The sequence below is a fragment of the Pseudophryne corroboree genome, chromosome 6, assembly GCF_028390025.1.
Source record: "Pseudophryne corroboree isolate aPseCor3 chromosome 6, aPseCor3.hap2, whole genome shotgun sequence".
In the NCBI taxonomy this organism is placed as follows: Eukaryota; Metazoa; Chordata; class Amphibia; order Anura; family Myobatrachidae; genus Pseudophryne; species Pseudophryne corroboree.
The window spans coordinates 484,276,101-484,564,458 of NC_086449.1; the positions used below are offsets into that span (position 1 = coordinate 484,276,101).

Below are 288,358 nucleotides of genomic sequence, written 5' to 3' on the forward strand. Positions count from 1 at the left end.
AGGATGTCTGAAAGGGGCATTACACCTTTTCTAAAATACAAATGAGGGACCCATGTGCAAGTTTTTGTGTGGGCCCCTCCCTGGAAAAATGGCACCTGCAAATGTGTAGTTGATAGCAATGACTCCAAGATGCTTGCAATCTTCTGTGTATGTTTTATATTTACAGTGATTTCTATAGAAACATAGCACAAATAGACATTTGGATGTATTTGTTAACTGGTGCATATGAGGTACTAATTGAAAATATATATACAGTATTGGGTTCAAGTGTTTATAAATTATTTCCATTGAGTCTAAGGGGTCTGTTTACTAAGGGTCTATTTACTAAGCCTTGGATGGAGATAGATATAAAGTACCAACCAATCAGCTCCTTACTGCCATGTCAAAGGCGGGTTTGATAAATGACAGCAGCTTATTGGCTGGTACTTTATCGCCGTCCACTTTACCTCCACCCAAGGCTTAGTAAATAGACACCAATGTCTTTAGAATATATCTCAAGGAGAACAGCATAGGGAAACAGCCACTATTCAGAGTTGATTTGAGATTTTGGTCTTGCAGCAAAATCTGTGACCATATACTCACATGAACAGGACAAGGCTGCCCGGCATGCGTAGTGCTGCCCCGTGATGCAATAGCAATTTAATTGCAATGGCATGGCTGCATACGCAGGGGCACCGCCGCCATGTTTCTATATGCAGAAAATGCAAGCGACGTCATAGGCCGACCCTGGAATGGCCATGTGTTTCCCAATCACCCCACCCAACGCTGCGTCGCCACCAATTGTCTGTCAATCATGATGCAATCACATCCTTCTGTGATGCGATTGCATGGTGAAGGGTCACGTACATGAACTATGGGCCTAATTCAGACTAGTGATGAGCGCCTGAAATTTTTCGGGTTTTGTGTTTTGGTTTTGGGTTCGGTTCCGCGGCCGTGTTTTGGGTTCGACCGCGTTTTGGCAAAACCTCACCGAATTTTTTTTGTCGGATTCGGGTGTGTTTTGGATTCGGGTGTTTTTTTCAAAAAACCCTAAAAAACAGCTTAAATCATAGAATTTGGGGGTCATTTTGATCCCATATTATTATTAACCTCAAAAACCATAATTTCCACTCATTTTCAGTCTATTCTGAATACCTCACACCTCACAATATTATTTTTAGTCCTAAAATTTGCACCGAGGTCGCTGGATGACTAAGCTAAGCGACCCTAGTGGCCGACACAAACACCTGGCCCATCTAGGAGTGGCACTGCAGTGTCACGCAGGATGTCCCTTCCAAAAAACCCTCCCCAAACAGCACATGACGCAAAGAAAAAAAGAGGCGCAATGAGGTAGCTGTGTGAGTAAGATTAGCGACCCTAGTGGCCGACACAAACACCGGGCCCATTTAGGAGTGGCACTGCAGTGTCACGCAGGATGTCCCTTCCAAAAAACCCTCCCCAAACAGCACATGACGCAAAGAAAAAAAGAGGCGCAATGAGGTAGCTGTGTGAGTAAGATTAGCGACCCTAGTGGCCGACACAAACACCTGGCCCATCTAGGAGTGGCACTGCAGTGTCACGCAGGATGTCCCTTCCAAAAAACCCTCCCCAAACAGCACATGACGCAAAGAAAAAAAGAGGCGCAATGAGGTAGCTGTGTGAGTAAGATTAGCGACCGTAGTGGCCAACACAAACACCGGGCCCATTTAGGAGTGGCACTGCAGTGTCACGCAGGATGTCCCTTCCAAAAAACCCTCCCCAAACAGCACATGACGCAAAGAAAAAAAGAGGCGCAATGAGGTAGCTGTGTGAGTAAGATTAGCGACCCTAGTGGCCGACACAAACACCGGGCCCATCTAGGAGTGGCACTGCAGTGTCACGCAGGATGGCCCTTCCAAAAAACCCTCCCCAAACAGCACATGACGCAAAGAAAAAAAGAGGCGCAATGAGGTAGCTGACTGTGTGAGTAAGATAAGCGACCCTAGTGGCCGACACAAACACCGGGCCCATTTAGGAGTGGCACTGCAGTGTCACGCAGGATGTCCCTTCCAAAAAACCCTCCCCAAACAGCACATGACGCAAAGAAAAATAAAAGAAAAAAGAGGTGCAAGATGGAATTGTCCTTGGGCCCTCCCACCCACCCTTATGTTGTATAAACAAAACAGGACATGCACACTTTAACCAACCCATCATTTCAGTGACAGGGTCTGCCACACGACAGTGACTGATATGACGGGTTGGTTTGGACCCCCCCCAAAAAAGAAGCAATTAATCTCTCCTTGCACAAACTGGCTCTACAGAGGCAAGATGTCCACCTCATCATCATCCTCCGATATATCACCGTGTACATCCCCCTCCTCACAGATTATCAATTCGTCCCCACTGGAATCCACCATCTCAGCTCCCTGTGTACTTTGTGGAGGCAATTGCTGCTGGTCAATGTCTCCGCGGAGGAATTGATTATAATTCATTTTAATGAACATCATCTTCTCCACATTTTCTGGATGTAACCTCGTACGCCGATTGCTGACAAGGTGAGCGGCGGCACTAAACACTCTTTCGGAGTACACACTTGTGGGAGGGCAACTTAGGTAGAATAAAGCCAGTTTGTGCAAGGGCCTCCAAATTGCCTCTTTTTCCTGCCAGTATAAGTATGGACTGTGTGACGTGCCTACTTGGATGCGGTCACTCATATAATCCTCCACCATTCTTTCAATGGGGAGAGAATCATATGCAGTGACAGTAGACGACATGTCCGTAATCGTTGTCAGGTCCTTCAGTCCGGACCAGATGTCAGCATCAGCAGTCGCTCCAGACTGCCCTGCATCACCGCCAGCGGGTGGGCTCGGAATTCTGAGCCTTTTCCTCGCACCCCCAGTTGCGGGAGAATGTGAAGGAGGAGATGTTGACAGGTCGCGTTCCGCTTGACTTGACAATTTTCTCACCAGCAGGTCTTTCAACCCCAGCAGACTTGTGTCTGCCGGGAAGAGAGATCCAAGGTAGGCTTTAAATCTAGGATCGAGCATGGTGGCCAAAATGTAGTGCTCTGATTTCAACAGATTGACCACCCGTGAATCCTTGTTAAGCGAATTAAGGGCTCCATCCACAAGTCCCACATGCCTAGCGGAATCGCTCCGTGTTAGCTCCTCCTTCAATGTCTCCAGCTTCTTCTGCAAAAGCCTGATGAGGGGAATGACCTGACTCAGGCTGGCAGTGTCTGAACTGACTTCACGTGTGGCAAGTTCAAAGGGCAGCAGAACCTTGCACAACGTTGAAATCATTCTCCACTGCGCTTGAGACAGGTGCATTCCACCTCCTATATCGTGCTCAATTGTATAGGCTTGAATGGCCTTTTGCTGCTCCTCCAACCTCTGAAGCATATAGAGGGTTGAATTCCACCTCGTTACCACTTCTTGCTTCAGATGATGGCAGGGCAGGTTCAGTAGTTTTTGGTGGTGCTCCAGTCTTCTGTACGTGGTGCCTGTACGCCGAAAGTGTCCCGCAATTCTTCTGGCCACCGACAGCATCTCTTGCACGCCCCTGTCGTTTTTTAAATAATTCTGCACCACCAAATTCAAGGTATGTGCAAAACATGGGACGTGCTGGAATTTGCCCATATTTAATGCACACACAATATTGCTGGCGTTGTCCGATGCCACAAATCCACAGGAGAGTCCAATTGGGGTAAGCCATTCCGTGATGATCTTCCTCAGTTGCCGTAAGAGGTTTTCAGCTGTGTGCGTATTCTGGAAAGCGGTGATACAAAGCGTAGCCTGCCTAGGAAAGAGTTGGCGTTTGCGAGATGCTGCTACTGGTGCCGCCGCTGCTGTTCTTGCGGCGGGAGTCCATACATCTACCCAGTGGGCTGTCACAGTCATATAGTCCTGACCCTGCCCTGCTCCACTTGTCCACATGTCCGTGGTTAAGTGGACATTGGGTACAGCTGCATTTTTTAGGACACTGGTGACTCTTTTTCTGAGGTCTGTGTACATTTTCGGTATCGCCTGCCTAGAGAAATGGAACCTAGATGGTATTTGGTACCGGGGACACAGTACCTCCAACAAGTCTCTAGTTGGCTCTGCAGTAATGATGGATACCGGAACCACGTTTCTCACCACCCAGGATGCCAAGGCCTCAGTTATCCGCTTTGCAGTAGGATGACTGCTGTGATATTTCATCTTCCTCGCAAAGGACTGTTGGACAGTCAATTGCTTGGTGGAAGTAGTAAAAGTGGTCTTACGACTTCCCCTCTGGGATGACCATCGACTCCCAGCAGCAACAACAGCAGCGCCAGCAGCAGTAGGCGTTACACGCAAGGATGCATCGGAGGAATCCCAGGCAGGAGAGGAATCATCAGAATTGCCAGTGACATGGCCTGCAGGACTATTGGCATTCCTGGGGAAGGAGGAAATTGACACTGAGGGAGTTGGTGGGGTGGTTTGCGTGAGCTTGGTTACAAGAGGAAGGGATTTACTGGTCAGTGGACTGCTTCCGCTGTCACCCAAAGTTTTTGAACTTGTCAATGACTTATTATGAATGCGCTGCAGGTGACGTATAAGGGAGGATGTTCCGAGGTGGTTAACGTCCTTACCCCTACTTATTACAGCTTGACAAAGGGAACACACGGCTTGACACCTGTTGTCCGCATTTCTGTTGAAATACCTCCACACCGAAGAGCTGATTTTTTTGGTATTTTCACCAGGCATGTCAACGGCCATATTCCTCCCACGGACAACAGGTGTCTCCCCGGGTGCCTGACTTAAACAAACCACCTCACCATCAGAATCCTCCTGGTCAATTTCCTCCCCAGCGCCAGCAACACCCATATCCTCCTCATCCTGGTGTACTTCAACACTGACATCTTCAATCTGACTATCAGGAACTGGACTGCGGGTGCTCCTTCCAGCACTTGCAGGGGGCGTGCAAATGGTGGAAGGCGCATGCTCTTCACGTCCAGTGTTGGGAAGGTCAGGCATCGCAACCGACACAATTGGACTCTCCTTGTGGATTTGGGATTTCAAAGAACGCACAGTTCTTTGCGGTGCTACTGCTTTTGCCAGCTTGAGTCTTTTCATTTTTCTAGCGAGAGGCTGAGTGCCTCCATCCTCATGTGAAGCTGAACCACTAGCCATGAACATAGGCCAGGGCCTCAGCCGTTCCTTGCCACTCCATGTGGTAAATGGCATATTGGCAAGTTTACGCTTCTCCTCCGACAATTTTATTTTAGGTTTTGGAGTCCTTTTTTTACTGATATTTGGTGTTTTGGATTTGACATGCTCTGTACTATGACATTGGGCATCGGCCTTGGCAGACGACGTTGCTGGCATTTCATCGTCTCGGCCATGACTAGTGGCAGCAGCTTCAGCACGAGGTGGAAGTGGATCTTGATCTTTCCCTAATTTTGGAACCTCAACATTTTTGTTCTCCATATTTTAATAGGCACAACTAAAAGGCACCTCAGGTAAACAATGGAGATGGATGGATACTAGTATACAATTATGGACGGACTGCCGAGTGCCGACACAGAGGTAGCTACAGCCGTGGACTACCGTACTGTACTGTGTCTGCTGCTAATATAGACTGGTTGATAAAGAGATGTAGTAGTATGTATGTATAAAGAAGAAAGAAAAAAAAACCACGGGTAGGTGGTATACAATTATGGACGGACTGCCGAGTGCCGACACAGAGGTAGCTACAGCCGTGAACTACCGTACTGTACTGTGTCTGCTGCTAATATAGACTGGTTGATAAAGAGATGTAGTAGTATGTATGTATAAAGAAGAAAGAAAAAAAAACCTCGGGTAGGTGGTATACAATTATGGACGGACTGCCGAGTGCCGACACAGAGGTAGCTACAGCCGTGAACTACCGTACTGTACTGTGTCTGCTGCTAATATAGACTGGTTGATAAAGAGATGTAGTAGTATGTATGTATAAAGAAGAAAGAAAAAAAAACCACGGGTAGGTGGTATACAATTATGGACGGACTGCCGAGTGCCGACACAGAGGTAGCTACAGCCGTGGACTACCGTACTGTACTGTGTCTGCTGCTAATATAGACTGGTTGATAAAGAGATGTAGTAGTATGTATGTATAAAGAAGAAAGAAAAAAAAACCTCGGGTAGGTGGTATACAATTATGGACGGACTGCCGAGTGCCGACACAGAGGTAGCTACAGCCGTGAACTACCGTACTGTACTGTGTCTGCTGCTAATATAGACTGGTTGATAAAGAGATGTAGTAGTATGTATGTATAAAGAAGAAAGAAAAAAAAACCACGGGTAGGTGGTATACAATTATGGACGGACTGCCGAGTGCCGACACAGAGGTAGCTACAGCCGTGGACTACCGTACTGTACTGTGTCTGCTGCTAATATAGACTGGTTGATAAAGAGATGTAGTAGTATGTATGTATAAAGAAGAAAGAAAAAAAAACCACGGGTAGGTGGTATACAATTATGGACGGACTGCCGAGTGCCAACACAGAGGTAGCTACAGCCGTGAACTACCGTACTGTACTGTGTCTGCTGCTAATATAGACTGGTTGATAAAGAGATGTAGTAGTATGTATGTATAAAGAAGAAAGAAAAAAAAACCACGGGTAGGTGGTATACAATTATGGACGGACTGCCGAGTGCCGACACAGAGGTAGCTACAGCCGTGGACTACCGTACTGTACTGTGTCTGCTGCTAATATAGACTGGTTGATAAAGAGATGTAGTAGTATGTATGTATAAAGAAGAAAGAAAAAAAAAACACGGGTAGGTGGTATACAATTATGGATGGACTGCCGAGTGCCGACACAGAGGTAGCTACAGCCGTGAACTACCGTACTGTGTCTGCTGCGACTGGATGATAAATAATGATATAAAAAATATATATATATCACTACTGCAGCCGGACAGGTATATATTATATAATGACGGACCTGCTGGACACTGTCTGTCAGCAGAATTAGTTTTTTATAGAATAAAAAAAAAACACCACACAAGTGAAGTCACACGACGAGTGTTTAACTTTTTCCGGCAATCACAATATAGTATACTACTAACTATACTGGTGGTCAGTGTGGTCAGGTCACTGGTCAGTCACACTGGCAGTGGCACTCCTGCAGCAAAAGTGTGCACTGTTTAATTTTAATATAATATGTACTCCTGGCTCCTGCTATAACCTATAACTGGCACTGCAGTGCTCCCCAGTCTCCCCCACAATTATAAGCTGTGTGAGCTGAGCACAGTCAGATATATATACATAGATGATGCAGCACACTGGGCTGAGCAGTGCACACAGATATGGTATGTGACTGAGTCACTGTGTGTATCGTTTTTTTCAGGCAGAGAACGGATATATTAAATAAAACTGCACTGTCTGGTGGTCACTGTGGTCAGTCACTAGTAAACTCTGCACTCTCTACACTTCTACAGTACTCCTAAGCTCCAGTAAATCAGGTCAATCTCTCTCTCTCTCTCTCTCTTCTAATCTAAATGGAGAGGACGCCAGCCACGTCCTCTCCCTATCAATCTCAATGCACGTGTGAAAATGGCGGCGACGCGCGGCTCCTTATATAGAATCCGAGTCTCGCGAGAATCCGACAGCGTCATGATGACGTTCGGGCGCGCTCGGGTTAACCGAGCAAGGCGGGAGGATCCGAGTCTGCTCGGACCCGTGAAAAAAACCATGAAGTTCGGGCGGGTTCGGATTCAGAGAAACCGAACCCGCTCATCTCTAATTCAGACCTGATCACAGCATTAAAATTGTTCTCTAATGGGCAAAACCATGTGCACTGCAGGGGGGGGCAGATGTAACATGTGCAGAGAGAGTTAGATTTGGGTGGGGTGTGTTCAAACTGAAATCTAATTTGCAGTGTAAAAATATAGCAGCCAGCATTTATCATGCACAGAAACAAAATAACCCACCCAAATCTAACTCTCTCTGCATGTGTTATATCTGCCCCCCCCCCCTCCCCCCTGCAGTGCACATGGTTTTGCTTTTTGCTCATTAGAGAACAAATTTGCTGCTGCGATCAGGTCTGAATTAGGCCCTATGGCTACTGCACGTGCGCAGACACTATGGACCCAGCAGCTGCGTCCATCTCTGAATAAGGCCCTATGTCATTAGTGAGAGGCACTGTATTACTAGTGGACACCTCACAAAGGGAACATTAGTGATAGCTTATTTTTTTCATTAAAATTCTACAACAGTATCCAATTACTGTGGTTTACCAAATAAAGCAGTACTAATCAGAAAGTTCATGTTATATATTAATGTTCAATGGGGGTCATTCCGAGTTGATCGCTAGCTGAAAATGTTCTCTGCGCAGCAATGAAGCAAAAAACCAGCACTTCTGCGCATGCGTATGCAACGCAATGCGCACGCACGACGTACTTTCACAACGGCCGATGTAGTTTTACACAAGGTCTAGCGAAGCTTTTCAGTCGCACTGCTGGCCGCAGAGTGATTGACATGAAGTGGGCGTATCTGGGTGTCAACTGACTGTTTTCAGGGAGTGTTCGAAAAAACGCAGGTGTGCCAAGAAAAACGCAGGCGTGGTTGGGAGAACGCAGGGCATGTTTGTGACGTCAAATCCGGAACTGAATAGTCTAAAGTCATCGCAAGCTAGAAGTAGGTCTGAAGCTACTCTGAAACTACACAATTTTTTTTTGTAGTCGCTCTGCGATCCTTTCGTTTGCACTTCTGCTAAGCTAAAATACACTCCCAGAGGGCGGCGGCTTAGCGCTTGCACGACTGCTAAAAACTGCTAGTGAGTGATCAACTCGGAATGACCCCCAGTGATTGAAGTGGAAATGTAGAAGCGGTGGTAGGGTACTGAATATGTAAGTTAATTGGTCCCACTGCCTTAGAATGGTGGGGCTGACCTTGGGTGTGTCCAGCAGTCTGCCATCTGAGTGGTACTGATAGGGGGGGAGTGCTGATGCCTATCAGAGCTGATTATCACAGCCACATACTGCCTCTAATTCACAGCTGTGTTTTTTGATTCACAACAGTCTGTGAATTAAGGGCAGCACATGGCTGGTGTAACTGGTACTGTCAGAGCCTGATCGTAGCTATGCTAAATTTAGCACAGCTACGATCACTTACACAGACATGTGGGGGGACGCCCAGCACAGGGCTAGTCCGCCCCGCATGTCAGGCCGGCCCTCCCCCACACAAGTACAAAAGCATCGCACAGCGGCGATGCTTTTGTACTTTTAGAGTAACTCCTGACCAGCGCAGCTCCTGCGGCTGGCCGGGAGTTACTCGTCGCTGCCCTGGGTTGCAGCGGCTGCGTGTGTCATCATGCAGCCGCTGCGGCCCGCCACGCCTGCGTTGGCCAGACTGCGCCCACAAAACGCCGGCCAAACACCGCCGTGCTGCCCCCTACCGCCCAGCGACCGCCTCTGCCTTTCAATCAGGCAGAGGTGAACGCTAGGCAACGGCAGCCGTCGGCTGTCAGCCATGCGCCAGCACACTGCAGCACTGGCGCATGCGCAGTTCTGACCTGATCGCTGCGTTGCGAAGAACTGCAGTGAGCAATCAGGTCAGAATGACCCTCATGGTTTTGGCCAACTGCTAACAAATTTGCTGCTGCGATCAACTCTGAATTACCCCCCATGTGCACTGCAGGTGTAGCAGATATAACATTTGCAGAGAGAGTTAGATTTGGATGGGTTATATTGTTTCTGTGCAGGGTAAATACTGGCTGCTTTATTTTTACACTGCAATTTAGATTTCAGTTTGAACACACCCCACCCAAATCTAAAGGGCCCTACACACTGGCAGATAATACTGCACGATATGAACGTTCTCGTTCATTAATGAACGAGATCTCGTTCATATCGTGCAGTGTGTAGGCACCAACGATTAACGATGCGCTGCCCCGTGCTCGTTAATCGTTGGTGCCTCGTCGCTTATGCATGCAGGCTAATATGGACGAGATTGTCCATATTAGCATGCAGTGCTATGGAGTCAGGTGACGGGGGAGTGAAGAAACTTAACTCCCCCCGTCACCTCCCCCCCGCCACCGGGTCGCCCGTCAGTTGTATCCGCCGTGGGGCAGCTCGTGGCAGATCTGCCAGTGTGTAGGGGCCATAACTCTCTCTGCACATGTTATATCTGCCCACCCTGCAATGCACGTGGGGGGTAATTCCAAGTTGATCGCAGCAGGAAATTTTTTAGCAGTTGGGCAAAACCATGTGCAGTGCAGGGGGGGCAGATATAACATTTGCAGAGAGAATTAGATTTGGGTGGGTTATTTTGTTTCTGTGCAGGGTAAATACTGGCTGCTTTATTTTTACACTGCAATTTAGATTGCAGATTGAACTCACCACACCCAAATCTATCTCTCTCTGCACATGTTATATCTGCCTCCCCTGCAGTGCATATGGTTTTGCCCAATTGCTAACAAAAATCCTGCTGCGATCAACTTGGAATTACCCCCATGGTTTTGCCCAACTGCTAACAAAGTTCCTGCTGCGATCAACTCAGAATTACCCCCACGGTTTTGCCCAGCTGCTAACAAATTTGCTGCTGCAATCAACTCTGAATTAGGCCCATTGTTCAAACTATTGCCTCAGTTTATTATGGGATATAACTCTTGGGTAAATTTGAAACTACCAACAATATATTCTCACATTACCGCAACTTTTCAAACAACACAGTATACAAATACAAGTCATTCACTCTCGAGACAAAGCAGTAAATGTATCATTCAGAAATCGTGAAGTAGCCATAGGCTCACTCTATGTTGGGGTTTATCCAAGAAGAACTAGAGACTCCCATATATTACCTTACCTGAAGTGCCAACAGGAATACTGAAAACTTTTAAATGAAGATTACACCACTGCAAATGTGATACATCAGTGTACAATGGTGGTCATTCCGAGTTGATCGCACGTAGCAACTTTTTGCTGCCCGTGCGATCAACTAGACGCCGCCTATGGGGAGGGTTTTTTTGCATAGCAAGGCTGCGAACGCTTGTGCAGCCATGCTATGCAAAAACATTTTGTGCAGTTTCTAAGTAGCTTTCAAGTTACTTACCCGCTGCGATGTCTTCAGCCTGTACGGTCCCGGAAATTGACGTCAGACACCCGCCCTGCAAACGCCTGGACACGCCTGCGTTGGACTCACCACTGGCACGGTCCGGGTAACTGGATGCCGTTTCCTGCCTGTTAGGTGTCTTCTGAGGTTGGCTCAGCGAGCTAGGGCTGGGCTAAAACTATGTTTTGGGTTACAGTTCATAGGTGTTGCCTGCAGTGCTGGTTCAGCGGCCTCCTTAGTGTACACACTTACGGTGGTGTGGCGCTCTCAGCCCCGTCGCGGCCGTCGCTGCCGCGCCTGTGTTCTTCTGCTGGATGTGCATCTTCTGTGCCGCAGCCGCCGACGCCATCCCTGTGGCCGCTGTGCGCGTCTGGGCGCGTGGAGTTTCTGCTGCTGCGGCCTCCGCCTCCATTACCATTTGACACATGGTTTCTGAGTGCTTCTTTCCCCTTCAATCTCCGTCAATGGGTGCAGCCATTTTGAATTGAATCACATGATACTCTCCTCACCTATCCGTAGTGCTGCCGGAGCCTGAGCATAATTGTCAGCCAATCCCTGCTATCCGGCAGGTATAAATATCCTGTCTCAGCACCCAGAAGGTTGTCAGTGCTTCCATTGTCTCTCCAGCGTTCCAGTATGCAGCTTCATTAAGGACTCTCCTGTGAACTCTCCCTGCAGTATAGCCTGACTCCCTGGTAGTTACCCTCTGTGGTGCAGCTCCAGTTCTCCTGTGCTGATGCTCTGTGGTGCAACCTGCCTTCCTTGTTCCCGCACCCAGCGCTAGCAGAGTGTATGACTCCGGCTTCCAGCAGCCACTCTCTAGCAGTCCTCTGTCTTCACTACTGCCAGTACTCACCATAACAGTGGAGTATTAACCTGCGATCCCCAGCATCACTCAAAGCCTTACCTGCGATCCCCAGCATCACTCAAAGCCTTACCTGCGATCCCCAGCATCACTCAAAGCCTTACCTGCGATCCCCAGCATCACTCAAAGCCTTACCTGCGATCCCCAGCATCACTCAAAGCCTTACCTGCGATCCCCAGCATCGCTCAAAGCTTTATCCATGATCCCCAGCATCACTTTATGTTTCACCTGTGTTCCCAAGTATCATAAAGCAGTCCCATTTATTCTCTGGATTACTGGTCTTAACCAGTTGTGATTCAGAGACTCACTTGTGGCATTTATTGTTTGGTTGCACATTCTTGACTTTTATGATTTAAATAAAAACCTTCAAAGACATCTCCCGTTGTCGTGGTCACGCCTTCGGGCATTTGGTACTGTACTACTGTCTCAGCGTATGTCTAGGAGTCCTCTCCTGCCTCCTAAATTCACATACCCGTCAGCCCCTACAACTGAGGCTTCCAGCCACTGACACCAGCCCTCAGTTGTGACAACCACTCCCAGAAAACGGTCTGTTGACTCCCCGGAATGTCTTCCTCCTGTCAATCTTCTTGCAATAGCGGAAGCGATCGCATTCTTCGTTCTTGAGGTCATCTCACATCCAGATAAGATTATACTTCTCTTAAAAAAATATTTATCTGATTTTTTAATCCCTTTTATAAGTAATTATTATTTTTAACGTAGTTTTTTTTGTGTATGTCTGTTTTGTCCCATTTTTCCAAACTGTGCATTACTGTGAAAACTGGTAACTTTGTTAATAAATTGTTAAAATTTTTATCAATTTGGTATCTTACCTCATTGTAGACACCAGTGGTCACTTTACACCTCCCATTCCTTTTCTGCTATTTCCATTAGTTTAGGGATTTACCATCCCTATTTTTTTTTGGGGGGGGGGGGAGAGCAGATGCCTCTTAATTTTACTGGGGAGTGTCTTCACACGTATATTATTATAATCTGAACAACATATCTGATACGTTCGTCTGTATCATACGTGGCGCAATATTGATCTTTTTTCTGTGTGTATATATACAAATAATATAACATACTAGAGATGAGCGCCTGAAATTTTTCGGGTTTTGTGTTTTGGTTTTGGGTTCGGTTCCGCGGCCGTGTTTTGGGTTCGAACGCGTTTTGGCAAAACCTCACCGAATTATTTTTGTCGGATTCGGGTGTGTTTTGGATTCGGGTGTTTTTTTCCAAAAACACTAAAAAACAGCTTAAATCATAGAATTTGGGGGTCATTTTGATCCCAAAGTATTATTAACCTCAAAAACCATAATTTACACTCATTTTCAGTCTATTCTGAATACCTCACACCTCACAATATTATTTTTAGTCCTAAAATTTGCACCGAGGTCGCTGTGTGAGTAAGATAAGCGACCCTAGTGGCCGACACAAACACCGGGCCCATCTAGGAGTGGCACTGCAGTGTCACGCAGGATGTCCCTTCCAAAAAACCCTCCCCAAACAGCACATGACGCAAAGAAAAAAAGAGGCGCAATGAGGTAGCTGTGTGAGTAAGATTAGCGACCCTAGTGGCCGACACAAACACCGGGCCCATCTAGGAGTGGCACTGCAGTGTCACGCAGGATGGCCCTTCCAAAAAACCCTCCCCAAACAGCACATGACGCAAAGAAAAAAAGAGGCGCAATGAGGTAGCTGACTGTGTGAGTAAGATTAGCGACCCTAGTGGCCGACACAAACACCGGGCCCATCTAGGAGTGGCACTGCAGTGTCACGCAGGATGGCCCTTCCAAAAAACCCTCCCCAAACAGCACATGACGCAAAGAAAAAAAGAGGCGCAATGAGGTAGCTGACTGTGTGAGTAAGATTAGCGACCCTAGTGGCCGACACAAACACCGGGCCCATCTAGGAGTGGCACTGCAGTGTCACGCAGGATGTCCCTTCCAAAAAACCCTCCCCAAACAGCACATGACGCAAAGAAAAAAAGAGGCGCAATGAGGTAGCTGTGTGAGTAAGATTAGCGACCCTAGTGGCCGACACAAACACCGGGCCCATCTAGGAGTGGCACTGCAGTGTCACGCAGGATGTCCCTTCCAAAAAACCATCCCCAAACAGCACATGACGCAAAGAAAAAAAGAGGCGCAATGAGGTAGCTGTGTGAGTAAGATTAGCGACCCTAGTGGCCGACACAAACACCGGGCCCATCTAGGAGTGGCACTGCAGTGTCACGCAGGATGTCCCTTCCAAAAAACCCTCCCCAAACAGCACATGACGCAAAGAAAAAAAGAGGCGCAATGAGGTAGCTGACTGTGTGAGTAAGATTAGCGACCCTAGTGGCCGACACAAACACCGGGCCCATTTAGGAGTGGCACTGCAGTGTCACGCAGGATGTCCCTTCCAAAAAACCCTCCCCAATCAGCACATGATGCAAAGAAAAAGAAAAGAAAAAAGAGGTGCAAGATGGAATTATCCTTGGGCCCTCCCACCCACCCTTATGTTGTATAAACAAAACAGGACATGCACACTTTAACCAACCCATCATTTCAGTGACAGGGTCTGCCACACGACTGTGACTGATATGACGGGTTGGTTTGGACCCCCCCCAAAAAAGAAGCAATTAATCTCTCCTTGCACAAACTGGCTCTACAGAGGCAAGATGTCCACCTCATCTTCACCCTCCGATATATCACCGTGTACATCCCCCTCCTCACAGATTATCAATTCGTCCCCACTGGAATCCACCATCTCAGCTCCCTGTGTACTTTGTGGAGGCAATTGCTGCTGGTCAATGTCTCCGCGGAGGAATTGATTATAATTCATTTTAATGAACATCATCTTCTCCACATTTTCTGGATGTAACCTCGTACGCCGATTGCTGACAAGGTGAGCGGCGGCACTAAACACTCTTTCGGAGTACACACTTGTGGGAGGGCAACTTAGGTAGAATAAAGCCAGTTTGTGCAAGGGCCTCCAAATTGCCTCTTTTTCCTGCCAGTATAAGTACGGACTGTGTGACGTGCCTACTTGGATGCGGTCACTCATATAATCCTCCACCATTCTATCAATGTTGAGAGAATCATATGCAGTGACAGTAGACGACATGTCCGTAATCGTTGTCAGGTCCTTCAGTCCGGACCAGATGTCAGCATCAGCAGTCGCTCCAGACTGCCCTGCATCACCGCCAGCGGGTGGGCTCGGAATTCTGAGCCTTTTCCTCGCACCCCCAGTTGCGGGAGAATGTGAAGGAGGAGATGTTGACAGGTCGCGTTCCGCTTGACTTGACAATTTTGTCACCAGCAGGTCTTTCAACCCCAGCAGACCTGTGTCTGCCGGAAAGAGAGATCCAAGGTAGGCTTTAAATCTAGGATCGAGCACGGTGGCCAAAATGTAGTGCTCTGATTTCAACAGATTGACCACCCGTGAATCCTTGTTAAGCGAATTAAGGGCTGCATCCACAAGTCCCACATGCCTAGCGGAATCGCTCCCTTTTAGCTCCTTCTTCAATGCCTCCAGCTTCTTCTGCAAAAGCCTGATGAGGGGAATGACCTGACTCAGGCTGGCAGTGTCTGAACTGACTTCACGTGTGGCAAGTTCAAAGGGCATCAGAACCTTGCACAACGTTGAAATCATTCTCCACTGCACTTGAGACAGGTGCATTCCATCTCCTATATCGTGCTCAATTGTATAGGCTTGAATGGCCTTTTGCTGCTCCTCCAACCTCTGAAGCATATAGAGGGTTGAATTCCACCTCGTTACCACTTCTTGCTTCAGATGATGGCAGGGCAGGTTCAGTAGTTTTTGGTGGTGCTCCAGTCTTCTGTACGTGGTGCCTGTACGCCGAAAGTGTCCCGCAATTTTTCTGGCCACCGACAGCATCTCTTGCACGCCCCTGTCGTTTTTTAAAAAATTCTGCACCACCAAATTCAAGGTATGTGCAAAACATGGGACGTGCTGGAATTTGCCCATATTTAATGCACACACAATATTGCTGGCGTTGTCCGATGCCACAAATCCACAGGAGAGTCCAATTGGGGTAAGCCATTCCGCGATGATCTTCCTCAGTTGCCGTAAGAGGTTTTCAGCTGTGTGCGTATTCTGGAAAGCGGTGATACAAAGCGTAGCCTGCCTAGGAAAGAGTTGGCGTTTGCGAGATGCTGCTACTGGTGCCGCCGCTGCTGTTCTTGCGGCGGGAGTCCATACATCTACCCAGTGGGCTGTCACAGTCATATAGTCCTGACCCTGCCCTGCTCCACTTGTCCACATGTCCGTGGTTAAGTGGACATTGGGTACAACTGCATTTTTTAGGAGACTGGTGAGTCTTTTTCTGACGTCCGTGTACATTCTCGGTATCGCCTGCCTAGAGAAGTGGAACCTAGATGGTATTTGGTAACGGGGGCACACTGCCTCAATAAATTGTCTAGTTCCCTGTGAACTAACGGCGGATACCGGACGCACGTCTAACACCAACATAGTTGTCAAGGACTCAGTTATCCGCTTTGCAGTAGGATGACTGCTGTGATATTTCATCTTCCTCGCAAAGGACTGTTGAACAGTCAATTGCTTACTGGAAGTAGTACAAGTGGGCTTACGACTTCCCCTCTGGGATGACCATCGACTCCCAGCGGCAACAACAGCAGCGCCAGCAGCAGTAGGCGTTACACGCAAGGATGCATCGGAGGAATCCCAGGCAGGAGAGGACTCGTCAGACTTGCCAGTGACATGGCCTGCAGGACTATTGGCATTCCTGGGGAAGGAGGAAATTGACACTGAGGGAGTTGGTGGGGTGGTTTGCGTGAGCTTGGTTACAAGAGGAAGGGATTTACTGGTCAGTGGACTGCTTCCGCTGTCACCCAAAGTTTTTGAACTTGTCACTGACTTATTATGAATGCGCTGCAGGTGACGTATAAGGGAGGATGTTCCGAGGTGGTTAACGTCCTTACCCCTACTTATTACAGCTTGACAAAGGGAACACACGGCTTGACACCTGTTGTCCGCATTTCTGGTGAAATACCTCCACACCGAAGAGCTGATTTTTTTGGTATTTTCACCTGGCATGTCAACGGCCATATTCCTCCCACGGACAACAGGTGTCTCCCCGGGTGCCTGACTTAAACAAACCACCTCACCATCAGAATCCTCCTGGTCAATTTCCTCCCCAGCGCCAGCAACACCCATATCCTCCTCATCCTGGTGTACTTCAACACTGACATCTTCAATCTGACTATCAGGAACTGGACTGCGGGTGCTCCTTCCAGCACTTGCAGGGGGCGTGCAAATGGTGGAAGGCGCATGCTCTTCACGTCCAGTGTTGGGAAGGTCAGGCATCGCAACCGACACAATTGGACTCTCCTTGTGGATTTGGGATTTCAAAGAACGCACAGTTCTTTGCGGTGCTTTTGCCAGCTTGAGTCTTTTCAGTTTTCTAGCGAGAGGCTGAGTGCTTCCATCCTCATGTGAAGCTGAACCACTAGCCATGAACATAGGCCAGGGCCTCAGCCGTTCCTTGCCACTCCGTGTGGTAAATGGCATATTGGCAAGTTTACGCTTCTCCTCCGACAATTTTATTTTAGGTTTTGGAGTCCTTTTTTTACTGATATTTGGTGTTTTGGTTTTGACATGCTCTGTACTATGCCATTGGGCATCGGCCTTGGCAGACGACGTTGCTGGCATTTCATCGTCTCGGCCATGACTAGTGGCAGCAGCTTCAGCACGAGGTGGAAGTGGATCTTGATCTTTCCCTAATTTTGGAACCTCAACATTTTTGTTCTCCATATTTTAATAGGCACAACTAAAAGGCACCTCAGGTAAACAATGCAGATGGATGGATTGGATACTAGTATACAATTATGGACGGGCTGCCGAGTGCCGACACAGAGGTAGCCACAGCCGTGAACTACCGCACTGTACTGTGTCTGCTGCTAATATATAGACTGGTTGATAAAGAGATAGTATACTCGTAACTAGTATGTATGTATAAAGAAAGAAAAAAAAACCACGGTTAGGTCACTGGTATATACAATTATGGACGGGCTGCCGAGTGCCGACACAGAGGTAGCCACAGCCGTGAACTACCGCACTGTACTGTGTCTGCTGCTAATATATAGACTGGTTGATAAAGAGATAGTATACTCGTAACTAGTATGTATGTATAAAGAAAGAAAAAAAAACCACGGTTAGGTCACTGGTATATACAATTATGGACGGGCTGCCGAGTGCCGACACAGAGGTAGCCACAGCCGTGAACTACCGCACTGTACTGTGTCTGCTGCTAATATATAGACTGGTTGATAAAGAGATAGTATACTCGTAACTAGTATGTATGTATAAAGAAAGAAAAAAAAAACACGGTTAGGTCACTGGTATATACAATTATGGACGGGCTGCCGAGTGCCGACACAGAGGTAGCCACAGCCGTGAACTACCGCACTGTACTGTGTCTGCTGCTAATATATAGACTGGTTGATAAAGAGATAGTATACTCGTAACTAGTATGTATGTATAAAGAAAGAAAAAAAAACCACGGTTAGGTGGTATATACAATTATGGACGGGCTGCCGAGTGCCGACACAGAGGTAGCCACAGCCGTGAACTACCGCACTGTACTGTGTCTGCTGCTAATATATAGACTGGTTGATAAAGAGATAGTATACTCGTAACTAGTATGTATGTATAAAGAAAGAAAAAAAAACCACGGTTAGGTCACTGGTATATACAATTATGGACGGGCTGCCGAGTGCCGACACAGAGGTAGCCACAGCCGTGAACTACCGCACTGTACACTGGTTGATAAAGAGATAGTAGTATACTCGTAACAACTAGTATGACGACGGTATAAAGAATGAAAAAAAAACCACGGTTAGGTGGTATATAATACAATTATGGTTGGACGGACTGCCTGCCGAGTGCCGACACAGAGGTAGCCACAGCCGTGAACTACCGCACTGTACACTGGTTGATAAAGAGATAGTAGTATACTCGTAACAACTAGTATGACGACGGTATAAAGAATGAAAAAAAAACCACGGTTAGGTGGTATATAATACAATTATGGTTGGACGGACTGCCTGCCGAGTGCCGACACAGAGGTAGCCACAGCCGTGAACTACCGCACTGTACACTGGTTGATAAAGAGATAGTAGTATACTCGTAACAACTAGTATGACGACGGTATAAAGAACGGAAAAAAACCCACGGTTAGGTGGTATATATTATAATACAATTATGGATGGACGGACTGCCTGCCGAGTTCCGACACAGAGGTAGCCACAGCCGTGAACTACCGCACTGTACACTGGTTGATAAAGAGATAGTAGTATACTCGTAACAACTAGTATGACGACGGTATAAAGAACGAAAAAAAAACCACGGTTAGGTGGTATATATTATAATACAATTATGGATGGACGGACTGCCTGCCGAGTTCCGACACAGAGGTAGCCACAGCCGTGAACTACCGCACTGTACACTGGTTGATAAAGAGATAGTAGTATACTCGTAACAACTAGTATGACTATGACGACGGTATAAAGAAAGAAAAAAAAAACCACGGTTAGGTGGTATATAATACAATTATGGATGGACGGACTGCCTGCCGAGTGCCGACACAGAGGTAGCCACAGCCGTGAACTACCGCACTGTACTGTGTCTGCTGCTAATATAGACTGGTTGATAAAGAGATAGTATACAATACTACTAATATACTGGTGGTCAGGCACTGGTCACCACTAGTCACACTGGCAGAGGCACTCCTGCAGCAAAAGTGTGCACTGTTTAATTTTAATATAATATTATTTATCATGTACTCCTGGCTCCTGCTATAACAACCTGCAGTGCTCCCCAGTCTCCCCCACAATTATAAGCTTTATATACAATACATTGATGTGCAGCACACTGGGCTGAGCAGTGCACACAGACTGAGTCACTGTGTGACTGTGTATCGTTTTTTTCAGGCAGAGAACGGATATATTAAATAAAACAAACAACTGCACTGTCTCTGGTGGTCACTGGTCACTGTGGTCGTCAGTCACTAAACTCTGTCTGCACTCTGCACTCTCTTCTAATCTACAGTATCACAGCAATCTCTCTCTCTCTCTCTCTTCTAAATCTAATCTAAATGGAGAGGACGCCAGCCACGTCCTCTCCCTATCAATCTCAATGCACGTGTGAAAATGGCGGCGACGCGCGGCTCCTTATATAGAATCCGAGTCTCGCGAGAATCCGACAGCGTCATGATGACGTTCGGGCGCGCTCGGGTTAACCGAGCAAGGCGGGAAGATCCGAGTCGCTCGGACCCGTGAAAAAAAAAGTGAAGTTCGTGCGGGTTCGGATTCAAAGAAACCGAACCCGCTCATCTCTATAACATACACAACAGGATTAATCCAACAATAATGTTGGATTAATCCTGTTGTGTATGTTATGTTATTTGTTGTTTATTGAATTTTCATGTATTTGTTACTATATTGTTCCTGACGTAACCACCAGCACATAGTGATGTTTACACCTGTCACCCCGTGACAATTGGGACCGTTTGCGTTTCACTGACAGGAGGACTTCCGCCGAGTGACGCGCTGCTTGCGCTCCACGTACCGGAAGTTCCAGCCTCGTGGTGAGCAGCGTGCGTTCCACCGGCGACCGCTTCCTGGTGTATGTGTCGCGGCGGGACCAGTCTCTGTGGGCGGTGTTAGACTCCAGGTGCTGGTGGTGAGTAGAGCGCTGTGAGCACATATATTGTGCACACAGGTGATGCAAGGGTTGCACAGCACGCAGGCACTTTCTGACATGGCACTTTGACATTCTGTCTGGTTATTCCCCTGAGGAAGGTTACTTAACGAAAACGGCTGTTTGGGAGTTTGCCAGTGATGAATAATTGCTACATTACGATGAGTATATGCTGTTGTCGATTCATGCTGATGTCGATTCAATTGTTTCAAGACATGAAGTTCAACATGAAGTAAAAATTGTTTTGAATATTATGCGGAGTGCTGGTTCTGTCTTAACCTCATCAAGAGGGACTGACATGTAATTCTATGAACTTTATTTTGACCGGACACCTGCCCTTTTTCAATGGAGAGTGTCAGTGCAGCTTCCCGGGACTTTGTTCTGTGAATTTGGCTATATATATATATATATATATATATATATATATATAGTATGAAGAGGTGAGTTAGTACTGTATAAAGATGCATGGCACTCCAAGTTTGCAGAAAAACATCAATGTGGTTTTAAGCATAGCCAAAGATATCACCATCATAGTTTTACCCTTTATCAAGTAATTTTACAAGTGAGTGCAAATAGTTTAAATAGGTTACAGGGTGGTCAAAAAACAGCTGCATCCATTAATGATGTCACAGATGCAACTAAGCACTCACCAATCAGAACAGTGCACAGAAGAATACACCACAAAAATAGAAATTTATAAACATAATAGGAAGAAAACACTTCTAGTGCTGGAAAGTGAAGTAAACTTGCATAAAGGAAATTAATCATCATCAGGGTACCTTGTGGAGTGTACTGGAATTATCACATAAAACAACACTTGTTACTAGCCCATCGAAATGATGGAACAACGTAGCATACCTTCCAACTGTCCCGATTTTAGCAGGACATTCCCATTTTTCTGGGACTGTCCCACCCGCGGGCAGCAGTGTCCCGCGGTGAAGGGGGGGGGGGGGGGGGGCAGTTGGGAGGCTCCTGTCCCTCGCTGCTCTATTTTGCAGAGCAGCGGTGAATAGACGCTGTGCGCATGTGCACAGCGTCTATTCACGAGTGACAGAGGGAGAGGGGGCATGCCAGCAGCTCACACGCTTCACCGTGCGTGTGTCACGCTTATATGAATAAGAAAGTTGGGAGGTATGACATAGCAGTAATTTCATCACCAGTGGCTGTGCACGCCAGAACACTTGAATTGCTACATCAGGCGCCATCTAGTAGTAGCTTGCATACAAAACACTTGAATTCCCCCAAATAGAGGTAAGGAGCTGGGTTAGTCTTTTATTATATAGGATGTTACTGTAGCACAATTTAAATAAGTAAACATGAAATGCACTGTAATCAATGATGAATAAATATTGTGTAACCATATATATTATGCGAACATACCCTACATTGTCTCATCAGTGTGCTACCTTTGTATTTACTGTATCTGACCTGGGCAATTGCAAATAGTTTCTGAGAGCAGGTTATGTATATACAATTAACAATTTCTATAATGTTACGACATAAACTAATATACAGTAGAAGCAACCTAGAAATCTGATATGGTGGGCATGTTATATCTGATATATGAATTATTATTATTATTATTATTATTATCCATTATATGATACTACAAGGGGTCCACAGCTCCTTACAAAGTACAAAAACAGAAAGAGTATGGATAAAACAAGAAAAAAACATCAGTAGTCATAATACTAAGATAAGCAGCAGTGTTAGGTGCCGTTATAGGCAGTGGGAGGAGATGATGGTAAAAGTGAGGGAAAGAGAAACACATGAGGGAAGAGGGAAGAGGCTCGTACATGCTAGAACATATCAGAACAGAAACATCTTTATCTTCTAGCTAGCAAAATACAACAGAAAAAAATCTTGAGAGAAATATTCTCAAAGGCTGGGAGTCTGTGTGCCCAAGGTCTAGAAGAAAAGGGAGTAGAACATTGATAAGAAAATGTCTAGTACCAAAGATATAATTGCAATTGAAAAAATGGTTGTGTCAATCAAACGGTATATACATTAAACACTGGAGTTAATAGTATGTATTAACTCTTAACATTGCTCATCAAGTCTGTACACTAAAACCCTCTACCGGCAAAAGATCATTATGTAATTCCTAAACCTCTTTATGAATATAGGGAAAACCTAAAGGCAGGTTACCATGTGTTTGCTATACAGGTTGAGTATCCCATATCCATATATTCCGAAATACGGAATATTCCGAAATACGGACTTTTTTGAGTGAGAGTGAAATAGTGAAACCTTTGTTTTTTGATGTCTCAATGTGCACAAACTTTGTTTAATACACAAAGTTATTAAAAATATTGTATTAAATGACCTTCAGGCTGTGTGTATAAGGTGTATATGAAACATAAATGAATTGTGTGAATGTAGACACACTTTGTTTAATGCACAAAGTTATAAAAAATATTGGCTAAAATGAGCTTCAGGCTGTGTGTATAAGGTGTATATGAAACATAAATGCATTCTGTGCTTAGATTTAGGTCCCATCACCATGATATCTCATTATGGTAGGCAATTATTCCAAAATACGGAAAAATCCGATATCCAAACTACCTCTGGTCCCAAGCATTTTGGATAAGGGAGACTCAACCTGTAATATACATACCCTCCAACATGACCCGCCCCACTAGGTACAAAATGCTTTGTTTCTGGACTTCCCTTTTAATTTATTATTGCCATCACCTGTGAAGAAACAGCTTTCTTATCATTTAACTAGTTCAACACAGGTGATGAAAATCATAAATTAAGAGGGAAATCCAGGAACAGAGCATTTTGTACCTAGTGGGGTGGATCAATATATTCTAGAGAGGGAGCTTTTGCAGACCAAAATAATCCATAACAATCGCCTATTACAGCCAGACCTTGTGCCTCTTTCTCCTGAAGAGCATTCAATCACTCTGAGACAAAGCGAAATCAGTCAGGTGATCAGTCACATCACCTGACTGGAGCCAGAGATGCTTGTGCACAATCAAGACTAGGAGATGCTTCCCCGAGCTTCCACATGGCCATGAATGAAACAATACCAGTACCAATGTGCTGTTCCTTCTGTATCTCTATATTATATTAATCATGTATCATAAAAAGCAGATTTTGCAATGACTTATTAGTGATACTGTACATTGTATGTTTGTCCACGGTCCTTCCCTCTCTCCCGTCTCAGAACCTTGGTTCCAGCTCTACAACATGTTTTTTTGTTTTGCTGATGATTGCAACTTCAAAACAATTACTGGACAGAACGCTGAATCTAATCTGCGCCTTAATAATTATGCAATTAATTCCAAAGTTGCTTCATGCACACCAACAAGGAAATGTGACACAATGTTTCTCAAATGTATATTGGTAAAAACTGGACTGTAGAGCATACTTAAAGTGTTAATGGTTTATCAGTACATACAAATGCTTGGGCTGGTGATTCTCATGACATACCAATTCTGCATATATGATACCTGTTCCCCCTGTTACTACTCTTCAGACATCAAATAGTTGCATAATTCTATCCACAGAAACATATTACATTTTGTATAAAATATAAATACCAGTAAGAACATACAGTACAAGACAAAGGTGAAATATATAAAATATTGGTGAAATACAACAGTATTAACATAAGTACCTGTGGCCATATATAGCTGAGATGATACATCTACCTCTATAGTTGAAATGAGCAACAATGAATTGGCCTGACAAGACCATTGTTGAGCTTCAGATGTAAGTGTTCAAATTAATGGGAAGGGGGATCAGTTGCATTTATACAAGGTGAGTTGCTCTGACAAACTATGGTCCTTTCCTTTTTTATCTAGGAGAACATTAAGTAGCAGTACCAGCGTGAGAGTATAAATGTTCCAGCAGATCATATATGAGCCACCACTTAACAACGTACAATGGAATTGGGATGTTTTACCAACAGACGGGATTACAGCTGTCAGTATATCGACAACGGCATACCATCTGTTGGAATCCCGGAAGCGAGGCATCGAGTCCCCTCATGGGCTTACTGCGCTCGCCGCGCTTCAGGCCCGGTGATTTCCTTCACTCACCATAGATTATATATTCCCACTCGGTTAGTGGCGTGGACCCACCATCCAAGTGGGAATACCCTGTGGAGGTCAGGGTTCTGTCCGGCAGTATTTTAACTGCATCCCCATACAACATTATGGTCATATATTAGAATTCTCTGTATTTCTTCATATGAGCAAATAAACTGCTGCCATTGATCAAGACTTGTGAATCAAGGCATCTTTTGGTTAGTATTGGCACAAGGCATTCAGGGGCAGATGTATTAACCTGGAGAAGGCATAAGGAAGTGATAAACCAGTGATATTTGCAAGGTGATAAAGGCACCAGCCAATCAGATCATACTGTTAATTTACATATTGGAGCTGATTGGCTGGTGCCTTTATCACCTTGCACATATCACTGGTTTATCACTTCCTTATGTCTTCTCCAGGTTAATACATCTGCCCCTCAGTAACTACACCAGCAATAAAAGCTGTTTTTGAATTTCTTATCACAAAATAGTTTTACAGAAAATGGACCTTTGCTCTAGAAGGCTTATATTTTCTTTTCCAAGTAGCTTGGAGATGAATGTGGAAAGTTTTGCCTAAAACCAGCCTAGCATACTTGTCAAATGATCCTGAAAGACTCTCTCTATGGTATAATAAATATTTTACTTTTCTTCAGCTAAAAATAGTGTGTGTTATTTATTATTTATATAATTTGATGTTATAGTATGTTGAGAAAAGAAAATATTCCCACTTGAGACTGCCATAGTCTTGCATGGGTCAAAGCTTCATCACAGACTTTTTTTTTGACAGGCGCAACATAGAGCTTAAATAGGCACATTTAGTTCTGACTGTATTTATGTGGAATATTGGCTGAAGTTACAGATTTTAGCAACAGTCAGTTAAGGCTAAACCTGCCATAGGATTCTCTCTACTGCTTGATGTTGGAAGGAAGATGATGCCGCCACTTTAGCATCCTCAAAAAAGCAAGCAGAAGGAAGATTCTGATGTGCTAAAGTAATGACAGGCAGCCAGATATGTGTAAGAATTTATACTGATGCCCAATCCAAGCATTTCCAGAATAAGTTTGTATTTATTGTCTTTGCCAGCGCAATATCGGATTGTATAATGTGATCTAGAACTACCAAAGCAATACTAGTCTATGCATTAGTAAACTGGGGATCAGTGAAAACACTGAGAAAACACTACTGAGTGACAGCTGGATTGTATAATCTATAGTGCCCAAATGGCATGACTTTTTCAAAAGCCTATCTATCTATCTAGTAATATCATTTTGAATGGGTCTTGGAGAGTTTACCAAAGTAGAAGAGATTCCTTGGCACATCAGGCTAGAATCAATAACAAAACTAATATTGTGGTATGGATGGTTCTAACAGGCATCTAATTATACCAGAGGTGTCACCATTACTGAGCTCAAATGTTTCGGTATCACCAATAACAGGTAAATCCTGAAGGTTGTTACCTGGCTCATTTGGGAAACCAGTTTTACCAACCCATTATAAGATTCCCATGCTCATAATTGAGCTATAGTACCACTAAATAAAGAAGACAAAAAATATTGTACACAGTCTGTGCTTTAGAGAAAATATAAAATCCAATTAAAAGGTCACCATCCCAATGCCGGGATTCTGGGTTTCAGATGGCTGGCGAGCACAATGAAGCCCCTTGCGGGCTAGCTGCGCTCGCCACACAGCAGGCTCGGTGGCTAGCTGCGCTCACCACAGGTTCTATTGCCACCCACGAATGGGAATAGTTCCTGTTGGTTGGCATGCCGACCGCCAGGCTGTTCACCGTTCAGGATCCCGGCATTGGTATAGTGACCGGCGGCACATAACTGCATGCTATTCATACTGCTGCATTAGTATGTGGAGAGTTCTAGATAGTTAAAAAACACTTTAGTGACAATCTCCTTTGCATTTAAAATGCTAATAAGATAACATAGAACATGAAATAAAAATATGTTAGAATAACTTTTTATTCAGAACGGTCTAGAATACTGGACAGATTCATCTCTGTGTTAGTTTTACAAAAAACATTAAATATAAATCACTATTGCCCAACATATTGTATAAAAGCTGCATTCCTAATCAAGGGACCTTATTTCTGGAGGGTCCCATGATTTAACACCTTTTAAGCAATTCATTATGACCCCAGCTTATCCCACCCACGTTTTATCCACTGTATATAACTTTTAATTGAATACCGCTTCTCTGAATTGCCAAAATTTACAAAACATCGTGAGAGAAACCTTGGAATGGATATTAGTGATACCCAATGGTCCTCTATTTTTTAAAAATCCTGGTGTAGCTCCACGAATATTCTAACTGTTGAGATGCATCTTAAGGTAATTTCTAGATGGTATTGACGTCCAGCTGTTCTGTACTAAATGTACCAAGGAGTGTCTGCAAGTTGTTTAAGTTGTGTTATGGCCCTGGGTACTCCACTTCATATTGGTGGTCCTGTCTAGTTTTGAAGGCCTTTTGAGAAGGGGTGATTTCTCTCACATGGAGATCCTGGGCTAAAATGTTCCAGATGGGCATGAGTTTTGGCTCTTGAATTTATATGCTGTACATATATAAGAAATCACTTTTCCAATATCTCAATAGTACAGCCAAGGCCGTGATTCCCGTGCAATGGAAGTCCACTGCACCCCCGACCCTTTCCGATTGGTTTCAGAGGATAGACTTTTATAGGTCAATGGGAAATATTATCCTTTCATCTGCTGACAAGTTCAGGAATTGTTTATTACTATGGTCTAATTGGTTGGAATTCTGTGAATCTGCTAGGTATAAATCTCTTATTGTTGCATCATAGACCCTGTTTCCTCTATTCCATGATGGTACCTGTCCTTTGGGGAACTGGATCCTGGTGGACACTCCCTCCCCTCCCTAACTCCCACTATTCCCTCATCTCTGCCTGTTTTCTTCTGCACTTTCTCTTTTTATTTTGTTTTCTTTATTCTGTTCTATTCTTCGTTTGAGTTTTGTATCTGGTTTTGATAATTTGTTATGTTGAAACATAGGCTATGGCTTATGCACACTCTCGGTGGCTCTTAACCACTGCCGTTGTTATTTTACCATTTTGCTTTGGGTCTCTTACAACTTTGTCTATTGTAACCTGTTTACATTTGTCTGCTTCTGTGTATTGAATACCTATTTTCATGGCTTCTTGCCATTTTTCATGTTTGTGATTTAAAATCTCAATTAAATTTACTTGCAAAAAAATAAAAAATAAAGCTGTATTCCTTTTTCCAGATTCTTACCACAGAGCATCAATTGGTATTTATAGACTGGCTACCACCCGTCACTTAGGGAAGGTGTTCTTTTTTCCTGATTGGAGATGCATCTATTTACCATTGGACAACCTAATATATGGACTAATTAGCTCTTTCTAATTATTAAATTGATTTAATATAGATCTAGGCCCTCATTCAGGTTGGATTGCAGATGTGCAAAAATCACAAACAGGCAATTTTTCGGACGTCTGTGCATGCGCAAAGCCTGCAATGCACGTGTGTGGACTTCCACATTGCGATCACAACCCTGAAGAATGTGATCACAATTTGATTCACAGTGGCGGTCGTCGGGGGGTACGCAGCATTGCGGAGGTGTGGTACAGATTACTAGTTTAAGATTGCAACTGGAAAGCAAATGGATATACTGGCTTGATACAATGTCTCACCGGGATTAAATAAAGGCCTGGGGTTACATTGTTTCCTTTAAAGGTTGCAACATTATAGTTGCAATTTTAAACTAGTAATCTGGTTCTATTTATTATTATTTATTACCAGTTATTTATATAGTGTACACATATTCCACAGCGCTGTACAGAGAATATTTGCCCATTCACATCAGTCCCTGCCAGTGGAGCTTACAATCTATATTCCTTATCATATGTACACACAGACACATTCACGCTAGGGTTAATTTTTGTTGGGAGCCAATTAACCTACCAGTATATTTTTGGATTGTGGGAGGAAACCGGAGTACCCGGAGGAAAGAAACCCACGCAGGTACGGGGAGAATATACAGACTCCGCACAGTTAGGGCTATGGTGGGAATCGAACCCATGACCTCAGTGCTGTGAAGCAGTAATGCTAACCATTACATCATCCGTACTTTTAATAATTAAATGTGTTAAAGCCCTTTAAATAATGCATAGGTAATCACACCAATTGAAATGTCATGTTATATAAATATATTGCATTCATAGAACTATTTGGGTGTATACTGCATGGCGCTTGTTTTTAAAAAAACATATCTGTTTTTAAATTGATTGCATTACATTTCATGTTTTGTGTAGATCACCATGGTTACTAGTTGATTGGCAGCCTATTCCAGTGCATCTGGATAACCTCACACTACAGTGCACCAGTATTCTGGGGCAAGCATGGCAGGATGCACTGGTGGCATAGGACAGGTGAGTACAATCAACATTTACAGTGTGGGAGGAACGTCTGGGGGCAGGTATGTATGTATGTTTTGTGCACTTTGTATCTTGATCCCTGACGACGGACAAATAAAATCCACTGCATAAGAATGACTCTGAGTGCAGCCTGTATCTTCAGTGACGTACATGGGTGTTTTAAAAACACCTCGGGAAGGCACCGGAGCAATAACTTAAATCAAATGAGTGCCGGGTCCACACTATTTGTATTAGATGATTGACTCCGTGGAGTGTGGATCATCTTACCAAGGTACCGCGTTACTACTGAAATAATAAGATTTTACTTACCAGTAAATCTATTTCTCGTAGTCTGTAGTGGATGCTGGGGACTCCGTAAAGACCATGGGGAATAGATGGGCTCCGCAGGAGACAGGGCACTTTAAGAAAGAATTAGGAATACTGGTGTGCACTTGCTCCTCCCTCTATGTCCCTCCTCCAGACCTCAGTTAAGGAAACTGTGCCCGGAAGAGCTGACAGTACAAGGAAAGGATTTTGGAATCCAGGGTAAGACTCATACCAGCCACACCAATCACACCGTATAACTCGTGATAAACTTACCCAGTTAACGGTATGAACAACAACAGAGCATCAGACAAACCTGATGCAACCATAACATAACCCTTATTTAAGCAATAACTATATACAAGTATTGCAGAAGAAGTCTGCACTTGGGACGGGCGCCCAGCATCCACTACGGACTACGAGAAATAGATTTACCGGTAAGTAAAATCTTATTTTCTCTAACGTCCTAGTGGATGCTGGGGACTCCGTAAGGACCATGGGGATTATACCAAAGCTCCCAAACGGGCGGGAGAGTGCGGATGACTCTGCAGCACCGAATGGGCAAACACAAGGTCCTCCTCAGCCAGGGTATCAAACTTGTAGAACTTTGCAAAGGTGTTTGAACCTGACCAAGTAGCTGCTCGGCAATGCTGTAATGCCGAGACCCCTCGGGCAGCCGCCCAAGAAAGCCCACCTTCCTTGTGGAGTGGACTTTTATTGATTTTGGAAGCGGCAATCCAGCCGCAGAATGAGCCTGCTGGATCGTGTTACAGATCCAGCGAGCCATAGTTTGCTTTGAAGCAGGAGCACCCAGCTTGTTGGACACATACAGGATAAACAGCGACTCAGTTTTCCTGACTCTAGCCATTCTGGCTACATAAATCTTCAAAGACCTGACTACATCCAGTAACTCGGAATCCTCCAAGTCACGAGTAGCCACAGGCACCACAATAGGTTGGTTCATATGAAAAGATGACACCACAATTGGCAGAAATTGCGGACGAGTCCGCAATTCTGCCCTGTCCATATGGAAAACCAAATATGGGCTTTTATGTGACAAAGCCGCCAATTCTGACACATGCCTAGTCAAGGCCAAGGCTAATAGCATGACCACCATCCACGTGAGATTATTTTAACTCCACGGTTTTAAGTGGCTCAAACCAGTGTGATTTCAGGAAACTCAACACCACGTAAAGATCCCAAGGTGCCACTGGAGGCACAAACGGGGGCTGAATATGCAGCCCTCCCTTTACAGACGTCTGAACTTTAGGTAGAGAAGCTAGTTCTTTTTGCAAGAAAATGGATAGGGCCGAAATCTGGACCTTAATGGACCCCAATTTAAGGCCCAAAGTCACTCCCGACTGTTGGAAGTGAAGGAAACGGCCCAGCTGGAATTCCTCTGTAGGGGCATTCCTGGCCTCACACCAAGCAACATATTTTCGCCGTATACGGTGATAATGTTTAGCCGTCACATCCTTCCTAGTCTTTATTAGCGTAGGAATAACCTCATCCGGAATCCCTTTTTCTACTAGGATCCGGCGTTCAACCGCCATGCCTTCAAACGCAGCCGCGGTAAGTCTTGGAACAGACACGGTCCCTGCTGCAACAGATCCTGCCTTAGAGGCAGAGGCCATGGGTCCTCTGTGAGCATTTCTTGCAGCTCTGGATACCAAGTCCTTCTTGGCCAATCCGGAACAATGAGTATTGTTCTCACTCCTCTTTTTCTTATGATTCTCAGCACCTTGGGTATGAGAGGAAGAGGAGGAAACACATAAACCGACTGGAACATCCACGGTGTCACCAGTGCGTCTACAGCTATCGCCTGAGGGTCTCTTGACCTGGCGCAATACCTCTGTAGCTTTTTGTTGAGTCGGGATGCCATCATATCCACCTGTGGCAGTTCCCACCGACCTACAATCTGCGCGAAGATTTCTTGATGAAGTCCCCACTCTCCCGGGTTGAGGTCGTGCCTGCTGAGGAAGTCTGCTTCCCAGTTGTCCACTCCCGGAATGAACACTGCTGTAAGTGCTCGTACGTGATTCTCCGCCCATCGAAGAATTCTGGTGGCTTCCGCCATCGCCACCCTGCTCCTTGTGCCTGTCACGAACCGGTCTCTCACCTTTGCGGGTTCTGGGGTTCATCCGTTGCCAGTGCGGTTGCTCGCGGTGCTGTGCACCCGTGTGGGGACACGGCGTGATCAATGGCACAGGTAATGCAGAGTCTGGGAACTGTGAGTGCGGGGACCAAATGGCCTAAGGCACTGCGGTGTGTCTGCTGTATAGGAGGTGGCCATGTTGGAGACCAAATAGCTAATACTGAGCACTTGTGAAAACACCTGTGGGCAGGTGTAAGCCAATCCCGTGCTTGTGCTGCCTTTAAGTAGGCTGGGATTATGTTATTCTGGGCCAGTGCTTTGTTGTATCAACGCTGTGCTCTAGCTCTGAGCTCTCTCCGTGCATTCCTGTGTGATTCCCGTGGTCCAGATATCGCCTCCGTTCCCAGAGGTCCGTCTGCAGCCTTCACTGCTGAAAGATCCACCGGCTCTCCGCTGTGCTGTCAGTTAATTGCACTCCTATTGGAAATAGTTGGATTCCCAGTGTCCTGCATGAGGTTACCTTGTCAGTCTGCCTATCATTCAAAGTCTGGAGGATTCTGTTTCTCTCAGCTGTTCGTTTGTTCAACTCTGCATTTAACCCATTCATCACCTTGTCTTCTACTACAGTTTCACAGTGATCTCCGGAACCCGCAAGTAACCCAATTCAGTACTTTTTATTTGCTATGTTGTCATTACAAGGATAATTCATCACAGTTTCTCAGTTAACCCTCAAAACTCCATTGCAAATTCTTACAGTTAATTCACCATGTCTGCATTAACCAGTTAAACACAATCTGCAGTTCAGCATCAAAGCTTGTTTATATTTGGACAATTCAACATTTATTCTTCAGCTTGTTTTTGCATATGTTTCCATGAACATTTCTTTTATTTATTTTTGAGTTTTCTCTTGCATATTATTTCTGCCATTCTTGCAATATTTCAGTATAATGATGATTAACAACTAGTCATTTAACTCCTTACTGAATTGTTATTTAATAAATATATGAAGCGGAACTTTCTTCGTCCTCCCTGCTTTCTTCATACCCCAGCACCTACACCTGTGGTTGGTTCCGGGTTAACGGATTCACAAAAACACCCGGGCCTGACAGTAAGCACTGGCCACATGGATCCGTCAAGTGACCAATTCGCAGGAGGCGGTGCTACGTCAGATATCCTTTCCCGTCTGGAAAACCAGGAGTCTATACAGACACAAATAGTGCAGTTTATGCAAACTATGGCAGACCGTTTAGAGACTCTTCATACAGCTATTAAAACGTCTCAAGTTCAGATTCCAACTCCGGTTGTCCCAGTTACCACTACAGCTTCTCCTGTGATGCTGCCTACGTCCCGCTTGCAGTTACCCTCTCCAAGTAAGTTTGACGGGACTCCAAAACTTTGCAGAGGATTCCTGAATCAATGCGAGATCCAGTTCGAACTGATGTCCGCCAGTTTCCCATCAGCTCGTTCTAAGGTCGCATATATTATTGCCCTCCTCTCTGGTCAGGCTCTGGAGTGGGCATCACCATTATGGGAGAGAGGTGATCCTATCCTCTCTAATTACAAAGAGTTTGTATCTTCCTTCCGGAGAATCTTTGACGAACCAGGCAGGACCACCTCAGCATCCTTGGAGATTCTCCGTCTACGTCAAGGTTTACGTCCTGTCGGTCAATATATTATTCAGTTTCGCACATTGTCTTCAGAGTTAAACTGGAATGAGGAGGCCCTGATCGCCGCGTTTTGGAATGGACTTTCAGAGAGAATCAAGGATGATTTAACTATCCGGGACGTGCCAACTAAACTGGATGAATTGATTTCTCTCTGTAACAAACTTGACCTACGCTACAGGGAGCGATGTTTAGAGAAATCCAGGGCAGAGCGATCCAGTCCACGTTATCATCCTAGGCCTCGACAAGACTCTTCTTCACAGTCTCCGGTAACGACAGAAGAACCTATGCAGATTGGGCGCTCTCGCCTCACAGAAGAGGAACGACTTCGTCGTCGACAGGGTAACCTCTGCATGTACTGTGGGTCCTCCGAACACTTAGTTAAATTCTGCAAACTCCGACCGGGAAACTCTCGCTCCTAGCTTATTCAAGAGAGGTTAAGCTAGGAGTTACTCTAGAATCACGTTCTGGGAAAGAGCCGACCTTGTCTATTCAATTAGAAGTTCCAAGTTCTACAGTGAAAGTTTCAGCTCTCCTAGATTCCGGGGCAGCCGAGAACTTCATCTCCTCAGCCTTTGTCATGCGGTCTAAAGTTCAAACCATGCCTCTGGAAGCAGCAGTTGCCGTTACAGCAGTGGATGGAAGTCGAATTCCAGATGGTATAATTACTCATCGAACCGTATGTCTCAAGATGAAAGTTGGTGTGCTCCATTCCGAATACCTCTCCTTCTACGTGATTCCCAAAGCCTCTCAAGATGTGATACTTGGTTTACCTTGGCTGCAGAAACATAATCCTCAACTCAATTGGCAAACCATGGAAGTCCTTTCGTGGGGTAAATCTTGTACCAAGGACTGTTTAGCCTCCATTGTACCTCTCCGGTCAATTAGCCTTCCCGACCTACCTCCGGTGTATCAATCTTTTGCAGATGTTTTCAGTAAACAAGCAGCAGACTCTCTACCTCCTCACCGCGAATGGGACTGCCCAATCGTCCTGGTTCCAGGCAAAACCCCTCCTAGGGGACGAATTTATCCGCTATCCATCCCAGAGACGCAAGCTATGTCTGACTATATACAGGAAAATCTAATTAAAGGATTTATCAGACCATCTTCTTCACCTGCAGGAGCCGGATTCTTTTTCGTTAAGAAGAAGGACGGTGGGTTACGACCATGCATAGATTACCGTGGACTCAATGAGATCACTGTGAAAAACAAGTATCCATTACCCTTAATTCCAGAATTATTTGACCGGGTAAAGGGAGCTACTGTGTTTACAAAACTGGATCTCCGAGGGGCCTACAATTTAATCCGCATCCGTGCAGGGGACGAGTGGAAGACTGCTTTTAATACCCGGGATGGGCATTACGAATACCTCGTAATGCCCTTTGGTCTTTGTAATGCACCTGCAGTTTTTCAAAGCTATGTGAATGAACTTTTTCGTGATCTTCTCTACAAGTGTCTAGTAGTGTACCTGGATGATATCCTAATATTCTCTAAGGATCTAAAGTCTCACCGTCACCAAGTTAAAGAGGTACTGACACGTCTGAGGAAAAATCAACTTTATTGTAAGTTAGAGAAGTGCACTTTTGAAGTATCTTCCATACCGTTCCTTGGTTACATCATTTCTGGATCAGAGCTATGTATGGATCCAGGTAAGGTACAAGCTATCCGAGATTGGTCCACTCCTTCAACTCTCAAGGGGATTCAGCGATTTCTTGGCTTTGCGAATTTCTATAGGAGATTCATCAAGAATTATTCTACGTTAGCTGCTCCCATCACAGCCTTAACTCGCAAGGGAGCAAATCCTATGAACTGGTCTTCTGAAGCAATCAAAGCCTTCTCTGATTTAAAGCAAGCCTTTGTGTCAGCCCCCATTCTTCGACAGCCTGATTTGAATCGTCCCTTTCTACTAGAGGTGGATGCATCTACAGAAGCAGTAGGAGCTGTGTTGTCACAAGTCTTTGAAGATAAAAAGGTCCATCCCTGTGGATATTTCTCCCGTAAGTTCCTCCCGGCAGAACGTAATTATGCAATCGGTGAGCAAGAGTTACTTGCCATCAAGTTGGCATTTGAGGAGTGGAGATACCTTCTAGAAGGAGCACAACATCGCATTACAGTTTATACTGATCATAAGAATCTTCTGTATCTGCAGTCAGCTCAGTGTTTGAATCCACGACAAGCTCGATGGGCGCTTTTCTTCTCACAATTTGATTTCAAACTCACCTATCGTCCAGGGTCTCAGAACAAAAAGGCAGATGCCCTTTCCCGGTCCTTTGCTTCTTCTGAATTAAATGATGCTACCACGAATCAAGCCATTGTGAATCCTACGTCCTTTTTAATGACTCGAACCTCTCCAGTTCCTCCGCTTGGCAAGACCTTTGTCGCCACAAGTCTTCGAAAATGGCTGCTTACCTGGGCTCACTCCTCTTCCTTCATGGGTCATCCTGGGGTTCTAAAGACTCTCAAATTTATTCAACAGTCTTATTGGTGGCCACGTCTCAAAGCCGATGTCCAAGAGTTTATAGCAGCATGTCCTAAATGTGCCCAACATAAGAGTCCAAGAAGTTCTCCACCAGGTCTATTACATCCACTATCCATACCCAAACAACCATGGACTCATATCTCAATGGATTTCGTGACCGATCTACCTCCATCAAAAGGGCGAAATACCATTTGGGTGATAGTGGATCGATTTTCGAAAATGGCACATTTCATTCCATTAACTGGGTTACCATCAGCCCCTTTACTAGCCAGATTGTTCATCTCTGAAATCTTCAAGTTGCATGGCCTTCCTCGAGAAATTATCTCTGATCGGGGAACACAGTTTGTGGCCAAGTTTTGGAGGTCGCTTTGTTCATCTTTAAATGTCAAGTTGAACTTTTCTTCTGCATATCATCCTCAGACAGATGGACAAACTGAGAGAGTCAACCAAGACCTTGAAACATTTCTCCGGCTATATATATCGTCCTCACAGGATGACTGGGTTGACTATCTTCCATTGGCAGAATTTGCTCATAATAATCTCTTCCATTCATCTTCAGAATCTACGCCCTTTTATATTAACTTCGGCTTTCATCCTCGTGTGCCAGAGTTTCATCTATTGCCAGCCCTAGAGGTCCCAGCGGCAGATCAAGAGCTTCAACGTCTATCTAGCATCTGGAGTTGTGTACGTAAGTCCTTGGTCAAAACTTCCGCTCGTTATAAATCTTTTGCAGATAGAAAACGTAAAGCTGTACCGAATTACAAAGTGGGAGACCAAGTTTGGATTTCTACGCGCAATCTCAAGTTCAAAGTTCCTTCTAAGAAATTTGCTCCCAGGTTTATTGGTCCATTTCCCATTGTAAAGGTACTCAACCCTGTGTCATACAAAGTCAAGTTGCCACCGTCTTTGAGAATTCCTAATGCCTTTCATACATCTTTACTGAAGCCTTTGATTCTCAATAAGTTCCGTACTACCCAGTCCAAATCTCCTAAAGTTCACTCTTTGCAGAATGAGGAATTTGAAGTTAAAGAGATTGTGGACTCACGTTCCCGATATGGACGTTTACAGTTTCTGGTCGACTGGAAGGGTTACGGTCCGGAGGAGAGATCCTGGGTTTTCTCTGAAGATGTTCATGCTCCAAGACTGGCACAGAAATACTTCTCCAAAAATCCTGACAGGGTTCAAAGGTGTTCGGAGACCACGCGTAGAAGAGGGGGTACTGTCACGAACCGGTCTCTCACCTTTGCGGGTTCTGGGGTTCATCCGTTGCCAGTGCGGTTGCTCGCGGTGCTGTGCGCCCGTGTGGGGACACGGCGTGATCAATGGCACAGGTAATGCAGAGTCTGGGAACTGTGAGTGCGGGGACCAAATGGCCTAAGGCACTGCGGTGTGTCTGCTGTATAGGAGGTGGCCATGTTGGAGACCAAATAGCTAATACTGAGCACTTGTGAAAACACCTGTGGGCAGGTGTAAGCCAATCCCGTGCTTGTGCTGCCTTTAAGTAGGCTGGGATTATGTTATTCTGGGCCAGTGCTTTGTTGTATCAACGCTGTGCTCTAGCTCTGAGCTCTCTCCGTGCATTCCTGTGTGATTCCCGTGGTCCAGATATCGCCTCCGTTCCCAGAGGTCCGTCTGCAGCCTTCACTGCTGAAAGATCCACCGGCTCTCCGCTGTGCTGTCAGTTAATTGCACTCCTATTGGAAATAGTTGGATTCCCAGTGTCCTGCATGAGGTTACCTTGTCAGTCTGCCTATCATTCAAAGTCTGGAGGATTCTGTTTCTCTCAGCTGTTCGTTTGTTCAACTCTGCATTTAACCCATTCATCACCTTGTCTTCTACTACAGTTTCACAGTGATCTCCGGAACCCACAAGTAACCCAATTCAGTACTTTTTATTTGCTATGTTGTCATTACAAGGATAATTCATCACAGTTTCTCAGTTAACCCTCAAAACTCCATTGCAAATTCTTACAGTTAATTCACCATGTCTGCATTAACGAGTTAAACACAATCTGCAGTTCAGCATCAAAGCTTGTTTATATTTGGACAATTCAACATTTATTCTTCAGCTTGTTTTTGCATATGTTTCCATGAACATTTCTTTTATTTATTTTTGAGTTTTCTCTTGCATATTATTTCTGCCATTCTTGCAATATTTCAGTATAATGATGATTAACAACTAGTCATTTAACTCCTTACTGAATTGTTATTTAATAAATATATAGGCCCTCATTCCGAGTCGTTCGCTCGGTATTTTTCATCGCATCGCAGTGAAATTCCGCTTAGTGCGCATGCGCAATATTCGCACTGCGACTGCGCCAAGTATCTTTGCTATGAAGAAAGTATTTTTACTCACGGCTTTCTCATCGCTCCGGCGAACGTAATGTGATTGACAGGAAATGGGTGTTACTGGGCGGAAACACGGCGTTTTATGGGCGTGTGGCTGAAAACGCTACTGTTTCCGGAAAAAACGCAGGAGTGGCCGGAGAAACGGGGGAGTGGTTGGGCGAACGCTGGGTGTGTTTGTGACGTCAAACCAGGAACGACAAGCACTGAACTGATCGCACAGGCAGAGTAAGTCTGGAGCTACTCTAAAACTGCTAAGTAGTTTGTGATCGCAATATTGCGAATACATCGGTCGCAATTTTAAGATGCTAAGATACACTCCCAGTAGGCGGCGGCTTAGCGTGTGTAACTCTGCTAAATTCGCCTTGCGACCGATCAACTCGGAATGAGGGCCATGGGCCATCATTCCGAGTCGTTCGCTCGGTATTTTTCATCGCATCGCAGTGAAATTCCGCTTAGTGCGCATGCGCAATATTCGCACTGCGACTGCGCCAAGTATCTTTGCTATGAAGAAAGTATTTTTACTCACGGCTTTCTCATCGCTCCGGCGAACGTAATGTGATTGACAGGAAATGGGTGTTACTGGGCGGAAACACGGCGTTTTATGGGCGTGTGGCTGAAAACGCTACCGTTTCCGGAAAAAACACAGGAGTGGCCGGAGAAACGGGGGAGTGGTTGGGCGAACGCTGGGTGTGTTTGTGACGTCAAACCAGGAACGACAAGCACTGAACTGATCGCACAGGCAGAGTAAGTCTGGAGCTACTCTAAAACTGCTAAGTAGTTTGTGATCGCAATATTGCGAATACATCGGTCGCAATTTTAAGATGCTAAGATACACTCCCAGTAGGCGGCGGCTTAGCGTGTGTAACTCTGCTAAATTCGCCTTGCGACCGATCAACTCGGAATGTGGGCCATGAAGCGGAACTTTCTTCGTCCTCCCTGCTTTCTTCATACCCCAGCACCTACACCTGTGGTTGGTTCCGGGTTAACGGATTCACAAAAACACCCGGGCCTGACAGTGCCGCCTTGGCGGTTTACATGAGCCACTGCGGTGATGTTGTCTGATTTAATCAGCACCGATTGGTTGCGAAGCAGGGTCTCCGCTTGACTTAGGGCGTTGTATATGGCCCTTAGTTCCAGGATATTGATGTGAAGGCAAGTCTCCTGACTTGACCACAGCCCTTGGAAACTTCTTCCCTGAGTGACTGCCCCCCACCCTCGGAGGCTTGCATCCGTGGTCACCAGGACCCAGTCCTGAATGCCGAACCTGCGGCCCTCGAGAAGGTGAGTACTCTGCAGCCACCACAGAAGAGACACCCTGGCCCTGGGGGATAGAGTGATCAGCCGATGCATCTGTAGATGCGATCTGGACCACTTGTCCAACAGATCCCATTGAAAAGGTCCTCGCATGGAACCTGCCGAAGGGAAAGGCCTCGTATGACGCCACCATCTTTCCCAGGACTCTCGTGCAGTGATGCACCGACACCTGTTTTGGTTTTAAGAGGTCACTGACCAGTGTCATGAGTTCCTGAGCCTTCTCTGTCGGGATAAAAACCTTCTTCTGGTCTGCGTCCAGAATCATGCCCAGGAAGGGCAGACGCGTCGTAGGAATCAGCTGCGACTTTGGAATATTCAGAATCCAGCCGTGCTGTTGTAACACTTCCCGAGAGCGTGCTACACTAATCAGCAACTGCTCTCTGGACCTCGCCTTTATGAGGAGATCGTCCAAGTATGGGATAATTGTGACTCCTTGCTTTCGCAGGAGCACCATCATTACTGCCATAACCTTGGTAAATATTCTCGGTGCCGTGGACAGACCAAGCGGCAACGTCTGGAATTGGTAATGACAATCCTGTACCACAAATCTGAGGTACTCCTGATGAGGTGGATAAACGGGGACATGAAGGTAAGCATCCTTTATGTCCAGAGACACCATAAAATCCCCCTCCCTTGCGATGACCGCTCTGAGCGATTCCATCTTGAACTTGAACTTTTCAAGTATATGTTCAGGGATTTTAAATTCAATATGGGTCTGACCGAACCATCTGGTTTCGGGACTACAACATGGTCGAATAATAACCCCCTCCTTGTTGAAGGAGGGGAACCTTGACCACCACCTGTTGAAGATACAATTTGTGAATTGCAGTTAACCCTGTTTCCCTCTCGGGGGGGGGGGGGGGGGGGAAGCCGGCAGGGCCGTCAGTGAGGAGGCATCTTCTCAAAGTCCAGCTTGTATCCCTGAGACACAATATCTATTGCCCAGGGATCTAACAGGGAGTGAACCCACTTGTGGCTGAACTTACGAAAGTGTGCCCCCACCGGGCCTAGATCCACCTGTGGAGCCCCAGCGACATGCGGTGGATTTTCGTATTAGGCCGGGGTGGACTTCTGTTCCTGGGAACTAGCTGTGTTGTGCAGCTGGTTTCCTCTGCCCCCGCCTCTGGCAAGAAAGGACGCACCTCAGACTTTCTTGTTTCTTTGTTCGAAAGGCTGCATTTGATAATGACGTGCTTTCCTAGGCTGTGCAGGAGTACAAGGCAAAATATCAGAATTACCAGCTATAGCTGTGGAGACCAGGTCCGAGAACCCTTCTCCACACAATCCTCAGCCTTCCATATGCCACTTAAGTTGGCATCATTTGTCCATTGCATATTCTACAGGATACGTCAAGCAGAAATCGACATAGCTTTGCCTCTGGGACCCAGTATACTCATGTCTCTTTGGGCATGTTTTATGATATATATCTCTTAAGACAGCATCTTTAATATATATATATATATATATATATATATATCTCTATATATACATATATTTAAATATATATATATATACACATACTAGGGTCTCAATTTCTGCTGATAAGGTACCTGTCCACGCCGCCACAGTGCTATAAACCAATGCCGACACAATCGCCGGTCTGAGTAGTGTACCAAAATGTGCACGCTATCTGCAGGATTCCTGAGAATAGCTAGGGCTACCTTTTGGGCAAACGTGACACCCTAGGGGAAGATTCCCATCACATCCTGGCCCTATGGGGAAAGGATACTGCCTGAGAATTCTTTGTGGGAAGCTGCAGTCTCTTGTCTGGAGATTCACGCTTTTTCCTCATGAGAAGAGGGAAATTTACCTCAGCTTTCTTCCCCTTAAAATGTGTACCCTTGTGTCAGGGACAGATGAGTCATCAGTGATATGCAAATCATCTTTATTACAATAATCATATATTGAATACTTTTCTGCCATTTTGGCTGTAACTTTGCATTGTCGTAGTCGACACTGGAGTCAAACTCCGTGTTGATATCAGTGTCTATTATTTTGGATAGTGAGCATTGTGAGACTCTGAAGGTCTCTGCGCCATAGGGACAGACATGGGTAGATTTCCTGTCTGTTCTCTAATCTTTTGTGCAATAAATTCACCTTAGCACTTACACATATCCAAACAGGTGTCGGCGTTGTCGACGGAGACACCCTCTCACACACATATTAGCTCCATCTCCTCCTTAGGGGAGCCTTTTACCTCAGACATGTCGACACACACGTACCGACACACCACACACACAGGGGATGCTCTATTTGAAGACAGTTCCCCCACAAGGCCCTTTGGAGAGACAGAGAGAGAGTATGCCAGCAAACACTCCAGCGCTATATGACCCAGGAATCACACAGTAACGTAGTGTTAACCCAGTAGCTGCTGTATATATTGTTTTTACGCCAAATTTATGTGCCCCCCCTCTCTTTTCACCCTCTTCTATCGTGCTTCTACAGGGGAGAGCCTGGGGAGCTTCCTCTCAGTGGAGCTGTGGAGAGAAAATGGCGCTGGTGAGTGCTGAAGAAGAAGCCCCGCCCCCTCAGCGGCGGGCTTCTGTCCCGCGATTTTGTGTAAAATAATGGCGGGGGCTCATGCATATATACAGTGCCCAACTGTATATATGCCCACTTTGCCAAGAGGTCTCTAATTGCTGCCCAGGGCGCCCCCCCCTGCGCCCTGCACCCTACAGTGACCGGAGTGTGTGGGTGTAATGTGGGAGCAATGGCGCTACCTCATATGAAGACTGGAGTCTTCTGCCGCCGCTTTTGAATTCTTCTTGCTTCTCACGCCGGCTTCTGGCTTCTGGCTCTGCGAGGGGGACGGCGGCGCGGCTCTGGGATCGGATGACCAAGGGTGCGTTCCTGTGTTCGATCCCTCTGGAGCTAATGGTATCCAGTAGCCTAAGAAGCATGACCTATCCACAGTGAGTAGGTCTGCTTCTCTCCCCTCAGTCCCACGTAGCAGAGAGTCTGTTGCCAGCAGATCTCTCTGAAAAAAAAAATCCTAACAAAATACTTTCTATCTAGCAAGCTCAGGAGAGCTCACTAAAGTGCACCCAGCTCGTCCGGGCACAGATTCTAACTGAGGTCTGGAGGAGGGGCATAGAGGGAGGAGCCAGTGCACACCAGTATTCCTAATTCTTTCTTAAAGTGCCCTGTCTCCTGAGAAGAAGAAGAAGAAGGGGAAGGGGAAGGGGAAGGGGAAGGGGAAGGAGGAGGAAGAAGAAGAAGAAGAAGAAGAAGAAGAAGGAGGAGAAGGAGAAAGAGAAAGAGAAAGAGGAAGAGGAAGAGGAAGAAGGGGAAGGGGAAGGGGAAGAAGAAGAAGAAGAAGAATTATTATTTCAGGGTCCATAACCAACCCACCATCTGCAGGTTTAACATTGTGTTCTGCAAAACATGGGTTGGCATACTCAACAAGTACTCGATGGAGTTGCTTTTGCTAGTCATCGGAATTGAACAACACAAGAACCAAAACAGAGCAATTTGAGTTGACCCATAAGGAAGCACTAGTAAATGATACCAGCACCAAATGGTTAAACTAACCACCCAGATTGAACAATATAAATGTGATCTCATAAAATGTAAGAAAGATAAGCGTGGAAAGGTCCAACAGGACTACGAGCAAAATCAGGTTTATGTCTGGTTGAATAAACCTAAACAACCTAATCATCAAACCTGACAGCAGGACACGAAGACCAAGATCATATTATACAGATTATGATCCTTCCAGCACCTCCATAAGCGATACTGACCCTCAAGCACCCTCTACATCTGAATCTACAGGCTCTTTAGGGGTACATACACAGGTGGAAAACAAAAGACCTCCGATCATAGGACACAAAGGGGTCGACAGCATGAGATGCAAAAAAAACCACAAGAAAAACATGATGTTAGAGGATCTAGTCTTCAATCTGTTCTCTACTTCGTTAATGGTAACAGAACATCAATCCAAATCTTAAGGACTATCTTTTATACCAACAGTCCAGTACGATCCACTTGAATGGAAAGTTGAGACTTTCAAGTTTAGCCGTGCTTTACGGCTAAAGGAGCACTTTGGCAAATCAGAGTTACCATCAAATGCTAATACATTGAGTGATATACCCCCACAATTGAGAAAACTGCAAAATAATTTGACCCTAACACACATTGGGTCTAATTCAGTAAGGAGACTCTGCAATCCTTGCAATCGCATGCTGGGGGCTGCCCACCCACTGTGATCACACTGTAATTGCAATCACAACGCGATTAGAGCATTGTCACAGAAACTAGTGAAGGCTCCTACTGGCGAAGATTGGCAGGAGTCGTAACGCCATATTTTCGATTGGAGCGGCAGTTTTTTATTTTTAATAAATTTGCAAAAATCACAAAAAAAATTTTTTTTCACGTTGTCATTTTGGAATAAGGCTGTAACATAACAAAATGTGGAAAAAGTGAAGCGCTGTGAATACTTTCCGGATGCACTGTATGTGAACTAGTTATACCCCTTTTCCACTTACGATCACGGGTCGCAGCCGGGAGCCTGACACGGGAGCTGCCCCCTGCTGCGACCCGTGCTCGTCCCCTTTCCCATCAGCAGTCACAACCCGGCATATGCCGGGTTGGTGACGCTTCTAGTGACGCGGCAGGGGCGGCGCAGGGAGATCACATGATCTCCCAGCGCCGCCCTTCCATACAGTGTAAACGGGAGCCGTGTCGCATCGACACGGCTCCCGTTTACACTAGAACCCTACCCGGATCATTCCCGTGTCCTACCCAGGTAAATAGCCGGGTAGGATTCACGGGTCACTTGATCCGGGTTGACCCTTTTCCACTTGCCAAAAACACGGGTAAATGCGCGCCCCCGTGCATTTACCCGTGTTTTTTGAGCTAGTGGAAAAGGGGTTTTAGTATAATAATAATCTGTGAAAGGGACTGTAGAATAAATCTAGTGTTTAGAAAGCTAAGAATAAATGACTACAACTATACCTGATGTTTCCCCTCCATCTGAGACTTCCATACGTATCCCATGCACAAAGAGTAAGAGAAGAATCAGACACGTCTGCATCTTCATCCTCAGTGTAGAGTCGGATACTCCGCTTATCATCAAGGTGAAAAAGTGAATGGCTGCTTCCTACTCTTATCACTCAATAAGTAATCAAAGGAGCATTATGATGTCATAGGACAGGACCATTATGATGTGTCGAAGTCAGAAAAATGTCTCTATGCACGATGCCATATTTGCACCGCACACTGGTCCGTGCTGCGCGTGCATACGCTCTCCCGTGGAAGCGCATACCCGCAATAGCGTGCACTCGCACGCGCAGTATGCGCATTTACGGTAGAGTTTATGTGATCGTAGCGTGCGACTCATTAGTTACAAATGTTCACAATTAATGTAGTTTATAGATCATGATCCCTTTGATAGTTTCTGTAAGTTTGGTTAAAGTATAATGTCCCAGAGCTGAGGAATCCCTCTTTGCATCGTACGAAGGGTTTAACAGGAATCATACTGCAGTGTTTGGTACCCATCGGAAGAGTATTTAATTAGCAATATTCCGGTGTTGGTTTGGAGCGTATTAATCGCTCGTGCGAATAGTTATGGACATAAGAAGTTTATGTCCATTTCTATGATTTGCACATACTCAGGTATGCGGCGGGAAACCCAGTTTCCCACCCACCTGAGCTGTTGGAAATCGTCACAGCCCACCTGTATGAATCACCCTATGACCTTTTGTTATGATGCAGGGCCGAATTCCTTCGGCCAATGGACAATGGGATTGTAGGACCAGGAGATTGCATTGTGTGTGGAGCATAAATAGGCAGGCCGACCACATCCAGCTCTCACTCTCTCATCAACGGTTATCTGCTGATAATCGGGAGCTGGATATCGAGGCGCTGGCGATCATACCCTTGTGCGTAAGTTCTCTCCGTAATCATTGTCTTTCTGTGAGCCAATTTCTCTCTCTCCCTCTGTGTCTATTTCTCTCTCTCTATTTTCTCTTTTCTCTCATATCTCCCCTAGACTAAACTTTATTGTATTGTATTGTATTGTATTAGATCAGGATAGTATTGTAGTTTATCCCTTAGTTAGGTGTTTGGTTAGGAAGTCTTTGTTATATTGTAGTGTATCATTTGTACTGTGTTACTCTTTTACAAGTATACTAGATATAATACAGATAATAGGCTTTGGAACCCTAAACAAGTATCTGTGTATTTTCTATAGTGTTAAGTGTTCACTTGAGCGTCGGTGACGTTCAATCAGCTTTGTAGTTAGTCAGGTTACACAAGGTTGCACTTACACCCTGTATTCACATTAAGATATATAGCGCATTACATTGTTAAAAGGTTTAAATATAAAGGTATTGTGCTGTGAGCGCCTGCACCGCTGGTGACCTCCTCGTGGTCTCGAGCGTACGCTACGCTACAGCGAATCATTCCCCTAGACATAACCAATAACGTGTCCTGTGATCACTGGGCCGTGAGCGAACGTGATGCTTGAGCGTCTCGCCTACGGCTGAGCGATCGCTACGCAGATAGCGTACCATTACGGTACTTCTTAAGTAAACAGCGTACAATGTTCTTAGCTTCATAAGGGTTGTTTATACGACAAAGGAATTTAGCATTGTCAATTGCGGGCTCGTCCGGTCCTTCTCATATCTGCACTAGGTAGATCAGCAGACATTATCCCCCAGCAAAGGGTGGGAGGTTGTCTCGCAGTTGCTGACGGGATAAGCGTCTGCTTCGCTTAGGTAAAGAGTGCCGAAGGAATCCGGTAACCGGAAGTAAGAACAAAACGCTTGTGTCTTTTAAAACTGTTTATTTTTCTTTTGTCTTGCGTACGCATACATTTATCTGCATTTCTTTTTCAAATTTCGTATATCACTATTCCTGTTTGCCAATTTTTTTTATAGTTGATAGAAAGTGCTAAAAAGAGATTTGCTGTTATTTAAAAGTAGAGGTAATAGTTAAAGTATAGAACAAACACACGGTTTGTCTGAGATACAAGGCAGTCAGTGTGGATTGCGGTAGATGATCAGGGATCATCTACATTGATAAATAAATATATTGTGTTACGGTGGATCCTTTGCATTGCGTACACGTGTCGCTAACAAAGACTAGCGTACGCAATCCAAAAGGCAGACGCACGCAGCGTTCATTACGCAACGTAGCGTCTGGTTACGCCCACGTAGCCCAAGTCACGAAAAGCGATAATTAGCGCAAAGCGATAATTAGCGCAAAAGCGATAAGTAACGCACAGCGGTAGATAACGCGACGCGGTAAATAACGCAAATCTATTTTTTGGAAAATCTGAAATTTAGTTTAACAGATCCTGCTCCTAATTGGTAACACTTTTGGCCTGAAGACAATTTCTGCGCAGAAATAGATATAGAAACAAAGTGTACATGTGTTGAGTGAGTGTGTTTGTATACAAAAGTTTATATAACTTTAAGGTGGAACCAAAAGGAAAGTCGAGTACTCGTCGAGGAACATACGTGTAAGTGACATATACGGTGGCTAGGGAGGCATCCCTGGTTAAAATAATATTTGAGCATTAGAGTATAGCGGACCATAAGGTAACAAGACCAGGAGGTCATAAGGAACAAGACCAGGAGGTCGTAAGGTAAAAGGTCCGCTATAAAAGTCCAGTGGCACAACGCCTGGGGTGTTGGTGCAGAACCCATATAGGCCATAAGCTCTTGCTGAAGGAATCGCGGCCGGAAACATCGATTCCATTGGTCTTTCAGTACATGACAAGTAGTGCTCGTGTACTGAACGATTGGACCACACGTAATTGTGTGCAGTAGTTAGTAATCTGACCTAAATACCATTAGAGTAAAGTGGTCACAAACGCTATTTGTACATTCTGACGTGATTTGTGTAATTTTTTATTTTTGGAAGGGAAGTTCGCTGGTCACTCAGGAACTATCCAACAACCGATACTTGCTGGGGACTGGTAGGTCCAGCACGCCCCAGTAAGTAAAGGTTTACAGGGGCCCTGGGTTGGGTACCACAGCTCTGGTTACAGTGATTGCGGCACAGGCCAACGTGGGCGAGAAGTAAGTGGGGTACTTGATAAACCACCACCGCCGGCCTGCCCAAGGACATCTTGGTTTGTTTGTAAGGGTTCGCTGAAAACCTTGAGATAAAAGATCCAAGGAGGAATAAGCAACGCCTACAGATTATGGGGGCCATTTGTTCCGGTAGGGGGCGATCAACCCAGGTTCAGGTTGATTCGGAGGACCGACCAATTGGGTCGGCAAGATACATTATGTGTGAAAAATACGGTAGTCACACAGAGGTTTTATGTGATGAATGGCAAAGAATGACTGTACAAGACAGGGACAAGTTCCCAAGAATAGGTAGCTTCAGTCCAGAGGTGTTACAAAATTTAAGGAGGAGGATATGTCTCGTAAAATCATCAAAGAGACGAATTCAGCATCATGATTACTTACAGTTATGGCACCAGGAAGGTGAGATACAGAGAGGTTTGGCTCTGGCAGCAGGATCTGGGGCAGTCAGGAAGTTGATTGCCACAGCTCCTCCTCCACCATACATTGCAGGAGAGAAGTTGATTGCGGAGAGAAACGCACTGGGTTGTAAAACACAAACTCTTAGTAACCCTGTAAATGTAAATGATGTTAACCGAATAACTCATGCAAGTATTAACCCGTGCAAGATGTACCCTGTTTTGAACCTTCCTCAGGAGTGTGATCAAGAAGACGATTCAGCAACAATTTCAGCTCTCTCTCTTGCAGCCACCATAGCAGAGACCACAGTAGGCACAGCGACACCCACGAGATTAGTGAAAGCCCCTAGCGGAGGGATAGGTGAGGTCGTGTCAACGGGTAAGTACGGCACCATGCACTACACTGAAACAATTGTACCACAACAAGCTGTAGAATCTACACAGGAAGAGGCTGTTAGAATTGCTCCTGTAAGGGTAATAGCAGTTCCCAATGGAAAAACAGATGTGTCTGGAGCCACTCCCATAAGGAATATTGCCATGTACGCCCCATTTTCCAGAATGGAAATAAGAACAATAGTGTCCGAATTTCCTGACCCCAGGAAGGACTTAGTTGCTAGCCAAAAATACATCAGGGATTTAGGAAACACTTTAGAGCCCAACAACAAGGATTGGCAGATACTGCTAAGAGCTTGTTTACCTTCAAATGTTGATGCAACTCAGTTTTTAGCCGATTGTGCATTGGATAAAGATGTACCGCTTACAGACGTGTACAATAAGGATAATGTAAAAAGGATAAATTTGCAGCTAAAGGAGTATTTCTCAGCCATTGTTAAATGGAATAAAATATTTTCCATTAAGCAAAAGGAGTCCGAAACGGCAATAGAATATTTTCACCGGGCACTATCAGAAATGGCAAAGTACACTGGTATAGAAGACATAAAGACCAACCCAAACCATCGAGAAGTAGCAGTATCTGTACTAATGGATGGTTTGAAAGAAACATTAAAAACTAGGGTACAGACCACACAACCATGTTGGCGAGGTCTGTCAGTGTCCGGCTTGAGAGAGGCTGCTATTGATCATGACAGAAACATCACTAGGCACAGGGAGTCGCAAAGTGATAAGTTGATGTCAGTAAGTATACAGGCGCTGACCACAAGGCAGCCTGCGTATGTACCACCGAATCCTGTGGGTAAGGCAAGTGTAATAACATGTTTTTCTTGTAACAGACAGGGACACTATGCACGAGACTGTAGAGTAAGAAATGTACAAAGATCTTTTCAACCCCCTAGACAACAACACAACACACGACATTGGGAGCAGGGTCCACAGAGGCGGAGTTTTGAGCCACATACAGGGGAAACAAAAAGATACCCTCCGAACAGAGATTGGCATGCCTCTGGTAGTTCCCAACTAAACCCCGCACAAATAGTTGCTGCCAATGGGATTCAGGGAGGTCAGCATACCCAATAGGGGTGTGGCCATACCTGTAATCTGCAACCAGTTAAATTGATTGCCAGTCTTGGAAGCGAACCAGAGATTGCAATCAATGTGGCTGGTAAAACTTTAAACTTTCTTGTAGACACAGGGGCGGCCAAGTCAGTGATAAATTCGACAGTGGGCATGAGAACCACTGGTAGGACAATTCCAGCCATGGGAGTAACAGGAGTAGTCCAGCACTACCCTGTTAGCAAACCAGCCGAGATTACAATAGGGCCTTTGCATACCAAGCATTCCTTTTTGCTGGCTGCATCTGCACCAACTAATCTCCTGGGAAGAGACTTACTATGTAAAATGGGTTGCGTCATTTATTGTACTCCTGAAGGTGTATTCTTGGACATCCCTGAGAATCACGCTCAGGAAGTACGAGACATGTTAGACTCCCCATCAAAATTAATGTCACATTCCATTATGACAAATAGGAATCCATCCCAAATAGAAGAGATGACATCTCAGATACCAGAGTCACTTTGGACAAAAGATGGACAGGACACTGGATTAATGGCAAACGTAGCTCCAGTAGTAGTACAAGTAAAAGAAGGTAGGATAGCTCCAAAAATCCCACAGTATCCTCTGAAGCCAGAGGTGGAGTTAGGAGTTTTTCCCGTAATAGAGCGCTTGCTACAACAGGGCATTCTAGTAAGAACGTCCAGCACAGCAAATAGTCCCATCTTCCCTGTTAAAAAGAGTGGGGGGAGGGGTTACAGGCTAGTGCAGGATCTAAGGGGGATTAACAAAATAGTCGAGAGTCAGTTCCCCGTAGTGCCTAATCCAGCTGTCATCCTAATGCAAATTCCTCCCACTGCCAAATTTTTCACTGTTATTGACCTCTGCTCCGCTTTCTTTTCGGTACCTCTGCACCCTGACAGCCAATATTTGTTTGCATTCACATACAGAGGAGTCCAATATACGTGGACTCGATTACCCCAAGGTTTCATAGACAGTCCAAGTATATTTTCTCAGGCTTTGCATGATTGTTTACAGTCTTTTCAACCAGAGAGTGGGTCAGTATTAATACAGTATGTGGATGATTTACTGCTGTGTTCAGATTCACTGGAAGCTTCCCTGAAGGATACGAAACAGCTCCTGTTTCATCTTTCAGACACAGGTCACAAGGTTTCCAAAGACAAGTTGCAATTATGCCAGACTAAGGTAAAATATTTGGGACACTGTCTAACACAAGGACTGAGACACCTGACCGCTGATAGAATCCAAGCCATTAGAGACATGACACTGCCACAAACCCAGCAACAGATAAGGACGTTTTTAGGAATGTGTGGGTATTGCCGTAATTGGATCCCAGGGTTTTCCATATTAGCACTACCTTTGCAGGAAATGGTCTCCTCAAACAAATCTGATCGGATTTCGCATACAGACGAATCCGAAACAGCATTTGAGAGACTCAAGCAATGCCTAACGCAGGCACCAGCACTAGGTATGCCAGACTATGGGAAACCCTTTGAGCTATACGGAACAGAAAGTGCTGGGTGCGCAGCAGGGGTACTAACACAAAAACACGGTGATGCCAGCAGGCCAGTTGCATACTACAGCGCTCAGCTAGACACGGTAGCGCGGTCCCTCCCCACATGCTTGCGTAGCGTTGCGGCGATAGCATTGCTAGTGACGAAAAGCGAAGATGTCGTGCTAGGCCACAACCTCACAATCCATACACCGCATGCGGTATCTGCCTTATTGAATTCTGCCCAAACCAGACACGTCTCATCAGCCAGGTTTACGAGATGGGAATTAGCACTAATGGCCCCCGTAAACATCACCATAAGGAGATGCAGTGCATTAAACCCTGCAACATTTCTCCCAGGTGTGCCTGGACAGGCACAAAGGGTGGGAGGTGAGAGTGATGGGGAAGGAGGATTTAATGCAAAGGAAGATACACATGATTGTATGGAATATTTGACCCAAAATTTTACCGCAAGGCCTGACATCAGTGACAATCCACTAGAAGATGCAGAACTCACGTTCTACACGGACGGTAGTTGTCACAGACAGTCAGACTCGGGAGACTTGTGTACTGGATACGCAGTCGTAGATGACCAAGACACCATAGAAGCGGAACCGCTAGGCCCACCTCACTCAGCCCAGGTTGCTGAACTGGTCGCCCTAACCAGAGCATGTGAATTGGCTAAGGGTAAGTCTGCCAATATCTACACCGATTCTAGATACGCGTTCGGGGTAGTCCATGATTTCGGAGCGCTATGGCGTCTCAGAAATTTCATGACGGCAGCTGGTACACCGATAGCGCATGCAGCTCACATAAAAAGGCTTCTAACAGCGATACAGGAACCCGACAGAGTGGCTGTTATCAAATGTAAAGCACATACATATAGTCAAGACCCAGTATCCCTTGGTAACAGCCGAGCAGACGAAGCCGCAAAGCTTGCAGCTGCTACCCCCATACAGACAGACGCCACACAGTTGATGGTATTTAATACCATCAACACACAGAAGTTGTGTGAGATGCAGAATTTGTGTTCCACTCAGGAGAGAGCAGTCTGGAAAGCAAAGGGATATGGCCAGGAGTCCTCAGGGCTCTGGACGGATGGACATGGTAAACCAGTGGCCCCCAGGGCATACCTTCCATGTCTGGCTGAAGCAGCTCACGGGCTGACTCATCTAGGCAAGGAGGGGATGTGCAAATTGGTAAGAGCATACTGGTGCGCCCCAGGATTCTCCTCTCATGCGAGTAAAAGAGCAATGTCATGCCTTACCTGTCTGAGAAAGAATATTGGAAAGGCAATACCTACAGAACCCTCCCATATCCCACCTGCCGGCGGCCCTTTCCAAGTAATACAAATTGACTTCATCCAATTACCCTCATGTAGAAATTTGAAGTATGTACTTGTTTGTATAGATGTTTTCTCGAATTGGGTCGAAGCTTTTCCAGCAGCTACAAATACCGCTATGTTTACAGCTAAGAAAATTGTGCAGGAATTTGTATGTAGATATGGTATCCCTAGAATCATTGAAAGTGATAGGGGTACCCATTTTACAGGTGATGTCTTTCAAGGAATGTGTAAGTTGATGGGTATTGATAGCAAGCTGCACACTCCGTACCGTCCACAGGCGAGTGCGAAGGTCGAAAGAGTGAACAGCACCATTAAAAATAAATTGAGTAAAGTAATGGCAGAGACAGGTTTGACGTGGCCAGAAGCTTTACCCATTGTTTTGTATAGCATCAGAACCACTCCCAGGTCCCCTCTTAATCTGTCCCCTTTTGAAATCTTGTTTGGTCGACAACCGCATGTCATGATTAACCCTCAGGATGATTTGAAATGTAACAATGAAGTAACTGTAAAGTACTTGATTAACATGAGTAAGCAGTTGAAGAATCAAAATGATAATCTGAAGTTGGTGATTCCTGATTTACCAGATAGTAATTGTCATGACATTGAACCTGGGGATTATGTAATGATACGAAATTTTCTACGCTCAGGTTGTCTTATTGATAGATGGGAAGGACCATGCAAGGTCTTATTGACTAGCACCACAGCATTGAAGGTTGCTGAGAGAGAGACTTGGGTCCATTCATCCCACTGCAAGAAGGTTGCTGATCCAGAGAAGTCCCGTGATAAGGAACAGACGGTAGAGGTTGTATCACTAGAGTGTCTGTTCCAGGAGGACTGAGGCGGCACCTGAGCCTTGAAGACCGAAAGCAGCTGTCGACTCCCCTCTCCCTTTTATTGTTTTCTCCACTTCCCATCCCCTCTCCCTTAAAATTTCTTTTTCCGCCTTCTCATTCTTCTCTATTTCCTCCTCAAAGATGGACTTGCCCCAAGAGACTGTAATCCGGATTTTGATGTTAACCATGATGTTGACCAGAGCAGTCTGTTCCGGCGAGAGTACCATAGAGGTCGAGAGAGGTTCTGGAATGGGTTCCGATTATGATGATGGAGGCGTAGTTTTCCAAGATCAACCAAACCAACAAGCAAAGGCGAGTATCAGAAAACGATCCGATAGAAGAAATTGTGATGGATTGTTAGCTGAGGAAAATTGTATCTGTAGGCTATGTGATAATCTGGTTGAAGATGGATGCATAAAGAAATGCCAATCTAGTTTTAATATCCATATGGACCGGCATCCATTGAGTGACTATCACTCTCTAGTGGGTAGCGTGTTAAACCAAACAGATTGTTGGGTATGCTCTCAAGTACCTCAGGGTCACAGTAAATCAGGGCTAGTACCATTTCCTTTAACGTTAGGGGAGGTACTTGAGCTAAGTGGTGGGAGACCGGTGGACCGGAGGTTTAACATCTCCAGCCCTCCTAGTTTGAAGCTCCACCAATACCATGTGGATAGGTCCCTCATATGTTTTAACATCTCCAATCCCAGAAAACCGGGAAATTGGGAAGTGTCATGGAGCAACCTTACCATGACCTTTTCACACAGAGCAGATAGAATGCCTACAGATACAGAGCTCGTACGCCACATAGCCAGTAGAGGAAAATCTTTCCGGTATCGATATACCTTAGGAAATAGGATTACTAAAGTTGGAGAGGTATCACCAGGATACTGTGCACATATCGTACAAACCGATACGTGCATTAGGCAGATGGAAGAATTAGGGTCAGGAGATTTCACCTGGAAGGTTTGTAACATGGTCATGTCCTTCTCCGTCCCATATGTTCTCCCCGATGATGCATATTTCATATGCGGGAGAAAGGCGTACAAGTGGCTTGCCCCAAACTCTGAAGGATTGTGTTATATTGGAAAAGTATTGCCTGAAGTGATGACTTTTACACATGACAAAATGAAGGACATACACCGTGGTGCCCAAGCTCCTTACACTCACACTCACTACGAGCACCTTGTTAAAAGACACCTGTCAGAAAGGTTAGAGCATCCGGCCTCTGATCTTATCCATGAATCCACCGGGATTCAGGTTCTGGTAGCGTTAGATTTCACTCGTACCGCTCGAGGAGTGATGAATTATAAATACATTTCCGCACTCGCCAATTTGTTAGATAATATCACTGAAATGTATGATGACACGTTTAGATACACTGGAAGGGAACTCCAAGCTTATAAAACAGAACTAGTTCAGCATAGGATGGTTCTTAATTACCTTACAGCAGTAACAGGCGGATATTGTGTTACATTGGCAACACAGTACGGCATAAAGTGTTGCACGTACATCACAAATAGTACCGAGGATCCGGTAGAGGTCATAGACCAAAAGATGGATGATATTCTGCAATTAAAGTGGGAATTTCGTCGGAAACACAATCTCACCCTTGCTGCTGTAGGTAATGAGCTGACTGGTTGGGTGTCATGGTTGAACCCGCGAAATTGGTTCTCCGGTTTGGGAGAGTGGGCTCAAGGAGTCATAATGGATGTTGGAAAGTTTCTCCTGTGTATCTTAGGTGTTGTTATATCTATTGGATTGATATTTAGATGCGGGCAGGCTTTGATGAGGTGCAAACAAAGTACAAAAGTGATGAGCTTGAGGAGTGAGGAAACTGTAATTAACCTGGATTTGATTTATGACCCAATGATAGAAACCAGAATGTGATGATGTAATGAGTATACGGTCCGTCTTTCACCCATTTCTATGTTTTCCTCCGAGGTACAAAGACCCACGTAGACGAAGGATTTGATGAGCCAAGGGGCCGACAACGGAAAGATGGAAAGAAGAAGAGCAGACGACCTGTTATACAAGATTTTGATGGACAATGCCATGGGTACCCCAGTTTCCCTAGGAACTTTAAAATCACGCTAGCCCAACATTTTTTTTTGTAAATCCATGGACGTTGTTTGCTTTACTCACGATTTATGAGCAAAAGCACAAAGAAGAAGACTCCAATCAACCGACACCAATCAAGACCTCAATCGACAGATGTACATTTCCCTGACATAGAATATCATTGCATTTTCCATAAGTGTTCTTTATCTTCATCTCTACAACCCTCAGGTAATGACACACATAGTCGATAGGGAATACAGGCACAGATATCAGCAACCACATACCTCCCCCATTCATGTATCATCAACTAAAATGTGCATCCCCATTTTGTTACAACTACAGCCGAAATGAGCTCGGTAAAGTTTGACAGCCCATCCACAGACCTGTACCACAGGATAAGAAGGAATTCAAATGTATACTTCGCAATACCTCGAAGCTTGATTTACCACACGTACGGCACGATGATACATGACCCTCCAAACATGGACTCATACACACATGCTTCTACTTTCTCACTAGGTCATACCCTTTTCACACCTACTCCTCTCTTCTTCCTTACCCCACCATGGAAATCAATTAACCCCTGACTTACATTTTTCTCCTTAAATGTTTTGTGGCAGTTATTATTGACTGCCAAAGGGTGGACTGTCGAAGTCAGAAAAATGTCTCTATGCACGATGCCATATTTGCACCGCACACTGGTCCGTGCTGCGCGTGCATACGCTCTCCCGTGGAAGCGCATACCCGCAATAGCGTGCACTCGCACGCGCAGTATGCGCATTTACGGTAGAGTTTATGTGATCGTAGCGTGCGACTCATTAGTTACAAATGTTCACAATTAATGTAGTTTATAGATCATGATCCCTTTGATAGTTTCTGTAAGTTTGGTTAAAGTATAATGTCCCAGAGCTGAGGAATCCCTCTTTGCATCGTACGAAGGGTTTAACAGGAATCATACTGCAGTGTTTGGTACCCATCGGAAGAGTATTTAATTAGCAATATTCCGGTGTTGGTTTGGAGCGTATTAATCGCTCGTGCGAATAGTTATGGACATAAGAAGTTTATGTCCATTTCTATGATTTGCACATACTCAGGTATGCGGCGGGAAACCCAGTTTCCCACCCACCTGAGCTGTTGGAAATCGTCACAGCCCACCTGTATGAATCACCCTATGACCTTTTGTTATGATGCAGGGCCGAATTCCTTCGGCCAATGGACAATGGGATTGTAGGACCAGGAGATTGCATTGTGTGTGGAGCATAAATAGGCAGGCCGACCACATCCAGCTCTCACTCTCTCATCAACGGTTATCTGCTGATAATCGGGAGCTGGATATCGAGGCGCTGGCGATCATACCCTTGTGCGTAAGTTCTCTCCGTAATCATTGTCTTTCTGTGAGCCAATTTCTCTCTCTCCCTCTGTGTCTATTTCTCTCTCTCTATTTTCTCTTTTCTCTCATATCTCCCCTAGACTAAACTTTATTGTATTGTATTGTATTGTATTAGATCAGGATAGTATTGTAGTTTATCCCTTAGTTAGGTGTTTGGTTAGGAAGTCTTTGTTATATTGTAGTGTATCATTTGTACTGTGTTACTCTTTTACAAGTATACTAGATATAATACAGATAATAGGCTTTGGAACCCTAAACAAGTATCTGTGTATTTTCTATAGTGTTAAGTGTTCACTTGAGCGTCGGTGACGTTCAATCAGCTTTGTAGTTAGTCAGGTTACACAAGGTTGCACTTACACCCTGTATTCACATTAAGATATATAGCGCATTACATTGTTAAAAGGTTTAAATATAAAGGTATTGTGCTGTGAGCGCCTGCACCGCTGGTGACCTCCTCGTGGTCTCGAGCGTACGCTACGCTACAGCGAATCATTCCCCTAGACATAACCAATAACGTGTCCTGTGATCACTGGGCCGTGAGCGAACGTGACGCTTGAGCGTCTCGCCTACGGCTGAGCGATCGCTACGCAGATAGCGTACCATTACGGTACTTCTTAAGTAAACAGCGTACAATGTTCTTAGCTTCATAAGGGTTGTTTATACGACAAAGGAATTTAGCATTGTCAGATGTCATAGCACAGGACCATTATGATGTCATAGCACAGACATTAGCAGCAGCCATACAGGCAAATATTTGTATGACATAAAGTATCAGACTGTGTAAAGGGGTAAGAAGGGGCAGAATAGCACATCTCTCACCTGCGCCAATTCACATATACCCTGAAAGGGGCAATAAATTCAACCAAAATGGGCGGTGCTTTGCAGATTGGGCGGGCTTATTTTGTTCTAATGTCACATGTCTGAGTCCGTGGGGGAGGTGGAACCTACGATTATAGGTGGTGGAACTCTGTTCCACCTCGTTCCCCCTCACCCCCACTTTAACACCTGGTTAGGAGCATTACTATAAGGAGGAAAAATAACAAATAATGTAAGCGGCGTGAATCAGGATATTCTTTTCCTGTGGTGGCCAATGTCTGGGGGTGCAGACCGCAAAACTGGGGTGTAAGGTAGTCTTTTCCTGCAATGCCACGACCCCTTGCAGTGAGGCTGTGCACATTGCAGTGGGTCCACAATGCTGTGTAAAATGTTTGATTTTCATAATATAAATGGGTGATGGGTGAGCATTTTGAAAGCCAAATTGTCTGGAAACAGCCATGTTGGTGGGGCAAATAATCTTTGCAGTTGATGGCCCAAAATGGCTGCCACACCCTTTGTCTTCTCTCCATGTTATCTCTATTTCATGCAAAGCATTTAATAAAAATGCTTTATTGTGTTCATAATTTCTGTACTGTAGTATGTTCATACTATTTGTTAAGCGCCTTAAGTCCTACGGCCTATTGGAGAAAGAGCGCCATATAAGTAGAAATAAGAATTTACTTACCGATAATTCTATTTCTCGTAGTCCGTAGTGGATGCTGGGGACTCCGTCAGGACCATGGGGATTAGCGGCTCCGCAGGAGACAGGGCACAAAAGTAAAAGCTTTAGGACTAGGTGGTGTGCACTGGCTCCTCCCCCTATGACCCTCCTCCAAGCCTCAGTTAGGATACTGTGCCCGGACGAGCGTACACAATAAGGAAAGATTTTGAATCCCGGGTAAGACTCATACCAGCCACACCAATCACACTGTACAACTTGTGATCTGAACCCAGTTAACAGCATGATAACAGAGGAGCCTCTGAAAAGATGGCTCACAACAATAATAACCCGATTTTTGTAACAATAACTATGTACAAGTATTGCAGACAATCCGCACTTAGGATGGGCGCCCAGCATCCACTACGGACTACGAGAAATAGAATTATCGGTAAGTAAATTCTTATTTTCTCTGACGTCCTAAGTGGATGCTGGGGACTCCGTCAGGACCATGGGGATTATACCAAAGCTCCCAAACGGGCGGGAGAGTGCGGATGACTCTGCAGCACCGAATGAGAGAACTCCAGGTCCTCCTCAGCCAGGGTATCAAATTTGTAGAATTTAGCAAACGTGTTTGCCCCTGACCAAGTAGCAGCTCGGCAAAGTTGTAAAGCCGAGACCCCTCGGGCAGCCGCCCAAGATGAGCCCACCTTCCTTGTGGAATGGGCATTTACAGATTTTGGCTGTGGCAGGCCTGCCACAGAATGTGCAAGCTGAATTGTACTACAAATCCAACGAGCAATCGTCTGCTTAGAAGCAGGAGCACCCAGCTTGTTGGGTGCATACAGGATAAACAGCGAGTCAGTTTTGCTGACTCCAGCCGTCCTGGAAATATATATTTTCAGGGCCCTGACAACGTCTAGCAACTTGGAGTCCTCCAAGTCCCTAGTAGCCGCAGGCACCACAATAGGTTGGTTCAGGTGAAACGCTGACACCACCTTAGGGAGAAACTGGGGACGAGTCCGCAGTTCTGCCCTGTCCGAATGGAAAATCAGATATGGGCTTTTGTGAGACAAAGCCGCCAATTCTGACACTCGCCTGGCCGAGGCCAGGGCCAACAGCATGGTCACTTTCCATGTGAGATATTTCAAATCCACAGATTTGAGCGGTTCAAACCAATGTGATTTGAGGAATCCCAGAACTACGTTGAGATCCCACGGTGCCACTGGAGGCACAAAAGGGGGTTGTATATGCAGTACTCCCTTGACGAATGTCTGGACTTCAGTAACTGAAGCCAATTCTTTCTGGAAGAAAATCGACAGGGCCGAAATTTGAACCTTAATGGACCCCAATTTGAGGCCCATAGACACTCCTGTTTGCAGGAAATGCAGGAATCGACCGAGTTGAAATTCCTCCGTGGGGGCCTTCCTGGCCTCACACCACGCAACATATTTTCGCCAAATGCGGTGATAATGTTGTGCGGTCACCTCCTTCCTGGCTTTGACCAGGGTAGGTATGACCTCTTCCGGAATGCCTTTTTCCCTTAGGATCCGGCGTTCAACCGCCATGCCGTCAAACGCAGCCGCGGTAAGTCTTGGAACAGACAGGGTCCTTGCTGAAGCAAGTCCCTTCTTAACGGCAGAGGCCATGGGTCCTCTGTGAGCATCTCTTGAAGTTCCGGGTACCAAGTCCTCCTTGGCCAATCCGGAGCCACGAGTATAGTTCTTACTCCTCTCCGTCTTATAATTCTCAGTACCTTGGGTATGAGAGGAAGAGGAGGGAACACATACACTGACTGGTACACCCACGGTGTTACCAGAGCGTCCACAGCTATTGCCTGAGGGTCCCTTGACCTGGCGCAATACCTGTCCAGTTTTTTGTTGAGGCGGGACGCCATCATGTCCACCTTTGGTTTTTCCCAACGGTTCACAATCATGTGGAAGACTTCCGTGTGAAGTCCCCACTCTCCCGGGTGGAGGTCGTGCCTGCTGAGGAAGTCTGCTTCCCAGTTGTCCACTCCCGGAATGAACACTGCTGACAGTGCTATCACATGATTTTCCGCCCAGCGAAGAATCCTTGCAGCTTCTGCCATTGCCCTCCTGCTTCTTGTGCCGCCCTGTCTGTTTACGTGGGCGACTGCCGTGATGTTGTCCGACTGGATCAGCACCGGCTGACCTTGAAGCAGAGGTCTTGCTAGGCATAGAGCATTGTAAATTGCCCTTAGCTCCAGTATATTTATGTGGAGAGAAGTCTCTAGACTTGACCACGTTCCCTGGAAATTTCTTCCCTGTGTGACTGCTCCCCAGCCTCTCCGGCTGGCATCCGTGGTCACCAGGATCCAATCCTGAATGCCGAATCTGCGGCCCTCTGGTAGATGAGCACTCTGCAGCCACCACAGAAGAGACACCCTTGTCCTCGGAGACAGGGTTATCCGCTGATGCATCTGAAGATGCGATCCGGACCATTTGTCCAGCAGATCCCACTGAAAAGTTCTTGCGTGAAATCTGCCGAATGGAATCGCTTCGTAAGAAGCCACCATTTTTCCCAGGACCCTTGTGCAATGATGCACTGACACTTTTCCTGGTTTTAGGAGGTTCCTGACTAGCTCGGATAACTCCCTGGCTTTCTCCTCCGGGAGAAACACCTTTTTCTGGACTGTGTCCAGAATCATCCCTAGGAACAGCAGACATGTCGTCAGGATCAGCTGCGATTTTGGAATATTTAGAATCCACCCGTGCTGTTGTAGCAGTACCCGAGATAGTGCTACTCCGACCTCCAACTGTTCCCTGGACCTTGCCCTTATCAGGAGATCGTCCAAGTAAGGGATAATTAAGACGCCTTTTCTTCGAAGAAGAATCATCATTTCGGCCATTACCTTGGTAAAGACCCGGGGTGCCGTGGACAATCCAAACGGCAGCGTCTGAAACTGATAATGACAGTTCTGTACTACGAACCTGAGGTACCCTTGGTGAGAAGGGCAAATTGGGACATGAAGGTAAGCATCCTTGATGTCCAGGGACACCATATAGTCCCCTTCTTCCAGGTTCGCTATCACTGCTCTGAGTGACTCCATCTTGAATTTGAACCTTTGTATGTAAGTGTTCAAAGATTTCAGATTTAGAATAGGTCTCACCGAGCCGTCTGGCTTCGGTACCACAAATAGTGTGGAATAATACCCCTTTCCCTGTTGTAGGAGGGGTACTTTGATTATCACCTGCTGGGAATACAGCTTGTGAATTGCTTCCAATACTGCCTCCCTGTCGGAGGGAGACGTTGGTAAAGCAGACTTCAGGAACCTGCGAGGGGGAGACGTCTCGAATTCCAATCTGTACCCCTGGGATACTACCTGTAGGATCCAGGGGTCCACTTGCGAGTGAGCCCACTGCGCGCTGAAACTCTTGAGACGACCCCCCACCGCACCTGAGTCCGCTTGTAAGGCCCCAGCGTCATGCTGAGGACTTGGCAGAAGCGGTGGAGGGCTTCTGTTCCTGGGAAGAGGCTGTCTGCTGCAGTCTTTTTCCCTTTCCTCTACCCTGGGGCCGATATGACTGGCCTTTTGCCCGCTTGCCCTTATGGGGACGAAAGGACTGAGGCTGAAAAGACGGTGTCTTTTTCTGCTGAGAGGTGAGTTGGGGTAAAAAGGTGGATTTTCCAGCTGTTGCCGTGGCCACCAGGTCCGAAAGACCGACCCCAAATAACTCCTCCCCTTTATACGGCAATACTTCCATATGCCGTTTGGAATCCGCATCACCTGACCACTGTCGTGTCCATAAACATCTTCTGGCAAAAATGGACATCGCACTTACTCTTGATGCCAGGGTGCAAATATCCCTCTGTGCATCACGCATATAAATAAACGCATCTTTTAAACGCTCTATAGTCAATAAAATACTGTCCCTGTCCAGGGTATCAATATTTTCAGTCAGGGACTCCGACCACGCCACCCCAGCGCTGCACATCCAGGCTGAGGCAATCGCTGGTCGCAGTATAACACCAGTATGTGTGTATATACTTTTTAGGACATTTTCCAGCTTCCTATCAACTGGCTCCTTGAGGGCGGCCGTATCAGGAGACGGTAACGCCACTTGTTTTGATAAGCGTGTGAGCGCCTTATCCACCCTAGGGGGTGTTTCCCAACGCGCCCTAACTTCTGGCGGGAAAGGGTATAATGCCAATAATTTCTTAGATATCAGCAATTTTTTTATCGGGGCATCATCACACACTTCATTTAAATCTTCTGATTCAGGAAAAACTACGGGTAGTTTTTTCACACCCCACATAATACCCTTTTTTGTGGTACTTGTAGTATCAGAAATATGCAAAGCCTCCTTCATTGCCGTGATCATGTAACGTGTGGCCCTACTGGAAAATACGTTTGTTTCTTCACCGTCGACACTGGAGTCAGTGTCCGTGTCTGTGTCTGTGTCGACCGACTGAGGTAATGGGAGCTTTAGAGCCCCTGACGGTGTTTGAGACGCCTGGACAGGCACTAACTGACTTGCCGGCTGTCTCATGTCGTCAACAGTTTTTTGTAAAGTGCTGACACTATCACGTAATTCCTTAAATAAGACCATCCAGTCAGGTGTCGACTCCCTAGGGGGTGACATCACTAATACAGGCAATTGCTCCGCCTCCACACCATTTTCCTCCTCATACATGTCGACACACACGTACCGACACACAGCACACACACAGGGAATGCTCTGATAGAGGACAGGACCCTACTAGCCCTTTGGGGAGACAGAGGGAGAGTTTGCCAGCACACACCAGAGCGCTATATATGTATAGGGACAACCTTATAAATAAGTGTTTCTCCCTTGTAGCTGCTATATATGTTTTTATATGCCAAATTAGTGCCCCCCCCCTCTCTTTTTTACCCTGTTTCTGTAGTGCAGGACTGCAGGGGAGAGTCAGGGAGACGTCCTTCCAGCGGAGCTGTGAGGGAAAATGGCGCTTGTGTGCTGAGGAGATAGGCTCCGCCCCCTTCACGGCGGCCTTTCTCCCGCTTTTTATGAGGTAAAATGGCAGGGGTTAAATACATCCATATAGCCCAGGAGCTATATGTGATGTATTTTTTACCATAAATAGTGTTTTCATTGCGTCTCAGGGCGCCCCCCCCCCAGCGCCCTGCACCCTCAGTGACCGGAGTGTGAAGTGTGCTGAGAGCAATGGCGCACAGCTGCAGTGCTGTGCGCTACCTTTCTTGAAGACAAGATGCCTTCTGCCGCCGATTTCTGGACCTCTTCACTCTTCTGGCTCTGTAAGGGGGCCGGCGGCGCGGCTCCGGGACCCATCCATGGCTGGGCCTGTGATCGTCCCTCTGGAACTAATGTCCAGTAGCCAAGAAGCCCAATCCACTCTGCACGCAGGTGAGTTCGCTTCTTCTCCCCTTAGTCCCTCGATGCAGTGAGCCTGTTGCCAGCAGGACTCACTGAAAATAAAAAAACCTAAGTCTATACTTTTATTCTAAGCAGCTCAGGAGAGCTACCTAGATTGCACCCTTCTCGGCCGGGCACAAAAACCTAACTGAGGCTTGGAGGAGGGTCATAGGGGGAGGAGCCAGTGCACACCACCTAGTCCTAAAGCTTTTACTTTTGTGCCCTGTCTCCTGCGGAGCCGCTAATCCCCATGGTCCTGACGGAGTCCCCAGCATCCACTTAGGACGTCAGATAAATTATTATTATTATTAATAAGAATAATAATAAGAAAGAGATACATTGCTATATAAATGCACACAATCTCTATAAACGGGAGGAATAAAAATTAGTCTGATTCTTATTGGCTACTGCTGGCTGCTGTCCGCAGTCCAAATTTCACAGTAGAGGATCAATGTAAATAGGGATATTTTTTAATGCTGGAGGGTCCTTTCATCTGCAACACTGGTCAATCAGACACTCAAGCCTTCAAACAGATCCATTAAACAGTATGTGAGACCTTAATCATTTCCATCTGACCAAAGAGACAGGGCCTATTGGAGTTGGTTCATATTTTCTTGGATCAGTAGCATGTGCTTTGTGCCAAATCTGGTCATGGGCCGGCGGGATGTAATGCAGGGATTGCTGGATGCCGGACAAAGACAGACATTTTTTTTTTAATGGCAATCTCTCACAATGCATGGCTTTGCCTTGTAAGTGATTGCCCCTTTAAAAAAAGTCAGAGTTCATCTGGCTTTTCCGCACGGCCGCCGAACTTGGGCGGCATTACATCCCGCCCCATTTCTTCACAACAGAATGCAGGGATTGCTGCATATAATCTCCAAAGTCTTTGGCCTTACAGATTGTGCCTTGTTCTCAGCTGCGACAAGAAGTTTTGTTTCTCGACTATTTCTGATAGTGAAAATAAGTTATAACTAGCTGGAAGCGTTTTAGTTTTTAACAGCTGTCCCCAGTTTTTGTAAGAGTGAATTATCTTTACTTTCAAATCCCTACAGATGCTTACAGGTTATTGAAGTTATGCAGTGCAACGAACACAACCTGAACTGTTTGAATTAGAACATTTATTTTCCCTGCACCTGTCTTGCCTTGTACTGTATATTGAAGGACTAATGAGTCTTTCAACCTTTTGAGCCTTGCTAACAGCAAACTATGGGCCTAATTCAGAGTTGATCGTAGCAGCAAATTTGTTAGCAGTTGGGCAAAACCATGGGGGTCATTCCGAGTAGTTCGCTCGCTAGCAGTTTTTAGCAGCTGTGCAAACGCTTTGCCTCCGCCCACTGGGAGTGTATTTTAGCTTAGCAGAAGTGCGAACTATAGGATCGCACAGCGGCGGCAAACAATTTTTGTGCAGTTTTAGAGTAGCTCAATACCCACTCAGCGCTTGCGATGACTTCAGACTATTCAGTTCCTGTTTTGACGTCACGAACACGCCCTGCGTTTGCCCAGCCACGCCTGTGTTTTTCCTGGCACGACTGCATTTTTCCGAACACTCCCTGAAAACGGTCAGTTGACACCCAGAAACGCCCACTTCCTGTCAATCACTCTGCGGCCAGCAGTGCGACTGAAAAGCTTCGCTAGACCTTTGTGAAACTACATAATTCGTTGCAATTGTACGACGCGCGTGCGCATTGCGCCGCATACGCAGAAGTGCAATTTTTTGCCTCATCGCTGCACAGCGACTGAATGCAGCTAGCGATCAACTCGGAATGACCCCCCATGTGCACTGCAGGGGGGGGCAGATATAACGTGCAGAGAGAGTTAGATTTGGATGGGGTGTGTTCAAACTGAAATCTAAATGCAGTGTAAAAATAAAGCAGCCAGTATTTACCCTGCACAGAAACAATATAACCCACCCAAATTTAACTCTCTCTGCACATGTTACATCTGCCCCACCAGCAGTGCACATGGTTTTGCCCAACTGCTAACAAATTTGCTGCTGAGATCAACTCTGAATTACCCCCTATAAGTACAATAATATTGAATCAACTTATGTACTAAATATATCCAATATCATAGTAATTATTTAAGATCTGTTAAAATGCTATAATTTAAGGATTCAGCTCATCTAATACAACGCAAGATTGATGAAAATGAACCAACATATGAATATTTGGTGATGTTATTTGCTTGTCATTTTCTATATTGAAAATGATTTATCGCATTGCTGGTATGGTAGTTTGAATCTGTCAGATATTATTCTTTAAAAAACATTTTGTACTATCCTATTGTTTTAAAAATGTACTTCCATATGTGTGCTATTACAGTATATATGGATATATAGCTTCTGCATTTACGTCTTATAAAGATTGTCTAGAGAGAGAAAGAGAGAACGAGAGCGCTGTATTGATAAATGCTAGCATGCTGTTACTGAAAGGGTTCATTTTGTAAGGAACATTGATTTCTTATCAAACAATACCCAAATTTACTGTGCTTGAAATTTTCACAACAAATGTAAAAAGGTTGTACTAGCTTCCAATCAATTACAGACTTATTGTATTTGTAACATACATTTTAATGAGGGGTAATTAACTTCATAGAACTGTACACTAATTAACTACATAGAACTGTAAACTATCTTCTGTAAATATGTAGCCCAAGACAATATTAAAATGTTGGAGCTTAAATTTAATAACAAAAAGAAATGTGGGAAAAAAATTAATGAATTATGCAAAGGCTGTACACCACAAATTGTGCTGTGTAATAAATATATTTTCATGCAAGTGAGTCCTAACCAAGGACGTGCGGTGAGCTAAATGGCTCAGGAGGCACTGGCTAGCACCAGAGCCAGATTTACATGCAATATATGAGCCAAAGCGTACATCTGGGCATTATACACAGGTATGGCAGTATAAACTCCTGAAAATTTGGTGAGTTTTGATCAGAGATGTGCAGAAAAGACAGGCACTGCCTCACCTGCCACAGACTTTTTACTCCAGAGTTTTGGCTATAAAAATGATTAGAATAATACAAAGACGTTATTTCAAACAAATTATTTGTATTTTTCATATACTTTATACAGTGAAAATTCTGGAACAAATGTTAGTATGACAGGAAAGGCTCTGCCTCACCTGCCTCACCTCACCGCACGTCACTGGTCCTAACCAGTACCAGATTAAGGTCCACATGGTCCTGGAGCTGAAATTTATTTAGGGCCTATTGCGTGCCTTGTCAGGAGGTGTGACAAGCGCTGTGGTGGGTGTAGTCGAGGGGATGTGGCCTGTGCAATGGGTGTGGTTATCTCCATGGATGTCATAACTAGTGCCTACCTTCAACCATTTAATAGAGGAACAGAGCAACCGACCCATACACACATACATACACACATACATACACATACACACATACATACACACATACATACACATACACACATACATACACACATACATACACATACACACATACATACACACATACATACACATACACACATACATACACACATACATACCCATACACACATACATACACACATACATACACATACACACATACATACACACATACATACACATACACACATACATACAGTGGTCGTTAAAGTGTGAATTTGAAGTGCGTGTATGGGAAATGAAACAGGAGTACTGTTGCGTGCGCCAAAAAAGGGGGCACGGCCACTGAAAAGAAGTGTGTCCTTAAAAGTATATGCATTAGTGTGCCCCCTCCTGGTCTGTATGTGCATCATTGTGTCCCCTCCCTCTCTTTGCCTGTATGTGCATTAGTGTGGGTAGAATCTATATCCCCATCGCTTTAAGGACCCGTATGTGACATCAGGTGAGAGCGGAGGTTGTCTTATGCCATTACAGCATTTTTTTTTCTCCAATCTTAATTTGTTATAAGTTATTTTCTGTTTTTGTTTGGCTCAATTGTACCCTCGCAGCCTCGCTTTGCTCGCCACACTTCGGGCCTGAAGTCTCACTTTGCTTGCCACAGGTTACTATTCCCATTGGTGGTGACATTGACCCAGTGCAGTATAGGAAAGGTCCTCTCAGCAGAGGGGATCTAGGCGCTACCCATCAGTGAGCCCCCTCCCTCCCCTCCTAGTCTGTTTATGGGGAGGCAGTCAATTGACCGCCAGTTAGGATCCCAGCATTCAAGATACTGACGCTCAAATACCGACGGTCAGAGTTCCGACCTCCGGGTGGATTCCCCACTTGGGTGGTGGTCCACGCCACCACCCGAGGAGGAATAGAACCCTGTGGCGACCAAAGGTTGCCACTGGGCTCAAAGCGTGGCTAGCGCAGCGAGCCCGAGAGGGGACACTCTGCGCTCACCACCGGGATCCCGGCTGTTGGGATCCCAGCGTCGGTCTCCAATCTGCTGGGATCTCATACTGATCCCTGTATATGCTGTTTTGATCCCCCCTCTCCTCCTAGTCTGTACTGTATGTGCATTATTGTGCCTCCTCATCATAGTCTTTTTGTACATTAAGTGTCTTGACTTTCCCTATAATTTGTAGTCTGTTCCCTAGGTGTTAACCTGCTCTCATCGCTTGGACCTTTCAGCAGCTCAGCTCAGGGGCGGATTGGGATGGAAAATCAGCCCGGGAAATGTATGGAAGCAGCCCTAATAGGGGCGGGGAATTTTGAGGTGGTGGGGTCTGTCGAGGGGGGCAGGATACTCACTCCTCATGGGCCTGATTCTGAGTTGGACACAGTTGCGGCCTTCCTTGCCACTTTTGTATCTGTGACTTTATGCTAATGCCGTTACACAGCCCTACCCTGGTGTACATATGTGCATCTGAATTTGCAAGGGCTGAGACGCCCACTGTCAGTGTCTACAGAGGCTGCAATCATGCTTTGTGCATCGTTAGTCGCCAATGCCACTTTCACCAGCCATATGCAATGCGCAGATCATCCATCTCAGTATGGCCTCCAATGTGAGCAATATGGTGTCTCTGTACGTAGTCACTTTCACCAACACATACGTGTTACTGCAATAACACGCCCATACTGCATTTTGAGGCTGGGGACACAGAATGGTGCTGGAGTGACACAGGAAAGGATGAGGCTGAAGTGATATAGGTGAGTGAGGTGGACAGTGACGCAGTGAGCCAATAGCCGACTGAACTCTAATTACTGGGGAGGGATGGCGGCCCCACAAACACGTATACTGGGCCACAAGATTTCTGTTGCCGACCCCTGAGGATATTACTAAAAAGACTCTTTTACTACCAATGTATAACCATGAGTTAATTTGTTGATGGCTCCCAATTAAGCTGAATTGCTCATGCAGAAAGATACAGTCATTTAGTTGCATTTTTAACATACTGTACATTGTCATGGAGTGTTTTATGTGCCCGGCCAGAGAAGGAAGGAGGGGGGGCTGACCTGCATGTCTCAATCCATTTTGTTCTCCTCAGCTCATGGAAGGGACTTCACTTATCTCTTATACTGAAAATCAGACGCCCGTATGTACACTGCCGCTGTGCTGTCTGTACAGACAGTGCAGAAGTCACTCACCCCGCACTTATGGTAGAGGGTAGCCGGCTTCCTGTTGGTCAGAGGTCCACATTGTTGCTATGCTGTGCTGTTCTGTCGTGGGGGCCCCGGATACAGCTGGTTAGCTTGTCCCCCACCCACCCCCTGCTGGAGGCGCGTTATGCACTGTGCTGCTCCCAGCTAGCGGCACCAGGAAAGGGGAGGAGCTGCACCTCCTCCACCTCCAGCCGGGATGTCCTCATCATTAGCACTGGGGGGAGGAGCTGAGAGTAGAGGAGAAAAGTGCTCGAGAGGAGACTGGAGAGCGGAGTGGACCTTCCTCCTCCGGCCGGCCGGGACTTGAATGTACGGATTGGGCTGGGGTAGGGGCACTGTGTGGCCGTGGTTGCAGTGCTGGCGGCATATAATGAGTCAGTGTGACTCATTGTAATGCCGGCGTTTATGGGCCCCTTCACTGCCGCAGGCTGTGTGCCTATTTTCAATGGAGGGCCTGGAGCTGCAGCTCCATCCGCCCCATTGTTAATCCGGCCCTGGTCCTAATTAATATGTTGGGGCATATGTAATAGGGTCCGAGTTTACCGGAGGTGCGGCCACTCTCTGAGGTTTTTTAAAGCAACAATCATTTACCAGGCATGGGTTTGCTTTGTAAATGACTGCTGCTTTAAAAAAAACCTCAGAGATCGTCCGGCATCCCCACCTCCGGAAAACTATTTCCCTTTGTATTATTAGTGTTTCTATAATGGGTGCAACGTGTGCTGTGCACATGGGCCCCATGACCACAGGGGCCCAAAAGACACACATTGCACCCATGTTTATTACTTACCTTTCCGGATCCCGCATCGGAACTGCAGATGCAATAAAAAAACAGCAAAACGGTCACCACGCATGCACACAGTAGGAATTTAGGGGGTCATTCTGACCCGATCGCACGCTGCAGTTTATTGCAGCGGTGCGATCAGGTCAGAACTGTGCATGGACCAACGCTGCATGCATCCTTTCGTGGGCACGGTCCGGCCAAAGCAGGCGTGGTCGGACCGTGCGGGGGGTTGGCCGCAGCCATGGTCATGATCAGCTATGGTCATGATCGTAGCCCTGCAAAATTTTGCAGGGCTACGATCAACTCGAAATCACCCCCTTAGTCTCCGGCGGCAGCATGTTTCTGAAGACCTGCACATGCGCAGTAGATTTTTTTTTATTTTTTAGTATTTTTTTAACCAGTGCAGGATCCAAGAGCCCGGGGCTGGTTATGCTTTAACTGTCAATAGAAGGGTTCTTTGTAGTGATAGAGTAATGTTATTAACAGGGCCGGTTCAAGGGCGCTCTGCGCCTCGGGCAGGAAATGGGGCGTGGTCTAATACAGGGGGCGTGGTCAATTACGCCCCCTGTACATTAAAAGCGCCGCTTGAATGCTGAGCGGTGCACGATGACGTCATCGCGCACCGCACAGCAAAAGGTCCTCTCCACGAAGGGAAACTAGACGCTATGAGTCTAGTTCCCTTCGTAGAGAGGACCTTTGCTGTGCGGTGCGCGATGACGTCATCGCGCACCGCTCAGCAAAGTTACTCTCCAGGAAGGGAAACTAGACGCATAGCGTCTAGTTCCCTTCAGGAGGCGGACGGGGACGGCAGCGGAGGCGGACAGGGACACAGCGGGCAGCAGTGGCGGATCTTGCCACGGTGCGGCGCCCTCCGGATGGCGCCAGCGCCCTCCGGAAGGCGGCGCCCCGGGAAAAAGTCCTGCTTGCCCGTGGCAAGATCCGCCACTGGTTATTAAGTTCAAGAGTAGAACTCTACTTGTACCTAGTAATGACAATCAATTGAGGTCATCTATGGGCACCTTCAAAATGCGCAGATCCAGACTTTGGATGGAAAAAAATCTGCAGATCACTGAAACAAATCTTTAATGTATGAGCAATGGGGGTCATTCCGAGTTGATCGCTAGCTGAAAATGTTAGCTGCGCAGCGATGATGCAAAAAAACAGCATTTCTGCGCATGCATATGCGGCGCAATGCACACGCACGACGTACTTTCACAACGGCCGATGTAGTTTCACACAAGGTCTAGCGAAGCTTTTCAGTCACACTGCTGGCCGCAGAGTGATTGACAGGAAGTGGGCGTTTCTGAGTGTCAACTGACTGTTTTCAGGGAGTGTTCGGAAAAACGCAGGCGTGCCAGGAAAAACGCAGGCATGGCTGGGTGAACGCAGGGCGTGTTCGTGACGTCAAAATAGGAACTGAACAGTCTGAAGTGATCGCAAGCGCTGAGTAGGTCTGAAGCTACTCTGAAACTGCACAAAAATATTTTGTAGCCGCTGTGCGATCCTTTCGTTCGCACTTCTGCTAAGCTAAAATACACTCCCAGTGGGAGGCAGCATAGCATTTGTACGGCTGCTAAAAACAGCTAGCGAGCGATCAACTCGGAATGACCCCCAATGTTTAATGGAATGGGGAAACAATATATCTGGGGGGGTGGGGGAATTACAGGATCTGTGAAACAATAAATTGTGATTGCCTTTAGGTTTGCCCTTCCAATGGGATTGCTCTAGACCAGTGGTTCTCAAAATCGGTCCATAGGACCCCACACGGTGCATGTTTTGCAGGTAACACAGCATGTGCACAGGTGTATTAATTACTCCCTGACACATTTTAAAAGGTCCGCAGGTGGAGCTAATTATTTCACTTGCGATTCTGTGAGGAGACCTGCAAAACATGCACTGTGTGGGGTCCCGAGGACCGAGTTTGAGAACCTGTGCTCTAGACCATAGGTTCTCAAACTCGGTCCTCAGGACCCCACACAGTGCATGTTTTGCAGGTAACCCAGCAGGTGCACAGGTGTATTAATTACTCACTAACACATTTTTAAAGGTCTACAGGTGGCGCTAATTATTTCACTTGCGATTCTGCGAGGAGACCTGCAAAACATGCACTGTTTGGGGTCCTGAGGACCGAGTTTGAGAACCTGTGCTCTAGACAGTCAAGAAACCAGTTCATCTGACTGAAGCCTGGAGTGTTAGCAATCCCAGACAGGCAAGTATCCGGAAATTCCAACTTCAGTGATCGGCTGGCTCTCTCCGTTCCATCCCTCAATCCTGCCTCCTCTGTTCCGTCCCACCTCCCATGCTCTGTCTGGCCTTCTCTACTGAGAGCTGAACAGAGCTATAAGACCAGATGGGAATAGCATTAGTGGTAGATGAGGGACAAAGGATCCAGAAAACACCAACATTTTAAAACAACAAAGTAAAGGTTTGAGTAACATTTGTCCCTTGTCTGATCATATTGAATATGAAAATTTGCAGAAATAACAATGGATTTGATGCTTACATAGGGTATAGGCTGCATAGGCTGGTTGGGATAATTTATAGTAAGCATGTTTAGGTATGTGTGCAACTGTCGGAGGGTGAGAATTATATAGAAAGGTTACAAAGGACAGGCAATTCATGGTGAGTGTGTCAAACTGAACAAGATGCTTTTTCGCCTGGTGTGGGATATTGAAAAGGGCGGCTGCTAATTGAAATGTGTTGGTGACTGTTTTTCATGTCCCAGCTGATGTTTCAGGGTAATTTCTAACAGCTGAACTAATTGCTGGTTTCACATGACATAGAGTAAAAGAATCAGTTGCAGATGCAGAGAACATTAACCATACCCTCCCTGCTTGAAAAGTTTTCTGACAAGTACATTTTTCCTGAAGCAATTTTCTTCCTAACATCAGAAATATAGTACAGTACATGCGTTATTAACACAAATACTATCACTTATACACTGTCAGCATGAGGTTACCACCAATCCGGAATTGGATGTGCAGGCTCTCTGATGGCATATAAAGTGGCATGTTGTTATGCTTTATTAATATTTAATACCGCCACTAGATGCCAGTTGAAGACACTGAATGAACACTATTTGTACAGCGTGCACCATTTTTTTTTACTAATATTGCTATAATTGTGGAGAGTACAGCCGTTTACTACTAATATTGCTATATAGCTGTCTATTGGACTGAGTGTGAATTCTACTTGTATTAATCGTATTGTTGAAATTTTTTATACATTGTATTTTAATGTGATATTGTCCTATATATGTATCAATAAATTGATGATTTCTTTTATTATATGTTATACCCAACTGAGCAGAATTTCTAGTTTAAACTTTGTTTACATATATCTATGTTGAGTAAGGATCTGATGGCATATAAAGGAGTGTGTGAAGGCGTCTTATGGCATACAAAGGAGCATGTGGAGCACGGATGGCATATGAGATGCATGAGGGAGCTGTGATGACATATATCAGGGCATGTGGAACAGATGGCATATAAAGGGGCATGTGGAGGGGTCTGATAGCATATAAGGGGCCTGACAAAATAAAATGGCTGACATCTTACTTTGGTTTTGGCCACACCCTTGTCTAATCCCAAAGCACTAATTTATTTATGCAGGATAGAGCTACAGCCCCTAGGTGTAATTTATGATTTTCAAATGTCATCATATCCCAACAAATTCTTACTAGTCTTTGTAATCAATGTTTAATTTAATCCTTGTCCCAGTGTATACTGTATGTTGGCACAATTTATTTCTAATACTACTGGGAAAGATAGAAACATAGAATTTGACGGCAGATAAGAACCACTTGGCCCATCTAGTCTGCCCCTTTTTTTTTTATCCTTTAGGTAATATCAACCCTTTTTGAACCTTAATTCTTTGTAAGCATAGGTGTGCGCAGGGGGGGGGGGAGTGCCTGGTGCGCACAGGCACCCCCTAATGTCCAGCACCCCGATCTCACATGCCTGATGCAGCGATCGCCAAGCAGGCTGATTACTGTCCCCTCTGCGTTGCACCCTGTAGGGACTGCATTACTGACCGGATGCCTGGGTTAATCAAGGGTGCCACTGCCACATGCTTTCAAACTCCTGGCTCCATCTCCATGTACAAAAACTTCGTGATGTGACGTGATGACGTCATGCTGCTCGCACGCCCACCCGTCACACCCGCCACACGCCCACCTCTCTACTTCTATGCTATGCCACCGATGAGGATCAGCATGCAGCCAGCGTTCCTCTTAGGAAGACAAATTCAATACTGGCAGGCGGTTGGCAGCAGTATTGACACGTCACTCGTTTTTCCAGCAGCAGCAGTACTAGTCTGCGACTGTCAGTGTCAGTGAGTGACTGACTTGTAGGTAAGCTGCTGGAGCTTGCAGGGGAAAGAGAGAGGGAGCCAGACCAGGCTGAGGAGGAGCAGTGTAATTGCAGTGAGTGCCATCAGGGGCGTTTGTTTGGTGCACACCACAACATCTGACAATGTATCTGCTTTATTAGGATTGGTACAAGGGTGGATATTTTATATTGCGTTGACCATCAATAGATGGTGCTAGACACGCCCAAAAGGTGGTGCTAGACACACCCCTCCGACGGTGCACCCCCTAATAAAATGTGCTGCGCACGCCTATGTTTGTAAGGATATTCATATGCCTATCCCAAGCATGTTTAAATTGCTCTACAGTCTTCGCCTCTACCACCTCTGATGGGAGGCTATTCCACTTATCCACTACCCTTTCTGTGAAGTAATTTTTCCTTAAATTTCCCCTGAACCTGTCTCCCTCCAGTTTCAGTGTATGTCCTCGAGTTTTAATACTTCTCTTCCTTTGAAGAACCTAAATCCTGATTCCAACTTCCATATCTGTTACTGAGTTCCACTGTAAGAGTTGAATGTTCCATGATCACAATCTTATTGTCCTCAACTTATTAATATACAAACATAGCACATATAATTCAATATACAGTTGGATCCGCACTCATCTATAGCAGCTCCATCACGTACGTGCACTCCCGGCATGACTAGGCGATCTGGTGCCTAGCCGTGCTACGAGAGTGCACTGAGATGCTCCCATTACAGCGAATAGGGTACCTTCGCATCACAGACTAGCATGCAGCCCAGACACTGCGATAGGTGAGCTTCGGCGGGCGCTCTGAGGTGCAGACGGAGAAACGATTAGTGTGGCTCCATCTGTAAGCAGATACCAAATGTGTAGTATAAACAACTCAGGCAGAACAACTCAGATTGTATTTCACACTAAAAATAGAGGGCCTTATTCAGGTTTGTTAGCAAACCAAAAAAGTTAGCAATTGGGCAAAACCATGTGCACTGCAGGTGGGGCAGATGTAACATGTGCAGAGAGAGTTAGATTTGTGTGGGGTGCGTTCAAACTGAAATCTAAATTGCAGTGCAGAAATTAAACAGCCAGTACTTACCATACACAGAAACACTATAACCCACCCAAATCTAAATCTCTTTGCACATGTTAGATCTGCCCCACCTGCTGTGCAACGTGGTTTTACCTAATGTCTAACTTTTTTGGCTTGCTAACAAACCTAAATAACCCCAAAAGATTTCTAAATATGCACAGGAGACAATTTAAAAATCGGTTCCAAACAATCTAGCATCTATCCATAATCCATATATACTGTACTTTATATTATCATGATGCCCCAGAATCATAAATATGACCACAAGCCAAGAAGTAGAAGAAAAAGTACTTTGGAATCTAAATACTATTTTAAAAAAAAAAATCAGGTTTTATTAATTAAGTTGTTAAAATACCTTTAACTTTAGAACACCAATATATTATAAAGCTTTGCAAATGTATTAAAAACGTATGCATATGTGCTCTGTGATTATACTGTATGTGTATACATTTATTTTGAAAGTCAAAATAAATTGATATTAATTTAATTAGTAATATATCCTAATATCTTATATGATGTTATCTAAAGGGCTCTATACACTACAATGATTTTGCACGATTCCATGCGATTCCGACCTTTCGGGCTGATATATCGTATGAAAAGTATCAAATCGAATGTGTTTTACATCCGATTTTTGCGTGGTCCTATGAGCATCGGATCGGAGCCCCTAGGTCATTGGTGCTGCACTCATGATATATCGGAATAGCATGTAATCGTATTGAAAATGGTGTTCTTTTTGTGCGTGCAATGTATCGCACAAGTTTGACTGGCATTCTCCAGGACACTCCCAGCCCGACTAGCCGTCTAATCCAACCCATCAGATATAATTTATGGTAAAATTGTATGCCATAAGATATATCACATGCGATTTATCATGGCTTGTTCAATCGCATGCGATATATCTTATGCAAAAATAGCATAAAAGTACCAAATAGTATGGAATCACTCCTGGGAAGGTCTCGGGGGAGTTCAAGAGAAATCGCATCCGACTTCAGCCTCAGACCTATCGTTGTAGTGTATGGGGTCCTTTGTGGTGCCCATACACTTGTGAGATAATCGGTGCTAACCTTCAATTTCTGTGAGAGAAATCGAAGGATTGTATCCACATTTTAGGTACCTTTCGACGCGATGCGCGGGCACACCGGTCGAATCTTGCGTCTCAAGATAGTATGTGCTGCACTTAATATCTATCGAATCGCAGTACGATCGCATGTGTTTTTAAAAACACATGCTATATATCGCACTGCGATGTGCGATGGGCACCCGCCGGGAGTGGACGGAGGCCGCTCCCACTCGGCAGTAACGTGCCCATCACGTGATTACCATGCGATCTATTGCATGATCGCATGGTAATCACTTTGGCAGTTCAGGTGCAATTTCATTGCACCTGAACTGCCGGTGCGATGCCCAGCGATGTTGCGTCGCGGGGCATCGCACAAGTGTAGGGGCACCATTAGATTAATGGATTTTATTTCTAAGCTATGACACACAGATCATACAAAGTTCAATATCCTTTTTTATTTATTGTTGGTTCTTATAGCATTAATCAAAGTTATATTTACTACAAAAAAAGATTAACTCCCTAGGAGTCCTTCACAAATTTAATTTGAGGAGTCTCTGTTATTGTCTACTCTGAGTGGTTTGGTATTTTATTTATCTTCATCCAATTATGGTAAGCAGACAAGTCATCATTTATTTATTGTTGCATTGAGACAAAATGATTCTTCTCACTTCATCTACAGTACTTGATATATTTATACTGCCTGTTACATAACGGTTTTACATACTATACACACTCAACCTCAAAAAATCTTGAATTATATTGTATATCTAAACGCTTTAGATACTTTATCAAAAAAACATTAAATGACATATAAAATAATCCATCATTTCCTTAAGATGAAATAGAGCAATGTATAGTCTACTTTTGATCACATTGTGGGAATGGGGAGGGGAAGGGGGGTATGTAACAAACCTTGGAGTACAAAGAGATAAAACGCTAACCTATCAACTTCTGTCATGTTACAGGCTGTGTAGGAGAAATTATAGGAGATGACGGGCTGCTACTTTGTCTCTCTACACTCTCTCTAAGATTTGATAAATCTCCCCCTGGATGAGAAAAAATACTTTGTTCTGCTTCATATCTGTGAACCAATTGAATTTTTTCTCTGTTCTAATTCACCCAGAAAGCTATCAATTACTGTTTATTACAGTTGTTGTCCCATTTATGTGGCTTTTTTTTTACCCCAATGGCGAGTTCTATTCTTTGAAAAACTTATAATGTGACCATGCATCATGATAGAAACGCATGCTAATTAGTGTGGCACCATAATTTTCATTCGGCTTACCTGTCGCTCAGAACAAATAATAATGGTGACGGTATAATTGCTTTGATGGGTCAAGATGAAAGATTTGGGAATTATTAAAATATAGCAATCAGGGGAATATCAATGAATCAGAAAAGCAGGATTCTGCCCTAATACCCACCCCAATACTCACCGGTGGGATGTCGGTTTTCAGTGTCCCAGCATCGGTCTTCTGAGTTGTGTCGGGATTCACCTGACAGCTGGCATCCTGTCCCTGCCCCAGTGGAGCTTACGATCTATAATTCCTACTACATGTCCATGCAGACACATTCAAGCTATGGTTAATTTTGGTTGGAGCCATTTAACCTACCAGTAAATTTTCGGAATGTGGGAGGAAACCAGAGCACCCGGAAACACACGCAAGTATCGGTGAATATACAAACTCCACACAGTTAGGGCCATGAAGGGAATGGAAACCCATGACCTCAGTACTGTGAGGCAGTAATGCTAACCATTACATCATCCATAATGCCCCTTCTTGCTTCCTTACCTTAGCTTCTTTCCTGAATATGTTCCTGCTGCCTGCCCTGATTCAGGATCGTGACCTGACTTTTCTGGTTGCTGCTTGCCCTGCCTATTTCCTTTCTCTGGACTTTGCCCATGTGACCTGCACTTCAGTACTGAACCTGGTGCCCTGTTCTATTCTCAACAGTCAAGCTGGGAACTTACTTGGATGGCTGCAAGTTGCAGTGTGTCAACAGTGAAGTCCAAAACCTCCTTGCAAGGGGCACTGGTGAACACCTGACCCTTGTTAGATTCCTTGCCTCTGGGATATGTAGTGCCAAACTGAAATGAACCCCCTAGAATCTCATCACCCCTGATTCATAACATAAAGAACTAACCTAGTAGTGATGTCTGTGAACATTCTGAAGCATTGTTAGCGAGTCCCTGCAATATGTGCTTATATGATTGTAAGATGTTACAAGAGAATACATTGTAATAGGTTAATAAATAGCAGTATATTTTAAACAAAGAGCAGATAAAGTGAATAAGATGATCACACACCACTGGAGCCCTACATTTACATACAGGGTATAGCAGTAGTGGATCCGGTATGAATGGTAGACCATGTTATGGTCGACAGTCATTAGGTTGACCACTATTGGTTGACATTGGTATGGTCGACACAGATAAATGGTCGACACATGAAAATGGTCGACAAATGAAAAGGTCGACATGAGCTTTTTAACTTTTTTGGTGTCATTATCTGCGTAAAGTGATGGGGAACCCCAATTAGTGCTCTCCATGCTTTGGGCAAGGTGTCTTGCTCTGCTGCCGCTGCGCTCAGCACAGATTACTGCTCCCAATCATAGTCCACGTGGATCGTAAAGTATGGAAAAGTTCCCCAAATTTTTTTTTATAGAAAAACTCATGTCGACCTTTTCATGTGTCGACCTTTCACGTGTAGACCATTTTAATGTGTCGACCATGTGCCCATGTCGACCATGTCAATGTTGACCAATAGTGGTCGACCATATGACTGTCGACCATAACATATGCTTTTGCTTTGGGTAGCACCAAACCTAGTTGGCCGTAGCTATCCATTAAATTCCTGAGTTTTTGACAAAGACAATATCATTTTTAATAACAATGGAATAATAAATGAACAGCAATTAATAATTGATATAACTTTAAAAGAATGTGAGACCCTACTACATTTGTGCAACAACTGAAAAACATATTTTAGAGCCCACTAAATGTTAGTGGAACATGATATAGTGGAACAAAGTATAGCTGTTGTGTGACAGGTTTTGATAACATAGTGCAGGGTCACACTGTAATGATGAAGAACAAACAGTAAATTTCCTGCTATGTCTATGACATAAGTGAACAACGTATTCAAAACCTTCCTTGTTTATCTATACAATAGGGATCTGGTACAATATAAATCAATTACATAAAAGGTGATACAGATATATCCACGCCTATGAAAGTAAGCAGTGTTTGAAAGCCCGCTATGGTTTATTTATAGCAGCGGGATATGATACAATATAACAGACAGTACGGATACATTGAGTAGATGAGTGAAAAGAACATATCTATTATTTGGTCACAATGCAGCAATAAAGGAATGATGACCTGTCCATTTACCATAATTTGATGAAGAGAAATATAATTACAAAGCAATCACAGTAAGGAAAGCAAGAGGCTTTGTAAATCAGATATATGAAAGACTCCCAGGGAGTTTAAGGTCTTTGGCTAACAGAACTTGGATTAACCCTATAGGAACTAACATTAATTAAAATAGCATATTGAAGGCCAGTATACAGTATTTAATGATCTGTCCCATCTCTATAAAAAATATTATTTTCTAAGCTAAAGACATCATGAGATATTAGACTGAGATGCTATTAATTAGACCATTTTAATGTTATGTTGAATTTTAAAATAAGTATCTTCTCTTATAATCACAGAGCGCATATTGCATAAGTAATATAATCATATTTCAAAGCAGTAGAATATATTGGTGGGCAGGAAAGGGGCGCTTTAAAAGGAGATGGAGACCGGTCTCCTTGTAGACTTTCCCCTCTCACACTGGCGCATGCACAGAGTAGACTCTATCACTGTGCCAGTGTCTTCTGTGCCTGCATATCTCTATGGGGAAATAGTGCTACTTCCACTGTACCAGTGATTTCTGCAGTGCTGGTTCCACTGTACCAGTGATATGCACCTAATATATCGTCTGATCTGGTGGATCAGAAGATATATTGTTCACATCATCCAGTGTGTATACACTATATTGTTAATGATGCGAGCTCCCGCTGGACGTTAACGAAGTTACCGATATCTTTCGTTCCAGCCTTGAAATCTAAAGATACAGTATTAGACAAGACTGCATGCACCTTGGTGTGAGTGGATGCTTCACTGACAATATTGGTAATGATATCGTTCAGTGTACATGCCTGAAATCTTTTCACTTGACGACGTTGCATCTTATGCACAGCACAAGTGTGTACCCAGCCTTAGTGGTGAGGATCGAGGAACGTATATAGTCTGTGGACAGGGTGTGCAGTTTGGGCCTCTTTAGATCCAGGGCCCCTTTGTACTCCACACCCTGCTCACATTATACTGTAGATACACTGTTGTTGCCAGGATCATTTTGAAGGTGTTCAAACAAATGTATTAAAAAAAAATGTTGTTTATGATCAAACTTTGGACTCCGAAGCGCTGCTGTACGGAATAATTTTCCTTAGCTTAGGATCGTGGTGATGCCTATAATGCTTGTGAGTAGAACCACCTATATGATGATAGAACAAGCACTTAAGGGCGGATCATAGTTTAAGAGATACAAAAAAGAACCTACAGTAGATTTTCTCTAGTGCAGATTTTCATATCCATTTTTTATATGAGTACCCTCTACATTGTCATTAGGCATTCCCCATTCACTCCGGCCTAAGCAGGTCCTTTTTATCTGTTAGTAAATATATATTTTTTAGATGCATATGAATTGATAATAAACTGATGTAGAACATGTACTAAGCAATATATGGAAAGTACAAGATAACAGCAGGGCAACAAAGTCTAGTAAGTGACTACCAAGTCCACAACTAGGATCTCTTATTTCCTTAATAAGGAACTCCTAAAATTTAAATTCTGTCCTGGCCAATACCATATTATGTTCTGTATTTTTAATTTTATCTCATGTAATTTTATCTCATTTAAATTCATATTATATATATATATATATATATATATATATATATTCGCGCTAAATCGCCGCGGGTGCATGCGCAGAAGAAACCGGATGTGGGGCGGAAGTGACGCACTGCGTCCGCCACAACCGGAAGTGTGGCGGAAATACCGCTACTTACAGATTCTAAAGACTGTTCCCTTTACTATTGGACTTTTAAACACTCGTTTTTAACTAATAACATGTTGCACAATCCTTCACTAAGCTGGAATTTATTGCTATATGTACAGATTCGTATGTCTAAGAGTATCTGCTAATTAATGAGATCACATGACTTCTAATGATGTCACTACCCTCCCACTAAGGGATATGGCTATAAATAGCTGCCAAGGTTCATTTTGTCCCTACCCTGTGAAGAAGTCTCATCAGACGAAACGCGTTGGGTGACTTGTACCTACCTCACTCTAAGATAAGGATACTTTTAATTTGCTCTTTTTTATTCGGTGCTTTTAGATCAGTTGTGTATTTTATTGTCCCAATTTTTATGTATCTCCTTTTATGTTTGCATTTTTATGTCAATAAATAGCTTTTATATATATTTTTAACTGGCAATTTTATACCTTTTACGGACACCCAGGTCGCTACTCACCCTCATCCCCTCCTTTTCCATATATATATATATATATATATATATATATATATATAAGTTCAATGGTGGCCGACACTCCATCTGAAACATAACATAAATCTAAATGCCCGGGTGTCTTCAATAGGAATTAATACACAAATCAAGCTGTTTGCGGCACACACAGTACTTGATGCCAATTCAGAGTGTCCCAGTCATCTTAGAGGAACATCCATCAGACAGGGCAGGTCAACGTTTAATTTATTAACCACTTAACTGGCATGGTCAGATTTCATGCAACTGCGCCGTTTCACCCCGTCCCCCCGTTTTTCCATAGCAACGGGGCTGTGAGGCGCACGTCCGATAGTGTCTGCACCCGGCTGGGTGTCGGTTCTGGTGGAGGGTTTTCTTTTTCACATTATAAAAGGTGAGATTGTTTGCTTTTTCTGTATGTTGATGAAATTTATACTTAATAAATGAAATGTTGACCTGACCTGTCTGATGGATGTCCCTTTAAGATGACTGGGACACTCTAAATTGGCATCAAGTCCTGTGAGTGACGCAAACAGCTTGATTTGTGTGTGTGTGTGTGTGTGTGTGTGTATGTATGTGTATGTATATATATATATATATATATATATATATATATATATATATATATTCTTGTACAGTCCACACTCTAGCCTTGTGTATCAACTGCTGGGGTGGCATCCATATAGATATGTGTCACCTGGACCAGTCCATTCAAATGTAGAGATAAATATCAGGAGCACTCGCCAGTCTTGATAAGCCTTTTTTATTAGTAACATCAGGAAATCAGCATAGGGGTATCAACGTTTCGGCCCCATATGGGGACCTTTGTCAAGATCACAAGCCAGTGTGAGTAACCCACATTTATAACCATATAGCCCTCCCCCTCATTAGGTAACAAGAAACACCTGTGTTATAATCAAAAGTGTACAAAAAGCGCTGAATATATCAGCACAAACATCACTTATCAATAACAAAACAACATATATAGACATACACCACAATTACATTAAAATCAGTGTGTAAAACTCACAGTAATATACTTAGGCAGCACAGCAGAGCGGTTTGCGGTCCACTGCGCCGCACTTCCGGTATTTGGAACGCATCTTCCGGTCACATGACCGGAAGTGCGTGGTAGTGCAAAGTAAAGCATCAAAAAAGCGTCCCCATGGCAACCCGATCTTTCTAATGCATATAGGACATGTCAATGCCACAATATTAGTCTTCCAATACCATAAATACATACATAGATGCCTATAGTATGTTAACCAATGAGGTAACATTTTATATTGTATTGTAATATTAAGCTAGCATAGTAATATACTGTGAGTACACAATTAATAGAATGCATTATACCAGATATCTGCATGTGTCAGTGCACAGATGATCCTCCCAAAAGAAAAAATACACATGCATAAGCGCACAGTATAAGAGCGCATATATGTGTATGTGTACACAAATGCGCACACCCACATACACACACCCCCACCAGTACGCACAGGAGTGCATATGTATAGATTAGTATTTACATTTAAACTTCAAAATATGTATCCCAAATATTTTAATTATCATCTAACCATTATTCAATCCTAACTGATGGATTATGGTGAGATTCCAGATGAATAGCTCACTGTGGATGTGGACAGAGAAACACAGACTTATGATTTAAGTAATTTTTCTTTTTAACTAACAAAATTTTATTAGAGAAATTTTCCAATACAGAGCATACACATCGGATTAAAGACAAACAAGTTCAATATCATAGTAGTAGTACATCTGTAATCTGTGATACAGGGTAACAATACTAGAAAGTATAAAAAACAGGAACACAAGGAAAATAGAGGAAAGGAGGAAGAGAGAAGATAAAAGAAGAAAGAAACATAAGATAAGGGAGATGCTGGCAGTCAATATTCCAGGGAAGATGTAGAGAGCTTACGCATATATAGAACCTAAACTAAACAGTGGGCAGATACTTAGGAGACCAGAAACGGCTCGTGTATATGAACTATCCTATGATATTCGGTACTACCGAGGTTTTGTCAAAGGGGCTCGACCACAACGTTTCAATGGATTTAAGTAATTTTTCCATTTTTTTGCGTTTGTATTTTTTATGGTTTTTCCATTTTTCAAATTTTTTCTACTCCGTGACATAGACAGTCTAATAGATCATTGGCAGTAGCGTGGATTGCACGCTTTTTCCCTGCAGTTCTGGTACTTTGACTATATGGAGAGTCTAGTGTCTGCTGAGTTGCTATCCTCAGCTGAACATGAGTTGCTAGATTTGACTGATGACGACGCTAATCGGGTTCTATCTGTGTTTGGTGATTTTGAACGTCTACCAGCTGAAAGTGCGCTTGACCTGTATCATAAATTGCTAAATTTACAAAAGAAGGAAGTGGACCTGTTGTTGCATGGGCAGTTTCTTTCTGATTATTATTGTAAAAAACAACTGCCAAGAGGCTTTCGTATAAAGAATATCCCTACAATTGGGAGAAGTAATCCAGCCTTTTGCAGCAGATGGTGCACTGTCCTAAACAAATGCTCCTTTGACCTTCTCTTACTTGTCATTGAGGAGGTTGGGGCTGATCTTAAGAAAGTAAGGGCTGATATAGCTATATCACGTACCCAGACAATTGAGGTTTTTCAAACTGATACCTCACAGCAGTGGCTAAGCAAGCTTAAGGAGCAGGTTGATAAATATCACAAGGAACTGGTGACGTTCAAGAGAGCCAACTTGGTTAAGGTAGAGCGTGATTATAAAGATCACAGTGTTTATAGATGGCTCACGGGAAGTGAGAATTGTTTCTCCTCTAGGTTTAAAACTAATAGATATCGTTACAACCAGTCTCAGTTTGACAGCTATTCCTCTTCAGAAAGGGAATCTTCAGATTCACAGACAAGCTCTAAACCCCCGTTGCCGAGAGCTAATACTAGATCTAAGAATAGTGATCCACCTTTAAACGCAGAAGGCCCCACCTCCGGTGGGGCAAATTCAAAAGAAAAAAAGAGACAAGCGAAGAATCGGAAGAATCGGTAATAAACTTATCATATACTTTAACTGAACCAGAGACGAGTTTACTCTCAAAGGGGCTCAGTTTTATACCGACTCCTAAATTTGATAAATTTCAGTGGTCAGTTGACAGATTTAAATTAGGTCAGAAACTCAGGCTTACTGAAAAGTTCCAGGGTGCAGGGGGAATGAATCGCGTAATTACGCCGTTTAAGAAAAGAAGTGTTTATGATCCTCCCTCACAGAATTCTAGTATAAAAACGTTCACTTGGCTTCTAGATGTTAATGTTCAGAGTTCACTCAAGAGATGAAAACATATGAGGTATAACTTGAATCCCCTTGAGAGGCGAGCCCTTAGGGATCTCAGAGAGAACAGCTCACTCACTATACGCCCTGCAGATAAGGGGGCGCAGTAGTGGTGTTGAACACTAGGGATTATGATGAGGAGGCTCTTAGGCAATTAGCAGATACTAACACCTACAAACTGCTAAGTGGAGATCCGGCTGATGCTTTCAAAAAACGATTAGACACTGTCCTAGATATTGGATTGATGAATCGTTGGATCAGTGAGGAGGTGTTTGCCCTGTTCTGTACTTGCTACCCAAGATTCACAAGACTTTGGTCTAACCTCCGGGCCGTACGATAATATCGGCTCGTAAATCGTTGTTTTCCTCCATTGCACAATATCTTGATAGTTTCTTACAGGTTTGTGTTAAAGATACCTCGAGTTATCTACAGGACACGGGTGACTTCTTGAGAATGGTCAACACCTTACCTACATCACAGCATAAGATCTTGGTAACGATGGATGTTACCTCGCTGTATACGATAATACCTCATAATGAGGGCGTGGCGGTGGTTAGATGGGCGTTAACTCGTCTGCATACCACTCCACCACCTATTGAGTTTTTGATTGAACTTTTGGAACTTACATTGACATGTAATTATTTTCATTTTGGAGGCCGATACTATCTCCAGACGGCGGGGACAGCTTTGGGTAGTAATATAGCACCGGCATACGCAAATCTGTATATGGATGCCTACGAAAACACGCACATCCTCCTGCTGTTTGGGGATAGTATCGGCTTCTATCGTCGTTTTATCGACGATGTTTTCTTTATTTGGTCAGGCAGCGAGACTGCCCTTTTGAAGATGGTTGATCATCTGAATAATCTGGAATCACCTGTGAGGTTTACTATGACATATAGCATTTTCTAGATGTGACTGTCTATGCCACTGAGGTGGGGTATGGATACAAACTATATAGGAAGACTACAGACCGTAATACACTTTTACATTTTGGGACTTCCTCCCCCCCCCCCCCCCCCCCCCGGGTTCTCTCAAACAAAGTCTACCAGTTTCACAATTCCTTCGGGTGCTGCGGAATAACTCTGAACCTGAGAGTTCACAGGCACAATTGGAAGAAATGAAACAAAGCTTCTCCATGCGGGGATATAGCCAACAAGTTATCGATAGATGATTACATAGAGCTTTAGACATCTTTGCCAATGGTAATATGAAGAGGAGACAAAAAGCACAAACTCCATTTGTGGTTACTACGACATTTGATACTGCTGGACCTACCATAAGGCATGCTGTGAAGAATCTTTGGCCAATGGTCAAGAGTGACCTGACGCTCTCCAAACACTTACCAGATAAGCCTTTAATCAGCTTTAAAAGTGGACGTAACCTAAACGATATACTGATGCAACCTATGAGGTTACCGACATCTGGGCATGAATCGTGGCTTAGATCACAGAGAACCGGATGTTTCCGTTGTATAAGCTGTACGACATGCAGAAGTATGACATCAGGTGAATATTTTCATCATCCACATACTGGACGTAGAATTAAAATCCGTCACAGGGTGAGCTGCACCTCAGATTTCGTGGTTTACACACTGGTATGCCCATGTTCCCTGATGTATGTGGGGAAAACCATCAGGCCATTCCGTGAAAGGATGGCGAATCACCGCCTGTCTATTAGGACTGCATTGACTGATGGACATTCTGATAAACCAGTTGCGAGGCACACCATACTCTGGCATCATTAAAGTGCATGATAATTGACCGTGTTGCACCCCTTATTAGGGGTGGGGACAGAGCTAAGATACTACTCCAGCGTGAAGCAATGTGGATTCACCAACTAGATACGATAAGGCCCCGTGGTCTGAATGAGGGCATACATTATGGCATCTTTTTGGATTAATGCGATTGATCTGCTTTTGTTTAATTTCTATTTATTTTTTATTTTTTTATATTCTATTTTTTGTTTTATGGTCTGTGGTCTGGATTATGGTCTGTGTCCTGCCCCATCAGTTGGGATTGAATAATGGTTAGATGATAATTAAAATATTTGGGATACATATTTTGAAGTTTAAATGTAAATACTAATCTATACATATGCACTCCTGTGCGTACTGGTGGGGGTGTGTGTATGTGGGTGTGCGCATTTGTGTGCACATACACATATATGCGCTCTTATACTGTGCGCTTATGCATGTGTATTTTTTCTTTTGTGAGGATCATCTGTGCACTGACACATGCAGATATCTGGTATAATGCATTCTATTAATTGTGTACTCACAGTATATTACTATGCTAGCTTAATATTACAATACAATATAAAATGTTTCCTCATTGGTTAACATACTATAGGCATCTATGTATGTATGTATGTATGTATGTATGTATTTATGGTATTGGAAGACTAATATTGTGGCATTGAAGTGTCCTATATGCATTAGAAAGATCGGGTTGCCATGGGGACGCTTTTTTGATGCTTTACTTTGCACTACCACGCACTTCCGGTCATGTGACCGGAAGATGCGTTCCAAATACCGGAAGTGCGGCGCAGTGGACCGCAAACCGCTCTGCTGTGCTGCCTAAGTATATTACTGTGAGTTTTACACACTGATTTTAATGTAATTGTGGTGTATGTCTATATATGTTGTTTTGTTATTGATAAGTGATGTTTGTGCTGATATTTTCAGCGCTTTTTGTACACTTGATTATAACACAGGTGTTTCTTGTTACCTAATGAGGGGGAGGGCTATATGGGTATAAATGTGGGTTACTCACACTGGCTTGTGATCTTGACAAAGGTCCCCACATGGGACCGAAACGTTGATACCCCTATGCTGATTTCCTGATGTTACTAATAAAAAAGGCTTATGAAGACTGGTGAGTGCTCCTGATATTTATATTTATATATATATATATATATATATATATATGTATATATATATATATATATTATTGTTTTGCTCTTAGAATTCCACTATCTATACACCAGAGGCAGAACTCTGGGAGGCAACGGAGTCATCTGCCGCCGGGCTCCTGCTCTGAAGGGGGCACCTCTCCTCCCATTCTGTGACACCATTGAATTAAGTTAATTGATAGCTGTCGCTGTCTTTTCAGTGGCCGACTTCCTCACTGTTCCCTGCACCTTACATATCACACCCTTTTTATTATACTGTAGATGCACATTTTACAAGTATCACACCCAGGATTAGAAACCACAACCTATTACACTGGAAGCAGACACCTTACTGATGAAGCTGTTTGCTCCTTTATAAGAAATATGAGAATTTTAACCATATGAAGATACTTCTCTGACAATTACACGTAACCTCATATAGTTAGAATTCTCATGCTTACTGTACAGGAGCAAATAACTCCTTCAGTAAAGTGCCTGCTGTTAGTGTAACAGGTTATCGGTTCTAATCCCGGGTATAACTGCTAAGAAATGTGTGATTTCAAATATAAAAGACAATTAAATGTTTAAATACAGTATATACATTTTTTTTCAGAACACTCCATACACACACACACATATATATATATATATATATATATATATATATATATATACATACATACATATATTTCTCTTAATATAGGAAATAGGGGGTCACCAATATTTTACTTGCCTCCGGGCAACTGTGACGAACTTACGCCACTGCTATACACACACTCATAGCTATATAGGTGAAATATGTAAATAATCCCAAAACCCCTAAATCTGGAGGCATAAATTTCAAAGGTTCCTTGCTAGATATTTGTTGCTCTCTCAATTTCAATCAGTTGGATTTAAAAATGCATTGCCAGAACATTTCGATCTTGCATAACATTTCTGTAGATGATCTGACAAAAGTAAGAAAGATGATGATGTTGAGAGGAGTCATCGGAAGCAGCAAAATCATATTTTATCTCAGAGTGCCACAGAGGATAACTTAATGTTTGGGGAAATTAATTTACAAATATTTATAATCTGGAAATGTACAAGTGATCTTCAATGGAGCATAGATTACACTTATTTACTTAGCTCTGAGATTGACTCTGTAAACACCTAATAACTCAAACACAGCTATAAAAAAGTATGATGAATAAAAAAAACTGTTCAGTGCAAAACATTATAAACTAAAACGTATTTTAAGAGTTTCTGTAACAAGATTGTATTTTTGTTAATGGCATAAAAGCTGTCATTTTATTATTCAATTTTTACATTGAAACTTTAATATGCCATTGACATTTGTTCAGTTTAGAATTAATATATTAGCCTATTCTGAGGAGTATTATGAAGTGCAACCAGGTATGAAAACACTGCAGTTTCACATCATCATCATCATCTTAATAATAATCTATTTGATTGCCGTGCTACAGTTCACTTCATAATAATATTTATTTTATTTATCACTGCAGTAAATGCAAATAATAGCACAGAACACTATTGTAAAGTGCTCACTCATATAGCTTACCGTCGGCGGCACTCAAAGTCATACAGACACAGGTATGTGCTTCTCAACGTTTCGAGGACTTTAAATCCGTGTCATCAGGATAAAAACTCAAGAACAAATTTGCGTTTAAATCCCCGCACCTCACCATGTGACGACGGCTGGATCCAGAAGCTGGAGGACGGCGCCCACCAATGACGACATCATCCGCTCACCATCACCATAACAACAGTACAAAGAATGCTGTGACACACAACAAATGACATCATGAGGTTACAGTCACATAAAGGCACAGCATGTGCTATATAGCATATAAAATGCTGGTTTCAAAAATAATTAATCCCAGTGAGTACTGGCTATATATATTTATCTATTTATCTTACTGAGAACAGCAAGAATGGATCAGTGGAAATATATGTGTGTGATTGTATGTGCCCGGCACTCCCTGTGTGCCTGCTGTAGTCACGGGTGCCCTCTGTGGAATGGTAATAGAATAAACATGGAAAGAAGCAGCGGCACTCCGATAAAAGTTTAAACATTCACGCCTTGACAAAGGGGCTACGAGCCCGAAACCTTGGCCCTATGTGACCACTTTTTTACTTTTTTCACTAAAGTGACCTGTTTAACTGTTATCGGAGTGCCGCTGCTTCTTTCCATGTTTCTTATATATATATATATACATATATATATATATCTATCTCACAGGGGCTCTGCACTTGCTATATTAACTATCAGTAGGACCTGCAGTAAAGTGGGTTCCCTTGCTGGGAGCTGCAGGCTTAAATGCATTTATCAATACATGTACTAAAACTCTGTTTATTATTGTTAGTTAATAGAGTGAGTGCAGAGCCCTTGTGATTTCTATTTAAACAATGTGGCGACAAAATCTAGGAATAAGTGATAGGCGAGTGCCGTGAAATAGTGCTTTATATATATATTTATAAATATTATTTGTGGCATATGGACTGAAGGGCTCTCAAGGTCAAACCAGGTTTGACAATGCAAATTAGGCTGAATTGCTGTATTACAGTGAAATTTAAAGGGGACAAACTGTCATGATCATGTCTGATCTCACCAGAGGATGATCACATAAGCATCAGTGATGAATATTGCCTGGAGAGACACTCCACTGAGCTGAGGTCATGTTTGCTGGCAGCTGGTCCATGCATCGCTCCCCTGATTACATCATTGCCAGCGAGGAGATGGACAGAGGAGTTAGTGCCAGCTAACATTATAAGTCCATAAGGTAAATTAAAAATGGAGAACGGATGTTGCCCATTTGGGTTTGTCACTTTTGTGGGGCATAATGTACACAGGGGGCAAAATTATATAGCATACAATACACTAATGCACTACTATGGGGCATAAAAAGCACTTGGCCACTACTATGAAGTATAAAATGAACTAGGAAACTATTATGGAGCATAACATGAATTAGGAAACCACAACGGAATAACATAAACTGAAACACATCACACTACTATGGAGAATAAAATGAACTAGAGCACTACTGTGGGGAATAAAATGAACTAGGACATTACAGTACCACTGAGTATAAAATTAAATAGGATACTATAAAGGAGTATAAAATAAATGAGAACTCTATGGTGGAGCGTAAAATGAACTAAGGCTTTACTGTGCGGTATAAAATGAACTGGGGTATGACATTTATTTCTACTTTGCAGTTATTTCTGTTTTGTATTCTACTTAGGACACTTGCAGTTGCCAACATTTTTTTGGTGTTGAAATGCACAGTATAAGGGGGCAGATGTATTAACCTGGAGAAGGCATAAGGAAGTGATAAACCAGTGATATTTGCAAGGTGATAAAGGCAGCAGCCAATCAGATCCTAACTGTTCATTTACATATTGGAGCTGATTGGCTGGTGCCTTTATCACCTTGCAAATATCACTGGTTTATCACTTCCTTATGCCTTCTCCAGGTTAATACATCTGCCCCCATGTTTTAAAAAAAACATTTATTGAAAATAGTTGTTGGCTATTAATATAGTGGGTAATAACTATGATGGAAGAAAAAGATGATGATGATATGAGGGGATGTAAAGATGATGAAAAGACTTGAGAATGTTAATTCCCTAAAATGAAAGGCAGCAGAAATCACACCCACTCCAGTAGAGCGGTGGGTAGAGAAGTGTCTATTTAGAAGCATTGGAGAGCTCTTCAAAGTGTTGCTATTGGTCCCAAAAAGTTCAAGTTACATCCTGGATGTGAAAATGCATGTAATATATGTGCTAGCATGCAGGCGGGATCAGCAACGACAGCCTCTGTGAAGAACCAGGAACTCTGCATTAGGCTTCACCCTACTAAGCCCACCCCAGACTTTCATTGGCTAGATTCACAGGAGTCTGGGGGCAGGCTTAGAGGAGAGTGAAGCCTAATACCAAGTCCCGGGTTCTGGCATCATTGCTGTGAAACACAGCGTTGCTAATGATCCTGGATACACGCCAGCACATATATTACATACATTTTTACATGTATGTTTAATGTTTATATGTTCTTAGCGCCCCCCTGCACTAGATAGTCGGCACTGCAGCCCAGGAGCTGCAGCTGCCACTCCTGATATGGGTAACTAAACAGTGTATACAACAGGAGAACCAATGGAACAGTACACACTCCATGAGTGCTTAGTGAACTTGTGTCATCTCTTAATGCTATATATGTTCAATACTGCTTACAAAAAGTAAGTAAGAGTATATAAGCTGTTTTAACAATGTAAAAAAAAAAAAGAGTTTTGTCACAACATTCTGCCACTGCCTGCGCGGGCAGTCATGATGTGGGTTTTACTTGAGCTGCCACCACAAAGAGTATTGAATAGTGCGCTTATGTTCAACAAACACTTAAATCACCCTTTCAACATCCACAGTTTTTAAGTATATGTAGCATGTGAGTTCTTAGAGCACAAAGATAAGGCTGATACATTTTAGGATTTATTAAGAAATATCTCCAAGATTAAGTTACAAAGAAAACAGGTAAATAATAAGATGTACAATTACAGTATGATATATGCACAGGTTGACTTCAAGAAAATAAAATAAGTAAAGTCAGAAAACCTAAATAATCTTACTCTAAGGTTTCAGGTCATTCTGACTGGGGGAGACCACAGGAAGCAGAAGATGGGACTACTTCTAGCATGAAGCTACTCCCTTGAAGAGTGACCCTGAGCCATCTCTCCTTCTGAGCCATATAGTTCCACAAACTCCTTCCAGCAGCCCCCACCCTCCATGCTGAAAAAAAACTTAATTTGTTCTCACAAATCTTGTGTAGATGCAAATTAGGTGTCTCCAGGGAAATGGCTTAATTAGTTATACCTTTTACCAGGATATTGGATCTCCCATCGTGCAAACAGATTATGGCAGGCAAGGCTGACCCTGTCCTAGTCGATTTGTCTCCAGGGGCCTGAACATAGCCCCCCCCCCATACTGTCACCTTCAATAGACCCTTAGTACACACTTTGATACAGTTCAACAAGGAGTCACAATGCAGACACAGTTCTGAGCCTAGCAGTTCATACCACAGAGACATTTCTAAAATATACATTTTGGGAGCATTATAATAATTGACATCATGCACATGGCCGGGTTATAGCTCATAAGACCATGCAAATAGTTTACCTAGGGTACCCAGAATGCATCCAGTTATGACACGTGACTTTGAGGAATCGCTATAACTCATGGTAATGCCACAAGTTGATGTACTGCAATATGATTGTTCATGGTCCTTATTTCTATGTGCATTTGGTGGAAGGGTATCACAACAGTGTCACGATCCGGGTATCTGGACGCCATTTCTTACCCATCAGATGCCTCCTAAGGCTGGCTCAGCGCTCCAGGACCGGATTCCATCTGTTATCCTGATGTGTACATTCCTGTATCCTCTCCTGTCACTCTGGGACGCTGTCACAGTAAACGCCATATTACACCTGGCATGGCGTCTCCCGCGGCCTCCGCCGCCGTCCCTGAACTTCTGCATGCAGAGTGTCTGAGTGGCGATTACGTCAGCCGCGGCCTCCGCTGTGTCCGCGTGGTTGGATGTGCATCTGTCAGCCTGGCGCCTCCTGTCTCCGGTGGCCGGCGCCGCCATTACTGTTTTCATTACCACATGGATTACAAACCAAACTTCCCTCCAAGTGTCTGCATGGGCGCAGCCATCTTGGATTCTGTCAGCTGATCATTTCCACCAATCTGTTCTCAGTATTGATAATCTGCATAATTGCCTAGCCAATCCCTTCCTTGCTGCAGGTATAAATACACTGTGCCTGAGCAAGGAAGGCGTCAGTGCTTTGGTTGTCAAACCTAGTTCCTGTTTGTCTCTCTCCTGTGATTGTCTTCCAGGTTCCAGCTCCTGTCTCAAGACTTCCACCATAGAGACCCGCACCAGCATTCCACCTGCGGTGTAGCCTGACTCTCCAATCCATTGTGGATTCATCTGTTTCCAGCTACAACGTTACCTGCTTCCAGCTCAGCTTCCAGCAGAGTACAGCTTCCCTTAAAGGGCCGGTGTCCTTTCTACACTTTACCACTCTCCACCGGTATTATTATTTCTCCGCTCTCAAGTTCTACATTTCAGTTCATATTTCATCGCTCCCAAGTTCATTTATTATTTAACTGGTTCCAGCCAGTATCCACTCCGTGCTAACAACAGTCTGGTTCCAGCCAGTATCCACAGCAGCTGTTTTATCTTCAGCAACCCAGCTTTTCCTGGAACACCAGCTGGCACAATCCTGGGTTATCTCCATTGCTACAGTCGGGCCTGGTAAGGACTTTCCATCTAGAAGATCATAAGAACTATCTCACACTACCAGTGCCCTGTGGCTCCTGCCATCCTGTAGTACCCAGGAACTGTATTTATTCTTTGCTGACTTTTACGTTTTCTTTTACTGCTGCTGTGTTGCGGAGTTGTCATAATAAACATCATTGACTTTTATCCAAGTTGTCGTGGTCACGCCTTCGGGCAGTTATTATTCATGTTACTTACATGTCCAGGGGTCTGATACAACCTCCCAGGTTCCGGTACATCTCAGCTCCTACAACTGAGGCTGCCTTCCGTCAGCTCAGGCCCTCAGTTGTGACAGTAAGCACTGACCTAATGAATCCAGCCGGAGACCAGGATCAAGCGGCCAGGCCGATGCAAGAACTGGCAGCCCGACTAGAACATCAGGAGGCTGCACAGGGCCACATCATCCGCTGTCTCCAGGATCTCTCTACTCGGCTGGATGGGATTCAGACAACTCTCCGTGGATCAGGCGCGTCTGGTGCGTCAACCACAGTGACTCCAGCTATAACCCCACCCACCTTACCCATTTCTGCTCCACGTCTTCATCTTCCAACGCCAGCAAAATTTGACGGATCTCCAAGATTCTGCAGGGGATTTCTCAACCAGTGTGAGATTCAGTTTGAGCTACAACCTGGCAATTTTCCCAGTGACCGTACAAAAATTGCCTATATTATTTCTCTTCTCAGTGGCTCAGCCCTTGATTGGGCATCACCGTTATGGGAGAGGTCCGACACCCTGCTATCTTCCTACACTGCCTTCGTGTCAACATTCAGGCGCATCTTCGACGAGCCAGGCCGGGTAACCTCAGCTTCATCCGAGATTCTCCGTTTACGCCAGGGGTCACGTACTGTAGGACAATATCTGATACAGTTCCAGATCCTGGCATCCGAACTGGCATGGAACGACGAGGCCCTGTATGCTGCATTCTGGCATGGCTTATCTGAGCGTATTAAAGATGAGTTAGCTACCAGAGACTTACCTTCTAAGTTAGATGAGCTAATCTCACTCTGCACGAAAGTTGATTTACGTTTCAGAGAGAGAGCAACTGAGCGTGGAAGATCATCTGCTCCAAAATCTTCTGCTCCTCCTCCTCGTCAACTGTCACCATCTAAAGATGAGCCCATGCAACTTGGCCGTTCCCGTTTAACTCCTGCTGAGCGCCGAAGACGTCTCTCTGAGTTTCTCTGTCTCTATTGTGCAGCTCCGTCTCACACCATTAATGCCTGTCCCAAACGTCCGGGAAACTCCAAATCCTAGCTCTCCAAGGAGAGGGCTGGCTAGGAGTAATGATCTCCTCTCCATCTCCTCAAGATTGTAATCTCCCAGTCTCGCTTCAAGTTGCTCAACGTTATCGGAACGTCATTGCCCTCCTTGATTCCGGAGCAGCTGGGAACTTTATTACCGAAGCCTATGTTAAACGGTGGTCCCTACCCACCGAGAGACTTCCTTCGTCCATTTCTTTAACTGCCGTGGATGGCAGCAAAATTTTTGATGCAGTTATTTCTTTAAGGACTCTACCAGTTCGTCTGAGAGGTGGAGTTCTTCATTCCGAACTTATTTCTTTTTTAGTGATTCCAAGAGCCACACATCCTGTGGTCCTGGGCCTTCCATGGCTCCGTCTTCACAATCCTACAATTGATTGGACGACTACGCAAATCCTGGCATGGGGTTCCTCCTGTGCTGAGACATGTTTGTTTAAAGTATTGCCTGTCTGTTCTTCCTCCCCTAGGTCGTCTGATGTTCCACCTCCTCCATATCAAGATTTCACGGATGTGTTCAGTAAAGCTTCTGCTGATATCCTTCCTCCTCATAGAGAATGGGACTGTCCGATTGATCTCGTTCCAGGGAAGGTTCCACCTCGAGGCCGAACTTATCCATTGTCTCTGCCTGAGACGCATTCTATGGAGGAATATATTAAAGAGAACCTAGCAAAGGGGTTCATTCGACCTTCTTCTTCTCCAGCCGGCGCAGGCTTCTTTTTTGTAAAAAAGAAAGATGGTGGTCTGCGGCCGTGCATCGACTACAGAGGTTTGAACGACATTACCATCAAGAACCGTTATCCTTTACCCCTGATTACTGAGCTCTTTGACAGAGTTAGCGGAGCTACCATCTTTACAAAGCTGGACTTGCGAGGTGCATACAATCTCATCCGGATCCGTGAGGGTGACGAGTGGAAGACCGCCTTTAACACCCGTGACGGACATTATGAGTACCTCGTCATGCCCTTCGGATTGAGCAATGCTCCAGCTGTCTTCCAGCATTTTGTCAATGAGATCTTCAGAGACATTCTATACCGTCATGTCGTGGTCTATCTAGACGATATCCTCATTTTTGCCAACGATTTAGAGGAACATCGTTTTTGGGTTAAAGAGGTTCTGTCCCGTCTCCGTGTCAATCATCTCTATTGCAAATTAGAAAAATGCGTCTTTGAAGTCAAGTCCATTCCGTTTCTAGGGTACATTGTGTCCGGTTCCGGACTAGAGATGGATCCTGAGAAACTACAAGCAATCCAAAATTGGCCGGTACCCTTAACCCTCAAAGGGGTCCAGAGGTTCTTAGGGTTCGCCAACTATTACCGAAAGATTATACGAGACTTTTCCACCATTGTGGCGCCTATTACTGCTTTCACTAAGAAGGGTGCTAACCCGTCCAAGTGGTCTGAAGAAGCCATGCAAGCATTTCATCTTTTAAAACAAAGGTTCATCTCTGCGCCTGTTCTGAAACAGCCTGACATCGACTCTCCTTTCATCTTAGAGGTGGATGCCTCCTCCGTTGGAGTAGGAGCGGTGTTATCTCAGAGGGCTAAAGATGGCCATTTACACCCTTGCAGTTTCTTCTCCCGGAAGTTCTCCCCAGCTGAGCGCAACTATGCCATTGGCGACCAGGAGTTGCTAGCCATCAAGCTCGCTCTAGAAGAGTGGAGGTATCTGTTGGAGGGAGCTTCTCATTCAATCACCATACTTACAGACCACAAGAACCTTTTATACCTGAAGGGCGCACAATGTCTCAACCCTCGTCAGGCCAGATGGGCACTTTTCTTTTCCAGGTTCGACTTTAAACTCCAGTTCTGTCCGGGCTCTCAGAATCGCAAGGCCGATGCCCTTTCCCGCTCATGGGAGCAAGAAAATGAGTCAGAGTCTTCAGACAAGCATCCTATTATAAATCCGTTGGCATTCTCCACGGTAGGGATGGACTCTACGCCCCCATCAGGGAAAAGTTTTGTGAAGCCGATGCTAAGGAAGAAGCTCATGCATTGGGCCCATGCTTCCCGTTTTGCCGGACATACAGGTATCCAAAAAACCCTGGAGTTTATCTCTAGGTCCTATTGGTGGCCAACTCTGAAAAAGGACGTCTTGGAGTTTATTGCATCTTGCCCAAAGTGTGCCCAACATAAAGTATCCCGCCAGTCGCCTGCGGGGCAACTGGTTCCACTATCCGTTCCCCGTCGACCATGGACCCACTTGTCGATGGATTTCATTACAGACTTACCCATGTGCAACAAGTTCAATACCATCTGGGTGGTAGTTGACCGGTTCACCAAGATGGCACACTTCATTCCTCTCACCGGTCTTCCGTCAGCTTCCAAGTTGGCTCAAGTATTCATACAAGAGATCTTCCGACTCCACGGTCTTCCTGAAGAAATTATCTCAGATCGAGGAGTTCAATTCACAGCCAAATTCTGGCGAAGTTTATGTCAAGTCCTCCAAGTCAAGCTAAAGTTTTCCACGGCTTACCATCCTCAGACCAATGGTCAAACCGAGAGGGTGAATCAGGACTTGGAGGCCTTCCTCCGCATCTATGTGTCCTCCTCTCAAGATGACTGGGTTCAATTACTTCCCTGGGCCGAGTTCTGTCATAACAACCAGTATCATTCTTCATCTGCTTCAACACCATTCTTCACTAACTTTGGATTCCACCCTAAAGTCCCTGAGTTCCAACCGCTTCCAGCAACTTCTGTCCCCGCAGTGGATATCACCTTGCATCACTTTGCCAATATCTGGAAGAGCGTACGATCAGCTCTGCTCAAGGCATCGTTCAGGTACAAGAAGTTTGCGGATAAGAAGCGTCAAGCAGTTCCTGCTCTCAAGGTGGGTGATCGGGTATGGTTATCCACGAAGAATTTGAGGTTAAGAGTTCCCAGTATGAAGTTTGCTCCTCGCTATATCGGTCCTTTCAAGATTGAACAAGTCATCAATCCTGTTGCTTACAGACTCCAGTTGCCTCCCTTCTTAAAAATACCCAGGACATTCCATGTTTCCCTGTTGAAACCGCTGATCTTGAATCGGTTTCATTCCTCACTTCCTCCAACTCCGAAAGTCCAAACTCAACGAGGCGTTGAGTATGAAGTGGCCAAGATCCTGGACTCACGTCACCGTTACGGTCAACTACAATATCTTATTGACTGGAAAGGTTATGGTCCTGAGGAACGTTCATGGACCAATGCTTCTGATGTCCATGCTCCTGCCTTGGTCCGGAGATTCCATTCCAAGTTTCCTCAAAAGCCAAAGAAGTGTCCTGGGGCCACTCCTAAAGGGGGGGGTGCTGTCACGATCCGGGTATCTGGACGCCATTTCTTACCCATCAGATGCCTCCTAAGGCTGGCTCAGCGCTCCAGGACCGGATTCCATCTGTTATCCTGATGTGTACATTCCTGTATCCTCTCCTGTCACTCTGGGACGCTGTCACAGTAAACGCCATATTACACCTGGCATGGCGTCTCCCGCGGCCTCCGCCGCCGTCCCTGAACTTCTGCATGCAGAGTGTCTGAGTGGCGATTACGTCAGCCGCGGCCTCCGCTGTGTCCGCGTGGTTGGATGTGCATCTGTCAGCCTGGCGCCTCCTGTCTCCGGTGGCCGGCGCCGCCATTACTGTTTTCATTACCACATGGATTACAAACCAAACTTCCCTCCAAGTGTCTGCATGGGCGCAGCCATCTTGGATTCTGTCAGCTGATCATTTCCACCAATCTGTTCTCAGTATTGATAATCTGCATAATTGCCTAGCCAATCCCTTCCTTGCTGCAGGTATAAATACACTGTGCCTGAGCAAGGAAGGCGTCAGTGCTTTGGTTGTCAAACCTAGTTCCTGTTTGTCTCTCTCCTGTGATTGTCTTCCAGGTTCCAGCTCCTGTCTCAAGACTTCCACCATAGAGACCCGCACCAGCATTCCACCTGCGGTGTAGCCTGACTCTCCAATCCATTGTGGATTCATCTGTTTCCAGCTACAACGTTACCTGCTTCCAGCTCAGCTTCCAGCAGAGTACAGCTTCCCTTAAAGGGCCGGTGTCCTTTCTACACTTTACCACTCTCCACCGGTATTATTATTTCTCCGCTCTCAAGTTCTACATTTCAGTTCATATTTCATCGCTCCCAAGTTCATTTATTATTTAACTGGTTCCAGCCAGTATCCACTCCGTGCTAACAACAGTCTGGTTCCAGCCAGTATCCACAGCAGCTGTTTTATCTTCAGCAACCCAGCTTTTCCTGGAACACCAGCTGGCACAATCCTGGGTTATCTCCATTGCTACAGTCGGGCCTGGTAAGGACTTTCCATCTAGAAGATCATAAGAACTATCTCACACTACCAGTGCCCTGTGGCTCCTGCCATCCTGTAGTACCCAGGAACTGTATTTATTCTTTGCTGACTTTTACGTTTTCTTTTACTGCTGCTGTGTTGCGGAGTTGTCATAATAAACATCATTGACTTTTATCCAAGTTGTCGTGGTCACGCCTTCGGGCAGTTATTATTCATGTTACTTACATGTCCAGGGGTCTGATACAACCTCCCAGGTTCCGGTACATCTCAGCCCCTACAACTGAGGCTGCCTCCCGTCAGCTCAGGCCCTCAGTTGTGACAAACAGACTTGAAGTCCACCTGCTAGTAACATTAATATGGAAAATGAAAACCGGATTCATTGATGGCAAAGTGCTCTATAGATGAGAAGTGTCACATACTAGAATCTGGGATCCGGTTACCAGGTCTAATGCTGTAACTTTGTGACCCTTCATGTCCCCGTTGGCTGGCTGTGGTACCACCAAAGTGTTTAGTCACTTATCTGTTAAGTGGTTGTTGTTCCATTCCTGGCAGTCAGTGCTGTTCTGCCCCATGGGTGCCGCCATCTTGGACTGCCTAACATGATTTGTTCTGTCTAACAAGCTCCCAGCAATTGTGATGACATGTTTCATCCAGCATTTCAGTGCTTAGAGCACCCTATTTACACTAGGAATGGCTGGCAGCACATTGCTAATACAACATCTCTCTCAGAGGATCAATACCCTGGTTCCTGGTTCAGTCCCTGATTCAGATTTGCATCACTGTGCCTCAGTGTATTCCAGTAAACCTGCTCCAGTATTTGTTACATAACAGTCTGCCCCACTGTGTTTCAGCACACTTGCTTCAGTATTGTTTTACAGAATTCCACTCCAGTGTAATACAGCAACCCTGCTTTACAGCATTCTGCTCCAGTGTAATCCCGAAGACTCTACTCCACACTGGCATATTTACAATAGGTGCAGTGTGTGCGACACACCCTGCACTCATTTTTTAAATACTCACATTTCCGGAGTCCCCCACCGGCAGCAGCATCTCTAAGCAAATCTCTGGTAAATTGTGCAGCGCCCAATTTTCCAGAGATTTGCGCATGCGCAGTAAAGAAATCTCTGGGAAAATGGTCGTCGTGTAATTTTCCCAGAGATCTGCGCATGCGTACTAGACTCTGGGACAGCACTAGGGTCTCCTAGGAACCCTAGTCCCAGAGTCTATAGTGCTGCAGGCTAAAGATGAGGGGGCCCAGGCAGAGTTTGCACATGGGTCGCCTCTTCTCTAGAAGCTACTTCAGTTTTGCTTCACAGCATATATCTTTACAGCCTCCATTAGTGCACAGCGCCCACTTCCAGTGTTTTCTGTAGTCTGCTTCAGTTGTGCTTCCAGCACCTAGTTCCAGTATATTCTTGTAGCATGCTCCAGTACTCTGTTCCAGTGCTTCCTGTAGCCAGCTTCAGTTGTGCACCCAGTTCCTGTTTATTGCACTCTGCTCCAAGATATCCTACATACTGCTACAGGCACAGGCTATCCTGCTAACTTGCACCTGTTCTCAATATCTGTCCTGCCCATTCTGCAGCCTTCTGCTACTACTATTGGCCTACATGATGACTAGCACTATTGGGCCATGCAGCTACGCTCACACTCCAGCACATACAGCTAACCCAAGGGGCCTTGACCCAAATCAACAAAACCCCAATGCAGTGACAGGAAGATTCTCAAAAGATGACTTTAACTATAAAAAAAACAACAACATTCAGATAATCAAAATGACAAGTAATATGGCAGCACAGTTGGTATTATGGTTAGCATTACTGCTTTCCCATATGGAGAAAATATGAAGCCAGTGGCTCAGTTCCCACAATCATTCCGAGCGGCCATAGGGAAACCCAGGTGGTAGATTGTGGAAGTATCTGCAACTACCGCTGTGTGTCTGTACGCAGTTGCTTGGATTTGTACAGCTGCTGGTTGGTGTCTTAGTACATTTCCAGGCAGCATTAGCATATTTGTGCATATCCGCTGTGTATAAATTTGCAGCTGCAAATGAATTAGCGCCATATAATCGCCCTGTTGGTGTTTTGATCTGCATGTGGCATGTTTTAGGTCTGGATTGTCAGGGGCCTACCAGGAGGAGCAACTGTTTTGTCAAAACATTGTCACAATATCTGCGAGTATCTATGTTATGTAGTTCAGATTTTTTTAAATCAAAACATTTCTGTAGCAGAATTTTGTAAGCGCCATTTTAATAGTTGTTATATTAAACACTGTACTGCAGTACACACACTGCACAGACTTAGGGGTATATTCAATTGAAGTTAAAAGCTGTCGTCTGTCGGAAAGACGGCAGTTTTCGGCTTTTTTAGGTCGGAAGGGGTTCCGACCTATTCAGTATACCCCAAAATTATCCGACAAGTCGGGGAATTCGACTTGTCGGAAAGCACGTGGATCGGTGGAATAGCTGCAAATCTGCATGCTTCTGTCGGAAATGGGGCCAAATCCGACAGGTTTTGGCCCCCTTTCTGACCATCTCAATCCGACTTTAAAAAAAGTCGAATTGAAATGAGGGACACGAGGGAGCTGAGAGGAGGAGAGGAGGGGACGGGGGAGAGCCGCGGGGAGACAGGGGAGAGCAGCAGCTACAGCACAGCATATGCAGGAGGATGTGTCACAGCCGCCGCTCACGGCAGCGTCCACCCGGCTCCAGCAAGCGAGGTCTCCCCCATCCCCCCCCCCCCCCCTGTCTCCTCCTCTCTGCTACCTCATCTCAATTCAACTTGTCACCAGCCCACGGGAGAGGTATAATTCACACATGCCATCTGTTTAATTAACCGACTACCGGGACTTACACCGTTAATCAGTGGATCGTGCATATTGCCTCTGCAGGAACATAGAGATTGAAGCATGATTAATTTTACACCTCCGGAGAGTTATATTGTAACCCATACACAGCTACATTAGTGTTACAGTTGCCAGATAACATCCCCAATTGCTAACTTCATTTATATTTGGAAAACGGGTTACTCTGTTGTGTGGATACTTTGTCACATAATAGCTTACGGTCTTTCAGAGTACAGACACATGTTATACTTATAGTATATTTTATATTGTTAATTTATTCATTTTATCAGTGATAAAGCACAATAAATATTTTTATATAGAATATTTGTCAACTCTCCTGTTGCTTGGCCACATTGCAATACCCTGAACGCAGCCGTTATTTCTGTTTTTGTCTATTTACTAAACCTTGGATAGAGATAAAGTGGAAGGAGATAAAGTACCAGCTAATTAGCTTCTAACTGCCATGTCACAGGCTGGGTTTGAAAAATGACAGGAGCTGATTGGCTGGTACTTTATCTCCAACCACTTTCTCTGTCCATAGCTTAGTAAATAGACCCCACAGTCACTGGGGGGAATTCAATTGTTATCGCCTCTGATCTCGCGTCTAAAGTGACGGGAGATCGCAGGGGCGATATTCAATTGATGTCCCCTATCATGCTGATAATGCCCATTAGTGTTGGGTTTAGCCGCACCAAGCTGTCATTTATTAAAAGGCGACTGCATGCAACTGTGGGTATAGCCTGGTTCTGCCTGGAACCATTCAGCCTGCTACCGCAATTGGCCTGATTCCTCGTCGAATGCAATGCCAAATTTGGTGGAGTTAAGTGAATTTCTGCTAATGAATGTGCATGAGAAATCCTAGAAACTCTTACGGCACATGCGACACACACAGCGTTCGCACATTGGCACTAGTACAATTAGACATGAGTGGGCTTGGCTCTCAGAGAACTGGGCCCACCAGAACTTCCAGTATCTGAGGGAATATGAGCTGTGGCTTGGATTCCAAATGGAGACAAAATGTTATTATCCCGGAGTCGGATCTCGTGTGTTTTGGATTCGATAGTCGGAGCGCCAGTGCGGAGAGTCAGGGCACTGTTTGAGAAGCACCCACATGTACCTAGTTATTATTACTGGGGAGAGTCAGGACACTGTTTGACAGGCACCCATACAGTATGTCCCTTGCTAATAATACTGGCCAAGCTAGATGGATCATGTAGGCAGATAGCAAAACATTATTTTTTATTTTTAATAGTCCAGGAAGGAACATCTTATCTATTATTATTTGCATTTTGGCTAAGTGTCACACTGGTGCTGTAACTTAACTGCAGCACATTGGTGCACAGCTCAGCAGAGGTCCTAATACATTCAAGGGAAGCATTAACTGTTGGTGCACAGTGCATACTGTTTTTGTTGTTTTTTGTCATTGCTGACAGTGCAGCCCAGAAGTACTAATACAGGGTCAGCATTAACCCTTACTGCACAGTGCACACTGGTGTTTTTTTTTGTCACTGCCCACAGTGCAGCATTAACCCATTATTGGTGCACACTGGTGCTTGCCACCATTACTATAATATTATTTGTTTTGTACAACTTGTGTGTTCAATAAGGCTCAATAGGTTTCCGTACTGCGCTGCATCTGATCAAGATGAGAATTCATTCCGGTATTACAAGGAATGCAATAAAAGATGCAAAAAAGTAATAAGAGCAGCTAAAATTGTAAATGAAAAGCAAATTGCTATAGAGAGTAAAACCATTCCTAAAAAGTTTTATAAATATATAAACAGTAAAAGGTTAAATAAGGAGAATGTAGGCACATTAAAAGATGAATTGGGAGCTTTGATAAATGACGACAAATTAAAAGCGGAAATATTGAACAACTTTTTTCCTCAGTATTCAGCAGGGAGGATGAGCCGGTGACAGTAGTGCATAGCGACAGGGAAGGTAATGACTCATGGCTTGATGCTTGTTTAAGTGAGGAAGTAGTCCTGGAGAGACTAAGCAATGTAAAGATTAATAAATCACCAGGTCCAGATGGCTTTCATCCAAGGGTTATTAGGGAGCTTAGGTCACAGCTAGCAAACCCCTAATACTTGATTTTTCATAGTTCAATTAGATCAGGCATGGTATCAAAGTATTGGCGCATAGCTGAGGTAGTGCCTTTATTTAAAAAGGGAACAAAAAGCAATCCTGGAAACTATAGACCAGTTAGTTTAACCTCTATAGTGGGTAAAATATTGGAGGTCATTTTGAGGGATAGCGTAGAGGAGCACCTACAGGCTACTAAGTTTATTATCAAAAGTCAGCATGGGTTTGTAAGGGACAGATCATGTCAAACCAACTTAATTAGCTTCTACGAGGAAGTGAGCGAGAATCTAGATCAGGGAAAAGCAGTGGACGTGGTGTATTTAGATTTTGCAAAAGCCTTCGATACAGTGCCTCATAGGAGACTGATCAACAAATTAAGGGAACTTTGCCTAGGATATACTGTTTGTAGATGGATAAGTAATTGGCTGGATAACAGAGTACAATGAGTAGTGGTCAATGGGATGCTCTCCAGCTGGGCACAAGTAGTCAGCGGAATACCACAAGGGTCCGTTCTTGGCCCACTGCTGTTCGCTATATTCATCGATGATCTAGGAATAGGCCTGGAAAGCACAGTGTCAATCTTTGCAGATGATACTAAACTGTGTAAGGTAATTAATTCAGAAAACGAAGTGGAGTCTCTACAGAATGACTTATTTAAACTTCAAACCTGGGCATCTAAATGGAGAATGAGGTTCAATATAGAAAAATATAAAGTTATGCATTTTGGGACAAAAAACACACTTGCATCCTACACTCTAGATGGGGAAAATATAGGGGTAACTATGGTGGAAAAAGATTTGGGGGTGCTCATAGATAATAGGCTTAATAACAGTACACAATGTCAAATTGCAGCAAAGGCGGCAAGTAAAGTGCTTGCGTGCATTAAACGGGGCATTGAGACAAGGGACGAGGATGTAATCCTGCCACTGTACAAATCATTGGTGCGTCTGCACCTGGACTATCGTGTTCAGTTCTGGGCACCGTATTATAAAAAAAAGATATCGGGGAACTAGAAAGAGTTCAAAGAAGAGCTACTAAATTGATTAAAGGGTTAGAGACACTGGAGTACGAGGAAAGGCTTACTAGGTTAAATATGTATACACTAGAAAAGAGGCGACTAAGAGGAGACATTATTAATATCTTCAAATATGTAAAGGGTCATTACAAGGAGATAGCAGCAGATTTGTTTATTAAAAGAAACTCTGTATAGGATGCGTGGGCACTCAATGAGGCTAGAGGAGAGAAAATTCCGTACACATCGTAGGAAAGGGTTCTTCACGGTAAGTGCAATTAAGATTTGGAACTCCCTGCTGGAGAAGGTAATAATGGCATACTCTGTAAATGCATTTAAAAACGGATTGGACAAATTTCTAACTAGAAAATGTATCCAGGGCTATAGCATTTAACATACTGACTTTAAATTATATGGGAGTGGTAAGATTCATAGCTGTCAATTGGTACTAAACCATTACTCCAGCAGGTGCATTATAATATGAACATCTTAACACAGAATACAGGTTGAACCCGATGGGCATTTTGCCTCTTTTCAACCTCACTGACTATGTAACTATGTAACTATGTAACTATGCATTCATAAATATAAGCACTGTGACTCTGCAGTGTGAGTTGTCATTTGTGGGGAAAAAAAATAGGATTTTGTTACTTACCGGTAAATCCTTTTCTCCTAGTCCGTAGAGGATGCTGGGGACTCCAAAAGGACCATGGGGTATAGACGGGATCCGTAAGGAGCTTGGGCACACTGAAAAGACTTAAGACTGGGTGTGAACTGGCTCCTCCCTCTATGCCCCTCCTCCAGACCTCAGTTATAGGAACTGTGTCCAGGAGAGACTGACATTTGGAGGAAAGGATTTTTGTGTAAACTAAGGGCTACAAACATACCAGCCCACACCACAACCATACCGTACAACCGGAGTAACAGGAAACCAGATAACAGTATGAAAAAACTACACCAACAAGCTGAAAACAGAAATACACAACCCGTGTATAAACTAAGCGAACCCACAAGAGAACACTGCAAGAAACAGTCTGCACTGGGACGGGCGCCCAGCATCCTCTACGGATTAGGAGAAAAAGATTTACCGGTAAGTACCAAAATCCTATTTTCTCTTACGTCCTAGAGGATGCTGGGGACTCCAAAAGGACCATGGGGTTTATACCAAAGCTTCAGACCGGGCGGGAGAGTGCGGACAACTCTGCAGCACCGACTGAGCAAACGCAAGGTCCTCATCAGCCAGGGTATCAAACTTATAGAACTTGGCAAAAGTGTTTGAACCCGACCAGGTAGCCGCTCGGCAGAGCTGTAAAGCCGAGACGCCCCGGGCAGCCGGCCAAGACGAGCCCACCTTCCTGGTAGAATGGGCTTTCACCGACTTCGGCACCGGTAATCCGGCCGAAGAATGAGCCTGCTGAATCGTACTACAAATCCAACGTGCAATAGTCTGTTTTGAAGCAGGATGACAAAACTTGTTGGAAGCGTACAGGACAAACAGCTCCTCAGTTTTTCTGGCAACAGCCGTACGGGTGACGTAGATCTTCAAAGCCCTCACTACATCCAGAGACCTTGGAACTGCCACAGCATCCCTAGCCAACGGTACCACAATAGGTTGGTTAATGTGAAACGAGGAGACCACCTTCGGTAAAAATTGTTGATGAGTCCTCAATTCTGCCCTATCCGTATGAAAGATCAAGTACGTGCTCTTATGAGATAAGGCCGCCAACTCAGACACCCGCCTGGCAGAAGCCAGCGCCAGCAACATGACTACCTTCCAGGTGAGAAACTTCAACTCAACCTTACGCAAAGGCTCAAACCAGGAAGACATGAGAAACTGTAAGACCACGTCCAGATCCCATGGGGCCACAGGAGGCACAAACAGAGGATTGATATGCAAAACTCCTTTCACAAACGTCTGAACCTCTGGGAGGGCAGCCAATTCTCTTTGAAAGAAAATAGACAATGCCGAAATCTGCACCTTGATGGAGCCCAACTTCAGGCCTGCATCCACACCAGCCTGAAAAAAGTGGAGAAAACGCCCCAAATGAAATTCTTCCGCAGGAGCCTTCTTAAACTCACACCAGGAAACATACTTCTTCCAAATACGGTGATAATGCTTCGCCGTAACCTTCTTCCCAGCCTTGAGGAGAGTAGGTATGACCTCTCCTGGAATACCTTTACGAGCTAAGATCTGGCGCTCAACTTCCATGCCGTCAAACGCAGCCGCGGTAAGTCTGGAAACACGCATGGACCCTGCAACAACAGGTCCTCTCTTAGAGGAAGCGGCCAAGGATCTTCCACTAGTAATTCCTGAAGATCCGGATACCAGGCCCTTCTTGGCCAATCTGGAACTACGAGAATCGCCTGAACCCTTGCTCGCCGAATGATCCCCAGTACCTTTGGAATGAGAGGAAGTGGAGGGAACACATACACCGACTTGAACACCCACGGAGACACCAGGGCATCCACCGCACTGGCTTGGGGGTCCCTTGACCTGGAACAATACCTCGGAAGCTTCTTGTTGAGACGAGACGCCATCATGTCTATCAGAGGGAGTCCCCAACGCTTTTGTCACTTCTGCAAACACCTCTTGATGAAGAGCCCACTCTCCCGCATGGAGATCGTGTCTGCTGAGGAAGTCTGCTTCCCAGTTGTCTACTCCCGGAAGGAAGACTGCTGACAGGGCGCCCAGGTGTTGTTCCTCCCAGCGAAGGATTCTTGTGGCCTCCGCCATTGCCGCTCTGCTCCTTGTGCCGCCTTGACGGTTGATATGTGCCACCGCTGTGATGTTGTCTGACTGTACCAGGACAGGTCGACCCTGAAGGCTTCTTGCCTGTAGCAGGCCGTTGTAAATGGCTTTTAACTCAAGAACATTTATGTGGAGACCCGCTTCCTGGAACGACCATCTCCCCTGGAAGTTCTTGCCTTGGATGACTGCACCCCAGCCCCGGAGAGTCGCATCTGTCGTCAGAAGTACCCAATCCAGGATACCGAACCGGCGTCCCTCTAGGAGGTGAGACCCCTGTAGCCACCACAGGAGGGAAATTCTGGCTCTGGGAGATAGACTTATCTTCCGGTGCATGTGCAAGTGAGACACGGACCATTTGCTCAGCAAGTCCCACTGAAACCCCCGGGTATGAAACCTGCCGAACGAAATGGCTTCGTACGCCGACACCATCTTCCCCAGAACGCACGTACATTGATGGATGGACACAGTCTTCAGCCTCAGAAGTTCCCTGACCAACCACTGCAGTTCTAGAGCCTTTTCTTGTGGAAGAAAAACTCTGTAACTCCGTGTCCAGAATCATGCCCAGGAAAGACAGCCGGGTGGTCGGAATCAACTGAGATTTTGGTAAATGTAGCACCCAACCGTGCTGTCGAAGCACCGACAGCACCAAATCTACACTCCTTAGCAACCTTTCCTTGGACCTCGCCTTTATCAGGAGATCGTCCAAGTACGGGATAATTGAAACCCCTTGCTTGCGAAGGAGAACCATCATTTCTGCCATGACCTTGGTGAAAACCCTCGGTGCCGTGGAAAGGCCAAACAGCAACGTCTGAAATTGGTAATGAGAGTCCTGTATCGCAAACCTGAGGAAGGCCTGATGCGAAGGAAATATCGGGACGTGTAAGTAGGCATCCTTTATGTCGACTGACACCATACAATCCCCCCCTTCTAGGCCGGAAATCACAGCTCGAAGAGACTCCATCTTGAACTTGAAAACTTTCAAGTATGGATTGAGGGATTTTAGATTCAGAATCGGTCTGACCGAACCGTCCGGTTTCGGCACCACAAATAGGATCGAGTAGAATCCCTCCCCCTGTTGTGAAGGGGGAACCGGAACAATGACCCTCTGTTGACACAATTTTTGTTTTGCTGCCAACACCAGCTCCCTGTCCGGAAGAGACGCTGGTAAGGGCGAAACGAAAAACCGGTGAGGGGGCACCTCCCGAAACTCCAGCTTGTATCCCTGAGATACAATCTCTAGGACCAAAGGATCGAGGCCTGAATGAATCCAGACCTGACTGAAGACTCGGAGACGGCCCCCCACCGGTCCGGACTCCCCCAGGGAAGCCCCAACGTCATGCGGTGGACTTGGTAGAGGCAGGGGAGGACTTTTGGTCCTGGGCGCCCGACACGGCAGGTGACTTCCTACCCCTTCCTTTACCCTTTGAAGCGAGGAAGGACGAACCCTTTCCACGCCTGTATTTATTAGGCCGAAAGGACTGCATCTGCTGATGTGGTGCCTTTTTGTGCTGTGTGGGAACATAGGGAAGAAAAGAGGACTTACCTGCCGTCGCGGTAGAGACCAGGTCCGCCAAGCCGTCCCCGAACAAGACATTACCTTTGAAGGGTATAGCTTCCATAGCTCTCTTGGAGTCTGCATCAGCATTCCATTGATGGATCCACAACGCCCTCCTTGCCGATATTGACATGGCATTGGCTCTTGATCCCAAGAGACAAACATCCCTCGCCGCATCCTTCAGGTAATCTGCAGCGTCCTTGATATAACGAAGAGTCAGAAGAACATAGGCCCTCATTCTGAGTTGTTCGCTCGCTAGCTGCTTTTTAGCAGCATTGCACACGCTAGGCCGCCGCCCTCTGGGAGTGTATCTTAGCTTAGCAGAATTGCGAACAAAAGATTAGCAGATTTGTGAATAGAAATTTCTTAGCAGTTTCTGAGTAGCTCCAGACTTACTCAGCCATTGCGATCAGTTCAGTCAGTTTCGTTCCTGGTTTGACGTCACAAACACACCCAGCGTTCGCCCAGACACTCCCCCGTTTCTTCAGACACTCCCGCGTTTTTCCCAGAAACGCCAGCGTTTTTTCGCACACTCCCATAAAACGGCTAGTTTCCGCCCAGAAACACCCACTTTCTGTCAATCACACTCCGATCACCAGAACGATGAAAAATCCTCGTTATGCCGTGAGTAAAATACCTAACTTTTGAGTAAAATAACTAAGCACATGCGCTCTGCGACCCTTGCGCATGCGCAGTAAGCGACTAATCGCAATATAGTGAAACTCTGCAACGAGCGAACAACTCGGAATGAGGGCCATTATCTTTATCAAGGGTATCCATATAAGCAGCTAAATTCTCAGCCCATTTAGCAATAGCACTACTTACCCACACCGACGCCACTGCAGGTCTGAGCAATGCGCCTGTATTAGCAAAAATGGACTTCAGAGACGTCTCCAGCTTGCGATCCGCTGGATCCTTGAGAGCTGCCGTGTCCGGAGACGGAAGCGCCACCTTCTTAGACAAACGAGATAGAGCTTTGTCAACATTTGGAGACGACTCCCATCATCAGAGGGGAAAGGATACGCCATGTAAATCCTCTTGGGAATCTGCCACCTCTTATCCGGCGACTCCCAAGCTTTTTCACAAAGAGTATTCATTTCATGAGAGGGGGGAAATTTAACTTCAGGTTTTTTCCCTTTGAACATACAAATCCTTGTTTCCTGCACCGCAGGTTCATCAGAAATGTGTAAAACATCCTTTATAGCCACAATCATGTACTGAATACTCTTCACTAAACGCGGATGCAAAGCCGCCTCAGAAAAATCGACCTCAGAATCAGAGTCCGTGTCGGTATCAGTATCTACCACTTGAGTAAACAGCCGCTTTTGCGAGCCCGATGGGGTCTGTACCTGAGATAAAGCCTCCTCTATGGACTTCTTCCACACCTGCGTCTGTGACTCAGACTTATCTAACCTCTTTGATAAAGAAGCTACATTCGTATAGATTGTACTTAGTAACGCGAGTAAATCAGGTGTCGGCTGCGCCGACAGACCTAAATCCAGACCCACAACCGCACCCCCAACAACCTCCTCCGGTGAATCACATTCAGCCTCAGACATGTCGACACGTTTAATAGACACAGCGACACACACACAGAATGTCTCAGCTAGGGGACAGGCCTATAGTGAAGCCCAGAGAGAGACCCAGAGGGAGTATGCCAGCTCGCACCCCAGCGCCTATATATCCCTATAGGGGATATATACGACCAGCGCTGCTTTAAAACCAAATAATGCACCACACTGCGCCCCCCCCCTGAGAAATCTCCCCGTTACTTGCGAGGAGTGATCGGAGGTCCGGCCCAGCGTCTCCTTCAGCCGCGTGGAGGAGAGAAAAGATGGCGCTGTGAGCCGCGCGCTAAGCTCCGCCCCTTCCCGGCAGGCTTCAGCGCGCCCAATTTGAACATGCCGGCGGGGGCTGAGAAACGGTGCCGAGGCACCAAAAATGCTTCTGCCGGCTTCCCGGACCCCAGTGACCTGCTGCCTGTGAGTGCCGTCAGTGATGTGTGTGGGAGCATGGAGCGCAGCGTCACCGCTACGCTGTACCTGGTCACCGAAGTCTTCTGCCGTCCTGAAGTCTTCTGATCTTCTCATACTCACCCGACTTCTTTCTTCTGGCTTCTGTGAGTGGGTGACGGCGTGGCTCCGGGAACAAGCAGCTAGGCGCACCAAGTGATCGAACCCTCTGGAGCTAATGGTGTCCAGTAGCCGAGAAGCAGAGCCCTTAAACTAAGAAGAAGTAGGTCTGCTTCTCTCCCCTCACTCCCACGCTGCAGGGAGCCTGTAGCCAGCAGGTCTCCCTGAAAATAAAAAAACATAACAAAAGTCTTTTCCAGAGACACTCAGTAGAGCTCCCCTAGTGAGTGTCCAGTCAGTCCTGGGCACAAAGTCTAACTGAGGTCTGGAGGAGGGGCATAGAGGGAGGAGCCAGTTCACACCCAGTCTTAAGTCTTTTCAGTGTGCCCAAGCTCCTGCGGATCCCGTCTATACCCCATGGTCCTTTTGGAGTCCCCAGCATCCTCTAGGACGTAAGAGAAAGCCTTTTTCTGTGCAACTTGTGCATTTAATAAAGCTCAGCAGTTTGTTAAATTGTGCATGTACTTTTTAATATTCAATATAATCCCAAGGACAATTCCATCTAGCACCACTTTTCTATTCTGCCTCAGCTGTGTGGCAATGTTTCATAGATGTGCTATAAACTGCTGTGTGTTTGTGCCACTGTTCTGTCATTTAGTAACCAGCCAGCTTGCTGTAGCCTTTGGCCATACCTCCCAACATGACCCTCTCCAGGAGGGACACAATGCTCTGCTCCTGTACTTTTCTCTTAATTGATAATTGCCGGATTTGAACAGGTTAATGGATAAGAAAGGTGTTTCAGCACAGGTGCTGGTAATCATAAATTAATAGAGAAGTCCAGGAGCAGATCATTGTGTCCCTCCTGGAGAGGGTCATGTTGGGAGGTATGCTTTGGCCAATATTGGTGAAAACAATATTATGAGCTGTGAGGTGGTCAAAACTGACTGGCAATGAATGTTATCAAGGTTAACAATACTGTAGGACAAAACCAGGCCCAAATTGCATGATTTTAGCAGTGTTTAGCATTTTTTGAAAAATAAATACAGATCCAAAACCAAAACATGTGAGGGTGTTTTGGCAAAATCAAAACCAAAAAGCAAAACCCGGCGACCAATTGCAACCAAATCCTAAACACGGGGGTCGGTGCACCTCTCTAACTACAATTGAGATGCACGGTTTCAGAATTGTCTTGGGATAGTGCTGGGTGTTCCTAAGCAGTGACTAGGAGGTGGCTAAACAGACACATAGAGATAGCGATTAATCGTTCACTGTGAATGCTATCCTCAGACAGTATATCTACACCTGCCATTGGGCTGGTGCAAGTTTCAATGGTGCAGCTGATGGTGGCATCTAAAGATGCACCAGGCAGTAGTACAGCATCTACAGCTGTCTCAGTCCTTGCACATTCACATGATGTATACCAGGCAAGGGCTTGTAGCGGCAAAGAGAAGGGTGGCTGCTAATAGATGCCTCTGCTTCTGTGTCCGCCTCTGAATCAGGTCCAATATGCCTATAGAAACAGCTCTGTCTGTAAAAACTCCTTTATAATGTATTTAAAAAAACAAAATAAAAGATCATGATTTTAGCATCATGCATTAAATGATTATTGTTTCTGCTACTAATAATATAGAAGAAACGAAAAACACATTTTATATAAAAATGTTTTTTTGTTTTGTTTCTATATTCTAATATACTAATCTCCATCATTGCACCCATAAAACGACATTTAGGATAAGACTCTCATGATCTACTATACTTTAAGGAGACATTTTCCTTCTAGATATTTCTATGAGGAAAGGGCAGGGGAAAAGGAATGCCCATAGGGACAACAGGCATCATTAATGCACAGAGACACATTCGCAATTCATTTTCCTTGAGAAAAATGCTAAATCTATATTAACTGAATCAAAAGTTAATTACTTGCTCCACAAGTCTGTTGTTACACATGCATGTTAAACATGTCTAAGGTTTAAAAACCAATTTAAGAACCAGCCTTATATAGAAAGAAGTCTCAGTACGGCACACAGGAAGCAACGTTTAGACAACTGGAAAAGGACCTTCATTATTTTTAATTCAAAATTCCATCAGTAAAGTCAAGCTAGAACACAAAGGCACCATTTATATTTTATATGTAACTAAATAAAAAAAGAAATCCTGAACTAGGATACATATTTAGTTAAGATAATTACAGTCTACACATGATAGCACATATACAGTAAAGGAAATTATAGCACACATGCTGCATATCTCAAGAGATTGTATGCATTGAACTTTACATATAAATATTTAACATTGGAACAAATATTATTCATTACATAATGTATTTGGTATATGTAGATAGCATGCAGTTGGTGTTTTGGGCCATGGAAAGCAATGGCTAAGTCATGTGGGGGAAAAGGAAAAATTCCATGGGCAAAGCAAAAGCAGGCAAAGCTGGTCATACACCAGACAAACTTTCTTCCAACCATGCAACCTGTTTGTCCAACTAAAATGGTCCTCTTCTATCAGACTAATCAATCAGGCAACTTTATCAGCAGACCAGCCAATTTCTCACCAACTTGTGACGTCACAGAAATAAGCAGACAGCGCCGGTCTACTTTTGCATGTTTGAATAAATAAATATTTGTTAAAAATGTGAACTTATGTATGTGTAGTTATTTATTACTTTTAATTAAGGGTGTTGTTAATCACTTAACTGGCTAATATTTTTTCCAAAAATGTCCCCAAAATTGTTGATTTTTTTGGTTATCAGATTATGTAAAAAGAGCTGTTTAATCCAAACTCAGCATAATTTTAGTAACAAATATGGCAATTTGGTAATAAAATGGTACTGAATAAGGCTTAAATAGCTATTATTCACATAATCTGAAAACAAAACTCAAAGATCGGCAGGGCAACATCAGGAATGGTGCAATGGGGGTGAGTAGTGTGGCAGGGAGCAGAAGTAGGTGGACAGACTGTTTGTCTTGATAATGTCAATTATTATCTTTAAACATAAAGCTATACACTATTACGGACTGAGTACGCTATTTGCGCACTGAGTGCCGTAAGGGTACGCACTTAGCGTAGCAGACGCTGCGCCGTGAGAGTGAGACACGAGCGGCGCAGACGCTAACAGAATGATATACAGTAAACCTTGTTGATAAACACAGTAAGAATATGCTTATACTCTAAACCTTTAGTCAAATACTGTAATGATGTAACGCTTAGAAACCTTAACAATGTATATGCTGTTTTTGCTATTAAGACGCTAAGTGAGAGCCCTTTGCAGGAAAGTGAAGACACCACACCGAATTTGGTTATAACCGCAGCAGCTCCAACACTGCCGTGGATTATTCAGAATAAAAGGGGAAAACAGTACAAATTATACACTACAAACTAACATAGAAATCTAACAGAATAACAGAATAACAATAACAGAGAATAACAGAGAATAATCGCTACAGAGAATAATACATACGTGTGGAATATGTTCGCAAGCGCGTCCTGGACCAGTCCTCAGCCTTCTGGGAGAAAGCCTTCAGAGTCTTGTGTGTCCAAGCCTGTTGCAAGCTCTATTTATTCACTAGCTCAAGACATAATACAATAGACACTATGTGCTCTTCTTCCATTGGTTAGGGGGTGGGACATGTCCTGCACCAGGGACCATTGGTTAGTTCAAGAAGTGGGCGATGGCTAGGACTTGGGATGTGGAGTTCCCGCCCCATAATCAGTCTAAACCCATCACATTAAACATAAATCTGGTATTATTAATATCTTAATGAGGTAAATTTTTACAATGTTCTTATTCCCACCAGATTAATGTTCACGTGACTCTGAACAATATGAACCCACATATGATATTACTATCTATTTCAATCTTCAAGATATTCATATATCCACATATTTATATATATATACACACACACACACACACACACACATTCCTGCTATTACAATTTGTTAGGAATTATATATTTATTCACATATATATATATATATATATATATATATATATAACATATATAAATGAATACCTCTATCTCCATGGATTTTGGGCTAGGGCTTGTTAGTATTCTAAATTCTTCTCTGTCTGGTTATGTTGTGGAAAGCTATTGTTTCTGATCTTCCAAACATACTCTGCTCCTGGTCATTTGTTCACCCTTGTTTGTTTCTTTCTTTGTTGAGACAATGGCAACTCAGCACTCATTATTCTGGGGAGAAACCTGGCCCTATTCATAAACAAAGGTGTATGCCCTCTTCATAGAATCTCAAAGCTTAGTGTAAATAAGGCCATTGTATCTCAGTCTGTGGGAAATTTATGTGTGTCTGTATTCCATTCTTGTCCCCTCCCCATTCGTAATATATTTTAAAATACAATTTATCTATTTTCTACTTCTGCGCATAACTATACGCAGGAACATGCGATTCTTTCCTAACACCGGAATGTTACCCTTAAAATACCCTACAGCTGGATACTAGACACCACCTTTCAACCTTTATCTGACCCTTCCTATCACGCAAAGAGGAATCCCTTTGTCCAGGAACAGTTTAAACTAATCATACTCGCTGACATAGTCTAGGGGAATATTTACTACAAAATGCACTATATGGGTTAAATATGCTATATTCGAGTCGCACGCTACATGCTCACAAACTCCGCCGTAAATACCCACATTATGCGCACGATCGCCGGAGCGATCCTACGCAACTTGCGGATGTGTGCACGTACGGCGGACTGAGTGCAAGAGCAGCGCGCACATGCATGAGGTTAGTACATGGGGTATGCATCATGATATTTTTCGACTTTGACAGTCTACTACCCTAAAAAATGGTCAGAAGGAAGGGGAAGTGAGTTTGGACATGCCTCTCAAATCTAAATCTCTCTACACATTTTAAATCTGACCCACCTGCAGCATGGTTCTAACAAGGTGCACAGTAACTTGCTCTTTTCTCCAACTGAAGAATCAGACCCTATGTGTTTATGAATCTTCTCTTTCTCCATTATCAATTAAGGTTCCAATTGAAGTCATTGTTTTTTTATTGATTCTGCCGCTTTATTGAAAACATAATGATGTTATTTGTGTACATTTACCATGTGAGAAAGAATTAACTCTTAACACTGCTACACGCATATGCACGCCCCATGAGCAGTCCATTAAAAGTACAATGAATTTAAAAAGAAAGTGTGATATATGAAACCTATAGGTATACACCCTTGATGAAGTCTATCTGACGAAGCGCGTTGGTCATTCCCAGACTGCACCGCTCTAAAAAGATAAGCATCTTCCTTTTTTTTTTTAAAAACAGTGTTCCTCTTTTTTTAACTAAGTTTTTTTTAATCTTCTTTCCACCTTTTTTGCTATTACAATTTAATTGACTTTTAATTAACTTTAAAAGTGTCACCATTTATTGATTGTCTAGGATTATCCATTCTTAGTGCGATTCATTTATTCTGTGCAATTTTATGTAATATACTTTTATTTGCTATATCTGTCTAAATAAATTAATGTTATACTTTTTATCTAATATGTCAGTCATAAGTTTATAGAAATTGAGACACTTAAGGTCGCTTTTATATACCCTATCCTTTGTTTCATATTTTTTTTAAATAAGGCACATTACCATCGCCTGAACCTATTAGGGTTAAGCTGACACCCAGTTATCTGAATATTTACTGCTTAAGCAAGCTACGTACATCCCCACTGGGAATGTCCCACATGACTGCACCTTGCATAACTGTGTGATAAAGACAATTGTACTGTGGTGCTATTTACAACCCCCATACTATATTATGACCACCAGCTAATAGCCAGAGTAACCGCAGTGTGCACCACAGATAGCAGCTAGACATACTGTGAGTGACTCAATAAGGTGCTGGTTGGTTGGCACAGATACATTTTGATGGTGAGCTGCTTCACTGTAGCGTGTCGGTCGTCGCTCATGCACCTTCATAGTTGACGTTCACCTCTCACATCAATGGCACATTGTGCTCAGCAAAATCCACGTTGGTTATTCACAGTGGTGCCATTTGTCCAGTCATGATACACCTTCACCACAGCAGCACGTGAGCAGTTCATAAACTGCGCTGTTTCAGAAATACTGCCACCCTCGGCCCAAAAGCCAATAATCATCCCTTATTGCTACTCAGATAAATTGTCCCATTTACCCATGACAGCAACGAGTGATATATGTGCAGACGGGTGGTCTTCAGTATGCCGGCTGTCGGGATCCCGGCGCACAGTATACCGGCGCCGGGATCCCGACAGCCGGCATACCGACACTTATTCTTCCTCGTGGGGGTCCACGACCCCCCTGGAGGGAGAATAAAATCGCGTGGTGCACGCAACGAACCTGCAAGGGGCTCATTTGCGCTCGCCACACTGTCGGTAAGCCGGCGGTCGGGCTCCCGGCGCCGGTATGCTGGTCGCCGGGAGCCCGACCGCCGGCATACCGTAGTGAACCCGTGCAGACGGCCTATCGCACACCGTATATACCCACCAAGTCAGCGCACGACATGTGACGTACTTCATGAGCTTCTAGTATTAATGTTCCACTTATCAGCAACTGAGATTAAGCTTTATCTTTTGAACACTATGAGGATTAATTATATCATTATTATTATGAAGCCTTTTATAGTGCTCAGGTTCAGTTGCAGACAGAGTGAAAATTCTTTAGCATTGGTAAAAAAAATAAGATTTTAAACCTACCGGTAAATCTTTTTCTCATAGTCCGTAGAGGATGCTGGGGACTCCGTAAGGACCATGGGGATAGACGGGCTCCGCAGGAGACATGGGCACTTTAAGAAAGACTTTAGATCTGGTGTGCACTGGCTCCTCCCTCTATGCCCCTCCTCCAGACCTCAGGTAGAGAAACTGTGCCCAGAGGAGACGGACAGTACGAGGAAAGGATTTTTGTTAATCCAAGGGCAAGATTCATACCAGCCACACCAATCACACCGTATAACTTGTGATATACTATCCAGTTAACAGTATGAAAACGACATAGCATCAGTCCAAGACCGATGAGACTATAACATAACCCTTATTTAAGCAATAACTATATACAAGTCTTGCAGAAGTAGTCCGCACTTGGGACAGGCGCCCAGCATCATCTACGGACTACAAGAAAAAGATTTACCGGTAGGTTTAAAATCTTATTTTCTCTTACATCCTAGAGGATGCAGGGGACTCCGTAAGGACCATGGGGATTATACCAAAGCTCCCAAACGGGCGGGAGAGTGCGGATGACTCTGCAGCACCGATTGAGCAAACAGGAGGTCCTCCTCAGCCAGGGTATCAAACTTATAGAACTTTGCAAAGGAGTTTGAACCCGATCAAGTAGTAGCTCGGTACAGCTGTAGCGCCGAGACCCCTCTGGCAGCCGCCCAAGAAGAGCCCACCTTCCTAGTGGAATGGGCCTTGACCGATTTAGGTAACGGCAATCCCGCCGTAGAATGCGCCTGCTGAATCGTGTTACAGATCCAGTGAGCAATAGTCTACTTTGAAGCAAGGGCACCAATCTTGTTGGTTGCATACATGACAAACAGTGCTTCTGTTTTTCTGACTGTAGCCGATCTGGTCACGTAAATTTTCAAAGCCCTGACCACATCAAGGGACTCTGGATCCTCCAAGTCACGCGTAGCCACAGGCACCACAATAGTTCATATGAAAGGATGAAACCACTTTTGGCAGGAATTGAGGACGGGTCCGCAATTCCGCTCTATCCATATGGAAAACCAGATAGGGGCTTTTATGTGATAAAGCCGCTAATTCCGACACTCGCCTAGCCGAAGCCAAGGCTAACAACATGACCACCTTCCAAGTGAGATTTTTCAACTCCACCGTTTTAAGTGGTTCAAACCAGTGTGACTTAATGAAACTTAACACCACGTTAAAGTCCCAAGGCGTCACCGGAGTTACAAAAGGAGGCCGAATATGCAGTACTCCCTTCACAAAAGTGTGTACTTCAGGGAGAGAGGCCAATTCCTTTTGAAAGAAAATGGATAAGGCCGAAATCTGAACCTTAATAGATCCTAATTTTAGGCCGAAATTCACTCCAGTTTTCAGGAAGTGAAGGAAACGGCCCAGATGGAATTCTTCCGTAGGAGCATTCCTGGCCTCACACCAAGAAACATATTTTCGTCATATACGGTGATAATGTTTAGATGTCATGTCCTTCCTAGCCTTTATTAGTGTAGGAATTACCTCATCCGGAATACCCTTATCCGCTAGGATCCGGCGTTCAACCGCCATGACGTCCAACGCAGCCGCGGTAAGTCTTGGAATAGACATGGCCCCTGTTGCAACCGGTCCTGTCTTAGAGGAAGAAGCCACTGATCTTCTGTGAGCATTTCCTGCAGATCCAGATACCAGGTCCTTCGTGGCCAATCTGGAACAATGAGGATTGTTCTCATTCCTTTCCCTCCTACCATTCTCAACACCTTGGGTATGAGAGGAAGAGGGGGAAATACATAGACCGACTGGAACACCCACGGTGTCACTAGGGCATCTACAGCTACTGCCTGAGGGTCTCTTGACCTGGTGCACTACCTCTGTAGCTTCTTGTTGAGGCGGGACGCCATCATGTCTATCTGTGGCAGTTCCCACTGACTTGCAATCTGTGTGAAGGCTTCCTAAAGAAGTCCTCTCTTGGATGCAGGTCGTGTTTGCTGAGGAAGTCTGCTTCTCAGTTGTCCACTCCCGGAATGAACTGCTGAAAATGCGCTTACATGATTTTCTGCCCAGCGAAGAATCCTGGTGGCTTCTGCCATTTCCACTCTGCTCTTTGTGCCGCCTTGGCGGTTTACATGAGCCACTGCGGTGATGTTGTCTGACTGGATCAGAACCGGTAGGTCGCGAAGCAATGTTTCCGCTTGCCGAAGGGCGTTGTATATGGCCCTCAGCTCCAGGATGTTGATTTGAATACAAGTTTTTTGACTTGACCCAAAGACCTTTGAAGTTTCTTCCCTGTGTGACTGCTCCCCCACCTCGGAGGCTCGCGTCCGTGGCTACCAGAATCCAGTCCTGGATGGCGACCCTGCAGAAGGTGAGCACTCTGCAGCCACCACAGGAGAGACACCCTGGCCCAGGGGACAGGATGATTAACTGATGCATCTGTAGATGTGATCCGGACCACTTGTTCCATAGATCCCATTGGAAAGTCCTCGCATGGAACCTGCCGAAGGGAATGGCCCCGTAAGATGCCACCATCTTTCCCAGGACCCGAGTGTAGTGATGCACTGACACCTGTTTTGGCTTTAATAGGTTTTTTACCAGAGTCATTAGTTCCTGGGCCTTCTCTATCGGAAGATAAACCCATTTCTGTTCCGTATTCAGAATCATACCCAAGAAGGGCAGACGAGTCATAGGAACCAACTGTGACTTCGGGATATTGAGAATCCAGCCGAGTTGCTGTGACACCTTCATCGAAAGTGACACGCTGTTCAACAACTGCTCTTTTGATCTCGCCCTTATTAGGAGATCGTCCAAGTATGGGATAATTGTGACTCCTTGCTTGCGTAGGAGCACCATCATTTCCGCCAATTACCCTGAAATTGGTAATGACAATACTGTACCGTAATTCTCAGGTACGCCTGATGGGGTGGATAAATGGGAACATGAAGGTATGCAGCCTTTATGTCTAGATACACCATAAAATCCCCCCCTTCCAGGCTGGCGATGATCGCTCTGAGCGATTCCACCTTGAATTTGAACCTTTTCAAGTATAGGTTCAGAGATTTTAATTTTAAAATAGGTCTGACCGAACCGTCCGATTTCGGGACTACAGCCAAGGTTGAGTAATATCCCCTTCCTTGTTGAAGGAGGGGAACCTTGAGCACCACCTGTTGGAGATAAAATGTGTGAATTGTATTTAATATTATCTCCCTTTCTGGGGGAGAAGCCGGTAGGGCCGATAAGGAAAACCGGCGAGGAGGCACCTCTTCGAATTCCAGCTTGTAACCCTGAGCAACAATTTCTATTGCCCAGAGATCCACCTGTGAGTGAACTCAGATGTGGCTGAAGAGTCGAAGACGTGCTCATACTGGGGCGGACTCCCTTAGCGGAGCCCCAGCGTCATGCGGTGGATTTAGTAGAGGCCGGGGAGGACTTCTGTTCCTGGGAACTAGCTGTGCCCTGCGCCCTTACCTCTTGTAAGAAAGGACGCTCCTCATACTTTCTTGTTTTTCTGCGACCGAAAGGACTGCCTTTGATAATGTCGTGCTTTCTTAGGCTGTGAGGGAATATAAGGCAAAAGATCAGATTTACCAGCTATAGCTGTGGAGACCAGGTCCGAGAGCCCTTCTCCACACAATTCCTCACCCTTGTAAGGTAAAACCTCCATATGCCTCTTTTAGTCGGCATCACCTGTCCATTGCATGTTCCACAGGACACGTCTAGCAGAAATCGACATAGCGTTGACTCTAGAACCCAGTAGACCAATGTCTCTTTGAGCATGTCTTATACATAAGACAGCATCTTTTATATATCCTAGGGTCAATAACATGGTATCCTTATCTAGGGTTTCAATCTCCGCTGATAAGGTATCTGTCCACGCTGCTACAGCGCTATAAACCCCGACCGACACAATCGCCGGTCTGAGTAGTGTACCAGAATGTGTGTAAATGGACTTTAAAGTACTTTTCTGCATGCTATCTGCAGGATCCCTAAGGGTAGCTGTATCTTGGTATGTCAGCGCTACCTTTTGGGTAAACGTGTCAACGCCTTGTCCACCCTAGGGGAGGATTCCCATCATATCCTGGCCCTAGCAGGGAAAGGATACGCCATGAGAATTCTTTTGGGAAACTGCAGTTTCTTGTCTGGAGATTCCCGCTCTTTCTCACAATTCATTTGGTTCATGAGAGGGGGAAATGTTATCTCAGCTTTCTTCCCCTTAAACATGTGTACCCTCGTGTCAGGGACAGATGGGTCATCAGTGATATGCAAAACATCTTTTATTACAATAATCATATATTGAACATTTTTCTGCCAGTTTTGGCTGTAACTTTGCATCATCGTAGTCGACACTGGAGTCAGACTCCGTGTCGGTATCAGTGTCTATTATTTTGGATAGTGGGCGTTTTGACACTCTGAAGGTCCCTGCGACATAGGGACAGACATGGGTAGATTCCCTGTCTGTGCTCTAATCTTTTGTGCAATAAATTTACCTCAGCACTTAATTCCACATATCCAGTCAGGTGTCGGCGTTGTCGACGGAGACACCACACACACATTTGCTCTATCTCCTCCTTAGAAGAGCCTTTTACCTCAGACATGTCGACACACACATACCGACACACCACACACTCAGGGAATCCTCTTATCTGAAGACAGTTCCCCCACAAGGCCCTTTGGAGAGACAGAGAGAGAGTATGCCAGCACACACCCAGCGCTAATACCCCAGGAAAAACACACAATGTGTTTTACCCAGTAGCGCTGTAATACTATCATTTGCTGCCAATTATGTGCCCCCCCCCCCCCCCTCTTCTCTGAAACCCCCTTTCACCGTGGATAAGCAGGGGAGAGTCCGGGGAGCTTCCACTCAGCTGTGCTGTGGAGAAAATGGCGCTGGTGAGTGCTGAGGGAGAAGCCCCGCCCCCTCGGCGGAGGGCTTCTGTCCCGCTTAAATATAATAAAAACTGGCGGGGGCTCTTTATATATACAGTGCCTAGCTGTATATATATCTCTTTTGCCAGAAATGAGGTTTATTTTGCTGCCCAGGGCGCTCCCCCTGCGCCCTGCACCCTTACAGTGACTGCCGTGTGTGAGGTGTGTGGGAGCAATGGCGCACAGCTGCACTGCTGTGCGTTACTTCAGTGGAGATCATGAAGTCTTCTGCCGCCTCTGAAGTCTTCTTTTTCTTCTCATACTTACCCAGCTTCTATCTTCCGGCTCTGTGAGGAGGACGGCGGCGCGGCTCCGGGACGAACTCCAGGGTGAGACCTGTGTTCTGACTCCCTCTGGAGCTAATGGTGTCCAGTAGCCTAAGAAGCAGAGCCTTGAAACTCACAGAACTCACAGCTTTAGGCAGCTGCCTAGGGGCGCCGGGACCTGAGGGGGCGGCCTGCTACAGCTGCCTGAAAAAGGTAGCGTGGTCCTATCTTTCACAGCCGCTGCAATCCTCCCAGACTCGTATCTTACAGTAGCCGTGACTGCTAAGCTCCTGTATTGCAGCCTCCAGCTCCACCTCCACAAGGCACAGGCAGTAACTGTGACAGCTCCTGGAGTCCTGGCTGGGGGTGACATGCAGCACTGCTCTTCAATCCAGGCTCTTTCACAGACTACTCAGTCCCAACTCTGCATCGCAGCCTGCAGGTAGTGGCTGCACAGTGCACTCTCTGCATTTGAGTCCACTGAGGGGGGGGGGGGGGGGGAGATGAGCAGCAGGCATGCACACAGTTTGGGGGGGATGAGCAGCAGCATGCATACAGATGGTGGGGGGGGATAGGACAGCAGACTTTTAACAGAGTGGGGGGGGTGAGAGTAGCAGGCACCCACACAGACTGGGGAGATGGGGAGAAGAGAGCAGCCATGCAACAAACTGGGGGTGGGGGAGAGCCGCAGCATGCCTTTCATCTGAAGGGTGGGTAGGGGGAAGGGGCAGTAGGCAGAAGTTTTTCCTAGGGTGCCGAGAAACCTTGCACCGGCCCTGCCCACACTGCCAACACCGCTGCCCACACTGCTGGCACCCCTGCACAGGGGACACTGCCGGCACATCTGCACTAAGGACACTGCCGGCACTCCTGCACTGAGGAGACCTCCAGCACTCCCGCACTGCCAGCACCCCTGCACTGAGGACACTACCGACACTCTTGCACTGAGGATACCTCCAGCACTGCCAACACTGCCAGCACCACCGCATTGAGGACACCACTGGCACCCCTGCATTACCAGCACCACCGCATTGAGGACACCGCTGGCACCCCTGCACTGCCGACTCTGCCATCACCACTGCATTGATTATACCGCTGGCACCCCTGCACTGCCAGTACCACCACATTGAGGACAAGGCTGACACCCCTGCACTGTGACACTGCTGGCACAACCTCACTGAGGACACCGCTGGCACCCCTGCACTGCCGACTCTGCCATCACCACTGCATTGATTATACCGCTGGCACCCCTGCACTGCCAGTACCACCACATTGAGGACAAGGCTGACACCCCTGCACTGTGACACTGCTGGCACAACCTCACTGAGGACACCGCTGGCACCCCTGCACTGCCGACACTGCCGGCACCACCGCACTGAGGACACCTTTGGCACCCCTGCACTGCCAACACTACCGCACTGAGGACACAGCTGAAACCTCTGTACTGCTGACATTACCACTCTAAGGACACCGCTGGTACCCCTACACTGCTGGCACCACCACACTGCCACTCTAAGGACACCGTTGGTACCCCTACACTGCTGGCACCACCACACTGACAACACCCTTGACAACCCAGTACTGAGGACCTTCTGTCACAGTAGATGCATCATTGGTGTATCTAAGCTGCACTCTATCCGACTTGCACTGTAACCCGTGCTGTATCTGACCTACACTATATCCAACCCACATTGTATTTGACCCGCACTGTATCCAATCCACACTGTATTTGACATGCGCTGTATCCAACCCACACTCTATCCGACCTGCGCTGTATCCAACCCACACTATGTCTGCTGTTGCTACTTCACACATGGTTTAAGGTTTTTTTGCTTTGCTGCTTGGTAACTACTTTAGAGCAATGATATTGTTTGACTCATTACATGCCGCGCTGCTTTGGGCCCCTTGACAGTGGCGGGCCCCAGTGCAAGGCACAGCTTGCACTGGCGGTAGTTCCGCCACTGCCTAGGGCCCCCAAGAGGGAGGTACTAGGCATGTGCTGGGGCATATGCACTAGTGATGAGCGGGTTCGGTTCCTCGGAAACCGAACCCCCCCGAACTTCACCAATTTTACACGGGTCCGAGGCATACTCGGATTCTTCCGTATGGCTCGGTTAACCCGAGCACGCCCGAACGCCATCATCCCGCTGTCGGATTCTCGCGAGATTCGGATTCTATATAAGCAGCCGCGCGTCGCCGCCATTTTCACTTGTGCATTGGAAATGTTAGGGAGAGCACGTGGCTGGCGTCCTCTCCGTTTATTAATCTTGAATTCTTGATGCAAAAATATTTGTGCTTATTGCTTAATTGTGGGGACTGGGGAGCAGCTGTATTATAAAGGAGGAGTACAGTGCAGAGTTTTGCTGACAGTGACCACCAGTATACGTTGTCTGCCTGAAAAACACTCCAAATCTGTGCTCAGTGTGCTGCATATATCTGTGCTCACACTGCTTAATTGTGGGGACTGGGGAGCAGCTGTATTATATAGGAGGAGTACAGTGCAGAGTTTTGCTGACCAGTGACCACCAGTATACGTTGTCTGCCTGAAAAACACTCCATAACTGTGCTCAGTGTGCTGCATATATCTGTGCTCACACTGCTTTATTGTGGGGACTGGGGACCACCAGTATATTATATAGGAGGAGTACAGTGCAGAGTTTTGCTGACCAGTGACCACCAGTATACGTTGTCTGCCTGAAAAACACTCCATATCTGTGCTCAGTGTGCTGCATATATCTGTGCTCACACTGCTTTACTGTGGGGACTGGGGACCAGCAGTATTATATAGGAGGAGTATAGTGCAGAGTTTTTCTGACAGTGACAACCAGTATATATAGCAGTACGGTACGGAAGGCCACTGCTCTACCTACCTCTGTGTCGTCAAGTATACTATCCATCTAGATTCTATACCTGTGGTGCATTTTAGTTTTGCAGTTTGCTGACAGTGACCACCAGTATATATAGCAGTACGGTACAGAAGGCCACTGCTCTACCTACCTCTGTGTTGTCAAGTATACTATCCATCCATACCTGTGGTGCATTTCAGTTGTGCGCAGTATATATAGTAGTAGGCCATTGCTATTGATACTGGCATATAATTCCACACATTAAAAAATGGAGAACAAAAATGTGGAGGTTAAAATAGGGAAAGATCAAGATCCACTTCCACCTCGTGCTGAAGCTGCTGCCACTAGTCATGGCCGAGATGATGAAATGCCATCAACGTTGTCTGCCAAGGCCGATGCCCAATGTCATAGTAGAGAGCATGTAAAATCCAAAAAACAAAAGTTCAGTAAAATGACCCAAAAATCAAAATTGAAAGCGTCTGATGAGAAGCGTGAACTTGCCAATATGCCATTTACGACACGGAGTGGCAAGGAACGGCTGAGGCCCTGGCCTATGTTCATGGCTAGTGGTTCAGATTCACATGAGGATCGAAGCACTCATCCTCTCGCTAGAAAAATGAAAAGACTTAAGCTGGCAAAAGCAAAGCAAAGAACTGTGCGTTCTTCTAAATCACAAATCCCCAAGGAGAGTCCAATTGTGTCGGTTGCGATGCCTGACCTTCCCAACACTGGACGTGAAGAGCTTGCACCTTCCACCATTTGAATGCCCCCTGCAAGTGCTGGAAGGAGCACCCGCAGTCCAGTTCCTGATAGTCAAATTGAAGATGTCACTGTTGAAGTACACCAGGTTGAGGATATGGGTGTTGCTGGCGCTGGGGAGGAAATTGACAAGGAGGATTCTGATGGTGAGGTGGTTTGTTTAAGTCAGGCACCCGGGGAGACACCTGTTGTCCGTGGGACGAATATGGCCATTGACATGCCTGGTCAAAATACAAAAAAAATCACCTCTTCGGTGTGGAATTATTTCAACACAAATGTGGACAACAGGTGTCAAGCCGTGTGTTGCCTTTGTCAAGCTGTAATAAGTAGGGGTAAGGACGTTAACCACCTAGGAACATCCTCCCTTATACGTCACCTGGACCGCATTCATCAGAAGTCAGTGACAAGTTCAAAAACTTTGGATGACAGCGGAAGCAGTCCACTGACCACTAAATCCCTTCCTCTTGTAACCAAGCTCCTGCAAACCACACCACCAACTCCCTCAGTGTCAATTTCCACCTTACACAGGAAAGCCAATAGTCCTGCAGGCCATGTCACTGGCAAGTCTGACGAGTCCTCTCCTGCCTGGGATTCCTCCGATGCATCCTTGAGTGTAACGCCTACTGCTGCTGGCGCTGCTGTAGTTGCTGCTGGGAGTCGATTGTCATCCCAGAGGGGAAGTCAGAAGACCACTTGTACTACTTCCAGTAAGCAACTGACTGTCCAACAGTCCTTTGCGAGGAAGATGAAATATCACAGCAGTCATCCTGCTGCAAAGCGGATAACTCAGGTCTTGTCAGCCTGGGTGGTGAGAAGCGTGGTTCCGGTATCCACCATTAATTCAGAGGCAACTAGAGACTTGTTTGAGGTACTGTGTCCACGGTACCAAATACCATCTAGGTTCCATTTCTCTAGGCAGGCGATACCGAAAATGTACACAGACGTCAGAAAAAGACTCACCAGTGTCCTAAAAAATGCAGTTGTACCCAATGTCCACTTAACCACGGACATGTGGACAAGTGGAGCAGGGCAGACTCAGGACTATATGACTGTGACAGCCCACTGGGTAGATGTATTGCCTCCCGCAGCAAGAACAGCAGCGGCGGCACCAGTAGCAGCATCTCGCAAACGCCAACTTGTTCCTAGGCAGGCTACGCTTTGCATCACCGCTTTCCATAAGAGTCACACAGCTGACAACCTCTTACGGAAACTGAGGAACATCATCGCAGAATGGCTTACCCCAATTGGACTCGTCTGGGTGACATCGGACAACGCCACCAATATTGTGCGTGCATTACATCTGGGCAAATTCCAGCACGTCCCATGTTTTGCACATACATTGAATTTGGTGGTGCAGAATTATTTAAAAAACGACAGGGGCGTGCAAGAGATGCTGTCGGTGGCCCGAAGAATTGCGGGCCACTTTCGGCATTCACCCACCGCATGCTGAAGACTGGAGCACCAGCAAACACTCCTGAACCTGCCCTGCCATCATCTGAAGCAAGAGGTGGTAACGAGGTGGAATTCAACCCTCTAAATGCTTCAGAGGATGGAGGAGCAGCAAAAAGCCATTCAAGCCTATACATCTGCCCACGATATAGGCAAAGGAGGGGGAATGCACCTGACTCAAGCGCAGTGGAGAATGATTTCAACGTTGTGCAAGGTTCTGCAACCCTTTGAACTTGCCACACGTGAAGTCAGTTCAGACACTGCCAGCCTGAGTCAGGTCATTCCCCTCATCAGGCTTTTGCAGAAGAAGCTGGAGACATTGAAGGAGGAGCTAAAACAGAGCGATTCCGCTAGGCATGTGGGACTTGTGGATGGAGCCCTTAATTCGCTTAACCAGGATTCACGGGTGGTCAATCTGTTGAAATCAGAGCACTACATTTTGGCCACCGTGCTCGATCCTAGATTTAAAACCTACGTTGTATCTCTCTTTCCGGCAGACAGAAGTCTGCAGAGGTTCAAAGACCTGCTGGTGAGAAAATTGTCAAGTCAAGCGGAACGTGACCCGTCAACAGCTCCTCCTTCACATTCTCCCGCAACTGGGGGTGCGAGGAAAAGGCTAAGAATTCCGAGCCCACCCGCTGGCGTTGATGCAGGGCAGTCTGGAGCGAGTGCTGACATCTGGTCCGGACTGAAGGACCTGCCAACGATTACTGACATGTCGTCTACTGTCACTGCATATGATTCTCTCACCATTGAAAGAATGGTGGAGGATTATATGAGTGACCACATCCAAGTAGGCACGTCCGACAGTCCGTACGTATACTGGCAGGAAAAAGAGGCAATTTGGAGGCCCTTGCACAAACTGGCGTTATTCTACCTAAGTTGCCCTCCCTCCAGTGTGTACTCCGAAAGAGTGTTTAGTGCAGCCGCTCACCTTGTCAGCAATCGGCGTACGAGGTTACTTCCAGAAAATGTGGAGAAGATGATGTTCATCAAAATGAATTATAATCAATTCCTCCGTGGAGACATTCACCAGCAGCAATTGCCTCCAGAAAGTACACAGGGATCTGAGATGGTGGATTCCAGTGGGGACGAATTAATAATCTGTGAGGAGGGGGATGTACACAGTGAAAGGGGTGAGGAATCGGAGGATGATGATGAGGTGGACATCTTGCCTCTGTAGAGCCAGTTTGTGCAAGGAGAGACTGATTGCTTCTTTTTTGGTGGGGGCCCAAACCAACCAGTCATTTCAGTCACAGTCGTGTGGCAGACCCTGTCGCTGAAATGATGGGTTCGTTAAAGTGTGAATGTCCTGTTTATACAACATAAGGGTGGGTGGGAGGGCCCAAGGACAATTCCATCTTGCACCTCTTTTTTCTTTCATTTTTCTTTGCATCATGTGCTGTTTGGGGACAATTTTTTTGTCTGACACTGCAGTGCCACTCCTAGATGGGCCAGGTGTTTGTGTCGGCCACTTGTGTCACTTAGCTTAGTCACACAGCGACCTTGGTGCGCCTCTTTTTTTCTTTGCATCATGTGCTGTTTGGGGACAATTTTTTTGAAGTGCCATCCTGTCCGACACTGCAGTGCCACTCCTAGATGGGCCAGGTGTTTGTGTCGGCCACTTGTGTCGCTTAGCTTAGTCACACAGCGACCTTGGTGCGCCTCTTTTTTTCTTTGCATCATGTGCGGTTTGGGGACAATTTTTTTGAAGTGCCATCTTGTCTGACACTGCAGTGCCACTCCTAGATGGGCCAGGTGTTTGTGTCGGCCACTTGTGTCGCTTAGCTTAGTCACACAGCGACCTTGGTGCGCCTCTTTTTTTCTTTGCATCATGTGCTGTTTGGGGACAATTTTTTTGAAGTGCCATCCTGCCTGACACTGCAGTGCCACTCCTAGATGGGCCAGGTGTTTGTGTCGGCCACTTGTGTCACTTAGCTTAGTCATCCAGCGACCTCTGTGCAAATTTTAGGACTAAAAATAATATTGTGAGGTGTGAGGTGTTCAGAATAGACTGAAAATGAGTGTAAATTATGGTTAATGAGGTTAATAATACTATGGGATCAAAATGACCCCCAAATTCTATGATTTAAGCTGTTTTTGAGGGTTTTTTGTAAAAAAAAACACCCGAATCCAAAACACACCCGAATCCGACAAAAAATTTTCAGGGAGGTTTTGCCAAAACGCGTCCGAATCCAAAACACGGCCGCGGAACCGAATCCAAAACCAAAACCCGAAAAATTTTCGGTGCACATCACTAATATGCACTTGTGTAGGTTGCATCAATGTCTGCTGTTGCTATTTCACACATGGTTTAAGGTTTTTTTGCTTTGCTGCTTGGTAACTACTTTAGAGCAATGATATTGTACACACGATTCTCAGAAAATGTCTGTGTTGGATTGTTTTCTATTGATAGAACTTGTGAGTTGGTTTGATTGGTTATTGCTAATACAGTACACATTTGTAAATTACTGCCACTGCTCTATTGCTTAGTTTAGCCATACAGGCTTTGGCCTAAAGTATGTTGGTGAACAATATTGTGAGCAGAGGTGGTCAAAATTGACTGAAAATGAGTGGAAATGAATGTTATTGAGGTTAATAATACTGTAGGAGCAAAAACACCCCCAAATTCTGTTAATTTAGCGGTTTTGATTATTAAAAAAAAAATACAGATCCAAAACCCGCAAGGGTGGTGTTGGCAAAACCAATCCAGGTCCAAAACATGAAGGAGTGTAAATCCGAGTAAAACCGAACCCGCTCATCTCTAATAAAAAAAAGCACTGGTAATTTGCATACTGTACATTGCATTGTGTGTGATAAAGTGATGTGTGTTATTTATTTTATTCACTTACATATCCCATCAGTGACATAAGCTTGGATACAGATTAAATGGAGAGATAAAATACCAGCAAATCAGGTCATGTCACTTTACAGTCTGTGGGGCCTATTAAAGGCCAAGATAAAGGTGGCTCCAACTGTACTAAGCCTTGGAGAGTAATGAGGTACAGAGAGATAAACTATCAGCCAATAAGCTCTAATTGCCATGTTGCAATACAGGCTGAGTTTGAAAAATGATAGGAGCTGATTAGATGATAGTTTATCTCTCTCCACTTTATATCTTTCTATGCTTTCACATATCTCCCTCTACAGTATACAGTATATGCCTTGGTGGACTTGCTACAATGCAGAATTGCACTGTCTGTGATACAGATTGCTGTTTCAGTCACTGTTTGTGTTCATGTAGATGTTTTCTTTCCTACAGTAATTTAAAACATACAGTAACTTCTTACTAACCATGATAACTTTCAGCACTAGATTTGTAATTCATCTCCTGAAACTTTGTACTTAACAATATAAATCCAACATGAAAGTTTCTATTCAGCATATCCAATAGATTATCCCATACCACATTTTATTTCTGCACTATGGGGGTAATTCTGAGTTGATCGCAGCAGCAAGTTTGTTAGCAAATGGGCAAAACCATGTGCACTGGAGGGGGGGGGGGGGGGGGGGGGGGGCAGATATAACATTTGCAGAGAGAGTTAGATTTGGGTGGGTTATTTTGTTTCTGTGCAGGGTAAATACTGGCTGCTTTATTTTTACACTGCAATTTAGATTTCAGTTTGAATACACCCCACTCACATCTAACTCTCTCTGCACATGTAATATCTGCCCCCCCCCCCCTGTAGTGCAAATGGTTTTGCCCAATTGCTAACAAAATTGCTGCTGCGATCAACTCAGAATTAGGCCATATATCCAATAGAATGAGTCATTGTAGGCCCTCTGGGGTGACTGAAGTGACTATTTGTATTCAATCCAGAGCTGAAAATAGACATGTAATTGTTGAGATAGGAAAAGAATTAGCATACAATAAAATGCCTTCAAAAGCATCATAAATGACAGCAGATGGCGAGGTCAGCTTGTTAGATACATTTACCTAATTAGAAAGTTTCTCCACATTGTCAGGTATAACAGCTGTCAAAAATTCTCCCAGTTCCTAAATGATCATCTCCAATAAACCTGTCATACAAAAGATTGCCAAAAATCTCTGCTGTGATCAGATAATCTTAGCTAATTTATAAACTAAACAGAATATCAGAGTGGAGCATTGCAGACAAGAGTAAACATCACTACATGAAGAAATAGAAGATGATGACATTCTGTCAGTGTTGATATTTAATTGATTTCTGGTTTTATAGTTTGAAATACCAGTAGTTGGCTAAAACAAAATATTTCAGACAATTACAGTACATTTTGAAATGCCCTATATACCATAGATACACGTTGTAGGATGTACAGTATTTAATTCTCCCGGCTACTCTACATACGGCAGTATTAGATACTGTATCTGTGCCCTTTACAAATATACTACTACACCTAGGTACACAGAAGAATTCTAAAGTATACTACAGTAGTATATTTATAAAAATATAAAAATAAAAAGATTATATGTAATTGAGATGGTTTTATTAATTTGTGGTGGATTGCTCCAAACATTGAAATAGCTTACTTTGTTTTTACATGTAATAGATGGTTTTACTACCGACACGTTTGCACTAGTGATTTTCAATCTCACCCCTCAAGTACCCCCAACAGGTCATGTTTTGAGGATTTGTGTTGGTGGAAGCAGGTGGGATATTTACTGCAAAATGGATTGACTCACCTGTGCATGAGTAAAGAAATCTACAAAACATGTCCTGATGGTCAGGGCCGTCTTTTCGTATGGGCTCATTGGGCTCTTGCCCAAGGGCCCCAGGAGTAAAAAGGGCCCTAGGCTGATAGCTGAGGTTCCCCTCTTTCCAGCGGTACCAGGTTTTTGAAAATCGGCCCTGGGGAACCGGAGATATCTGACTTCAAAGCAGTGGTCCCCATCCAAGCCTGTTAATTGTTCTTCCCAGCCAGATATCTTGGGTTTTGTCTAACTTAGAGTTTTTCTGAGGATATAGACCAAAAGCTGGGACTCTCCCCTTTCAGTGGACACTGGCAGCTTGTCTCTACTATGCCCAGAACCAGAGATATTAGCCTTCAAGCAGCTGCTCTAGCTCCACACGCCTAATATGCAGTTTTATATTTTTGTTGGTGGATTGCTCTGGCTCCTGAAGTCTGATCCCCAAGTCCCCAGTACCTCCCGAAAGGTGGAACTCTCTAGGTTTTTCTTTATCAGAATCAGAATCAGCTTTATTGGCCAGGTATACTTGCGTATACTAGGAATTTGTTTTCGGTTTACAGTGCAGCAGACACAAAGGGAACAAGTAAACAGGAAGGGGGGACATGTGCAGTCTTCAGATAAAGGAACCATAGGGACCAGAGTGATCATCATTACATGCAGATTACATTATCCCATTAAAGCTAAGATATCTATTTCCAGGAACTGGAGATATCTTCAGTAAAGCAAGCTGCCCTGACCCCTGGAAAATGATGAATATTAAGCCCACTCCACTATCCACCCCTCCCTGTTTATTAAACACCCCCTACCACCCTGGAAGTCATGTACCACGGCCCCTTTATTCAGCACAATGTCCCCTTATACAGTTTAGTGTTCTCCTTCCCGCCCCACTTGTGCAGTAAAGGAGTAATTAGCAGAAATGATTTCTCCGGGTCCTACATGCTGAGCGAAAGATAGAACCCCCCGCTGGACATCAAAGCTGCCGCTGATAGCACCCCCCATCCCTACCGCTGATGGGTGGGTAGGGGCCCCAGTGCATTGCTGTGCCCAGGGGCCTACACTGCTGTTAAGACGGCTCTGCTGATGGTGGTATTTTAGTACTTGAGTTGCCATGGGCAACTTAATTGTAATACCCTTTTCCAATAAGTGTATCAATACAGTGGCAAAGGCAGGATTTTGAACGGGGGGTTTCCAAATACTTATACCCCTTTTACACCACCAGCTAGTAACACGGGTTATTGCACATGAATGTGCATAACCTGTGTTGCTGGCTGGTGTAAAAGGGTCGAGTTGGAACAGTCCGGGTCGAGTGACCCGGACATAACATGCGCTAATACCACTACCTCCGCCATATCGTAGTTTCATACATTTACCCCATAGTGTGGTAAATAAAAGATATCCGTGTTCCCCTTTCTCAGTGGAACATGTCATAAAAAAAACGAACACACACACACCCAATGGAACATGACACAAACACACCCCACCCCACCCCCAAAGTAAGTGAAACATACAGACACACCCTCCCCCCCCCCCCGTGAACCACCACAGACACACCCCCCCCCCCCCACAGTGAAACGATACACGCAGATTCCCAGTGAAACATGACAAATACAGACCCCCATGTGAAACATGACACCCCCCTCCCCGCCAGTGAGACATGACACAGACCCCAGTGAAACATACACCCCTCCCCCCCCTACCAGTGAAACATGACAGACCCTCAGTAAACCCCCACCCCCATGAAACACACACACACACCCTCCCCACCAGTGAAACATGACAGACCCCCTCCCCACGAGTGAAACACACAAACACTCCCTCCCCACTTGTGAAACCAGACAGACCCCCCAGTAAAACACACACACTCCTTCCCCCAGTGAAACATGACACAGATGACCCCCAGTGAAACACAAACACACACCATCATCCCCTGCGTTAGACATTTCCCCCACACACACACACACACACACACACACACACACACACCACACACATCTCTCCCCACCACCAGTTAAACAAACAGCATCAGCACATAGCCTCACCTGGAAAGCAGGAAAAGAAAGCCACCCGCACCTGACACACACCACGGACATTTGTTCACCGGCACATGGTCCGGCCAGCTCTGTTGCAAAGCACCACTGGGAGATCTGCCTGGGAGGAGCTGCATGCTGCTTCTGCAGCTAGCTCCCCCTACTGTACGTTCAGCCAGCCTTTCTGCAATAGGAGGCACTGCTGCTGGATGCTGCCGGCAGCCTCAGAGGCTTCGTGAAAACATTAAAAATAAATAAATCAGTGCGCTGCACTGATGGATCGGCGGCCAGGGGGGGTTTCTAGGTACTCGGAAACCCCCCCTGCGTGCGCGTGTGCAATATGATATGCTGCGAATCTTATTAAAAAGTATAATGTGTAACTACTCCCAGCAACACACTGGAGATCCCCCAGTCCACATTATGACACACAGACAGAAACCCCAGTTCACATCTGCAGCATTGCTCCCACGCTGGTGATGTAGTTATACATACCTCCCAACATGACCCTCTCCAGGAGGGACAGAATGCTCTGCTCCTGGACTTCCCTCTTAATATATGCTTGCCATCACCTGTGCTGAAACACCTTTCTTATCCATTACCCTGTTCAAAACAGGTGCCGACAATCATAAATTAAGAGAAAAGTCCAGAAGCAGAGCATTGTGTCCCTCCTGGAGAGGGTCATGTTGGGAGGTATGGTTATATGTGGGGGCTCCCCCAGTGTTTGGGGGCTGCTGGGCTGCCCTGTTGTTAATCCAGCTCTGTTTAGCTATTACATAGTAAGTGAACAGGCCTCTTACATACCTCCCAACATGACCCTCTCCAGGAGGGACAGAATGCTCTGCTTCTGGACTTCCCTCTTAATTTATGATTGCCATCACTTGTGCTGAAACACCTTTCTTGTCCATTAACCTGTTCAAAACAGGTGCCGGCAATCATAAATTAAAAGAAGTCCAGAAGCAGATCATTCTGTCCCTCATGGAGAGGCTCATGTTGGGAGGTATGCTATTCCATACTTGCCTACCTGACCCTCTCCATGAGGGAGAAAATGCTCTGTTCCTGGACTTTCCTGGTAATGTATGATTGCCATCACCTGTGGTGAAACACCTTTCTTATCAATTAACTAGCTCACCACAGGTGATGGTAATCATACATTACCAGGAAAGTCCAGGAACAGAGCATTTTCTCCCTCATGGAGAGGGTCAGGTAGGCAAGTATGGCTCTTATACATGTGGAAACAAGAGTGTATTCATTTTTTAAGTAATAGGCCCATTCACCATTAGTAGCCTGATGTGGCCTCGCTTTATTTAACAAACTCTGAAAACTGAAAGTTTTCAGAATTTGTGAGAACGGACGCCATCTTCAGATGGTGTTGGTTTCTGGAGACCCTATGGCAGAGGTTCCCAAATGCGGTTCTCAAGGCACTGTTAGGTTCCTGGTGCTCAGAACAAGGGAGATGTTGCGTAGTGAGTCCTGAGCACCAGAACGTGACGCTGAAATAAGGTGTGGTGTGGAAATATCCCCTAGCACCCTACCTCCGTTGTTTTACCCGTGTGGTCAGTTCACGCCTGCATGACTATGGTTTCTTGGGCCCATGGCAGCCGCGTTTGAAGGGCGGATTAGGTCTGCCAAACTCCGATGCCCCCGCAGGTCTTAAAGGGAGACAAAGCGTAAACTGAGACAGGGTAATAACAAGGGGACCTCTAACTGAAACAACCAAAGCCAGGGGCTACTGACTAGCCTAAAACTAAATTTATGTGCGGCTTGCCGCCAAAGGAAAAGAACAACCAAAGGAAATGCTGTCCACACGCCGACACAATACTTTTGTGTACCGGCGGTGACAGCATAAGCAGAACCCTCTACAAAACACCAGTAACTAAATATAACAAAGGAATACAGCGGCCTAGGCCGACGGACGCGGCAAAGCCGCTACTCACAGAACCGGTACAAATACTGGCAAACGGACAGGAACCCCCAATGCTGCCGACACAGACTCTCAGAACTGGAGGACAGGCAGAATCCCAAACGACAGACCGGTGGACACCAAGAAGCCAGAAACTCGACCAGGCACAGGCAAAGCCACAGGACTTCTGGACAGGAATGCTTCACGGCAGGACACGGAATCAGACACAGGAACTGACACAGGAATCGACACAGGAACCGACACCGGAAGCAGCTAGACAGACACTGCTAGACAGGAGCTCAGGCACTGGCAGGGACTAGCTCAGAACTCAAGAACTCTGGAACCCAGGAAATACCACCAGCGTCTGTGAATTGCACTGAGCCAGCATATAACAGAGAGGCCTAATTAATTATGTCGTGCAGCTGCCCTGTTGCATGACTCCAAACTGACAAGATGCAATTAGCAGACAGGTGAGGCCAACCACATGGAAACAGGCTGCAATTACACAGACTCACCACTGACAGAAAACAATAATCTTCTAAACCAGAGCAAAGGGAAATCCTGGCCTGCAAGAGAACTAAAAACATAAAATAGGAATGAACCACTACCTGTGGTTCATAACAGTATCCTCTCCTTAAGGGTGAGCTCCGAGCACCCCATGACACCCACGGGGAACATAAACAGAAGTATAACCTAAAATACATAACCAAAATGCAAAACAGGAATGAGCCACAGCCGTGGCTCATAACATTACCCCCCCCCCTTCCTTGAGGAGGGGTCAAAGGACCCCAAAATTCAGACTTTCCAAAACAAAGGATACAAAAAAAATCCTGACACACTGGTCTAACAGAAACAAGCTGTGGCAACAGCTTGTAACGGTGCCCCCCCCTTGACGGTGGCCACTGGACACAAGACAAGGAAAAAAAATATTTTTTTTTATTTTTTTTTATTATCAAGGCAAGAGTCAATAATTATTTATTTTTCTTCTTCTTCTTTTTACAAAGCTCTTGAGGTCTGACCAAGGTAATTCCCCAAACATTGTCTGAACTGATGGTACCTCCCAGCAAGGCTGGGTTCAAATCAGAGATTGGTTTCTTAACCTTGGGAGCTAAACTTTCAGGCAAAGTACTACTATAAGAAGAAGACAGAAAAGCACATCCTGCAGTCAAAACAACGGGCTGAGACTCTTGTGCCGAGTTTACAGTATTTGGTGGACTCTCAGCAGACAAAACGGGTGACTTAGAGGAACCTGAACCAATTTCTTTGGAACCATATCTTTTAATAACTGCATCACTGAATGCTGGGGGATCCTGAAGAATGGGATCTTCAGCTTTCATTAGGCTGGTCGCCCATTCAAAAGGCTCTCCTCTAAAAGAATATATCAGATAGAGCACAAGGTTCTCTGAAGTGATGCCCAGAAATGGTCTAGACAACAAAATGGTGTAATAGTGTTTGTAAAGCGCCAGAAACTGGACTAAGTCCCCATCAAAGATTATAGATGTTGAGATATCAACAGAGTCAGGATCTGCTTCCTTCCCATCTGACTGACTAGAGTGCTTTGCTAGGACCTGGTCACTATTGACCTTACTCGAGACTGAGACTTTCTGAACCCCACCCGGGGCAGTGACTTTCTGAACCCCACTAGGGCAGTGACTTTCTGAACCCCACCCGGGGCAGTGACTTTCTGAACCCCACCCGGGGCAGTGGCCTTCGGGAACCCCGCTGGGGCAGTGGCCCTCGGAACCCCACCCGGGGCAGTGACTTTCTGAACCCCACCCGGGGCAGTGGCCTTCTGAACCCCACCCGGGGCAGTGACCTTCTGAACCCCACCCGGGGCAGTGGCCTCCGGGAACCCCGCTGGGGCAGTGGCCTCCGGGAACCCCGCTGGGGCAGAGGCCTCCGGGAACCCCGCTGGGGTCAGCACCTCGGATTCTTTTACTGGGACCGGGCCGTTGACCTCCCTCACTGGGACCGAGCCGTCGGCCTCCCTCACTGGGACCGAGCCGTCGGCCTCCCTCACTGGGACCGAGCCGTCGGCCTCCCTCTCCGAGTCGATAATTATCGAAACTTCTCCCGGGACTAAGACTTCCGGGACTTTTGCTGAAGCTATAATCTTCAGAACCTCCACTAACGCTATGCCTCTTGAGTCCTGTCCTGGGGAAGTGACTTCTAGACCCTTCTTTGGGGCTTTGTCTCTCGAGACCCCACTTGGGGATATTACTTCAAAGATCCCTTCTGGGGTTTTGCTTCTCGAGTTCCCTTCTAGAACTATGGTTTTAGACACCTTCTCTGGAGTTGCGCTTTTCAAGTCTCTACCTGGGGTAACAGCTTCTGAGACCCCTTCTGGTATTGACACCTGAGCTATAATATTCGATGTCCCTCTATAACCTAGAGCATCGGGTACAGCTGCAGGACTCTGGGCATCGGGCACCACTCCAGGAACCTGGGCATCGGGCACCACTCCAGGAACCTGGGCATCGGGCACCACTCCAGGAACCTGGGCATCGGGCACCACTCCAGGACCCCGGGCATCGGGCACCGCTCCAGGGGCTTGCAACTCTGCTTCAACAGGAACCTCAAGAGAGGGGAGAAACATTCTCCTTTGGTTCCTGAATCTATAATGGGGCTCCCTAGCCCAAGGACCCCAATTATAGGACAGAGTGATTTTAAGTGTGGGTTGTGTGACAAGTACCTCTGCCACAGTAGAGACAGGAGTAGGTCTTGTGTCCTGACTAAACTTGGCCAGAGGGCAGGACTTGTCGCCACACTTTGGCTTGCGCAACTCACAGGTCTGCAAATAGTGGCCTAAACCCCCACAATATAGGCATAAATCTAAGTTTCTGCGACGCAGACGCTCCTCTTCTGAGAGCATGGGCCGCAGAAAACTTTCAAACTTTTTCTCTCTAATTAAACCTGAGGATTCTCTTGTCACCATATTGTGAGCAAGAGTCTCTTTAGAGGTAGATGAACTCTCAATAACTTCTGGCAAGATAAGCAAAATTTTAGTCAGAAGGTTTTGCAGTTGCTTTAAGGATTGCTGCAAAACTTCCAGTCGCTCAGGTTTCAAAGCACTGAAAGCAGAGTTCAGGGCTGAGAGAGATGCTTGCAGGGCTTGCATAGTAGGCATAGGAGGATTTCAAACTAGACAAGACAAGACTAGACACGATTTTTAAACTAGACAAGACAAGACTGGGCTGGATTTTTAAACACCGGACTGGATTCCGCACACTGAATTCTAGACAGGACTGGGATTCTAGACAAGACACTGGACTGGGCCAAAAAAAGAAAAAGCTTTATTTCTTTTTTGTTGTATGGCTGGTGATAATGTTACGCTGAAATAAGGTGTGGTGTGGAAATAGCCCCTAGCACCCTAACTCCATTGTTTTACCCGTGTGGTCAGTTCACGCCTGCATGACTATGGTTTCTTGGGCCCATGGCAGCCGCGTTTGAAGGGCGGATTAGGTCTGCCCAACTCCGATGCCCCTGCAGGTCTTAAAGGGAGACAAAGCGTGAACTGAGACAGGGTAATAACAAGGGGACCTCTAACTGAAACAACCAAAGCCAGGGGCTACTGACTAGCCTAAAACTAAATTTATGTGCGGCTTGCCGCCAAAGGAAAAGAACAACCAAAGGAAATGCTGTCCACACGCCGACACAATACTTTTGTGTACCGGCGGTGACAGCATAAGCAGAACCCTCTGCAAAACACCAGTAACTAAATATAACAAAGGAATACAGCGGCCTAGGCCGACGGATGCGGCAAAGCCGCTACTCACAGAACCGGTACAAATACTGGCAAACGGACAGGAACCCCCAATGCTGCCGACACAGACTCTCAGAACTGGAGGACAGGCAGAATCCCAAACGACAGACCGGTGGACACCAAGAAGCCAGAAACTCGACCAGGCACAGGCAAAGCCACAGGACTTCTGGACAGGAATGCTTCACGACAGGACACGGAATCAGACACAGGAACTGACACAGGAATCGACACAGGAACCGACACCGGAAGCAGCTAGACAGACACTGCTAGACAGGAGCTCAGGCACTGGCAGGGACTAGCTCAGAACTCAAGAACTCTGGAACCCAGGAAATATCACCAGCATCTGTGAATTGCACTGAGCCAGCATATAACAGAGAGGCCTAATTAATTATGTTGTGCAGCTGCCCTGTTGCATGACTCCAAACTGACAAGATGCAATTAGCAGACAGGTGAGGCCAACCACATGGAAACAGGCTGCAATTACACAGACTCACCACTGACAGAAAACAATAATCTTCTAAACCAGAGCAAAGGGAAATCCTGGCCTGCAAGAGAACTAAAAACATAAAATAGGAATGAACCACTACCTGTGGTTCATAACAGTATCCTCTCCTTAAGGGTGAGCTCCGAGCACCCCATGACACCCACGGGGAACATAAACAGAAGTATAACCTAAAATACATAACCAAAATGCAAAACAGGAATGAGCCACAGCCGTGGCTCATAACGGGCACCACAACGGTCCAGGTTTTAAATGTAACCATGCTTGGCCACAGGTGACTTAATTATCACCTCAGTTAATTTGATTTAACCATCTGTGCTGAGCCATGGATATACCTAAATCCTGGACTGTTGGGGTGCCTTGAGGACCGCGTTTGGGAACCTCTGCCCTATGGGAAGGAGGTCTGCATTGTAAAAAGGGATCCTTTCTAATCCTTCCACTCTTTTGGATCCTTCAGTTTACGTATTCACAGGGGTCGTTTAAATCCAGCAGTGTACATTTTTACTGCTAGCATACCTCTCCAGGAGGGACACAGTGCTCTGCTTCTGGACTTTTCTGTTAATGTGTGATTGCAGGTGCCTGTTTTTAACAGGTTAATGGATAAGAATGGTGTTTCACCACAGGTGCCGGCAATCATATATTAAGAGGGAAATCCAGGAGCAGAGCATTTTGTCTCTCCTGGAGAGGGTCATGTTGGGAGGTATGTGCTAGTAATTAGCGCATACTTGCCTAGCTGACGCTCTCCATGAGACAGAAAATGCTCTGTTCCTGGACTTTCCTGGTAATGTATGATTGCCATCACCTGTGGTGAGCTAGTTAATTGATAAGAAAGGTGTTTCACCACAGGTGATGGCAATCATACACTACCAGGAAAGTCCAGGAACAGAGCATTTTCTCCCTCATAAAGAGGGTCAGGTAGGTAAGTATGAATTAGCCGTGAAAGTATCAGTGTTAGGGCTCGTGGGGCAGCTGCTTTTCAGAGAAGCTGTCTCACACCGGAGCAAGACTGAATTACTTTGGTACTTTAGTATCTATTGAGGCAGCTGATGGCAAGCTGGATATTTAATTATCAGGGTCCAATCGTGACTGAATATTAAATAGGCCCCTGTATCTGAGCAAATCATTTCCTGACATATTCCTGCATAGGGGGAATTCAATTAGATCTATACGGGACTGTACACCCATTCATACACTGTTATGAGTGTCATTTTTTTTCACTCAATAATTTTTCATACTATCCAGTTATGTGGCTTTCACACAAAAAAAAAAGTGTGTAAACTTTTCACAGATTTAGTTTTTGCTCATTAACGTTTCTCTGTAGCACACTTTTTTTTTCACCTACTTGGAGTTGACAAAAAGTAAAGTTATACTTGTAGAATGTGGAATATAAATGCATTGACCCACAGCATTGATATATAGATATATATATATATATAATTTTATTTTTTTTACCCACAATGCATATTCCCCTACTTGCAGGATGTTACCACTCCTGTCTGGCAACTTCAGGGAGCAACAGCTTGTGTACAGTCAGCTGCTTTACAACATGTTTGCCATGACTGTCACCATATGCATTTTGTTTTTTCTTTAAAAATCTACTTTGTTCATACACTGTCTACAATAATGGAGCCTAATGCGGACACTATTTGGATGTTCATGGTCCAGGCTAGTGTGGAGGATTAGCAGGACATTGCAGAGGAAGATGGTGCTCAGGCAATCGCTCCATGTGCTGAGTCAGTGTGCAGGGATGGCTCTACTATTAGGCAGCTGACTAAGGTGCTGCCACCTGGAGGGTGCCACTGAATTCATCTAGCAAAAAACTGAAGGATGTTTCTGTATGCAGCCTCCTCCTTTTATGCTGAGCTGGTCGCTACGGTGGGTCTAATCAGGTGCAGCCGCCACTATCAGGCTGTACTACATAGTGCCTCAGCGCTTCCTCTGTGCTGACACGTGTATCATCAAGTGGAATCAGTATGATATACAGGCGACCAGGATGCCGGCTGTCAGTCAGTATACTGACAGTGGAAAACAGCAACTTACAGTTGAAGACAATATAGGACAAGTACAGGTGCAGCAAGCACTTTTGTGCGAATTCGGGCACCGTAAAGTGTACCCTCTGCTGCAATGATTTGCACACACGATATCATCGTGGCTAATAGGATCGACCCCTAGGCCTCTGGATCCCAGCTCTCCAGTAGCAAGCAGCACCTGACTACATGTCTGCACCCGCAGCGTTGCTGTAATGCTGCTGCCATCTGCAAGAGGTCTCCTGAGTGTGCCAAGTAAAAAAACATGAAAACAGCTTAAGTCTTAAGGTAAGTAACCCAAGGGGGTTCTGCGGGACCACAGACAGTACAGATCTTACAGCCTGATGGGTGGTTTGCACTTGTAAACAGCATAATAAGGAAAACAAAACACAGTACATGTGGAGTAGGGTGGGTCAGTACTGAGCTTACAGATGGGGGGGGGTGAAACACAAAAAGGAGCATACAAATATATGTATGTATGTGCGTATATAAATTATGTATGTATACACACACAATTAAAGGGAGGCAGTTGGCATCCCGGCCGACGGGATGCCAGCATTCAGAATACCGGTACCGGGATCCTTACACCTGTCAGAATGCCGATACTGGAATCCCAACAGCCGGCATCTTGAATGTTAGTATGCTTGGGAGGGTTAGGCTTAGGCTGCAGGGAGGGAGTGTTATAGGCAGGGCCGATGCTAGGGTGTTCCCTGCAAACTATAAATTTCGCCCTCCCATACGTCACAAAGGGACAGCGCACGTCGAAAAAGGGATGTGGTCTCACAAGGAAGGGATATGGCCATACAATTGTACCCCCCATTTAAAATGCCCCCAGTAGTGGCGCTGCTTACACATATCACCGCAGTTGTAGCACAGCTTTCACATAACGCCACAGTAATAGAGCTGCTTACACATAACGACCCCAGTATTAGTGCCGCTTACACATAATGACCCCAGTAGTAACGCCGCTTACACATAATAAACCCAGTAGTAGCGCAGCTTACACGTAACGCCCCAGTAGTAGCGCCGCTTACACATAACGCCCCAGTAGTAGCGCCGCTTACACATAACGCCCCAGTAGTAGCGCAGCTTACACATAACGCCCCAGTAGTAGCACAGCTTACACGTAATGCCCCAGTAGTAGCGTAGCTTACACATAATGCCCCAGTAGTAGCGCCACTTACACGTAATGCCCCAGTAGTAGCGCAGCTTACACGTAACACGACAGTTGTAGCACAGCTTACACATAACGCCACAGTAGTAGCACAGTTTACACATAACGACCCCAGTAGTAGCACCGCTTACACATAATGACCCCAGTAGTAGCGCCGCTTACACATAACGACCCCAGTAGTAGCGCCGCATACACATAATATACACAGTAGTAGCGCAGCTTATACGTAACACCCCAGTAGTAGCGCAGCTTACACGTAACGCCCCAGTAGTAATGCAGCTTACATGTAACACCCCAGTAGTAATGCCCCAGTAGTAGCGCAGAGGAAATGTCCGCAGGTAGTCCCAACACGTTTCGTCCATCAGCAACAGGCCTTGATGAAGTTGCTGACGGACGAAACGCGTTGGAACTACCTGCGGACATTTCCTCTTATGGACAGATAAGCCATATACATTTTGAATTCTGTACGCATGCCTTCCAGCTATTTATGGACAGATAAGCTTGATATAATCTCTTATTCTGTACGCATGATATACAGCTATTCATGTACTTTTATGTATTTTTATATATTTTTATGTCATTACGTGTATTAAATATTTGTACTTTTTATATATACACTGCTCAGCCTATACATTGATTGTGTTTTGGGAATATGCTGGTTCCCTAATTGAGCCTATGGAATTTCTGCAGTGATATGATTTGAAATTTTAAACGGTACACACTATGTTTGCTTTCCTTTGTTTTATCCACATGTATTAAGCGACAAAGAAGTACCGCTTGAACTAAGCTTCTCTGGCTATCAGTTGTCTAAACCGGTTTTACCATACCCTCTCTTGATACCTTAATTTCACCTTGATATACAAATTACACTTTTGGGCGCTTATATTCACCAATTCCTTTAATATAAATATATATATATATATAATGCAACAAAAGCTTGGCACTCTGGATGATGTGAACACAGATGTGGTGCCCTCCCCACATGCATAGACAATTCCAAGATCCTTATGAATAAGAATAAAGGGCGGCACTCCAGTTTCTTCCATATAAATAGATGTTTTAGTGAAAATCCATATACAATGGTCGTCAACGTTTCAAGGCCCTCCGGCCTTTTCATCAGGACGCAATCACAACAAGTGCAAAATAGTGAATATACAGCATTGTGAACAGATGCATTATAACATACCTTTTATAAGATGCAGATAACTCCCAGGTGTCGGCGTCCATCGTCCTCCCGTTCAGCCCACATGACGTCTTTCCGGATCTGACGTCAACTAAGCGCCCGTCCGGCCGGTTACCAGGATCCCCATAGCAACCAGTCGCGACTCTCAGTGCCTCCCGGGAGTGCGGTGTGCGCCCCCCTGTGGTGACTGCAAAGGAATAAAAATCTATTTAAAAGATGAACATATACATATTCATGTCATATGAAAGTGAAAAACTACAACCAAAATCAAGTGCTCATAAGTGATGAACAAATATGTGGAATCACACAAGTGATGACATGTTAGTGCATACTACTAATCTAAAATCAAAAGATTAAAAACAATGCCAGAGATATATTCATTGTTGTATTCATAATCAATGTACAATTTCCTTACACAAGCATGAACATCAAGAGAATTCTTGTCTAATAGTCCCTAAGGCTCTCCTCACTATAATCTCCTTCACAGGGAACTCTAGATCTTACTTGTTGAAGAACTTACAGCTAAATTTGCCTCTACAGTTATAATTTATAAAAATATGCCCCAAGAGATCTTCTCATTGAGACCCCTAGGAGCTATGGTGTCCAAAATATGAATCCATTTGGATTCACATTGACTTAACCGCCTCTTCCTATCACCCCCTCTCACATCGAGGGGGACATGGTCGATAATTTTATACTTCAAAGAGGTCAGTGAATGGTGCGCATTTTTAAAGTGACGTGCCACCGGTTGGTCACAATCTTTATTCTCCAATGCGGCCTTAATGGCCGATCGGTGTAAGGCCATCCGTTCCCTAAAGGTCCTCGTCGTCTGTCCCACATAATAAAGCCCACAAGGGCATATTATGATGTACACTACATACTGGGTTGTACACGTCAATACATGATTGATCTTATATTTATGCCCAGTGTGTGGATGTTTAAAGTATGGCCCTGGTTCTAGATAATTACATGTGGTACATGATATACACTTATAGCACCCCATTTTTTTCTTCTGAACTAATATATATATATATGTAAAAAATGAAGTGCAATAGAGCGCCTAATGGTGTTATCAAAATTCTAAAATTATAGGATTTCTATGTAACCAATTCACCATGTGAAAAGTGCAAAGTGTAAATTAAAAAGGATCGACTTAGCTTCCTTGGGAGACAGCTTCAGTCTGATGACACTTTTAGAACATGTAAAACAGAAATAAAAACCAACATAGTGTGTACTGTTTAGATGATAGACAAAGCTCCACACTTTAGGGACCTTGCTAGTCCCAATATAGATATATGGGCTGGATAAGAAATGCTGGTTTCAGTATACGAGGGCTGGACAAAGTTATAAAACAAACAATATTTAATATAAGAAATCCTGAAGCAAATGTAGGTAGCACACGTACAAGATAAAAACGTATAAACAGCTTATCTGTCCACAATCGGAATCACAAGGTGAGCAGCAGCCCAATCCTGTTAATATATATAAAAATGTCCTGAAGCAAATGCAGGTAACATACGTACAAGATAAATAAATTAAAACGGCTTATCTGTCCATTCAAAGAAGTCATGGGTGAGTCATAAGTCCCGGTCCCGACGCGTTTCGTCCTGTAGCATAGGACTTCATCAAGGGGATCCTTTGAATGGACAGATAAGCCATTTTAATTTATTTATCAGTGTTATATCAGTGTGAGTTTCGATCCCATGTCCACATCAAGCTTAAAAATGTCTTGGACAAAATCGTATTGGACGAAACTAGTTGTTTTCTTGCTTATCTTCACGTTGTCCAGACTGAGCCTAAGTGGCTTTCCTTCACACCAAGCACCTTTAATTGAGGTTTGTGATCCACTAAGATGCGGTGTACCTACTGATCCTGGCACATTGCATGCCCTAGTGCTTATTGCTACAGCACTTGGTCCCAATATTACAGCCAGCAGGACACAGCAGTGAGAGCGAGCCCCAGGACATTGGAGGTCTGGGACGAATCCAATACAGCATAGGCAAACGCAAGGGGGGTTTCTGGTTGCCCAGAAACCCCCCTCTGCTTGGCCAGATGCTCAAATTAGTACCACAATAGCAATAGTATATAATAATTTTACTAGAGCTTCTGCCACAACATGCAGTGAAAGGGACAGAGATGAGCTGCTGCACCTGCCCGGTGGTAGTAGCTTCTTTTATCAAGTTTGCTGTATGTGTGGATCTGAGCCCTCAATCAGTATACTAGACCAGAGAGCAGGTACCAGGAAGGAGAAACAGGTGCCTTGCCATGAGGTGGGAGAATGTGTGCTTAGAAAGTGCAGTTCTGTCTCTTACTGGTTCTATTAGATTTGTGTTGTTATTTATTATGGGATGTTTAACCTTTTCCTGACCACTTGTTATTTATATTTCTTAAGTATGTTTTATACAGCCTATACTACAGACCATCTGTACTAGGTACTTCTGCCACTCTCTCAGACTCCCGCACTTGCTCCAGTGTTCCGCGGAGTGAGAGATTGTGGATGATATTTGGAAACCCCCCTCTAGAAATCCTGCGTTTGCCCCTGTACAGAGAGCTGCCGCAGAGTGCTACAAGAACACAGGATCATTATCAAAATCTTTTGGTGTTGGTAGAAATTAATGAAAGCAGCCGGTGCTTGTGATATGAAACTAAGAGGAAGGTATCTCTTGTATGATATTTACAGACACTAAGTAGACTATTGACATTTCACATGATCCTCCATTTCTCCTTACCCAGTCTATATTTATAGATTTAATTTGCCTCATTTATCTATATTCAGCTGGACTTTTATTCATTACCATTTACATGGTTCATATGTATGGTTTATTTGTCATCATTCTTATATGCTAGTTCATTGTATAAAGACAAAGAATTTTTTGTACACAAATATGAGCGCTCTCCAAATACCACGTTAATACATACAACACCAAATTGTGACATACAGTATAGGGCAAAAAAGACTGATTCACCATAAAAAACAAATGTCCCCTCAGACTCCTTTTAGGGCAGGTACGAACAAAGGATTGTATAGATTCCTCCTTTACAGGGTTATTCTCAGCAGTAATACTTCAGTACTTCAGGTGCTTTTGATAAACCTGAAAGATATCATGTCTCCTTTCCCTCATGCAATTGAGGATACCTGGAGACACTTAAAAAATGCCAGACATAGTGTAGCAATCCTTTAAAATGAAAAAAATGTAATACTACAGATTGCACTTACAAAACACATATTTTAAAACGGGTGTAGTACTGCTGACCGGCGGTCAGGAGACCGCCGGTCAGCTTACCGACGCCGGGATCCCGGCAGCATACCGACGCCGGGATCCCGGCGGGGAGGGGCGACTTGTGTAACTATACAACTTGTGTAACTATAAAGAACAAACTGCAGGTATGCACTGGGTCGGGTGCCCAGCATCTTCTACGGACTAGGAGAAAAAGATTTACCGGTAGGTATTAAAATCCTATTTTCTCATACGTCCTAGTGGATGCTGGGGTCCACTTCAGTACCATGGGGTTATGCCAAAGCTCCAGTATGGGCGGGAGAGTGCGGATGACCCTGCAGTACCAATTGACCGAACTTGAGGTCCTCATCGGCCAAGGTGTCAAACTTATAAAATTTAGCAAATGTGTTTGACCCTGACCAAGTAGCTGCTCGGCAAAGTTGTAAAGCCGAGACGCCCCGGTCAGCCGCCCAGGATGAGCCCACTTTCCTAGTAGAATGGGCCTTCACCGACTTCGGTACCGGCAAGCCTGCCGTAGAATGAGCGTGCTGAATTGTCCCTCTGATCCAGCGCGCAATAGACTGCTTAGAAGCAGGACACCCAATCTTGTTGGGAGCATACAGGACAAACAGAGCCTTTGTTTTCCATAATCGACCTGTTCTTGCGACATAAATCTTCAAAGCTCTAACCACATCTAGAGACTGTGACTCGGTGAAAGTGTCAGTAGCTACTGGCACCACAATAGGTTGGTTTATGTGGAAGGACGAAACCACCTTTGGAAGAAATTGATGACGAGTTCTTAACTCTGCCCTATCTTCATGGAAGATCAGGTAAGGGCTCTTGTGAGACAAGGCCCCCAACTAAGACACCCAACTTGCGGATGCCAAGGCCAAAAGCATCACCACTTTCCAAGTGAGAAACTTCAATTCTATCTCCTGCAGAGGTTCAAACCAATCTGATTGAAGGAACTGCAACACCACATTAAGGTCCCATGGTGCCACTGGAGGCACAAATGGAGGCTGGATGTGCAGAACCCCTTTCACGAACATCTGAACTTCTGGAAAGGAGGCCAATTGTTTTTGAAAGAAAACTGTAAAGGCCGAAATCTGGACCTTGATTGACCCCAATCTAAGGCCTGCATCCACACCAGCCTGCAGAAAATGGAGAAAACGTCCCAACTCAAACTCTTCCGTAGGAGCCTTCTTGGATTCACACCAAGACACATATTTTCTCCAAATACGGTGGTAATGTTTAGACGTTACTCCTTTCCTGTCCTGAATAAGAGTGGGGATAACTTCCTTGGGAATACCCTTTCGGGCTAGGATCCGACGCTCAACAGCCATGCCGTCAAACGTAGCTGCGGTAAGTTTTGATACACACACAGCCCCTGCTGTAGTAGGTCCTCTCAAGGAGGAAGAGGCCGAGGATCTTCTATGAGCAACTTCTGAAGATCTGGATACCAAGCCCTCCTTGGCCAGTCTGGGGCAATAAAGATTGCTCAAACTCTTGTTCTTCTTATTATTTTTGAGAACTTTTGGAATCAGTGGAAGTGGAGGGAAAACATATACAGGTTGAGTATCCCTTATCCAAAATGCTTGGGACCAGACGTATTTTGGATATCGGATTTTTCAGTATTTTGGAATAATTGCATACCATAATGAGATATCATGGTGATGGGACCTAAATCTAAGCACAGAATGCATTTATGTTACATATACACCTTATACACACAGCCTGAAGGCAATTTTAGCCAATATTTTTTATAACTTTGTGCATTAAACAAAGTGTGTCTACATTCACACAATTCATTTATGTTTCATATACACCTTATACACACAGCCTAAAGGTCATTTAATACAATATATTTAATAACTTTGTGTATTAAACAAAGTTTGTGTACATTAAGTCATCAAAAAACAAAGGTTTCACTATCTCACTCTCATTAAAAAAAGTCCGTATTTCGGAATATTCCGTATTTCGGAATATTTGGATATGGGATACTCAACCTGTATCGACCGAAACACCCACTGGGTCACCAGTGCATCCACTGCTATTGCTTGAGGGTCTCTCGATCTGGAACAATATCCCTGAAGCTTCTTGTTTAGATGAGATGCCATCATGTCTACTTGAGGAACTCCCCAAAACCTTGTCACCTCTGCGAAGACTTCTTGGTGGAGTCCCCACTCTCCTGGATGGAGATCGTGTCTGCTGAGGAAGTCTGCTTCCCAGTTGTACACTCCCGGAATGAAAATTGCTGACAGAGCTCTAACATGTCTTTCTGCCCAGAGGAGACTCCTTGTCACCTCTGCCATTGCCGCTCTGCTTTTCGTTCCGCCTTGCCTGTTTATGTACGCGACTGCTGTTACATTGTCCGACTGGATCTGCACGGGATCTTGAAGAAGATGTACCGCTTGTAGAAGGCCGTTGTAAATGGCTCTCAATTCCAGAACGTTTATGTGAAGGCAGGCTTCCTGACTTGACCATTTTCCTTGGAAGCTTTCCCCCTGTGTGACAGCTCTCCAGCCTCGGAGACTTGCATCCGTGGTTATTAGGACCCAGTCGTGAATCCCAAACCTGCATCCCTCTAGTAGGTGAGAATTGTGTAGCCACCACAGGAGCGAAATCCTGGCTTTGGGGGACAGAATTATTTTCCGGTGCATGTGTAGGTGGGATCCGGACCACTTGTCCAACAGGTCCCAATGGAATACTCTGGCATGAAATTGGCCAAACTGTATGGCCTCGTAGGCCGCTACCATTTTCCCCAACAACCGAATGCATTGATGGATCGACACACTTGTTGGTTTCAATATTTGTTTGACCATTTTCTGGATTTCCAGAGCCTTTTCCACTGGAAGAAATACTCTCCGTACTTCTGTGTCCAGAATCATCCCTAAAAAGGACAATCTTGTCGTCGGTTCCAACTGCGACTTTGGAAAATTCATGATCCAACCGTGTTGTTGGAGTATTGACAGGGAGAGTGCGATTTTCTGCACCAACTGTTCCCTGGATCTCGCTTTTATCAAGAGATCGTCCAGATAAGGAATTATATTGACTCCTTTTTAACAAAGGAGGACTATCATCTCCGCCTTCACCTTGGTGAATACCCTCGGTGCCGTGGAGAGTCCGAACGGCAACATCTGGAACTGGTAATGGCAATCCTGTACTGCGAATCTCAGATAAGCTTGGTGAGGAGGATAAATGGGAACATGCAAGTAAGAATCTTTTATGTCTACTGACACCATGAAATCCCCCTCTTCCAGACTGGAAATTACTACCCTCAGGGATTCCATCTTGAACTAGAACCTTTTCAGGTAGAGATTCAGATTTTTCAGGTTTAAAATCGGTCTGACCGAGCCGTCCGGCTTCGGAACTACGAAGAGGCTTGAATAAAAAACCTTCTCCTTACTGTGCCAAGGGTACCAGGACATTGACCTGATCCTGACATAATTTTTGAATTGCCGTTGTTACTGCCTCTCTTCCCAGAAGAGAAGCTGGCAAGGTCGATTTGAAAAATTGGCATGGGGGGACGTCTTGAAACTCTAGTTTGTACCCATGGGACACTATTTGTAAGACCCATTGGTCCAGGCCAGATTGAATCCAGATTTGGCTGAAAAGTTTCAGACGTGCTCCCACCCGAGCGGACTCCCGCAAGGGAGCCCCAGCGTTATGCTGCAGATTTGGCAATAGCAGGGGTGGACTTCTGCTCCTGCGATCCGGGAGACGCTGTGGGTTTCTTTCCTTTTCCCCTTCCCCTACATGCAAAGAAGGGGGAACCTTTGGCCTTTTTGTATTTGTTGGGCCGAAAGGACTGTATGTGAGAGTGATGTGTCTTTTTCGCCGGTGTAGGAGCATAAGGCAAGAATGTCGACTTACCTGCGGTAGCTGCCGAGACTAGCGCATCCAGTCCATCACCAAACAAGGCCTCACCTTTATACGGGAGGGCCTCCATATTTCTTTTGGAATCTGCATCAGCATTCCACTGGCGAATCCACAACGCCCTCCGAGCCGATACTGCCATGGTAGCGGTTCTTGATCCCAAGAGACCAATATATTTCATGGTTTCTAGTACGTACGCAGCAGCGTCTTTGATATGACCTAACGTTAGGAGTATCTCGTCTCCATCTATTGTGTCAATGTCTAATGACAAGTTTTCTGACCACTTTTCAATAGCACTACTCTCCCATGCACAGACAATGGTAGGCCTGAGTAGTGTCCCATTGGCCACATCAATAGATCACCTCACTCACTTGCGGTCTGTCGGCTCCTTAAGTGAAGCCATTCCAGGCGCAGGGAGAAACGCCTTTTCTCTTTTATGACAGGGCCCTGTCTAAAATGCGGGGTGACTCCCACCTTTTGGAAAAAGGTAAGCTGCCTGAATTCCTTTTGGGAATCTGAAATTTCTTTTCAGGTTAAATCAGACTCCCTCCAAGAGACTGTTCAACTCCTGAGGTGGAGGGAAAATTACATTACTTCTTTACTAAAGTAAACCCTCTCCTTGTGGTAAAAGAGGGGGCTTCGTAACTTCTAACACCTCCTTTATAGCTAAAACATGTTTTGAATGCTTTTTGCTAACTTAGGACCTATTCCCCTGGAATCACTAGTGTCGACACAGGAATCAGAGTCCGTGTCGGTATCAGTTTGTACTACTTGTGCAAATTTGTATGTGACCCAGAGGGGTCCCTGTGGATGAAAGGCAGAACTATTAAAAATCACATCTTCAACAGATTATATTCAGTTTTCTGTATGAGATTCAGTCCAACCTCTTACTGATATGATTCACACTATCATGTACCTTTTACCCAGTCAGGCTCTTGGTGTCATATTACACCTCTGTGTCTCTAACATGTCTCCCACAGAGGAAGAATTCCCTGCCACAGACATGTCACACACATGCACAACCACACCACAGACACTCCGGGACTTATAGGGGACAGACCCACAGTAAAATCTGTCAGAGGGACACAGGATTTGCCAGTTCACAACCCAGCGCCAGTAACACAATGTCTGTGAACACAAAATGGCCACTGACATGCAGCGCTTTTATAATGCTAATCACACAATTATATAGCACCAAATTCACTGTGGTCCCCCCTGTTTTGCACCCTGATACTTGTTCAGTAGTGGAGGAGGACCAGCGTTGTATCTGCAGCCTGAGGAGAGAGAGAAAATGGTGCTGAGCAGTGTGCTGGCTGACTGAGGAGGAAGCTTCACTCTTCAATGGTGTGTTTCTCCTCAGCTTTTATGAGGTAATTTTTTATACTGGCGGGGGTAGGACTGTGCCTCAGCAACTTATGCCCCTTATTTATGCCAGCTTCCATAGGTTTCATGCTGCCCAGGGCGCCCCCCCCCGTGCCCTGCACCCTGCAGTGCCTGTGTATGTGTGGGCAACATGGCGCGCTGCACTCCCGCCAGCCGCGTGGTACCTTTAGCCGTCACTTTCTTGATTGAAGATCTATCTTCCTTCGCTCACCTGTCTTCTGACTTCTGGCTCTTTGAGGGGGGTGACGGCGTGCTGTGGGAGTGAGCATCTAGGCACGGCTAGCGTTCAGTTCCCTTCAGGAGCTAATGGTGTCCTGTCAGCCAGAAGCAGAGCCATGAAACTCTTTAGGAAGTTGGTTCCTACTTCTGCCCCCTCAGTCCCACGAAGCAGGGAGACTGTTGCCAACAGTTCTCCCTGAAAATAAAAAACCTAACATAAGTTTTTTCAGAGAAACTCAGTAGAGCTCCTCTGGAGTGCATCCAGTCTCCCTGGGCACATTTCTAAAACTGAGGTCTGGAGGAGGGTCATAGAGGGAGGAGCCAGTTCACACCCTTGAAAAGTCTTAAAGTGCCCATGGCTCCTGCGGAACCGTCTATACCCCCATGGTACTGAAGTGGACCCCAGCATCCTCTAGGACGTATGAGAAATAAAGGTAGAAGAACTGAAAGAAGGTTGAATAATTTGCATGTTGATGTTTAATATGTTAGCGTTATTAGTCACTCGTTTTATATTGTATCCTGAGACATTTCTTGCTATCATATTTATTATGCAACTTTGTTTTAGCTTTTCTTCATCTACCTGCATAAAATACAATGTAGTATCAGACAATAGTATGGCTTTTCAGAGCAAACTCATTTATTTAAAAAAAATAAAAAAATTCTTGGGGTTTATTTATGAAGTGTTGGGTTGCCTGATATTTAAAAGGGAAATGCTTTTATTAGCCGTGTCTTACCAATAAAAGCATTGTCCTTTTAAATATTTGGCATAAACATAATCAAGAGACAAGTCTTACAACCTAACACTTCGTAAATAAACCTCTTATACCCAGGGCCATATTAAGGGGCCATGTGGAGCTGAAAATATTCAATGGCCTATTTTGAGAAAAAGGGGAGATGTGATCAGTTCTGTGTGGGTGTGGCCAGAGCCATGTGGGCATGTACACCCCTACACTATCCGCTCCAATATCTCCCTAAAAACGTAAAAATAAAAATGCATAATTTTGTGAGAAAAGTAGAAATGCAATCTTAATAGTTATGATTTATGGATGACCATGTGGCCATCTTGTGGCTAGTAATCATCATGCTGCCATGATGATGGACCTGTTTTTATGTGGATGCCTGGAGCTGGAGCTCCATCCGCCCCATTGTTAATCTGGCCCTGTTTAAACCCCTTTCACACATGCAGCTAAATCCTGGGTTGTTGCAAGTAAATGCTCATCAACCCAAGATTTCTGCATGTGTTGAGGCAAACTACCCGGGACTAAGTCCTGGATCCCCCACCCTGTTCTTTACCAGGGTCGGGGCTGAGACCCAGGAATTTGCCGGCTATTACCCAGCAACTTCCCTGCAACAAGTCTAAAAGAGGCATTAGTGCTCTCTTAGAGCACAGGTTCTCAAACTTGGTCCTCAGGATGCCACACAGTTCTTGTTTTCCAGGTCTCCTTATAGAATCATAAGTGACAGAATGAGCTACATCTGTGGACCTTTTAAAATGTGTCAATGAGTAATGAATACAACTGTGCACCTGCTGGGTGACCTGGAAAACGAGAGCTGTTTGGGGTCCTGAGGTCCGAGTTTGAGAACCACTGACCTAGAGTGAAAAAAAAGACAGCAAAATTAGGTTGTATGTTGGAAAATATTACATGCAAAATATTGTGCTTTCACCAAGACAGACAGCCTGACAGGAATAACAGACATGTTTATAGGGATATTTGTATTTGATTTTGATTTTGTCTAAACAAGAAGCATGTGGCTGATACTGTATCTAGGATTTTACAAGATCTAACAGTTTTAGGTTTATATCTTACTTGCTAGACAACATGTACTATATACCTTTTTTAAACAAGAAGGGTGATTATGATTGTGTTAACAAGGCTGTGCTGGTACTCTAGCATATTTTGAGAATACCAAGGTTTTAAACACACTCGTTCCCTTATTTGCTTTGGGATGGAAAATAAAAGTTTTATGTGTCAGACTATTCAGATACAAAATAGTCAGTCATGTGGGCAGAATTCAGTGGCGTTCAGTGGCATATGTATGGGTACTGTATAACACAGCACCCATACATACATACATACATACATACATACATACATCAAGTATTATTAATAGTAGTGTTATGCCACAATTAGATATGATGGTTTATCACAAGAGGAAAAGGAAGTCATAGTCTGAAATGTTTCAACGGAAGCAATATATTGTGGGCATACAGTATGTCTTGGGCCGCCACATAGACTTCTTCATGGACCTCAAAGCACAGACTTAAAATGCACCTGGGAAAAAATAGTATTTTGTTACTTACTGTATGCAGTAAGCCGCAAATGCTGGATCCATCTCTGGATAAGTAGCAAACGCTCCCCTCATCCTGCAAATAACAGGAGTAGATACACCAGGAATAGGACGAGGGGTGTGGGTTTAACGTGAGCACAAAACAGTACACAATTCATATACATTACAGAAAGTGGTCACTAAGAGTAGATAATACTGTAAGTAACCCTGTCCATGGTGCATGTTAAAGCAACACGAGCACTGCACAAATATTACATTGTAATGACTTTAAAGTTCACACATATAAAAATATTAGAATCCAACCTCTACCCAGTGGCGTCAGAAGGGGGGTACGGGGGTGTGGCCAGCACGCAGGTTCCACCCTCGGAGGGGGTGACGCCAGAATGCCTGCTTCTCACACTCACAGGAGGCGGGTGCTGCAGTGTGACAGTGTCCTGCAGCACTCAGCTCCTGTCATACACGGAGAGCCCACACTGCATTTACTGGTCTCCAGGGGCAGCCCAGTGTCTTTGGGTGATGCTGACCTGCCCCCGGAGTGATGTCACCGAGTTCCCCTGTGAGGCCACACCCCTCTATATCAGGCCGTACCCCTTTTCGGCTACGGCTGCGCTAAAGGATGCAGAGTGCTCACTGGGTGTCACCGGACCCGGTGATGCCTCTTCATCTACCCAAACAAGTAGAAATCTTTTTTTTTTTTTTTTTTAAGTGTTTAGTACACTCTAATCCTACAGTTAGATCACTGCTGCAGCAGTTTTACTATCTTTGCTTAATTGGGTGTGTCTTCTACGCATTTGGCAGTCCTGTAGTACTGAAGGATGATTTTTATTTTGTGAGTGGAAGTAGGGTGGACAGTGTATGTCCCTGGGGCCGGAGCAGATGACAGCTTCCACAATGGAATGCAAATCCTGGAAGCGCTGCTGCTGGTTCACACTGCATGTCGGCCCAGCCACTGGGTGGGCACCCTCTCTGTCCAGGTCCAGGGACTCCTATCCCAGCAGCCCCCTGCCCTTCCCATCAAAGCCACTCTACCAACTTGTGATTGTAGTTTATCACAGACACAAGTCACACAATCCAGTACCATACTTTCAGCCTGAGAAAAAGGATATATGACACCGATAAATCCTGAAAAAGCAGGTGCTGTGCCAGATCAAAGGGAGGATTGGCACCATCTTTAAAGAATGTTATATTACTTAATATGCTCCTCACTGTGTAACTGTTCTTACTGGGGCTCTTCCATTACACTCACAACTAGAGATGAGCGGTGGGCACTTTTCGTGTTTTGGTTTTGGATCTGGATCCTCGCTCGTGTTTTGGATCTGGATTGGTTTTGCCAAAACCACCGTTTCGAGTTTTGGTTTTGGATCTGGATGATTTTTTTTTAAAAACACAAAAACAGCTAAAATCACAGAATTTGGGGATAATTTTGATCCTACTGTATTATTAACCTCAATAACATTCATTTCCACACCTCACAATATTGTTTTTAGGCCAAAAGGTTGCACCAATGTTGCTGGATGACTTTACAAGTGGTACAAATCTGGCCAATCTAGGAGTGGCACTGCAGTGTCAGACAGAATGGCACTTTTAAAAACTAGGCTCCAAACAGCTCATCATGCAAAGAAGAAAAAGAGGTGCAATGAGGTAGCTGGATGACTTTGCTAAGCGACACAAGTATGCGCACAAACACCTGGCCCATCTAGGAGTGGCACTGCAGTGGCAGACAGGATGGCACTTTTAAAAACTAGGCTCCAAACAGCTCATCATGCAAAGAAGAAAAAGAGGTGCAATGAGGTAGCTGGATGACTTTGCTAAGCGACACAAGTATGCGCACAAACACCTGGCCCATCTAGGAGTGGCACTGCAGTGGCAGACAGGATGGCACTTTTAAAAACTAGGCCCCAAACAGCTCATCATGCAAAGAAGAAAAAGAAGTGCAATGAGGTCGCTGGGTGACTAAGCTAAGAGACACAAGTGTGCAGCACAAACACCTGGCCCATCTAGGAGTGGCACGCAGTGGCTGAATGTTAAAAGTTGCCCACAATTTTTCGGGCCACCAACAGCATCTCCTGCACGCCCCTGTCATTTTGTAAAAAATTCTCCACCACCAAATTAATTGTCTGTGCAAAACATGGGAAGTGCTGGAATTTGCCCAGATGTAATGCATGCACAATATTGGTGGACTTATACATCAGTACCCCTGGACTTATACGGCAGTACCACTGGACTTATACGGCAGTACCGTAGGACTTTTATGGCAGTACCCCTTGACTTATATGGCTGCACCACTGGACTGGATTTATACGGCAGTACCCCTGGGCTTATACAGCACCACCACTGGACTTATGGCAGCACAGGACACCACCACTGGACTTATGGCAACACAGGACACCACCACTGGACTGATGCAGCACAACACAGCACCACTGGATTGGACATATACAGCAGCACCACTGGACTTATGGCAGCACAGGACACCACCACTGGACTGATGCAGCACAAGACAGCACCTCTGCAGTTTACTGGACTTATACAGCAGCACTGGACTTATGACGGCACAGAACACCACCACTGTGACTGGACTGATGCAGCACAAGACACCACCACTGGACTGATGCAGTACAAGACAGCACTGGAATGACAGATAAGAGCAGGTCGCCACCCCATGTGCCACACCACTTTTCCGCACAGACACTGAGGAGACACATCCTCTCGCTACACTCTCCTGGACTGGAGTGAAAATAGCAGTGACGCCTGGCTCCTTATATGGAATCCAAAACCCGTGAGAATCCGACAGCGGGATGACGAAGTTTTACCTCGTTCTGGTTTCCGAGTCGGGCGGGAAGTCCAGAGCTGGACTCGGATCCGGGCTCAGGACGTGATGTTCGGTAGGGTTTGGTTCTCAGGGAACCGAACCTGCTCATCCCTACTCACAACCCAGCTGGAAACCATGGGGATATTGTGAGCAGAAAAATTTGCAATAAAAAAACTGGAACTGGTTCTCCTGTTCGCACAACCCTACTGTTAGAAAAAGCTGCATGCAAAATATTTCCTAGCTCATGCTGCATTAAACAACCTCTCCAAAAAAAGGGTGAGCAAACTACTTTTTTGACACTACTACTAAGGGGGCGTATGCAATTAGCTACGATCATTTCGGAGCTAATGAATTCACCCCACTGAGTATTCATTTAGGGCCGTTTTCGTCTGTTTTGAAGGTATTTTCTCCAATGCCTTTTCGCCTTTTTTTTTTTTAAGTGAAATGGCATTGGTGAAAAATGCCTCAAAATCGGTGAAAATGGCCTACGTTTTTGGCGGAAAACATGTGGATTCGCCAATCCATGTGTTTTCCGCCCCTGCCGCATTTTTTGCCTAGGTGAAAATCCGGCCCTGCTATTTCATAGGGAGAACCCCCATTCGCCCTTAAAATAGCAAAAAACAAATTTTTTTCACTGTGGCGAAATAAACGGAGCTAATTGCATACCCCCTATGACTGTGAAGTACTTAACTAAATAATATACATGAAAAAACGAATAGTTAGCTGGGGTGGTCTTCAGTATGCTGGCGGTCGGGCTCCCGGCGACCAGCATACCGGCGCCGGGAGCCCGACAGCCGGCATATCGACACTTATTCTCCCTCGTGGGGGTCCACGACCCCCCTGGAGGGAGAATAAAATAGTGTGGCGCGCGGCTCATTTGCGCTCGCCACTGTCGGTAAGCCGGCGGCCGGCCTCCCGGCGCCGGTATGCTAGTCGCCGGGAGGCCGACCGCCGGCAGATCGTAGTGAACCCGTTAGCTGAATATGTGCATCATTCTCTTTCTACGGCAGATTGCTGTATTAAGGAGAGGTGATTCTTTAACTTAGCAGGAAGAAAGGGGCTGACAGCCTTGCTAACTAATCAATGCCAGTGGACCACCCTAACCTGCATTGATGGACCTACCCTCTGACTTGACACAGATACCTGCTTTTTCAGTAGGTAGAGTTAGCACATCCTGCTTCTCAAACTGAAAATATGGGACCAAGCTGTATCCAAGGTACAGTATCACACAAAAATATGGATCTGATGGCTTCACTTAATAAAATGAAAGCAATTTATGAAGAACAAATAAATAAATAATTAACACATGTACAAATGTTTCATGAAAATAGTAGTCATCAGACCATTCTTCAGAGTGTGTTTTCGCAGTACACAGCTGATAAAGTTGTACAGTAAACCACAGGAATTAGAACCTGCAAATTGTAGAAAAGCATATTTTCTACCTCTAAGAATGTTTTCCGCCCTATTTACAGACTACGTTTTGCAATAGACATATGGTTCACTTTATACATACATGTAACAGTAGTTAATGTGGTAGCTAATGCGCTTCTACATTTTACTCCCTGAGCAGATTTTTTTTATCCTTCTGGCTGTGTCATTTATATGTAGGGTCTGAAAGTATTTCAAATGGAAAAAGATAAATGGGATATTTCTACAGCTGTCCAAATAACTGGATCAGTATTGCCATGGCAACAGCAACCAGGAAACAGTTTAGGTGCCTTCCAAGTCAAAGATTTACTATTTGACAAATTCAGTTTTCCCCTATCTGAGATATAGAAATCCACCTGCAATTTGGGATGTTAGATAAGCATTTTCTAAATAACCCATGCAGGAAAATACCAGTGGCCCACTGAAAGAGAAAACCGCACACTTTAAAGTCTAGATAAAAGACGACCTTTTAGATTTCATCATGTTGTAGACTTTTTTTTATTGCTATATAATGATGGCTAAATGATTCATGTGGCTTAAATTGAGAACAAAGTGATTGTAACTAACACAAGCCTAACACGGTAGGCTTGCATTAAAGCAGAAGCATAAATAACATTTTGTAATTAGTATGTGACAGATTCCCCTCTGATTAAAACAATACATGGCATACTGCAGAAAATCTGTGTTCAGAAAATTACTATTATGTTTCAGTTAAGATTAGATTTTCCTGGGGTCGTGCAGTCAGAACCTTTACCAAATTTGCCCTTCTGAGCAATCATATGCAGGTTTATAGTTTTTTTTTGTCATTGGACACACCCTAATAATAAAATTCTCTGCTAGTTGCAGATGTATCCCTATATAGCTCACAAGCCACGCCTTCTCAGGCCATAAGCTCATCTTCAGTTCTAAAGTCTTCAGCAGTCGCTTTTGGTTAAAGCACATGATAAATAGATATTGTAGGCTTATCATATTATCCCTTTAACCACTTAACTGACGATTTATTTCGCCGAAAACCGCTCCGAAATTGGCGGGGGTTTTTTATGAGTGAATTAAGTGAAGAACATTACATTAACCCTATCCCAAATGATTTTAGTTAAAAAAGGAAAAATATATATTTTTTATTATTATTTTTTTTTAAATATTTTTTTCAAACATCAAAACATTGTTCTGGAACATCGCGACCATCGGAACATTGGGAACATCGTGACATCATTTTGAAAGCCGTGATAGCCTGCAGGTATGCAGGGGGGGTCTGTGGGTGGCTTGGGAGGGTCAATTTACTCTCCCCAGCGGCTGCCATTGTCTGCAGCCGCTGGGGGGGACAGATCCTGCCGTGCTGACCGATCAGCAGTGATTGGCAGCACGGCAGACACAGGGAGAGAGTGCAGGGAGGCAGAGGGACCTTCCGGTCCCTCTGACAGCTGCAGCGGAGGGAAGTTTCTCTTCCCTGCCGCTGCTAACACTCTCTGTCTGACTGGTCGCATCCTGTGCGACCAGGTCAGATAGAGCACTTGCAGGCATGGTCGCATCTGATGCGACCATGCCAGGCAAGTGGTTAAACCGGAGCACTCATGAACAATACAGGTTCTGTGGCTGGCTGAATTCAAGCCTGTATTTCACATTCATGAGTGTCCTGGTTTAAAGGGATAATATTGTAAGCCTATATTTAGACATTATTGACATCTTGTGTATTTCATGCATTATTGAAAACCCCACATTTACATAACATAACTTATCACCTGTCCATTCCTCCTCCTGTTCCTATAACATTTTCAATCACTCACACATTGTCATTTCCATATACAGGGATTTACATGTGCACAGCCACTGCTACCACAAAGCAGCGCACTCTGAACAGTACAGCAAAAAAGTAGATAGAACACATGGGGGGGGGAAATGTACTAAGCCTTGGAAAGAGATAAACGTGGAGAAAGATATAGGCCCTCATTCCGAGTTGAACGCTAGCTGCCGTTGTTCGCAGCGCAGCGATCAGGCAAAAAATCTGCACTTATGCATATGGTGCGCACTGCGCACGCGCGATGTACTTTCACAAAAGCCGATGTAGTTTCACACAAGGTCGAGCAACGCTTTTCAGTCGCACTGCTGATCACTGAGTGATTGACAGGAATGGGTCGTCTCTGGGAGGTAACTGACCGTTTTCAGGGAGTGTGCTGAAAAACGCAGGCGTGTCAGATACAAACAAAGGCGTGCCTGGGGAAACGGGGGAGTGGCTGGCCAAACACAGGGCGTGTTCGTGACGTCAAAACAGGAACTAAATAGTCTGAAGTGATCGAAAGCTAGGAGTAGGTCTGGAGCTACTCAGAACATGCTCGAAAAAATGTTTGTAGCCGCGCTGCGATCCTTTCGTTCGCACTTCTGCTAAGATACACTCCCAGAGGGCGGCGGCTTAGCGTTTGCACTGCTGCTAAAAGCAGCTAGCGAGCGAACAACTCGGAATGAGGGCCATAGTACCAACCAATTAGCTCCTAACTGCCATGTTAAAGGCTGTTTTTGAAAAAGGACAGTTAGGAGCTGATTGGTTGATACTTTATCTCTTTCCTCTTCATCACTCTCCAAGGCTTAGTACATCTCCCCCATGGTATGGCACAAAGAAGTAAATATTGTGTTTATAATCTCAATGCCTATTATATGCAGATCAGAAAAGCAGAGCCATGCCTATGACAGTCTTCCACCCAACAGGAGGTACTATGCATACTGTGCATAGTAACATGGCAGTCAAGATGTTCTTTGGGTATGCAGTTGTATTCCCAACTGTCGGGATCACAGTGTTTGAAATCTCGACGCCGAAATCCCACCAGCCATTGAAATGCTGACGGTCGGAATCCCGACCGGTGGCCAGAAACCCCATTGGGTGGTGGTCCACGCCACCACCCGAGGGGGAATAGAACCTTGTGGCGACCTAAGGTTGCCACCTGGCCCGAAGCGTGGCGAGCACAGCAACCCCATGAGGTGACACGCTGCGCTCGAGGTCAGGATTCTGGCTGCTGGGATTCCGGCATCGGTATCTTCAGAGCCAAAACTAGGATTCTTGTCACCTGGGGCAAGGCAGTAATGTGGTGCAAACCCCCGCAAGCACACATCTATTTACTCTGGGACATTTTCCATAGTGATGTGCTCCCTATACTTGTACCCCTACAGATGCTTTCCATATATATATGCTCCCACTAGATGCCCTCTTTAAAGGTACTTTGCAAAGGTGTACTTCTTCTAGATTTACTCCTGATATATATAAATTTCCTATAAAAGCAATCCCTGTGGATGGGCTCTTTATAGATGCTCTCACCCACTGTAGTGGCTGTAATTTCCCATGCACAGAGGTGGCTGCCTGGGGTCGGTGTGTGAGGGCAGGGGGCTGCTGCTCTGATGATCCTCAGAGGAGTAAGATGTGTGCTGGAACTCAGCAGCTGCTGCCTCCGGTGTCTGTGTCTCTGTGTACACTCAAAGTTCATGTCCTGGCATGTGATTGGAGGAGAGCCATGGGGGGGCGGGACCATGCATAGCCCGATATAGAAGTCCCAGCCCGCTGACTGGCTGGGACACTGCAAAACTTTCCCAAGGCTTCCCCAACCCGGGAGAGACTGAGTACTGACACCCACACAAGCTGCAATAGCAACGCTGGGAGTAAGGAACACAGAGATAGCTGCTGTATGTATGCCAGTGACCATGAGAGGAGATGAAGCGGCAGTGTTAGGGGTTTAGAGGGTGGACAGCTTGCACCCCCTCAAATCTAGCGCCTGTGTGCCCCCCTAGCACCCCCCTAGTTACGGCCATGGTCTTTTGACCACCGGGATCCTGTCAGTCGGGAAATCATACTGATCCCATTCTTTGTCAAGGAATATTCCCCATAAGTTCCAATATATCAGGTAATGGGGGTAATTCCAAGTTGATCGCAGCAGGATATTTTTTAGCAGTTGGGCAAAACCATGTGCACTGCAGGGGGGGGGGGCAGATATAACATTTGCAGAGAGAGTTAGATTTGGGTGGGTTATTTTGTTTCTGTGCAGGGTAAATACTGGTTGCTTTATTTTTACACTGAAATTTAGATTGCAGATTGAGCTCACCACACCCAAATCTATCTCTCTCTGCACATGTTATATCTGCCTCCCCTGCAGTGCACATGGTTTTGGCCAACTGCTAAAAAATTTCCTGCTGCGATCAACTTGGAATTACCCCCTATATGCACACAATTTAGTATTGCTTCGCAAACAATATAGCAAGCATTGTATCCAACAAGTTGTAATATACCAAGCACACAAGTCCGGTCTTTCTATAAATAACCATGGGGCTCAAACTGTAGTAAAAACTTTGTCTTTATAACAGTGGTGGTGTTAGGTTATCTCTCCCATGCATGATGCAATACATAGTTTTTTAAAACTATATTAGACGGACTCACAAAGCCACACACAAGCGGCTTTGCATATCCTTCCACAGAAAATGTAAATGAAAAGTGAGGTGCCAGATACTTCCTTATTGCACTTGCGATCCCAGCAATGCGACCAAGATCTCAGCATGGGATCAACATAGTGACTGACGTTCTTGATGTTTCCCACGGACGGCCAGCTGAGTAATCCTCAGGCAGAGGCAGAAGGGGTACTGCGTGCGATCACTCAGAACCCATTCTGCATCTACGCACATTGTCGATAATCGGAAATCTGCATGGGCATTTATAACAGCATCCTGTGCTGAATCAGGCCCTTAGTTGAAAATAGGGAGGATATTGTAGGAAGAATAATAATGAAGGAAATGCAAGGGAATGGTGTAGGGCAGTGGTTCCCAAACTTTTTGGAATCATGGTGCCCTAGAATATCAGACTTTTTTTATGGCACCCCTAGGCCAAAAGTTTTTTTATTGAGAAATTTAGAAATAATTATTAAATGAGGTAAATTGTGTTTAGATGTCATCCTTAGGTTCAGTTATGTGGTGAGGGACATGATTCACTTCTGATTGTCCACATATTTTATGATTGGCAGTCACCAGCACTGGTTTTGCCTATTACATTGACCATAACTAATTTGAATTGGTCCTGGACCACCAATCCAAGGCACCCCTGCAAGTGCCCCGTGGCACCCCAGGTTGAGAGCCACTAGGCTCATTAGGAAAGGGGTTACAGGGAGGATGAATGAATTAGGGGTCTATTTACTAAGACTTGGATGGAGATAAAGTGGACGGAGATAAAGTACCAGCCAATCGGCTCCTAACTACTATGTACAGGCTGTGTTTGAAAAATGACAGTTAAGAGCCAATTTGCTGGTACTTTATCTCCAGCGACTTTATCTCCATCCAAGGCTTAGTAAAGAGACCCCTTAGTTTGGTTAAAAGGGGCAAGTTTAAATGTCAGTGAATCATAGATAATGACCCCAGATATAGTAGAGCTGATAACAGGAGAAGGGTGAGCAGACTATGGTTCCAGGTTTTATAAAATGTCTGTGAGGAGTTCTTCAAGAAACAAGTCATGATATCCATGTGATAGACAGGCCATGTAATGCAACTTGATCGGAAGGAGGGGGAATTTCCATTCACCTGCAAGCTGGCAAGTAGCAGTGAATATGATGTGCCTTATTATTTGCCTTACTAGTTAAAAGCCTGTCAAAATGACAGACACCAGGGCCGGACTATATTAGGAGGGCGGTCGCTACTCACACAGGAGCTGCCAGGTTTCTGGAAGTCGTGCTGGGAGCCAGGGCTCTGTCAGTGTGTGTGTGTGTGTGTGTGTGTGTGTGTGTGTGTGTGTGAGTGAGTGTGACGTGTGGTGAGAGAAATGGGTCAGGAGACACTGGCTAGTACCAGAGCCAGATTTGCACGCAATATATGAGCCCAGGGGTACATGTAGGCATTATACACAGGTGCATCCTTACCCGTATGATCTGCAATCCCAGCACCGACCCCTCCTCCTCCCAGTCACCGCACTGCTTACCCGACACAAGGTCTCACCTCTTATTGCCAGATTGATTCACCTTCTCCTCCTGCCAGTAAGTGGCCTCACGTGTCCCTGATACCTCCACTCTGAGCGCTGTGGGACCGTCTGGTGGTTCCTGCATCCGTTACCTGGTTACTGCTGCTACTTGTTGCAGAGTCCCAGGATGGCAAGTAACCTAGGGTTGCAGCATAGTATATGGAGGAGGGGGTGCAGAGTATGCGGTATATGGCAGGAACAGTTTAGGAAGGAGGGGGGGGGCACTATATGGAGGGGTATGGGAGTGGCGTGTGTATATAAGGGAAGTATATGGTGGGGGGTGCAGAATATGGAAGAGGATGGGGGTGCAGTGTATACAGGGGCAGTATATGGTAGGGGTGCAGTGTACATAAGGAGTGTGTGTGTGTCCGTGTCAGACAGAGGTGACTATATTGAAAAAATCTGGATCTCTCTCTCTTCACAGTCCCTATCTGCCCCTACCAATCCACTCTCTCACCAGTCCCAATCTAACCCAACCCCTCCCACCTCTCCCCCCAGTCCCTATCTGCCCCAACCCTTCTGCCCTCTTTTTTTCCCTAAGTCCCTGTCTGCCCCTACCCCTCTCTCCACCCCCACCCCCCCAGTCCCTATCTACCACTACCCCCACTCTCTCACCAGCTACCTCTCTCCATATGCAGCTAGTGTGAAATATTCAGATCAGTATTATTAATATTAGCAGCAGCAGCAGGTTAGGAGGCTGTAACATCTCCCTGCAGTTTACTTTCACTTTGATATGTGTCAGCTTGCAGCACACAAAGGAATCATTTGGTCCATGTGGCAGCCTCTAGTGGCTGTCAGCGCACATAAAAGAGGTTTGAAGTAGTGATGTGCACCGGACATTTTTCGGGTTTTGTGTTTTGGTTTTGGATTCGGTTCCGTGGCCGTGTTTTGGATTCGGACGCGTTTTGGCAAAACCTCCCTGAAATTTTTTTGTCGGATTCGGGTGTGTTTTGGATTCAGGTGTTTTTTTACAAAAAACCCCTCAAAAACAGCTTAAATCATAGAATATGGGGGTCATTTTGATCCCATAGTATTATTAACCTCAATAACCATAATTTACACTCATTTTCAGTCTATTCTGAACACCTCACACCTCACAATATTATTTTTAGTCCTAAAATTTGCACCGAGGTCGCTGGATGGCTAAGCTAAGCGACACAAGTGGCCGACACAAACACCTGGCCCATCTAGGAGTGGCACTGCAGTGTCAGACAGGATGGCACTTCAAAAAAATAGTCCCCAAACAGCACATGATGCAAAGAAAAAAAGAGGCGCACCAAGGTCGCTGTGTGATTAAGCTAAGCGACACAAGTGGCCGACACAAACACCTGGCCCATCTAGGAGTTGCACTGCAGTGTCAGACAGGATGGCACTTCAAAAAAATTGTCCCCAAACCGCACATGATGCAAAGAAAAATTAAAGAAAAAAGAGGTGCAAGATGGAATTGTCCTTGGGCCCTCCCACCCACCCTTATGTTGTATAAACAGGACATGCGCACTTTAACGAACCCATCATTTCAGCGACCGGGTCTGAAATGACTGGTTGGTTTGGGCCCCCACCAAAAAAAGAAGCAATCAATCTCTCCTTGCACAAACTGGCTCTACAGAGGCAAGATGTCCACCTCATCATCATCCCTTTCACTGTGTACATCCCCCTCCTCACAGATTATTAATTCGTCCCCACTGGAATCCACCATCTCAGGTCCCTGTGTACTTTCTGGAGGCAATTGCTGCTGGTGAATGTCTCCACGGAGGAATTGATTATAATTTATTTTGATGAACATCATCTTCTCCACATTTTCTGGAAGTAACCTCGTACGCCGATTGCTGACAAGGTGAGCGGCTGCACTAAACACTCTTTCGGAGTACACACTGGAGGGAGGGCAACTTAGGTAGAATAAAGCCAGTTTGTGCAAGGGCCTCCAAATTGCCTCTTTTTCCTGCCAGTATACGTACGGACTGTCTGACGTGCCTACTTGGATGCGGTCACTCATATAATCCTCCACCATTCTTTCAATGGTGAGAGAATCATATGCAGTGACAGTAGACGACATGTCAGTAATCGTTGGCAGGTCCTTCAGTCCGGACCAGATGTCAGCACTCACTCCAGACTGCCCTGCATCACTGCCAGCGGGTGGGCTCGGAATTCTTAGCCTTTTCCTCGCACCCCCAGTTGCGGGAGAATGTGAAGGAGGAGATGTTGACGGGTCACGTTCCGCTTGACTTGACAATTTTCTCACCAGCAGGTCTTTGAACCTCTGCAGACTTGTGTCTGCTGGAAAGAGAGATACAACGTAGGTTTTAAATCTAGGATCGAGCACGGTGGCCAAAATGTAGTGCTCTGATTTCAACAGATTGACCACCCGTGAATCCTGGTTAAGCGAATTAAGGGCTCCATCCACAAGTCCCACATGCCTAGCGGAATCGCTCTGTTTTAGCTCCTCCTTCAATGTCTCCAGCTTCTTCTGCAAAAGCCTGATGAGGGGAATGACCTGACTCAGGCTGGCAGTGTCTGAACTGACTTCACGTGTGGCAAGTTCAAAGGGTTGCAGAACCTTGCACAACGTTGAAATCATTCTCCACTGCACTTGAGTCAGGTGCATTCCCCCTCCTTTGCCTATATCGTGGGCAGATGTATAGGCTTGAATGGCCTTTTGCTGCTCCTCCATCCTCTGAAGCATATAGAGGGTTGAATTCCACCTTGTTACCACCTCTTGCTTCAGATGATGGCAGGGCAGGTTCAGGAATGTTTGGTGGTGCTCCAGTCTTCGGCACGCGGTGGCTGAATGCCGAAAATGGCCCGCAATTCTTCGGGCCGCCGACAGCATCTCTTGCACGCCCCTGTCGTTTTTTAAATAATTCTGCACCACCAAATTCAATGTATGTGCAAAACATGGGACGTGCTGGAATTTGCCCAGATGTAATGCACGCACAATATTGCTGGCGTTGTCCGATGTCACAAATCCCCAGGAGAGTCTAATTGGGGTAAGCCATTCTGCGATGATGTTCCTCAGTTTCCGTAAGAGGTTGTCAGCTGTGTGCCTCTTCTGGAAAGCGGTGATACAAAGCGTAGCCTGCCTAGGAACGAGTTGGCGTTTGCGAGATGCTGCTACTGGTGCCACCGCTGCTGTTCTTGCTGCGGGAGGCAATACATCTACCCAGTGGGCTGTCACAGTCATATAGTCCTGAGTCTGCCCTGCTCCACTTGTCCACATGTCTGTGGTTAAGTGGACATTGGGTACAACTGCATTTTTTATGACACTGGTGACTCTCTTTCTGAGGTCTGTGTACATTTTCGGTATCGCCTGCCTAGAGAAATGGAACCTAGATGGTATTTGGTACCGGGGACACAGTACCTCAATCAAGTCTCTAGTTGCCTCTGAATTAACGGTGGATACCGGAACCACGTTTCTCACCGCCCAGGCTGCCAAGGCCTGAGTTATCCGCTTTGCAGCAGGATGACTGCTGTGATATTTCATCTTCCTCGCAAAGGACTGTTGGACAGTCAATTGCTTACTGGAAGTAGTACAAGTGGTCTTCCGACTTCCCCTCTGGGATGACAATCGACTCCCAACAGCAACAACAGCAGCGCCAGCAGCAGTAGGCGTTACACTCAAGGATGCATCGGAGGAATCCCAGGCAGGAGAGGACTCGTCAGACTTGCCAGTGACATGGCCTGCAGGACTATTGGCTTTCCTGGGTAAGGAGGAAATTGACACTGAGGGAGTTGGTGGTGTGGTTTGCAGGAGCTTGGTTACAAGAGGAAGGGATTTAGTTGTCAGTGGACTCCTTCCGCTGTCACCCAAAGTTTTTGAACTTGTCACTGACTTCTGATGAATGCGGTCCAGGTGACGTATAAGGGAGGATGTTCCTAGGTGGTTAACGTCCTTACCCCTACTTATTACAGCTTGACAAAGGCAACACACGGCTTGACACCTGTTGTCCGCATTTGTGTTGAAATAATTCCACACCGAAGAGCTGATTTTTTTTGTATTTTGACCAGGCATGTCAATGGCCATATTCGTCCCACGGACAACAGGTGTCTCCCAGGGTGCCTGACTTAAACAAACCACCTCACCATCAGAATCCTCCTTGTCAATTTCCTCCCCAGCACCAGCAACACCCATATCCTCATCCTGGTGTACTTCAACAGTGACATCTTCAATTTGACTATCAGGAACTGGACTGCGGGTGCTCCTTCCAGCACTTGCAGGGGGCGTGCAAATGGTGGAAGGCGCAAGCTCTTCCCGTCCAGTGTTGGGAAGGTCAGGCATCGCAACCGACACAATTGGACTCTCCTTGGGGATTTGGGATTTAGAAGAACGCACAGTTCTTTGCTGTGCTTTTGCCAGCTTAAGTCTTTTCATTTTTCTAGCAAGAGGATGAGTGCTTCCATCCTCATGTGAATCTGAACCACTAGCCATGAACATAGGCCAGGGCCTCAGCCGTTCCTTGCCACTCCGTGTCGTAAATGGCATATTGGCAAGTTTACGCTTCTCATCAGACGCTTTAAATTTTGATTTTTGGGTCATTTTACTGAACTTTTGTTTTTTGGATTTTACATGCTCTCTACTATGACATTGGGCATCGGCCTTGGCAGACGATGTTGATGGCATTTCATCGTCTCGGCCATGACTAGTGGCAGCAGCTTCAGCACGAGGTGGAAGTGGATCTTGATCTTTCCCTATTTTAACCTCCACATTTTTGTTCTCCATTTTTTAATGTGTGGAATTATATGCCAGTATCAATAGCAATGGCCTACTACTATATATACTGCGCACAACTGAAATGCACCACAGGTATGGATGGATAGTATACTTGACGACACAGAGGTAGGTACAGCAGTGGCCTACTGTACCGTAATGCTATATATTATATACTGGTGGTCAGAAAACTGTGCAAAACTGAAATGCACCACAGGTATGGATGGATAGTACACTTGACGACACAGAGGTAGGTACAGCAGTGGCCTACTGTACCGTACTGCTATATATTATATACTGGTGGTCAGCAAACTGTGCAAAACTGAAATGCACCACAAGTATGGATGGATAGTACACTTGACGACACAGAGGTAGGTACAGCAGTGGCCTACTGTACCGTACTGCTATATATTATATACTGGTGGTCAGCAAACTGTGCAAAACTGAAATGCACCACAGGTATGGATGGATAGTATACTTGACGACACAGAGGTAGGTACAGCAGTGGCCTACTGTACCGTACTGCTATATATTATATACTGGTGGTCAGCAAACTGTGCAAAACTGAAATGCACCACAGGTATGGATGGATAGTATACTTGACGACACAGAGGTAGGTACAGCAGTGGTCTACTGTACCGTACTGCTATATATTATATACTAGTGGTCAGCAAACTGTGCAAAACTGAAATGCACCACAGGTATGGATGGATAGTATACTTGACCACACAGAGGTAGGTACAGCAGTGGCCTACTGTACCGTACTGCTATATATTATATACTGGTGGTCAGCAAACTGTGCAAAACTGAAATGCACCACAGGTATGGATGGATAGTATACTTGATGACACAGAGGTAGGTACAGCAGTGGCCTACTGTACCGTACTGCTATACAGTATATTATATACTGGTGGTCAGCAAACTGTGCAAAACTGAAATGCACCACAGGTATGGATGGATTGTATATTTGACGACACAGAGGTAGATACAGCAGTGGCCTACTGTACCGTAATGCTATATATTATATACTGGTGGTCAGCAAACTGTGCAAAACTGAAATGCACCACGGGTATGGATGGATAGTATACTTGACGACACAGAGGTAGGTACAGCAGTGGCCTACTGTACGGTACTGCTATATATTATATACTGGTGGTCAGTAAACTGTGCAAAACTGAAATGCACCACAGGTATGGATGGATAGTATACTTGACGACACAGAGGTAGGTACAGCAGTGGCCTTCTGTACCGTACTCCTATATATTATATACTGGTGGTCAGCAAAATTATGCACTGTACTCCTACTATATACTGTCTGCAATGCAGCACAGATATGGAGTGTTTTTCAGGCAGACAACGTATACTGGTGGTCACTGGTCAGCAAAATTCTGCACTGTACTCCTCCTATATAATATTATACTGGTGGTCCCCAGTCCCTACAATAAAGCAGCACACTGAGCACAGATATGGAGTGTTTTTCAGGCAGACAACATATACTGGTGATCACTGTCAGCAAAACTCTGCACTGTACTCCTGCTATATAATACAGCTGCTCCCCAGTCCCCACAATTAAGCAGTGTGAGCACAGATATATGCAGCACACTGAGCACAGATAAGGAGCGTTTTTTCATGCAGAGAACGGATAAAACTGGTGGTCACTGATCAGCAAAACTCTGCACTGTACTCCTCCTATATTAATATACAGCTGCTCCCCAGTCCCCACAATTAAGCAATAAGTAAAGCAAGCACAAATATTTGCATCAACAATACACGGAGAGGACGCCAGCCACGTCCTCTCCCTAACATTTCCAATGCACGAGTGAAAATGGCGGCGACGCGCAGCTGCTTATATAGAATCCGAATCTCGCGAGAATCCGACAGCGGGATGATGACGTTGGGGCGCGCTCGGGTTAACCGAGCCATACGGGAGAATCCGAGTATGCCTCGGACCCGTGTAAAAAGTGTGAAGTTCGTGGGGGTTCGGTTTCCGAGGAACCGAATCTGCTCATCACTAGTTTGAAGCATACTTGGCTTTTATTATATAGGAGTATAATTATTACGTGCATTTGTTTATATAACAGCAAATAAGATGTAGCTTATTTTGATGGTGAGTTGATAAGGGAACTGAGAAGATTACAACATTTTTTTGGGAGGGGGGGGGAGGCAAATGTTAATTTGTGTAAGAATAACTTTTTTAATTTAGGTCAAATAGCCATTAAGCTTTGGACATTCCCACTGAATGTGTATAAAGTATGATCACTGAATTAGAAAAAATCACTGATGACAAACCCACAGATGAACCACCTGTCCTACATCTGTCCAAGTGGAGACAAACACTTCAGCCCTGTCCTCCCCATCAAAAGCTTCTCCCTTTCCATTATACTTTCTTTCTCTTTTTCATAGTATTCACCCTTATGCCATTGAATAGTCCAATCAGTTGAAATAAGTACTGAAAACACGCGTTCACTAATGAATATAGTAAGGACTGTCAAAATACTTGTACAGTCATTTTGAAGAATTTAGGTTAAGAACTAATTTCTAGGCAGTAAAAATAATAACTTCCAACTCATTAGCTCATGATATATTAACTACCATTCATTATTGCTTAGTAATTTGTTCTTGCTCTGGAGAACAGATGAAAAACCTTTAACGTTTCAATAATTACACCATGGCACATCTGAGTACATGAGTGTACTGTACCTTATTATGTCCAGGTATAAATTATTAAAATTCATAAAAAGTATTTTCCAAAATTATGCATTTTTTTTTAATAAACTACATGAAGTTAATTAACAGTTGCACTATTTGTAGTGCTCAGGGCTGCCAAAACATTGATAGTTCCCGAACGAGGGGGTTATGGTCACGTGTGTGGGGTACAGCTACAAAGGCTACATTTTCAAATGTACAGATTTCAGGATCTTTAACTGTCTTTTCTGGGTTTCCTTTTCAAACACTCCATAAATTCTGACATAAAATGTTGTTGTAAATGCGTAATATAAAAACATAATCTAACACTTTACAGAAAAACAAAGCTGAAAACACTTTGTGGATATGCCCTGTTGGGGCAACCCATGCAGAAGTTGGAGGTGAGTGCTTGGAGGGGAATGGCTGTACCTTATTGTGGGTTTCCCGTGCACTCCTGGGCCACCAGAAAGGCCCATATACTTTGTAGCCTCCCCGCCACCAACACCACAATCTTGGCATTCATGCTTGTGGCCAATACAGAAGGAGATGGGACTGCTGCAGCGGCGCCTCTACCAATTACATAGCGCTGCTGCGGCTCCAGTCCCCCTCCCGTCTCCTCCTTCCCTGCCTCCGGCGCTGCTGCTCTCCTCCAGCGTGGCGCACGGCACAGAACAGGTGACTTGTAATGAGTCAATTTGACTCATTACAAGCCGCTGGCCGTGCGCCCTCAGGGCAACTGCGCTGTGTGCCAGGCACACCTGGTACACAGGTAGTTACGGCGCTGACCGGACTTATGGCAGGTACAGTTTCTCCATTTGGCCAAGGCCTTCTGTGTTTGAGCGGCTGTGCTTCTTTGAATTAAGTCACTTTCAGTACATACATGTACCAGCCTCGCCACCCCGTCACCTCCCAGAAACACCCACTAAAAATCTCAATCCTTGGGGTAAATTTACTAAGATGGGAGTACTACTTAAGATGGGATGTTGCCCATAGCAACCAATCAGATTCTACTATATTGTGAAATGGTTTATACAGTATATTGAGACCTGTACCATGAACTGCATTGTGGGGCTTCTGTGCCCATATTATCAATCCCTATCTATGCCTATATTATCTATCCCTAGTATACTGGAGACACTGACCGTAGATCATATTGATTGTGTACACTGGGACACATAAGCTGTGTCCATTAGCTGCACAATGTGCAAAGGTAAATGGTGATGACTACATATAATAGGATGTGATTAGGTATTGTAGTATGGTGCACAATAAGGGGTATGGGTAGTTGGGTCGACCCAACTTAGGTCGACACTCATTAGGTCGACCCCTGAAGGTCGACATTGCCCTTAGGTTGACACGCATTAGGTCGACATGTACTAGGTTGACAGATCAAAAGGTCAACATGAGTTTTTTTACTGTTTTTTGTGTTGTTTTCTCCGTAAAGTGACGGGGAACCCAAATGAGTGCGCCGTCTCCACTCGCATGAGGTGCCTTGCTCCACTACCGCTTCGCTCAGCACAGATTACCGTTCCAATCGTAGTCCACGTGGATCGTTAAGTATGAAAAAATCTAAAACATGGGAATTTATTTTATAAACTCATATTGACCTTTTGACCTGTTGACCTAGTACATGTTGACCTAATGGCCATATTGACCTAATGCTTGTCGACCTAAGGACAACGTCGACCTTCAGCTGTCAACCTAATGAGTGTCAACCTAAGTAGGGTCGACCTAACGACTGTATCCCCATAATAAGAGCTGGAGTTGAGATAGGAATTATAGCTATAACTGCGAGATCTCTTGGGTTTTAAAGATATTGCATTTGTATTAATAGTATTGTCTGAGTTACATTTCTGGTATATTGTGAACAAAATGGAGTTTTTTGTGAATCAAAATGATGGGGACCATGCTTGCAATGGATTCCAGATTTAATATTGCATACTATTTGCAACACACACAATAGACAGCATGGTCTTTAACATGGTGCATTCTGGCTGACTTTTTCCTTGCCCCCTTCAGGAGAGTCCCATGGGTAGTATTCATGCCTGAAGGGCAGTGGTGTGCGGTAGTGCAAATGCATCATCATGGCTGTGCCAAAGTGCATTTTACTGTGGGAGTTGTGTTACATGTCATTATGGCCACATCCTCCACTGTTCAAACCCATGATTTGCTACATTTTACACCTAGGATTGGGCTATGATGATGCGGTTCAAGGCAAACCTGTGGGTCTTCAGTTGAAAGGTGGGCAGCAAGCAGGAGACTGGACAACTCTTTCAGGGCATATAGATACAGGAGTGTTGGCAAGTAACATGATACAGCTTAATGTGCTCTATGCGGGTCATATGCACACAATTGCAAAGAAGCAATGAATTGTGCATGTATTGGTCCACAGACCCAGTGCTATGGCATATTGGGGCATGCCATATTTTTCACCTGCATAACCAACAGATATGAAGGGCTTGGTCACCCCCATCCCCATTCCTTCCATATACACATTCCCCTTAAATACCATGCACACCTATATCCTTCTATATGGGACCGCCTGAGCTAAGCGATACCTAAATTTACCCCTCCACCCCCGTCCCATCAGTTTTATCAACCTCCCCCTCTCACCCCCAGCTGTTATTGTGTTACCATGTGCTGTGTATTGTTATACTGAATATGTGTTTTTTAATACGCCGGACAACACCCTATTAGCCACTATGTACGTTGGCTCTCTCTACACCATTATTCCTCATGAAAAGGGTCTACAAGCACTGGAGAATGCACTTAACCAACAACCACCTAATGGTCCCCCCACTGGATTTTTACTGGAGTTAGCTGGAGTTGTCTTAAAATACAATCACTTTGCTTATCAGCAGAAGTACTACAGTACATACAGCGTTCGGGGTCAGCGATGGGATCAAATCTGGCACCCGCCTACGCAAATATCATTATGACGGCCTACAAGCAGACACATATTTTCCCTATCTATGGTTCACAAATTCTGTTCTATAAACGCTTCATTGACGACGTGTTCATATTGTGGAAAGGGTCTGTTGACTCATTCCATGAGATGGTTATGAAACTAAATGGCCTTGATAATCAGGTAAAATAATCAGGTTGATGCACATCAGATTGACTTTCTGGATATTACAGGAACACTTGAAGTCAATACCATCCAAACCAGACTCTTCAGGAAACCCACTGATAGAAACACCTTACTCTTGTCCAGTAGTCAACATCCTCCTGCACTTAAGGATAATTTACCCATTTCCCAATTCCTGAGAGTAATGCGGAATAACTCTAACAGGGAGACTATGGAATATCAGCTCCAGGAGATGACTCTTCAGTTCCATGAACGAGGGTACAGCACAAAACCATCCAGCAGTGTCTCCAAAAAAGCCAGAACAAAATTCCACTCACCAACCTCAAGTTCTAATTCCACATGAGGTCCAGATCGTATGGTATTTACTACCACATTTGATAATTTTTCCAGTAAAGTAAGTAACTCTATTCGTATAAACTGGCCTATCATCGCCATTGACGCACATCTTAAATTGAAGAAAAGCCGTCCACCAATGATGGCTTATCGCAAAGCCCCTAATCTCAAGCAACTTCTGCTCAGACCTATGGCCAGTCCCAGCACGGCGAGCACCACCTGGTTACATGAGAGAAAACCTGTCTGTTTTAAATGTACCGGGTGTGTCAAATGCAGGAGCATGTTAACAGGCCCGACTTTCTCACATCCACACTCTGGGAGGCACATAAACATTACATTTAAATTACATTCTATCATGGACCATGTAATTTATATATTAACTTGTCCATGTGGCCTCTACTACATGGGTATGACCACGAGACGGTTTCGTGACCAGATGGCGAACCCTCGGACCTCTATACATCAGGCGATAGAATCAGGGTGAGCGGATCAACCTGTTCCATGACATTTATTGACCCACAAACATCAAGTGACCAACCTGCGCTGTAAACTCATTGACTGGAACCCCCCACCAACTCGTGGATGTGATCGAGCACTTCTATAGCGCAAGAAGGAAAGTTATTGGATTTTCCGACTAGATACTATCAACCCTAGGGGCATGAATGAGAATAATCCATTACCCATCTTTCTTAAGTAGTAAATAGTAACACTCCGTAAGGGACCTGGACTATTATGTAGACATCTGATTCATTAATCCTTTATTGTAATTAGTCTCGTACAAGCTTCCCTCTGACTGATTCTTACCTTTCACCTGAAGCTGTCAGGCACTTGGTGATGTATTTTGATATATGGGGACAATCACAGTAAAATAGCGAATTTACCTCCGCTGGTCATTTAGTAATTTTTGCTCTTGATGTTTATCCTTATTATGCAGTGTGTGTGTATAAACCCCACAAACATCTATCACCTTTTATCTAATTAACTATACAACACTTCATAGATCTAAATTTTGTTTATTGTCTATTGTCTACATATTTATGTTGGCTCTTATGTCTGTTAAGTAGTGCGTTTTATCTTAGCGCTCCCGGTCTTATCACTTATTAACAGTGACAGACTCCATAACCTTTTTAACATACGTGCCTGCAGTGTCTAGTACACTACACCTAGTCTGTCAACTGAAGCTGTGACAGACCTTGGTGTAGTGTATACATGTATCATTGCTAGGTTACCAGAGACAGCCGCAACGCACTTCCGGTCCCACCCGAAAGTCATGTCTGCGGCTCAGGGCAGTGGAGCACACAGGCCCGAATGATCGGAAATGACTGACACTTCCCACCCGCCCGCTCCCCAGCCATTATATGCCATTAGGTAGTTTATACCACATTATATGTATAAGTTGTGACATATATATATATATATATATATATATATATATAAGACGCTGGTCTGACACTTTCGGATTTACCGGAAGTGACGATTGCATTCCGGGCTATGGGACGCATAAGACGGCCCTTTGGGGCGGGCTTGGCGCGGATTTTCAGCAGATATTTAACAGGGGCCTGGGAGGCATAATCCATGGTTCCATGCTGTATACCTCGCTTAAGGTCTTTGACTCTGACTTACTCATTTGATGCTGTTGTCTTGCTGCATTACCTTGAGAAAGGTCCCGAATGGGGACAGAAAGAAACGTTGGTGAGCTTCCTTACTTGTGGAACTGTCTGATGTTTTTTAATTTTTTTCTATTAAACACATATGACTATTGATTTTGAAGTCTGGAGAATGCTATCATTTCCACTATTGTGGAAAACACTGCACTGGAATATGTGTTTATATATATATATATATATATATATATTTATATATGTAATACTGAATGTATTTTTTACGCAAAATGATGGCACACCAGTTTTCTTTTACAGGAGTTTTATTGGACGTATACCTTTAGTTCCAACTTTACTCCATCAATTATATCTCCAATTATGTGTATAACATCTATTGACATATCCTGGATCATATAGAAAGTCTGGATCTTCTTCTGCTTTATGTACTTTCTGACTTGATGTTTGGAACAACTTCTAGTATCTGACCTTTTATAGGTTATTCTAATCATGAAATTTGGATGTTCAATGTCCTGTCTGTATGTTTACAGTATACTTTTTAACCTGTTAAAAATCAATAAATATATTTTACAGAAAATAAATAAATAATACCATGTGCACCTCCACTATGTACAGGTAGAACTGAAGGCACTCACAGTGGGGCACACCACCCACCTATCCTACAATCTGGATTCATTTTAAAAACATTAATTTGACAGTTTCTCATCATCTACAATAAATCAAGTGTTATTTTTTTAGGGTCAGCTTCACTTTGAGCAGAAATTTGTGAAATCCATAACACTTTCTCCCTCTTTATTGCATGCTACAGTACCTCTGTTCTATAGCTCAATTTATGTACTTGTTACTAAATCAATCTTTTCCAGCACAAAAAGAAATTGGTGCTTGCAACTTGCTAAGAGGCACTACCCAATATAGGGGGTCATTCCGAGTTGATCGCTCGCTGCCGATTTTCGCAGTGCAGCGATCAGGTAAAAAAATGGCATTTATGCACATGCGTATGCCCCGCAATGCACACACGCGTCGTTTGGGTACAAAGCCCTTTGTGCTTGTGCTCAGGTTCTAGCAAAGTTTTCAGTCGCACTGATGGCCGCAAGAAGATTGATAGGAAGGGGGCGATTCTGGGTGTCAACTGACCGTTTTCAGGGAGTGTTTGCAAAAATGCAGGCGTGTCTGAAAAAACGCGGGCGTGGCTGGGCGTTCGCTGGGCGGGTGTATGACGTCAAATCCGTACACGAATAGGCTGAAAGTGATCGCAAGCGCTGAGTAGGTTTAGAGCTACTCTGAAACTGCACAAACTGTTTTTGCAGAGCTCGGCTGCACAAGCGTTCGCACTTCTGCTAAGCTAAAATACACTCCCCAGTGGACTGCGGCATAGCGTTTGCGCGGCTGCTAAAACTAGCTAGCGAGCGATCAACTCGGAATGACCCCCATAACGAATAAAAAGGGTTGTAAAAATATAGCTATAATTATAATATGTTTATAATAACATATTTAACTGTTATATTTAGGTATTTTTCATTACAAGCCTTCAGAGTAATAGATCCACATTGAACATAAGGAGAATTTGTGACTCAAGTACTTCATGGTCCATAGCAAGAGGGTATTTCACATTTCACTTTGGTGCTCTGAACTTCCTCTGGGATCAGATTGTTTTTGCCATTTGAATTTTTATGGTGCGATTCCTCAAAATGTTTGAAAATGAAGCATAAAACATGTCCTGGTTTTAACAACCTCCTGAAAGCAAAGGGATTATGATGAAGGTCTGTTCTCTGAATTATAACCTCGCTCTTCAGCTGTTGGACTTTGTCATATAACAGCTGTGATTTATTAAGATGATAGCTTACAGAAATTAATATTTCAGTGCTTAAAAAAAATCTGCTAACAATTTCGTTTTACTAACGAAAATGTTATCACATCCCCACAAAAAAATTAGATAAGCACACACCTACGTTTCTGATTTTTTTTTTTTTTAAGTACGTTTGACTGCACTTATTTTAGCAAATGCATCCTCACAGAAAGTAAATGACATGTTACAGTCTAAACAGGGATTAAAGAGCCTTAATCTGTTTTGTACTCCTGAGGTACAGATAAACGGCCTGATTTGTGAGAAAGTGTAGTAAATTCAAACATTTTGTGTCTAGAGAGACAGATCCAAATAGAATCTCTCCATATGCTTAAGATCCACAGAGACTCATTATAATCCCTGGACCTTTTGTGAACAATGTTTTGCAGTCCAGATAGTGCTGTCCTCCATCTGCCTTTATCTCTATGCAACATAATATACACTTGTTTGTACTCTGACCTCATATATACAAATGCTTTTCTTTCACATATCTTCCCAATCATGTTAGGTTATATTATTATTTCAAGAGGGTTACAAAAACATGATCACTGGGAACAACATTAAAGTTATAAGAACACACCAATGTTTAAGTCATAATTACACCTTTACCGGCTGAAACACAGTGACCTTTACTTTTGCATCATTGGTATGAAAATGAAGTGCTACACACACAGTGCACTAAATAGAATGTATCCAACTGCATTTAAATGCAAGAGATGGGGCGCCCTATGTTTACATAGATGTCTTTCATGAGAGCAATAAATTTCCTAAAAGCTTAGCTGTCATATCAGTAATGTCCTTTCACAAGGCAAAGTGCGTTCACCTTGGTTGCCAAGATACCGGTTTGATTTTAAAATGTAAAGTTCACAGAGTTCTTACAGCATCGTATTAAGAAGACACCGAAGTGGAAAGAGGAATAATAAAATTTTATGTCAATTTATACTTGGGGCCTGATATATCAACCTTGGCGAAGCCAAGCCAGAGCAAAACTCATTTGGGACTCAATTATTTCTAGTGGAAGTTGTGTGAAAAATAACATTCAACAGTGATCATATACTGTACAAGCAAAAGAAAGAGTGTGACTTAGTGTACATCATCTATAAGGCAATTATCATTTCTTGCACAATGTAACTTTGAATAAAAGCATTGGATATATCCGTTCCTTAGACTAGGCTAAAGTGTGAAGAATGGATGTGGACTAGCTGTGTGAGTGTAAACCTAAATGCTACTTTAATACATAATGTTGGAGGAAAACTGAGTCACTTTGGGTAAATGCAGAAAATTGGCTAAAAAAATGATAGTACTAGATCGATCTAGAAACTTCCAGGGTAGGGGCAGAAACTGAATAGCAAGAGAAACAGAACATTAAAATAAGTAATTCTCTACACTTACTTAAAATCTCTTTCTAAGCAAAATAAATAGATAAAAGTTTTCCCCCAGCACACCAAGAAGTATCAGCAATAAGACTTGACCACTACATGATAAAAGAAAATTCAGAGATCTTAGTTACATATATTTGCAAAGATATGGTTAAGCCATCAGGTCTCAACAAGGCTTCCCTGTAAGATCTTTGATTTTTTTTATTATTCTGTAGTGTTCAAGTCTTATTGCTGATACTTCTTGGTGTGCTGGGGGAAACCACAAGACACACATTGTGTGTGTGTGTCTTGTGGTTATTTTAATATTTCTTTTACAGGGGTACTATAGATACCAGTACTCCCTCAAAGCCTCACATGTTGGTACTTGTGTTCTCCAAGTACTGGCATGTGGGGGTGGCTTGCTGGGACCTGTAGTTCTGTAAAATACAATATTATTCCACTCTAACTGTTAACCAAATGCTATCATCGGCACCCACTGCCCAGGGGTGCTGGGGATGGCCCCAGGCCTCGCCCTAGCCCTGAGGGATTCTCTGGAGGGGGGAACCCCTTTATTGGGGTGGTTCCCACTTTCCAGGGAATCCCAGAGCTGGGATGACTAGTTGGGGGGAGACTGCTTTGGCTGGGGGTACCAATATATCATGTCCCCTGGTTTTGGCATTACCTCCCTGCTAGTAAAAGCCTGGTGCTGGTCTTGGAAATATGGGAGACCTGTATGCAACTTTTCTCCATATTTCCAGCACCAGCACACTGTTTTTTCTCTGTATTTCCTGAGCCAAGACTGGCTCAAAAAGCCTGGTGCTGGTTATGCTTTGTGAGGGGGACCCCCACATATTTATTTTTCAGATTTTGTAACTCTTTCATGGAGCAGTACTGCACAAATAACACTGATATGTGCAGACCTCTCAAAACACGCTGCTCAGGGGTACATATATTTGAAAAGTCTATTTTGGACCGAGTATGCACTATTCATGGGTGTGTTTGCAAACACGAATCTTGGTAAATTTCAGTGAACTATTGCTTCCTGTGGAGAGTACTTCCGAGTTTGGCTGTTGGTGTATTTGATCATATTTTGTGATTTGACCCGTGTATTGAAGTTCTATTCAATGCAACACTCCCATGTTTTTGTCTTTAGTAAATTTCCTTGTTTGTAAAAATGGCCAAACACACCTGAGATTGCATACTCGGACAAACAAGAATCTTTAATTTACTCATAACAATTTTAATGAGTTTCAGATAAACAAGAAAATGGTAGGCAAGACTGTTAGCTATGGTTAGCTATCCGCATAGGTTGTTAGTTAGGACAGCTTTGCTAAATAATGCATTATCAACGAGATATGAATATACAGTATTCTGGTAAAGAGATGCAGACTATTGCTATGGCATACGGTCCTTAGATTGACCTCACTTAGGTCGACAGTCATTAGGTCGACACATGAAAAAGTCGACATGCGGTTTTCAAATTTTTCAAACTTTTTTATACTTTACAATCCACGTGAACTACCATTGGGAATAGTAACTTACCCAAATCATGGCGAGCGAAATGAGCCATGCGAGGGGACATGGTGCACTAATTGGGGATCCCGGTCACTTTTTACAAAGATAACACCAAAAAAAAAAAAAAACCTCATGTCAACATTTTTCCATGTCAACCTCATGACCATGTCGACCTTTTCCAGGTGTTGACCTAGTGCCTGTTGACCTATAGTGGTCAACCTAATGAGTGTAAACCTAAATAGGGTCGACCCAATGATCCCATTCCATTGCTATAGTGAAGCATTTTGTTAAGCTAAATAAGATGAGATATGGGACCAGATATAATGCCATCCACTCAGATGGCATTACATACAGCACATGATTTACGTTATCTACAAACAATCTTGAACCTTATTTTTAATTCCACATAAAACAGAGATTTCTACTTAGTAGTTCATCTAAACATTGTTTTTGCTAATTGTGATAAAGCTAGTACCATTAACCATAAATATTAACTAAAATATTAACTAAAAATCAATAAAGCTATCATTAAGTCCCATTTTCTTAACCCTTCTTAACCCTGTTTGCACCTATCAAGCCTAATACGTGACATCTGTCATTACACATCCAATGTAAACAAATAATGAATTAATATAAATGAATACAAATAAGTAAAAAATACAAATATTTATTAATATACAAATATTTCATTCTCTCATAGCCCTTTCACACAGAAAATAAAATTACCAGGTGAAGCAGTTCTGCCCGGTAATTTGCCAAAAACACGGGTTCTTTTTCTGTGTGAAAGGGTCTACTCGGGATGAAATTCCCAGGACTTCGACCCAGGAATTTACCGGTGTTGGAGACCCGGGAATTTCGATCCGGGTTGACCCTTTCACAGAGATAAAATATCCATTTTGATCCGCAATTACCAGGTAGAAATTCTTGACCAAGTCATTTGCTTCTCTTTGTGAAAGGGAGGGTCAGACAGAGCCCAGCAAAGCGACCCAGCACTGACATACCAGGTAATTGGCGGGATATCTGAAAAGGGTATATGAAAGAAACTATATCAATCCCTTTCAATGTATTTAATGTGTACATCCAACAGGATTCTCTCTTTGATAAATCCAACAGGACTCTCTCTTTGATAAATCCAACTCCCTTGCCACTTTCCCTATGTGTGGGAAGGGGCATCATAGCATGGGCTTTCTCTGGGATAAATTTTGTCATGCCCCTTCCCCGCGAGGCGTACGCCTCATGACCCTATTGGAAGAATGGGGGGGGGGGGAGAAGGGCACCAATTCTATTTCTGGCACAGGGCACCAAAAAGTCTTGTTAGAGCACTGGGGTTTAAATACTTACCAGATCTGCTGGAATTATGCTACTGTTTCTCACAGGTGGGACAGTGGGTGCTGGGATTTCAATACCAACCCATTTGCCTATATATAAATAATTTGTGGTCTTTTGGGTAAACATGTCCCCATAATAATAGTCTGTAGGAGAATATTACCAAAGTTTCTTAAGGATACTTTCTATTTTTATTGTATTATCGCACAATTTTGTATAGGGTGTAATAATCTTCTTAAGTAATTAATTCCATATTTTTACACTGCTCTATCTTTGGTTTTATCTACTGCACCCTCTTCCTTTTTACAGCCTCTTTCAAGAAATCTGTTGGACAATTATGCTGGTTGTTCTCCTCACTATGTCACTGGCTGGGAGATGGAGCACTCGGGAGCCCTGTAGTTTTGGGGTAAGTGGCTGTCTATGGCAACACTGGCCCCACATTCCCCTTTATAAAAATAATGACATTAACTAAAAATAATATATAATTTGTGCTGCCTTTTAAAAATCAATATTTTTCTTCATTGCTAGCCATGCTTTTACACATGTATTTTTGCACAGATACACATTACATTAAGCAACAGGGCCCGTAATGAGCAAAATTATCTTCACAATCCTAAAATACTTCCTCCAAGGATGGGCTGAAGCAGTGAGGAGATGGACTATGGGCGGAAGGAAGTGTAGTGAGGAGGGCTGCAGGTATCAAGGTGAGTAAGGTGGGCTGAGGCATCAATGAGTGGGCTATGGAAGGTAATTCAGACCTGATCATAGCATAAAATTTGTTAGCAGTTGGGCAAAACCATGTGCACTGCAGGTGGGGCAGATATAACATGTGCAGAGAGAGTTATATAATGTTGATATAATGTTGATATTCAGAATGTTGATGCAGGAATCTCTAAATGTCAACATGTTCCTTTTGTCAACGTCGACATGTTGAATGTAGAGGTTATGACCATGGCGACATGATGAATGCAGTTGTTGACATTCTTTATGTCAACATGCAGAACCATTCACCATTACAGTGTCGGCATTGTCATTGTCGACAACATGTCTGCATACCAAAGGAACAGACTAGATGGACTAAGTGCTTCCTAACTGCTGTCAAATTCTACGTTTCTATTATATGTATTACATTCTATGAAAAATAGATTTTGGCATTACAGCAGCTGGTGAATGTGGAGCGTTTAATATGTAACCAGGCTCACTAAGCAGTGGAGAATTGCACAGAACTTTTTCTATAAATAAAATAGCTGTGAGAAGTCCTAGTCTGTCAAGAGCAGATGGGATCCACATAACTAGAGATTCTCACACACAAATGAAAGTGTTGTGTTCTGCCAATAAGCCACTGTGGTAGAGAGGTATCAACATCCTAAAGAGGTTAAGTGGAGAAGTTTTCCATAGAAACCAATCAGTTTCTAGTTATCATTTATTAAATACATTCTATAAAATGATAACTTAAAGGTTGGCTGCATCTCACCCAATACCATTATGGACAGTTTATTATACCGGTATAAAGAACACATATTATACAGTGCTTTACGGGAATATTTTATTAATATCGGTCCCTGCTCCAGTGGATCTAACCATATACTGTACCTTTATATATCTATATTTATATATGTACAGTATATTAGCTGTGATGCCAATCACATAATCAGCATAGCTTGCACATTTTGTACATGGAATATTTTTGCACGCAACAAAAAGTTGTACTACTGTATGTGTATTTTTGCTCTTCAAGGTGTTTACTTTCAGTGCTTGTGGTTGATAAAGGGAAATGCTGTGTGGTTTTTCACAACTATTTCTACGGTATTAGGACCTGATATATTATTTTATTCCTTACTTCCTGCAAAAGGATGTGGTTTCAAACACCCTTTTTTGGCACAACCACCTTTGCTTACAGTAACTTCTATAAAGCAATGAATCCTAATCTGCACTCATAACAATGGGTTTAAATTTGCAGAGCTCACCACTACTTAGGAAAAGGCTGGATGGAAAAACATATTGCCTTCTTTACAATTCTGTTACATTCCCAAGATGTGACTTATGAAAATTAGACTCCCATTTTGTTACATTTCCAAGTGCTATCTTGTCAAAATTAGCTCATTAGTGTTTAGATATTAATGATGATTTAATCTATTCCATAAATGAACATTGGCCAGTAAAATGTGAAATGGGACAAAGATTTGTTAAAACATTATTTATTTAAAATCAGCATACTTTAATTGAAGTATGATTATAATTTTAGATACAATATCAGATAATTTATGCAGCGAAAAAATAGGATTTTAATTACCTACCGGTAAATCCTTTTCTCGTAGTCCATAGAGAATGCTGGGGTTCCATTTAGTACCATGGGGTATAGACGGGTCCCTTGGGAGCCATGGGCACTTTAAGATTTTATTAGTGTGGGCTGGCTCCTCCCTCTATGCCCCTCCTACCAGACTCAGTCTAGAAACTGTGCCCGAGGAGACGGACATACTTCGAGAGAAGGAATACACAGATAGTGGTGAGAATCACACCAGCTCACACCGAATTGAAAAACCATGCTGACCATCATGTAACATGGAGAAACCATGCCAACCAGCATGCAACTTGAAGAAATCATGCTTTTCCGCATGAAACATGAAAAAACCATGCCAACCAGCATGCAACATGAAGAAACCATGGTAAACAGCATGAAACATGAATAAACCATGTTAACCAGCATGAAATAGGAACAGCAACAGCTGAACCAATACTTAACCAAGCAACAATGCAGGAAAACGAAGCACTGGGCGGGCGCCAAGCATCCTTTATGGACTACGAGAAAAGGATTTACCGATAGGTAATTAAAATCCTATTTTCTCTTACGTCCTAGAGGATGCTGGGGTTCCATTTAGTACCATGGGGATGTACCAAAGCTACCAGTACGGGAGGGAGAGTGCTGAGTCACCTGCAGAACAGATTAACCAAACTTTAGGTCCTCAGAGGCCAAAGTATCGAACTTGTAGAACTTAGCAAACGTGTTCGACCCTGATCAAGTAACTGCTCGGCAAAGCTGTAAAGCCAAGACACCCCGAGCAGCCGCCCAGGAAGAACCCACTTTACAAGTAGAGTGGGCCTTAACAGATTTTGGACACGGCAAGCCTGCCGTAGAATAAGCATGCTGGATAGAAAACCTGATCCAGCGAGAAATTATCTTCTTAGAAGCAGGACACCCAACCTTGTTGGGATCATAAAGGACAAACAGAGCATCCGACTTTCTGTGACAAGAAGTTCTCTTCACATATTTTCAAAGCCCTCACAACATCCACAGTAGGTCGGTTGATATGAAAAGCCGACACAACCTTTGGAAGAAATTGCTGACGCGTTCTGAGCTCAGCTCTATCCTCATTGAAAATCAAGTAAGGGCTGATGTGCGACAATGCCCCCTGTGACAGCCTTCCAAGTAAGAAACTTTACATCCACCTCCCGCAAAAGTTTGAACCAATCTGATTTCAGGGACTGCAACACCACATTAAGATCCCAAGGTGCTGTAGGAGGCACAAAGGATGGTTTGATGTGCAGAATTCCTATCAAGAATGTCTGAACCTCAGGGAAGGCAGCCAATTGTTTGTTTCTGGAAGAAAATGGATAAGGCCAAAATCTGTACTTTTATGGAGCCCAAGCGTAGGTCCACATCCACACCTGCTTGCAGAAAGAGGAGAAAACGTCCCAGATGAAAACTCCACCCTAGGAAACTTCTTGGATTCACACCAAGTCACATACTTTTTACCAAATCCGATGGTAATGTTTTGATGTTACTCCCTTCCTAGCCTGTAGGAATGACCTTTTTCGGAATGCCTTTCCGAGCTAAGATCTGGCGGTCAACCTCCTTGCCGTCAAACGTAGCAACAGTAAGTCTTGATAAGCGAACGGCCCCTGTGGATCCTCCAAGAGTAATCCCAGAAGATCCGCGTACCAAGCCCTTCTTCGCCAGTTCAGAGCAAAGAGGATCGCCTGAACTCTTGTTCTTTTTATTAGTTTGAGAATCCTTGGGATGACCGACTCTTTCTGTCCGCTCCAAATGTGACTTTAGAAGGTTCAGGATCCACCCAAGATCCTGGAGTAGACCAGTTGAGAGAGCAATACTCTGTAACAGCCTCTCCCTGGAAGATGCTTTTAGCAGCAGATCGTCCAGATATGGAATTATGTTCACTCCCTGTCTGCGGAGGAGCAGCATAATCTCTGCCATGACCTAGGGAAATACCCTCGGTGCTGTGGAGAGGCCAAATGGCAGTGCCTGGAACTAATAGTGACAGTACAGCAGCTCAAATCTTAGATAAGCCTGGTGAGGCGGCCAGATCGGAATGTGAAGGTACGCATCCTTGATATTCAGGGATACTAGGAATTCCCCCTCCACAAGACCTGAGATCACCGCACTCAGAGACTCCATCTTGAATTTGAATTCCCTCAAGTAAGGTTCAACGTTTTTAGGTCTAATATTGGCCTTACCGAACCGTCCGGTTTCGGTACCACTCTCAGGTTTAAGTAATAACCCTTGTGTTGTAGGTGAGGTGGAACTGGAACAATAACATTTGTTTGGCAAATGTTTGAATAGCTTCCAGCAGTAGTGTACTTTCTGTCCGAGAAGCTAGTAATAATCTGTGATGTGGGAGTACTAGAAACTCCAGTCTGCACCCCTGGACAACCTAACCGTTTCCAGAGGTCTAGGCAGGATATCGCACAGATGTTTAACTGGAATCTCTTTAGTCTCCCTCCCACCTGCCTGATTTCCCAGGCAGTGAGGTCCACCGAGAAATCAGAATCCGAAATCCGTCCCTGGGAACCTGGCAGTGCAAGTTTTCTGGATTTTCCCCAATGTCCTCTAAAGGAAGTGGAGGAACCCTTGGACTGATGTTTAAACCTTGCGGTTCGAAGGGATTGCAGTGTAGGTGTAGGATATCATTCTGGTCCTGGTCTGTGCAGCTGTGGAAGGAAGATATTTCGACTTACCCGCAGTTGGCATGGACATTCACGATCCAGTGCGTCCCAACAGGGCCTCACCTGTGAAGGGCGGACCCGCCATACCTTTCTTGGATTCTGTATCTGCAGTCCATTGGTGTAGCCACCGTCTCCTGCTTGTCTAAACTGCCAGAGTAGTGGCCCCTGCGTGACGCAGGCCAATCTCCTTCATGGCCTCCAGCCGTAAAGCCTGTAGAATCATGTAAGTGACATAGAAACAAGCAAATGTCACTCCTATACATAGAATCTAAATCATCAAGTAAGGAGCCTGACCACGTAACTATAGCCCCAGAGATCTACGTAAGCGAGGGTCTCTGAGCCACACCTGTAGCTGTGCACAGTATTAGAGAGTAGTCTCTATCTGCGATCAGTCTAATCCTTTATGGAGGTTACCAGGGACAGGTAACACAACCTTCTTTGACAATTTAGACACTCTTTAGGGATGTGGATTATATCTCTGGGTGTACTTAGGTTTTCCCAAATAAGGAGTTTAACGCTCTAAATAGTGGGAAGGCTTTTATTATATATATATATATATATATACACACACTGCTCAAAAAAATAAAGGGAACACTAAAATAACACATCCTAGATCTGAATGAATGAAATATTCTTATTAAATATTTTGTTCTTTACATTGTTGAATGTGCTGACAACAAAATCACACAAAAATTATCAATGGAAATCAAATTTATTAACCCATGGAGGTCTGGATTTGGAGTCACACTCAAAATTAAAGTGGAAAAACACACCACAGGCTGATCCAACTTTGATGTTCTTAAAACAAGTCAAAATGAGGCTCAGTAGTGTGTGTGTGGCCTCCACGTACCTGTATGACCTCCGTACAACGCCTGGGCATGCTCCTGATGAGGTGGCAGATGGTCTCCTGAGGGATCTCCTCCCAGACCTGGACTAAAGCATCCGTCAACTCCTGGACAGTCTGTGGTGCAACGCCACGTTGGTGGATGGAGCGAGACATGATGTCCCAGATGTGCTCAATTGGATTCAGGTCTGGGGAACGGGCGGGCCAGTCCATAGCATCAATGCCTTCGTCTTGCAGGAACTGCTGACACACTCCAGCCACATGAGGTCTAGCATTGTCTTGCATTTGGAGGAACCCAGGGCCAACCGCACCAGCATATGGTCTCACAAGGGGTCTGAGGATCTCATCTCGGTACCTAATGGCAGTCAGGCTACCTCTGGCGAGCACATGAAGGGCTGAGCGGCCCCCCAAAGAAATGCCACCCCACACCATTACTGACCCACTGCCAAACCGGTCATGCTGGAGGAGGTTGCAGGCAGCAGAATGTTCTCCTTGGCGTCTCCAGACTCTGTCACGTCTGTCACATGTGCTCAGTGAGAACCTGCTTTCATCTGTGAAGAGCACAGGGCGCCAGTGACGAATTTGCCAATCTTGGTGTTCTCTGGCAAATGCCAAACGTCCTGCACGGTGTTGGGCTGTAAGCACAACCCCCACCTGTGGACGTCGGGCCCTCATACCACCCTCATGGAGTCTGTTTCTGATCATTTGAGTAGACACATGCACATTTGTGGCTTGCTGGAGGTCATTTTGCAGGGCTCAGGCAGTGCTCCTCCTGTTCCTCCTTGCACAAAGGCAGAGGTAGCGGTCCTGCTGCTGGGTTGTTGCCCTCCTACGGCCTCCTCCACATCTCCTGATGTACTGGCCTGTCTCCTGGTAGCGCCTCCATGCTCTGGACACTACGCTGACAGACACAGCAAACCTTCTTGCCACAGCTCTCATTGATGTGCCATCCTGGATGAGCTGCACTACCTGAGCCACTTGTGTGGGTTGTAGGGAGGTCAAACAGGCACATGGAGGCCACACACACTACTGAGCCTCATTTTGACTTGTTTTAAGGACATTACATCAAAGTTGGATCAGCCTGTAGTGTGTTTTTCCACTTTTATTTTGAGGGTGACTCCAAATCCAGACCTCCATGGGTTAATAAATTTGATTTCCATTGATAATTTTTGTGTGATTTTGTTGTCAGCACATTCAACTATGTAAAGAACAAAGTATTTAATAAGAATATTTCATTCATTCAGATCTAGGATGTGTTATTTTAGTGTTCCCTTTATTTTTTTGAGCAGTATATATATATATATATATATATATATATATAATTAATATTCCTCATCCCTATTAGCCTCAAACTATATGTTGCACTCCTCATATGTCAGTTGCATTATATGGCAAGTGTACAGGGCCGGTTCTTGCCCTTGTGGCGCCCCGGGCAAAAGTTAGGGGCGTGGCTTAATGTGAGGCGTGGTCAGTCACGCCCCCATTTGTAGCGCCGCTGAAAGGAAATTAAAAAACAAAGTATACTTACTATACCCCGCTCCTGATTCCAGACATGCAGACCTCCCCTCGGCGCCGCTCTTCTCCTCGGATCTATGTGAGAGACGTCAGTCATGACGTCTCCCCCATAGCACAGCATAGGCACTAGAGGTCAATTATAACCCCTAGCGTCTGTGCTACAATGCTGTGCGGTGCGCGATGACGTCATCGCGCCCCGCACAGCAAAGGTCCTCTCCATGAAGGGAAACTAGACGCTTAGCGTCTGATTCCCTTCACAGCGGGGGGGACCAGCACCATGAAGGGAAACTTCTCACAGCGTGGGGAGGCACAGCGCGGGGGCACTGCTGGGGGGCACTCTGCACAGTGGCGGATCTTGCCATGGTGCGGCGCCCTCCGGAAGGCGCCGGCGCCCTCCGGAAGTCGGCGCCCCGGGCAAAAGTCCTGCTTGCCCGTGGCAAGATCCGCCACTGCAAGTGTACGCTTTTCAGGGTATGTGGTTGGGGTGAGAGGCACAGCTGTGGGATTTGATTCCCTAGACATCTCAAAATTGTGGCTTTGAAGAAATATATGTGAAATTACACTTTATGGAGGCCACCCCCGGGTTATCTGCCACGAAGCCTGAGAATTTACAGTTTTGTGCATGGTATAGACTCCCCAGGAGAATATATACATTCTGCATTACAGGACAAAGTCCCCCAAATATGGTACAGTGGGTTACACACACACACAGCAAAATGTCAGTACAATTTCCCCCCCAGAATACCTTCTGAGAGTCACAGAGTACAAGTAGCCAGCCACACCGTGCCCTTATAGGCTTTTATTATGATTAAAAAAAACCTCTGACTAGCTGAACCTTAACAGGGTAGCTAGTATCGAATTACACTCCCCACGTATCTATAACACAGTGTTACTTATGTGGAGGGCAGCGCTCCCTGCCAGCGTCTCTGTTGATGAACTGCAGCGAGAAAATGGCGCTGGTGAGTGCTGGATCCACTCTGAGGAGAAGTCCCGCCCCCTGTAATGGCGCGTCTTCCCACACTTATTGGCCTGAGGTATTTTTTTGCTAACAGCGGGATTAGCCCCTGTTAGCAGTGTTGACCAATGTAGGGTGATTGCTCTGGCTCAGGACGCCCCTCACAGCGCCGTACACAGTGTGCCGCTGAGCCTTCTGGACTGCAGCCTGTCAGAGCTGTGCTCCCACCCTTGTGCCGCCTTTCCCGCTGGCGACCCGCTCTCCGGGCCGCTGGCGTTGTACTCACCACTCTTCTTTCTTCTGGCTCTGTTAGGGGGTGGCGGCCGTGCTGCGGGAGTTAGCGGACGCCTCGTGGGCTTGCGATTAGCACCCTCAGGAGCTCAGTGTCCTGTCAGTGAAGATAGAGAACCATTAACTTCTAGAGTTGGTTCCTATCCCCATACCCCCCCCCCCCCCCCCAAGTGCCACAAAGCAGGTAGGCTGTTGCCAGCAGCCTGCCTGTACCTAACTAAACTCAGAAAATAATAAAACTAGAAAAACTCCCAAGAGCTCCCCTAGCTGTGACCGGCTCCTCCGGGCACATTTTCTAAACTGAGTCTGGTGGGAGGGGCATAGAGGGAGGAGCCAGCCCACACTTAAACTTTTAAATTGCCCATGGCTCCCAAGGGACCTGTCTATACCCCGTGGTACTAAATGGAACCCCAGCATCCTCTAGGACGTAAGAGAAATGGGAACTGTGCAGGGAAAGTGCAGCTTTGAACCTTCTGTGCACCCCCATTTATGCATGTGCATTTTCACTAAAGCATTGTCACAAGCCGCCTAGTGGCTTGCTCCTAACATACTGTAAGTCCCAGTTGTTGCCCGGCAACTTGGACGTCACGTCTTCCAACTACAAGGGCCGACAGTCCCCACCTGTCACTAGGGAACCAGGGCGCCACTCGGTTACTGCGTACTTGGTTGCATAGTAAAATAGCCGCTCTCTGTCAGTGGGGCTTGTGTACGTGCAGTTCTGCAGCTGCATGGAATTTGTAATTAACCAAGCACTCTTAGACCGGCTTTCCTCACTAGTCAATGTTGCTGTTATAAATCAGTCAGCCCAGCTCTCTATGCCAGTTATAGCTTGTGCCTTGTCTGTGTAAGCTGCTGGTGCCAGTTCTCAGATCCTGCGGATACTCTGTTGGTCCTTTGTATACTCTGCGTGTTTACCTGCATGTCTGAACCTAGTCTTTGCTCTGTTTGAACCCATGTCCTGCTCCAGAGTGTGTTTACCCTTTGTTTGTGTCATGAACCTGTCTTTAATCTCAACCAGCCCTATGTCTTATCTCAGCCTCCTGTCATACAGGCCAGGATTTCCTGCAGTATCCCAGAGTTTACTCAGCCTTGCTTCATTCTCTGACTCCAGTATCTGCTATGCATACTAGTTTCGAAGCTGCAGCACCTTCCCAGGCTAATTGCATAGGTGCACAGACTCTAGATTGCAGCTGTATTCTCAGACCAGCTGGTAACTATTTGTGTGCCTGAGGTTTATTCAAGCTCCTGTGTGCAGTACTGTGATATTCTCTGACATTGCTGCATTATATGTTTTCCAGCTGATCTCCACTTCACCAACCTAAGTCTCATCCGACCAGCCAGTTTCCCTGCAGCCAATCACAATCCGGAAGGGGGATTAAAGGAAGTCCAGCTACAGTATTCTAGGCCCGAGCAACTCGGTCACAGCCTTACTGTGACTACAGAAGTCTTGCTTCCTGAGTTACTACGTTTACCATCTATGCACCAGGGTCTTACCGGTTCCAGTTCGGTTCTACTACGCCTCACTGGTTCCAGTCCAGTTTTCCAAGCATTACCAGTTCCAGTCCAGTTCTACAAGGCTCACCGGTTCAAGTCCAGTTCTACAAGCCTTACCGATTCCAATCTGGTTCTACAAGCCTCACCAGTTCCAGTCCAGTTTTACAAACCTTACTGGTTCCAGTCTAGTTCTACAAGCCTCACCAGTTCCAATGTGGTTTTTACCAAAGCCTTGCTGGTTCAGTCCAGAATTAACAGAGTCTCATCCCAAGTGTCATCATCCCAGTACCAGCCCAGTCAGCACTGCAGTCCAGCATCTATTCTAAGTGCCATCATCCCAGTTCCTGCCTTGTCAGCACTCCAGTTCAGTATTAGTCCAGTTCAGCTCGGAGCCTCTTCACAAGTGATTCAGCATGTCTAATATCTCAATTGCAATAGTTCCCCAACAAGCACATAACTTTCTGATGCAAGGTGGTCACATTGGCAGAGGAGCAAAGGTTTGAGTAGGCAGGGGAGAAGAGAGGAGTTAGGCGGAAGGACGTTCCATATGGTGTAGCCAAACTGCAAGACATTGCCTTTAGAAACTGTGCAGAAACATTTGTGGAGCAAGAATATTGTATTGCGATAAATGGCTTACATTTTCTAACCCCTTTTGATTAGCTGTCTTAGACTTCATCAACTATTCAATCACAGTCAATCATGGAATAATGTTTGTGATTGGTTGGGTTTGTGGATTTTTTTATGGTGATTTTCTAGAGTGTGGACTATTTGGACTATGACAGATCATGGTAGACATTTTATTTTTTTATTCAGTACAGTAATGGACAAGAGATTGTGCTGTATTTTATTCAACTAAAGTTTGATTTTTTTTAACCTTTTTGTTATACTGTAATTGGCATGAGTATTTTAGAAGATGCAATTTCATCTGTCCTGTTTGCACCATTGTAGTGTTTGTGCAGTGTTTGTGCAGTCTTTTATTCAATCAAAGTTTGTTTGCATTTTTACTCTTTTTAATATAATTTCAATGGAGATTTTAAGGCATGTACCTTGGTCTGTCCTGTTTGTATCATTGTGGTGCTCCAGTGTAAAGCCAATGTATTTTGTGGTGCAACTTAAGTGCACTTCATACAGTTCACAAGGTATGCTCAGATAAATTTACAAACAGCATTGCTTGAAGTTCCTAGTAAGCTAAAACTATTTGATTTTGAGATACATTAGATATTACATTTTTGTAGAGCTATATTTCATCTGTACATGTGGACTGATTTATGTAGGTATAACCTCAAGGAACTTTGTGAGCGAATGTCAATAAATCATAGGCCATTGATACATATGGCATTGAATAGTTTTAAAGACAAGCCAGTAGCCATACATTATTTGTAAATAGGTCATGACATTATTTGTAAGTAGGTCATGTGGTACCCACACTGCAGTGAGTGATATGATTAGGTGCCACACCCTACTAGAGGAGTGTCACACTTCGCTTTGGCAAGCCTGGTTAATATGGGTTTCAGGTGAGCTGTTTAGCTGGGATCAGCACGAAATCCCACCGGATGGGATCCCGGTGGTCGGAATACCGACACCGGGATCCCGACTGGCACAATCCCAACAGGGGGGCGAGCGCAAGGCAGCCCCTTGCGGGCTCGCTGCGCTCGCCATGCTGCGGGCATGGTGCCTTGCTACGCTTGTCACACTAATTTATTCTCCCTCTATGGGTGTCGTGGACACCCACAGAGGGAGAATATGTCGGGATCCCGGTGTCGGTATTTCGACTGCCGGGATTCCATCCGGCGGGATCTTGACCACATCCCATTTAGCTTAATTAAGGATCTACTTCCCTTGTAGCACCTGCTGGTTACCAGAGAATCAGGTCTCTAAGCTTGGGTTTACTTTTTTTGTATGCTTATCTTGCCAGACTTCATCTCTGGTATTATGTGATTGATGTCCATGCATGATATCTGCTGCCTTCTGACTTCATTATTGCATAACTCCTTGTGTATCATGCTGATGGTTAGCCGACACATCACGTTCCTGACTACATTGCTGGTTAATCCTCATGGTTCTTAGTGGTTTACAAGTTGCAGTCTTCCTCCAACATGGATCCTTTTCCTCCCTGTATACAAACGCAAAGTTGGTGCGCTGCTTGCAAAACTAGTATCATACTTGGGAATAGGTATGAACGGGTGACCTCTGCACCCCTGCAAATGCCCACTATTGTGCATCTTGGATGTTAAGGGTCTAATTCAGGTTGGATTGCAGTGTGCGATCCAATCAGAATTATTGAGAAATAGATGCGGGCGAATTTTCTGCCTGTCAATCAAGCAGAGGCGGTCACGGGGCAGGCGGAGGCGGGTAATGCTCCGTTTTCAGGAAGGAGACAGGGGTGGAGCAGGACGAACGGGGGGCGGTGCAGCTTGAACGGGGGCGTGTCGGGGGCGTGATCACGGCGTTTGCGTGGCATCACACGCAGCCGCTGCAATCGGGAAGATGTCGGCGAGTCTCCTGCGCCGGCAGGAGGCTTCCTCTATTTCTGCTAACAAGCAGAAATTGCGATCGCATCACAATTTCTGCTTGTTGTAGGTGGGGAGGAGGCTGGCAGCATGCTAGGCGGACTTGCCCTGCGATGGGCTGCCTCCAACATGCGATTCCAAATGATAGCAAATTCTGCTAATTAGTAGAATTTGCTATCCTTACTGAATTAGGCCCTAAGACCTAGCCACAGCATCTATCCTGATTGAGTTGCTGCCCTCTGTGCAATTCAATTGCATTCCTAGGTGCAGTATTCTGCCCTGCAATATTGTTCTCTCTGATTGGTATTCAGTGATATATATACAGTATGTTAACTCTTCTTGTGTTTCTCTGTTGTACTTTGGGGGTAATTCAGACCTGATCACTGCTGTGCGTTTTCGCACAGCAGCATTCGGGATTGAACTGCGCATGCGCTGGCGCCGCAGTGCGCTGGAGCATGCCAGACAGTTGACTGCCATCTTAGCCCAGCGATCGCTTCTGCCTGGGCGGGCCAGCAGCGTTTGCATGGCCGCAATTGGCCCCCGGGCCGGACTTTGGAGATGCCTGATGTACAATATTATATGATTTGAAGCCACCAGCATTGGTTTTGCTTTTCACATTGACCATAATTAATGTGGTCCTGGACTACAAATCCTACAAGTGCACCGCTGCACCCCAGCATGCCACAGCACCCTGGGCCCTATTCATGTTTGTTAGCAAATCAAAAAAGTTAGCAATTGGGCAAAACCCTAATGCACAGCAGGTGGGGCAGATGTAACATGTGCAGAGAGATTTATATTTGGGTAGGTTATATTGTTTCTGTGCATGGTAAACACTGGCTGCTTAATCTCTACACTGCAATTTGAACACACCCCACCCAAATCTATAGCTGTGTACACACGACGCGATGCGCCAAAAGGCCCGACATTGACTATTTGACGGGGCTGGAGCCTGGACCCGCCGATATAGTTAATGTTGGGCTGCCTGCACAGTCTATTTTTCCTTGCGATGCCAATCTCGCGGGCATGCGCATCGGCATCGCAAGTACTATACACATGGGGCCTAATTCAGACCTGATCATAGATGTGCTAAATTTAGCACATCTACAATCAGCTTCCCTGACATGCGGGGGGATGTCCAGCACAGGGCTAGTCCGCCCCGCATGTCAGCCCCTACCCCGCCATACAGCGGCAATGCATTTGTACTTGAAGAGTAGCTCCCTACCAGCGCAGATCCTGCGCACTGGCAGGGAGCTACTCAATGCTGTCCGGGTCGCAGCGGCTGCATGTGACATCATGCAGCTGCCGCAGCCCGCCCCCCCGCATGGTCTGAGCACGCCTGCGTTGCCCGGACCACGCCCTTAAAACAGCGGCCAAACGTTGCCAGCCCAAACCCTTCCGCTCAGCGACCGCCTTTGCCTGTCAATCAGGCAGAGGCAATCACAGGGCTGAGGCAGCCGTTGGCTGTCTGGCATGCGTCGGCAGGTCAGACCTGATCTGCTGCTGTGCGAAAATGCACAGCAGCGATCAGGCCTGAATTAGGCCCTGGTGCAATATGCACTATATTTTCTTATGATTTTGAATATATAGTCAAAATCAAAAGAAATATTGCACCATGAGTACACAGCTTATCTCTCTCTGCACATGTTACATCTGCCCCACCTGCAGTGCACATGGTTTTGCCCAATTGCTAACTTTTTTGGTTTGCTAACAAACCTGAATTAACACCCCAGTCTGGGAACCACTTGTTTACTATGTTTTACAGTGTAGGTATTCCTTATATACTGGCATTACTCTTATGTTTAAATATACCGATAATTCAATATATATTTTAATAATAATAACAACCTTTATTTGAAAGGTAGAAAGATAATGGAGCAAAACATGTGTTCAGTACTTTAAAAGTTGATAAATTAATTACATTAAAATAGTTGAGCATGGTACGTATAATATGTCTATAAAACCATAAACCAAGTAGGTGCTGTCACGATCCGGGTATCTGGACGCCATTACCTGCCTTTCAGATGTCTCCTGAGGTTCGCTCAGCGTTCCAAGGCCGGATCTCATCTGTGTCCACATACTGCACATTCCTCCTGTCACGCTGAGATGCTGTCACTGCGGCGCCAGGTTTGAATCCTGCATGGCGTCTCCCGTTCTCCGCAGCCTCCGCTCCTGTGTTATAGCTGCAGGTTGTCAGTGTGGTGTTCCATGCCTGCCGCGGCCTCCGTTGTCATCCACGAGTCTCAGCATACATTTGTCAGTCTGGCGTCTCCTGTCCTCTGTGGCCGGCGCCGCCATTGCAGTTGTTTCCACATGGTTTCCCAAGCCAGTTTTCCCTCCAAGTTTTAACATGGGCGCAGCCATGTTGGATCTAACCACATGCTTCAGTTCCTCCAATCCACTGCCTGGATATCTGCATAATTGCCCAGCCAATACCTGCATTGCTGCAGGTATAAGTATCCTGTGCCTGGGCCAGGAACTGGTCAGTGCTTTGTTTGTCATACCTTGTTCCAGTCTCTCTCCTGTGGTTGTGTTTCCAGGTTCCAGCTCCTGTCTCCAGCATCCACCAAAGAGACCCGCACCTGCCTACCATCCTGCGGTGCAGCCTGACTCTGCAGTCCTCCGTGGCTGATCCAGTTTCCAGCTTCCAGCTATTTCATCTGCTTCCAGCAGTATCCACTACCACCGGTAATCATCCTTCAACTCCTCTGTTTCCACGCTCCCTAGCATCTTACTATATTCACTCCGTGTTTCATCACCTGGCTGGTTCCACCCAGCATTCATTCAGTGACTTTATCATCTGGCTGATTCCATTCCGCATCCACTCCGTGTCTTACCACCTGGCTGGTTCCATCCAGCAATTACAACAGCTGATTCAAGTTACCAACTTCATCTGTTCCATCTACTGGCATGTTCCTTGGATATCTTCACTACTACAGCCAGGCCTGGTAAGGTTATTCCATCTAAGGACTGTAACAGCTGTTCTTACCTACCAGTGTCCTGTGTAACCATTTCATGGTCAGAGTGCTCCAGGAATCATATTATTTATCATTGCCATTATTTACCTTGAATGCTGTTTGTTTACACGGAGTCTATAAATAGACTTTTATTTTGACTTTTACCTGTTTGTCATGGTCACACCTTCGGGTTTCCTTTTAACACTTACATGTCCAGGGGTCTGATTAAACCTCCCCGGTTTAAGTTCCTCTCAGCCCCTACAACTGAGGCTTTCTCCTGTCAGCCAAAACCCTCAGTTGTGACAGGTACATTTAACATTCGTTATTAAAAATAATAATAAAACAACAACTTATCTCTTACACATGAGTTTAAGAAATGAGCGTTATAATAAAGAAAGGCCTATTGTGCAAATGCTGCTGATAAAGTTATACTTCAGCATAGGCTGTGCGATGCACATGGACTCATGATGCCCCAGTCCGACACTGGCCCCATTCAAAATTGCTTGCGTCGCAGGCACCATCTTTTCAGGGTTGTATAATTTCTGCACATTGCCAGAGTCATTGCTATAGGCAGTGTCAGCACTATCTTCCCTGGATACATACTGGAATGATGTAGCCACTTGGGGGGTCATTCTGATCTGAACGCTCACTGCAGTTCTTCGCAGCACAGCGATCAGGTCAGAACTGCGCATGCGCCGGCGTCGAAGTGCGCTGGCGCATGGCTGACAGCCGAAGGCTGTTGTTACCTAGCGATCGCCTCTGCCTGATTGACAGGCAGAGGCGGTAGCTGGGCGGGAGTGGGGGGCACAGCTGTGTTTGGCCGCCATTTTGTGGGTGTGGTCCAGCCAACGCAGGCGTGGCCAGACTGTGCGGGGGGCGGGCCGCAGCGGCTGCGTGACGTCATACACAGCCTCTGCGAGCCGGAAGATCTGTGCATTCAGCAAAAAAAAAATCACTGGGAAAATGGCAGCTGTGCTCAGTAGACTCTGGCACAGTGCTAGAGTCTATTTGGAATATGCAGTGACGAGAGAGGAGGTGCCCACCCACAGCCCACCTTGTATCTAGAACCACTTCTAGTTTGAATGTTGGTATATACAGTAATATCCAGGTACTGGTCTGACTGCATTCATATGTATTCTCCTTACACAAATAGGATTAAGTCCTGGGATGCTACTTTGTCCTTTCTTTCAGGCTTAGGCCAGTAGAGATCTTTTACGTACTGATATCTATTGTAGACATGTCACCTTGGGCAATACACCTTTACTTTGATTTGTCATGTGTATGTTATTTCCCATTTGTTTTCTCTGCATTATCTTTTTATGGAACCAAGCCTTGTCATAGCCCAGTAACATAAAAAAAATCAATAAAAAAAGAAAAACATTCAAACATGACTAGTGCTCTGTCTCTCGCTTTACACTAGATCATAATACAGTATACTGTAAACTCATCAAAAGTTCCTCCTGAGACAGGACCTGCTGTTGTTGTGCTATAGTGTTTTGCTAAAGATATATTTTTATTTTTGTACATGTCAAAGAAAAAAAATCCCTTGAAATAGTGCATAAGTCTTCTCAGCAATTTATATACACTTACTGTACTGCAGATACATAAAATGACCTACGACTGCAAACATCAGTTGATTGACAGTGTGCCATCATTTGGTGGCAGGGAAGGGTGTGCTCCGTTTCCCGAAAATGAAATGTACCACCTCCTTTTTGTTGAAGTGCTTAGGCCAGGGTCTCCGTCGTCCAACAGAGATCTCTTGGCCACAGCGACAGAGCAACGGTGGCCAGTCTGTGTAATCTCATGGGTTACTCAGCCGGGCGATGGTGCTGCATGTGATCAGATGCTGCATCCTAAAATGCAGCAGAGGATCACACATGCATACAGGAGGTGTCTACTTATACCAGACGCCTCGTGCTGCATTACCATATGTAACTATCGCTGCCAGGTGTGTAGTCAGAATTTTGTGGGCCCCATAGCAACATTTTGAAGGGGCCCCTGTCCCAATGAGTCGAGATAGACCTCAGAAGTTGTTAATTTTATGCCCCATAATAGTGTCCTTGTTTATTTTCTGAACCATAGCAATGCCTTCGTTAATGTTATGCACCATAGTAGTGTCCTTGTTCACATTGTTCAATTGTAGTGCCATACACAAAAAAAGAGAAAATGCAGGTGCACACTCTAAACACTAAGAACACTGGTAATTAGAGCAATTATAAGAAACTCTGAAATGTTATCTCTTTTAGTTGCTACTTCTTATTAATGTAACACTTTTCAACACATAAACTGCTACTTCTTAATAGTGTGTCGCCTTGGGGCGTTTGGGTTGTGCTCACCTTGGGGTTTCCGTGCTCTGGACTTTGGAATGTGAGGGACCCACCTGATGAGGTCACTTGGCCTTGGTAGATGGGTCCATATTTTTGGCCAAAAAATATGCTAAGAACCTCAATTTTACTCTTGCTCTTGGCATGATTATTGGTGGTCAACCACTTCTGGGGAGGTTAATAATGGTCTGGAATTTCCTCCATTTGTACAAAATCTGTCTGTTGATTGGTGAAGTCCAAACTCTTTAGAGATGGTTTTGTAACCTTTTCCAGCCTGACGAACATCAACAACTCTTCTTCTGAGATCCTCAGAAATCTCCTATGTTTGTAGCATGATACACTTCCACAAACATGTGTTGTGAACATCAGACTTTAATAGATCCCAGTTGTTTTAAAAATACAGGTTGTCCACTCACACCTGATTGACATCCCATAAATTGAAAATACCTGACTCTAATTTCACCTTCAAAATATCTGCTAAGCCTAAAGCTTCACATACTTTTGCCGCTCACAGATATGTGATATTGGATCATTTTTCTCAATAAAAACTTGCTTTGGTTCTCTTTGTCTACTCTTAGGACTTGTGTGAGGCAGTTTTAGGCCACATTTCAGCAGAAATATAGAAAATTCTGAAGTGTTCATAAACTTTCAAGCACCCTTGTATTTACTATGGTGTGTGTACTGTGTTTACTGTAATATTTCTTTTACAGAGGGGCTACAGGTACCATTGGGCCCTGTAATACCCTGTTTGCTGGTGCTTGTGGTTCTCAAAGTACCAGCATGCGGGGGAGGATTGCTGTGACCTGTAGTTCCACCTGTAAAAGACAATATTAATTTAATTCTTACACTTTAAAGCAATGAACCAGGCACCCACCACCCAGGGGTACCAAGATTAGCCTTGGGCTTCAGTCCTGGGTTATGGGGGCCTTGAGGGGAGACCCCTTTATCGGGGGGTCCCCACCTCCAAGGGCGTCCCAGCCAGGACTGACTAGTCGGGGGAGTAAAGCTATGGCTGCAGGTACCAATATAAACGTGTCCCCCGGCTGTGGCATTACCTCCCTGGCTAGTAGAGCCTGCTGTTGGTTCCAAAAATATGGGAGACCCCTACGTGTCCTCCCCACTCCCACCCCCCCAGCCCCCTCCACTGTATTTTTGAAACCAGGACCTGCCCGAGAGTCCGGAGCTTGTTGTTTAAATATAGGGGATCCCTACACGTTTCCCATGTATTTGTAGGAAAAGGACCAACTCAAAGTTGTTGTTTTTTCCTAACTTTGTTTCTTACACATTTTAACACAGACTTACTGCATAGATCTCACTGATCTGTGCAGGATTCATCTACTGGAGTGTTTGGCTGCTGGCAAGCACAGCAGCCAAACACAACCACATTTACCATCGGAAAACACGATTAACTGGGTACACACTTACCGATGCACATCAGATATGACATTGTGTATGATTTTTCCCTGGAAACAATATTGTTCATACACATGGAACGATATTGTCGACAATATTGTCAGTTACGTCACTCGGCCACATCCAGGAGCATGCAGGCTTTCACGATATCTTTAGATTTCAAGGTAAGAACTAAAGATATCGAATATCGTTAATGACCTGTGGGAGCGCGCATCATTAACGATATAGTGCAAACACAGTGGACGATGTGAATTATATATGTAGTCCAATACGCTGGATCAGATGATATATAGGTACCATATCATCAAGTGTGTACCCAGCCTTGGTTTTAAAAAAGCACCCGTGTTTGATCGATATCACCCATGTTTTATCTTGGTCAAACACGATGAAATATGAATCTTAAAGAATTTACTCCTATGTATCTGACCCTTTAAAAGAGTAAAAATGTATAATTTGAAAGCACTGTCTTTAACCTGACATTAGGCAAAGGGGTGGGGACCTCAGCAGTGGGTTATGGCTAAAACCAAGTTGTAGAAAGGATCTCTGCCATCACCAGGGGGAGGAGCCACGTCACCAGGGGGAGAAACCATGCCCAAACAGGGGACCCTAGCGGTGTTACCTTGGAATTCCAGGTTACCAGCAGTGGGGCTTACCTTGGAATTCCCATGTTACCCTGTGGGCAAGTCCAATTCTGGACATAAGAATCTACTTATCAGCATCCTAAAAACAATTTTTTATTTAATGCTGAGTCTTTTAGGTGTCATTTGCTCTGTGAATTGTTTATCTCCGGGAAATGGCCTGTTCACTCATGTAATTTAAATAATAATAAATTCTGGCAAATCTTCATTCAGTGGTCCCAGCATAAAATTACTCAGCATATATACTTTATTCAATGACTGAGGTATTTATTTATTCATAAAATAAACTTTATTTAGTTTGTTTTTGTTTTTGCTATATCATGAAACTTGGGTCAAATGATGTCGGAGCACACAGGAGCACAAACATACTATCTTTACAGTCATTGTAAACTAATTTGGTGAAAGGTGTTAATAAAAACAATATGCTTTTTCAGATTGTTTGCACTTTCTAATGCGTTCAATCTTATCACAGTGGCTTACAGAGATTAATAGTGGAAAAGAAATATTCGTTTCTCCGTATAGGTTTGAATTCACACCTCTTGTACAATATCTTTCCACATAGTGTGAGATATCTATTGTACTTCCTCTTACATGTCTATCATATTTCACATCTTATCTATGCATCAAAGTAAGCAGATTGATGTAGCAGTGAAACTCCCCACTATCTTGCATGGGTTATTTGGTGCTTATATATAACAAAAATGTTTTTTTGTTAATTTAAACACAGATTACCTTTGTCTATTTCTTCACATAATAACTTCACTTACGATATCAGCTCACGAACTTTAGAATCCCCTTGTACTTGGCTGCCTCCACTCCATTGAGCGAGTTGTTCACTGCAACCTTCTACCCACTTTCAAGACGTTTTTTATTCAGGAACAAGGTCTAGACCAGGCATTCCCAACCGCAGTCCTCAAGGCACACCAACAGTGCAGGTTTTAGTGATATCCAGGCTGCAGCACAGATGGTTAAATCAAAATAACTGAGGTACTAATTAAGTCACCTGTGTTCAAGCCTGGAGATCACTAAAACCAGGACTGTTAGTGTGCCTTGAGGACCAAGGTTGGGAAACACTGGTCTAGACTATAAGGTGACTTTAATCATACACGAATGTTCATCCATTATTGCACATTTCACACCACTTTCAATCATCATCATACACTTGTTTTAACTGACAAATTGTGCCAGGCCACTGTCTCTGTGCTTTCAAGGATCGAAGAACACTCCTCCTCACATTTGGAGGGATTTTGTGTAGTACGGTTCATTTTAACAGCACACATCACCAAAAACAAGCATAAGAAATCATGTGTACATAAGTATTCGCAGCCTTTGCCATGAAGCTCAAACCTGAGCTTAGGTGCATCCTGTTTCCACTGATCATCCGTGAGATGTTGCTACAGCTTAATTGGAGTTCGCCTATGGTAAATTCAGTTGAATGGACATGATTTGGAAAGGCACACACCTGTTTATATAAGGTCCCACACTTACAGTGCATGCCTGAGCACTAACCAAGCATGAAGTCAAAGGAATTGTATGTAGACCTCAGAGACAGGATTGTCTCGAGGCACAAATTTGGGGAAGGGTACAGAAAAAATATCTGCTGCTTTTGAAGGTCCCAATGAGTACAGTGGCCTCCATCATCCATAAATGGAAGAAGTTCGGAACCACCAGGACTCTTCCTAGAGCTGGCCGGCTGTCTAAACTGAGCGATCGGGGGGAAAGGGCCATAGTCAGGGAGGTGACCAAGAACCCGATGGTCACTCTGTCAGAGCTACAGCATTCCTCTGTGGAGAGAGGAGAACTTTCCAGAAGGACAACCATCTCTGCAGCAATCTATCAATCAATCAATCAATCAGGCCTGTATGATAAAGTGGACAGACGGAAGCCACTCCTTAGTAAAAAGCACATGGCAGCCCACCTGGAGTTTGCCAAAATGCACCTGAAGGACTCTCACACCATGAGAAACAAAATTCTCTGGTCTGATGAGACGAATATTGAACTCTTTGGCGTGAATGCCAGGCGTCATGTTTGGAGGAAACCCGGCACCGCTCATCACCAGACCAATACCATCCCTACAGTGAAGCATGGTGGTGGCAGCATCATTGTGTGGGGATGTTTTTCAGTGTCAGGAACTGGGAGACTAGTCACGATAGAGGGAAAGCTGAATGCAGCAATGTACAGAGACATCCTGGATAAAAATCTGTTCCAGAGCGTTCTTGACCTCAGACTGGGGCGACATTTCATCTTTCAGCAGGACAACGCCCCTATCGCACAGCGAAGATATCAAAGGAGTGGCTTCAGGACAACTCTGTGGATGTCCTTAAGTGGCCCAGCCAGAGCCCAGACTTGAATCCGATTGAACATCTCTAGAGAGATCTGAAAATGGCTGTGCACCGACGCTTTTCATCCAACCTGATGGAGCTTGAGAGGTGCTGCAAAGGGGAATGGGCGAAACGGCACAAAGATAGGTGTGAAAGCTTATGGCATCATATTCAAAAAGACTTGAGGCTGTAATTGCTGCCAAAGGTGCATCAACAAAGTATTGAGCAAAGGCTGTGATTACTTATGTACATGTGATTACAATGTTTTTATGTTTAATTTGCAAAAATCTCAAAAAAACTTTTTTCACGTTGTCATTATGGGGTATTGTGTGTAGTATTTTGAGGGGGAAAAATGAATTTATTCCATTTTGGAATAAGGCTATAAAATAAAAAAATGTGGAAAAAGTGAAACACTGTGAATACTTTCCAGATGCACTGTAAGACAGCGTCACAGGCAGTGCCAGATTAAGGTCCTCATGGGTCTGGAGGTGAAATTTATGAAGGGCCTATTGTATGCCACCGCAAGGGGCATGACCAGCATTGTAGGTTGTGGCTACTGGCATGGGGGTGTGACCAGCGCTGTATATATATATATATATATATATATATATATATATATATATATATATATATATATATATGTGTGTGTGTTTGAAATAGAGAAAATTGCTTAAATTATTATATTACAATAAATATTCTATTAAGAGTGAAGGAAAAAAGAGGAAGAACAGTGGAAGACAGGAGGAAAAACAGGGTCTAGATGGGAGGAAGAGAAGGTATACAATGGACAATCTTGGCAGCGCTGGTAATTTTAACAATTCAATAACACATGGATAAAAATTTAAATTTAATCTAAATGTTTAAAAAAACATACATTATATGCATATATAAACATCCACTAGATGTTCTCCAAAAGCAAGTCCGTTGTAAAGTAAAGGTGTAGTCCTCATGCAAAGAGGTGAAGGTACTTGGTCTAGATTTTGCTGACTGTGGGTTTGTGCAGCTTCCTGGTTTGCATTCAAGCACTTAAAAGAAGAAGAGCACGGTTTGGTCTGGACTTGCTTCGGTTGGTGTAAAGGTTAAGAGGTGGATGATTAAGAAGCTCCTAATGTGTTTTGCTATATTGGGTTTACAGAATGGGGATTAGTCTGGTGAGGGGGTGGGTGAGCCTGGTGACAGAGGGAGGATGGGGATTAGTCTGGTGAAGGTAGATGGGTGAGCCTGGTGACAGGAGAAGGAGGGGGATAAATCTGGTGAGGGGGATGGGTGAACCTGGTGATAGGGGAGGATTGGGATTAGTCTGGTGAAGGGGGTGGGTGGGTGAGCCTGGAGACGGGGAGGAGGGGGATTAGTCTGGTGGGGGGGGTGAGCCTGGTGACAGGGGAAGGAGGGGGATTAGTCTGAGGGGAGTTGGTGAGCCTGGTGACAGGGGCAGGAAGGGGATTAGTCTGGTGAGGTGGGGTGGCTGAGCCTGGTGACAGGAGGAGGATGGGGATTAGTCTGGTGAAGGGGGGTGGATGAGCCTGGTGACAGGAGGAGGAGGGTGATAAGTCTGGTGAGGGAAGGGTGGGTGAGCTTGGTGACAGGGGGTGGATGGGGATTAGTCTAGTGAGGAGGTGGGTGAGACTGGTGACAGGGGGAGGAGGGGGATTAGCCTGGTGAGGGGGGTGGGTGAGCCTGGTGACAGGGGGAGGATGGGGATTAGTCTGTTGAGGGGGAGTAGGTGAGCCTGGTGATGGGGAGAAGGGGGATTAGTCTGGTGGGGTGAGTGAGCCTGGTGACAGGCGGAAGAGGGGTATTAGTCTGAGGGGGGAGGGTGAGCCTGGTGACAGGTTGAGAAGGGGGGATTAGTTTGGTGGCAGAGGGAGGAGTAGGGGGATTAGCCTGGTGGGGAGGGGGGATTAGTCTGCGGGGGGGGGGGGAATGGGGTGATTTAACCTGGAAACAAGGGGAGGAGAAGTGTTGCTACTGCTACATATTGAGATCTCTGGGTTAAAATATTGTTTGTTACCTGTCACTGGCAGATGGTGGTTCCAGCTCAGAAATAGGGTGCTCTGGGGTATCTGACTTACCAGCACACCGCGGAGACCCGGCCACCAATCACCGCACATAGCTGCGGCCGGCCCGCCCGGCATCTAGAGGGAGCCGCGGTTGAGAAAGGAAGACAACGCACAATGGCCCTCATTCTGAGTTGATCACTCGCTAGTTGCTTTTAGCAGCAGTGCAAACGCTAAGCCGCCGCCCTCTGGGAGTGTATCTTAGCTTTGCAGAAGGAACTCGCCAGGGAAGTTGTTCCAAACATCTTGGAGAACTAACCACAGATCTTCTGTAGATATACAGATGTAGCCATGTATATCGTGGCTACATCCGCGCCTGCCCACGCCCCAGTGATCGCAAGGTGTGGCAGGTCCAGGGCGTTCATGTGTCATAAATGCAGACATGTCCCTTCGCATGAATAGGAGTGTCTTTGCGCGCTGCCTCAGCGTGGCTAGACACCGGATTGCCTAACCGCACCAGCAATGCACGTTTGCGATGTAGCCACGCTCAATGAGCATGGCTACATCTGTAGGCTTGCTCAAATCCTTCTGTCCCTTCACGTAGGGCCTAATTCAGTAAGGATTGCAAATTCTGCATCATTTTCAGTCCTTTTGCTAGCATGCTAGGGGCCGCCCATCGCAGAGCAAAACCACCCAGCATGCTGACCACCACCTCCCCCCCTCAACAAGCAGAAATTGCGAACACATCGTAATTTAAGCTTGTTAGCAGAAATAGAGGATGCCTCCTGCGCTGGCAGAAGGCCCACAGCCATGTTCCTGATCGCGGCAGCTGCGCGTGACGTCATGCAGCTGTCGCAATCACGCCCCCATACACACCGCCCCGCCTCCCATTTGGCCACCTCTGCAACACTCCGTCTCCGCCCTGGAAAGGAGCGTTGCCACCCCCTGCCCTGCGACCACCTCTGCCTGACTGACAGGCAGAGGTGATCGCATTTTCTTAACCCCCCAGAAAATGCGGGCGCATGCGCAGGACGGTCACTGTGGGGACCATATTATCACTTCTGGTACTCCTAATTCTTATTTACACTGAAGATAGTTCTTAATGACATTGGCTGTATGTTGATGTCCTGCTGCAGAATACATTTGTAGCCAATCAGATGCCTCCCTGATGGTACTGCATGATGAATACATACTTGCCTGTATTTCTCAAGTTTGGTGTAAATTGCTCCAACCATTCCAGAGTTATGCCCCGAAAACTGTGGATTTTTACATGTAACCCCCCTTCCCACCCCCACCCCTAGGGTTGCTAGGGGTGTCTTACTCCAACAGTATTTTTTTCCAGATTGTAAGTCATATGTGTACCATGTTTGGTGTAAATTGCTCCAGGCATTCCAGAGAAATACACACATACATCCATATATATATATATATATATATATATATATTGTGACAAGAACACTGGAATAGTGTTTGAGGGCAGGTATGTTTGTCCCAGGTTCTTGTCTTACCAGAATTGGGAAAATGTTTTGTTTTGTCAGAAGTTCAGAACCTTTTCAGTTTATTGGAAAAACTGGATAAGGGCCCTGGAAGAAAGACAGGGCAAGTTCCAGACGTTGGGCTCAGCTCGGGTCTTTGACCTCACAGAGGTCTAATCAGGGTTTCAGCTGTGTAAGTGGGTTATAGGGCTGCTAGCCTGATTAGTGGAGGCAGACTGCCTGGGAAGACTGCAGGATCTCTGTGAGAGAAGTACGCTTCCTTATACATGTGAGCCATACAGTGTTGACTGGAAAACTCTGCGTTTTTTTGTTTAGAGACAGTTCGGAACGTCTTGTGTTTAGTTAGTGCCAGACAGGCAAGGTATTTTCTTTTGATGTTTGTTTTGTTTTCTGCCTAATAAAACTGGTCGTGGTCAGTTGCACCACACACTGGACTTGTGTGATTCCTCAGCTGCTGCTTGCTAACATTTACCCCACGAAACGGCACCTTGTTCCCTTACAGTGTTACAACTTGGTGGAGAATGCAAGCATGCCATTCTGCGCATAAGTGAAAGCAGCAGCTTTATGAGGCCTGCGGAAAACGGTGGTTTGTGCAGATACAGCCCAGTGTGAAGTTGCTGAGACTCGCCCTGAGGATTTGATATATGTCCTGGGTAAAAGCAGCTACAAAGCCGCCTGAAAAATCTGTCGACATGGAGGAACTGCTCAAAGCCTTGCTGCAAGCTACAGCGGCTCAGCAGGAGGCCAACAGACAGCAGCAGGTGGCAATGGAGGAAAATAGGAGAAAGCAGCAGGTGGCTATTGACGAACTTTACAGGCAACAGCGTCAGGATAGAGAGGCCTTAACAGAAGTGGTGCAGAGCCCTGCAGCCCGGATTGGAGAGGCGGCCGTCTCTATAGTCAGTGCTACGACCAGCTCTAGTTCTATACGGGCCAGTCACTTCCTGCAGAAAATGACAGAGGTTGATGATGTAGAGGCCTACCTCACCACATTTGAAAGGACTGCCGAGCGTGAGAACTGGCCGAAAGCACAGTGGGCCAGTCTGCTGGCGCCTTTTCTGTCAGGTGAGCCCCAAAAAGCGTACTTTGATTTAAGCCCTGCTGAGGCTCGAGACTATGATAAACTAAAGACTGAGATCCTGACCCGCCTGGGAGTCACGCTGTCAGTATGAGCACAACAGGTGCACCATTGGGTGTACGCCATGGAGAAGCCTCCTCACTCCCAGATGCACAACCTTATTCAGCTAACAAAAAAATGGTTACAGCCAGAGACATTAACTGGTCCCCAGATGGTTGAAAGAGTCGTCATGGACCGCTATTTGAGATCTTTGCCCGTGGTCCTGCGCAAGTGGGTGAGCCATGGAAACCCGGATACTGCTGACCAATTAGTGGACATGGTAGAGAGGTATTTGGTGGCAGAGGAACTACTGATGACCACCCAGCAACCCATAGATCCTCGACAGCGCCTTTCAGTGAAGACTGGTAAGACTGTTCCGTGGGAAAACGTTGCTGGGGGTTAAGAGAACGCAAGGCTGGAGAGACTGTAAACACTGGCCCTGGAGACAGGCCAATGGGGCTAGAATGGTCTATGCTGTCCAAACGGGTTGATAATCGTGTGGTTAAATGTTTTAGGTGTGGTATGCCAGGTCATGTTATTGCCAATTGCCCAGTCACGCAAGAACCAATGCAATGTGATGCTGCCTTTGAATGTCGCAAAATGTCTTTCTTTGCTAGGTTAGCCAGTACTGTGGTACCTTCACCTGAGCTGGAAAAACATATGTGTGATGTGTTCTTAGAGGGTAACCGGGTAGAGGCCTTGCTAGATTCAGGAAGTTTAGTTACCCTCGTGAAAGCTGGGTTAGTGAACCCCTTAAAGGTCCGGCAAATACCTATTGGGGTAACTTGCATACATGGGGATACCCAACATTATGTCACTGCTGAAGTGAATATAGAAACTTGTTGTGGGTCAGCAATTGTTAAAGTAGGACTGGTCCCCACCCTGGTGCATGAGGTCATAATAGGGAGAGATTTTCCTCATTTTTGGAAACTGTGGGAATCACGTTTATCAACAAATGTGAGAGGTAAAGAGCCAGTTGATAATACCAGTGATTTTATGGATGTACGTGTGTCTTCGGTACTTTCTGACCCTTTGCCGTTTGCTAGTTTGGCTGGGGAAGTGACAGATGGGGAGTCATAGTAGTTAGAACTGAAAGCGTGCCTGACCTGGAGGTAAAGAAGGATCTGTTTGCGTCTGAACAGTTAAAGGATCCTACCTTAATAAAGGCTAGAGAGAATGTTAAGATTGTTAATGGGGAACCTGTGGTACCAGGTGACAGGGTTACGTATCCCCACATGGCCATCTATAAATGAGCTCTTGTACCACATTGTCAAAAAGGGTGAGGATGTGGTGGAACAGCTGGTAGTTCCCCAGCCTTATCGGAGAACGGTACTGGATTTAGCTCATAGTCACGTTACAGCAGGACATTTAGGGGCAGAAAAAACCACTGAAAGAGTTTTACAAAGGTTCTTCTGGCCAGGGGTTTATAAAGAAGTGTCTGAATATTGTTCTTCCTGTCCTGAATGCCAGTATCATGCCCCTTGACCCCATTTCAGGAGCCCACTAGTTCCCATGCCTATTATAGAGGTCCCATTTGACAGAATAGCCATGGATCTCGTGGGGTCCTTGTTAAAGTCCGCTCGGGGCCATCAGCATATCCTGGTAATTATGGACTATGCCACTCGATATCCTGAGCCTGTCCCTTTACGCACTATCACAACCAAGGCGATAGCTAGGGAGCTGGTGCAGGTTTTTAGTAGAGTGGGAATACCAAAAGAAATTTTGACTGACCAAGGTACTCCATTTATGTCAAGGGTCATGAAAGAATTGTGCAAATTATTTAAGGTCACTCACCTCAGGACGTCCATCTACCATCCCCAAACTGATGGGTTGGTGGAAAGGTTCAATAAAACATAAAAAAATATGTTAAAAAAGGTTGTTGATAGAGATGGGAAAAACTGGGATTGTTTGTTGCCCTACTTGTTAATGGCCATCAGAGAAGTTCCTCAGTCCTCTACGGGGTATTCTCCATTTGATTTGTTGTATGGTAGACACCCCAGAGGGCTGTTGGACATTGCCAAAGAGACGTGGGAAGGACAGCCCACTCCTTATAGAAGCGTTATTGAACATGTAACACAAATGCAGGATAGGATTGCAGCCGTGGTACCTATTGTCAGAAAACACATGGAACAGGCCCAAAGTGCTCAACAGAGGGTATATAACCGGAGTGCCAAGATACGGGAATTTGCTCCCGGAGATAGAGTTCTTGTTTTGGTACCCACCGTGGAAAGCAAGTTCCTAGCTAAATGGCAGGGTCCATTTGAGATTAGGGAAAAAGTGAATGAGGTTAATTACAAAGTATACCAACCGGGAAAGAGAAAACCCGAACAAATCTACCATGTTAACTTAATCAAACCCTGGAAAGATAGGTTGTCTCTGTCAGCGGAGCCTTGCCCTTCGGTGTCTTCACCTCGGTTGCTTCCCGCAATAAAGGTGTCAGAGACGTTATCAGCTGATCAGAACAATCAGGTTAAAGAATTTCTCATCCAAAATAGGGAGATATTTTCAGAGCTGCCTGGCCGAACGACCATAATAAAACATGACATTGTCACAGCACCAGGGGTCAGGGTCCATTTAAAGACATATAGGATTCCTGAAGCTCAGCGAGAAGCTGTTTCTAAAGAAGATAAAACCATGTTAGAACTTGGAGTCATAAAGGAATCTAACAGTGAGTGGTTCAGTCCCATAGTTCTCATCCCGAAGCCAGACGGTAGCATACGCTTCTGTAATGACTTTCGTAAGTTAAATGAGGTGTCCAAATTTGATGCATACCCCATGCCCCATGTGGATGAGCTTATAGAAAGGCTGGGAACAGCCAGGTTTCTCACCACGTTGGACCTGACCAAAGGGTACTGGCAAATACCTTTAACTGATAGCGCAAAAGAAAAACCAGCCTTTTTGGTTCCGGAGGGGCTATACCAGTATAAGATGTTACCTTTTGGGTTGCATGGGGCTCCAGCAACCTTTCAACGGGCGATGGATAAAATTTTGAGGCCCCATAGAAAATATGCAGCTGCCTATTTGGATGATGTGGTAATTCACAGTACAGACTGGGGGTCCCATTTGGTTAAAGTGCAAGCAGTACTGGACTCAATCAGAGAGGCAGGGTTAACTGCTAACCCAAAGAAGTGCTGCCTCGCAATGGAGGAGGTCAAATACTTGGGCTTCACCTTAGGCAGAGGTCTAATTAGGCCCCAATTGAATAAAATTGATGCTATTCAAAACTGGCCTCGTCCAGTGAATAAAAAACAGGTAAGGGCTTTTTTGGGAATAACTGGGTACTATAGACGGTTCATTCCCAATTTTGCGACCACAGCGGTGCCGTTGTCAGACCTTACCAAAGGGAAGCAGTCAAATATGGTGAAATGGAATCCTGATGCAGAAAAAGCGTTCCAATTGTTAAAAGTGGCTTTGTGTTCACAACCGGTTTGATAACACCAGATTTCTCGAAAGAATTTGTTGTACAGACAGATGCCTCAGAGGTAGGGATAGGGGCTGTGTTGTCCCAAACCAGAGATGGGGACGAACACCCTATCATTTATTTGTGTAGGAAACTCAATGAGCATGATAAAAGGTATGCCATTGTGGAAAAGGAGGCTTTGGCCATTAAGTTGGCACTAGATACCTTGAGATATTACCTCTTGGGTAGACAATTCAGACTAGTGACAGATCACGCCCCTTTAAAATGGATGTATGTAAATAGAGGTCAGAATGCTCGGGTAACTAGATGGTTTCTAGCATTGCAGGATTTTAAGTTTACTGTTGAACATAGACCATTGAAAATATATTTTGAGCAATAGAGTAGAGACCTGCAGTAAAGTGGGTCCCTTGTTGGTGGCTTCAGGCGTAAATGCATTGATCAATATATGAATGCGTGGATTAGTGCTTTACATATATATATATATATATATATATATATATATATTTATTTATAGTTAATTGGTTATTTTCGGGGTGCGACCTACTGTTATTATGTGGATAAAAGTTCTCACTATTAATTATGAGGAGCAGAAAATACCTTGAGAATGGGTAAGTTGTTTATTCCTTAAACCTGTTTTTATGAGTACACTCAATGAATCCTAAACATATGTATATATTTTACAACAATTTAATATCAATAAAACATAATTAAAACATTTCACATGTATTTTGAGTATCATTTTGTTATCACTCCTAACAGCTGGGGATGGGCTCCCACGTCTAACAATAGCAGGAGGCATAGTAGAGCACACAGTCACTCCATCTATTCTGGAATATACCTTTTCTCCATCAAGGTAAAATCTGGGTTTCCTGCTGACTACCAACTGTGTTTATTTCTGAGAATCTATTGCTGCTATTCAGGAACACACCTTTTTACATCAAAGTAAAATGTGATTTTTCTGATGACTACCAACTGTATTTTCTATTCTCAGGTATATAAATTTACTTTCTGCATATAAACTACTGCATCTCTGAATTCTTTCTACTGAAGAAGATTGCAATTATATACCATTATTTGCCTAACAAGTTTGCTGCTTAATGAAAATACAATGTGTTTTATAATGTCACCAGTAACACTGTTTAATAAATGGTTATAAATTTTACCGAGAGAGTGAGTAGGTGATACATTTTCTTCTCTCTAGATTCTACTGTTGTTAGTAATCCTGCAGGGTTGGGTTTGGGATACTGGCAGTGAGGATGCTGGTGGTCAAAATACAGACATTGTAATCTTGGCTCCCAAAATCCCCAAAAGTGAGAGAAACTAAACTAACCCCCCCTCTCAGTCTAATTCTACCCCCCCCCCCACAGCCTAACCATCCCAACAGCCTAACCCTGACCCTCCCTTCCCACATCTTAACCCTAACACCCCTTCCTTACAGTCTAACCCTAACCCCCCACTCCTTCCTACCTGCAGCTTAACCCTCCCTGGCATACTTATGGGATTCCGGCATCAGCATTCTGGCAGGTGTTGGAATTTCAGCGCCAGTCTTCTGATAGATGGGATTCTGTCCATCAGGATGCCCACTGCATCCCATCCTGTACATTTTATACTTGTGAGACTTACTATCTCACTTAGCTATATAGAATCTGAAAGAAATTATACTCATTAGCAACTGGTTCTTCTGTATATGCCTTCGGCTGGAATCAGACACCAGTGTGTTCTTGAGAAGCCACTGGAGGCTAAGAAGCCAGGTTCTTATCTGCAGAAGGAAGGGAGAACCATAAAAATAAGACACTTGTCACATGGGCTACAGTGTGGTATGGGCTATCTGATGGTTCTTGGTGACGCTCACACAATTACCCTTGCCCAGCAGTCTTTTAGCCTCCTGCAGCCAAACATTTTGCCTATAACAGCCGCCTTTCCAGGGCAGATTAGGTCCGCCCTGTACTCAGATGCCCCCAGGTTTTATGTATAGACAAGACGGCTATGGAGGCTGGTCAAGAGTAGGTTGCAGTACAGTGAGATTTACACAGAACCCTAGCCAGAAGCCACTGCATTATTTGTGGAGTGATAATCTAATGCACGTGAGTGCAACAATGCACAGGTTGGAATATAATATTAACACAATAATTATGTACATGCAACAATGCACAGGGTGTTATGAACAACAAGACTGTAAATACTATTGATTTGTATATGCAACAATGCACAGGATGAATACAATAAAGAAATGTAGGCAAGATAGTGCCTGTGTGGAAATTCCACACCAAAACCTGAGTTCACTGCAAGCTGGATCAGATCAGAAATGTACTTCCCTCCAAATGCTCCTGAGGCAAGATATGGGAGAAAAATTAGAATTAGACTGTTGTGATGGAGGGAAAGTATTAAACTTAGGATGAATACCGGAAACACAAAAGAAAAGAGCCATGGAAGTTGAAGAATGTTCAGAATTATTATACACAAATTCTGCAAAGGGTAGGTGGTCAACCCAATCATCTTGGTATTTAGAGATATAATATCGTAGATATTGCTCCAACAATTAATTAACCCATTGTGTCTGGCCATTGGACTGTGGATGATACCCTGACGAGAGACTGATATTGATCCCCAGTTCCACACAAAAAGACCTCCAGAAACGTATACGAATTGAGAGACTTTATCCGAGACAATGTCTTGTGGTAAGCCATGAATACGGAATATGTGTTGAATGAACAATGAGGCAAGGTCCTTAGCATTATGTAGTTTAGACAGGGGAATGAAATGATTCATTTTATTGAAATGATCAACTACTACCCAGATGACCGAGCATTTGGAAGATCTTGGCAGATCCACAATAAAATCCATTGACAAATGGGTCCATGGCTTGGAGAGTACATACAGAGGTACGAAATTGTCCAGAAGGAAGAATACGAGGAAACTTGTTTTTGGTACAGACATGACAGGCCCTAACAAACTCCTGAATGTCTGTCTTGATAGTTGGCCACCATACTGGGCGAGAGAGAAGGTGTAAAGTCTTATTAACCCCTGGATGTCCTGAGTTCTTGTTGAAATGGAACTCAGATAACATGGCTGCTCTCAGTTTCTCTGAAAGGAAGGAGTCTCAGATGGGGCCTGCGTATGTGCTGACTGGACTTGGGAGGTAAGATTCATGGTTAGACAAGCAAGAATACATCCTGGGATGAGAATCGCTCCGGAAGCTTAACAACTTCATGGCTAGACAGAAAACTCTGGGATAAAGCGTCAGCTTTGATGTTTTTGGAGCCGGGCCCATAGGTAATTACGAAATTGAACCTAGCAAAGAACAACGCCTATATGGCTTGCTGAGAGTTCAATCTTTTAGCAGATTCAAGATAGACTAGATTTTTGTGGTCTGTGAATACGGTTACTGTATGTCTTGCTCCCTCCAGCCAGTGCCTCCATTTCTCCAAAGCACATTTGACTGCTAAGAGCTCTCGATTTTCTACGTCATAGTTGACTTCAGCAGGGGAAAATTTCGAAAAGAAAAAAGCACAGGGGTGGAGCTTATGACTGACTGGATCCTCTTGGAAAGAATAGCTCCAACGCCTACTTCGGAGGCATTCACTTCTACAATGAAAGGCAGATCTGGATCAGGATGCCAGAGAGCAGGAGCAGAGATAAATGCTTTTTTAAGGTCCTCAAAGGCCTTTACCACCTGTGACCAATGAGCAAGATCCTTACCTTTCTTGGTTAGACTCACAATTGGGGCTACAACTGAAGAAAATGAATCAATAAATATTCTGTAGTAGTTTGCAAAACTGAGGAACCATTGTGTAGCTTTTAGATTAGAGGGACGAACCCATTCCACAATTGCCTGAAGTTTCTTAGGATCCATAGAAAATCCCTTCGAGGTGATGATGTATCCTAAGAAGGCCACCTTCTCCACCTCAAATTCACATTTTTCCAATTGTGCATATAGATGATTTTCCCTGAGCTTGATGAGGACCGTTTTTACATGAGCTTGGTGTTCTTTGAATGAGGTGGTGTAGATCAATATGTCATCAAGATAGACGACCACAAATCTTCCAAGGAATTCTCAAAGAATGTCATTTATAAGATCCTGGAAGATGGCAGGGGTGTTGGAGAGTCCAAAAGGCATTACCAAATACTCGTAGTGACCCGAGTGGGAATTGAATCCATTTTTCCACTTGTCCCCCTGTCGAATCTGAATGAGATTGTATGCTCCTCACAAATCAATCTCAGAGAAAACTGTAGCATTTCTGAGCTGATCAAATAAGATGGAGATCAGAGGCAATGGGTATGAATTTTTGATTGTCATTTTATTCAGTCCCATGTAATCAATGCATGGCCGTAATGAACCATCCTTTTCCCTGACAAAGAAAAACCTGGCTCCCACCAGTGACTTAGAAGGCCTGCTAAAGTATTTTTCTAAACTCTCCTGGATATATTCCACCATAGCTTTCATCTTGAGCAAAGGCAGAGCTTAGAAGCAGCCTCTAGGAAGACTAGGTCCGGTATAAGATTGATTGCACAATCATAAGGACAGTGAGGAGGCAAAGATTCAGCTTGTTGTTTAGAAACAATTCCATGAAAGACGTACTGGGTTGGCAACCATTCAGGGATTGGAAGTGCTGAGCAGACCGGCATGGTCAGGCATTTGGCTGCACATTCCGTGCCCCAGGAAACAAGATCTCCCCTGTACTCCAGTAATACTGGATTATGAGCTTTTAGCCAGGGCAGGGCTAGAACTACTGGAGTTAAAGGACAATGTACAAGGAAAAAAAGACAACCGTTCACAATGGAATATTCCAACAAAAAACTGGAGGGCTGGAGTCCGGGTGCTCACCCAACCATTTTGAAGAGGACTGCCATCTAATCCGCAGATGGAAATTGGTGGGCACAGAGTCTCCATAGGAATTCCTTGGGCCCGAGCAAATTCCAAATCCATAACATTTCCAGAAGCAGGGGCGGATCCAGAACAAAATGACAGGGGGGGCACCATGATAGGGGAAGGTGGGGGGGACTTTTGCGCACGCTCCTGGGAAGGTGGGTGTGGTCTCATAACAAGGGTTGTGGCGTCACAGTGCCATACCAACGAGCCACAACCTCATTTTTATGTGGGCATGGAGTACAGGTCTGGTGTCTGACAGGGTGAGTATACAAGTATACAAGGACAGGTCTGGTACGGGGTGAGTGTGCGGGGACAGGTCTGGTAGGGGATGGAGTGAGTGTGTGGGGACAGGTCTGGTAGGGGATGGAGAGTGTGTGGGGACAGGTCTGGTAGGGGACGCAGTGAGTGTGCGGGGAGAGGTCTGGTGGGTGACAGGGTGAGTATACAAGGACAGGTCTGGTAGGGGACAGGGTGAGTGTGCGGGGATAGGGTGAGTGTGCTGGGGCAGGTCTGGTAAGGGACAGGGTGAGTGTACACATGGCACAGTTTATAGGATATAGGGGGTATGGCACATATGGGCAATGACACTATAGTAGGTATATAGGTGAGGGTCTTACCCTGGCATAGGAGTCGGTCATATCATCCTCATGGTCGTCATGACCATGGCTGTTGCGGTGGACACGGGCGCCTTGGAGGCCAGAGTGGAGCTGGTGTGGAGATTCTGCACACGGAGAGAGCGCAGGAACCGGGCAGCCCCGGAGTGCCGCAGCGCCCGCACACACAAGGGCATCGCCATGATCAGGCTGCCCTGACTGACAGCGACCGCAGCAGGTACAGGCAGCGGTGGGACCCAGCCACAGTAGTCCGGGCTGAGGAGAAGTAGAAGCAGTGCCCCCAAATCACGGCCGCCTCCACGCTCAGGGGCGGATTGGGATGGAAAACCAGCCCGGGAAATTTATGAAAGCAGTCCTAATGTGGTGGGGCCTGTTAAGGGGTGGGGTCTGTCAAAGGGTGCGGAGTCTGTCAAAGGCGGGGCCTGATTCTGAGTTAAATGCAGTTGCAGCCAAAAAAAATAAAAATTGACTCCCACAGAAAAAAACAAACACATTGCCCCTAACTGAACAACGCAGAAAAAATAAAATTAAAAAACACTGGCTTTCACAAGAAAACAAAAACAAATTGACCACCGACATCAAAAATAATTAATGCATTGACCCCCATAGGATATAAAAAAAAAAACACACACATTGGCCCCCAAATAAAACAAACAAACATATTGGCACCCACAAAAAAAAAAAACATATTGGCACACACAGAAAAAACCCACACACTGGCCACTACAGAAAACAATAAAACAGATTGGCCACTACAGAAAAAAAACTACATTGGCCCCGGACAGTAAAAATAAAGAAAATGTATGCCGCACAAAAAAAAAAATATACATTGGCCCCCACGTGGAAAATATTAAAAGACATTGGCCTACAAAAAAAAAAAAAAGGGGTGGATTGTGTAGATTGTGTATGTGCCTGTGTTCGGGGGTGGGGGGAGGTGGGGGGGGGGAACTGGGGGGACTCTTTCTAGGGGGCTGACATACACAGACAGAAGCTGACACACAGGTGCTGACACTCAGACAGATACTGACACACTGTTGCTGACAGACACACAGATACACACAGAAACATGCTGACAGACAGCTGTTGACACACAGACGCTAACATAGACAGACACTGACACACAGAAACATGCTAACACACTGACACAGACAGATGTTGACACAGACACTGACACACAGATGCTGATACATTGACAAACAGATGTTGACACAGATGCTGACTTACTGATATACACAAACTGACACTGAGGATTCAGGAATAACTTTCCTGCAGCTCTCCTAGGCATCCAAACCCTGACCTCCTATCATAGCACAGTCCCATCTTATACAGTGTGCAGGGAGAGGACGCATTGCAGACATACTCACGGGTGATCAGCATCACCGCCGGCACTAACTTGCATATGCTTCCGGTCGCGATTCCAGTTCCTACAGGCTGCTGGTGATCAAGGGATGTATTGCTCCAGGGTGCCCCGTGCTATAACACTGTTTGTCAGGCCCTGGATACCTGGCTCCTCGGTGCGCTTGCTGCCCCTGGTTATTTGCCTTGAGAGCAGCAGCCAGCAGACACTCTCTTCACTGCCACGGCTCCGGCTTGAATGGGTTTCTGAGCATGCGCATAAGCTCTTATCGCCGCAGCCGCGGATATAGGAGCCAGCCAAAGCGAAGGGGGAGCAGCACGGCCACTGAAGTGAACAGGGAAGCCGGCCACTTGGTAGTATGTACCGGCATCCCAATCCGCCGCTGTGACCACGCTACTCCGCTCCGGCCAGCCCTGCTTCCTGGTGACACGCTATATTCATAATACAGTAGCTGCATGGGCTGTGGGGACCGCAGGTTGCATGCGGTCCCCACAGCCCATGCAGCTACTGTATTATGAATATATCCTAAATGACAGGGGGGGCACGTGCCTGGGTGCCCCCCCCCCCTAAATCCGCCACTGTCCGGAAGCACCGGAGTCAACAAAAGCAGTTACTTCACTTGGACCAGAAGGGGTAGTTAACCTAATAGGTAATAATAAAGAATTGTTCAGGGAGATGGAACAGAGACCCGAAAAAAACTTTCCCTGAATTTCTCAGGTCTACTCGTTTTCCGCCTTCTGCGGACAAGTGTTCGCCAGATGCCCCTTGGTCCCGCAATAGAGTCACAGTCCTAGACTGCGATGTCTTGCCTTCTCTTGAGGCGTCAAGCGGAAAGCTCCGATTTGCATGGGTTTCTCAGTATCCCCTGCAACCTCTGGCACCATCCAACGAGAGGTAGGTATGGGAACCTCTTTCTCCATTCTCCGTTCTCAGATCCGCCTATCTACTTTGATGGCTAACTCCATAAGTACATCCAGAGTGGCCGGGGAAGGATATTGGATGAGAAAATCCTTAATTTGCTCTGTTTGTCCCAACCGGCACTGACTCCGAATTGCCGGGTCATTCCACCTACAGTCATTCATTGGCCCATCGGCGAAATTCGGTACAATATACATCAGCAGAATTTCTCCCTTGCTTAAGGGAACGAAGATGGGCCTCCGTGGATGCTGCCCGATCTGGGTCATCATAGAGGTCTCCCAAGGCACTGAGACATTGCACCAATACACCCCTCTACTGAGCTAATTACCCAGTGTTGTCACAATATACAACTATGTATATATATATAGATATATATATATATATACACACTCTGTGTGTGTGTATATATATATATATACATACACAATTGTATACATAGTGCCCATTATAAAATCAACATAACTAGTGACTATAAGAAAAAAAAATGCTTACCTATGCTTTTTTTTATTTATCTGAAGGGGGAAAAGCCAACAGTAGATGGAATGTGCCAATCACACTGAAGCCCCAACACAAAATATGTTGAAAAAACAGGACAGCTAAAAAATAGACAGTCAACCAATCAGGAGTGGTCTAAGTTGTTGAGCAAAATATTGATGCACGTAGCCACCATCTCCATGGTCTTTTCTGATTTTTTTTTTTTTTACCAAGATCAACTATAAGCTTGAAGATATATTCCTATCACATACCGCACTGGTGGTACCTAGCGCTGTCACTTCATGATGTTACATGTCTCCCAATCTGCCTATATGTTTCCTAAACTGTGTGGCTGCCAAAAGCTGTTAGTATTGCATGTGGAGCTGGCCAACACCAGGACATTGGCGTTGCCATCTTGCCTTCAGTCAGCTGATCGCTTCCCAGTCAATTTTAGACCTTATTCTTGCACATGACTCCAGTGGCCTGTCGGCAGCCATGGTGCCCTATATAAATCTCTCGTTGACCACTGCTCCTTGCCACGAAAACTTCTGTCGCCTATATAGCTTCCTGAATGTTGTTGATCTACAGTTCCAGTGCGCTCCATCTGCTTCTGTATTACTCTCAGCACTAGACACCATTGCATGGCACTCTCCACAGTTGGCTTTCAGGTGTACATGCCCATGTGGTGAAACACATTCTGACCGAAACTACATGGCTCCCCACTGTAGAAGGAAGCCACACTAAAAGGTGGAAAGGCTGTAACTTCACTACTCGACATTTCTACAGGTACTGTATCTTCCTATCATTGTAAGGATTCACCTCCTGCAATGCGTCGGTAACAGGGACCACCAAACACCGCATATGGGAGTAGGTTTCCATACACATCCCTGCATTTTCTATCAGTGTGTCCAAAGCCACTCTCTCACTTCCATCCGCTCTGTAACGATGGGAGGAAGCAGAAGGGATTCAGTATGATATCCCGGCGGTCAAGAGATCGATGCTGGGATTTCGACAGCCAGAATACCAGCGGCGAGTGCAACATGTTCCCTCGTTAGCTCACTGCGCTTACCACACTTTGGGCCTGGTGGCGACCGATATTTCCCCTCGGGTGGTGGCGTGGACCACCACCCGAGTGGGGACTCCGGCAAGCTGTCGGGACTCCAATCGCCAGTATTTCACCGGGTGTTGGGATTCCGGTGTCGGTATCCTGACTATCGGTATCCCGACAACTTGATTGCCTCCCGGCAGAAGAGGCTGCCTACCTCAATGCTGTATGTTTTCTATTTCTTAAATCCACCTCAAACCTTACTATCACTTTTATGTGATTGAATGTACACCATTATGATGGTGGGGAATATGGGTATAATATTGTGACGCTTACGATTTTGACACTAATGCAGATATATAATCACCCACATGAGCAAATGTGTTTTTATGTTGTGCAGATTTGTTTCATTCATAAAAGGTTATTATAAGTGGGGCTTGCTCCTACTTTTACTGCAGAGGAATAGTGCAATAAGTGTGATTATTATTGTGGGACTGTCATTGGCATTATCTCCCAGTTGAGAGCTGTATGAAAAGGACTTTATAATATAATCTTTGAGCTCTTAACTCAAACCCTATAAATATAAATGCGTACTTTCAGGGTATCTATTTAAAGTCTTGCAGGTGAAGTAAATGATGTCTGATTAAGGTCAACTTTGAGATCATTTATGGGATTAATGTTTAAATGTATCTATATATTTTGGAACTAAATAGTGGATCGCATTGACATTTGTAATTCTACTGCCTGTTATTCTTATTCTCTCATTTATTATTTTTTATGACTGCCAAACAAATTACCACCACAAGACAAATTATATGTTTTTATTGATATATTTTTACAAAGGAAATTTGATAAAATACTGATTTTCTTTATCATCTTCGTTTTTTACTTTTTTAAGGAAAGGTAAAATAAACCTTTCTTCACAGGTAAAAACACCATCCTTATGCTTGTATATCTGAGTCTATCATCTCTCTCTGGCTACACTTTTCACACCCCAAGAAAGTTTGTCTGCAAATGTCTGTGATCTGTCTTCAATGCAAAGTCCCCTCTGTTAATTAGCAGAACTTCTTATTGCACACCTCCCCTTTGCCAACTGATATAAAGCCTAATTCAGATCTGATCACAGCAGCAAATTTGTTAGATAATGGGAAAAAAACATGGTGGTCATTCCGAGTTGTTCGCTCGCTAGCTGCTTTTAGCAGCAATGCACACGCTAGGCCGCCGCCCTCTGGGAGTGTATCTTAGCTTAGCAGAATAGCGAACGAAAGATTAGCAGAACTGCTACTAAATAATTCCTAGCAGTTTCTGAGTAGCTCCAGACCTACTCCTAGATTGCGATCACCTCGGTCTGTTTAGTTCCTAGTTTGACGTCACAAACATGCCCTGCGTTCAGCCAGCCACTCCTGCGTTTTTACCTGGAACGCCTGCGTTTTTTAACACACTCCCTGAAAACGGCCAGTTTCCACCCAGAAACACTCACTTCCTGTCAATCACACTACGAGCACTCGAGCGATGAAAAAACGTCGCTCGAGCTTGTGCAAATCTCCAAAGTTTTGTGTTAAATTACTGAACGCATGCGCGCTGCGTACCATGCGCATGCACATTTTCCACCTAATCGCTCCGTTGCGAAAAACGGCAACGAGCGAACAACTCGGAATGACCACCCCTGTGCACTGCAGGGGGGAGCAGATATAACATGTTTAGAGAGAGTTAAGGAGGGTACACACTGAAGAGATGTGTGCTGACTAATGCGCCCTACACACTGGGCGATAACAATGCAAGATAGGAACGATCTCGTTCATTATTGAATGAGATAACGTTCATATCTGTCAGTGTGGAGGCACCAGCGATGAACGAAGCGCGGTCCCGCGCTCGTTCATCGCTGATGCCCCATCGGCTGTGCATGCAGGCCAATGTGGACGAGATCGTCCATATTTGCATGCACGTCTACGGAGCCGGGTGACGGGGGGAGTGAAGAAACTTCACTACCCCCATCACTGCCCCCCCGCCGCCGGGTCGCCCGTCTGCCGTATCGGCGGCCGGGCAGCTCGGCGGCACATCGCCGAGTCTGTTAGGCCCATAAGTTCTAAGCAATCTAGTCACATTGCTTCGATTTTAAGCACGGATCTCTCCGTGTGTACCCCCCTTAAGATTTGGGTGGGGTGTGTTCAAACTGAAATCTAATTTGCAGGTAAAAATAAAGCAGACAGTATTTACCCTGCACAGAAACAATGTAACCCACGCAAATCTAACTCTCTCTGTACATGTAATATCTGCCATCCCCCCTGCAGTGCACATGGTTTTGGCCATTAGCTACCAAATTTGCTGCTACTATCAGATCTGAATTACCCCCTTAGTGTGTTGCATTTAAGAGAAATATCATCAAGGCCTGCAGTCAGTACTTGGCCTGCTTGCATATGTGAAGTATGCATTTGTTAACGATGTATTTTAAGGATGAAGTTAGAACCCGAACTGAAAACCATCTCTCCTTTATTCACAGGTAAAAACACCATCCTCATGCTTGTATATCTGAGTCTATCATAGCTCTCTGGCTACACTTTTCACACCCCAAGAAAGTTTGTCTGCAAATGTCTGTGATCTGTCTTCAATGCAAAGTCCCCTCTGTTAATTAGCAGAACTTCTGATTGCACACCTACCCAGTGTCAGACTGGGGCATGAAGGGCCCTCCGGTGGGATGCTATTGTAGGGGCCCATGCTTAAGGGTGTGGCCAGGCTCCACTGGGGCGTGGCTCGCCACTACAGACATTTGGCTAACCATTACAGAGTACGTGTTCTGTTCCCCTTAGTAAATAATAAGATTTTAAACCTACCGGTAAATCTTTTTCTCCTAGTCCGTAGAGGATGCTGGGGACTCCGTAAGGACTATGGGGTATAGACGGGCTCCGCAGGAGATATGGACACTCTAAGACCTTTTAATGGGCGTGAGCTGGCTCCTCCCTCTATGCCCCTCCTCCAGACCTCAGTTATAGAACTGTGCCCAGAGGAGACGGACATTTCGAGGAAAAGGATTTTGTTAATTAAGGGTGAGATACATACAGCCCACACCACAAACACACCGTACAACATGGTATATAACTAAACCAGTTAACAGCATGAACAACAGAAATCAGTAACAGTATGATCTCGACCGTACACAACTCTCGTGTAACTACAGCAGTAACTATGTACAAGTACTGCAGATTTATTCCGCACTGGGACGGGCGCCCAGCATCCTCTACGGACTAGGAGAAAAAGATTTACCGGTAGGTTTAAAATCTTATTTTCTCTTACGTCCTAGAGGATGCTGGGGACTTTGTAAGGACCATGGGGTTTATACCAAAGCTCCAGACCAGGCGGGAGAGTGCGGATGACTCTGCAGCACCGATTGAGCAAACAGGAGGTCCTCATCAGCCAGGGTATCAAAAGTATAGAATTTTGCAAAAGTGTTTGAACCCGACCAAGTAGCTGCTCGGCAAAGCTGTATTGCCGAGACACTTCGGGCAGCCGCCCAAGAAGAGCCCACCTTCCTAGTGGAATGGGCCTTCACCGATTTTGGTAACGGCAATCCTGCCGTAGAATGAGCCTGCTGAATCGTGTTACAGATTCAGCGTGCAATAGTCTGCTTGGAAGCAAGAGCGCCAACCTTGTTGGCCGCATACAGGACAAACAGAGCCTCTGTTTTCTTAATACGAGCCGTTCTGGCTACATAGATTATTAAAGCCCTAACTACATCAAGGGACTTGCACTCCTCCAAGACATCCGTAGCCACCGGCACTACAATAGGTTGGTTCATGTGAAACGACGAAACCACCTTAGGTAGAAATTGTGGACGAGTTCTCAATTCCGCTCTATCCACATGGAAAATCAGATAGGGGCTCTTGTGGGACAAGGCCGCCAATTCTGACAACCGCCTTGCAGATGCCAAGGCCAATAACATGACCACTTTCCACGTGAGAAATTTTAACTCAACAGTTTGAAGTGGTTCAAACCAATGTGATTTAAGGAACTGCAACACCACGTTCAGGTCCCACGGTGCCACAGGGGCACAAAAGGAGGTTGGATGTGCAGTACTCCTTTCACAAAAGTCTGTACTTCTGGAAGAGAGGCCAATTCCTTCTGAAAGAATATTGATAAGGCCGAAATCTGCACCTTAATGGAACCTAACTTTAGGCCCATATCCACTCCTGACTGTAGAAAATGGAGAAAACGACCCAGCTGGAATTCTTCCGTAGGAGCATTCTTGGATTCATACCAAGACACACACTTCCTCCAGATACGGTGATAGTGCTTCGCCGTTACTTCCTTCCTAGCTTTAAGTAGAGTAGGGATAACTTCCCCCGGAATACCTTTTCTAGCTAGGATTTGGTGTTCAACCGCCATGCCGTCAAACGTAATCGCGGTAAGTCTTGGAACACACACGGCCCCTGTTGTAACAGGTCCTCTCTGAGAGGAAGCGGCCAGGGATCTTCTGTGATCATTTCCTGAAGATCTGGATACCAGGCCCTTCGAGGCCAATCTGGGACAATAAGTATCGTCTGAACTTTTTGTTCTTTTTATGATTCTCATAGACCGCTTGATACACCCACGGTGTTACTAGCGTGTCCACTGCTATTGCCTGAGGGTCCTTTGCCCTTGAGCAATATGTCCGACGCTTCTTGTTGAGGCGTCACACCATCATGTCTATTTGAGGGAGTCCCCAACAACTTGTCACTTCTGCAAAGACCTCTTGATGAAGTCCCCACTCTCCTGGATGGAGATCGTGTCTGCTGAGGAAGTCTGCTTCCCAGTTGTCCACTCCCGGAATGAATACAGCGGACAGAGCGCTTACATGATTTTCCGCCCAGCGAAGAATCCTGGTGGCCTCCGCCATTGCTGCTCTGCTCCTTGTTCGGTCCTGGCGGTTTACATGCGCCATGGCTGTGATATTGTCTGACTGGATCAGAACGGGTAGGTTGCGAAGGAGATGCTCCGCCTGTTTCAGGCCGTTGTATATGGCCCTTAATTCCAGCATGTTTATGTGCAGACAAGCCTACTGGCTTGACATTATTCCCTGAAAGTTTTTTCCCTGTGTGACTGCTCCCCAACCCCGGAGGCTCGCGTCCGTGGTCACGAGAACCCAATCTTGAATTCCAAACCTGCGACCCTTTAGAAGGTGAGCACTCTGGAGCCACCACAGGAGAGAAATCCTGTCCCTGGGGGACAGGCTTATCATCTGATGCATTTGGAGATGGGACCCTGACCACTTGCTCAGTAGGTCCCACTGAAAAGTTCTTGCCCAAAAACGACAGCCGAGTTGTCGGGACCAACTGCGACTTTGGCAAATTTAGAAGCCAGCCGTTTTGTTGAGCCACGTTCTTCAGTAATTGTACTCTTGATGTCGCTTTTATCAGGAGATCGTCCAAGTACGGGATTATTTTGACACCCTGCTTGCGCAGGAGTACCATCATTTCTGCCATTACCTTGGTGAAAATTGTCGGGGCTGTGGAAAGCCCAAACGGCAACGTCTGAAACTGGTAATGACAATCCTGTACAGCGAATCTCAGGAAACGCCTGATGAGGATATATGGGGACATGAAGGTATGCATCCTTTATGTCTAGTGTCACCATAAAATCCCCACCTTCCAGGCTGGAGATCACTGTCCGGAGAGATTCCATTTTGAATTTGAATCTCTTCAAATATAGATTGTGATTTTAGGTTCAGAATCGGTGTGACCGAACCGTCCGGCTGCGGGACCACAAACAGGGTTGAATAGAACCCCTTTCCCTGTTGCAATTGGGGAACCTGGATAATCACTTGCTGTTGACACAGCTTTTGTATAGCCGCCGAAACTATTGCTCTTTCTGGGAGAGAAGCTGGCAAGGCCGATTTGAAAAATCGGCGTGGAGGCACCTCTTCTAACTCCAGTTTGTAGCCCTGGGACACAATTCCTATCACCCAAGGTTCCAAGTCCAAATGAATCCAGACCTGGCTGAAGAGCTGAAGACGTGCCCCCACCGGTGCGGACTCCCGCAGCGGGGCCCCAGCGTCATGCGGTGGATTTGGTAGAGGTCGGGGAGGACTTTTGTTCCTGGGAACTAGCCGAAGCTGGTGTTTTTTCCCCCCACCTCTACTTATGGCGAGGAAGGATGAACCGCGCCCCTTTCTGAATTTATGAGACCGAAAGGACTGCATCTGGTATTGAGGTGTTTTCTTTTGCTGTGGGGGAATGTAAGGCAGAAAAGAAGACTTACCCACGGTAGCTGTGGAAACCAGGTCCGCAAGGCCTTCCCCAAACAAAATTTCATCCTTGTAAGTTAAAGCCTCCATAAGTCTCTTGGAGTCAGCATCCCCAGTCCATTGGCGGGTCCACAGTGACCTCCTAGCTGAAATTGCCATGGTATTTGCTCTTGAACCCAAGAGCCCAATATCTCTCGCAGCCTCCCTCATATATAACGCTGCGTCCTTTATGTGACCTAATGTCAACAAAACACTGTCTTTATCGAGGGTGTCCATGACAGATGACAAGTTATCTGCCCATGCTGCAATTGCGCTCCCCACCCATGCCGACGCTACCGCCGGTCTGAGCAGGGTTCCCGTGTCGCATAAATTGATTTTAAGGTAGTTTCCTGCCTGCGATCCGCAGGATCTTTTAAGGTTGCCGTGTCCGGGGACGGTAGGGCCACCTTTTTGGACAAGCGCGTAAGGGCCTTGTCCACCGTGGGTGAGGATTCCCACCATAACCTGTCCTGTAAGGGGAAAGGATACGCCATTATAATTCTCTTGGGAATCTGCAGCCTCTTGTCTGGAGTTTCCCAAGCCTTTTCAAATAAAGCGGTTCAGCTCATGTGATGGGGGAAATGTTACCTCAGGTTTCTTCCCCTTAAACATACAGACCCGTGTGTCTGGGACAGACGGGTCCTCTGTGATATGTAATACATCTTTTATTGCAATAATCATGTACTGAATACTCTTTGCCACCCTTGGGTGCAACTTTGCCTCATCATAGTCGACACTGGAGTCGGAATCCGTGTCGGTATCAGTGTCTGCTATCTGGGTAAAGGGACGTTTTTGGGACCCTGAAGGGTCTTGCGCCACAGTAAGAGCCATGGAGTGACTCCCTTGTTGGCATTTGGACTCTGCTTTGTCCAATCTCTTATGTAATAAACAAAAGGTTTTGTTGAGAAGTATAGTGGCGCTCCTGTTCAAATCTCTGCTGCCTTTCCCTTATACCTTGGATCTATCCCAGATGATCCAAAAGAGTTGAACAAAAAGTGAAAAGGAATGGTGAAGGGAATTGGCGCTGAGAAAATGTGTAGAAATCGGTACTTATCATGAATATCGTGATGACTCAGATCTGTGGATGTTTTTCTTATTCTTCTTTGGTTTTCCTCATTCCAATGTTCTTTCAATGAGTTTATCAGTACGGAAAAAACATAAAAATGACTGGGGGTTAACCACTGATGTATAGGAATATTCTGTAGAAGCTTCTTAGGAGATGGGGTCTACTTTCTCCAAAAACAGTATGTATAGTGGTAGATATACCTGGCTTACATTAATAAATCTATTCACAATGCTCATGAAGGTTTCTTTCAAGGGTATTGTATCATCTGGATATCTCTCTAAAACAAATGCATACCTCCACTTACACAGGACAAATGTGATGACAAGCCTATCAAGGTATCTTTTATGTTAGGACCTTATTTCTCATATTGCGATCACAATCCTGACGGTATGTGAGTTGAAATAGTGGAATTAATTCCTTATTGTGCGTACCTCACTTACACTTATATAGTGTGCTATCCTCTCATCAAGGTATCTTTATAAAACATGGATTCGTACCAGTACTCACGGATGTTATCGATATGCTATGCTCATCAAGGTTTCTTTGTCTTCCTTCAATTCGAATGGAGACTCTTATGAAGGTATAATAATTTTTAATAAATTATAAACATGAAAATAAATAAAATAATAAAATAATAAAAATTGGCTGCAGGTGGCAATCACCCGTGTGGGGGATTGGTTGGACAACTTTATCCAGACGTGAGGGACCGGTATCCTGACTGACTGAATAGTAAATAAACAAAAGTGGTCGTACCTTTCTCACAGCACGGGTGGGGCAGTTTCCAGCAGGCAATAGTCCTCAGCCAACGCGTTTCGAGTAGGTTACTCTTTGTCATGTTTATAATTTATTAAAAATTATTATACCTTCATAAGAGTCTCCATTCGAATTGAAGGAAGACAAAGAAACCTTGATGAGCATAGCATATCGATAACATCCGTGAGTACTGGTACGAATCCATGTTTTATAAAGATACCTTGATGAGAGGATAGCACACTATATAAGTGTAAGTGAGGTACGCACAATAAGGAATTAATTCCACTATTTCAACTCACATACCGTCAGGATTGTGATCGCAATATGAGAAATAAGGTCCTAACATAAAAGATACCTTGATAGGCTTGTCATCACATTTGTCCTGTGTAAGTGGAGGTATGCATTTGTTTTAGAGAGATATCCAGATGATACAATACCCTTGAAAGAAACCTTCATGAGCATTGTGAATAGATTTATTAATGTAAGCCAGGTATATCTACCACTATACATACTGTTTTTGGAGAAAGTAGACCCCATCTCCTAAGAAGCTTCTTCAGAATATTCCTATACATCAGTGGTTAACCCCCAGTCATATTTATGTTTTTTTCCGTACTGATAAACTCATTGGAAGAACATTGGAATGAGGAAAACCAAAGAAGAATAAGAAAAACATCCACAGATCTGAGTCATCACGATATTCATGATAAGTACCGATTTCTACACATTTTCTCAGCGCCAATTCCCTTCACCATTCCTTTTCACATCTTATGTAATAAAGCCTCATTCGCATTCAAAACATTCCACATGTCAACCCAATTAGCCGTCGGCGGTGCCTCCGGAGACAATACTACCATATGGTCTGCATCCTCCCTAGAAGAGCCTTCCGCTTCAGACATGTCGACACACACGTACTGACACCCCACACACACTGGTATATATGGATATGGTGACAGACCCACAATAAGGCCCTTTGGAGAGATAGAGAGAAAGTATGCCAGCTCACACCCAGCGCCCTGTGGTTCTGAAACAAAGTCCCAGACTAGTAAGCGCTTTTATAATAATAACTTTTGCACCAAATTAATGTGCCTCCCCTCGTTTTGCACCCTGTTACTTGTGTACAGCAGGGGAAGAGTCCGGGAGCAGCTTCTCTGTGGAGAAAATGGCGCTGGTTAGGGCTGAGGGAACAATCTTCGGTCCCACTGTTTCTTTATACTGGCGGGGCTTTATATACTGCCTCAGCAGTATCTATACTTGTGCCAGTCTATATATGAGGTAAAAATTGCTGCCCAGGGCGCTCCCCCCTGCGCCCTTGCTGTGCCGTTGTGTGCGTGGGAGCAATGGCGCGCAGCGCAACCGCTGCACGGTACCTTGCGAAGATCTGAAGTCTTCTGCCACCTTTGAAGTCTTCTTGCTTTCTATACTCGCCTGTCTTCTATCTTCCGGCTCTGCGAGGAGGACGGCGGCGCGGCTCTGGGACGAACAGCGAGGACGACACCTGTGTTCCGACCCTCTGGAGCAAATGGTGTCCAGTAGCCTTTGAAGCAGAGCCTATCAGTAAAGTAGGTCTGCTTCTCTCCCCTCATTCCCACGAAGCAGGGAGCCTGTTGCCAGCAGTGCTCCCTGAAAATAAAAAACCTAACAAAAGTCTTTTTTAGAGAAACTCAGTAGAACTCCCCTAGTTTGTGACCAGTCTCCTCTGGGCACAGAGTCTAACTGAGGTCTGGAGGAGGGGCATAGAGGAGCCAGCTCACGCCCATTAAAAGGTCTTAAGTGCCCATGTCTCCTGCGGAGCCCGTCTATACCCCATGGTCCTTACGGATTCCCCAGCATCCACTAGGACGTAAGAGAACTATAACAAATCATATTCTTGTGAAGTATAATGTAACATAAGTATAATGCATAATTCAAGTGCACTAGGAAAGAGTCTGAATCCTGATCCCTAGAGGAGGAGGAGGGCCCACAGGCAGTGGGGCCCACCGGTGGTTTCCCCTGTGGGCCAGTCTGACACTGCACCTACCCCTTTGCCAACTGATATAGTGTGTAGCATTTAAGAGCAATATCATCCAGGCCTGCTGGCATTTGTGAAGTATGCATTTGTTAAGGATGTATTTTAAGGATGAAGTTAGAACTGGAACTGAAAACCATCTCTCCTTTCTTCACTGGTAAAAACACCATCCTTATGCTTATAGATCTGAGTCTAATTCACAAAAGGGAAAAGGATTGGTCTTTAAGTGGCGCACTAAATACGTAAATTCATAAAATATAACTTTTAATTCATTGCTATTAAAACCTATAACTGTGAAATATTAAAAACCAACATACAATGACAAAACGAAGTGTTACATATAATAAAAATGCACACTGTACTTCATGTGTCATGCACTGCTCTTATATTCTGATTAATTCAATGGGTATAATAACCTCTACAATTGTTGTGTATGCTGTCTGATATCTAGTGTAAATAAACTGAATTTCCAATACTCGTGTTACAGTTGTTATTTATATATAATTATTTTGTTCCAAGTTTTCAAAAATACAGTTTTTCAGAATGGTAAATGGCTGTGTAATCTACTGTCTACTAATTGGTATTCCCTCCTCTAGTTTTATACAATTATATAATGTTCGAACAGGTAAAGTGAATCGCTTCTCAGGTAGATGTTGTCCCTGGTAGCGAGTTAGGTTATGCTCCAATCAGTAATCACCGCTCTCTAACCTCATTAACAGTGTTTTTAAAAATATGCATCAATCCCGTATTGGGGTACACAGTATGTCATATATCGCTGCTGGCGTAGTCAGCCTTTTATTGCAGTGATTACAACGTGTACTAAGAGTTCAACTATTATTCTTTTAATAGCAGTTCAACCTTACTGCATTATATTATGCTTTAATCACTGCTGGCATACTCAGCCTTTTATCACAGTGGTTTCAACATATGTTTAAATTCAAATATTTTCCCTTTAATAATAGTTCAGCATTGATGCATTATGTTATATTCTGATTACTGATTACCGCTCTCAAACCTTGTTGTCAGCGTTTTCAGTGATATACACCAATCCCTCAATAGGGTACACAGTACATCATATAACACTGCTGGCTTAATCAGCCTTTTGTCGCAGTGATTATAACCTGTACTTAGAATTCAGGTGTTATTTCTTTAACAACAATTCAGCACTGTTATGTTATACATTGGCGTTGCATACCATGTAGCATAACCAATTATTATTGGAAAAATTGTATCACATATATAGTAACTGTGAAAGTATCCTGAGGGGGATCCACTGCACTGTTCTCGTGGCTATAGTACTATTTTATTGAGGCACAATCTCTCTACAGTAGATGATATTGAGTGTGAAAACTTAGTTATTACAATAAACACTATGCTGTAATTCTTTGTACTCCATGTGGGACTTGGGAGTCATCAAGTTATATCACAATGTTATGGAATATCACAATTTCTGCTGCCTTCCTTTGTTATTATACTGCTGCTCTGTTTGTGTCCTGAGCAGTTACTTGTAACACTTATTGTCACTTTCTTATTCAGTTGATAGGCGGCAGTTGTTACAAATACTTAGTAACGATTTGGACTGTAGTACCAAATAGTTACAATAGTTTAGAGGCTGTATGCTAGTAGGAAGAGGTAGCAATGGGAAACTTCATAATTCTAGTTTGAAAATAAATTAAATTGTTCCCACAAGCTGCATTTATCTGCATGCAGTCTGACACTGGGGAATATCCGTGCTGATATTACATTCTATGTGAGAGGCCTCTGAAAAAACTATCTGTGAAACGCGCGTCGGCGGTTCACATTGTACTAATGTGGAAATAATTCATGCATACTATTAATGTGTATTTCTGTCTGTGTGTGAATTAGATTAGGGAGTACTCAGAATGAGGAACGATACTGGGACAGATCAGACTATAGCAAGTGGAAACTGAAGTATTACTAGATGACCTAGCAGCCCAATAATTGGCAGGGGCATAATACTAGTCTACAACAAAGTATAGGATATCCGCTTATATTTATGTGTAGACAAACTTGATGCAGTAGAAATAACTCAGGATGTATGATTAACACTGGAGTATGTATAAACACTGCCTCTGTAAATATACAAAATACAAATGTTTAAATTACAAAAAATTTAGTGAACTTTATCTTTTGTTAAGTTTGTGGGCAGCACGGCTGCTTAAGTGTGTATAAATATGACAATATATATCTATAGCTCTCTCTCTCTCTCTCTCTCTCTATATATATATATATATATATCCTTTTTTCTTCTCTAAGCTGCTCCCAAATGACTTGGCAGTCATAAAGATAATTAACATAAAAAATCGAGTAGTACAGGTTACTCAATTTTAGAGAGCGCTCATCAATTTATTAGTTAAGACAATGGTTTAAAATAAAAACATATAACACAATAAAATCAGTGGTATTCTGTAGGCATATTGTCACCATCCACATTTATGTTTACTATGCTTCCATCTCCGCCGTCAAACTGTGGCAGTTTCTTCAGAAGGAAAGAGGCAGTCTTTCCATCTGAAGAAACCGCCACAGTTTGACGGCGGAGAAACGCGTCAAGTATCTACGGCATTTCTACCACAGCTAATTGCTTCTTGCCATCCATCTATACACGGGACGGAGACGAGTACTAGCCACGGCCTAACTCCCGCTTTCAGGACTTTGACAACATTAAGGATGTCTGACAGATCTACACGCTTCTGAGTTTTGGCTCCGACGTCAATGCACAAGATAGATACGGTGAGCTGTTACAATCTCTCTTCTGGCACCTGAAGTGAAAATGCTGTGATCTATACCTTCAGCCAACTAGCCATTTGGAGTCAAGAAAGCAATCATTCCAACTGATGCGGCTGCCTGATGCTAAGAGCCACAGCATTATAAGCAGGAGGTGGTTGCATACCGCTGGCAACAGAACTCTCTGGTGCAATAAGGATATCTATACCAATTAGATCTGTGAGACTAAACAAATCATATGAGATGGAAGCATATTAAAACACAACTGTGGATGGTGAGACTATGCCTACAGAATACCATTGATTATATTGTGATATATATTTTTATTTTAAACCATTGTGTTAACTATAAATTGATGAGAACTCTCTAGTTGAGTAACCTGTACTACTCGATTTTTTATGCTTTATAAAATGTTATCTAATACTATTAAAATGTAAAACTAGGTTAAACTGCCAACATGGTACATATTTGGTATCCAAAGATGTTTGGTTTGTAAAAAGTATGCATCCCTGATAAATACGCTGTGGTTAGCTGCTCGGTGTTGGCACAGATTTCAGGTTGGACCACGAAATGCATGCTGTAGGTGCCTTCTCAATGACCCCAGCTCCATTGAGTGGCACCTGCAGCATGCGTATCACTGCCCTTTCTGAATCTGTGCCAACAACACTGAGCATCAAACAGCAGCATACCAATCAGATATTAGGATACTTGCAGTTGACTAGGAGGATGCAATGGCTGCATGGCACATATTTGGTATACAGATTTGTTTGGTTTTCAAAAAGCTCGCCCCGCTGCCGGCATACTGGTGGCCGGGATCCAGCTGTTGGGATCCCGGCCACCGGTAAACAGTAAGTATTCCTGGCAATGATTGGTGTCTGTTAAAAAACCCAAAAACAAGTGCATGCATTAATATATATCCTTATTGGGGACGAATTTGAGAGCTGTTGGCAGTTCCCTAACTGCGGAGGTGCTATCAACAAGCAAGACCTAGTCATCTGAGAACCTGTAGAAATGTAATAGTTCATTACAAAATCTACATGCAAACCCACAGATCTGATCGACTATTATAGAGATACCATATACATGTGCTTTACACAAAGTCTGATGCAGTGTAAGCACTGACATACATTCAATGCAAGCTTGATCTAACACTTATGTCATAGAAACTAGCAGTTATTATTAGATCTATGTTAATGCTGATGTTGAATTTCTGCCACTAATTTTTTTGTGAGAATGCATTTTCTGGAATACAGATATGGATACGTGGGGATGCATACAGTTGTTATCAGACGGCTGTGTTATGAGTTTAATGCTGGCCATACACTAGTACGATATCGCGTACGAATGTACAATTGTGATCCATTGTGTGCACATCATACGTGTTTTGGGTATGATTACAATGCGATGGGTGGCCCCGTGGGTCGAATGTTGCATGCTCAGATCATATGTGCAACACATATTATTCGCTGTAATCATATGCACATCGTACCTTGTTTTATGCACATACAATGCATCGTATACGATCAGCATCATTTTTGAGTGGCATTACTCTCCAGGTGATCACGCACACAATCGATTGATACGATTCATTGTGCACATAAAACTCCAAATAGGGTGTTAGTGGCTCCCTGGGGGAGGGGAGGGGGGGGGGGGCGATTGAAGGGGAATCTTATGAGGAATCAGATGCTGGTCATTCTGATGTATGGCCAGCTTAAGGCTCATTCCCATCACTTCTGACCCTATAGTAACTTGTTACATACTGTACAGAAGTCTCGTCCAGTAGGCTATGGACTGGGGGGAACACAGTTGCTGCTTCAGAGTCTTTAATTAATGACTGTCCAACTCAAATTATAGCAAAGTACTTCTAGAGCATTTTTTATATAAATCAGGTAATATAAATGAGAATATATATTTTTAAAGCCAAGTAACTTGACCTGTGGGGAACGAGAGCTGTGAAACAACACGCTGCCAAGTTCTCCTTATAACAGGAAGGTTCCTTATCTACCAATGTCAAAAGGAAATGGAATGTGAAATGTGTTAAATAAATATCTATCAAAATGAACACCTTACCCACTAAGGGCTCTCGTTAATTACTTTGATGTTCAATCCTGTCTTTGATATGCAAGTTTAATACACTGATGAAAATAATGGATAAGATGTCCCCAGCTGTAATGTTGCTAAGTACTGTATCAACATTTAAGATACATAAGTTAAGATTACACGGTCCTGCAAATGTTTTCAATACTTACCGCCACAGGGATGATGTCAGGATCAAATGTTTAGACATGAAATGTACCTGTAAATCAGACACAGTTAATACAAAAGAGTCAACTACACAGCAATTCCTGCTAATTCCCCAGCATTAAAAGGGATTTTGTTTGAGCAGTACGGATGGTGTAATGGTTAGCATTACTGCCTCACAGCATTGACAATAATGCCAATCTTTGTCAGGCCGCACCTCTGGGCTTCCCCGGATTGATGCTGTCAAAATGCTGGTGCTGAGGAGAATAGTCCGCCTCCTTCTCTGCCCCATCCCAACTCTGATGCTGCCCTGCTCAGTGCTGTAAATGCTGGGATGACAGGCCAAGCTCTGCCCGCTGTTTGCAGGCTGACTCTATGTCAAAGGGCACTAGGTCTCCTTGCTTAGCTTTGAAACTAAAGTATGCCTCTGCCCCTACCTGTATGTGCATCTGCCCTTACCCGTAGGTGCCTTTGCTCCTACCCGTGTGTGACTCTGCCCCTACCCGCCGTTACACATGGGTGCCTCTGTGTAAATTGCTCCAGCCATTCCAGAGTTATGCCGAAAACTATGGATTTTTAAATGTCACCCCCCTCCCTACCCCTAGGGGTGCTAGGGGTATCTTACCCCCACAGTATGTTTTTCAAGAATATAAGTCACATGTGTACCAAGTTTGTTGTACATTGCTCCAGGCATTCCAGAGTTATGCTCAAAAAGTATGGATTTTTACATGTCACCCCCTTACCACCCCCACCCCTGAGGTGCTAGGGGTGTCTTACCCCCACAGTATTTCTTTCCAGATTGTAAATCATATGTGTACCAAGTTTTGTGTAAAATGCTCCAAGCATTCCAGAGTTATGCTGGAACATATATCTATCTATCTATATATCGGTATATATATATATATATATATATTTATACATATATACAGTGGGGCAAAAAAGTATTTGGACAGCCACCGATTGTGCAAGTTGACTCACTTAAAAAGATGAGAGAGGTCTGTAATGTCTATTCCTTCAACTGTGAGAGACAGAATCTGTAAGAAAAAAATAAGATTTTACTTACCGATAAATCTATTTCTCGTAGTCCGTAGTGGATGCTGGGACTCCGTAAGGACCATGGGGAATAGCGGCTCCGCAGGAGACAGGGCACAAGAATAAAAGCTTTAGGATCAGGTGGTGTGCACTGCTCCTCCCCCTATGACCCTCCTCCAAGCCTCAGTTAGGATACTGTGCCCGGACGAGCGTACATAATAAGGAAGGATCTTGAATCCCGGGTAAGACTCATACCAGCCACACCAATCACACCGTACAACTTGTGATCTGAACCCAGTTAACAGTATGATAAAACGAAAAGGAGCCTCTGAAAAGATGGCTCACAACAATAATAACCCGAATTTTTGTAACAATAACTATATACAAGTATTGCAGACAATCCGCACTTGGGATGGGCGCCCAGCATCCACTACGGACTACGAGAAATAGATTTATCGGTAAGTAAAATCTTATTTTCTCTGACGTCCTAGTGGATGCTGGGACTCCGTAAGGACCATGGGGATTATACCAAAGCTCCCAAACGGGCGGGAGAGTGCGGATCACTCTGCAGCACCGAATGAGAGAACTCCAGGTCCTCCTCAGCCAGGGTATCAAATTTGTAGAATTTCGCAAACGTGTTTGCCCCTGACCAAGTAGCTGCTCGGCAAAGTTGTAAAGCCGAGACCCCTCGGGCAGCCGCCCAAGATGAGCCCACTTTCCTTGTGGAATGGGCTTTTACCGATTTTGGCTGTGGCAGGCCTGCCACAGAATGTGCAAGCTGAATTGTACTACAAATCCAACGAGCAATCGTCTGCTTAGAAGCAGGAGCACCCAGCTTGTTGGGTGCATACAGGATAAACAGCGAGTCAGATTTTCTGACTCCAGCCGTCCTGGAAACATATATTTTCAGGGCCCTGACAACGTCAAGCAACTTGGAGTCCTCCAAGTCCCTAGTAGCCGCAGGTACCACAATAGGTTGGTTCATGTAAAATGCAGAAACCACCTTAGGTAGAAATTGAGGATGAGTCCTCAATTCTGCCCTGTCAGAATGAAAAATTAAGTAAGGACTTTTATATGATAAAGCCGCCAATTATGACACACGCCTGGCTGAAGCCAGGGCTAACAGCATCGTCACCTTCCATGTGAGATATTTGAAGTCCACAGTGGTGAGTGGTTCAAACCAATGTGACTTTAGAAAACTCAACACAACATTGAGATCCCAAGGTGCCACTGGAGGCACAAAAGGAGGCTGTATATGCAGTACCCCTTTTACAAATGTCTGAACTTCAGGCATTGAAGCCAGTTCTTTCTGGAAGAAAATCGACAGGGCCGAAATTTGAACCTTAATGGACCCTAATTTTAGGCCCATAGATAGTCCTGTTTGCAGGAAATGGAGGAAACGACCCAGTTGAAATTCCTCTGTAGGGGCCTTCTTGGCCTCACACCACGCAACATATTTTCGCCAAATGCGGTGATAATGTTTTGCGGTTACGTCCTTCCTGGCCTTGACCAGGGTAGGGATGACTTCATCTGGAATGCCTTTTTCCCTCAGGATCCGGCGTTCAACCGCCATGCCGTCAAACGCAGCCGCGGTAAGTCTTGGAACAGACAAGGCCCCTGCTGGAGCAGGTCCTTTCTCAGAGGTAGAGGCCACGGTTCGTCCGTGAGCATCTCTTGAAGTTCCGGGTACCAAGTCCTTCTTGGCCAATCCGGAACCACGAGTATAGTTCTTACTCCTCTCCTTCTTATGATTCTCAGTACCTTTGGTATGAGAGGCAGAGGAGGGAACACATACACTGACTGGTACACCCACGGCGTTACCAGGGCGTCCACCGCTATTGCCTGAGGGTCCCTTGACCTGGCGCAATATCTGTCTAGTTTTTTGTTTAGACGGGACGCCATCATGTCCACCTTTGGTTCTTCCCAACGGTTTACTATCAGGTGGAAGACTTCTGGGTGAAGTCCCCACTCTCCCGGGTGGAGGTCGTGTCTGCTGAGGAAGTCTGCATCCCAGTTGTCCACTCCCGGAATGAACACTGCTGACAGTGCTATCACATGATTTTCCGCCCAGCGAAGAATCCTTGAAGCTTCTGCCATTGCCCTCCTGCTTCTCGTGCCGCCCTGTCTGTTTACGTGGGCGACTGACGTGATGTTGTCCGATTGGATCAATACCGCCTGACCCTGAAGCAGGGGTTTCGCTTGACTTAGGGCATTGTAAATGGCCCTTAGTTCCAGAATGTTTATATGAAGAGATGCTTCCAAGCTTGACCACAAGCCCTGGAAATTTCTTCCCTGTGTGACTGCTCCCCAGCCTCTCAGGCTTGCATCCGTGGTCACCAGGATCCAATCCTGAATGCCAAATCTGCGGCCCTCTAGTAGATGAGCACTCTGCAGCCACCACAGAAGAGACACCCTTGTCCTTGGCGACAGGGTTATCCGCTGATGCATCTGAAGATGCGATCCGGACCATTTGTCCAGTAGATCCCACTGAAAAGTTCTTGCATGGAATCTTCCGAATGGAATCGCTTCGTAAGAAGCCACCATTTTTCCCAGGACCCTCGTGCACTGATGCACTGACACCTGGCCTGGTTTTAGGAGGTTCCTGACTAGCTCGGATAACTCCCTGGCCTTCTCCTCCGGGAGAAACACCTTTTTCTGGACTGTGTCCAGAATCATTCCTAGGAACAGTAGACGTGTCGTTGGAATCAGCTGCGATTTTGGAATATTTAGGATCCACCCGTGCTGACGTAACACTACCTGAGATAGTGCTACTCCGACTTCTAACTGTTCCCTGGACCTTGCCCTTATCAGGAGATCGTCCAAGTAAGGGATAATTAAGATGCCTTTTCTTCGAAGAAGAATCATCATTTCGGCCATTACCTTGGTAAAGACCCGAGGTGCCGTGGACAACCCAAACGGCAGCGTCTGAAACTGATAATGACAGTCTTGTACTACAAACCTGAGGTACCCTTGGTGAGACGGGTAGATTGGGACGTGGAGATAAGCATCCTTGATGTCCAGAGACACCATATAGTCCCCTTCTTCCAGGTTTGCTATCACCGCTCTGAGTGATTCCATCTTGAATTTGAACCTCTTTATGTAAGTGTTCAAGGATTTCAGATTTAAAATTGGTCTCACCGAGCCGTCCGGCTTTGGTACCACAAACAGCGTGGAATAATACCCCTTTCCCTGTTGTAGGAGGGGTACCTTGATTATCACCTGCAGGGAATACAGCTTGTGAATGGCTTCCAAAATTGCCTCCCTGTCGGAGGGAGACTTTGGTAGAGCAGACTTCAGGAACCGGCGAGGGGGAAACGCCTCGAATTCCAGTTTGTACCCCTGCGATACTACCTGTAGAATCCAGGGGTCCACTTGCGAGTGAGCCCACTGCGCGTTGAAATTCTTGAGACGGGCCCCCACCATGTCTGAGTCTGCTTGTAAAGCCCCAGCGTCATGCTGAAGACTTGGCAGAAGCAGGGGAGGGCTTCTGCTCCTGGGAAGCGGCTGCATGGTGCAGTCTTTTTCCCCTTCCTCTGCCCCGGGGCAGGAAGGAATGGCCTTTAGCTCGCTTGTACTTATGGGAACGAAAGGACTGAGTTTGAAAAGACGGTGTCTTTTTCTGCTGATGTGAAGTGACCTGGGGTAAAAAGGTGGATTTTCCAGCCGTTGCCGTGGCCACCAGGTCCGATAGACCAGCCCCAAATAACTCCTCCCCTTTATACGGCAATACTTCCATATGTCGTTTGGAATCCGCATCGCCTGACCACTGTCGCGTCCATAACGCTCTTCTGGCAGAAATGGACATAGCACTTACTCTTGATGCCAGGGTGCAAATATCCCTCTGTGCATCACGCATATATAGTAATGCATCCTTCAAATGCTCTATAGTTAACAGAATATTGTCCCTATTCAGGGTATCAATATTTTCAGTCAGGGAATCCGACCACGCGACTCCAGCACTGCACATCCAGGCTGAGGCGATTGCTGGTCGCAGTATAACACCAGTATGTGTGTATATACTTTTAAGAATATTTTCCAGCCTTCTATCTGCTGGTTCTTTGAGGGTGGCCGTATCAGGAGACGGTAACGCTACTTGTTTAGATAAACGTGTGAGCGCCTTATCTACCCTAGGGGGTGTTTCCCAACGCGTCCTAACCTCTGACGGGAAAGGATATAGTGCCAATAATTTTTTAGAAATTAGCAGTTTTTTGTCGGGGGAAACCCACGCTTTTTCACACACCTCATTTAACTCATCTGACTCAGGGAAAACTATTGGTAGTTTTTTCACACCCCACATAATACCCTTCTTTGTGGTACTTGTAGTGTCAGAAATGTTCAATGCCTCCTTCATTGCCGTGATCATGTAACGTGTGGCCCTACTGGACATTACGTTTGTCTCCTCACCGTCGACACTAGACTCAGTATCTGTGTCTGGGTCTGTGTCGACCCACTGAGGTAACGGGCGTTTTAGGGCCCCTGACGGTGTCTGAGACGCCTGGACAGGCACTAATTGATTTGCCGGCTGTCTCATGTCATCAACCGTTCTTTGCAAAGTGCTGACATTATCACTTAATTCTTTAAATACGATCATCCAGTCAGGTGTCGACTCCCTAGGGGGTGACATCACTAACCCAGGCAATTGCTCCGCCTCCACATCATTTTCCTCCTCATACATGTCGACACACACGTACCGACACACAGCACACACACCGGGAATGCTCTGATAGAGGACAGGACCCCACAAGCCCTTTGGAGAGACAGAGGGAGAGTCTGCCAGCACACACCAAGCGCTATATATATATATATATACAGGAATAACCTTATATAAGTGTTATTCCCTTATAGCTGCTGTTTATATAATTTTTAGCTGCCAATAGTGCCCCCCCTTCTCTTTTTTACCCTGATTCTGTAGCAAGTCTGCAGGGGAGAGTCAGGGAGCCGTCCTTCCAGCGGAGCTGTGAGGGAAAATGGCGCTTGTGTGCTGAGGAGATAGGCTCCGCCCCTTCACGACGTCCTTATCTCCCGCTCTTTGCTGTAAAAATGGCAGGGGTTAAAATACATCCATATAGCCCAAGAGCTATATGTGATGTATTCTTTTGCCAACCTAAGGTATCATCTGTTATATTGCGTCTCAGGGCGCTCCCCCCCAGCGCCCTGCACCCTCAGTGACCGGAGTGTGAAGTGTGCTGAGAGCAATGGCGCACAGCTGCGGTGCTGTGCGCTACCTTAGTCTGAAGACAGGATCGTCTTCTGCCGCCGATTTCACCGGACCTCTTCGCTCTTCTGGCTCTGTAAGGGGGCCGGCGGCGCTGCTCCGGGACCCATCCAGGCTGAACCTGTGATCGTCCCTCTGGAGCTAATGTCCAGTAGCCTAAGAAACCCAATCCACTCTGCACGCAGGTGAGTCCGTTTCTTCTCCCCTTAGTCCCACGATGCAGTGAGCCTGTTGCCAGCAGGACTCACTGAAAATAAAAAACCTAAAATACACTTTTATTCTAAGCAGCTCAGGAGAGCCACCTAGCCTGTACCCTTCTCGTTCGGGCACAAAAATCTAACTGAGGCTTGGAGGAGGGTCATAGGGGGAGGAGCCAGTGCACACCACCTGATCCTAAAGCTTTTATTCTTGTGCCCTGTCTCCTGCGGAGCCGCTATTCCCCATGGTCCTTACGGAGTCCCAGCATCCACTAGGACGTCAGAGAAAAACAGGAAATCAGATTGTATAATTTTTAAACAATTTCTGTGTATATCCTTGTGGAAAATAAATATTTGGACACCTACCAAGCAGCAAGATTTCTGGCTCTCACAGACCTGTTACTTCTTCTTTAAGAAACTCTTCTATCCTCCACTCGTTACCTGTATTAATGGCACCTTTTTGAACTGGTTATCTGTATAAAAGACACCTGTCCACACCCTCAAACAGTCAGACTGCTACCTCTCCACTATGGCCAAGACCAGAGAGCTGTCTAAGGACACCAGGGACAAAATTGTAGAGCTGCACAAGGCTGGGATGAGCTACTCGTCAATAGGCAAGCAGCTTGGTGAGAAGAGATCAACTGTTGGCGCAATTATTAAAAAATGGAAGAAATACAAGATCACTGACAATCTCCCTCGACCTGGGGCTCCATGCAAGATCTCACCTCGTGGGGTATCAATTATCTTGAGAACGGTGAGGAATCAGCCCATAACTACACGGGGGGGACCTGGTCAATGACCTCAAGAGAGCTGGGACCACAGTCACAAAGGTTACCATTAGTAACACACTACGTCGTCATGGATTGAAATCCTGCAGCGCCCGAAAGGTCCCCCTGCTTAAGCCAGCACATGTCCAGGCCCATCTAAAGTTTGCCAGAGGAGGATTGGGAGAATGTAATGTGGTCAGATGAGAGCAAAATCGAACTTTTTGGTATAAACTCCATTCGCCGTGTTTGGAGGGAGAAGAATGATAAATGGCATCCCAAGAACACCATACCCACTGTGAAGCATGGGGGTGGAAACATGCTTTGGGGCTGCTTTTCTGCAAAGGGGACAGGGCGACTGATCCGTATTAAGAAGAGGATAAATGGGGCCATGTATCGTGAGATTTTGGGCAAAAACCTCATTCCCTCAGTAAGAGCATTGAAGATGGAACGTGGCTGGGTCTTCAAGCATGACAATGACCCCAAACACACCGCCGGGGCAACTAAGGTGTGGCTCCGTAAGACGCATTTCAAGGTCCTGGAGTGGCCTAGCCAGTCTCCAGACCTCAACCCAATAGAAAATCTGTGGAGGGAGTTGAAGATCCGTGTTGCCCAGCGACAGCCCCAAAATATGACAGATCTAGAGAAGATCTGCATGGAAGAGTGGGCCAAAATATCTGCTACAGTGTGTGCAAACCTAGTCAAGAACTACAGGAAACGTTTGACCTCTGTAATTGCCAACCGAGGTTATATTACAAAGTATTGAGTTAAACTTTGATTGTCCAAATATTTATTTTCTGCAAGAATATACAAATAAATAGTTTAAAAATCATACAATGTCATTTCCTAGTTTTTTTTTTTCAAATTCTGTCTCTCACAGTTGAAGTGAACCTATGATGGAAATTACAGACCTCTCTCATCTTTTTAAGTGGGTCAACTTGCACAATCGGTGGCTGCCCAAATACTTTATGCAAGAGAAAAAGAAAAAAGATTGGCTGCGCTTACAGTGTTGTTAGTATACCATAATTGTAAAGAGCTGACAACCGAAATATATGAAATATATTTATTTAAAATAATAACACACCAATAAAAACTGATACACAATATATGGAAAAATTATAAAATTTGTATATACTCTGAAAAAAACGTAAATATATTTGATAAACAGTGTCCACAAATTAGGGTGGTTATAGCAATATATGGAATATTAAATCAGTGCAGATATAGATTTGTAACACTGTTTAATAAATGTATCATTACTATTGCATGCTTATTAAAATTGTATCGCTTCAGGAATTTATCTTAGTAACAAATCTTGCTACAGGTGCAGAGGCAACATGCACACTGTAGCTAAAAAACATAGAAGTCCCAGCAATAAGTGAAATAACAATTATTAGTAGTATATAATTTCCTCTCCTGGGGCTATGAACACCGAGCGTCCTCGTTGGAGTCCACTATAGCCCACTAACTAATTGAACAAGGAGAGGAGGTGAGCTGAATTGCTCTAACAGAGGCTGCTACTGTGTATTTACCGGCGTATTTATAATAGTTACCAAGATATTCATATGGTCTCCCGAGGGCTAGAGAAAGTCCTTTAATGCCCACTTGGATGAAAACGTATAATGTCCGGTATTTCCAGTCGAAGGTGCTGCTGATGGCCGCTGTTAATTGAGTGCACCGTGCAATAGCGCTGGCCGGGGCCGCCGTTAATTACAAGAAGAATCCTCTAATGGCTGTGAGCGCCGTATCGTAGCGCTGGCCGTAGCCGCCCTTAATTACAAGTGTAATCCTCTGTTGGCTGAAGGCGCCGTGCAGTGGCGCTGGCTGGAGCCGCCGTTTATTACAGAAGTTCCAACAAAGTAGTAGCAGCCACTGGAAATGGAGGAAAGGCGCTAAGCAGTAGCGTTAGCCGGAGCAGCCTCTTGTTGATAGAGGGAATCTTCTATTGAATAGCGGGGAGCGTCCCCATAGGTGAGCAATGCCAATAGATTAGATTCGGTGATCAGAGTATAGGGGAGGAGCCTAACGCGTTTCATCACGAATCACGTAACTTTATCAAAGGAAATCATACAATGTGATTTCCTAGTTTTTTTTTCAGATTCTGTCTCTCTCAGTTGAAGTGTACCTATGATGGAAATTACAGACCTCTCTCATCTTTTTAAGTGGGTCAACTTGCACAATCGGTGGCTGCCCAAATACTTTGTCCCAGTGTGTGTGTGTGTATATATATACACACACACACACACACACACACACACACACACACACACACACACACACACATATATATAGATATAGATAGATAGATAGATATATATATATATATAGCGTTACAGCAGCAGCCGGCACTCATACAAATTAATCAACCTGCTCCGGTGCCCAAACAGAGAAAAGCATACAGTCCACAGGTATTTGGCACTCGGAGACAACAAGTAGTGAAAAAAAGTTTTATCCACAAGTCAACGTTTCGGGGTTTCCCCGTTTGCTGTCCTGACTACGGGGGAAACCCCGAAACGTTGACTTGTGGATAAAACTTTTTTTCACTACTTGTTGTCTCCGAGTGCCAAATACCTGTGGACTGTGTATATATATATATATATATATATATATATATATAAATAAAACCAATTTTATGCTCCGGCACTGAGCACTGCCCCGACGATGGGACTGGCTAGCTCAGGTGCCCTCCTCCAGGTGCAGACACCATATGTATACCAACGTGGAAAGATGAGGCGGCACTCAGAGTCTTGAGAAAACGTAAAACTTGTAATAGTGAATATCAACGTTTCGTGGTCTCCCCCTTCGTCAGGATCCTGACGAAGGGGGAGACCCCGAAACGTTGATATGCACTATTACAAGTTTTAAGTTTTCTCAAGACTCTGAGTGCCGCCTCATCTTTCCACGTTGGTATATATATATATATATATATATACACACGATTTTATATATATAGTTGGATTACACTGCTCAAAAAGTAAATAAATAATAATTCCATAGTTAAGGATATTTGAATCAATTTATGGTAATTTGAGGATGCTGATTCCAAATATGCTAATGGTTTTCCCAGATTGGCTCTATTTTTTGAGATATTGCATATACCCTGAAATTGCATTTTCCCATAAGCGCTTTAGACCTGCTTGTCCTTTCACTTGTGGTTTGATCTTCATTGTGTATTTACTGCATCTGATACTTTTAGTTACTTGTTTCTTCGTTCACAAACATCATTAACGAGCCATTGATTGATCGATCGAGAAAAGATCATTCTTCCACCTCTCCATATAAAGTTGGGATTAATTAAGCAATTTGTTAAGGCCCTGAATAGAGACGATGATTGCTTCAAGTATATTTACAGGTCATATCCAGGATTAAGCATTGAAAAAATAAAAGCTGGTGTCTTTAATGGTCCACAAATTCAAAAACTTGTGAATTATTCTAATTTTATAAAATCTATGAATCCTGTTGAATCTTCTACCTGGACCAGTTATGTTTCTGTCATTAAGAATTTTTTGGGAAATCACAAAGCAGAGAATTATCAAGTATTGGTTGAAAACATGCTAAAAAAATTGCAGAAGATAGGGGCAAATATGAGCATAAAGGTGCACTTTCTTCACAGTCACTTGGACAGTTTCACAGTTAATTTAGGAGATTACAGTTATGAACAAGGTGAGAGATTTCACCAGGACATAAAAGTGATTGAGGAGAGGTATCAAGGTAGATGGGACAGGCATATGATGGCTGACTACTGTTTGGGTCTTATACGTGACTGTGACAATCACTCCTATAAAAGCAATAAATGTCAAAAGTTTACCATGTTTATATGTTGTTTCATCAAATAAATATTAATTTTGAGTGTCTTGAGTTTCTTTTGAAGTGATTTGTACTAATTTCTACCTGTTAAGATACACAGTTCTGCATATCCAAAATTTAATATGCATCTTACTGTTTTTCATGGGGTAGCCAATTATCTCAAAAAGTAGACCCAATCTGGGAATTGATATTCAGAATCGGGATCAGTACTAAATGCCGCCGGTCGGAATCCCGGCGGTCGAAATACCGACGCCGGAATCCCGACCACACAATCCCGACAGGGGTGGTGAGCGGAACGCAGCCCCTTGCGGGCTCGCTTCGCTCGCCACGCTGCGGGCACGGTGCCTCGCTACGCTCGGCACACTATTATATTCTCCCTCTATGGGTGTCGTGGACACCCACGGAGGGAGAATATGTCGGGATTGTGGCGGTCGGTATTTCGTCCGCCGGGATTCCATCCGGCGGCATCTTGACCGCATCCCTCAGAATCAGCACCCCCAAATTACCCTAAGAAGACTGAAAAATTCTTGACTATAAGCATAGTTTTGACCAGTGTTATAGATTAAACTAGGGTGCTTCAATAAGTAGGGTAAGAAGACCTCTCACGTGTGTAATGTTCTCTATTTCATTCTAATTTCCTACCAGGCCAGAGCAGGTAGACCACTGCTTCCATTACAGCCATTAGACTGCGCTTCATATCAGTTATACTGACCCAACATCAGTTGTACTGACCCAACATCAGTTGTAAGATGGAGCTGCTGGCAGAAACATGGTCAAACATTGAGGTGCGTAGTGTGATCAGATTTCTGCACTTAAAGGGCACATCAGCAGCTGAAATTCATCACCAACTTTTCAAAGTGTACAGTGATAACTATAAGCAGATTTTACCTATGGGCTGCAGGACTGCAGCCAACTCAGTATAATCCGCCACTTCGGTGATCTCAGCGGAGTCAGTTGCAGTCTGTGTGACTGCACTGGTTCATTGGCTTCACTATGACTGGCAGTGACTTCCTATTGGAAGTCCTACCTGCCAGTGACCCGCATGACAGGCAGAGGTGTTTCCTCCCTTTGGGACTGTCAGAACGGGTTGCGATTAGCAAAGAGCTGGGTTCCTGTAGGAAGCCACTCCCTGCCTAATTGTCAGGCCAATCCGGTTCTATGGCATACAGACAATGCAGTCCATAGAAGTCAGGGGTGTGTGCATGCGCAATCAAGCCGCACCACTTGTGCGCTTGCGTAAGTAACAGTACCTGCCAGATCCATTGTGCAGATGCCGGGAACTGGCTGGCCGGTTCTCTCCTCTCCCTCTCCGGCATGGGCAGTGGCAGCTCCCCTGCCCACAAAAGGTAGGAGCTGCCCCTGGTGATAACATCATGTCATGGAAACAGGTTTGGTGCACTGTCTTTGACAATGGCAGGATAGATGTTCAAGCAGAGCAGCTTTCCAGCTAGCCAAGCACGTCCACCACATGCAGTACACCAAACCTGTTCACGTGTCATGACATCACCGTAGACCTTGTTAAAATCAAGAAAGACTCAAGATAGTGGTCACTGAGCAATGTAATACTCCTTTCAGACTGCCAGCAATAACCCGGGTTATTACACGTGAAAACGAAGCAATCTGGGTTGCGGTGCAGCCTGAAAGAGGGATGCGGTCAAGATGCCGCCGGCCGGAAATTCCGGCGGTCGAAATACCGACGCCGGAATCCCGACCGCCACAATCCCGACATATTCTCCCTCCGTGGGTGTCCACGAGACCCATAGAGGGAGAATATAATAGTGTGCCGAGCGTAGCGAGGCACCGTGCCACAGCGTGGCGAGCGAAGCGAGCCCGCAAGGGGCTGCGTTCCGCTCGCCACCCCTGTCGGGATTGTGTGGTCGGGATTCCGGCGTCGGTATTTCGAGCGCCGGGATTCCGGCCGGCGGCATTTAGTACTGATCCCCTGAAAGAGGCCAATTGAAATAACCTCGGTATTTCAATCCGGCTCACGGTGCACTGTGAACTGGTAAGCAGAGTTGATGCAACCCGGCACCTGTTCACTGCATAGGAAAAGGCAGCGCATGTGGATCATCACCTTTCCAAGCACCAACGCGTGGTGACATCACCAACCTGGCAATAAGCCAGGTTGGGCGACCAGTCTGAATGGCGTCTTGCACTCGGGAAAGACCTGTGTACAAATGCTGGGTGCGACCCGGTAATGCGGTCTCAAAAGGGTATTAAACTGCTCCAGACCCTCCAACAGGACCGCTACCACCAAGTACAAAACGCTCTTCTCCTGGACCTTCCACTTCATTTACGTTTGCAGTCACCAGTGTGCTAGACTGACGAGAAGGCGACTGCAATCATAAACAAAGAGGAAAGTCCAGTAGAGAGAGTATGCAGCATCAGCATTTACCAAATAGGAGATCCTCCCACCCACCATTCGTCTAATAATGACAAAATGATTATTATAAAGCGCTCATCAGCACAGCACAATACCGGTACTACCAGCACCCGGTCACCAGTGACCAACCAGGACAGTGCTCACGCAAGGAAGCTTGCTTTTGTCCTGCAGCTGCGGCAGGGTCTCAGAACGGAGGCCCGGCCTGGCTTATGACGCCTCGAGCAGCCAGTGACAGGCCACGCCCGCCCTGCATGTGCTGCTTGCTGCTGCTGAGAGAAGACGGGAAGACAGACGGAGGTAATGTCACGCTGCAGCCGCTCCTCCTCCGCACACACTACAGTCAGTGTAATCCCTGCGGCGGTGGCGGCGTGTACAGTCACGGCATTTACATAGACCAAGCTCTGCTGTGCTCGTACTGTACGTGCAGCTACTATGCGGCTGCAGCATACAGTGTCCACCGGGCGGCTGCATCGTGTTCCGCCTGTAACGGGCAGAGTTTCGGCACACACACGTGCGCTGGGACTCGGTTAGGGGCCTGTCCCATCACCTCTCCCCCTGTCTGCAGTGGTGATCTGTTACACAGGACGGAGTGCCAGGCAGTGTGTGCTACTGTTGGGAGTGTATAGTTAGCGCCTGTCCTGTGCTCACAGTACAGTGAGGGGGAGGAGGAGGGGAGTGTGTGTTGTTGTTGTTTCAACTTAATAATAAACAGTACATGTACCATGATGTAATGTGCAAGTCAGGGCTGGTTCTACACCTTGTGGCGCTCAGTGCGGAAGTTTCTACTGGTGTTTGTCACTGGAGCCGGCTGCAGCGGATGCCCACACAGCCCATGGCGTCTGCTGCAGCCTGGGTGCGGGTAGGCGGTGGTGACTGCAGCCGCAGGCACTGCTTGCCCGCACCAAGAACCGCTCCTGGTGCAAGTACAAATCCGGTTGATGTATCATGCAGTGGAGGGGTTGGGATTGAAATGCTGGTGGTCAGAATACCGACCGCGGCATCTCAATGATCAGAATCCTGACGAGGGAAGGTAAGGATAGTTACCTGGCCCCTAACGCTACCTTCCAGCAGCCAAAAACTAACCCTCCTACCCACGCAGCCTAGCCAAGCCTACCCCTCCCCGATGGTGCCTATAAAGCTACCTCCCCCATCCCCCGCAGCGTGTACCTAAACCTAGCTTCTTCCCCGCAGCCTAACCCTAACCATCCACATGCAGCCTTAACCAAAGCCCTCATCCCCACGGCTTTCCTCTGCGGCGGCCCAGCTGATACTCATTTGGCATTCCTGCATCGGGCTGGTGACCCTATTTGGGATACCAGTGTCGGGATTTTGGCATTGGTATTCTGACTGCCGGGATCCTGAGTGGAGATGTTGCCCATCGTAACTGATCTGCTTCTATCATTTTATGAAACATCCTTGATAAATGCTTCCTCAAAGATGATTGGTTGCTATGGGCAACTTCTATACTGGTCCACCTTTCCACGCGTTTCACTGCTTTATACGTTAACCCCATTATTTTTTTAGCGCAAAAATGAAAGGAAGTGTAATCCTCCTTTAAAAATGTAGTTTCAAATAAAATGTCATTTGGCACCAGGAATGTGTTTTATTTGTATTTTAGGGTCTGTTTATAGAACTGAGGAAAGCCCTGTACAGAAAACCAAGCTTTTCTCAGGTTACTGTTTTTCACAGAGCGGGTTTCCGTGTAAAAGTTCCTGAGTGCGATTCTTAAAAGACCGAAAGCTCTGCTTTCCATGCTGCAGCTGCATACAGATTCGCCATCTCAGGATGGTGTAATCCGCACTACAGTGCGAAAAGGACAGGGATCATTTCCCTGTCTGTCAGACCGGCATCCCTTCTAGCCCCGCCCCTTTATATCCCTGCCGCCTCCTGAACACAGACGAAGCGCAGAACGGACCTGGCTGCCGACTCCACGCTTTGCAGAGGACTGCTGATGTACACAGGATTGCTGGTGCCCTCCCCATAGATTGTAAGCTTGCGAGCAGGGCCCTCCTACCTCTATGACTGTTTGTTTTTACGCAGTTTTGTCTACTAATTGTGTCTAGTTGTAAAGCGCAACGGAGTTTGCTATATAAGAAACTGTTAATAAATAAAATAAATAAATACCGGATCGCTATGCCCTAAGGGTAAGTATACATGTATTGCTACTATATTGTATCAAACTGATACGATATACTGTATAGTGAAAAGTAGCAATTCATTTATGCGAAACTTCATGAATAGACCTCATAGCATCTATGTGCCTTACTGGCAAGGTATGAAGGAAGTGCACTCTGAGGTAATCTAAAACCCAGCTTATATACTTGCCATTGAGAGCACTAGGCATTCTCCTGAGTGAAGGGCGGCACAGGTTTTTGTTTAATACTACAAGCTCCACAATGGCATACAGCTCCGGATATCCTCGAGAACTGGCTCAGGTTTTACATTTCTATTCACATTGGTGGTTGAAAAATTGGACACTCAGCCTTATTCAGAGCAAAAGATGTGCTAACCTAGAGCCACCTGGAGCATTGTCCTTCCTGGTCCTGGAGGCCCAGCTCCCTCTTCATGGTGTCTGCCTGCTGCAGTTGGGTAGATGTAAAATGTGCAGCTATCTATAGTTTGGAAGGGGTTGTCTGACCTTAATTCTAAATTACAATGTAAAAATAAAGCTGTCCAATAGTTGTTCTATACATGCAGGGCTGGATTAAGGCATGTGGGGGCCCCAGGACAACAAAATTATGCGGGCCTCCTCCAATAAAATTACCCCTCACCCTGTCAACATTACCCCCTCCACCCCATATGGCCACCGTGAAAACCCAGCGCCCACCTCACCCCCGGTTTCCCCCCCTCCCTGTGCTACCCCATACTTTGCATTGCAACATGATTTATTCCAGCAGCAAAATGTTCTTCTCTTATACCAATCTTTGAATAAGGCCCCGGATCTACCAATTGGCAGGGGTCCCAGGAATCTCACACTTGCCATTGTGACATTTTGAGGGACAAGTAGGGATTTCAAGTAAAATACATGTGCGTGTACCTGCATAGACATCTTCTTAAAAACCTTATGAGACTATAGATGGAGTACGATACTGTACTTTCTTCCCACTAGTTCTAATACAAGGAGTGTTCCACCATTCCCTCTAATTCAGTGTTTCTCCGGCTGGGTCCACAGGATAACACTGGGATATGCCGGAGCGACAGTGGAAATGGCACCAAACAGTCACAAGCTTTCTGGCCTCCCAGGATGCATCGGGCTCCTCCATATAATCCCGCCCACCGACTCAGTCAAATCAGTTTTTTGTTTGGTGCGGCAGGAGCCGGACCATGGTCACAGGGCTGCTGTTAAGGCAGCCCTAAGCTTTTGTTATTTTATTTTTATAGTTTTACTATGTTTTGAGTGATCTTTCTTAACAGCGCCTTAAACGCATGCTGGAAAGAGTCGCTCCAACAACTCCCCACCGGGTCGCAACAACGCTTACCCTCGGGTATTAGTGCTGTCTCAACGGGCGTCTGTGTCGGATGTTCTAGCAGTTCCAGCAGACGTTACCAGGCTGTGGCCGGAGCATGGGGAGAAGGTAAGGCATCGATTTCACTTACTAGAGGAATTCGGACACAGCCGCACTGTATTGGAGGAGACTACAAACAGTGGCTGATGCGCCGCCACTCTTAAGTGCTCCAGCGCTATGCTTCAGGGATCATAGGTGCCAGGACTAGGCTGAGGCCGCGATCCTTGGAGATTATGTCAGCAGGGGGAGTCAGACGCTCCGTGTATCTCCCGTCCATGAACTGATGACCTCACTTCCGTCTCAGACACTACCACAAGGGTACTCGGTCGCAGCTTAGATTGTGTACACTAGGGGCCGCCGAGAACGGGTCGCAGACAGGAGCGTCTGCATACACTCATCGTTCTCTGAGCGTCTGGGTCCGTTATTGAGCGTCTGTGTCTCTTACCAGTTACCGGAGCGGCAGTGTACACCAGTAGCGTCTGAATCCACTCAGCATCTTTCGGGCGTATTGATCGATTCTGGAAGTGGGGTGAGTCTCCCTGTATCCCACTCTAACTGAGTAAGGGTTATACAGTACTGCAATTCTATCTACTTGTTAGTATGAATAGTTAATTTTGGTACACAATGCATATGAGACGTGTACAGTACTGTTGTTTTCTGCATAACATGTCTAATAATTAACATGTGACTGACTGCTAGTGTGATTGCTGACTTTTATATGTTTGTCAAGTATTGTTTCTGAACCTCAATGCAGGTGCACGGATTGTGGTCAGTTTGATATCACTTCTATATCTATATAGGTGATTTTCAGTCACAGAGAGTGTAGCTTTGGTAAAAACGGATTATTTACCATGTCCGTAAGCAGCAAAAGTGACGAGGATACTTTATCAGGGCTCCTACACCCTTAACATGCTTATCTTGTAAAATAGGAATTTTGAATGGAATAGCCCAGTATCTTACTTATGAGGGGTTATGTGCAAACTGTTTTGCGTATAAGCAAACTAAAAAGCAGGCTCTAGTGCAGCAACCAGTAGAGCCACCATGGGGTGTGTTCGCACAGACTTTGTCTACAATAGCGGACAGATTAACACCTGCAGTTCCACCCCTGGGAATAGGTTACACTATTAACCCATACATGCAGCTCTCCTTCTTATGGTTTGATGCCAACAGCTTCTACAAGTAGCCAGGCTATTAATACCAGGGTAGATACATCCATGTTACAGACTACACAAGATGATACAACAGATGAGGATACAGTGTATTCAAATACCCCATATGATGATCAGTCGGAGGGTTTCAGCACAGAGGATATAGCTGAGCTTATTGATGCCATGAAGGCTATTATGTGTCTGGAGGAACCAGCCAAAGCAGTGTAAAAATCTAAAGCACCTGTGTTTAAATGTCCAAAATCGGTTCGGACTGAGTATCCAGAGTCAGAGGATCTAACGGAAATTATGGAAGGACCTTGGGCTACACCCAATAAGAAGTATAAGATTCCGAAGAAATGGGATTCTTATTATCCTTTTCCAGCTGGGGACTGTTCAAAAAGGGAAGTTCCTCCTAAGGTAGAGGCACATGTTGTACGACTTGTGCGTAAGTCTGTTTTACCATTGTCGTCTACCTCACTGGTTGATGTCACAGATAGAGGAGTATATAGTTTCTTGAAAAATATTTTCTCTCTCTCAGGGGCTGTGGTAAGGCCAGCTATTGCTTCAGCCTGGATGGCGAAAGCAATGGTAGAATGGGTGGAGGAACTAGAGAATGGCTTCTCCGCACCTACCAGGGAGCAGGAGTCTCAGCTAGGCTATATAAAACAAGCTGCACAATATTTGGAAGAAGCAGCAATTGATATGGGTACGATTGCTTCTAAAGCATCAGCCTTAACGGTAGCCACTCGTAGAGCAGTCTGGCTACGTACTTGGAAAGCGGATGCAGAATCCAATAAAGCTCTTGAAGCATTGCCTTTCACGGGGAATATTCTGTTTGGAAAGCAATTGACAGATTCTGGAATCGGAAGCTGAATCCAAAAAGGTCAGGTTTCCGGCTAGTTATAACCCTAAACCGAGGGGGTCAAAATTTCGGCCGTTTCGATGGCAAGGTAGATCAAAAGGAAAGGTTGAGGCTAACCAACCCCAGTACAATAAATCAGCTAGGGGTAAGAAGCAGTGGGCCAATAGACGGCCAGCTTCCAAACCAGAGCAGAAGCCATCAGTTTGAGGGTACAGGCTTCCACCTGGAGGATTCCAGGGTTGGGGGCCGACTCCTTCACTTTGCACACATTTGGCAGCAGTTGAAGACAGATGCTTGGGTGCAGAAGGTGGTATCTCTCGGTTATGGTTTCCCTTTCAAGAAGCAGCCTCCTCAAAGGTTCTTTTGCACCAGCCCGTCTCGTATAGAGTCGAAGGCCAGGGCTCTGCAAGAAGCAGTTCAGAAATTGCTTCAGTCTGGGGTAATTATCCCGGTACTCCTGACACAAAGGGGACGGGGGTTTTACTCAAACCTATTTTTGATCCAAAAGCCAAATGGATCATTCCGACCAATTCTCAATCTCAAGAGGTTAAACGAATACATTTGGGTTCCAAAGTTTCACATGGAGACGTTACGCTCCATAGTATTGGCCATGGAACCAGGAGATTACATGGTATCTCTGGATGTACAGGATGCTTACCTGCATGTGCCCATAGCATGGTCCCATCAGTGTTACCTCAGGTTTGCCATCCTCCAGCAACATTTTCAGTTCCAGGCTTTGCCCTTTGGGCTAGCGACAGCCCCCAGGGTATTTACCAAAATTATGGTGGTTATGGCAGCTTATCGCCACAAGCAGGGGATAAGAATTTTTCCATACCTCGACGATCTTTTAATCCTGGCTCAATCCCAGGAGTTAATCTTGGACCATCTCCAACAGACAATAGCTTGTCTACAGAGACACGGATGGCTCATAAATTGGGAAAAGTCGTCTCTGAGTCCATCCCAACGGCTGGTTCACTTGGGGGCCATATTGGATTCAAGTCTACAAAGGATTATCTTACCGGAGAAGAAGATATCCAAGGTACAGGTAATGACTCAGGAATTGTTGTACAGTCAGACAGTTTCAGTCCATGCAGCAATGCGACTGATGGGTCTGATGGTGTCAACATTCGACATGGTGGAATATGCACAATTCCACTCCAGACCCCAACAGCACCTCATTCTAACCAGATGGAATGGAAAAAGACAATAAGAAGACAGATGATAAAGCTTCCAGTAAACGTAAAAAGGTCACTAGCCTGGTGGCTACAGACGGACCACCTAGACAAGGGGAGACCCTTTTGGATAGCAGATTGGTAAGTACTGACAACGGATGCCAGTCTTCAAGGCTGGGGAGCAGTGTTCGAAAATATGAAAACCAAAATGAGAACTCGTGGCGCTACCGTAACCACAAACACATTCAGAGAGGTGGTCGAGGATTTACAAAAGACCAGAGTATGATCCACTTACATAAATAGTACTGGATTCTAGAACAATAAAAAGAAATAAACACAATAGTGTAATATGTACTGATAAATATCCAAGGCGTATTTTTATTGGTTCCACTCGCATAGAGAAACTTTTATCAGTGCGTATTATCCTCATACGAGGTATATCCAGAAGTCATCAACAGGATAATAGATGGGATTATTCTGTGTGTATCATCCTTATAGGAGGTATATCCAGAAATTCCCAACGAAAAACTGAAGACATATCTTTAATGTCTTCATTTGGGGTCAGTCTGTACATGCGTTACTTTGACTCCATGCATGCACTGGAAACCGAACAGGACTCTTGACTGGACACAATCCAAACAGAAACCAGGACCAGGGCACCAGGAGTTCAGAATGGAACCAGGAATTACAGACAAGGACCAGGAACAGGTTTGCAGGAAGCTAACCAGGAACATACAGGTACAATACTGGACATGAAGCTATCACCAGCCTGTGTTCGAAAATGTTTGGTTCCAGGGAAAATGGACCATGAAGGAAAGTTGCCTGCCAATAAATTTGTATGAAATAAGGGCCATATATATGGCTGTAGCTCAGGCAAAGGACATTCTGCAGGGAAGACCAGTCCAGATCCGTCAGACTATGCAACAGCAGTAGCGTACCTCAGCCATCAGGGAGGGACTCACAGCAAAAGACTGATGGAAGAAGTAACTCACATACTAAGATGGGCAGAACTTCATCTTCCGGCATTGTCCGCAGTGTTTGTGCCGGGAGTGCTGAACTGGGAAGCGGATTTTCTCAGTCGACACACCATTCTGGAGACCGGATGGGCATTACACCTGGAAGTATTTCAAACTCTAGTAAACAGATGGGGTCTGCCAGACATAGATCTCATGGCGTCCCGTTGGAACAACAAAGTTCCGGCATACGGGTCGAGAACAAAGAATCCCGGGGCGATCCTTGTAGACGCACTGTCAGTAAAATGGGAATTTCATCTGGCATATCTATTTCCTCCAATCTCCCTGTTACCCAGGGTGGTGAGGAAAATAAAGCAAGCAAAGGGAGCCATAATTCTAATAGCTCCAGTATGGCCCAGAAGGCATTGGTATATAGATCTACTAAGGATGTCCGTGGAAGCTCCAATTCTGCTTCCACAATGGCCAGATCTACTAATGCAGGGGCCTTGTTATCACAGCCATCTGGAACGGCTGTCTTTGACGGCGTGGCTGTTGAAACCTCTATCCTTAAATCAAGAGGTTTTTCATAACGGGTAATTCAAACCATGCTTAGAGCAAGAAAGCATTCTTCAGCTCGTATTTATCATCGAATATGGCAGGCCTATATTCATTGGTGTAACAAAGGCGGTATGAATCCAAGATGTTTTAAAGTATCCAGGATTTTGGAATTCCTCCAAGCAGGAATAGATAAGGGTTTAAAAGTGGCTTCTTTTGAGAGTTCAAGTATCAGCATTAGCTGTATGGTTTCAGAGAGATTGCTAACCTACAGGATGTGCGTACTTTTTTTCAGGGAATGTTGCACATTCAACCACCATTTGTTCCTCCTGCAGTACCCTGGGATTTAAATCTGGTTCTTAAAATCCTTCAGGGTGCTCCGTTTGAGCCACTTAAGAGAGCAGATCTTAAATGGTTGACGGCTAAAGTTCTCTTTCTACTGACAATGGCGTCAGCTAGAAGAGTGTCAGATTTAGGAGCACTGTCGTGTAAATCTCCTTTTCTGATCTTTTATCCAGATAAAGCAGTTCTCAGAACTAGATCTGGTTATCTTCCGAAGTTGGTCTCAAAGTTTCACCTGAACGAAGAAATTGTAGTCCCGGCTTTTAAGGTATCAGGTCTTTCTGCGGGAGAAGCGTCGCTGGACGTAGTCCGTGCATTAAGAATTTACGTGGATCATACTAGTGCCATCAGAAAGACAGATTCTCTTTTCATTCTCTATGGATTTCACAAAAGAGAATGGCTTGCTACTAAGCAGACGCTAGCAAGATGGCTTCGAATGACAATTTCAGAAGCATATTCTCGTGCTGATCTCCCTGTTCCTGCTAATGTCTCTGCACACTCTACACGTAGGGTAGGTCCTTCATGGGCAGCACAGCATGGTGCTTCAGCAGAACAGATTTGTAAGGCAGCCACATGTTCTTCCATTAACACATTCATTAGACATTATGCCTTGGATACTTTTGCCTCTCATGACGCAGAATTCGGGCGAAAGGTTCTCCTGGTTAATCAGCAGCGTCCCCACCACTAATAATGGCATTGTGAATCCCAATGTTATCCGGTGGATAACCTGTGGACCCAGCCGGAGAAATATTCCGTTATGGTAAGAACTTACCGTTGATAACGGGATTTCTCCTATGTCCACAGGTATCCACAGGGATCCCACCCTGACGCACCTGATTTGAGGATCTTTACAATTACATAAACCTCTTCCCTCTTGTATGGAAGGTTGTGCATGTGTGTTCTTATCGCCTGAATAGGGTTCTACATGATACTCCTGCCTAATTGCTGTGAAAACAACTGATTTGACTGAGTCGGTGGGCGGGATTGAATGGAGGAGCCCGATGCATCCTGGAAGGCCAGAAAGCTCGTGACTGTTTGGTGCCATTTCCGCTGTCGCTCCGGCATATCCCAATGCTATCCTGTGGATACCTGTGTACATAGAAATACCGTTATCAACGGTAAGTTCTTACCATAACGGTATATTTCTCAGACTCAGTCATCATGCAGCTCTAAAGCTAGATATACACTATTACAGAGGTTCTCAAACGCTGTCCTCAAGGCACCCCAACGGTCAAGGTTTTAGGTATATCCATGGCTCAGCACACATGGTTAAATCAAATTGACTGAGGTGATAATTAAGTCACCTGTGGCCAAGCATGGATAAACTTAACATCTGGACCATTGGGGTGCCTTGAGGACCGCGTTTGAGAACCTCTGCACAATAAAGTGCACCATACACTAGAACGATAATGCCTGATTTCGACATTTTGGGCCAATAAATTGGATGAAAAGTGTCAAAGCGGATGAGTTTTACATCCGATCCGATGTGCGGTCCCATGAGCATCGGATCGGAGCCCCTAGGTCGTTAGTGCTGCACTCGTGATATGCCGGTTCCTGCAGGCATGGCTGGGATCGCATACGATACATCGTATGCAAAAGGACCGCATACGATGTATCGTATGTGATCTTGCCGCCCGGGAAGCTGCCGGGCGGTTCAAGGGAAATCGCATCCAACGTTAGCCTCTGACATATCGCTGTAGTGTATGGGGCCCTTAAGATTATCTGGCTGGTTGGAAATAAAATCTGGTTATGTCTGGGAGTCAATGACAAGCAACCATTTGCTCCCAAAATCTGGAAAATTGCCAAAAATGGTTGTTTGGATAAATTGGTTAAATCAAATGGATTTAACCATTTTGTCTGAAAGTCAATTTTCCAGTGTTTGATAGCAAATGGTAAATTGTCATTTGCTCTAGGTTTACCACCTCATCCCTTTAATTCTGGACACATATTAATTACACAGGTTCTGTGGCTGGCTGACTTCGAGACTCCATTTCACCTGGACCTGTGTAATTAATGTGTCCAGAATTAAAGGGATGAGGTGGTAACCCTAAATTTTGCTCCCAGACTTAACCAGGTTTCCGTTCCAACCAGAATAATTGTACAGATAATCTTATATTGCAGTGATGGGGAACCTTTTGCACTCCAGCTGTTGTTGAACTACACATCCCAGCATGCCCTGCTACAGTTTTAGCATGGCCAAATAGCAAAACTAGCAGGCCATGCTGGGATGTGTAGTTCAACAACAGCTGGAGTGCCAAAGGTTCCCCATCACTGTTATAGTGTGTATCCAGCTTAACAGTTCATGTTTTCCTGATCATCTAGCTGGTGCACAGGTGTGTTAACAGAGTAAAGGCCCATGCCATACATAAGCAATCAGTTGGGGCAATTTGGCGTTTTGCAGATGATTGTGTAAATCAGAAATGTATGGTGTTCACAGATTGCAGATTCCAACCAAAAATCGATTGGGATTGTTAAATTAGGTTTTTAAACATGTTTAGTTTCACAGATCAACGGACAGAGATCAACTGGCTGTAGATTGCTAGTGTATGGTTTGTAACAATCAGCAGATTTGCAAACCGTTCCTAGTAAACTGATGAGCCTTTCAAGATTTGTAGATCTGTATTTGCTGAACATGATCTGCAGATCACTGAAAAATATCTATAATGTATGGGCACAGATTGGGGTATCTTTAAATGGATGGTATAAAAAAAAAAATCACAATCTGTTGATTTGTTTTATCTTTTTGCAATTGCTAATGTATGGGGGCCTTTACACAATGGTGGTCATTCCGAGTTGTTCGCTCGGTAATTTTCTTCGCATCGCAGCGATTTTCCGCTAATTGCGCATGCGCAATGTTCGCACTGCGACTGCGCCAAGTAAATTTGCTATGCAGTTAGGAATTTTACTTACGCCATTACGAGGTTTTTTCTTCGTTCTGGTGATCGTAATGTGATTGACAGGAAGTGGGTGTTTCTGGGCGGAAACTGGCCGTTTTAGTGTCTATTCGCAATTCTGCTAATCTTTCGTTCGCAATTTTACTATGCTAAGATTCACTCCCAGTAGGCGGCGGCTTAGCGTGTGCAAAGCTGCTAAAAGCAGCTTGCGAGCGAACAACTCGGAATGAGAGCCAATATATCTACATGTGGTACTGATTATTCCTGAGAATACAGTGAAAACATGCACCATTAATGTTCAGAGTCTGAGAAACACTGTCCTAATTCACGATTACACTATTTTTTGTCCTTCGAGTTCACATCAGTTGGTAATATAGAAATAAATTGCTGGATGTTTGTGCTATTGCCAAGGGCAGATTATGGCTTAATCAGCAGAGGTGTACAGAGTGAGGCTGGGCCTAAAATTTGTGGAGAGTTTCACTAAGCGCTGTGTCTGTCTTTGGTGTGGTGAATAAATTAATAGAACCAGTGATGATGATAAATAAAAATTTTAATAAAAATAATTATAAGTTGCAGCTGTGAATAAGAAAAGAAAGAAGAAAGTGCAGTGGGTGCAGCTGTAGAAAAGGTGTAGAAAAAGGTGAGCACAATAGAGACGAATTTAAAAAATATATAAAAACTATTATATAAAATATTTAAAAAAGATTAATTAAAAAAAATCCTTTGAAAAAGTAATGTACGCACTGCCCTGCAAAAGAGAGGGCGCCATCTGCCTCTCAGCCAGGGGACGATCCATGGGGGGCGTGATCAATGTGATTGCATCTCCACCCATCCCTCAGGCAGAGGAGGACTGCTGTAGCTCAGGCACAGCAGCATGCCTCCCAACATGACCCTCTCCAGGAGGGACAGGATGCTCTACTCCTGGGCATCCTTCTTAATTTATGATTGCCATCACCTGTGCTGAAACACCTTTCTTATCCATTCATCTGTTCAATACAGGTGTTGGCAATCCTACATTAAGAGGGAAGTCCAGGAGCAGAGCATTCTGTCCCTCCTGGAGAGGGTCATGTTAGGAGGTATGCAGCAGCCTCCCCAGACCCATGCAGACCAGCACATGGCAGCGTCTGCTGGTTGGTGGGGAGAGAGAGGCTGCTGACATGTGAGGAAGGGGGGCGGACCTGGGCTCCGGCCAGGCCCCTCCAGCAAGCTTGCGCCTGGGTAAATAGTACCCTCTCTGCACCTCTGTCAAGCAGCAGATTGAGTTGATACCTGCACAATGTACTGTATGGCTGCGACGATCAGCAATTATTGGACCGTCTGCCATGAGAAATCTTTCAGTATACCGACAGATGTGATAATTGCTGCTCCAATCGAACAGTGGATAGGTATACTCACCATCAGAGAGACAGACCAATTATCTGACAGTGTATCTCCAGCTAATCACTGCCTATCTTCTTCTGTCATTGAGGACCATATTGCTTAAACTTTTTTACATAAAATCTCACATTTAAGAAACAGGTCTTTAACAAGGGAGACATTGCAGCTATATTCTTCATTATGTTAAATTACTGCAGAATTCCACCATTCCCATAGTTCTGTATGGAAACGCTGGTCTTTTCCAATTTAAACATTTATCTAATGTGATCATGTGGCATATGACTGCAGCTGTCTGGGCATTCGCTGATAGAATATCTTTCCATGTGACCATCCACGCCCACAGCGTTTTCAGCGGAGGTCTCCTTTGGCTCCACATAAGTGATGTACCGGGCTATCACCACCAACATTAGTGCCAAATTTGCATCTCAGTATGCTGGAATTAAAAATGGAAATCTGATATAAAGAGGGAAACTGAAGCTCTCCTCTGAGCTCAATTAGTCTGATTTATGCACTTCTAGAGCAGAGATCATCAGGAGAGTGATGATCAGTTCCTCTGTGACCTGCACTGCATTTTGTGTGTGTGTGTGTGTGTGTGTGTGGTGGTGGGGCGGGGGGGTTAATGATGGGGATATAAGCACACTGGGTGGATCTATAGACACTGAGGTGGTTTCAGTCCACATTAAATCATCGCCACTGGGGGGTGGAGGGGGATTCTATAGACTGATGGAACTGATTAACTAGGTTTGCACTCAAAACAGGTTCAGTAGGATTTCCTGACAGCCCTGTTTCACCGGTATTCAGGCTGTCGGGATTCCGGCTTTAGTATCCTGAACGCTGGGATCCCGATAGCTGGCAAATTAAACGTATTCCTTTGAAACAACTAAATGTAGCAGCATCCGGTGCCTTCACAAATATAATGTAAATAGAAGACTAAGTAAGGTTTGGCACTCATGGCTTATTGAAAAAACAAAACAAATTACTTATCCGCTGGCTAGGGTGTCAATGTCTCAATCTTTATGAACCGTCACCAATCATTGGTGGCTGTCAATCTGTATTTTTTTGATTTGCAAAATTAATTGGATTGGAGTATTGGTGAAAGCCATTGCATGTGTATGGGGCCATTTACATGACAACCTTTGTTTCTCTATCGTCCTAATGGATGCTGGGGTTCCTGAAAGGACCAAGGGGGAATAGCGTCTCCGCAGGAGACAGGGCACAAAAGTAAAGCTTTCCGATCAGGTGGTGTGCACTGGCTCCTCCCCCTATGACCCTCCTCCAAGCCAGTTAGATTTTTGTGCCCGGCCGAGAAGGGTGCAATTCTAGGTGGCTCTCCTAAAGAGCTGCTTAGAGAAAGTTTAGCTTAGGTTTTTTACTTTACAGTGAGTCCTGCTGGCAACAGGATCACTGCAACGAGGGACAGAGGGGAGAAGAAGTGAACTCACCTGCGTGCAGGATGGATTGGCTTCTTGGCTACTGGACATCAGCTCCAGAGGGACGATCACAGGTACAGCCTGGATGGTCACCGGAGCCTTGCCGCCGGCCCCCTTGCAGATGCTGAAGTAAGAAGAGGTCCAGAATCGGCGGCAGAAGACTCCTCAGTCTTCTAAAGGTAGCGCACAGCACTGCAGCTGTGCGCCATTTTCCTCTCAGCACACTTCACACGGCAGTCACTGAGGGTGCAGGGCGCTGGGAGGGGGGCGCCCTGGGAGGCAAATGAATACCTATTTTGGCTAAAAATACCTCACATATAGCCTCCGGAGGCTATATGGAGATATTTAACCCCTGCCAGAATCCGTTAAGAGCGGGAGACGAGGCCGCCGAAAAAGGGGCGGGGCCTATCTCCTCAGCACACAGCGCCATTTTCCCTCACAGAAAGGCTGGAGGGAAGGCTCCCAGGCTCTCCCCTGCACTGCACTACAGAAACAGGGTTAAAACAGAGAGGGGGGGCACTAATTTGGCGATATGCTTATATATTAAGATGCTATAAGGGAAAACACTTATATAAGGTTGTCCCTATATAATTATAGCGTTTTTGGTGTGTGCTGGCAAACTCTCCCTCTGTCTCTCCAAAGGGCTAGTGGGTCCTGTCCTCTATCAGAGCATTCCCTGTGTGTGTGCTGTGTGTCGGTACGTGTGTGTCGACATGTAGGAGGACGATGTTGGTGAGGAGGCGGAGCAATTGCCTGTAATGGTGATGTCACTCTCTAGGGAGTCGACACCGGAATGGATGGCTTATTTAGGAAATTACGTGATAATGTCAACACGCTGCAAGGTCGGTTGACGACATGAGACGGCCGACAAACAATTAGTACCGGTCCAGACGTCTCAAAAACACCGTCAGGGGTTTTAAAACGCCCGTTTACTTTAGTCGGTCGACACAGACACAGACAGGGACACTGAATCCAGTGTCGACGGTGAATAAACAAACGTATTCCTTATTAGGGCCACACGTTAAAGGCAATGAAGGAGGTGTTACATATTTCTGATACTACAAGTACCACAAAAGAGGGTATTATGTGGGATGTGAAAAAACTACCATAGTTTTTCCTGAATCAGATAAATTAAATAAAGTGTGTGATGATGCGTGGGTTCCCCCCGATAGAAAATTATGGGCGGTATACCCTTTCCCGCCAGAAGTTAGGGCGCGTTGGGAAACACCCCTTAAGGTGGATAAGGCGCTCACACGCTTATCAAAACAAGTGGCGGTACCGTCTATAGATAGGGCCGTCCTCAAGGACCAGCTGACAGGAGGCTGGAAAAATATCATAAAAAGTATATACACACATACTGGTGTTATACTGCGACCAGCGATCGCCTCAGCCTGGATGTGCAGAGCTGGGGTGGCTTGGTCGGATTCCCTGACTAAAAATATTGATACCCTTGACAGGGACAGTATTTTATTGACTATAGAGCATTTAAAGGATGCATTTCTATATATGCGAGATGCACAGAGGGATATTTGCACTCTGGCATCATGAGTAAATGCGATGTCCATAACTGCCAAAAGATGTTATGGACACGACAGTGGTCAGGTGATGCAGATTCCAAACGGCACAAAGGTGTATTGCCGTATAAAGGAAGAGGAGTTATTTGGGGTCGGTCCATCGGACCTGGTGGCCACGGCAACTGCTGGAAAATCCACCGTTTTTTACCCTAAGTCACATCTCTGCAGAAAAAGACACCGTCTTTTCAGCCTCAGTCCTCTCGTCCCTATAAGATCATATCTGCCCAGGGATAGAGGAAAGGGAAGAAGACTGCAGCAGGCAGCCCATTCCCAGGAACAGAAGCGTTCCACCGCTTCTGACAAGTTCTCAGCATGGCGCTGAGACCGTACAGGACCCCTGGATCCTACAAGTAGTATCCCAGGGGTACAGATTGGAAGGTCGAGACGTTTCCCCTTCGCAGGCTCCTGAAGTCTGCTTTACCAAGGTCTCCCTCCGACAAGGAGGCAGTATGGAAAAAAATTCACAAGCTGTATTCCCAGCAGGTGATAACTAAATTACCCCTCCTACTACAAGAAAAGGGGTATTATTCCACACTATATTGTGGTACTGAAGCCAGAAGGCTAGGTGAGACTTATTCTAAAAAAATTTTTTGAACACTTACAAAGGTTCAAATCAAGATGGAGTCACTCAGAGCAGTGATAACGAACCAGGAAGAAGAGGACTATATAGTGTCCCGGGACATCAGGGATGCTTACCTCTATGTCCCAAATTTGCCCTTCTCACTAAGGGTACCTCAGGTTCGTGGTGCAGAACGCTGCCGTTTGGATTGTCCACGGCACCCCGGGTCTTTACCAAGGTAATGGCCGAAATGATGATTCTTCTTCGAAGAAAAGGCGTCTTAAGTATCCCTTACTTGGACGATTTCCTGATAAGGGCATAGTCCAGGGAACAGTTGGAGGTCGGAGTAGCACTATCTCGGATACTGCTACAACAGCACGGGTGGATTCTAAATATTCCAAAATCGCAGCTGATCCGACGACACGTCTGCTGTGCCTAGGGATGATTCTGGACACAGTCCAGAAAAAGGTGTTTCTCCCGGAAGAGAAAGCCAGGGAGTTATCCGAGTTAGTCAGGAACCTCCTAAAAACAGTGCATCATTGCACAAGGGTCCTGGTAAAAATAGTGGCTTCCTACGAAGCAATTCCATTCGGCAGATTTCACGCAAGAACTTTTCAGTGGGATCTGCTGGACAAATGGCCCGGATCGCATCTTCAGATGCATCAGCGGATAACCCTATATCCAAGGACAAGGGGTCCCTCCTGTGGTGGTTGCAGAGTGCTCATCTTCTAGAGGGCCGCAGATTCGGCATTCAGGATTGGATGCTGGTGACCACGGAGCCCAGCCCGAGAGGCTGGGGAGCAGTCACACAGGGAAAAAATTTCCAGGGAGTGTGATCAAGTCTGGAGACTTTTCTCCACATAAATATACTGGAGCTAAGGGTAAATTTATAATGCTCTAAGCTTAGCAAGACCTCTGCTTCAGGGTCAGCCGGTATTTATCCAGTGGGAAAAACATCACGGCAGTCGCCCACGTAAACAGACAGGGCGACACAAGAAGCAGGAGGGCAATGGCAAAAACTGCAAGGACTTTTCGCTGGGCGGAAAATCATGTGATAGCACTGTCAGCAGTGTTTCATCCCGGGAATGGAAACTGGGAAGCAGACTTCCTCAGCAGGCACGACCTCCACCCGGGAGAGTGGAAACTTCATCGGGAAGTTTTTTCCACATGATTGTAAACCGTTGGGAAATACCAAAGGTGGACATGATGGCGTCCCGTCTGAACAAAAAACGGGACAGGTATTGCGCCAGGTCAAGAGACCCTCAGGCAATAGCTGTGGACGTTCTGGTAACACCGTGGGTGTACCAGTCGGTGTATGTGTTCCCTCCTCTGCTTCTCATACCTAAGGTGCTGAGAATTATAAGACGTAGAGGAGTAAGAACTATACTCATGGCTCCGGATTGGCCAAGAAGGACTTGGTACCCGGAACTTCAAGAGATGCTTACAGAGGTCTTATGGCCTCTGCCGCTAAGAAGGGACTTGCTTCAGCAAGTACCATGTCTGTTCCAAGACTTACCGCAGCTGCGTTTGTCGGCATGGCGGTGGAAAGCCGGATCCTAAGGGAAAAAGGCATTCCGGAAGAGGTCATTCCTACCCTGGTCAAAGCCAGAAAGGAGGTGACCGCACAACATTATCACCACATGTGGCGAAAATATGTTGCGTGGTGTGAGGCCAGGAAGGCCCCACAAAGAAATTTCAACTCGGTCGTTTCCTGCATTTCCTGCAAACAGGAGTGTCTATGGGCCTCAAATTGGGGTCCATTAAGGTTCAAATTTCGGCCCTGTCGATTTTCTTCCAGAAAGAATTGGCTTCAGTTCCTGAAGTCCAGAAGTTGTCAAGGGAGTATTGCATATACAACCCCCTTTTGTGCCTCCAGTGGCACTGTGGGATCTCAACGTAGTTCTGGGATTCCTCAAATCACATTGGTTTAAAACCAGTCAAATCTGTGGATTTGAAGCATCTCACAGGAAAAGTGACCATGCTCTTGGCCCTGGCCTGGACCAGGCGAGTGTCAAATTGGTGGTTTTTTCTCAAAAAAGCCCATATCTGTTTGTCCATTCGGACAGGGCAGAGCTGCGGACTCGTCCCCAGTTCTCTCCCTAAGGTGGTGTCAGTGTTTTACCTGAACCAGCTTATTGTGGTGCCTTGCACCTACTAGGGACTTGGAGGACTCCAAGTTGCTAGATGTTGTCAGGGCCCTGAAAATATGTTCCAGGACGGCTGGAGTCAGGAAAACTGACTTGCTGTTATCCTGTATGCACCCAACAAACTGGGTGCTCTTGCTTCTAAGCAGACTATTGCTAGTTGGATGTGTAATACAATTCAGCTTGCACATTCTGTGGCAGGCCTGCCACAGCCAAAATATGTAAATGCCCATTCCACAAGGAAGGTGGGCTCATCTTGGGCGGCTGCCCGAGGGGTCTCGGCTTTACAACTTTGCCGAGCAGCTACTTGGTCAGGGGCAAACACGTTTGCTAAATTCTACAAATTTGATACCCTGGCTAAGGAGGACCTGGAGTTCTCTCATTCGGTGCTGCAGAGTCATCCGCACTCTCCCGCCCGTTTGGGAGCTTTGGTATAATCCCCATGGTCCTTTCAGGAACCCCAGCATCCACTAGGACGATAGAGAAAATAAGAATTTACTTACCGATAATTCTATTTCTCGGAGTCCGTAGTGGATGCTGGGCGCCCATCCCAAGTGCGGATTATCTGCAATACTTGTACATAGTTACAAAAATCGGGTTATTATTGTTGTGAGCCATCTTTTCAGAGGCTCCGCTGTTATCATACTGTTAACTGGGTTTAGATCACAAGTTGTACGGTGTGATTGGTGTGGCTGGTATGAGTCTTACCCGGGATTCAAAATTCCTCCCTTATTGTGTACGCTCGTCCGGGCACAGTACCTAACTGGCTTGGAGGAGGGTCATAGGGGGAGGAGCCAGTGCACACCACCTGATCGGAAAGCTTTACTTTTGTGCCCTGTCTCCTGCGGAGCCGCTATTCCCCCTTGGTCCTTTCAGGAACCCCAGCATCCACTACGGACTCCGAGAAATAGAATTATCGGTAAGTAAATTCTTATTTTGTCTAGCATGTAGTAAAATAACTGTTATTCTTATTCTACATGTTTGTACATCCCTTGATAGTTGTCAAAGCATGATTGTAGATTTGCTTTGAACAGGAATATTGCATTTCTAGTAGTGTTGGCTATTTTGACATGGAAATATTTAGTTTTTATCTTCTGTGCCATATTTACAAACCCTAGTGCAACATCCTGACCGGATTCCGCTGCAGCATAGTATAAGGTTGGGTGTTATGTAATATTATTAGGAAAATAATAATATATTTTAAATATTTGCAAATGCATGAGACTTTACTTTATCTTATTTATTTATTTTTAGAAAATGGCGCAGTTGCATGGAAGGAGATATATTCGGGCATTTGTAAGTGGATTTTTTGTGGCTGTACCAGTCACTGTGACTTTCCTCGATCGAGTTGCTTGCATTGCAAGAGTGGAAGGTGTTTCAATGCAGGTATGTTTTAATTTGTTAATGTTACTTTTTTCCAGGTGTCTGTATTTTCTTACATACTTGTTAATGCTTCATCAGTGCTAGACTATTTATGTGATTTGATAATTCCTGTGATCTTGTTGTATGTGACTACTCGGTATAATTTTGCTGTTTTGCTAGCACTTTTGGATAATCTGTAACTGCTGGTCACCTATATCCGCTATATGGGTTCACTACGATATGCCGGCGGTCGGGCTCCCGGTGACCAGCATACCGGCGCCGGGAGCCCGACCGCCGGCTTACCAACAGTGTGGCGAGCGCAAATGAGCCCCTTGCGGGCTCGCTGCGCTCGCCACGCTACGGGCACGGAGGCGCGCTACGCGCGCCACACAATTTTTTTCTCCCTCCAGGGGGGTCGTGGACCCCGACGAGGGAGAATAAGTGTCGGTATGCCGGCTGTCGGGCTCCCGTATGCTGGTCGCCGGGAGCCCGACCGCCGCCATACTGAAGACCACCCCCGCTATATTTGTGACTGAAATCTGGACAACACTTACATAGCTGCCTAAAGGTAACCCCCCTTCCCGCAGCCTAAACCTCCCTCCCGCAGGGGTCGGGTTAGTATGCTAACTCTCCCTTACATGGCCTAAACATAACCACCCACCTCCCTCCCTCCCCCTAACCTAAGCCCCTCTTCCTGCAACCTATACCCACCCTCACCACACCGCCTCCCTGCAGCCTACACCTAACCCCCTTCCCGCCGATCCAACAGCCGAACCCTCCCTCACCCCAACCCCTCCCTGCAACCTAAACCTAACCTACTCCGCGCGGCTTACCTCTCTGGCAGCCCGGCAGTTACTCGTTCAAGATCCCGGCTGTCAGCAAATATACCTCAATATAAGACTGGCAACAGGGGACATAGGTGCCAGGGCACTGCCCTAACCCCCACCAGTAAAAAGATTTTTAATAAAAATAGCGGGACTGAAGTGCGCCATTACAGGGGTGGGGCTTAGCCCTCACAGCTCACACAGCCGGCGCCATTTTCTCTTGCAGAGACGCTGGTCCTTCCTCACACTGCTGAAACTATCAGGGTGCAAAACGGGGGGGGGGGGGGGGGGGGGCACAGTAAAATTGGAGCAATATATGTTAATATAAAAGTGCTACAGGTTTGGGGCATTCTATAGTGTTCAGAACTGTTGATTAAAGCGCTGGCTTATGAGCTGGCAAACTCTATCTGTGTCTCTCTGACATGTTTGGTACACGTGTGTCAACATGTCTGATCCAGAGTGCTTCCCACAAACGGCTGTGGGAGTGACCCTGTCGGCACCACCGACTCCGGATGGTACTTGGTACATGTGTGTCAACATGTAGGTGGATGAATGTTTTTCCCAAGAGAAAACTATATTAGGGACACAGACGTGTGTGGGTGGCCCTGTCGGCACCACCAATATATGACTGGGTAAAAAAATTGCATGTTAATGTGATGCATATCAGAGAGGGCTATGTATGTGTGTGTGTGTGTGTGTGTATATATATATATATATATATAGTAAGGTGGCATGAATAGGTGTCACAGACACAGACGTAGAAATATCTATGGAGGATGTCTTGTTCATAGCTATGTTTCCCTCAGACCCCTCGGGGTCGCAAACAGGTTATTTTGCCCAGTTACTACTCTTGATACCGACACAGATGCTAATTCCTATGTCGACCATAATGTTTCCTGATGAGATCCAAAAACGAGCATTTAGTACATGATTAGTGCATAATAAGGACGTATTAACGTCACTGTGGACCCTGCTGTTCCGAACAAAGGGGTTTATGTGTGTTTACATGTATATATATTTGTATGTATGTATGTATGTATATATATATAGCCAAATCACAGAACAAAGTCCCGGGAAGCCGCACTGACACTCTCCATTAGAAAAGGGGCAGGTCCGGTTAAATAGAAGATAATAAAGTCACATGCCAATCCCTCAGGTTGAGGTTTGAGACAGAACCAGCACTCTGCGTAATATTCAAAACAAGTTTTTACTCCGTGTTGAACTTCATTCATAGAACAATTACATCGACATCAGCATGTATCGACAGCAGCATATACTCATCGTATTATGGTAATATTTCATTACTGGCAAACTCCCAAACAGACGTTTTCGGTAAGTAACCTTCCTCAGGGGAATAACCAGGCAAAATGTCAAACTGCCATGTCAGAAAGTGCTTGCGTGCAACCCTTACATCACCTGTGAGCGCATTATATGTGCTCACAGCGCCCTACTCACCACCAGCACCTGGAGTCCATCACCGCCCACAGAGACCTGTCCCGCCGCTGCACCTACATCAGGAAGCGAACGCCGTGGAACGCACGCCGCTCCCCGCGAGTCCAGAAGTTCCGGTTCGTGGAACGCAAACTGCGTGTCACTCGGCGGAAGTCCTCCCGTCAGTGCTGCGCTAGCGGACACAGCGTCTCGGGGCAACAAGTGTATGTCTCCCAATGTGTTAATAGTCGTATTGGCAGCAATATAGTAACAAACATAACCATCAAATAACCATACAGAAAATAATAAAGTGAAGCTGGCAGGACTATCAAAAATCAGTAAGGATCAGAAGTGAGACTAAGGTTCCAATAATAGGGCACCTAAATGCCATCAATAATAGATTAACCCTAAATAGCTAATAGTGTTCTCATATGATCCAAACGTTAAATAAGTCCTGTACATGAATATTGATAAGAAACCATCTAATTAACACACATCAAAAAAACAAAAATCATGAAGAAGGACAAATAAGACTTACAGACATGTGAACACAGGGTCAATGTATACGAAAAGGTATATCGTATTATTATCAGAAAGGGCACCATTACTCATAGTGCCCGCAAACAAAGTCCGGGACCCATCAGATCACAGCACCTTAAAGAAAAGGAACTATAGAAAATTCTTCATTGAGACCGTGGGGGGCCATAGACTCCATCTGATATAACCACGTAGGAGGCTGATTGAATTGGAGTTACACGGGCTTACCCTTTCCCAATATCATAAAGAAAATCTTATACCACGTGGCCTAAGAATTAGGAATCAACCTACCATTGGTCGTAATGTTATATCTGCCCCCCCTGCAGTGCACATGGTTTTGCCCAGCTGCTAACAAAATTCCTGCTGCGATCAACTTGGAATTACCCCCATAGTCTGCTGACCTCTTTTCTCACAGCGCAGTTGTTCTTCCTTTTCTTATCTATTTAGAAATCTTGACATGTGCATGTACATGTTGGCTGTCATATGTTCTTTTTAAAAATGTGTTTTGGCTGGTCCCAACAGCCCTTGGGAACATTTGAGCACTGATCATGGTCACGACCAGACTATTGCTCATGGAGGTATAATAAGGGAGGAGGAGGCTGCATGATGTCACAACCCTGTTGCTTGTGCGTTATTGGTCCATTGCACCCCCCCCCAATTGTCTCAAAACAAACCTCAGCCGACTACAAGTGTGCATTGCTATGGCACAAAGTACCTTTAAACTTTGAAACCTGGGCGTGGCCTAGCTGGCATAGGAGAAAGCAGTGTCGTTTGTGGGCTCCTGCCTGGACTCATCCAAGTTAGCTCCTTATTACCACCCAGGGACACCGATCACCCCTGCCCAGCAAGTTCCTGCTACACTGCGTTACTGGGAGAGATCTGGGATGCTGAGGAGAGCTCCGTCAGCTCCTATGGGCCGCGGCCTACATCCACTCTCCAAGCCGGGGACTTGATTTGTGGCTGGGGCTCCTGCGCACTTCCGGAGGCCCGGGATCGGGTCATGGAAACTCGCCGCCACTCTATATGGCCTCCCTCCTGCAGTGGATCCCCGGCGATGACCCGTTCCCCGGCCTCTATCCCTCTGGGGGCCTCTGTTTGCTGCGACTGTGCCGGGAAGTGCTAGATCCCCTTCAGAATTGTGACTCACAGCGACCATCTTGGAATCTGACCCGGCCAGACCGCAGCAGCTGCTCCCCGACTGGAAGATTGACCTGTGGAGCTTCCTCATCACTGGCTGGTCCGTGACTAAGGCTTCCCACTTGTCTGTCCTTGCCTCACTGTACCTTGTAGTCCCTGGTATATGAGGTTGTGAGTGTATTTGCTGCAGCTGCGGCTCCCATACCTACCCACTGCTGTTTGTGTTCCCCATCCATACTCTTTACCCACACAACTGGCAAAAATCCTTGGGATTGTGCTAATTACAGGTGGATATCTCTATTGAATTTAGATATCAAACTCTATGCTAAAATCTTAGCTACTCGGCTCAATAGTGTTCTCCCAGGTTTGATTCATTATGATCAGGTAGGTTTTATTCCTGGACGTCAGACCAGGGACAACACTATGAGAGCGATATACCTTATTCAATTACTTATTCTCTCTTAATACCGAAAAGGCGTTTTACCTCATTTTGTGGCCTTTTTTATTTTATTTATCCCTGCAGGCGTTTGGTATATCAGCAGGATTCCTAACGGGGGTGTCACCACTTTACTCCTTCCCTATTGCTAGAGTTTTTACTAACGGGATACTCTCCGCTCCTTTCCTGTTGTCTAATGGTACGAGACAGGGGTGCCCTCTTTCTCTTGGTATTTGCTATGATTATTGAGCCCCTGGCTGCCATGATTAGACATTCTGATAGGGTACGGAGGGGTGAAGGTGGGTCCCCAAGATTTCAAAAGTGTGAGATTATAGAGGAGTACGGAGCTTTATTGGGTTATAAAATAAACTTTACTAAATCCGAAGCCATGCTATTATATGTTTCAGATGTACTGAAACGCTCCTTACACACTTCCTATAATCTTCAATGGCAGGACCGTAAGGTAAAGTACTTGGGTGTGTATATTACATCCCACTATAACTCTCTATACTCAGGGAATTTTCTCCGTTTTTTAAGTAAGATTAAAACCGATCTTACAAAATGGAGGGCTCATATATCATATCCTGGCTGGGAAAAATCATAGCCATTAAGATGACTCTTATGCCACAACTTATTTACCTCTTTCAAACACTACCTGTCAGAGTTCCGGAGAAGGTTAGGGATGTCCAGACCTTGTTCGTGAAGTTTGTTTGGAACGACAAACCCCCAAGAATTGCTTTTAATGTACTTACGTTCCCTCGCTCAAGAGGTGGCCGGGGATTTCCGGATGTCCAATTTTATTACTTTGCTTGTCACCTGAGTCAATTTGTGGCTTCTTTTGCCCCCCAGGGCTCTATTGCCTGGTTGGACTTAGAAACGTTTTCATTGGGCCTTCATTCATTAGCTTCCTTGTGGGGTCTGGACATGCCTTATCAACTCACTTTGACAAATTATTTTCCTTCTCTGAAATTCCATCTCTTGCTCTGGATTAATTCTTTGGTGAAATATAAACTGTTCTCCGCCTGCTCTCCCCTTACCCCCCTTTGGAATAACCCTGCTTTTCTCGCTGGTGTGTCTCCTCTCCGATTTGTATTGTGGCAGAGAGCTAGGGGTACAATTACTAAGACAGGAGTTCTATTTAATATGGGATGTTGCCCATAGCAACCAATCAGATTCTACTTCTCATTTATCTAGCACCTTCTAGAAGATAATACCTGTAATCTGATTGGTTGCTATGGGCAACATCCCATCTTAAATAAAACTTCCATTTTAGTAAATTTACCCACTGGTGTTCATATAGTATATGACCTCTGTTCCCAGGATTCCTGGATGACTATTGATGATCTTAAACGTAAGTTCTCCTCCCTATCCCCACCCTTCTTTGAATGTTTTCAGATTTGCCAATTCCTCCTCTCTTTACCTCAGTCTGATGTCAAGCAGGATTTTACTTCTTTTGAATCTTTATGTATCGGGAACCCCTTATGTAGTGGCTTGATTTCTCTCATCTATTCTGTGTTAGTCGGCGTTGCCTTTATCTTAGTCTCGCACGAATGGGAGTGGGAGAGGGACCTAGGTTTTCCCCCTGACAACTTTTGTTGGGAGGATGTACGAGAGGGCATAACCAAAAGCTCTATATCAACCCAACTCAAAGAAACCTCTTATAAGTTATATTACCGGTGGTACTATTCTCCTTAGTAATTTTCTAGGATATATCCTTCTACTGCTCCTGTATGTTGGTGGGGCTGTGGTCAGAGGGGTACTCTTCTTCATATCTGGTTGTCCCGATATAGTTCACTTTTGGAATAAGGTACTTGATGTCCTAAAATCCCTCTCCGGTCTGTCGTTCTCCCTGGACCCGTGGATATTCTTATTAGCTCGCCCATTCCCAGATTTGGATCCACTCTTGATTAAATTGTTTTCCCATATTTTAGTTGCCACTAAATCTTTAACCACTTGCCTGGCATGGTCGCATCAGATGTGACCATGCCTGCAAGTGCTTAATCTGACCTGGCCGCACAGGATGCGACCAGTCAGATAAACAGTGTTAGCAGCTGCAGGGAAGGGAAACTTCCCTCCGCAGCTGCTGCCTCCCTGCACTCTCCCCTACTGATTGCCGTGCTGCCGATCACTGCTGATCGGTCAGCACGGCAGGACCCCCTCCAGCGGCTGCAGAGTGTAAATAAACCCCCCCCCCCCCCCCCCCCCCCCCCCCTGTGTACCTGGAGGCTGTCCCGGCTTTCAAAATTAAAGCCGCAATGTTCCCGATCGATGTTTGGAGAGAATTTTAAAAAAATACAGTGTGTGTGTGTGTGTATGTGTGTGTGTGTGTGTGTATATATATATATATATATATATATTAGTATGTTCCCTTAGTGCGCTCTTATTATACACTACTGAAATGTCTAATTACTTTGTCAGTTAGTGTCTGAGTTTACTAACATAAATACTATTATATTTCCAAACGGGAAAGCAAGCTTCAACACAGAGAGAATCCTTTGTCGGTAAGGATCAAAAATAGATAAAAGAAGAAATATCTCTATGGAGCGCTCTTATTCTATAATCTGATATAATTAGATGACTGTTGGTGGATGTTATATAAAGAGAGCATGACCTTACACATTTATACACCCATATTAGAATCACATATATCTCTTTATTAAAAGATTTTGATTTAAAACTTATCATAAAACTTTTCCTTTTCTTTTACATTGGAGATACAATTGTATATTTCAACATTATTTGTATAAGGAAAAAAATAACAATATAATGAGCTTTCACCCAACGCGTTTCGTCTATATCGACTTCTTCAGGGGTGTTTTCTAAATAACAGCTCTCTGTTTATATTGGAATAACTGTAGTATTCAAAAGGTATGAAGTTCTAATTGAACCAAAGTTGTACTGAAAAATATTTATTACCAAGTTGAAAAAACTTGAAGAAAATTATTCCCAGAATATGATAGCGTTTATTGGGATTCCTTATTATAGGCCACCTAATGAATTATATTCTTCTCCAGCATGTAGATATATATTTCATTCATTTTTCTTGGCTCATTGGGTTGGCATTTCCTCAGTTTTTCAAAGTATCAGTGAAGTCCAACAGAAGGGATCCACTTGTAAACTTAGGATAAGTTGTTTTTTTCCTTATACAAATAATGTTGAAATATACAATTGTATCTCCAATGTAAAAGAAAAGGAAAAGTTTTATGATAAGTTTTAAATCAAAATCTTTTAATAAAGAGATATATGTGATTCTAATATGGGTGTATAAATGTGTAAGGTCATCCTCTCTTTATATAACATCCACCAACAGTCATCTAATTATATCAGATTATAGAATAAGAGCGCTCCATAGAGATATTTCTTCATATATATATATATATATATATATATATATATGTATGTGTATGTGTATATATATATATATATATATATATATATATATGTATGTACAAAATAGCCGGCACTCTCTCCTTAGGAGTCTCAGTGCCCCGGTGCCTCCCAATCAGGTCTTACGGCCAAATACACAGTGCAGAAATGGTGGCACTCGCGGGTCTTGTAATTCAAAGGAAAAACGGACACACTGGTCTCAAGCTTAGATCAACGTTTCGTTAATTTAATAACGTCATCAGGATGCATAATACAAATAAACACAACAATATATAGCCACTTACCACACCTCATGAGTCCCCGCCAGCGTCCGCAGCGCCGGGTCCACTGACGACGCCCCTCGACATCACGCACTTCCCGTGCGTCCGGCCGCATCGGACGGTAGCTAGGCAACATAACAACACACACAGTGAGGGGGATCGAGCAGGCGTAGTCACAGACACAGACTTAACTAAAATCCACATTACAGAGAATGTCTTAAAATCTCGGACACTGTCTCAAAGATCTGACAAACAGCCATGTAAACAAACACATGTATAGATATATCAAGGAGCTGGACATTGTATATTATATCAAAAGAAGAAACATAATATCTAATTTATGTCTCAGAAATATGCCCGCAAATGCAGGTCCATGCTCAATAATATAATCATGAACATCAATGCAACAGTCAGACAAACAGGTACTAGAAACAAGAGTACTGACATTGCAAAATAGCCACTTATTTCCCTATAACAAATATAATACAAAAATGATTAAAGAAAGCAGTTTAAGGGTAAATGTTCATTGAGGCCTCTCGGGGCAATGGTATTCAGGCGATGGATCCATCGAGATTCCATTTGTAACAGTGTTTTGCCTCTGTCACCACCTCGTAATCGTTTGGGCACTGTATCTATGATCTTGTACTTTAACGTGGCTAGACCATGATTAAGGGCTTTAAAGTGTCGGGCAACGGGTTGATTAATCCCACTTTTGCCACCTTCCAGGGCCTGTCGGATAGAGGACCTGTGGAGTGCCATACGCTCTTTAAACTGTCTCGTGGTTTTCCCCACATAGAGAATACCACAAGGACAGCGTATGATGTAGACTACATGAGTACTACTACAGGTCAGTATATGGCGTATGGTTATTCGCTCCCCCGAATGTGGGTGGGCGAACGAATACCCATATTCCATAAAACTGCATGTCGTGCAACCGGTGCAGCGGTAGCAGCCGGTTTCCTAGATAAAAACGTACTAGGACCACTTGTCGTGCGGGCAGATATATCATTTTTTACAAGCCAGTCTTTTAAGTTCTTATTACGGGTATAGCTTGACATGAGTTTCGACTTTCTCAACATATGGAGTTCTGGATCGGAGGTCACTACTGGCCATAAGTTCTTGACAACCCTCGCAATTGCTGGACTAGCAGAGTTGTATTGCTGAACAAAAGGTATAATGTCCAGATTCTTCTGTTTATTGTCTTTCATTGGAACCAAAATTCTGGAACGTGGAATGGCCAGCGCTTTCTTCTTTGCCTCTATCAGATCATTATACTTGTATCCTCTTTTCATAAATTGTCGAATCATAATATCAACTTCTCTAATGGTGTTATCCATGTCATCTGAAATCCGGTGTATCCGGAGAAATTGGGAGTATGTTAGTCCCTTCTTAGTAGAACCCGGATGCTGGCTATCGCCACGCAAAATGGTGTTGCGGTCCGTGTTTTTCTTGTACAAGGCAGTATGCACCCTGCCGTCCTTAAGCGATAGCTGGACATCCAGGTAATTGACACACTGGGTGCTCATGTTGTACGTAAACTTGATGATACTCTCAGTAGAGTTGATCCTTTCCATAAGTTCACTAAATTCGACATCAGTGCCCAGCCAGATAAGGAGAAGATCATCGATATAGGGTATAAAGAAAGCTATCTTCTCAGTGATCTTCCTTTCACTGAAAAATGCCTGTCGCTCCACTTTGAACATATAGCTATTGGCGAAGGCTGGTGCCACGCAAGATCCCATGGCACAGCCCCGTTGTTGTACAAACCAACGTGAGTCAAATAAAAAGTAATTCCTCTTTAATGTTAATTCTAGAAGTTTGATGAAGAATGATACTTCTGGGCCCCTGTAGATGGAACTAGATGAGATCAATTCTGTCACAATTCTGTGTGCGGGATATTGGTGTATAGACTTACAATGTCCAAAGTGCATAAATATGCATTGGAAGGGAGCGCTGGTGGATTCTGTAAGAGTATTATTAGTGAGGTCGTATCTTTGAGGTATGTACTTTGGGCCTGGACCACTGGTTGGAGAAAGGCATCCAAATATTGGGATATCTTGTAGAATATCGACTCTCTGGCCGATATAATCGGACGACCCGGGGGAGCAGTGGGGTGCTTGTGTATCTTTGGCAACGTATACAGAACCGGAGCCACCGGATTCTGCTGTATCAGTGTTTTCATAGTTGCCTGAGAGATGATCCCATTCATAACCGCTTCCTCCAACACTCCTCTAAGCTCCGCCTCAAATCTTGTAGTTGGATCCATTGAGAGTTCAAGATATACTGCCGTATATATATATATATATTTTTTTTTACTAAAATCATTGTGGATAGGGTTAAATCCATGTTATTCACCAAATTCACTCATAAAACCCCCCGACAATTTCGGAGTGGTTTTTGAGTTAAGTTAAGGTTTTTTTCAGTTAAGTGATTAATAGCTAAAAATTGGAAGTCTCCCGCAACCCCCACTATTCCTGCCCTAAATAACTATGTATGGTTTGTCGCTAACATGGAGAAAATTACTTATTATCTACATGATTGTCCTCATAAATTTGACTTGGTTTGGAGTCCCTGGTTACTCGCAATGTCTCCTTCACCTGATTTTCATTTCTCTATCTATCTCAAATCTCCCGGACACGCTGGCACTGTCGTCGTCGGGCCCTCCCTTCGGGGTGTCCTTCTATCGTTTTATTGCAATAAGCTGTTCTTTTACCTATGTTTATGTTGCTATGACTAATTTTTTTTTTCATTTCATTTCACTGTCTATTTCCTAATTTCCCTGACTTGGATCGACCATTTTTTTACCCTTTGTCCTTTCCCTTTCTATTTCCCTAGCTCTTCTTCATCCCTTTATTTTACTTTTTCTAGTACTTCTTGTGTCATGTGTTATTCCCTCCTATGGGACTCCTTTGTTTATGTAATAAAAAAAGAAAGTCAAGGAGAATTGTTTATAACTTTTATTATGCCATCACTTTTGTATTGTGTACTTTTCTTTCTCTCTGTACAAATAAAGAGTTTAAAAAACAAACAATCTTTGGAACCCTAGGGCGCATGTAACGATGCCTCAGCAAAAAAAATAAAAAAAGATGGGCCCCTAGGGTTCAGCCTACAGTAGTTTGCCTTATGAATAATATGGCCCTGTGTGAAGGGAGTAGAGAATTTGTGTTATCTACAGGAACTGGCCTGGTTATTGATAAGCCAGGAATTTTGTAATGGGGATAGAGGGCATGATTCAAATATAGACACAAGTTCAATGCCACATGCTAGCAGCATTTCCATCCGACCTCCAGGAGGGGCTTGCAGGAGACGTCTCAGACGCACCTCCTGAATGTAGCTGTGATGCCAGCACTACGTCCGAAGTCACAAGCTGAGATCCAACATAGCGGTCATTGGTCCTGATGTTCCCCGCAGATGACCAGCTGAGTTAGCCTCAGCTTGCGCAGCTGGCCAACAGAAATGGGGTCTACAAAACCAGGAAGTTTGCACGGTTACGTCCTCTTCTAGATAATGGGGGCACATTGCCCCTTTTTCTAGGAATGTAGACCTCCCTCCACCCCTTCAAATCCAACGCCAGAGGGGAACTCTGTACAACAGCGCAAGTCCCATTCTGCGCATGCATGTGCAGAATGGCCGTTGCAGATTCCTGATAATCTGGAATCTGCGTGGGGTGCAGTACCTGCGTCTCACTCTGAATCAGGCCCAGAGTTTGGTACAAATAGCATTGCCAAAAAGAGGATACAGAATGGTACAGGTTGAGTATCCCATATCCAAATATTCCGAAATACGGAATATTCCGAAATACGGACTTTTTTGACTGAGAGTGAGATAGTGAAAACTTTGTTTTTTGATGGCTCAATGTACACAAACTTTGTTTAATACACAAAGTTATTAAAGATATTGTATTAAATGACCTTCAGGCTGTGTGTATAAGGTGTATATGAAACATAAATGAATTGTGTGAATGTAGACACACTTTGTTTAATGCACAAACTTACAAAAAATATTGGCTAAAATGACCTTCAGGCTGTATGTATAATGTGTATATGTAACATAAATGCATTCTGTGCTTAGATTTAGGTCCCATCACCATGATATCTCATTATGGTATGCAATTATTCCAAAATACGGAAAAATCCGATATCCAAAATACCTCTGGTCCCAAGCATTTTGGATAAGGGATACTCAACCTGTAATTGATTTCATATTATTTAAAAAAAACCCTCAAATCATAACACTTTGTGTAGCACATACTTCAGATATGTCCCATTTCAGCACAGACAAAATTGTTTTTAAAAAATATGGTTTCTTTAGTATTTTACTTTCAAGGAGGTTGTCAATTTATTTTTAACACTGCAGTGTATATTTATAACCGTTTCTCAGGTAATAGCATTGTGTCCAAGTATTTTTATGTCAAGCTCTGCAAAAGTATTATCATAGCTTCTAAGGCCAGATAGTTGATCTGTGTGGATATCATTCTTCTTGGTACAGAAACAGAGGAACACTTGACCCTCCCAGCTGATCTGTTTAAAAGTTTAAGTTTAGAGAAGGTAAAGTGGCTGCAAAAAGTAGTATAGTTTCTTGTGGTGCTTATTAGTCCAGAAATGAGATGGTCTTACAGAAAACAGTTTCTGGGAATAATACATTTTTCAACTCTTGTATGAGTTTCTCAAATGTTTTATATGATGTTGTTTTTGTTATTTTTTACTTTGGCCCTAGGGAAAGAGAACATCAAATTGCATTTGCGGTACTGAAAATAGACTTAAAGGTAGCTCCTTTTTCTTTGCAGGTTCCCATTGACAGGACACTGAGCTCTTGAGGCAAGGTTTCTCATGCCCCAGGGTGTGAGCCCACGCCTGCAGCATGCAGCCACTCCTAACAGATGCCGAAGACGCGGTGCGTTGAGTACAGACACCGGGGTCCTGGTTAGCCGGTCCCCGGTGAACTTGGAGGGATGAAGGGACAACAGTCACCGGGCTGCGGTGCCCGCTGCGTGCCCACACTGCCGATGCATATAAAAAAAAGCGTTGCAAGCTCTTTTTTTACACATTTATGGAGTGAAGCCAGTATAAATAACAGAGGGTCGGGGCTTCCCGGAGAGCGGGACTAGAAGCAAAAAGCGCCATTTCCTGCTGCTGCTGAGTACAGGCTGCATTCGGAGACTGCTCCTCCATACAGCCCACTGAATTACCAATTGTACTGGTGCTGGGGGTTATAGAGAAGGGGGGAGCATATAGTCAGCGGTTATACTGCTGTAAGGTAAATTACACACACACACATTATATATATATATATATATATATATATATAATGAAGCACAATTCCCAATTGCGCTATATTAATCGTATTTACAGCAATTCTTCCAAGGAAACCCAAGTGGATGTACAATATACACTGGAGAATACTATTTCCTGGGGACCTGAAACAGACAACCCCTCACCAGAGAATCGCCCAAATAAGAGGCCAGGGGCCAATTAGTAGAAAATACACCTGCCCGGAATGACGTACTTCCGGTATGCGTTCCACCTGGAACGCATAACGTGTCTGACCTGGTGAGTATCATATCCACCTGGCATTTAGTGATGCTCAACTCCATCTAGTTGGTTGTGATCTAGCTCTGACGCTGAACTCGTCAGAGACAATCCCCCCCTCTTACGCGAATCGCGTCAGTGACCGGACCGTGCAGCAAAGCCGCGCCAGTAATACCCCTGACGCTGTTTGCGCCAGAGATATCAGACGTCCGCCAGCCGCGCCCACAGCCGCTCCCACTCCCCTCTGACGCCATTCGCATCAGGGATGTCCGACGTCAGCTGGCCGAGCCGGCAACTCCACCCCGGATGTTCTTTACTTCTTGCCAGGTGGTTTGAAGGACACCGACATATGGTTGTCATCATTTTCCAGATGAGCTCTAATACAAGTTAATGTTAGGAGCCATACAGGAGATGAATTTGTTCATTCTCAAGGTATGTTCCCCCATTTAGAAGAAGTCATCTGACACTCAATTCCCGTTCATGAACACATTTAAATAATGTGTTCTTTTTCTATTTTAGGTTACTGTCTGATCTTTTACATACAGACCTCTTAGTACTTATTAGGCCTTACTTTTATGTTGGTAGGTACCCGCCTCAATTAAAATTTCCTACATTATATTCGGTGTTGTCTATCAACTAAGGAAATAATTTCTTCCTTCCTTTTAGTTACCCCCAAACAATTTACCACTGATGAAGTTGTGTAGACGAAACGCGTTGGGTCTGTCAGTCATGAGCTATTAACCCAGTTTGTGAAGATACTCCCTTTTGAGCTCACACCTTGAAAAAGGTGAGGGAGTACCTAAAGTTAACAACATATACTGGACATACTGGACATAACTTACTGACATATATATTTTATATTTTTTTATACAATGATTGTGTAAAAACTTTGATTATAAACTTTTTAACATTTATATGTTTAATCTGTGATAATAAAACAATATTTTCTACTAATTGGCCTCGGGCCTCTTGTTTGCTTGATTCTCTGGTGAGGGGTTGTCTGTTTGAGGTCCCCAGGAAATAGTATTCTCCAGTGTATATTGTACATTCACTTGAGTTTCCTTGGAAGAATTGCTGTAAATACGATTAATATAGCGTACTTGGGAATTGTGTTTCATTTTGTATGTAACTGAGATCTGTCAACAGAGATCTCTACCGTAGTGCTGCTCCTATTTGGGCGCCAGATAAGGGTACTGTTGTTTTATATATATATATATAT

The 288,358-nt window shown here is 45.0% G+C and overlaps 2 protein-coding genes across 10 annotated transcripts in view; both read left to right on the forward strand.

Moving 5' to 3' along the window:
- The first annotated feature begins 71,753 nt into the window (after positions 1 to 71,753).
- LOC134935383 (uncharacterized) lies at positions 71,754 to 196,821 on the forward strand. Of its 3 annotated transcripts, none has more exons than XM_063930480.1 (4): positions 71,754 to 71,875; positions 186,037 to 186,133; positions 186,286 to 186,431; positions 195,593 to 196,821. In XM_063930480.1, the coding sequence occupies exons 3-4, from the start codon at positions 186,317 to 186,319 to the stop codon at positions 196,207 to 196,209; spliced, it is 732 nt and encodes a 243-aa protein (XP_063786550.1). In that variant the 5' UTR covers positions 71,754 to 71,875; positions 186,037 to 186,133; positions 186,286 to 186,316; the 3' UTR covers positions 196,210 to 196,821. The 3 variants fall into 3 exon arrangements, with proteins under 3 accessions (XP_063786550.1, XP_063786551.1, XP_063786552.1); XM_063930481.1 differs by having other exon boundaries at positions 71,754 to 71,869; XM_063930482.1 differs by lacking the exons at positions 71,754 to 71,875; positions 186,037 to 186,133; positions 186,286 to 186,431 and adding an exon at positions 195,273 to 195,504.
- A 57,021-nt stretch (positions 196,822 to 253,842) lies between these two features.
- IMMP2L (inner mitochondrial membrane peptidase subunit 2) overlaps positions 253,843 to 288,358 on the forward strand; it is a 1,700,471-nt gene continuing 1,665,955 nt past the window's right edge. Inside the window, exons 1-3 of one of the 7 annotated variants that reach the window (XM_063927288.1) lie at positions 253,849 to 254,018; positions 265,730 to 265,793; positions 273,492 to 273,623. In XM_063927288.1, the coding sequence (XP_063783358.1) occupies positions 273,495 to 273,623 (129 nt within the window). In that variant the 5' untranslated portion in view covers positions 253,849 to 254,018; positions 265,730 to 265,793; positions 273,492 to 273,494. Of the gene's footprint in view, positions 254,019 to 265,729; positions 265,794 to 273,491; positions 273,624 to 288,358 lie in introns of all 7 variants that reach the window. The other 6 variants (XM_063927290.1, XM_063927289.1, XM_063927291.1 and 3 more) reach the window with 6 other exon arrangements.

Coding starts and splice junctions, on each gene's coding strand:
- LOC134935383 (XM_063930480.1), top strand. CDS start 186,317: ATGAGCAAAATTATCTTCACAATCCTAAAATACTTCCTCCAAGGATGG. Junction 186,432..195,592: donor GGAGGGCTGCAGGTATCAAG/GTGAGTAAGGTG, acceptor TATGTTTTCCAG/CTGATCTCCACTTCACCAAC.